This window comes from Mirounga angustirostris, unplaced genomic scaffold (genome assembly GCF_029215605.1).
Source record: "Mirounga angustirostris isolate CCGP_5_RB_7025 unplaced genomic scaffold, mMirAng1.0.hap1 SCAF_9, whole genome shotgun sequence".
Lineage (NCBI taxonomy): Eukaryota > Metazoa > Chordata > Mammalia > Carnivora > Phocidae > Mirounga > Mirounga angustirostris.
Window position 1 is genome coordinate 101,873,561 of NW_026991717.1, and position 288,358 is coordinate 102,161,918.

Genomic DNA, 288,358 nt, shown 5'->3' on the forward strand with positions numbered 1-288,358 from the left:
TAAATGCACTCTACCTACAAAAAGACAAAAGTTGTAGCTTTCCTATTTTGTTGGGTCCAAACAAGGAACAGAATGGTCTATTGCTAATATTATAGGATTTGACTCAATAGCTGATGGATTGTATTTCTTTTACCCTGGGAAAAGACTTAATCTGTAGGCCCTGGATGGGAAGTATCTTATCTGGACATCTTATACACATATAACTCTTCAGTTGCCCCTCAAATTCATCAGTCATATTGAATTTCAAAAGGTATCCCGACTGTCCTACTTTAATGTCTTCTTTTTGTAATGTAATTTTATTTCTTAAATGTATTATACAATATTTAAGACATTCAAAAAAAGGACACAGAAAAATATAAAAGATAACCCTGTATCCACCACTCAGCTCAAGAAATAAAACACAGGGAACAAAGTTAAATTCACTTTAGGCTCCGTGCCTTCTTCACAGAGCCTGTTATTCCTAAGAGGTTATTTCCCGAAGGCCTGGGGACCCGGATGCTTGGCTCTGTACCTCTTTGCAAGGCCTTGGAAATGACCCTTACATCTCCTGCCTCTGTGCTGTCAGAGTCAGGGATGATCATGTGATTTTCGAGGCCATAGGTTAGCCATGCAATGCCCGCACCTTGGCTGTGACCTTTGGACACTTTTACCCTGGCTTATTGTCAGTTGGAAGTGCATGTAACTTCCCATGACTGCCTCTTCCAGAATGTTCAGTGGGAGAGCCCCAGATTCTTGACCATAGTTCTGCATTATGGCTGGCCAGAGAGGCCAAGGGGAGCTGGACAAGCTCTCTGGACTTGAGGTGGACTTGACTTATGAGGAGGAAGGAGTCCCACAGACTCCTGTAACCTCCCCTCTGCAGTGACAGCTTTGTGCTGCAGGCTGCCCCCAGTTTGAGCTGGTCCTAGGGTTGGGGGCATGTCCAGCTCTCTCTCCCCTTGGCCTCCTCTGAGCAGAGCTCTTTTGGCCATAGAAGTGTCCTGGCTGGAGAGCCGTGGGCCAGCACCAACTCGGGCCCTCATCAGAGTTCTCCCTTCGTGGGTCGTGTTTGGTAAAGACAGAACTCAGAATATTAACGGTCTTTAACATCATTCTGGGGACATTCATCTTAGGATAAAAATAATGCCTTAAACACGCAAACAATGAATCATGGAACACTACATCAAAAACTGATGATGTAATGTATGGTGACTAACACAACATAATAAAATAAAATTAAAAAAATAATGCTTTAAGGCCCAGTGATTTTAAAGATAAGGGGAAAAGTGCAGAAAACTTGAGTCATTTGCCCTGTTGCTCCTACATATTGCAGCCAAATAAACACATTCCTGTACTTATTTATGCTGTAGACCAGTCATTTTTCCTTACACAGGAATCTTATTAAAACAATAAATCAATGTTAACCTGGGTTTTAAATTGGCCCAATATGTTTGGAGAACTTGCTGGTTTAATTTTCCTATTTTTCATTTTCAGTTAACTAATTTAGTTTTCCCAGTCGGGATACCACAACCTTAGCATGCGGATTTATCTTAAAACCAGAAAGCCCTGACATACATTGCCACCAAAACAAAAAAGGAATCCCAGTGTTTTGTCCTATAATGAGACAACAAAGAAGCATAGATCCAGAAGACCTCTATCCTGATTGTTGTAAAGAGCCTAAGCCTAGGCTCTGAGAAAGAGCACCAACTGCCTTCAAGTTCTTCTGGATATTCTGTTCTACATTTTCTTCACATCTCCTTGACTGAAAGTTTCCAGTGCATCTGTGTTAGGGACTGGGTGTGTATATCCCACCCCACCAGAATTCATGTATTGAAGGCCTAACCCCAACATAACCATATTTCAAAATAGAGTAGGGCCCTGATCCCCTAGGATTAGTATCCTTATAAGAAGAGACACCATCAGAGTGCTCTCTTGGCTCTCTCTCTCCCTCTTTCTCTCTCTCCTTCTCTCTAGCACTTGCAAGAAAAGATCATGCGAGCATACAGCAAGATGGCAGCCATCAATAAGCCAAGAAAAGAGGCCTCAGAATGACACCTACTTTGCCAGCACCCTGATCTGGGACTTCCAGCTTCCAGAACTGCGAGAAAATAAATATCTGTTGTTTCAGCCATACAGTTTATGGCATTTTCTTATGGCATCCCAGACTAAGACAATCCCCCAGCAGTGTTTTCCCAGGAACACTGTGACAATTGCTGGTGTCCCTCCACCCTCTAAGGAATGCTTGCTGTCCCCACATGTGTGTACGATTAGAGAGATCTTGGCTGGCACCTCTAAGGGGCCCCTATCATCACAGCTCTAGTAGGTTGCAACACAGCCCAAGACCCCAGAGTATGACTGGGGATCAGATACTAAGAGAAATTCTTTTCAGCCATCAATCCCCAGAAGAACATGTGTATGTGTGTGTGTGTTGAGACGGGTGACTTTTTCAGTGGGCCAATACTAGAAATGTCCTCAAGCCCAGGACTGCATCGGACTCGTTCTCCACCAGGAAGCATGCAACTAGAGGGTAAATGTTGGCCTTAGGAAATGCCGGCTCAGTGAGGGCTGTATCTGGGGGAGCTGTTCTGTTTCATGGAGAGAGCATTAGCTTTAGAGTCAGGCAACACTGGGTTCAAATTCAAGCTTTTTACTGCATTCATCAAAATAGTATAATAAAGGCTATATTGGCTCATGTAACTGAAAAATCCAGGGAGTTGTTTTGCATTCAGGCACAGCAATATCCAGGCACTCAAAAGATGTTATTGGAAATCTGTGTTCTCTCTTTCCACTCTATTTCTCTGTGGCCCTCACTCTGAAAAGTCTTCCTCAGTAGCTCTAGACTCATGTGATCCTTAGTAGTAAGGATGGGTGGAGGAAGGAGAGAGTCTCTTTCCAGGGGGTACAATGAAGGTCTTGGTGAGATTGCTAATTGACCAATTCTAAGTCACACATTCACCCCTGGGTGGGATGGGGCTGGTGGTGGGGGTGGGGGGGTCCCATTCAAACCTGGAAGAGATGGTGCTGTTACTTGAGAAGGAGGAAACGATGCAAAGCAGGCCAAATCAACAAATGTCTACATAAACATTAAAGCGCTCTGTGACTCTGGGCAAGTTATTTAACCTCTCTGATCCTCAAGTTCCCCTTTTATAGAATGACTATAGTAGTACCTGCCACCAAGGAAGTTACACATAGCTCGAGACACAGAACGGAGGTGTAATAATGGTTAACTTTCTCCTTCCTTCCTTTTCCTACCCCTGGTGTTCTCTTGGAGGCCTGGGGATGTTCCAGCTCCGCCCTGATTGGTATTGAAGATGTCGTGCCATTTCGGGCTGGGGAGCCTTGAGCAGTACAAAAACTTCAGAATCTACTCAGTGGGGCTCCTAGGCCAGGGGTTGGTTGCACCTGGGAATGGTGGCCTCAGGGGCACAGCGGACTCTGAGTTGGGCTCAGCACTGGTGAGGATCAGCCCTGGGACATCCAGGTCCTAGGGCAAAGGGCAAGTGATATCTACACTGTCTGGACTGGAGAGCTTAGAACAGCAGCAGGTACCTTCCTGTCACTCTCTGGAACCCAAAATCAAGTCTCTCAGTCTATGTCACTCCCCTGAATAAACTAGGCCCTATACAAGATGAGAGTATGAGAGTATGGGAACCTGTACCCTCAGTATCTAGATTTAGGGTGCCCAGATGAGAGCAGGGGATCACCTGCTAACAACACTCATGCTGGAAGGAGGTCTGGCATCTCAGTGCCCCGGCACCGCGTTTTTAAAGGTCACCCTCAGATTCTGAAGGAATCCAAAAGAGACTAAAACAAGTAATATCACTTACTGAATTTCTCTGAAGTCCTGGTACCTGGTTTCCTTGGATCCGCCTTGACTTACTCTGAGACCCTGACACGGGATCTTGTTTTCGTAGTTGATGTAGAAGATCTCAAAATAACTTCTGCCTGTGTCTCCACAGATTTCAACCACACCTTCCCAACCTAACCTATATGAAAATGTTAAGGGCACTTTGGTGGAGAAGTTCCATATGACCTGAAGGCAGCATTATTATTAATTATTAATAACAGTGAATGTGGTCACTTTCTCTTTGTGCAGCCAGGGGCTCAGAGCAGAGGTTATTTGGGGACAATGGAAAATTATCCTGGTAACAACTTGGGAAAGAGGGTAAACTCAAGCTTCAGAATGGGAGGATGGGCTGGCAAGCTTTTTCAGTATGAGCACTTAAGCGGTGAAACCATCACCTCCTTCAGAGAAGGTGATTTATGGGTAAAATTGCCGAGTTGGTGTGGCTCACGAAGATCTCAGAGTAAATGGACATACAAAGTCATCATAAAGAGAGATTCAGATCAATGGACCTGATTTGACTACTTTGAAGGTTTCTGATTTATGTAATTTGGGTCTTTCATTTACAAATCCATTTCTTTGGGACAGTTTTGTGTCGTACGTGTGGGATTGATAATCCTGACAGAGTTTCTTCTCAGAGAATGAGGAAAAGCCCTTCCATGGACTGTTGGTGGAAGTGTGAAATGGTACAGCCTTTTTGGAAAATGATTAGGGAATATCTAGCCAAATTAAAAATGCAAAAATACTATGACACCGCCATTCCATTTTAGGAGTAGATTCTGCACATGTACTAGCATAAAGGACCGTGTGGACGTATCACACCCGAACCATGACGTCGACCTCTTGGTCCTCTTCAGTAGAGCACAGGTGAAATAGATTGTAGCCACCATCAGACGCTGTACAGTTGTTAAGAAGAATGAGGTACATCCACATATGAAGATTTGGAATAATCCATACAGTGTGTTAGCTGAAAAAAAAGCAAGGTAAACAGAAGTGTGCACAGTATGCTTCCATTTATGAAAATATTATGTTGTGTGCATAGAAAATTACCAGAAGGATACACCAGAAATTATTAACAGGTGTATCAAGACTGGAGGTCTGGGTGGCGAGAGCAGCTCACTTTTCATTAGGTCTTCTCGTACTGCCTGAATTTTATTTTATCCTGCTCATGCATTTCTTTTTCAACTAGAGAAAAACACTAGGAAACAAACCAAGGAGGCCCCTTTCAGAGGGAACCCCGTTTCCAAGACAATGACTGTTGCCATCCCATTAGTTGTATAGTGGAGAGACCATTTGCCCTCCTAGCCAATTGCATTTTAAAGACCACCTTTGTTCACTGAGGGAAAGAGGCAGATGTGGAATTTAGGGCTCTCTTTTAATTTGAAGGAAGGAATCACAGAGACACTTCCCCTTCATGCTCTCATTGTGATGTTCTTTTAGCCTCTGCCCGGCTTGGCTCTCTGTGAGTAGTTCTCATTTTAGTCCTGATGTGTGGGCTCACGGGGATTAGCACGGGTCAGGAAGGAGGCAGGACCCTGAGTACATCACCCACTCTGGAACTCCCTAAGCCTGGGAGAATGAAATGGACCCTGGCTACTCCCAATATGTAACTCCCCCCCTTAGTCACCTGCACTTTTATTTGATGATTTATTAATTTTGGTGCAGAAACATAGAGAAAACTTAAAGTACTGAACTGGGGTGCATGGGTGGCTCAGTCAGTTAAGCTTCAGACTCTTGGTTTTGGCTCAGGTCACGATCTCAGGGTCGTGAAATCCAGCCCCATGCATAGGGCTCTGTGCCCAGTGGGGAGTCTGCTTAAAGTTCTCTCCCTCTCCCTCTGCCCCTCCCCCCACTCGTGGCGCTCTCTCTCTCTCTCTCTCTCAAATAAATCTTTAAAAAAAAGAAAGTACTGAACTAAATTTTTTCACTACTGCTTTATTTACTTGTTTACTATTTAGTGGTTATTCATTAGTGATTCCATACATAATATCTTTATATCTTATATTACAATAAATCCAAATGTGAGAAATTTAAACAAGACATATCTTTTTTGTTGTTTATCAGATTGGTAAGGCTTTAAAAGTTTAGGGGTGCCTGGGTGGCCCAGTCGGTTAAACTGGACTTTTGATTTCAGCTCAGGTGGTGATCTCAAGGTCATAAGATGGAACCCCACAGCGGACTCCATGCTGGGTGTGGAGCCTGCTAAAAAAGCTTGGGTGTACAAGTGTTAGCAGAGGTGTGAGAGGAAAAGGCAAGCTAATTTATTCAGTCGTGGTGGTGGGTACAAACTGACTCAATCCTTTCAGAAGACAGTTTGGCAATATGTGTTCAAATTAAGATATGCATAGTCCCTGACCCTGCAATTACGTTTCTAGGAGTTTCTCTTGCAGAAACACTTGCAGGTGTGGCACACAGATTATTATACAAGAATTTTATTCATTACTGTTCCTATTCAGGAGCAGTGGAAACAACCCAAATGCGTATCAATAGCAGATTAAACAATCATAATTCCATACGAGGGGACACTGTGGTGGTATGGAAAAGAGAGAAGCAACTCTCCATGTATTGACATAGAGAGACGTCCACTACTGAGAGCCAAGTTTCAAAAGAAAAAAGGCAAAGCAAAAAAAGCATTATGTATGTTCTCATTTCAATTTATATGTACTATAAAGATCTATAATAGCATACACGGAAAAAATATCTGGATGAATATAAACCAAGCAGTGTTTATCTCTGAGGTTATAGGGACTTTTACTGTTTTATGGTGTGCACTTTGTAACTTTTATTACAGCCATGTGTTACTTTTATTACCAGAGATAACAACAACGATTCATAAAATAAGAAAAAAAAATATTGATCAGAAAAAAAGTGCTGACACTCATTCTTAAAAACAATCAACACCAGAGATCTTATGGTGTTTTTCTTGCAAAGCAGGATGTTCTAAACAGATTTGCACACCAGGGACTATATTTGGGGAAAGCGTTTTGTTTTTTACCGCTTATGAAATGCACATGATTAAAACATATATTTTTTTCCATGGATAGGAGAAGAAGCAGCCCACCAGCTTATTTCCTAAGATTTTAACTAGAAAAACCCGCAAGTTGTCTTAAGATGCTTACATGAACACAAATTAGAAAGTGACAAGCCTCTCTTTATTATACATGAATGAGAAGGACGAGGAGGGCAGGGAGGAGGAAAAGGAGGAGGAGGTGAAAAGCATTTGGATGCTCTATTCGGGAAATGATATTCCTTTTTACCTCCATCGTTGGAGATGCATCCTGCAAGCCTTCAGCTAGAAGGTGCTTGTGGACTCATTCATATACCCCCTTTTCTATTTAACTCTTTGGGCACCAAGTTTTCATGAATTCGTACAACTTCTAAAACTCCGGGATGACGGTGGAGACTATTCTATTCTTATAGAATGGTTTATGGTGCCCTCTTTTGGATTTGCATTTACATTCCCAGGCTGGCGCATGACCCCCACCGCTCTGAGATGAACATAGTAAATGTGGCCAGAACTGGGTTCCCACGCAGCTAATTGTCTGTTTGGTTTGGGAAATGAGGGGTAGGGATTCCAATTCCCACTCTTGTGTGGCTAGTCCAGAGTCCTGAAAGGGACCAAGCTGGTGATCCATTCCAGTTTCCCATTTAGAGTGAGGAACTGTAGGCGGGTGTGGGGGTAGGTGTGAAAATGTTCAGTGCGGCCGAGAACAGGCAGCAAAACCCCTGTCTCCTGTCTGCTAGTCCAATTAGCTACCTGACTTATGCTCTTCCCACAGCTTTATAATGAAGGTTGTTCAAATGAAGATTTATGACTTTATTTTGGTGGGATGTCTCAGGTGTTTGATTTGAAGGATGAAATGCATACTTACCTTTCCGTTCAGGCAGAGTCTAGCTAGTCTTCCCATTAGTGTATTTGGCTCAGTCTTTGCCCATCAAGCCCTGGCCTCCTTCCTGGGATAAGTCACGGCTTTACCTGCTGGGCTGCCTGAGCCTTCTGCCCCTCCGAGGCTGCTGCGCGGGCTGCCAGCGTTGGCCTGGATCACGGGGCCATTGCGTCAATGCCCTTTCGTCTTCAGCCTAGGAGATGAAATCTGAGCGGCTCTTGGGGGCAGTCTAGTCCTCCTACCTCCTAGAAAAGCAACAGACTTTGTCGCCTGGACCTGAGGGGCAACATCGAAGGTGGGAGGTGATGGCCAGAGCACCTGGGCGGTAGGGGGCAGGGGCTTATGGCTTTGGGGTCTACACCCTCAGAGGCAGGAAGCCGGAGGCCTCCGCACTCTGGGTCCCTTTCTAGTCATTGGTTCATGAATGTCAATTCAAAGAGTAGGTAAGACTGTCACAACGCAATGACCCTGGAAATGCCCTGAAATTATCAGCCTATGGTGAAAAATCTATATAATGGAGATTTCAAGTTGGACAACATCCTAAGATTCACATGGTATTTCCAACAAGTTGTAAAACCAAAATAAAGTGCTACACCATTAATATTAAAAGCACATTTTTAATCAGTCATGGTAGAGGAAAGAATGAATTCGCTCTGGGCTCTCTTTAGCAAATGATATTACAACACTGTTGATATATGAAAAGGCAATCGAAGAGCATGCAGCTAAAATAGGGGGAAAAAGGACTAGAGAGGCACATCAGGCTGTTAATGAATATATGATGTGGTTTTTCTGCATGTCGTAATGTTTGTGGTATTTATCACTATCTTAGATTTTTAATTTGTTTTGATTTCTTTTTTTATGCTAAATAAATATTGATTTTGGTACCGAAATTCACACTCTTTTACTTGAAGAGGAACCCCTCCGAACTGCATACACATCATTCCTCCACAAAGCCTGGGTTAGCTTTTGTGCGTCCTTCTTGCTCTGGTTCTGGGCTGTACGTGTGTGTCCGATAGCGGCCAGGCATCATCAGCTTTACCATGATCTCCTCTGCTTCCAATTTTTCAAAGAGCTGTCACATCTGTGATCCTGGATCTAGTTTAGAGACTATGGATGACGTGTAGCTTCTCCTGGTTACTTACACTGTCTGTGCCTTAGTCTTCTCATCTTTAAAATGGGGGTAGTCCTGGTACCTACTTTATAGGATTGCTGTGAGGGTTCAGAGAATTAATATACGTAAGGTGCCTGGAATCTTGTCAGTGCAAAGCAAGCACTGGGCAAGAGATTGCTGTTACTTTATTTTCTTCTTTGCCCGTCCAGATGCATTTCACAATATGCCATAGAACAAGATCTCAGACTTTCTTTACCCTCTTCTTCCCTCTCTCCCCTCAATATAATTATATTGGAAGTTTGGGGGATGGAAGGGAGGTTAGAAGTGGTAGGACTCATAACAAAAGGCAGCAAAATCTTCATCATATAGAAAGTTAACAGGTAAAAACAAATCAGAAATCCAGAAATCACAATGGAAGCATATTATCTAGAAATACAGAGACAAATACCAGAAGAAACAGCAGAAAGATAGGAAAGCTGTAGTCTCTGAGGACACAAGATGGGATGGAGCTGGAAATTACTGTTTTTATCATAAACTTTGGCTTTCTTAACTATGTGCATGTGCAATTTTGAGTTTTTTAAGTCTTAAATATTTTTTAAATGTTACAAACACACATATTTAGCTAAAAATACCAACTCTTGTTTAGAAGAAATGCTTTTTTTCTTTTTTCCTGATGTGATAACGATGCTCTTGGTTGCTCTTTGTAGTCATTTTAATAAGAAAAATTAATAAGCAGCAAATTGCAACAAAAAGGGAGAGGGTTTGTTTAGGTAAATTATAAGTAAGCTTTCCCTTGTGGAAGCCTTTGCTTAATTGGGCTGCAGCTGGTGCTAATTTATTCTCTTCGCTGTATCTCATTTTGGTCTTGCATGTGTATTCGCGTGTGTTTGTGTTTTAAGCTTCACATAATTTGAGGCTTTCCTTTGATGGCACAAGTTTGGATTGAAGTGGAACTGCTCAGGAGCAGCTTATCATAAAGAATTTACTTTTCGGGACAGTTGTTCTGCTGCACACCTGGGAGCTACTGATTATAACTGGAGCACAGCTGGGAGGAACTAGGTTGGTGGTTACTCCATGATCACAGTTGATCTTATTTTCCCATTACATTCTTCTCTTGGTTCATTCCTTCCCCCCATCCTGATCCAGTATTGAAGGCCCTGTGTGATGAGCAGGGAGGGAACTGGGATGAAAGAAGTTCTGATTGGCTGGTTAATACACACCCCGGTTCACTGGGCATGGAAATCCATGCTTGAGCCTCTATCCAGAAGAGGCAGCATTCTGGGCACAGAGTGGAGAGGCAATTGGCTTTTTTTAGTTTGAAAAATGAAGTAGACTATCTGGGCATATTTTTCTTGTGCTTACAAGTATTTCTGCCGGGTCTGCTGGATACCGACTGCATGCCATTATCATCTAACAAGTGGCATCCGTCATGGTCCCATCTCTCTGCGGCTCCCAAGAAAGAGCAACGAACAGAACATACTGTGGTTGATTTTTTTCAGTCTAGGTACAAGGAGCAGATTTCATTTCATTACCGAATTTTAAGTCAAACTTGCAGCCAAGATTAATCACTTAGGGAAGCTTTTTTCCTGTTCTCTTTTCCCTGTTGATATTTTTACAGAGCCAATACCTAGCTTAAAAAAGAAAATAAAAAGTAATCAGAGCCCAACTGATCCATTTTTGGATAAGCTGTTTTGTAAGGCAAAACTGGGGATTTTGAGTTTGAGGCATATTAAATCATATTACAAGATACTACTAAGTTATTCTCTCTATGAGAGACAAATGCAGGATCGAAAGTAACTTTGTTTAAAAACAAAGCAGTGTTGAACCTTGAAAACATGCCAGATACAAAAGGACAACTATTGTGTTATTCCATTTATATGAGGGACCTAGAATAGTACATTCATGGAGACAGAAAGGAGGATGGTGGTTGCCGGGGGCTGGAGGAGGGAGGAATGAGGAGTTACTGTTTAATGGGTACAGTTTCTGTTCAGGTTGATGAAAAAGTTCTAGAAATGGACAATGGTGATCATTGCACATCATGGTGAATGTACTTAACGCCACTGAATTCTACGCCTAAAAATGGTTAAGATGGTAACTTTTACGTAATATATATTTTGCCCCAATTTTTAAAAATGTAAAAAAAAAGCAGCGTTTCCTGTATATCAGTGTAGTCCACATTACATAAATAGACATATGTGATTTTGTAAAACTCAGAGATAACTTATTTCTCCATCACCCTTTGGCCGATTTTTCCATCTTGTTTTTCAACAAGAATAAGCAAGGGAAATAAAGGGAGGATAAATTTAACTTGATAAATACTGCTGATTATTGGCCTAATGCATGGTCCTCTGGCAACATGGGGTTTATTACAGCCTAATCAACATTTAAGTTTAGGGATTATCAGTAGATTCCGAAGTGTTCTCATTCTACTGACCCTCAGTGACTGTAGATACTAAGTTTTGGATGTGCAGTAGCTCAACGTGGTCACTGCTACTCTGACCTGATTGCAGCCGGCCTCCCCAACAGCTGCAGAAAGAATTTTCGCAATAGCTCAGCCAAAGGAGAGCCGTGGGAATTCTGTGGGATTAGAGCTGGAATTTGGAACTCCTGCATGGAGGCTGGGAGGCGGCAGATGGACATTTAAGCTATTTGTTACATAAATGTTTCCAAAGCCCAGCTAACTCTTGCCAGTGTTACTTTAGCTCAGAATAGGCTCCTTCCTGCAGTGCTAACATATAGACACTTCTAGAAGCACCCCTTCCAAAGTGGTGGGCTGGGAAGAATCAGGCGGTCACTACGCCAAGCACAACTCACACGCGCAGCTGCAGAAGTCATCCCTGTTCCAGGACTGTGCATTTGCCCTCTGGTGAGCCACTGACTGCAAAGATAAGCATTCAGAAGATACATAACATTTTATACTTTTCTCCCTGTGATGTATTTAAAATCATGCCCATAACCTAGAAGAATCTGTTGTTTCAATTCTTCTTAAGATTTTCTAACTTGAGTTTAATACGTCAAGGTTAATGGAGAGCAAGTAAACTACCGTGTTTTTGTATCTTGAATGAAAACTTCATTATGATCCCTTCAGCGCAGTGTAGGCATGCTAGGTGTCCTGTGGCAGAACCCGTGGCCAGTGCTCTTCAGTCTTCTGCATGTATATGAATATCTTGTTCTAGGGGATAAGGTAAATGCACCTGAGCCATTCATAGGGTATTTTAAATAGGAGAGCATTTGGGGCGGGGGGCGATTTAGGGAGGGCTTACAACTCAGAACCATGTGAGGTATATTGTTCTCTAAAATAATTGGCTTTATCATCGAAACTGTTGTTGAACAAAGAATTTTTAAATGATTGATATACCTAGAGAAGGCGAGAGGGAAATACAGTTGTTTTCTAATGTTAAGGACAAAACAGATGTAAAACTTGGAAAAAGGAACAAGGATGACTGCCTACGCTTTCTATGTCACATTGGAACACATCCAGTGGGCCCACCCAAGGATCACCTAATTCTCTAGAGGTGGGCTGTGCACCTTTTTGGACCTGTTATTTACTATTATTTTGTGTATGTTAACTTGTGGTAAATGAAAAGCAATGCAAATGATTCTTGTGTGATAGCATACAAATGGATTTTGCCCACAAAGAAATTATCTCTGCTTGGTAAATAGAGATAGCAACCCAAAGTCTCAGTTTTATTGCCCTGTATAACACAAACCGATTTTGTGTGTAATTCAGTCATGTATTCTGGTGTAGCTTCTTTCAGTGACTACAAATACAAATCTAATTCTCCTATGTTCCTTTGAACCAATTTTGGCCCTTCATTAATGAGGTAAGAAAATCTTTAGTGTGTGCTCATTTTATTTCGTATAATGGTCATGTTTTTGACCTTGTGAAAATTATACGTTGACAATGATCTGCTTCTCAAGGAGAAAGAAGGCAAGTAACCAAAGGTTAACTGATAATGCAGGTTAGAGACCACAGTTTTCAGTAAACATCAGAGATCAAAACGTGAGTTTCCATGAAACACCAATGTGGCTTGTTTTTCAAGATCCCCAAAGTCCAGGTGGGTTTAAAATTGCCAACAACTTGCCCAAGCATGGAACTGAGACAGTCTAAATTTACTATCAGAGGAAACGATGGTTGTGTGGGCAGGAGAAGGGGGATGCACGGGAACGGAAAACAAAGTGAAAAGACCCTTCTGTCCAGAATTACTTTACCAGTTACTTTACTACTTTATCCAGAATGTGAAGGGCCGGTTTGCTAAGAGTTATAAATGCAAACCCCAAAAGGTATGAGCTATGCTATATGCTCTCAAAAACTGGAGCCCTGTTAATAAAAATTCAGCTTCAAATATAATGGAAATGAACTTTTTATGTTTAAAGCAGGGCAGGGAACGATCAATACTCCTTCCGTCTTGGAGGGTCATGATGAGATGCATCACTGCATGGCTCTCTGGTTGTGAAAGGCAAAGCTCCCTGGGCCTGAACCTGAGGGAAACAAACTGGTCTGTGTCATCAAGTACAAGAGTTTTCTCGTAGCTGCTCTAGAGGGAGGAAGTGTGTGGCCTCTGAGGGACTTAGGGAAGTTAGGGGAAGAGGGGTCAGATTCCACAAGAGAACCGATCCTAATACTGCAAAGGCAGAACCTTCCATGAAGAGAATAGTCTTGAAGAAAAATCGTGCCCAGTATTTGATTTACAATTTTTTCCTGCTATTCTAAGATTTGCCCTCAGTCCCCTCGGCCTTTCAGTAGAAACGTGTTACCTTCAGCAATGGTCTTGTGTAAGGCCTGCTTTGGGCACTGAAGGAAGTGGGGCTGAGCTCACACGTGAGAAGTAGTGAGAAGCTACTAGAGGACGAAGAACTCAGCCTGAGAGGTAACAGGGAAAAGTCACCCCTCTCCTCTCTACCCAGCTTCCAAGAAACTTTAGAAATGGGGGACGCACACTGGATTCCCTACATTTATTTGAATTTGAAAGGGGGAGCTCAATTCATTTTTCTTACTTAAGAGAGAATGAAGCCAGAATCCTAGAGAATTTGAGAATCCAGGTTATATAAATACACCTTAAAAGTCTGGAGTGAAATGGGCCATGAAAGCGGATTAAAGTCCTCAACCTCCCCATTACTATCTTGGTAATTTGCACGTCTAGCCTGCTCTTGCCAGTTCAGAGCAAGGGTAGAGTGGGTTTTGGCGGCGCTGGCTCTTTAAGAAAAAATAATACCAAATTACTAAGGGAAGACAAAGTACAGGGCCCAAGAAGGGGCTCTTCCATTGAAAAACCCTGAAGCTGAAGCTTCGTCTGTGGTACATCAGCCTGTGGACTCGAGGACTTTTAAAGCAGGATTGAAGGAAGTGAATGAGATGTCCACCCTCTCACGTCAACATTTTATTTAGGAAAGGAAAGCTTGAATCCTATCAGAGCAGTTCAACCATAAGGGTTTATGATAGAAGATGCTGGAGCCCGGTGCTCATGCCAGGCCACTGACTATTTTGGCTGATGCAGTGTTGCTCTAGAGAGAATTTGCTTGAAAGAAGAAAAGGCTTTGCCCCACCAACACTGGCACCACAACCACCCCTCAGAAGGACGCTGATTAAAAAGCCAGGCACCAGATGGCCCTCCTGAAGAGAGGTCACCAAAGAGCCACCTCACAGAGTCGGGGTTTTCCAGGTAATGGCTGGATGAGCCCTCTCCCTTCTCCTCAGCTTTTAAAGCAGATTTGGGGATTTAGTGGTAAGCCTTTTGTTTGCACCGTTGGCCTGAAATCCATTAGTTTGGGCAGTCCCAAATCTGTCTTGTTAAAATTCTATATTTATCTTTTTCCTTGCATCAATAATACATTTTAGGGATGTTTTCTTTGTTTTGTTTTAATTTGTTTTTAGTTAGAAGAGAATACGGTGCTGGCAGCAGGCTAGAAAGGAATGAAATGCATCCATCCACACAGCTTTTTAGGAATAAATGCCTGGAAACATTCCAGATTTGGAAATTATATTGTTCTATTTTATAAGACTAATGAAAAATCCTAATGCCATATAGAAACATATCTGATGATCGATATTTTCCAGAGCACATTTAGACACTGGATTTCATAAGATCTGCATACAAATCCCACAAGGTAGGTAGAGTGAGTATTATTTTCCCTTTCCCTCCTCTTTCCCCACCTACCGACTCACGCTCTGTTCTCTCCCCTGCAATGTAATGATACTAACCCTGAAATCAAGCCCGGTGAGACAGACCCCAGAGCTGGTACAGCAGCCAGTGGGGCGACTCAGATGGGATCTCAGGTTTCCTGACCCTTACTTATTCCAGTTGTCTTTCCCATTGTATCTCTAAATAAATTTCTTTCACTAATCAACTGTAGTTTCTCTCATGCCATTATTCCTTACTCCTGTTTGACCGGACGTGTGGTTCTGGCGGCTCTGCAGTGACTATATCCTAGGGTCTGGATCTACCAGGAGCCAAGGACGTCTGTGTTGGGCCTCGTAGGGGTAATGGATGAATGAATGAATGAATGAATGAATGAGCATACTGAAGGGAAGGACTGTGGTGGAGGATGGACATGCTGACCTGTCTTTCTCAGGACACAGGGAGGATCTCCCTGCTTCTGTCCATTGTGCTCACAACACTCTTTTCTGGTTTTCTTCCTATTTCCTCTGGCCATTCCTTTTGTCTTGTGTGCAGTCCCATTCTTCTCCACCTGGCCCCTAACTGTGGGAACTCCTCCAGGCCAGTCTTAGGCCCCATTTCTTTTCCTACTCTCTCTCCCTAAATGGGTTCAAACATGCCCTCTCCTTCAAATGTCATCTACAGGCCAATAACTCCCAAATCCATTTCTACCCCAGACCTCTCTGAGGTCTGACCCTTAAATCCAACATGCATTTAATATTTCTACTAGGATGTCTCAAATTCCCAACCCACCCCAGATAGAACTCATGATTTTCTCTCCTCCCCCCAGATGGATTCCCTGCAAGACTTACTATCTACCACACCTCCCACTGCACAGATCAGGAACCTGGAAGTCATCCTTGGAACCCCTCTCTCCATCACCCTCTAGAACCTATGCACTACCAAGTCCCACCGGTTTTGCCTGCTAAGTACCTGGTGGCCTTGACAGCTTCCTTCCACTCCATCAGCTCCTCCCCAGTCTAAGCTTCTGTCATCTCTCATCTGGACCTGCAATACGTAACCTCCACTTGTCCCCCTGAAGTCTACTTCTGTTCCTCTTATACTCATTCTTTATACCAGAGGCTCTTCACATCACTCATTTGATCTACCGTGCATCACTGCACCACCCCTCACTCCATGCTGCAGCCAATTTGGCTGTCTTTTAGTTCCCTTCATTAAGCCATGCTCCCTATTCCACTCCCCCCTTCCCCTCTGCCCCCCCAAGCCACCGCTACCACAAGGCCTTTTCTCCTAGTGTTCTCTATGCCTGGGAACGCCTCGCCCCCTAATACACATGCGAATGTGTAACCTCCTAGTTACCGCCCACTTGTCTTTCTGGCCTTGTCTCCAGTATCATTTCCTCAAACCCAGGCAATATTCCTTTGCTAGACACTCACATAGAATTATGTCCCGGATAACGCATCTCAGATTTGTAATTACACTCCGTTCAGTCAACAGCCCCTTACTGACCACCTACTTTGTGCCAGGCACCTGAGATCCACCAGGGAATGAGACAGTCAAAAATCCCCGCTCTCATCCTGTGGTAATCATATTCCTATGAATAACTGTAAATTCATTTCTGCCCACACTGTGTGTGTTCAGGGAGAGCTAGGACTGTGTCTGTTTTTGCTGACAGGCATCATCAGCCCCCAGCACAGTGCCAGCTTCCACAAACATTTGGGAAATTAATGGATATTTACATTTGTAAATTAACAAATGAATGAATAAATGTAATTTTAATATTGCCACTTGGCTTGTATTGAACTTGTGATTTTTTAATATTTAATAAATACTGTGATACACGAGCAGAAAACGAAGTCCGTGTGTAATTGCCAAGACAATCTTTCCCCCAGTTACCCATGAACCTTAAGAAGACTTGAGCGGCCATTCCCCTTCTCCCCTAGTGGTTAAGTGACTTCTGCAGAACTAGCTGAGCTTTGCTGCCATCTTTTGATGAAAGTTAATACCACAGAGATGAAAACCACATCCCACTGTATTTCAGGTTCTGAGGCACTGATGGAAAGTGCCCCTAGGGTTCTGTTTCTGTCTAAAAATCCACAAACATGTTGCCAGTTAAGAGGAAATCACAGCCATACCCAGTGCCTATTATAGCTTTGTTTATTTATGTATTTGTTTGCGTAACTATCTCTTACCCTCCCTCTTCCTTCCACCTCCCCACATTCCTCACCATGGTAAATGCTTCAAAAGTGGGGTGTGTGTGTAACGTGAGCAGTATACAAACAACTGTTTTATATTGGTGGGGCACACTCAATAAATATTGGCTATTATTTTTAACATTATCGTTATTATAAAGCTCCTTCCCAAAGCAGATGAGCTAAAGGCTTCTGCTCTGCTCTGAATTCTTCCATGCATCAGGACACTCACCCCAAACTCAGTGTAAGATTTTTCCCTCTTTCCCTCTCTCCCATTCTCTCTCTCTCCTGGAAAGCCTATTAAAACTTTTGCTGCTATCTCAACACTGTAAACTGACTATATATATTAACATTATATGTCATACACTTAATAGTATATATTTTATATTTTATATATTACCTAATATCTTTTATAAATATTTAAACTTTATATAATATGTAGATATATATCATTTAAGTGCTTCATATTTGGTCTCTCCAATAAAAATAGAAACTCCTGGTTGTGAAAGAATTGTATTTTACACTTGGGATCTCCCACAATACTGAATAAACCGTTATGGACTATATTAAGGGCTCTTTTCTGAAATGAAGGATGTCAAGGAATATTTTGTTTTGCTCTGATGTATTTTGTGTGAAGACTGTAGTAAGAACGTTATGACAGGTTCTCAGAAAGCTAAGCCACCACATTTTTAAATACATATCTGGAGATTATATTCCTTTGGAAATCTTACAAATTTGAAAATATTTCCTCTTTGAAATAGCTGTAATGCCAGGGAGTCTGTATATTTGAAGCTGGAGAATAGAAACTAAGAACAAAGGATCAATCCAGAGTTTACCTCTTTCAGCGAAGAAAGGCAGAGAAATGAAAAATTTTGGATTGTCCCCTAAGGAAAAGTCAAGAAGGACGTCATGCATAGATATTTGAGCAATAGGTAGACTACTTAAAGGAACAGATATTCCTTGGAGTCTCTGAAGGACATCTGTGGCAGAACTGGTTTCAGGGAAGCAAAGTTTTTGGATAATCCAAGAAAATAAAAGCCATGAAGTGAAGAGCTTTGTTCGTCAGCTTGACGTTAGCCCGTGAGCATGACAGGGAATGGACGTGGCTGAAGGAGAAATCACTTCATTTCCCAGACATGCCTTGTCCACATTCCAGTGTCAACAGATGTCCACTGAATTAAAGAGGACCTCGATTAGCCAAATCCTCACCTTTCTTTATTCTTCACTACAGTTCAGCTCATGGTGATTTAATGATTCTAAACACCCAACTTTAAATGTCTAGTTTTAAACAGTTAGTTCCAAACAGGGATATCAAGAAAAAGGATCTGCTGTGCAACTGAGAAAAGTAAAGTCGGTAACAGAAATTGGAATGATTCTATGTTTTAGAAGCTACATCACATGTTTTTTTACTAATCTTACTAAAATCATGGCTCGTACTCATTTTTGCACAGAAACATTCTGAACATTGGATGCTGTCTGTGGTCCTTAACATGGGTGGCCTGGTTCACCAGAGGTGGAACAGCTTTGCTTTGGGGAGAATTTTCCCATCCCAGCTGAACACATTCTCCAAACCCCCGGAGCATTCCAACCTCTTTGTTTTCCCTGTCTCTCGCCTGAAAGAAGATACCTGCCAGCAATTTCCTGTGCTGACAGATTAGGAAGGAAGCCTCTGAGCTCAAGGGCAAATGGGAGAACTGGCTGGATTGGGCTGGTCATTTGGGAAGACTAATGGCTACAGAGCACGGAGCACCTGCTGAAGATATCACCTGGTTTTTAAAAAACCTTTGTGTGGTTCAATGAGCCAAATGGCAGTTCTCTGCAGAGGACAAGGAACTATTCATTTCTCTCAGGTTTAACTTTCAGAAGAGCCCTTTTCAGAAGAGGGCCCCTCTATTTTGTGAGCACTAAATCCTCCTGGTGACTTTGGTGAAAGAGACATGAACTAACTGATGAAGCAAATGTGTTTCAGATGGAAAGTAATGGCTCTTGGAATGGAATGCCTAATAAACATCTGGTGTCCTTTTATCTTGAATGAACATCTGTCTCCCTTAGTTAATAGATTGCACCTGTTGACCAACCAAACCTCTTGCTACATCCAAATGAAGGTGAAAATACTGATGTCAAGGTCCTACCTCTCGAGAGAGATCCTGATATAAGCTCTTGGGTTTGGCCTGGGCTTAGGAAATAATTTTGTAAAGCTCCCAGGTGATTTTAATATGCAGCCAAGACTGAGAACCCCAGTGTAAGCAGAAGGAGACTTTGATGGATTTGGGGATATAGTTTATTTGTGGAACAAAAATTAAAACAAGCTAAACAGAGATACGAATTGTTTATAGAATTTTTGTCATGTGTCTGAAACATTTTTAAATGATTTTGTTTACATTAAATTTTAAATTATTTTTATCAGTTTAGACAACTTTATATTGGATTTATTGAGCTTTTATCAATATTACAAACACATCATGAGGTAGATGATCTCTTATCCACTGTGTCAGTGATAAGCAATTATTAATAAACAAAAATAAGATGAGTCTACATATTGCTCACATACCTATGTATGCCATCCTTTCAGACTTTTCCCCAGGGGAGAACCCTATCATGGATTGCCTACTATTGAGGGCAATCTGGGGCGACGTTTTACACTTTATTTTTCCTATTTTATAACTAGCTTAAATATACTATTTTTTAAGCATTGGATAAATACAACCGGGGTAACTGGGTGAGAACTTTCGTCTTTGTATACCAGGAGGCAATTTAACTATATTAGTAGAAATATGGTTCTAGAAAAACCTATTAAATAGTCTGTGCTAGTCAAAGACAACCTGAATTAAAGAATGTCTGAACTGTGGTGCCAATAAACCATCCTCATGTAAACAACACCATGCGCTGGTATTTTCAACTGCCTTTACACCTTTGGTTCAATGACTATTAAGTCATGACCACAAAACAAACAGGAAAAAGTAATGCAGAGCCATAGTCCCAACCTAATGCAAACACATAGATCCATAGCCACCTACCACATACCAACTACACCTGAAAACTCTTAAAACTGTACAAGGTGAGCTTATCAAACACCTTTACTGGCTGCCATTGCATCCAGCAATTAAATACCATGAATCTATGATTTTGACCTGTGTCTTCTCTATCGTTTTAAACCTGAATCATGTGTGTGTTTGCATGCTTGCATACGCATGTGTTGTTTGAGCAATGAAGAGGAGGGCAAATAGGTGCACTATAACCCTTAATCGTCAATTAGCCCAGTGATTCTTCAAACTTTAATGTTCTCATGAGTCACTCGGAGACCTTGTTAAAACGCAGGTTTTGATTCAGTAGTTCTGGAGTGAGACATGATTCTGCATTTCTCTCAAGCCCACCCAATGATCCTGGGGCTGATGCCACTGGTCCACAGTTGACACTTTTGAATGACAGGGAGATAACCCATCCTGAGAAGAAGGCAAATGCCAGGTGAGGCTCTTTGGGGGCAGCAGATTACATCAGTGAACTGTCTAGCCCTTCACTCCTTGCCTCTGATGGAAGTGGGAGTGGGCAAAGGTCATCTGGGCCAGCACAAAGCCAACACCGCTCTTGATAAAACAGCAACCCACGTGTCAACTTCGCACGTGGACAGAGGGTTAGGGAAAGACTGTACTAGATGGGTTCAGAATACCTTCTGACATGAATTCACATAAATTCTCAGTATATGACCTACATTGTAAATTAAAAGTTGATAATAGAATATTTCCATGACATTTGTTTGGACTTTTTCTCCACGCCTATATATTTATTGATTTTTGCTGTTTCATTTAAAATTGAAATCTACCATTACTTCCACATAGAGAGTTCATCTCTAGTGGACATCTAAAGTACATATGACACTTTGAAGATCATTTAGAATCATAAAAATGTTTCCTTCCCTCAAAGATTTGTATACATATTTAAATTCAACTGGACATTATTAATATCAGTGGACACTTATTAAACTGTATTTACCTACCACTTACTCATTATATAGGAGAAGATAAAGTCTGCTATTTTTCTTGATATATGATTGTTACCCATTCTGGTCTAAGAAATGTTCCTTTTTGGCACTTTGTTTTCACACATTGATGAGACATATAACTTCCAAAGAGAAAATCAGTGGCCTTCCTGGTGCCCTATCACATGACGCATTCTGTCCATTTCCTGGACTTCACACTTGAAAAGGAGTACAGTGAATTTTGAAGCAATTACCTACCACATTAGAGGACCCCCAATTGGCTTTTGGCAAATGACTGTGGAGCTCAGTTTCCTCATCTGAAAATGAGAGAGGTACATTCTAATAGGTCTTCAGGTTCCCAAGATCTTTGGGATGGTTCTTTCTGACTCCCTCCTAGTGGATAGATGCCTCTGTCCAATCAAAAGTTTAGTGGCCACAGTTCCTTGGAGAAGAGGTGAGGTTTGGGGGAAGAGTGAAAGGAGGGAGTTAAAATTGTATAATGAATACAAAAAACAGCTCACAGTGTTTATCTCTGGATAAAAGATTGTGAGGCATTTGCATTTTCTGTTTCCAGCTTTTTTTAATCTTCACGTATGTCACTTTTATAATCAGATAAAATGTAATTTAAAATGAAATATATTAGGGGCACCTGGGTGGCGTAGTCAGTTAAATGTCCGACTCTTGGTTTCTGCTCAGGTCGTGATCTTAGGGTTGTGAGATCGAGTCCTGTGCCAGGCTTTGTGCTCTGCAGGGAGTCTGCTTAAGACTCTCTCTCTCTCTGCCCCTCCTCCCCTGCTCTCTCTCAGATAAATGAATTTTTAATAATTAAAATAAATTTAGAAAAAGGGGGGAGGCGCCTGGGTGGCTCAGTCGTTAAGCGTTTGCCTTCGGCTCGGGTCAGGGTCCCGGGGTCCTGGGATCGAGCCCCACATCAGGCCCCCTGCTCGGCAGGAAGCCTGCTTCCCTCTCCCGCTCCCCCTGCTTATGTTCCCTCTCTCGCTGTCTCTAGCTCTCTGTCAAATAAATAAATAAATAAAATCTAAAAAAAAAAAATTAAATTAATTAAATATATTAGTAAACTCACAAGAAAGAAAGAAGAAAGATTAGAATAGATGAACTCTACTATTTCTCCTTGGCTGTAAAAATAAATCCTACACTAACTGTGAATCCTATGATTAAGCTAGAACAGACAAAATGGTCACAGAATTTTAGGCCTAGCTTCCAAAGTTTTACGCCAAAAAAAAATAAAATAAAATTCTGAATTTGGAGAGAGGATGTTGTTTTCTCTGGGCCAAGAACATTAATCACCAAAATGTTTGGTGGGCACAGGGCTGGTGTCTGCCCACTGGCACTGTTTGGCTTTGGTGCATCATCTGATGATAGTGCTAAAGCAAAATCAAAGAAGATGCTCATTAAGATAATAATAATTTTTATAATTATTTTAAAATATAAGAATTATTTTAATAATATATTATTAATATATTATACAAATATATATGTAACTATATTATAAATATATATTATAAATATAAATAATATAATAAAAATATATAAAAATATATTATATAAATATATAATATATAATAGTTTTATATATTATAAATATATTTAGTAATATATTTGTTATTATTTTAAAATATAATAAGAATTTATTATTATTATTATTTTAAAGTATAATAAGAATACTGGCTGCCTTGGGAAGTTTATGATCTGCTCTATTGCTTTTCCATTTGTTTCGGGTGTGAAAGGCCACGTGAGGTTATGCTTCCTCTGTTCTTAGATGAAGTTGGGAATAGTGTCAACCTCACATACTGGACTCTTCAGTGCTCTTTTTTTCTTCTGTCAGCAGCATCAATTTCAAGCTAGGTCATTAGGATTTCCATTCCCAAGGACTAAGAAGAGAGGCGTAAACTTCAGTTCCCCTGGCCATACCAGCCAGTGGAGGACAGCAGATAAGGACGTGGCTACCACTCGTAATAGACGTCGACCCCATCTGTCTTCACAGCAAGACCACTAGGTCTCCAAATGCTCACTCCCCACCCCCGAGGGTCCCTCCATGCCTTTTTAGAATCCACCACCTCGTGGGCTCGCTTAGGGACCAGTTACAGTTTTCTGGTTATTGCTGTGTTCATTGTCTCCGCCCTCTGACTTTTGCCACAACTGCTCCTTCGCACACCTGAGGGACGCCATTGACACAGAACACCATGAAATGTGCCCTTGGAGTTGTGCAGAACAGCCCCCTGCTGTTCTCACACTTGTAGGCCCTTTCTCCTCCTCTGGCCTCACTGGGCATCCTGCAGTTTCTCCTGCTCTCGCTGAAATAAGGGAGGTATCTGGCCCCCATATATAGAGAGTAGGTGGTTCTGATGGCAACTGCCAATCCCTGTACTCCATTCTCGGGCACATGGGGTTTGGATCAAGATGTGGGCACATGAGCCAAGCTGGGCCAGTCAGAGACCTTCTCTGGGATTCTTGAAATGACCTAAAGTCAGGAAACCCTTTCCTTCTTCTTCTTCTTTTTTTTTTTTTAAAGATTTTATTTATTTATTTGACAGAGAGAGAGAGAGAGCACAATCAGGGGGAAAGGCAGGCAGGGGAGAAGCAGACTCCCCACTGAGCAAGGAGCCCGATGTGAGGCTCGATCCCAGGACCCTGGGATCATGACCTGAGCTGAAGGCAGCTGCTAACCGACTGAGCCACCCAGGCACCCTGGAAACCCTTTTTTTCTTGAATGGCAGTGTTGGGAAGATGTGAGCCAAGGAAGCAACAGAGGCCATGGCTCTAGCCCTGAGGAGAAAACTGATTTCTGGTAGGGGGAAATGAAGCTGTCACTCAGTGAGAAGCAAGGATAGAATGTGAAGAAAGAGTCTCGATATTTATTTTCTTGTTTGAGTTGTTTCAAGCAATACCATTTCCCTTTCTAGTTATGTGAGCCAATACATTTTCTATCCGGCCTAAGTTCTGTGAGTGGAAGTTTTTGTACCATGTAACCCAAACACTTTGACTAACACTTTACTAATAATGTTCTTATTCCTCTCTTGCTTCCTCTCTCTCTCCCCTTTCAAAAGTTGTGTAAAAGGTATTTGCTCCAACACCTCTGAGAAAAGGAGCCAATTTTCTCTGGAAATCAGTGACTTGCCAGAGTCAATTAATCCCACATTTAACATAAAGAGACATATAAAGTGCTTAGAATAGTGCCAGGTGGATAATAAGCACTAATGTTATTAATATTGTCAGTAGTAGTCTTAGCAGTATGAGTAGCCAGAATGGACACAGCAGTACTTGGTGGTATAATGTGAGGGTGACAAACAGCCCTTCCAAATTAATAGGACTTGGTTATGGATTGCCCCCCAAAAAGCATATAAAATGGTATGAACGGTTTGAATCCATTCATTTTTTCCCACATGCTCATTTTTTTATTCCACGCTCAGCCAATGACCTGCTTTTGTAGTGTGGCATGTTTAGTTTCCCCTTGTCCAGAAAGCCAGTGACCCATCCTGTCCCTGGAATCACTTTGTATAATAATTGCTTTAATTGCCCATTTTCATTTTCAGTCACACTGCCACTTTGGGAGGAATATGAAAACAAAAAGACTCCTTCGTCTTTTATTTTTCAGCCACTCATGCCCTCTTCATTCTATAGAATGTGTTCTCTTTTCTGCTACTATATCAGTTGAGGGTCGGGATTAATGGACGTCTGTATTTCCAGCCCATTAATTGTAGACTATGCTGAGGGTGGATGAAGTTTAAACCAGAAAAAAAGTGTCAATATGAGGCAGTATAATTTAAAACTACCTGGTGCTGTAGGTAAAGGTTCAATATAGTCAATCCAATGGTACATAGTGGCCCACATCCCTTTGGGCTCTGTCCTCTGAACAAAGGTGGATTTGCCTCCTGTTGTTGGCTATCTGAGCAATCCCGGAAGACAGAAATGGTTTGAGATGATGTCAAAGGGCTACATCATGGTAGAACCCAGTGTTTCATAGTTCATGGTCTCAGGGTCTACTCATCTTTTGGATCCCAGTTACCACCTTTAAAACTAACCTCACTAATAGATCTTTCTTAATGTTCCAGTCATCACCACCTTTCTCATCCATATGTAACACATAGACATCAACATGAGCAAGCCATATCTGAGATCTGAAAACCCATAGCTTTTTCTTGTCCTTGAGTTATGGTATTTTGATGCTTGCCAGACAAAACAAATTCTAGCCCAAGAGCTTATAGAAGGTCTTTCCTATTAGCTAAGAATTTACATAAAAATACACAGTAATATGAGAGTTGTGTTGAGAGGTGTGGAAAAGTCAACCAAAATCCTTCCTACTTAGCTCATCGAACAAGACTCATACCTGTCTCCCATCAGAGTCTTCATGGTGGCTGAGTAGATGGTCACAGCCTTCCATAACCCTTCGGAGTTAGACAGTGCTCGGTAAACTAAACTTGACCATAGTCATGTTCTTTTGAATTCATGTACTCATGTACTCAAAAAATTTTAATACTTAATAGTACCTAACAATATGGTGAGGACAGTTGGGGCTCCAGGCTGCAGCTACCAGTTATGGATCTGAGGGACCACTATCAATTCACTTCCTTGGGTATATTCCTTACTATACTATTTCTATCCAATAGGCAATATTTTTTGAGCTTCCCCTCTAACATCTATATAGCTTTCAAATGTTATCCAAGACAGTTTTGAATTTCTAATCTTAGAATTATTTTTGATGCCCTTCTACAGGAGATGCCATCTTAACCAGTGATCAGTAGCAGACACTTAATGGTCTTTCAAAAGGGGAGTAATACTGAAAAACAAACAGGGTTCTAGAGGGGAGGGGGGTGGGAGGATGGGTTAGCCTGGTGGTGGGTTGAGGAGGGCACATTCTGCATGGAACACTGGGTGTTATGCACAAACAATGAATCATGGAACACTACATCTAAAACTAATGATGTAATGTATGGGGATTAACATAAGAATAAAAAAAAAAGGGGAGTAATAGACAGCTGCATCAGGTAACCATCAAGTTCTAAAGTCCCATGACTAATGCTCCTCTTGATTTCTGTCAGGGTCTCAAATCTCAATAGGTCTCTGTTATGGAGACTATCAATATTATAAAATCTATAAGCTCTTAAGGACCCAATGGTGGCATCTGCTACTTTTCTCCTCGCTTAAAAGCAGTATTCCAATGTGAAATTTGGCAAACAGATCCCCAAAATACTCCTAGGTATGAGATGACTTCTTCAATATCCAAATAAGTCTGTCAGCCCATTTGCTCCCGTCTTAGGGTGAAATTAGAAATGTTCTCAGCTTATTTTTCTAGTTAAGGATATGTTTAATATGCTTAGGACTTTTATGAGTCCTCACTATTTAGGTATATTCATCAGCCAAAAAGATGATGTCATATTTTCTATCTCCTTCTACAGATAAGATTGTTCTTCTTAATTATCATCAGTTTTAAAAATATGGTTAATCTTAAATGATTTCAAAATAAAAAATTATTACTAAAAAAAGACTGTGGTTACCTTGGGCAGATTTCTTCTTACTTAATTATTAGCAAAAATAGAATTAATATAGTCCTAAGACAGCACAGTAAAAGTATACTGTATTCTGTTCCATGTAAAAGCAAATGGTTCCTTCTTGTCCTCTATCTTAGGGTAGAAAAGAAGGCATCATGAAGGCAATATAAATCAATATAAATCACTGCATCCTGTTCTTCTCCAGCTTGCTGAACTTTCTTTACGGCAATAATGGAGCTCATCCTTCAGTAAGTTAATAGGTCCCACTTACTGTTTTCATGGCCAAATTGAGCAAATGTGTAAAGTTAGTGTCTATTAAGGCCCATGTATTCACTGTTTTTTAAATTAAAAGTACTATTGCCTATTGTTTATTGAAAGCCTGCACTATTTAAAATTTATCACACCTCTCAGCTTTGGCAAATCCAGAGATTCCCATTTAGCACCACCAATTAAAACAGGAAAAAGGGCACATTTTTTTGGACCTCGTCACCTAGATGATAGCAAAGAAGCATCTCATTCATGATACTCATTTTAATTAAATATGTAGATATTGAAGTAATCAACAGAATCTTGTTAGCAATATTATTTTTATTGATCTTTGGCCTCTTTTCTGCGGCATCCCCCAATTCCATAGACTAGAATAACTTTAAGCCCTTCTCCAAATATTTGGGAATCTCTTTGCAATGAGTCTGTGTCCACAAGTCCCATTTGTGCTGCTTTAGCTCCCTCTATTGGCTTAGTGATTTTCACCAGAGCAGCAAACAAAAGCCAAGGTCTGTCTAGTTTTATACTCCTTTGGGGGAAAAAAAAAAGAAGTTTTGCTCCATTTTAAGTTTGTGAGCCAGATCCAGAGGGATAAAGGCCATGTGGCACAAATGTTTCTTCCTGTTACACATCTTGTGTCCTTAGCTATCTCAAACTGCAGATGCTCTGTCCATCAATCCAACACCAATACCATCTTGGTCCCTTCATCTCTACTGGGTCTGGAGTAATGTCATTACTCCTGCTTCTGCCTCCAATCTACAAAGTGACTACATGACCAAACGTCAATACCAGACTTGGACTGATGAAAAAACCAGACTCAGATACCATTTGGATAAATCAAATAGTGTTGCAGTCAGGATAAACAATGGAGGTATCTAAGGCAGGCAGAGGTACAAGTTTTCAGATCCCCAAATCCTCACACAGGGGAGTACATAGTTGGGCTCAAAATATCCTTGTGACTGAGCATCCCAGGAGGATGAAATGTCCTCCTCCAGTTTTATGATTTTGGAGAATTCTGCACACTAACAATTGTGCAGTAGGCCAGCAACCACTTCTCTGGATCTGATGTGGTACAACCACCTCAGCAACATGCAGTATATGCCTAACTGTAGAGCACGGCGAGGTACAACACACTCAGGCATGAACTTGGTTTCCAGTCTCTCACAGCTAATGTCATCTAGTTTCACTCAAACTACAGACCTACAACAAGCGATGGTCACTCAGGTATCTCTGAATCATATTAACAGCCCCTTCGATTAGCCATGGAATCTACTTTACAGTCTTCAGAGACTTCTACTTGGAAAAGGCCTATACCTTCACCTGCTTTCCTCAGCTTCATAGCCTTTACCTCATTGAACTGGGCATAATTGGCTCGCCAGGACAACCCCGGGGATTTTCTCTGAGCCTGTAGAGATGCCCACTATCAATCACACGGGGCTTTCCTCCAACTTATAAAGGGCCTTTAGAGCTCCCAGTTATATAGGCAGACCCTCTGTGGCTCACATTTGCTTTTCTTTCCTCTTTGTCCTATGGGTCATAATACAATGCTAGATAAGATCTAAACTGTGTGTGACATAAAGATTGTCCCTGCAGTGGTCCCATTTCCTGTATCCCCAGCCCTGCAAAGGAGGACAGACCTGTGTGAGCCATTGCACTAGGGCCTGAGGGAAGAGAAGTTATTAAAACTTTTTAGAAGGAAGACATATATTCCCTCTGCCCACATCCAAGCTTCTGCATCGAATACAGTAGTGATGTGACTTTGGGCAAATTATTTAACCTATGTCTTAGTTTCATCTCTAAAATAAAGATAACGGGGACATCTGTGTGGCTCAGTCAGTTGAGCATCTGACCCTTGATTTTGACTCAGGTCATGATCTCATGGTCGTGATATGGAGCCTCACGTGGGGCTCCGTGCAGAGACAAGTCTGCTTGAGATTCTCTCTCTCCTTCTGCCCCTCCCACTCATGCTCTCTCTCTCAAATAAATAAAATAAATCTTTAAAATAAAGATAACAGATTGCAAATCTGTTGTGAGGATTAAGCAAGAGAATGTTTGAGACACTGAAACTTAGAAAGCACAAAGAAAATGGCAGCTACATCATCATCATCACCATAATCATCACCAAGTCTGGTTCTGGCCTAGCCAGGAGAACTCACCTGGATGCTTTACAGAAACCTTGCAATCTGGCTTGCCCCCATATGTTTGAGGGGAAGAATGGAATGTTAAACTTTAAGAAGAGTTATCCAAATTAATTTCATTTTTCTCTTCACATTTTCAAAAATCTTCTTTAGAAGAGCATTGCATGGACTCCAGAGCACTGGAACTTGAAATTTCTAGTTCCATCTCTGCTAGTAGCTATTTATAGGACTTTTGGCTTCTCAAAGCCTCAGTTTTCTTAGCTGGAGAATGGGAATTTATACATACTTTGCAAGATTGTTTAAAGAACTGACGGGGTAAGGTACACAAAGTTCTTCATATGGTATCTGGTATATTGAGGAGAGCCACGAATACTCATGTGCCTTCCACCCACTTGGCTCTGGGCTTCAACACCTTTGTTTGTTTTTTAAAAAAGATTTTATTTATTTATTTGAGAGAGAGGGAGAGTGAGTGGGAGAAGCAGACTCCCTCCTGAGCAGGGAGCCCAACACGGGGCTCAGATCCCAGGTCCCTGAGATCATGACCTGAGTCCAAGGCAGATGCTTAATCAACTGAACCACCCAGGTGCCCCATTAACACCTTTATTTGTAAAAGAAGGGAGTTGGAGAAGTAGTTTTCCTCCAAGTTTTTTCACCTCTAATATCCTGTGATTCTCATGACACTCTCTTGTGGTACATAATGGAAGTCCCCAAATCACAGAAAAGGAACTGGGAGAGAAGTTTCCCATAGAAGCTTTCAAAGCCCTTGCCTCTTATCCGCATGGTGCTAAATTCTCTTTCCCTACCCATTTGGGTTGCCTCACACTGTAATCAGGGAGCTGTTCTTCCTAATTTCCGTTGATAAACTCTATAGCTCTCCTGTACCTCTTGAAACTTGAAAGTATTTATGTATTGTCCTGGCATCATTGTATAACACACTCTTTAAAAATTTGTACAGCAGAGGCACCTGGGGGGCTCAGTCGTTAAGCATCTGCCTTCGGCTCAGGTCATGATCCCGGGGTCCTGGGATCGAGCCCCGCATCGGGCTCCCTGCTCAGTGGAGAGTCTGCTTCTCCCTCTCCCTCTTCCTGCCTCTCTGCCTACTTGTGCTCTCTATCAAATAAATAAATAAAATCTTAAAAAGAAAATTTGTACAGCATTTTGTATCCAAGCCATGAAGGCCACGACCTGATTTGCTTCCCAGAACTAATCCACAGGCAATCTTCCTCATCTTGGTCTATACCATTTCCTTCCACTCAGTTACTCAATTAAAAACTGAGGTGTCATTCTCACGCCCTCACTTACCCTCACACCTACATCCAAGCCATTCAACAAATCCTGCTGATTCTACCTTCCAGACCCACCAACGCTCTCCATTCCCACCGCTGTAACACTGGAGCCAGCCACCGCCATTTCTGATGGAGGACTACTATAGCGGCCTCCTCACGGTCTCCAAACTTCCTCCTTTGCTCATCTACAGTTTATTATTGTAGCAAGCTTTTAAAGAATGTGAATCAAATTGTTATTTCCCTGCTTGATGTCCTTCAACTTGCTTTTCTTTGGTTCAAGGCCCTGCATGATCTGGCCATTACCTATCTTTCCACCTTCATCTAATACCATCCTCTCCATCTCCCATGCTCTAGCCAATCTGAATCTTTCTGTTCCTTGAACACCCCAAGCTTATTTCTGTTTTAAGACTCTTATTCTAGCTGTTCCCTTTGCCTGAAATGCTCTGTCTCCTGATCTTCCTTTGGCTGGTTTTCTTGGCATTCAGATCTAGGGGCAAATATCACCTTCTTAGGGAGGCCATTCTAGACACTCCAATCTAAAGTATCCACTCATATTTAAACCTTAATTTTCTATCTCTCCCATTAAAATATATGCTCCCTGATTTCAGGATTCTGGCTTATTTTCTTTGCTGCTATAGCCACAGAGCTTGAAACTATGCGTGGCATAGAGTAGCTACTCAATAAATAATTGAGTGAATGAATTCCAATTCATTCTGCCTTAACTTTGCATCAATATTTAGTATCTCACACCACTAGAGGGCAATAAATCACCTAAGTGGAATGAGGAAATCTGTCTTTTACATCACCTTCCCAGATGAACTTAATTGATTTTAATCATTAATGTGACAGACATTAAGAAAAACACTCCCACTCCAAAAAAAAAGAGGTAGAGGGGAGAGCCTCTAGATTTTCCAACCAGCCACCAGGTACAAGCCCAGGAGAAAAAGTTTATTCCAGAGTTACAAATAGTGAAATAATTTTAAAAAGACTTCCTGTTTAAAGATGTTATTCAGGTTTTAAAAATGTCATTATATAAAATGAGAAAATGTTAACTTCAGTGATATTAAATTATTTGGACAGTCAGGGGGTGGCATCTGGGTGGCTCAGTCAATTAAGGGTCCGACTCTTGATTTCCACTCAGGTCATGATGTCTGGGTTGTGAGATCGAGTTCTGAGTTGGGTTACAAGCTGGGCCTGGAGCCTGTTTAATATTCTCTTCCTCTCTCTCTGCCCCTCCCCCCCTATCTCTCCATCTCTTAAAAAACAATATTTAGACGGTCAGGGGAAATTAAGCAGTATCATATTTTCTCCATCTTTTACACACACACACACACACACACACAGATATATATATGTTCCTTGGTCAGTATTCTTATTTTTGCTTTTAAAAGTTTGAATCCTGGTCAGTCTCCTGGGAGTAGAGAATCTGAAAGGGACTTTCTTTTTTCTATTTTTGTATTTAATTCCATTTCAGTCTGAGCTTTTACTTCTACCTCTCTTAAAGCAACATGACATGTCTAGGCTGTACCATCGAGCACTAAGACATCAGATGTTTCCATTGACAGGCCTGCCTAGTTTGAGGGACTAAAGTCCAGTCATAATAAGGACAAGGTCTGTTACTTGAGCCTGCTGCAGTGCCTGTCATTTAAGGCCCAGAGAACGTGGAAATCACACACCCAGCTGTCTGTCCAGCGACAAGAAGGACACACTATTCCCGGTGAACTCGAGGTGGCAGTGTAGAGATTCTAGAAATGAATTTCCCCCACTAAGGTCAAACTATTCTGTGAAGGACTTCTGTGATCGTTGCTTGGCTGTAAGGACAGTTTCCAAAACCACACTGGCTCAGTCGCTACGACAACTGGAAGACTGTACTGGAATTTACAGAGTTTCTAGTTGCCTTGTTTCTGGAGGTGAGAAATGACTTATAGAGGGAAAGCCTGAGCCTGTACAGGAAAAACTTAATTTTTTTTTTCTTACTATTGCTGAGGTGGCTTACTGTGGCAGAAAAGGCTTCCTAAATGTGAGTGCTAATTGCTGTGAGAGCTGGGGGTGGTCAGACAAGGCTGGGACCTATGCATTTCCAGGGATCCCCTGCAGGAGGGGAGTGGCCTAGATTTTTCTAGTCGCTTAACAACAATGAGAATGGTTTAGGGCACCCGTCATATATGTTGGAGGGAGGGAATAATCAAGATCAGCTTGCTGGCTTCTTGACATTCTTTTGAGGAGGGCAGAAGCTCCTGAATCCTCAGGTCTGTGCTGCCCTATTGCCACTAACTCAGTAAGAAGGATTCAGAAAGCATGAGAATGAGTCTCATGTGGCCTTCTTAGCTGAGGGGAGAGAATGTTATCTCCTACTCCGATGTTCTAATTCTCCACCACAAAAGACGCATTCGCACATCCATTTGGCAAACACTCACTGGTTGAGCGCGTAAAAAAGAGTTACTAGATTCAAGAAGTCAAATGGAAATAAAGAATTTAGTTATGAGAGGAAGAAACTCAAAGGAAGTTATGAGAGGAAGAAACTCAAAGGAAGAACACGACACTTCTAGTAAGAGGGAATGACGTGATAGTTCATGGAGTAATGATTTTGGTCTTAAAGGATGAGTAGGATTTTAGTTTGATGGAGCTGGGTGATGAAAGGGAGGGCCCTCCAAAACCAAAAAGACAAAGAAAGCCAAGGCGTGAAGGTGAGATAATTCAGAGTATGTTGTTTACAGACAGAGTACAGCCAAAGTACAGGAAGTAGTAGGTGAGAAGGCTTTCAAGCAATATTTCTCAGCCCAGGGAGATTTTTTCCATTCAGGGGACATTTAGTAACATCTGGAGACAGCTTTGGTTGTCCCAACCGTGTGGGGGTATGCTACTGGCATCTAATGGGTAGAAGGCAGGGATGCTGCAATGCACAGGACAGCCCCCACAGCGAAACTTGTCCCGCCCAAAATGTCAATGATACCAATATTAGGAAAACCTCATTTTTAAGGAAGGTGGGTCTTGGTCACAGAGGACATTAAATGTCAGATGAAGAGGGTGGAAATTATTTAGTAGGCAAAGAGAGATGCGGAGGGTTGTTATGTGGGAGAATAAGTTTATCAGTAGTATGATTTATGGGAGTTACAGGGATAAAAACATTCACAGCCTTTCCCTTCCCTTATCCTTTAAAGTTTGCACTGCTTGGCTAACCACCTTTGTTGTACTTGAGGGTAACATGTAGAGATGCAGGGTTGGAGAAACCTGGATAAGCTAAATTAATCTTCCTATGTAAGAACATGGAAACTCCAAGAGGAGAAAAGGTCAGAAGGTGGGGATGAGGGAGGCAATAGAGAAGGAGGGAGTGAGGAAAAGAATCAGCACAGGTAGAAGTAATGAGGAGGGCACACTGAATTATGGGAGGTGCTGAGATAAAAGGCTTGCTTCTGTCTTTGGTGAGCTTACAATTTCCTAACACAGATGGTACATAACCAAGTCTCTGGTACTCACAGGAAAAGAGCATGTATATTTTCACAAGACTGTCATTTTTCAGAGCTTTCGCTGATGTATAAAATCTTCAACTCCGGAGGAAAAATCATCTGGGGCTGTTTTTCTTGTGGGTTTTTCTTACATTGAACATGAAGTAACAAACTGACAAAATCCATCCAAGTCTAGTATTAAATTATCTCTGACTTTTGGGCTGGAGTTGGATTTGACACAGATGACTAAATATAGCCTTGTTAGAGGTGAGTCATCATAAATTTGGCCAATGGGAAGCAGCAGTGGAGACACTGTTAAGTCTGCAAGAATATCAGTTCTTCATGTCACAGTCAGTTGCTCTGGTCTGTGTTCCTCTGCCAACTTCCAGTGGCTAATAAGGTTTTGGCCCAGCAGTGGAAGCAATGGTGCCAATGACAAAGATAAACAAGGTTCTCTGCCAGGAGCAAAACCTGAACTCTCTCTGGTAATTGCAACCTGACATGTGCATGGCGCCAGGATCATGGGTCATCCCCACCATTGCCATTTGCTATCTGCCATGGCCCCAGGGACTTCTTACTATAGGATGGCTGCCATGGGTGCTCTATTATCATGAATATGCCAAGGCAGAATGGTCATGTTCTTCTTGTAACTTCTCAGGGCTAATAGAGTTGGAAATGAATGGATATTAGGAAGGACACTCACAGAGCTCAGCCTTTCTCCATAGTGGTCAATCAGGGATGAAGTCCATGCACCAAATAAAGAAAAGCTTTTGAGGTGGGGAGAAAATGTTGCTCGTCTTTAGTTGGAAATGTTCTGTATCATATAAAAATGCTTTTGATTGCTACTTACAAGTCAAATAATGATGGCTTATTATTTTGTTGCAGGACAAGAAGTCCCTCGTGGATGGATTTTGTAGTTACAACTTCTCTGTGATGCATCAGGGATACAGGTTATTTCCCGCATTTCTGTTCCTCACTCTTAGCATGTTGGCTTTTCCGTTTTTGCTTGTTGCTTCGTGTGGTGCCAGTTACTTCTGCCCCTTCTACCAGGAAAGAAGAAACTTTTCCCACTACTTACTATGGGCCAGGACTGGGAAAATGAATGTGTGTCTAAGAGGAAGAGGATTGTTGTGAATGGTTTCTATCAGCCATGATTCATCTCCAAGGGTGAGGCCATTTTGTTATCACAAACAACAATGGGGTTCCATTAGCAAGAAAGGAGGAGAACTATTGGGTAGACAACTAAGTGTCTGTCATAATCCCTTGTTATGTCAGGCTCCAAGTGTGGTGTGAGATGGAAATACAGTGGGCTCCACCACTCTGTGCATGTTCTCACGGCCTTCTTCACCTTCCCTCTCTCCTCTGAACTGACCTCTCCTTGCATGCACAGATAGATTTCTAGTAAATTCCTGCTCATCCTTAAGATCCTACTGAATCATCTTCATGAGACCTTCCTGGACCTATGTCCCAGTGTTAGGCATGTCCATCCTGGCTACCACAACAAACTCAACCCTGCCATATATCATGATGAATTGTGGCTGTCTCTTATCTTTGCCACCAGATTGGGCTCCATGAGGAGTCCTATTTATATATGTCATATTCATATTCCCAAGATACAGCATAGAATGAATCAATGAGAACTCAAAAAAGAGTTTTGGTCCATGCTGTAATCCCTTAAGAAATGGTGTTTCTGGATAAGGCACACACAGAAAACCTCATTATTTGGGATTGTTAAGAGACTATACCTTTCAAGGAAGAAGGGCTCTGTCTCAAATTGAAGATGATCCTGTCTGTCTTTTCTACATTTGACTGCTGGCTTCTAGTATCAGCAGGCACTTCACTATCCCCTTACCTACTCCCCAGCTCCCCAAATGTATATGGTGGAGTGAGACTGCTCTTCCATGGTCCATCTCTGGGAAGGCAGTGTTTTACTGGGAAAAGAGCCTGAGATTTAGACATTTGAATCTTGGCTCGGCCATCATTATGTTCTACTAAAGAGCAACACATGTTTAGCCTGTTAACTAAACTCATTGATCTTCAGTTTGCTGACTGGTAGCATGTGATAATAATAGTTTCATAGGGCTGTTTTAAATATTAAATGACGTAACACATGTAAAGTGCTCACTATGTGGTAGATGTTTAAAAAAGTATTATTGTTAAGGAATGCATCTTAGATTTTCAATGATACGCTTTTATTAGATCAAAGTTCTCTTATTTGCAGATGATTTCACTGCCTTAGAGCCAAAGAGTTTTGTATCACACAATGAAGTTGGGAAATTTCTTAGCTCCATATCATGTACATAACTAAACCCAGCTCTGTATTTAAAAAACCTGGCATAATTATATCCCTACTTTCAAGCAAAGGTCACAGAATATCCCCATAGAAACCATTGTGTGTTTTACATACCAATCTTGATGTAAGTGCAAAGACTTACTTATAGTAAGGTCATATGTATTCTAATGTATGTAAAAGAATTTATAATTATAAATTATGTATAAATATATAATTCATTGAGATATAATTTACATACCATAAAATTTGCCCTTTATACAATTCAGGGGATTTTCATATATTCTGAGTTTTATAATCATCATGATCTAACTCCAGAATATTTTCATCACCCTAAAAAGAAACTCTCAACCCCATTAGCTCTCACTCCTCATATTCTCTTTCCCCACCCCCGTGCCCCAGTCCTTGGAAACCACTAATCCTCCTGTTTATACGGATCTGCCTATCCTGGACATTTCATATAAATGGATTCGTACAAATGTGGCCTTTTGTGTCTCGCTTCTTTCACTTAGCATAATCATTTAAAGCTTCATCCATATTGTAGCATGTTTCAGTACTTCTTTCCTTTTTATGGCTGAATAATACTCCATTATATAGATAAGCCATATTTTGTTTACCAATTCGTCATCAGATAAATATTTGAGTTTCCACTTTTTGGTGATTATGAAAATGCTACTTCATGAATATTTGTGTACAGGTTTTTGTATGGACATATGCTTTCATTTCTTTTGGGTATATACCTATGTGTGGAATTACTTGATCATATGCTAACTCTATGTTTAAACTTTTGAGGAACTTCTAGGCTGTTTTCAAAGTGGCTGCTACAACTTACATTTTTACCAGCAATGTCTAAGGGCTCCAATTTCTCCACATCTGCACCAATACTTTGTTATTGCCTTTTTTTTAGAGAGAGAGAAAAAGTAGCATGTTCCACATTTGTTACTTGACGGGGTTATTGGGAACAAAACAAATGTTTTCACCTTCTTCTGGAGGGGCACACTCAATGCACTCTCAACATCAATTTATCCAGTTACCCATAAGCCTCTCTTGAGACTTTACAAAGCCCACAGCCCAGTGAAGTGACTTGTGGCTGAAGGGATAAAAAGCACAGTTTCTGCCCTTGGAAGTTTGGGTGACTATCAGAACAAACAACCAGCCAAAATGAAGAAACCAGGAGCCAATCTGTCTTCTCCTTTTGCCAATGGCACATTTTTTACCCAAGTATCAAATGTGCATTCCCCGTCCTCTCATGAGGTTTTGACTTGCATTTCCCTAATGACTAATAATATTGAGCATCTTTTCATATGCTTCTTTTCCATTTGAATATCTTTTTTTTGAGAAATGTGTAGTCAAATCTTTTGCCCATTTTTAAATTGGGTCATTTATCTTTTTATTGTTGAGTTGAAATTATTCTTTATATATTCTAGGTATTAAACTTTTATTTGATATATGATTTGCAAATATTTTCTCCCATTCTGTGGCCTGTCTCTTCACTTTCTTCATTGTGTCCTTTTAATTTTGATGAAGGCCAATTTGTCTATTTTTTTCTTTTGTTGCTCATGTTTTTGGAGCCCTACCTAAGAAACCACTGCCTAATCCAAGATCACAAAATTTACACCTAGGTTTTTTTCTAAGACTTTTATGCTGTAGCTGTTACATTTAGGTCTTTGATTCATTTTTAGGTAATTTTTCCAAACGTCATGAAGTAAGGGTGCGATTTCATTCTTTTGTATATAAATATATAGTTGTCCCAGGACCATTCATTGGAAAGACTATTCTTTCTCCAATGAGTTGTCTTAGCACCTTTGTCAAAAATCAATTGACCATAAGTGTAAGAACATAGGGGCTGATTCCTAGACTCTCAATTCTATTCTGTTGATCAGTCAGGAAAACAGAACCAGTAGGAGATGTATAGAAAGAGAGATATATATACATATAGATATGTCTATCTATGTATGTATGTACAAATATATACATACAGAGATGTATATATGTAAACTCCCATACATACAAAGAGAGAGATTGATCTATTACAAAGAATCGGCTTATGTAATTGTGGCGAGTCTGAAATGCATATGGCAAGCTGTCAGGAAGGGCAGGCACAAGCTGAAGCTGTGGTCCACAGGCAGAATCTCTTCTTCAGGGAAGCCTCAGTTCTGCTCTTAAGGCCTTCCAAATGATTGAATCAGGCCCACTCAGATTATCTAAGATAATCTTCTTTTCCTAAAGTAAACTGATTATAGACTTTAGTCACATTTACAAAATACCTTCACAGCAACACCTAGATTAGAGTTTGATTGAATAACAGGGATTGGGGCCTGACCCACGAAACTGACCATCACAATCTTATGTCTCTCTGACAGCAGCACCACCTTGATCAGTGTAGCTTTGTGATATATTTTAAAATAGGGAGGTGTGAGTCTTCTAACTTCGTTCTTTTCTTTTTTTTTTTTCAAGATTACTTTGGCTATCCTGGGTCCTTTGCATTTCCATGTGAACTAAGGTTCGGCTTGTCAATTCCTGCATCCACATTCATTTTTATATATTAAGATAAATTGATAAATCAGCAACTTTGAAATCTACCCCATGCAACCCATGGTGCTCTGCTTTGTCTATCAGCATCATTTCATGGATTTACTATCTTCTGCCAGCAACAGTACATTCTCCCTGCCAGTGTGAAAGACTGAGATGCAGAGGCATCATGGGAATAATGAATAAATAGGACACCCAGTGAGCAATTTCAATTCTCAAATACCATAATGTAAAAAGTACTCTCTCCTTACTGCAACAGAGAAAAAGTAGCATGTTCCACGTTTGTTACTTGACGGGGTTATTGGGGACAAAACAAATGTTTTCACCTTCTTCTGGAGGGGCACACTCAATGCACTCTCAACATCAATTTATCCAGTTACCCATAAGCCTCTCTTGAGACTTTACAAAGCCCACAGCCCAGTGAAGTGACTTGTGGCTGAAGGGATAAAAAGCACAGTTTCTGCCCTTGGAAGTTTGGGTGACTATCAGAACAAACATAACCAGCCAAAATGAAGAAACCAGGAGCCAGTCTGTCTTCTCCTTTTGCCAATGGCACATTTTTTACCCAAGTATCAAATGTGCATTCCCCGTCCCTGCTGACTGGGCCATTTTCTGGTTAACCTACATGGTTGACTTTTTCCAAGGCACACCAGGCTGGGGGGCAGTGATTGTGAGTCTCCTGCTCCTTCAAGACACTAGGGTAAGTGAAAGTTCCGGTGGTCTTGGCCACCTGCCCCCTCTCCCCTCCTCTGAGCCAAGCTGTTTGATTTTCTGGGAAGGTTCCTCTGCATCAGCCAACCTGAAGTGATTTGAGACAATGTGTTTTGTTAAGAACCAGTTAATAGCCACTTGCCTAGAAAAATACCTAATTAGCAATTGCCCTTTGTGAGGCTTACTCTGAGGGTACCTCACCTTTGCTCATCACTGGCTTTCAGAATTCTTAAGGGATGGAGCTAAAAGCTCTTTGGAGATTGAAGGAATAGGGCTGCATTTTATAAAGAGGCTTTCTCTCTTCTTTTCTTTTTCTTATTCAATAATCAGATCCCTGAGAAAGAGGACACCAAGGCGAGGATTGAGAAGCAAAGTGTCCCCTACTGCTCAAATCTGCACCCACAGTTGATGTGGGGGCCTGGGAAAGAAGGCCGTCCTTGAATTTTCATTGAAGGCATTATGTATTATGTGGTGAACATCACAGTCCTTTACGCCACGCTGAATAGGTGAGTAGAATCAGCTTTTCAAAGGCCCCTTGAAGATGTATCATTTGTAGAACACACCAAAATCTGTTTAGCAATATTCATCAAGATTATGCATTTAAGTGGAAAAGGACAGTTTGTTTTTCAAAATAAAGGTGGTCTGGGTGTTCCTGTTGATTATTCTTGAGATTCCCACACCAATGAGGCAGAACCCGGTGCCCCCGACCACCCCACCCCAGGCCAGTTTAAAATCAGCATGAATGCTGTGTAATCTAACCAACAGGATTGATCCAGGTCAGGTATTAAGGGCTAAAATGGATTAAACAAAAGACATTCCGAATCCTTGTAACAAGAAGGAAAAACTTCAAAGGTGGGATTTGTTCCTGTTATGACAAAGAAAGTGGATTTACAAACTGCCTTGAGGCATACCCCTCTGTGACTTTCAATTTGCTCTCCACAGTGTGGGGAGGCTTTCCCCCTTCTCTTCCCCTCCCCCACCTCCCCCGCCCCCAGCTCCTGGAGTCCTCCCCAGGGTAAGAACTTCTGGTTAAGAGGATCAGATTGAGAATGCTTTTTCCTGTTTGTTTTTAAAGATCAGGCACCCAGCATCTCCCCGATCAAATGACACTCCTGTCCAGGCACCTCCCAGGTCCCCATCACTCAAAAGTGTAACAGTGACAATGAGCAGGTAAATTAGGCAGTGCCATTTAGATCCCTTCAACAGCGCAGACTGAACTCTCCGTTGTGGTGCTTGCATTTGGCGCGAAAATCCCGAAGAGAGAAATGCAAACAAGAAACAGGGTCTCCTAAAGGGTTAAAGATAACTCTACTCTGTGAGAGGAATTAACCTACCTCACCACATAGACTTACAGTCCTGGATCAGGATTAGCCACATTAGGTTTTATTTTCAGTACCCTGATGCAATGTTATAATAAATTTTATTGTAATAGTACATATGTAAACATAATTTATCTTCTAGGAGTTCAAAGCATTGTGTAGTTTTTGGTAAGATATGTACATATTTACATTCACTTACATATGTATCTATATTCTATGCATTTATCAATTACTGTACTTAAATCACCTTAAAATACGTAAGTTCTCTGGGATGAAAATGGAAAATGGAAATAGTATGTAAATGTGCCATCAAAGTTTCTCAACTTAAGTGCTGCACAAATCCCTTTAAAAGGAAATAAGAAACTCCTACCGAGCAGTGAGCCCGGCCGTCCTGCGGATGTGTCTCTCCCTTCAGCAGTATTCGGTCGGCACGGACCCAGGCACGGGGCGCCCCTCCTACCAGCCAACGACCACCCTCCAACCTCTTCTCTAGTCGCAACCTTGGGAGCCATCTTCTTGGCCCCCGCGGCCTCTGCGACCAGCCAATAGCCAATTTCGAGCTTAGCTCCTTATCACCGATCAACAGTGAGCTCCCAGATTCGTCAGAATGATTCCACCGAGGGGGAGGCCGCCGTCAACCGCCCGGGCAACATGCCTCTGCGGGCCCCCTACACCTACCTCTCTCTGGGCTTCTATTTCGACCGTGACGATGTGGCTCTGGAAGGTGTGGGCACTTCTTCCTCGAGCCGGCTGAGGAGAAGCACGAGGGCGCCGAGTGCCTCTTGAAGATGCAAAACCAGCGCGGCTGCCGCGCCCTCTTCCAGGATGGGCAGAAGCCGTCCCAAGATGAGGGGGGCAAAGCCCCAGATGCCATGGAAGCCGCCGAGGTCCTGGAGGTGAACCTGAACCAGGCCCTTCTGGAGCTGCGTGCCCCGGCTTCTGCCCGCGCAGACCCCCATCTCTGTGACTCCCTGGAAAACCACTTCCTGGGTGAGAAGGTGAAACTCATCAAGAAGATGGGGACCACCTGCCTCACCTCCGCAGGCTGGCCGGCCCCCAGGCTGGGCTGGGCGAGGATCTCTTGGAAAGGCTCACTCTCAAGCACGACTAGGAGCCTCTGGAGACCAGCAGGCTTTGAGGGGGCCCCTCTGACATCCCCCTGGTGCCGGAACTTGTGCCTCAGCCTTTCCCTGCAGCCACGAGGCAGCTTTGTAACCACTCTGGAGCCCTCTCCCAAGCCGTGGGCCAAATGGAAACAATAAAGCTTTTTGCAGCAAAAAAAAAAAAAAAAAAGAAAGAAAAGAAAAGAAAAGAAAGAGAGAAAGAAAGAAAGAGAAAGAAAGAAACTCCTACCGATGCCCAGATGTTGATTTCAATTATGTTTATACTAATGTTACTTAAACATATATGAACATAAAACTAGTTACGAACTCCTTGTGTTGCAGTTTTTACTCAATAATAAAACTAAAGTATGTGCACTAATTACAAATGGCAAAAACAGTAAAATTCTAATTAACAACATTAAATTAATGTAACATACAATGTTTTCTTGAAATTGAATTACCGTTTACAGCATGATTTTGGTGCTGCCGGCCCCTCCGTGTTCTGTTGAGTTTGGCATACCAGTGCAGCTCTTGGAACTCCTGAAAAGCTTTTTTCAAACCAAATACAATGACATCATTTGATCCTTATTTTTGCATTACTTCTTTGAATAATTGTTATCATCATGATCTTTTCTTTTTTTTTTTTTTAAAGATTTTATTTATTTATTTGAGACAGAGAGAATGAGAGACAGGAGAGCATGAGAGGGAGGAGGGTCAGAGGGAGAAGCAGACTCCCTGCCGAGCAGGGAGCCCGACGCGGCACTCGATCCCGGGACTCCAGGATCATGACCTGAGCTGAAGGCAGTCGCTTAACCAACTGAGCCACCCAGGCGCCCCTCTTTTCAACTGTAATATATATTGTTTCATTTTTCTGATGCAACTATAAAAACCTAATATGTGATTTTTGTATTGAATTTGCCTGTATTCTTTACTCATTAGCCTGAAACAGCGAATGTACTTCTGGGTTCCAATGATGCACAGACTTTGGTGCTGAAATTCCATGACAGGATTCTATTACAAAGGGGCGCCTGGGTGGCTCAGCCGGTTAAGCGGCTGCCTTCGGCTCAGGTCATGATCCCAGGGTCCTGGGATCGAGCCCCGCATGGGGATCCTTGCTCAGTGGGGAGCCTGCTTCTCCCTGTCTCTCTGCCTACTTGTTCTCTCTCTCTGTCAGATAAATAAATAAAATCTTAAAAAAAAAAAAAAAAGGATTCTATTACATGTCATCTGGATGATCCGGAATATGATTATATGACATTTTTCAAAGATAGTTTTCTGTATAAAGTCAACAACTTTCTATAGAGAATGCAATGTCCTCTGAGAATATGTCCTTGGCCCTCGATTTAAGGATTCTAAATAAATCCCGCAGGCTAAACAGTGTCTTTGTCCCCAGAACTCATTCTCTTGCTACAGGACTGGGCATCTAAATTAAAGAACAAAAATATTCTTCTTTTATTATGAAGCTAGAGTGCAGGTCCCAATTAAATAACTTGTCTTCATTACCTAGTGAGTAAGTATTTCCCCACATTATAAATATAAAACCAGGTGCTTCTCCTTAAGGACCTTACAATCTACTTGAGACAAGACACAAACGTAAGAAAAATTTAATATTTGAATATATTCAAAATTTGCTTATGAGTCATTGACATTTCTTAGTCAACACACAATGTTTAAATTAGGCTTTGGAAACATTTGTCATTTACATTTGAATACTTAATAAAACTTCAAATCATGTGATACTATGTGCAGTGAAAAATGCAGCATCTGGAAGATGCCATCAGTGGTTTGAAATGAGAAACCTGATAGTATTTGGATTTCAACTTTCTGAAAAACATGTCATTGGAATGACCTTGAAAGTTGTGACCAAAATATTCAAACAAAGCCATGAGAAATCTCCACAATTGAACTGGGTATTATTTTATATCTGAACAAATTTGTGTGGTCATAAGAGATAAAATGTATATGGAAAGAATGGACACTTCTGGTAAGTTTAAAGATCTTTAGAATTAGGGAGAAAAGGGGCACCTAGGTGGCTCAGTCAGTTAAGCGTTCAACTCTTGATTACAGCTCAGGTCATGATCTCGGTCTGCTTAAGAATTCTCTCTCCCTCTCCCTTTCCCCTCGCCCCTCCTCTCTCTTTCCCTCTTAAAAAAAAAAAAAAAAAGAATTAGGGAGAAAAGAAATTTACATACAGTTAAGAGCCCCAAATATGTCAAATATAATCTAGTGATTTCCCCAGCAGGCGGTATGTTCAGACCCTGCAATTACAGAAGAATTAGATAATACATAACTGGAACCCAGAGCAATGGCCTATCTGGGACCTCCCCTTTGGAGGAGTTTAAATGTAGTGACTATAAAGCAGAAGAGGCACATTCTATCGGGATTAGAAGAGGCACATTCTATCGGGATTGCTGATGACACTCCAGGCTTGGTCCGACCTGGAACCACTGGTTGTTATGCAATCTTAATCCTTAACATGGCTTGAGCTAACTCAAGTCTTTCAACTCTGGGAAGACAGCATGAAATGTAGAAGTGTTAAGAGGCTCAAACTTGTAGTTTCAATATATTTGAGTGGAAAGGTATCTGCATATTCGGTATATATTACTACTTGTAATACTTCAGAGAATCTGTACTACTTGAGTAACTGATGAGCCTCGTAATTCCAGTACTAAAATGTGTAAGTCGGTAACTGATTTAGACTTGTGATTTTAAGGTGAAATCTAAGTTTTCAGTATCACTGGACTGTCTAAGAGAGCTTAACAATCATCACATATGAATTTCACTTACTGGATTTATAATTTGAGTACTTGGGAAGTTTGCTTAATCAAACAATTAAAGGACCTTAAAAGGAAATCAAGGGGGCAACTGGGTGGCTCAGTCGGTTGAGCGTCTGCCTTTGGCTCAGGTCATAATTTCAGGGTCCTGGGATTGAGCCCCACGTCAGGCTCCCTGCTCAATGGGGAATCTGCTTCTCCCTCTGGCCCTCCCCTTCTCGTGCTCTCTGTCTCTCTCACTCTCTCTCTCTTAAATAAATAAGTAAAATCTTAAAAAATAAATAAATAAAAGGAAATCAAGTACATAAATTAATAAATATAATTGAAAGTATTCTAAGATATTTAATTTATTAAACAAATTTATTCAAAGGCCAAGTTAAAAAGTGGTTATTTAAATTTGCCAGGCTAATAAATAGAATAATAAAAATTGTAAGCCAAACCTAAAAGCTTATGGCAGAGTTGGGTTTTTGAATTGGTAATTTTAGCACATCAAATATTATTGTTTTATTTTTTATTTTTTTTTTAAGAGTTTATTTTTTGACAGAGAGAGAGACCGTGAGAGAGGGAACGCAAGCAGGGGAGTGGGAGCCGGAGAAGCAGGCCTCCTGCAGAGCAGGGAGCCCGATGCGGGGCTGGATCCCAGGACCCTGGGATCATGACCTGAGCCGAAAGCAGACGCTTAACGACTGAGCCACCCAGGCGCCCCAAATATTATTGTTTTAAAACCAAAGTTATCTTCTGAATAGTATCTTCTGCACTTAAGAAAAGAAATCCACACTTAATTTATTAAGTAAAAATACTTCTTTTATGGTATCATTCAAATGAAAATACATGGACAGTTGTTATCTTAATCATCTTTTTAATTACAGTATTAACTATGTTATGTTTCATTTTTCTGATGCAATTGTAAACTAACGATGTTCGGGGTCTTTTTGGAAATGCGAAGACCCTGCCTGTTACCTCCCCTACCATCACCACTATCACCCCTACTGTGGTCTCACTGGGGTCATGGGGAAGGGCAGCGTTTGTCTTGCCAAACCTTAGATGATGTAACTCACCTCAGAATAAGTGCTATATCATGGAGTGGGCAATGTGAAGTCTGCTCCTTTCTAAGTTGTTCACTACTCCCTCCCAATTCACCCCTCCTCCCATTTCCATTACAATCCATGTCTCACTTTAAGCAATAGAGACTGTGCTCTTGTGGAGCTCCCTCACATGCTGAAGAATCTATTTGGGTGATAGCTATTGCTGTGGACTGAACTATGCCCCACCCCCTTCGAAATTCTTATTTTGAAGCCCTAACCCTTAATGTGAGGGTGTTGGGAGATGGAGCCTCAGGGAGGTGATAAGGGTTAGATGAGGTCATGAGGGTGGGGGCTCTCATGATGAGATTTGCGTCCTTATAAGAAGAGACACTGCAAAGAAACTCTCTCTTTCTCCTCTCCCCGTCTCTCTTCCATGTGAGGCATGGGAGTAGGCAGCTGTCTATGAGCTAGGAAGAGAGCCCTCAGTGGGGAACTCCATCATCTGGCACCTTGACCTTGGACTTCTCAGCCTCCAGAACAGCGAGAGGTAAATTCCTGTTGTTTAAGCCACTCAATCCATGGCATTTTGTTATAGCAGCCTGAGAAGACTAAGACAGTTATACCCAAGGAATAATGCTTCTGATTAATCAAGATAGAGGAGTAAGGTATCAATTGCATCCAAGATTAGTCTTTCTAATTAGCAATTTCAATAACAACTAAAGGACTCAGAGATAAGGAAGACACTACATACTTTTTTCTACAAATGGTCTACAACCATTTAATGGTTCATTTTTAAGCCTATTCCAGGATTGAAGGTCATCTAAACAGACAGTTTAATAATAATAAAGAGGGGATCTTTTGCAGATTAAACCGAAGTTTATCTCATAGTTGCTGAGGGGACTGTGTGGTAAATAGTAATGATGGCCCCAACTTTTTTATTCCTCTCTGTATCCATGCCCTTTGTCATGTGTCTTTGCCTTCCATCATAAGCAGGATAGACTTACATTAATGCAGCACTGGGCTTAGCCATTTGGCTTGCTTTGGTTAATGCCATTTTAGAAGATAGGATGCAAGCAGAGACTCGACATGGGCTTGTGTATTGGGTTGGCTTTCCTTTGCACTTCTGCCAACACCATAGGAAAGTGCTGAAGCTGGACAAGGGCTGAGTCACCCCAGTCATACCAGCCCAAGTCAACCTACAGCCAGCATAACGGCACACATGGGAGCAAGCCCAACCAAGTTCAGCAGAGCTACCCAGCTGACTTCCAGATGGCCATAATGCATGACCTAGAAATGCAAAGTGACATAGACTGCAAACAAGGAAAACATGCTCTACCCCGTCACTCCCACTAATAAAGGCAATGGATGATTTTTCTTTGCACACCCTGATTGAAAACCTTTCAGAAAGTTGAAGCCGGTAGAAGTTTAAACAATTATGAAGATATTTGGGCTCTGACTTGCAGAAGTGGCTTTATGATGTGTTTATCAAATCAAACAATGATGGCCTTCAAATTTTCAAATTTCCAGGTTATCGAAGGCACCCCTCCCCATGAGGATACTCCTGTGTTCATTCTGCCTAAAATCATTTTCTACATGAAGTAATTACCAGTCTGTCAGAAACACAGCCATATTATCACCCTGTACCTTGGCAAACAAGTGTGTCCTCAGATCATTATAGGATCTGTGAGATGTCAGTAATGATGTGTCTTTCAGGGGCTGGAGGAGGGATGTATCCCAACAATGTTGTTACATCCAGAGGTGGTTCTTTCTTATCTAAATTGGACCTAACCGAACCCAGAAGCACAATGCCTGATGAACATACTCCCACTCCCTGGATAAGAGAGAAGAAAGTCTAACAGATCTCTCACATATCTAATTCCTGTGACTTGGATCCCAGTAATGAAATGAGAAAGAAGTTCCCTGAATCATTTTTAATCTGTGCCTTTTCTCCAAGGAAAGCTCCCCGAGGAGTTCATGTCATGTCACTAACTAATTAGATCTCCATTGCTTAGCAAGAATTCTACACCGAAGACAGGGTAATTCTATTAGAAAATGAAACCATAATATCGTACAGTTCTAAGGCTACTAACTTTGTATTTAATTATCCAGGTAATGTAATTATGCAATCAGTTCTAATCTGAGATCAAGAGGAAAAGTTCTTGGGTTTTTTTTTTGGTGAGGTTTTGTGAAAGGGCCATGTAATTAATACGACACACTTAATTACTGAAATGTAAAGATATCTTTGCAAGAATATATCCCCATCCAAGCATGTTCACTATATTAGCTGCTTAGATCTTTGCCATTACTAATGTATTTGTGGCTTCTTATCTTATAATGACCTATGGTAATAATTATCCCCATGACAGAACAAAGACCTTAGCACTGTATTGCAAAGCTCAGTTCTTCATATTATTCCCTAGAACAACAGAAAAACAATAAGGATTCAGAAAAGAATTTAGATTTCCTTAAGTGTTCGAACAAAATGTTTCAAATATCTATCCAAATGATGAAAATTTACCTGAGGCACACATTTTCAAATATGTGCCTTACTATAAGAAGAAAAGGAAAAAAAACCCATACATAATGGATAAATTAAATGGGTTTATATGAGCCACCAAAATAAGATTCTTCCCTTATAGTTTATAATCCCTTATAAATATAGACTTCAAAAAGTTCCTTAAACAGTAGACTTGATTCTTAGGGCTAATGTCTGCTCTTCTTTACCATGATAGTTATTTAAATTTCGGTTTTTTTCAGGTATGCCTGTATTACCTAAACAAGGTTCTCTATGTGCTTTATTTCATTTGATTGTTTTCTTTAAGATTGTTGGTGTTTGTTCTCTGGCCCCCTGAGAAAGAGAGAGCATAGTAGCTTAAATAGGTGGCACAGACAAGAACGTATGTGCCAGTATGTTCGCCTTTTGGTAAGTCTTCCTTTTCCTGTCTTGAACTGTGAAACTTCCCCAAATCCTCCATCATCAGTTTGAAAATCAAGTGAGCCTACTAAAAATTTCCCTTGAAGTCAGAAACTCCTCTTCTGTGTTGTTCCTCCTTACTTGTTTATCCCTTTGGCCAATAGCTGTGCAGATGATTTTATTTCCCAGCATGGGTAGAAGCTTGATGTGTGGTTGTTATTATTTAACGTTGTTTGAAATCTTGCTCCTGGAGGGTGAACATTCAAGATAAGTGAGCTGGAAATGTAGAGGGAATGTGTGTCATTTGCTGATGAGAGAGCACACGGATTCAGTGACTGAGATGGGACCAGAATGCATTTTCTTTATAGTCAGGAGAGGAATTTGCTGGCAGAGTGGTTGAGAATGAATTCGTTTTCTATTGCTGTGAAACAATTTACCACACACTAAGTGGTTTAAAACAACACAAATTTATTAGCTCCTAATTTCTGTAGGTCAGGATCTACTGGGCTAAAATCAGTGTCAGCTGAGGCTATCTTTCTCACCTGGCCCGAGGTCCTCTTATTCACAGAATCCATTTCCTTGTGGTTGTAGGACTGAGGTCTCCATTTTCCTGCTAGCTGTTGGCTGGGGACCACTCTCAGCTCCTACTGGCTGCCTGCAGTTTGTGCCTGGGACCCCCACTGACAGTTCCCAACTGAGATGGTTTTCTTTCCTTCAGGGCCAGCAAGAGCTCATCTCTCTACTTTCCCCTTCTGGGACCAGCCAGAGAAAACTCTCTGACTCATATAATTGGATAAGACCCATTTGGATAATCTCCTTATCTTAGGGTCAATTGATGTGGAACCTTATTTACATCTGCAAAATCCCTTCAGAGTAATACCTATATTAGTGTTAGATTGAATACCTGGGAGAAGGAGTGTACACACCAATGGCTGAAAGATGGGGATCATCTTAGAATTCTGCCCACTGAAGGGGACCTGTCAGAACCTCAATCTATTCTTTGAAATTGCTGTGGCACCTAAAACTTTCTCATGACAGAATCATTCCTTTGTATCTCTAAGAGTATCTTGTACAGTAAAACCAATGACTACGTCTATTATATGCTGTAATACCACTGTTGAGCACCTGCCATTTGCCAGACACTGTATATTATCTTACTTAATTTCAGCAACTCTATGAGACAAGTGTCATTATCCCCACTTTATAAATGGGGAAGCTGAGTGGGTGGGGAGATGGGGTCACAGATATTAAGGAGGGCACGTGATACGATGAGCATTGGATGTTATATGCAACTGATGAATTACTGAACTCTACATCTGAAACTAATGATGTACTATATGTTGGCTAATTGAATTTAAATTAAAAAAATAAAGATATATTTCCACATGAAAAGCAAACAAACAAAAAGAAATGGGGAAGCTGAGGGTCAATGAGATAAACTTGCACAGAGTCACGCAACTATTTATGGTTGGGACTGGTGTACAAATTCAAGGCTGCCTGACACAAAGTGATAGTTTTTCTCATCATACTACTCTATCTCTCTGTATCACTCAGAGTTCTGACAGAAAACAAATATCACACTCAAACAGGTATCATGGAAAGGGCCTTAATTAAAGGATTCTTTATGGAGGTGTGGGCAAGATTAAGGGAAGTGACAAGAGGAAGAAGCACCTGGGGACTAGAAGAAGCAGGAAGCCATGATCACGTGTGGGCCTGAAGGGACAAGGAGAGGGAACAGAGATAACAGAACCTAGAGAAAGCTCTAGCCAGGGACGAACCCAGGCGTTGGCAAAACCCAGCCCTCGATAAAGAATTTCCCTTTCTCTTCTACCTCCAACCTCCTGCTATTAGTTTCCATTGGCCAAACCCACCTGGAAGATAGAGGGCAAGAGAGCCCAGGTGATGTAATCCACTGGATCAGCATCCCAGAGCAGTGAGCAGGGCTTTGTGAGATGAATCTAGAGAGGGAAATGGAGAATAACCAGAATAATCCCCCAAATGCAAGTACCCCTACATGGGCAACACATGGCAAGATTCTTGAGGCCAAAGTTTCTGTCTTATATTTTTTATCTTCATATAATTTATAGAGATAAATACTTGGTTAATACTTAATTTATCGGCAGTTAGCATCTTGACAAGTGTATCAGTTTGCTGAGGCTGCCATAAGAAGATACAACAGACTGGATGGTCTACACAGCAGAAATTAATTTCTTACAGTTCTGGAGGCCAGAAGTCCAAGGCCAAGGTTTTGGCAGGTATGGTTTCCTTTGAGGCCTCTCTCCTAGGCTTGCAGGTGGCCACTGTCTCGATGCGGCCTCACAAGTCTCTTTCGGTGTGTGCACCCCGCCCCCTCCGTGTCTCTTTGTGTGTCCAAATCTCTTCTCGTAAGGACACCAGTCAGATTGGAATGGGGCCCACCATAAGGACTTCAATTTAACTTAATCACCTCTTCAAAGGCTCTATCTCCGAATCTAACTGCATTCTGAGGTGCTAGGGGATAGGGCTTCAACATATGAAATATTGAGGGACACAATTCAGCCCATAACAGCAATGTTGGTTTACGAGAATAATTTCTAACTAGCTAAAAGGAAATGTTAAAGGCAAGTAGGAATTGGAGGGGAGAGAGAGGAAGGAAATGTTCAGTTTTTTGCCCAACAGGATACTTCTGGAATATGCATTGTTCTAGTAGACTCTCCCTGCCTATGGGCAATCTGCAGGTACCAGGGGGATAGGGATGAGGGAGACCCCTGGAGAAGGACACTAACAGGGAAAGGATGCTCATTTTATAATTTTGCAAGAATGCCTTCAGACATAGGTGAATTCAGAAATCATTAAATTTAAATGGTTTCAAACCCACTTGTGATAATGCAACATAGAATGAAGTATCCTAGCAGTGGCTCTCAACCCTGGCTATGCATCAGGCTCTACTAGGGAACTTCAGACTTGGGCTCTATCCCTGGAGATTCTGATAGAGTAAGTCTAGAGTGGGGTCTTGAATGTTTTTAACGTTCTAGAGATGATTCTAGTGTCTAGCCAGAGTTGAGAAACCCTGGCAAGTCTTTACATAGTGGAGTTGTCTGTATGTGCAACTTAACACAGGTGAATTCAATTCTAAGAACTCAGCAAGAAATAACAATTTTTTTAAAGTCTTGGTAGTTTGGAGGCAACTGGGTGGCTCAGTTGGTTAAGCATCTGACTTTTGGTCTCACTCAGGTCTCGATCTCAGGGTCGTTAGTTCAGGCCCCACATTGGCCTCCGTGTTGGGTGTGGAGCCTACTTTAAAAAAAAAAAAAGAAATGAGTAAAGAGTATGGGTAGTTTCTTTTGTTCTGCCGCACAATGTGCAGAAGCCCTGGAGCATGTGTGACCAGGAGACTGAAGCCAGGAATCCATTTCCTTTTGATTGCCAACTGCTTCTCAGAGTGTGTGCACGCTGCCAGTCCAAGTGCGAGAAGCTAGTGTTTAAAATATGTATTTTTGTACCTCATAGCTCTAACATCACACCAACAGCTTCATCTGGTGCTCAACCAAGGAAATTATAATTCATGTTCCAGTTCTAGGGGAGAGACCGGGTGGGCTGAGCTTATTCAGATATCAGTGTGTGAGGATCCAACATGGCCCCTCTCAAGTGATTTTTTTAAGGATAGATTTTTGAGTGTGTGCGATTTTCTCCTTAAATGCCGAGTTTAGTGCCTAATCCCTCTGTAAGATATAATTCTACCATGTTAATTTCACATACCCTGCAAAAAAGGGCATCACTAAATTGATTTAAAAGGAGTATTCTAAACCATTTTATTCCTTCAACATTACATTAGTATTTAGTAAGTGCCTACCACATTGAGGAACTACATGAACAAAACACAAATTCTCTGCCCCAATAGAGGTTACAGCCTAGTTGTGAAGAAAGAGATGATAAGCAAATAATGAGTAGAATATACTGAATATGAGGTGGTGATAAGTGCCATGGTTTAGGAAGGGAAACAAACCATGAAAAGCAGACTGAGGAGTAGTCAGGAGAGAGAAGGAAAATGAGAAGAGTGTGACCTTCTGGTAGCCAAGTATAAAAATGTTTTAGGGAGGGGGCGTGTGGGTGGTGCACTGGGTTAAGCGACCGACTCTTGGTCATGATCTCAGGTTGGTGGGATGGAGCCCTGCATCAAGCTCCGTGCTCAACACAGAGTCTGCTTGAGTTTCTCTCGCTTCTTCTCCCTCTTCCCACCCCCCCCACTTGTCCATGTGCTTGCATGCACACTCTCTCTCTAAAATAAATAAATAAAAATAAATCTTAAAAAAATGTTTTAGGGAGGAAAGAAAGACCAACTAGATCAGATGATCTTGCTAGTTGAATATCATGAGTACCAGGGATTGTCACTGGATTTGGCAATGTGAAGGTCATGGTGACATTGACAAAGGCAATTCTGAACGGGCAGCAGGGATGACTTAAGTGGGTTCAAGGAAAATGAGGAGAGCTGGAGACACTGAGTACAGACAACTCTGTAGGGGAAATTTGTTTTTAAATATTCTGTTTAAGTTCAAAGCTGGGGCAAACACCATAGATGAAATAATACGTGAGGCAAGAAGGTAGGTCAGTCCACCACTTCTAAAGGGATTGACTAATTCAGGCCCCGGGCAGTCTGACTTTGTGTCCCTTCTTCCTTTCTGGTGCCTTCCTTAATAATACCCCTTCAGGATGGAGTGATCTGTGCCTTCAAACTCTGCTTGGTAGCTGTCACTAGTGGAAGTACAAATCGATTTATTGCCCCCTATTTGCCAGCAGGGAGGGTAGGCTTTCCCAAGGAACCTTCCCTTTGGCTCCTCAAATGCAGTGCCATCTGCAGCTGCCCACTGGGCCTCTAGGTAATACTTGGTCCACTAAAGCAAGTCTTAAGTGTTTCTAAAAAAAGGAAAACCAAAATGAACCCAAATATGGAGAGAGGAACAACCTCTAAAGTGTCTTGCCTGAGCAACGGGGAGGAGGAAGCAGGCCTCATCTGTCCTCCTCACAGAGACCATAATGCTTTCGGGCCTCAAAGAATGCCGCAATCTATGCAATTCACTGCTACAGCATTAAGCCTGAATGGCATTTGATGGCAGATAAAGTCTCTCTGTGTCACACAGCAGAGAGCTGTATGGCCAGATCTTGTTTAGAATTACATTTAAAACCTGGAAATCAAATGATAATGTCCAGATAACTTCTGTGGTAAACCCTAAACCAGTTATGCTTCAGGTTAAGCCTCTGCATTTCTAAACAACATGCCTTTATTCTCTCCAGGCCAATACTCGGACCTTCCTGCCAGCAATATCAAATGGCAAGAGGCTGAATGTACCCTCTGTGTGAGCTTAAAGGAAAAACAGCCAAAGGAGGCAATGCCTCTCTGCTGAGAAAAATCTCCATCTTTGATACGTCTCCTCCAAACACATATCAAATTGGCTCATTCCCTCTTGGCTTCTTGAGTTATTTCCTAATCTCTAAAATTTTAAAAACTAACTAAACAAACCTAAAAACGTCCCATCATTCCATAAAAGTAGAATCCTTTGTTTTCTAAATTCCTTTTCTTTATCCCTCTCACTTGAACAGATCTCCCCTGGTCCTCAAATGGCGTCCTCGCACACTCTCTTATTTCTCAAGATCTCAGAGTTTGAATGCATGAGGAAAATTGACAGACCCTCTAGGTGTCTGAGGCAAGAAAGTAATCCAATCCTGGCAACAAAAGATAAAAAAGGGACAAAATTTGTTTATGTGATTTAATCCTCAGTTTATCACCAGGGCCTACCAGGAATGCAGTTTTTTTTAATTTATCATTTTTATTTATTTATTTATTTATTTATTTATTTATTTATTTATTTGAGAGAGAGAGAGAGAGAATGAGAGAGAGAGAGCATGAGAGGGGGGAGGGTCAGAGTGAGAAGCAGGCTCCCCGCTGAGCAGGGAGCCCGATGTGGGACTCGATCCCGGGACTCCAGGATCACGACCTGAGCCGAAGGCAGTCGCTTAACCGACTGAGCCACCCAGGAACTGAATTTTTTTTTTTTTTTAAGATTTTATTTATTTGAGAGAGAGAATGAGATAGAGACAGAGAGCATGAGAGGGAGGAGGGTCAGAGGGAGAAGCAGACTCCTCACTGAGCAGGGAGCCCGATGTGGGACTCGATCCCAGGACCCTGGGATCATGACCTGAGCCGAAGGCAGTCGCTCAACCAACTGAGCCACCCAGGCGCCCTCAGGAATGCAGTTTTAAGCAAGCTTGGAGGATATGCCTGTGCTGTTGGTGGGGCCTGTACTAATGTATGTCCCTTATGAACAAACCCTATCACCTGAGAAAAGAGTTCTGGCCTTCCCTTTTACCTCCCAATAAAGAAATCTATTTTGTTGGGTGCATGTGCTCATGGTCACATCAGGCATGAGAAGAAGACTTGAAGCATCTACACTGGTTTCCTCTGGGGTGTGGGAGCAGCTTTTATCTAAGCTCAGAGCTTATAAATGAGTTGCTTGGATTTTCTGTTGCACATGCTCCCCCAACACAATATCTGATGCAGAAAGAAGTATATGCTCGGATACTGAGCGCGTTTCAGTCCATTGGGGCAGGGACATACAATCTCTGGAAGGACACTAGTCATCATTTTATTACTTTAGAAGAGAAGGATTTTTCTTCCCTTTGGGCAAAAAAATGTTGCAGTAGATTCTCTTGCTAAAAGAGTCATTTAAATATTACTGGTCACGTCACATTGTAGTTGTTTGGAAATAATTATATCCATATCACAGACAGTAAATAGTAGATGTGCGTTCACTAACATTTTATTCATGTTCTGTTTTAATATGGCAAACTTAGAAGTAATTTAATCTCCCAGTAAATTGAAGTGGTGGGGGGTTCTTCACACAGAAGACTGCAAGTTATTAATTCCGGGCAGTCTTCATCTTGTACAATTAGTCACTGTTTGCAGCTGGAAATGTTTTATTAATTTTCCATAGCAGTTGATTTTCCACAGTTTTCTCAGTTTAAATTAAGCAGTAAGAGCTGCTGTTTCTTCTTAAATAAATTTTCTTTCCACAAAAATACATGCCTCTGGCTATGTCAATTTTCCCATTTGATTAAAGTGCCAGCAGGCAATTAATAACTTAATGCATTTTAAAGTACTTTTGGAAAAAGTAATTTGAATAGCCAAACTTGTGTATTTGAATTGATTGTTGCAGAAGATTTAATAGACATTTGAAAATCCTAGAACCTTGGAAAGGACAAATGTGGCCCAGCAACCACGTCTGGGGGACTGTGAGGTGGTCTTCATAAAAAGCCCATAGCTGGCACTCACACGGGGGGTAGGAGGGTGAGAGGGGTAGAGGTGACTACCACTTTCCAGGAGATTGATGAAAGAAAGGCAACCTCAAAATGGTCTTCATGGGAATATACAGAAGACTCTAGATTGTGATGTGTGGTCTGAGTGGGAAGCCATTTAGGAAGCAATGAGACAACATGGATGAACATGGAAGACGTGATGGTAAGAGAAAGAAACCAGGCACAAAAGGACAAATATTGTGTGATTCCACTTACATAAGGTATGTATTGTAGTCAAATGCATAGAGACAGAGAGTAGAATAGTGGTTGCCAGTGACTGGGGACGAAGGAATGGGGAGTCAGTGTTTGATGGATATAAGAGTTTCTGTTAGGGGAGATGAAAAAGTTCTGAAGATAGATAGTGGTGATGGTTGCACAACATGAGACTCTACTTAATGCCATTGAATTATATACCCATAAAGGGTTAGAGGGGTCAATTTTTATGTATTTATTGTTTACCACAATGAAAAAAAATAGCAATGTGGCCTTTCCCTATGTTCAAGGTATAGAAGCAAGGATGTGGTAGGTCCTCAGATGCAAAATTCCGTTTCCAAAAAAAATAAAATAAAATAAAATTCCCCATTTCCTTGGGTATTTGAGTAGGAGCCATGACCAACTGTGCTGATAACACAGGAGCCAAAATTCTATATATCACCTCTGGGAAGTGGGGTCAAGGGATGGCCAAATAGACTTCCGGCTGCTGATATGGGTGACATGGTGATGGCCACAGTCAAAAAAGGCAAACCAGAGCTTGGAAAGAAGGTTCAGCCAACAGTGGTAATTCAGTTGTCAATTGAATTCAAAAGTAATTCAATTCAAAATTCATCCTGGAGAAAGATGGTGTGTTCCTTTATTTAGACCATTACTCAGGTACCACAGTCAACAATAGGAAACAAAAAAGGTGAGATGAAAGTTTCTGCCATCAAAGAGCCAGTTACAAAGTTGTGTGTAGACTTGTGGCCCACGATTGTGTCCAATGCTGGCAACTTTGCATGATTCTCCAGTGTATTTGTTAAATAACAAAAACAAACCCACCCCATTAAAAATTATTATACCTCCCAAAAAGTAATGAGGACATTCAGAGCTAATTGGTTTCTTTTTAAAGAAAACATGCATTAAAAAAAGGAAAACATGCCATAGTTATCTATAATGAGAGTTAGGGGCATGTGTTTGACAATGAGGTCTTTAACTGACCTCTGCTTAACTGATGGGGGTTAGCAGACACTATTCTGCTGCATCTGTAGATATACTGACCGAGGCTCAGGAAAAGCTGAAAGCTCAGCTCCTATAGCTACGTGTGTGCCTTCTGCTCCCACTGGTTTGTTGTACTCCTCCTGAGAATCAGGATTGTTCCCACACCTGTTCACACCAGGTTATTTTTAATTATGCAACTTAATTAAACATTATGTAAGCTGATGAAATATGAGCTCACAAAGAGGACAGTTGTTGTTTCTATGAAAACCAAGTTGAACGCCTTAGCAAAACCCGATAAAGGTGAATCTTAAAAAAATATTGCAGTGTACTAGGTGTGAACGAAGTAAGGTTTATAAAAATAGAAAAGAATTCGGAACATAGGTTGCTTTACAGATGCCTTCAATATTTCCATTTCACTTGAAAGAAACCCAAACTAGAACCCATGGAGGAGGCCCCCTGGGTGTGTTCTAGGCCTACATTACTAGAAACCAGCAGACTCAGAGGCAACAGTAAGGCCTTGGCTCCCAACCAACTGCATCGGATAAAATAACGTTCACTGAACTTTCAAGCATCCAGAGTAGGAACCAATAGTCATTGTTAGGACAAAGCCAACAGATTGGTAGTAGCTGCTTAGGTGCTGTGTCAAAAAATATTCTGAAGTCACCTCTGGACTCAGGAAGCAAGAGTATAAAGAATCAACAATGTTTTCCAGGGGCATGAAAGGGAAACAGAAAGAAAAAAATGCCTCATGTTTACCATGACTGATCTAGAAAAAGAGAGATGAGCATAAATTAAAAACCAGACCTTTCAACTGCTAGTGATTTTTGTAACTCTTTGCCAAAACCAAGCCCAAGTGTACTTTTATTCTCATAAAATGGCATGTGTCCTCCAAAGCACCCTTCTTGTTTCAACCCTAGAACCACCTACTCATGATCCGAATGAAATACCTTTGCCTTCCAGAGGAGTAAATGAGGTGCCATGATCTTGCTGACCTACCCCAGGACTCTCCACTGCAGAATAATATCCTATTCGCTAATCTCCTCCCTAAAGAAATACCAACAACATTGACAATTGTGTTGGATTTCTTTTGAAAAGCCCATTCTTAGGGGCTAGCTAACTTATACTTCAATCATCCACCTGCTTAAAGAAAACGTAAACTTCTTTTTAAGAATGTTTTGAAGAATGACACCTTGTGTCTGAGAGATGGTGTTGGATTGTTTTCCTAACACTGAGCTGGCATGTTCCTGACAGTCCAAATGTAGATACGGAGTCACGTGTGTGGTTTTAGGAGAGAAAGGAATGGTGATTCATGTTGTGAATATCAGTTTTTCACACATCGAAAAGTGTGATGTGCACTAGCTGAGGACTTCAGTTCACTTAGTGCAAGAAGAAATGGCAGCTGAGTTGCATTGATTAAAAACAAAAAAAAATATTGAAATAATAGAATTAATCCTAGCACCAGCTATTGCTAAGAACCAGAAGGTCAGTTTGATGTTGCCATTTTTATTATTAAGCATCAGGACATTAGAATGGGTTCCTCTTTTGAAGAACTACTGATAGGAAGAGGGAGAATTTAAAACTGGCAAATCATTTACCCCTTCAGAAAACATCTTTTATTTAGCCTTTTTTTTTTTAATTTCTTTAGTCACCAAATTCAGTTGTATTTTTTGTTGTTGTTGTTGTTGTTGTCATTGTTTCATAGATTTTGTGCAAAAGGGGGCTATTAGATATACCTTGGTATATCAACAAGTTTCTGAGTTCTAGGTCTCTGAGAAAATCTGTCCCAGCTTTCCCCAGCTGAAAAAAAAAAAAAAAGAAAAATTGTATCACTTGATAACAGAAACCTAATGAGCATGGCCAAAAACAAAACCTTCCCAAATAAGCAAAAAAACCAAACAAGATAAATAAGATAGAGGTGTTTTTCTTTCTCACATGAAAAAAGTCAAAGGAAGGCAATCCAGGGCTAGCATAGTAGCTCCATGGTTATTAAGGACTAGGCACTCTCTAGCTTGATGCTCTGCCATCATTCATGTGCCATCTCATGTTTCAGCATGGCTGCTCAGGTTCCAGTCATCATGTCCACATTCAAGCAGAAGGAAGAATCAAAGAAGAGCATACCTCCTCCCTTTGAGGACACATCTCCCAAATTACACATAACATTTCTTTTTACATGTCATTGGCCATATTTCAATCATTTGCCACATCCAGCTACAAGAAAGATTGAGGAGCATATTCTTTTGACTAGATGGCAATGTGTGTAACTAAAAACTAGAATTTTCTGTTACCTGTGTGGCTCAGTTGGTTAAGTGTCCAACTCTTCATTTCAGCTCAGGTCAGAGTACCTAGTGAGATTGAGCCCTGTGTTGAGCTATGTGTTGGGTGTAGAACCTACTTAAGATTCTCTCCCTCTCCCTTTGTCCCTTCCCCCTCCCTCTCTAAAAAAAAAAGAATTTTGTTACTAAATAAGATAGAACAACTACTAAAAAAAGTGAAAAAAGAAATATAACTGATATTTTGAGAAATGAGAAAATGGAATATAAAATGTTCAATTAAAATAAAAGAAAAAGAGTGAAACACAGAAATAATAACAACTAATAGAAACAAAGGGCAATAGAAAACAGTAATGACTATAACAGATATTAATCCAACTGTATCAGTAACCACTTTGAATGTCAGAGGTCTAAATATACCAATTGACACAGTTTGTCAGAGTGGATAAAAAAACATGATCCAACTATATATATGTTGTCCACAAGAAACCCACTTTAAATATAGAGATGTATCTTATATTTAAAAACAATATCTTTGGGGCACTGGGTGGCTCAGTTGGTTGAGCGTCTGCCTTTGGCTCGGGTCATGATCCCAAGGTCCTGGGATTGAGCCCCATGTTGGACTCCCTGTTCAGCGGGGAGTCTGCTTCTCCCTCTTCCTCTGCTCCTCCCCACCCCCCAGATTGTGCACTCTCTCTCTCGCTCTCTCTCTCACTCCCTCTCTCAAGTGAATAAATAAAATATTTTTTAAAAATTAAAAAAATAAAAAACAATAAAATTTGAAAAATTAAAACAATATCATTCACATTAGCATCCCTCAAAATGAAATACTTAGGTATGAATTTAACAAAATATGTACAAGGTTTATATGAAGGAAACTACAAAATTTTGATGAGCGAAACCAAAGAACTAAATAAATGGAGAGCTATTCCATATTCAAATAAGAGTCAATATTGTCAAGACATCGGTTATTACCAACTTGATCTATAGATTCGATGCAATCCCAACCCAAATCCCAGAAACTTATTTTATGGATATTTTATGGATATTTATGGACAAACTAATGTTAAAGTTTATACAAAGAGGCAAAAGACCCAGAATAGCTAACATAATATTGAAGGAGAAGAACAAAGTTGGAGGGCTAATGCTACCCAATTTGAATATTTACCAATAAAGCTACTTTTCTTCTTACACTGTAATCAAGACAATGAAATAAATCAATGAGACAGAATTGAGAGTCTAGAAATAGAGCCACATAAATGTAGTCATCTGATCTTTGACAAAGTAGCAAAGGCAATACAATGGAGTAAGGATAGTCTCTTCAATAAATGGTGCAAGAACAACTAGACATCCACATGCAAAAAAATGAATCGAGACACAGACCTTACACCCTTCAAAAAACTAACTCAAAATGGATCACCAAAAAAAAAAAAAAAAAAAAAGGATCACCAACCTAAATGTAAAGTGTAAAAGTATAAAACTTCTAGAAGATAACATAGGAGAAAACCTAGATGACCTTGGGTATGATCATGCCTTTTTAGATAAAATGGCAAAGACATATTCCATGAAAGAAATACTTAATAAGCTGAACTTTTACTGAAATTAAAAGTTTTGCTCCATGAAAGACAGTATCAAGAGAATGAGAAGACAAACCACAGACTGGGAGAAAACATTTGCAAAAGACCCATCCGATGAAAGGACCATTATTCAAAATATACAAAGAACTTCTAAAACTCAACAATAAGAAAACAAACCACCCAATTAAAAAATGGCCCACAGATCTTAACAGACACCTCACCAAAGAAGATATGCGATGGCAAATAAGCGCATAAAAAATGCTCCACATTCTATATCATCAGGGAAATGCAAATTAAAACAATAAGATACCTCTACACATGTCTTAGAAAAGCCAAAATCAAGGACACTGACACCAAATGTTGGTGACGCTATGGATCAACAGAAACTCTCATACTGTTAGTGGGAATGCAAAAGGGCACAGCCACTTTGGAAGAGTTTGGTGTTTTCTTACAAAACTAAATGTACTCTTACCATATGGTCCAGCAATCATGTTCCTTAGTATTTACCTGAAGGAGCTGAAAACTTATGTCCACACAAAAACTGCATGCAGATGTTTATAGCAGCGTTATTCATAATTGCTAAAACTTGGAAGCAACGAAGATGTCTTTCAGTAAGTGCATGGATAAATAAACCATGCTCCATCCAAACAATGGACTATCACTGGGCACTAAGGAGAAATGAGCTACCAAGCCATGAAAAAGACAGGCAGAAACCTTAAGTGCATATTGTTCAGTGAAAAAAGCTAATCTGAAAAGGCTACATACTATATAATTTCAACTGTATGATATTCTGGAAAAGGCAAAACTAGGAAGACAAGAAAAAGATCAGTGGTTGCCAGGGGTAGGCAAAGATGAATAGGCAGAGCACAGAGGATTTTTAGGACAGTGAAAATACTCTGTATGATATTATAATGATGAATATATGTCATTTTATACTTGTCCAAACCCATAGAATTTATGATATCAAGACTGAACCCTAAGGTAAGCTATGGACTTTGGGTGATTATGGTGTGTCAATGTAAGTTCATTCTTGGAAAAAAATGTACCATTCTGGTCAGTGATAATGGGGGATGTGATGTGTGTGGGGGGGGGGCAGGAAATATAGGGGCAATCTCTCTACCTTCCTCTCAATTTTGTTGTAAACCTAAAACTTCTCAAGTTGTTTTAAAATTTTTTTTTAAAAAATAAGAAGGATGAAAAGAAAATGAAAATTGGAATTAAGTCACATTCTTACCCTCAAAGGAGCATCATAATCTGTGAAGACAATTTTAGAGAAAGCAACTTTTGTGTTTCAAAATTTCCTTGCTGATACTATGAGAATACTGATAAAGGGTGGGTGGATTCTTGGAGGGGTGCAGTCTAAGTTTCTTTGCTCATAGAGTACTAAATGCCGCCCTTAACCACTATCGCACCCCCACCAGACGTGAAATGTTTTGTCTATCTCAAGGAGGTGAGCTGAGAACACTTTGGCAAGTTTTATCTTATTGTGATCCCAAACTTTCCCTTCTCTTGCTCTATCCCCAGAAAATTTCTAGGCCAAGAATCAGTTATCTCTTACCTTTCAACACTAAAAAAGAAGACAAAATAATACAAATTATATCTATTTGTTGAAAAGTTTTGAAAGAAAGTCACTATAGATAAAATGTGGAATTTAGGAGGGTTGCCATTTCTTTTTGCCATCTCCGATGTTTGTATAGGTGTCTCTTTTGGGGGGTAGTCTCCTCTCCTTCCTTCATTTCTTCCTTCCCCTTCATTTTTTTTCTTCCTTAAATCCTCACAAAAGAGATTCATCAAAGTTGGTGTACAATTCCCAACAAATCCAAAATCTTGATCTCTAAATCTCTGGTTCTTGGGTTGCTGATACAGCAGAATGCCCCGTGCTTTGGGCAGCAAGAGACATCTGTCTGCTGCAGGCTCTGGCACCAGGCTTCCCATCCCGGCATCCTCCAATGCCTCTGTCCCTATCCCACTGCCAGCCAAGAGTACTTTGGGGAGAGCACCTCCCTTCTGCCTTTCCTAAGGGTTTTTTTTCCCGCTGCCTTGTGCCCCTGCCAGATCCCCCTGAGCTCACTTCATTGATTCATGAAAACCATCAATATCTAAGCTTTTTTCTTTATTCCACTGCTTGCAAATATTAAGCATGGGATAACTTTTCTGAAAAGTTAAATGGAAAAGGTGAGTTAACAGGCTATTGGATGTATAGTGCACTTTACTCTTGGCTGAGGGAAAGAGCATTCTTTTTTTTTTTTTTAAGATTTTATTTATTTATTTGAGAGAGAGAGTGAGAGAGAGAGCACAAGAGGGGGGAGCAGGAGAGGGAGAAGCAGACTCCCTGCCGAGCAGGTAGCCCGATGCGGGACTCGATCCCAGGACTCCAGGATCATGACCTGAGCCGAAGGCAGTCGCTTAACCAACTGAGCCACCCAGGCGCCCGGAAAAGAGCATTCTAAGCAGTAATTTTAAATCCTTTTCAATTTACCTTGAAGCAATGAAAGGAGTAAAAAAAGCAAGCATGGTGGAGAGCATTAGGCAATTATCATTGAAAATTATTTAAGCTTAAATAACTAAAATAATTTATTCTATAAAATCATACGAAGTAGTGGAAAGGATTCTGCATGGTCAATTTGCTTTCTCATGTAGCAGCTGAAGAGGTAAGCAAAAATGGTTGAATTCTAAAAGTCTCAACTTAGTGAATTAATATAGATTTGCGGATGGCATTAAATACCTGAAGATGATGATGAGTCATTGCTGCAAATGGATTGGCAAATGGGATTAAATGATTTTCAGTGATACAAAAACCTAATAAAATTAAAACATTGAGTCCTGCACAAATGATGACCTTCTCTGCTTCTACCATAAAAAGGAACACTTCTACCATAAAAGGAACACTTTTCCAATATTTATGGAGAATTGCTAGAGAACAGTGGTTAAGAACATGGACTTAGGAGACAGACCACCTGAGTTTGAATTGTAGTCCTGCCACTTCAAGTTGTAGGTCCTTGGGTATGTCAACAAAGTCCCATGTGCCTTGGTTTCCTCATCTGTAAAATAAGGCAGCGCGTGAGTTACTTACGTAAGTGCTTTGAGTAGGGCCTGGCACACAGGAAGTACTATGTGTTAGCTATTTCTACCTGTTAACACATGCATTCTTTGGTTGTTGGGTAGCTCTGTCTTTGCCCCAGCTGTCTTTGGGACTGTGAGCTGTGGAGGAACTGCATCCTTCAGCTTGCATGCTGTGGTGGTCCTCACAGTGGTATTTTCATATCCCATTATTCCTCACCATTCTTGGAATGTGGGGGAAATATGCTGGGGGAGGAGGAACATCTTCTCATCCCATCCCTACTGCTCAGGATGCTCCTGTCTGTGTGAAGGGGGCCAGTGGTCACCTGTTCCTGCCCTTGAGACTCTACCAACAAAAATTTATTGAGCACCTTTCATGTGCCAGTCCCTGGTGAGGTGCTGGTGATACTGAAATTGACAGGCACTGCAGAGGAAGGCACAAGAGGCCATGAGAGCCCATGGGATGCACCAACTGGGCTTTGGAGGGATCAGGAAAGATTCCATCCAGAAGGTGACATATTTAATTGAACATTAAAGAATTGATAGGATTCTCCAGATAGACAAGAAGGGATGAGGTAGAAGAAATCAAGCAGCAAAATGCCCAGATTGTGACTAGTTTGGGGAATAGGTCATGCCCTCTGAATCTTACCCTGGTATTGGGTTTACCTTCTGGCAAGGGTGTGGCTAGTCCATATGGCCTCTTTCTAGGTAAAAGGACAGAGCTTGTTCAAGCTTGGTGAGTGGACCACAGACTGGATCAGTACCTACTGCTCCCAGGCTGCGCTCCCTATGCTTTAGTTCTATAGTCTAGCTCCCGCAGCTTTGTTACAACAGGCTGTTGACTTTCTCCTCGTGGTTAAGAACTACATGGAACTCCACTCTCTATATCCTCTGAAACTGCATCTCGAGTTGGGGTTCTCAGACCACCTGCATCAGAATCATATAAAAAGTGTATTTAAAAATGCAGATTTCAACCAGTGGTCCAAGATGGCAGCAAAGGAAGATCCTGAACTCACCTTCTTCCATGGCATAAAAACAGACACATTGATCAATGAAACAGAATAGAGACCCCAGAAATAAACCCATGCATATATGATCAATTAATTTACAACAAAGGAGGCAAGAATATACAATGGGGAAAGGATGGTCTCCTCAATAAATGAACTGAACATGGGGCGCCTGGGTGGCTCAGTCATTAAGCGTCTGCCTTCGGCTCAGATCATGATCCCAGGGTCCTGGGATTGAGCCCCACATCGGGCTCCCTGCTTGGCGGGAAGCCTGCTTCTCCCTCTCCCACTCCCCCTGCTTGTGTTCCCTCTCTCGCTGTGTCTCTCTCTGTCAAATAAATAAATAAAATCTTTAAAAATAAATAAATAAATAAATAAAAATAAATGAACTGAACAGCTACATGTAAAAAAATGAAACTGAACTACTATCCTACATCATGCATAAAAATGAACTCAATCTGGATTAAAAACTTGAAGGTAAGACTGGACACCATAAAACTCCTAGAGGAAATCATAGGTGTTAAGCTCCTTGACATCAGTCTTGGTGATGATTTTTAAAATCTGACTCCAGAACCAATGAAAACAAAAGCAAAAATAAATGAGTGGGATTACATCAAACTCAAAAGCTTCTGAACAGCAAAGGAGGAAACTATCAACAAAATGAAAAGGCAACTTAATGAATGGGAGAAAATATTTCAAATAATATATCTGATAAGGGGTTAATATAAAAAATACACAAAGAATTTATACAACTCAATAGCAAAAACCAAACAATTTGATTTAAAAATGGGCAGAGGATCTGAATAGACATATTCTTCAAAGAAGACATACAGATGGCCAATAGGCACATGAAAAGATATTCAACATCACTCATCATCAGGAAAATACAAATAAATCAAAACCACAATGAGATATCATCTCCCACCTGTCAGAATGGCTATTATCAAAAAGACAAGAAATAACAAGTGTTGGTGAGGATGTGATGAAAAGGGAACCCTCATGCACAGTTGCTGGGAATGTAAACTGGTGCAGCCATCATGGGAAACAGTATGGGGTTTTCTTAAAAAATTAAAAATAGAACTACCAAATGGTCCAATTCCACTTCTGGGTATTTATCTGAAGAAAAAAACATTAATCCAAAAAGATATATGCACGGTTATGTTCACTGCAACATTATTTACAATAGCCAGGATATGGAAACAACCTAAGGGTCCACTGATGGATGAGTGGATAAAGAAAATGTGGCATACATACACACACAGAAATACTACTCAGTCTTAAAAAAGAACGAAATCTGGGACATCTGGGTGACTCAGTTAAGTGTCTGCTTTCAGCTCGGGTCATGATCCTGGGGTCCTGGGATTGAGTCCTGCATCAGGCTCCCTGCTTGGTGGGAAGCCTGCTTCTCCCTCTCCCTCTGCCGCTCCCCCTGGCTTGTGCTCTCGCTATCAAACAAACAAACAAACAAACAAACAAATAAATAAATAAATAAAATTTAAAAATTAAAAAAAATAAATCTTATTTGTGACAATATAGATGGACCTTGAGGGTATTACGCTAAGTGAAATACATCAGACAGGGAAAGACGAATGCCATATGATTTCACTGATATGCAGAATCTAAAAAATGAAACAAATGAACAAAAAAAGCTAAACTAAATTCATTGATACAGAGAACAGATTGGTGGTGGTCAGAGGGAAGGGGGGTGAAGATGAGTGAAATGGGAGAAGGGGATCTACAGGTACAAACTTCCAGTTATGAAATAAGTAAGTCTTGAGGAGATAATGTACATCATAGTGACTATAGTTAATAATATCGTATTGCATATTTGAAAGTTGCTAAGAGAGTAAATCTTAAAAATTCTTATCACAAGAAAAAAATTTTTTTGTAACTTTGTATGGTGACAGACGGTAACTAGACTTATTGTGGTGATTGTTCTATAGTGTGTATAAATATTGAATCATGTACACTGAAACTAATATAATGTTATATGTCAATTATACCTCCATTAAAATATTTTTTTAAATGCAGATTTCCACCCCCCACCCAGCTCTACGGAATCAAATGCACTGGGATGAGAGCTGGAAATCTTCATCTGTAATAAGAAAAAGGGCTGAGGTAGAAAAACACTGTTAAAACATATTCCCTGGTTAATTCTGATGCGTGTTAGAGTAGGAGAACCACTGCCATAGGGCCTTGTAGAGAGCCTAGCGTATTGTTTATACTCAATAAACCTTCTGGACATGAAAGACAAGGTGGGTCTCTAGGAGGGGAATGTGGTATAAACAGGGCAGGGCAGAGGAATGGAAAGGCCCTCTGTAGGACAATGGGCAGCTGCTTCCATTAAAAAGAGGACTGAGGTCCTCTGGTGGGGGAGGGACAGGGGTACGAGGGCCATTGTGAGTCTTCTCTCCAATGCAGACTAAGTGGAATCCTTGACTCAGAGACCTCTTCTGCTGCTTGTCCCCATCTCCTTCCCCTGCTCTTGTTCTCCACCACAGAGCTTTTCCCCAAAGGCTTCTCCAGGGCAGGGTTAGCCACCCCTTCACCTCTGTGACTCCTGAGAGCATAGAGCCCCCCTGGCTACAGGCTCAAGGTTTGCTGTGGTTAGCTACACCCTGCTTCCTCATGCTCCCCCCTGCTCTTTTAAAAAAGGGAAAAATTTATTTCTTCAGACCTCCCCAGACCAACAGATAAATCAGCCAAAATTTTTAACAGGCAATAGATGAATATATCACAAGTTCCAGGTGAATATATCCAAATGAATATATTGCAAATTCCAGATGACAGACTAATAAACATGGCCCTTCCAAAGCCATGGTTTTTGACCTCAGCTGCATCTTGGAATCACCTGGGGAGCTTTAAAAAGAACTGCCTGGTCTCACACCCAGAGATTCTGAGGTAGTGCTCTGGAGTACATCATGAGTTTTGGGGATTTCTAGAAGCTTCTCAAGGGATTCCGATGTGCATTAGAGTTGAGAACAACTGCTCCAGCAACATCATCATTTGAGAAATTCTAATGGTAGAGTCTTCAAGCATCCAGCCAAGTCAGTCCGTACAAAGGTAGTTGGGGGTAGGGGGGCATCAAACCATATTGCCCTGGCCTTGAGCCGAATTATAGGTGGCTCAACAAAACACATGCTCAAGACCCTGCTAATTTGTCTCCAGAAATGGAAGGAGATGGAGAAAACTATACTTACTAGGACACTTTTCAGGGAGAGAATTGCAACAGGTTGGAAGGAATTCTCTGATAGTATAAAGATTAAAACCCCAAAAGGCATGCTCTGAGAGGCAATCCATGGTTACCAAACTGTCTTCTAAGAAGAATGAGCTCAGTTAACGATAGGAGTTTTGTTTTGCTGGTTGGGCATTAGAACTTTGGGGCCAGAAGAAAAAAAGAAAAGAAAGAGAAATTTGGGACCAGAGCTGAACTGTTGACATCAGCAGCTGGTGTTACCAAACCTTCCCACCTTAAGCCTTAGGCGTTTCTACATATTGAACAACATTGTAAAGAATATCAGTTTGAATGAGATCCAAGTTATGAAGTCCTCTTGTCTCACTCTTGTACCTGCCTCCCTGTAAAAAACCTCTCGTCCAGGTCCTCTGTCTGCAAAGACAGGGGCGTCCAGCCCAGACTGCCATTTGGTAGTGAAGGGGGAAGCTCAAAAGCCTTGCTTTCTTCTGAGACAGCATTTTTATTACAGCTATTGTAAAACCTCTAGCCAATTTAGATTAGATTTTTTAAATTGTGCAGTTATAAAATATTTTTGCCAACATGTCTCAGTTGTTTTTTTTTAAATCCTTACTGATGCTGATACTTAAGCATTTTTAAAATTTTAGTCCTTTTTTTTTAGTTAATTCTTAAACTTTCTTAACAGATACATAAGTGAAGCATTACCTAAGAAGGAATCTTGAGTGAAAAGAAGCATCTTTTTGGCAAGTAGTCCAATGACAAGACAGAGCTAAATTCCCAGGTGGAGGGGCATCAGAGAGCTTGTAACTAACCGCCATCTGAAGTCAGCCCAGTACCTGGATGCAATCACACAGCTAGTGCATTTTCAATGTCATGACCCATGTACTTGGGCGGCTGCCAAAGGGGTGTCTTATCCTCACATATCATAAACTATTAAGTAACTGAATTTAACAGGCACTTTAAACCAAGCCCTGGAGTAGGTGTTTGGCAGGTGTGGTCTCACCCCTCCAGGAACTTATAATCCTCATGGGAAGAGAAGACATTTTCCCATACTAAGCAGTTAGATACCAAACTGTATCTCAACATAGATGATAGAACATGTACCTATATTTTAACTCAGTTCACCCACAAAATGGAATAATAATACTTACCCACAGGGTTGTTGCTAAGTGAAATAACTCTATGCCATTTGAATAAAATATTTAAGCCCTGAGCATACAGTAACAGTTCAGGAAATGTTATTTCTTTTCCATCTATTCATCAAGGGGATAGAGAACTTAAAGATCACCAGGACTCGTAGCTTCATCCTATTTTAATTTTTTTAAAGATTTATTTGTTTGTTTTGGGGGGGAGGGGCAGAGGGAGAGAGAGTTTTAAGCAGACTCTGCGATGAGTGCAGAGCCCAACGCCGGGCTCAATCTCATAACCCTGAGACCAAGACCTGAACCAAAATGAAGAGTTGGGCACTCAATCGACTGAACCACCCAGGGGCCCCAGTATCTTCATTTTAAAAGTAAAACTCAGAAAGGTAAAATGAATTGCCCAAAGTCACACAGCTAGAAAGAGGCAGAGCTAATAACCAAAGAAACGAACTGTATTTCTCTTTGGATTTCTCAGAAAGCGATTGCCAGGGTTCTTCAAAATTCCACATTGCCCCCTAAATGAGTGCCCCAGAGCAATAACCTGAGGTCGCTGAAATGACAAAATACAAGTCCCCCACCTAGGTTTAAAGCCACATTCATCCGGTTTCAGTCGAGAAAGCTGCTAATGGCTCTTACCATGCCTTTCCCAGCTGAAGCACAGAACCAGAACATTTGCAGCCTGAGGATTCCCTCCCACTGCTTGTAGATCAAACACAAACAGAAGCAGTGGGAGGCCGGGCCATCTCTAACTGAGAGAATCAATATCAATGAAACAGACAAAATCCCAAAATCTCAAAATAATGAAAACAAAGATATCCAAGTAATAAAATCTGCTAGAATCACAAAGACAACACAACTCCGATCTCAGCTGGCTCAAAGAAAGTGTCCATTAACAAGGGATTAACACAAGGAAAGGACACAACCAGTCAATAGGAAATGAAAACATTTCACACAGTCTAGTCGAATTTGAGCCCACCCTCGGATTATGGACGAGGGTGTGTTGAGACGGTGTGGTCCTGACTATAGAAAGATAGTCTCCAGAAACCATCAGCCAGATGTCAACTGAAAGAAACACCCGAACCTGCTGCTATTTGTTGGACTGAAAATTTGGGCTGAAAGGCCAGAAGATAAGGCAAAACACAGATTAACTGCCCTTAAGTAGTCTTGTCCATTGTGATTTTCAAATTAAAATTTGAAAGAAAGCCTCCATCAAAAGAAAGGGGGGAAGGGAAAAAAAAAAAAAGAAAGAAAACCAACCCCCAAACTGTGGAATAAAATTTTATTAGTTTATTATAAAATAAGTAAAATGGCATTCCCATGCCCAGTATGAAGACAATGTGGGTACTTTTCTGTATAAAATATTACAGTTTGGAGGAAATCAAAAGCAAATATCAAAATTGAATATAGTTGACCAGTGCGCATGAATTAGTATAATAATTATATTCTACTAATGGCTGTGATATTCCTAGTTAACAGCCAAGCAGCCCATAGAATTGAATCAAAAGTATGCTATTTGTATGATAAAATTCAAACATTTCTGCAGGGGTTAACATTTAAAGTTAAATGATTTTTTTTTTTTTTTGCTCATTTTATTTGAGGAAAACGCTGTAATGACATCCACTTGATTAGCATATCATTAACCATATGCACTGATTTCAGATAAAATGGATCTCCTGTGTTTGTTTGGGAATCATTAGCAACTCCAAGAAGGTTGCCAATTTAAAAAACTGGCCCCATGAGCACGCCAAGCTCTGTAGTCTGAACCTAAAAATGTGAGTTGGACCCCTGGAAACTTATTACAAAGAAAAGCAACAGAAAGGAACAGAGAAGAGGGAATGGCTAAAGTCTGAATCCTTCCCAGACACTGAACTACAGCAGTTCAGGCCATTTAATAGAAAACGAGCCCAATAATCATCAGTAGCTCACGGCTAAGGGGCCATAGTTCACACATGACAGATCAGGACACACCATCACATGTGTGATCTGCAACGGAAGAGATTATTTGAAAGTGGGACTGCCTCAAAAAGTCTGACTCGTCCCTAAGGGTTTCCCTATGATGGACGGGTCACTATTCCAGAAGAAAGTCATATTTACGATGGCTTCGCCCATTCCGTGGGGAGCTCTGCCATCCAGGGTCTATTTCAGCAGCTGCCATCTGAAAAATCTTTCCTCCATGGGTTTTACGTCTACATGTGTGTATGTACAGGCTCGCGTAAATCACTCATTTGTTTCCCAATTACTAAAATATTCCTCATTTCGTCTACTTAGCATCCCATGTCTCCTAAGGAGAAAACATTTTAGCAAAAACGTGAAGCTTAGTCCCCAAAGCTTATTACTTAAATGCAAAGGATTTGAGGCAGGTCTTTGGGGCTATTAGGAAAGGCTTAGATAAAAGAGACAAGAGTAGTTTGGGGTTGTTTTCTATATCTGGCTGTTGGGAACATCTTTTCATGTAAATGCTCTCTGAAGCTTTAAACACACACACACACACACACACACACACACACACACACCACTTAACGAAGTGGCAAGGGTTTTGAAACTGGGTCACCCTAGAATCCAATCTCGAAGTGATAGACAATATAGTTACTTGCCTAATTATTCTCCCTTATTCTTGCTAAAAGAATCCCACCTCAGGATCTTTGTTCCGATAAAAAATGCAGCTTCCTGGACTTCCATGCAGACAGAGTAGCCATGAAACACGTTCTGGCCATGAGATGACGGGATATGGGTATGAATTCTGGGGAAACTTTTAATTAGGAAAGGCAGCCTCAGCTGGCAGGGTCCTTTGCCTCCCCGGCCTTCTCCCTTCTTCCTGCTAGAGTTCCAGCAGCCACATGGCAATGATGAATCCAAGGACAAAAGTCAACACACTGAATGGCAGAGTGGAAAGACAAAGAGCCTGGGTCCCTGGGAATATTGAGCCAATGCAGTGCTTAGACTGCCTCCCCATGACATCTTGTTTCATGAGCCAAATGAATCCAACTTGCTTAAGCCACCAGCTGTCAGATACTCTACTATTTCCAGCCAACGCACCTCTGAATGATAAACTGTCTCTGGGCTTCATTTCCTTATCTGCAAAAAGGGGGTGGAACCTTCACCAACTGTCAAGATTTGCTGTAAAGCCTAGTTGATAGCTATATAATTCCTAGTGTAATGCCTGGCTCACAGTAATAACTGGATGCCATCATTATTATTATTTATTAATAAGATTAAAGTTATTTCTTTTTCTTTGGCAAAACTCGAAGGAGCAGAGTCAAGCTTTCCCTGAGATGAGGACTATCTTCTGGGCAAGGTGCTGAGGTCATTTTGGGGTGGAACCAGCTGACTGAAATCAGCTTTATAAGGACCCTTACCTTACTTAGTAGAATGGCCAATAAATAGCCAATATCCAAAGGCTGTGTCCCTCTGTCCTTAGTTTAGAAGATTTTTCCGGCTTATTGCTAATGCATACTAGCTATTTTTAACACTTGGAGAGCAAACTGTTGATTTCTTTATAGTGAAACCAAATCCCTTGGCTGCATTTCACTCCTGAGCAGCAATCACACCAGCAAACTGCAAAATTAGCATCTAATAGCTCATTTCAATGAAAAACCAGAAGAACATTCTTTGGGCACCACAGGTTTTTGCCTCCAAAGATAGCACTTCTTTTTTTATTTCCTGAGTATGTGAAATTGCCCTAATTCTGACTTACTTAGTGGGATATGCATTTGGCTTCCTGGTTTCAATTTTGTGGCCAAAATGATCAGTTGTTGCTCTTTTCTGAAGGCTGTATAAATTAGTTTTACTTGAAGTCTGTTGATCTATTAGTCCAGCACGATCAATACGCGAGGCTTAAAACTAAATCCCGGGGGATGATTTAGAGCATCCTCTATGACATACATCCCAGCATCAAGACCCTGGTCTTCAGTGCTCTCCCAGGCCCTTCCATTGCTTTGCCACAATTTGGCTCAACATCCCAGTTAAGCAAATTCAGCATGCTAGTCAATGGTGGCTGAGATTTTGTTAGGGCCAAACCAAATCAAACAAAAAACACCTGTTTGCTAGGAGGTCCATTTGAAGAGTGATAACCAGAAAAAATGGCCAAAATGAATCTCATGGTCTGTTAAGTAGGCGTTTTCTGTACCACAGAGATTTCAGTCAACTACTCCTAGGTGTTTCAAGTTTCTCAATTGTCTAGAGGAAGCTCTATGCCAGCGCTCTCCAACAGAAGCATAATGTGAACCACTAACATGAAACATATATGTAATTTTAAGTTTTTTAGTAGTCACATTGAAATAAAAGTAAGAAGACCCAGGTAAAATGAATTTCAGTAGTATATTTTACTTAACCCCCAAATATATCCAAAATACCATCATTCCAACATACGCTCAATAACAAAAATTAATGAGATATTTTTACGTTCTTTCTTTGTATGAGATCCTTACAATCTGTGGTGTATTTTACACTTACAGCACATCTCAGTTCAGACGGGCCACATTCCAGGTGTTCAATAGGCACATGTGGACGGTGGCTAACATATCTGACAGCTATACCATAAGGCCTATCATTTCATGTGCTGCCTTAACATCCTGAGGCCTCATGGGGGCCCCCACGTTCTAACTGTGAGTTCCCCTGCTCTTGCCACCCAGTGGGAAAGGCTCCCTACCCAGCTAGTTTCCCTAGCAGCCAGACCAGCTGTGTTCCACCTGGTCCTCAACCGAATGAGCTTCACCTCTCTGCAAGCCTGTGGAATTATTCAAACAAGCCAATCACATCCTCCTCTGGAAACCGGAAGTCACCTAACCCTCTTGTTACTACAAAGCTAGCATCCCACGGCCCCTGCTGCTTCCCTTTGCTCCCTGATGCCATCTCTATGTGGCTCTGCATGGCGTGTGGTGTCTCTCTACCCCCAGCTGTGAGTATATGGGAATAATAAACGGCTGTCAATCTCCTGTTCTGTCCAGTGGCGTGTATTCAGCTCTCCTTAGAACCTTAGGGCAGGGCTCTCTCCTGCACCCATGAGGTGAAGAGGAGGTGAGCAAAACAACAGCATGAGTCTATACTTTTTAAGAGAGCTTTAGAGTCAATTTTTCAAAAATATCTAGAGGAATCTGGACTCGTCTCTTAGCTTTCCTACATTTACATTGTTGGAAAAACCTTAGTTGTAACTTTGGAATACATTTTCTTATTTTGTTAATATTTTTGGTATTTCATGGTGCTAATCTTTTAGCTCAGCTTTGTAGCTGGTCATGCTTGGTTCTGTATTATTTTGTTGCATGTTCTGATCTTTAGCATTCGTGCTGAAGGGGACTGATAAAATCATCGTTAGACAATAACATGAATTTACTTCAAAGATAAAGGTCTACTCCATGGCGAAACACTCATTTAGTCTGAAAAGGATGACAGATTCCTGGCAAGAATACTGCCCCAGCTCTTCCCGCGCCTGTGGCAAGATCACTAAGCCAGCTGTCCACCTCAGAATCCTCTTGACGTCGGAGATGAAATCTCTGATCTAGAAACCCTGAGCTATCCTTGAGCCTTCTTCATGATCCCTAATCTATATACAGCAATCAATGGGCTGCCGCCCCTTCCCTCAACATACTACTTCCAAAGCATCTTTTGAATATATATCCTTCTTCATGCACATCACACACGCTTTCATCCAGGTCTCCAGTGTGTCTAAGGGGAGCCATCAGGCTGTGTTCCAATGGGTTTCCCTGTCTCCAGGCCCTCTACCTTCCCTCCATCCTCCAATCTGCAGCCCAGGTGGTCCAAAACTCAGAGTTCATTTATAACTTTTTGTCTTAAATACCTCCAACTTCTCTTCACTGCTTCCAGGTAACAACCCAAATCCCTTAACCTGATAATCAAGACTTTTAAAAATCAGGCCCCAGTCTATCTTTTCATTTGTTTTTTTTTTAAGATTTTATTTATTTATTTATTTAGAGAGAGAGTGAGCATGAGCAGGGGGATGGGCAGAGGAAGAGAGGCAAGTAGGCTCCCTGCTAAGCGGGGAGCCTGATGCAGGGCTGGATCCCAGGACCCCAAGATTGTGACCTGAGCCAAAGTCAGACACTTAATCGACTGAGCCACCCACGTGCCCCTACCTTTTCATTTTAACCTTCAGCCACCATTTCTCATTTATCCCTACTCCAAATTATTTCCAGAAAAACCCAGCACCTTCATGCTATGGAATCTTTATGGAAGCTGCTCTCCACTTGGCTTGGCTTGTCCCTAATTCCTACCTTAAAAAAAAAAAAAAGAGAGAGAGAGATTGGAGTGAACGTTTTAAAGGAAAACCACACATGGCAGTTCAGGACACTGCCTTGTAGAACACAAGTTCTCCTTCTTAAGTCAAGCACAGACTACTCTGTCAACCATGCTAGACACGACAGACAGCCTTGAGTCATCGGCTGCCCCCAACAGATTTATTTGTGTGATTTGCTTTATCAGAAGTAGCTGTAAAGAAAGTGTATCTATAAACACATAATAAAATAAAAATTGTATTTCACTTCATTATAGTTTATCAAGGCTCAGCTTTGTGAGGACGGCTCCTAGAGCAGAACAGGGTGAAGAACACCATCACTGCCTTCATTGAGAAGGAGCCGCAAATCCTGGCTCTATCAATTAGCTCAGGTGTTTAGCTTCCCCGGCCTGTTTTCTACCTATAAAATGCAGATAATAAGTTACCTACCTCCTAGAGGAGAAAATCTACATTATGTACTTACACAGCACATAAAAATAGTACTAGTAGTAGGACTATCACAGGCTTATTTTCAATTCTTACATTTATCATAGTAATTAATCTTAGAGAGAAAACTCTCTCTGATGGGAAAAACACTTCAGTTAAAGCCTGCTGTAGAATAAGGGACCCCAAAGGTTTTTTTTGTTTGTGTGTTTGGAGGGGTTGCTTGTTTTTTTTGTTTTTGTTTTTTTGTTTTGTTTTTGTTTTTTATATCCCACGAATACACTATTTACACCAACCCTGCTGGTAATGAGAACCAGAGGGGAGCGATATCTTGGTATCTCCAGTGCCTGGCACTGAATGAAAGCAGCAGGCTCCCCTAGCCATGGGCAGGTGACAAAACTTCTCTTAGAGTTTCATCACCCTTATCAGTTATTTACCCACATCTTTCAGCCTGGAGAAATTTCAGATTTTTTCCCAAAACACTGGTGCTTTGAACAAAAGATGCAGGCGTGTAGGAAGACGAAGCTTGCCAGGGAGGAAGGGGGACACGGAGGAGAGAATGTGCCCAAACTAGATTTCTCCCACTTCGCTACCACCCGAGGCCAGTGCCAAGAAATTATCATCTTAACTGGCAAGGAGGAAGGAATTGAATATTTATGGAGTGTCTACCTCACACGGGTGCTTTGCTGGGTGAATTATATAATAATAAAAACATTAGCTATCTTTTGCCATGCCTTATACTAATTGCCTTACATTTTTTTCAGTTTATTCTCATGACAATGTTGTCAGCTTTTAGGTAGGTAGCTCCGTTTTACAGAGGAGGAGTTAGAAGCTCAGAGAGGCTAAGTAATTTGTCCAAGGTCACACAGTGAGTTACTTTAATTCCACCTAGAACTAGACGCTGGATCTGCCTGACTGCAGTATATCTGTATTCTCAGTTCCATGTACCACAGTAACTCTCAACAGGCAAAGACCTCCAGGGGAAAGACTACCATTTCCTATTAATGCCCAGCTCTAGGAGAACCCCTCACTCATAGTAGGCGCTCAGGAAATGTTTATAGAATAAATAAAAGTAGAGAAAAGACTGGAGCAAAGTAGGCATGGAGTGTTACTATATTGCCAAGAAGCAAGTGCAGGAAATAAGAGAAGAGACAAGAGGGTGTCCTTCATAATTCACAGTGACACCCTGTAACATGGTTATGCTATTCTTGGTCAGCTACATTTAATGATGCCCATAGTCAGAAAGAAAGTCCGCCACCGTGACCATCATTTTGCAAGCCTGGTTGGACTCTTCGTACCTGCTGATTTCCATTACATGCCGTTTAGAAAAATAATTGTGTGACCCTGCCCCGTTGTCATTAAATATAAATCGTTCGTTTGGCTGCTAAAATATTAACACTCAAGGAGTGCAGAGAGACCAACAATTTTTTTTTTTTTCCAGATGCTTTCAACCGAAGGCAGAAGATACTAGACGGCTTCCCATTGCAATGGACCACATGTGCGTGGCTTGCTCTGCTGGAGGCGCTGTGTGGCCCAAGTCACAGAGCCATCAGTCACGGATTATGGCTGCAAGGGGTGTCTGCACTTAATCTCATTTTTGAATGAATTAATATTATTAGTTTTGACAAATTAATGGTATTAGATGTGCAAGGTGAGTATGAATTATGTCCACATCCACCTATTACTAAATGTGCCTCATTCTTGCGTGAGAAAGCTTATTGAATCAATTCAGTGGAATCCCCTCCCGTTTCCATGTTTGAAAATGCCTTCTTAGAAGCCTTAAAGAGATGGGCTTGTATACCTATGGACACGTGTTTAATGATATAAATCTGTACTTCAGTCCAGGCTGAAAGGGGCTACATAATTGAGTCAGTCAACAGAGGAAGATATGACTTTGTGGTGACTTATATATACATCCTTACAAATGTAATTCTAAGTATACTCCACCTGAGAGAATCCTATCTTTTAGAAAAACTTTGAGCCTCCCTGCCTGCCCTTCCCCATTCTGATAAAATAATCTGTGCTAAGGTATACCCATTTCTTTAGTATTAAAAAAGAAAAAGAAAAAAACAGTCATATGCTTCTGTGTATCTTTTTCAGTTTGAAACCATTATTTCCCCCTAACTTAAGTCTAGAAGAAATGTATGCTCGGGATGCCTGAGCAGCTCAGTCTGTTAAACGGCTGCCTTCGGCTCAGGTCATGATCCCAGGGTCCTGGGATCGAGCCCTGCATCGGGCTCCCTGCTCAGCGGGGAGCCTACTTCTCCCTCTCCCTTGGTCTCCCAGCATGTGCTCTCACTCTGTCAAATAGATAAATAAAATCTTAAAAAAAAAAAAAAAAGAAAGAAATGTATGCTATTAGAGTCCTAGGTCAGCAAAACTAAACATGATGTGTGTGGTTGAAGATCTCGGATAGATGATGATCAAGTGTGAATGAGCCTGAATGATTTTCTTAATTGATGGTTTTTCATGATTAATTTAAGGAGTCTATAATGTCAGATGCTGTGAACCTGTTCATTTTTTTAACCTGGATATTGTCACAGCAATTGTCACATTTAGTCCCTGTTTTAAAAACTCAGATTTTGTTCAGATAATAGGCAGAGATGCCTTGATTTCAGGAAAGGTCGACTCCCCCCCCCCCCACCATCTATGGTAATCCCGTTATCCTTCGTGATGATTAGTGATCTGGTTCTGGCCACTGAGATGTAAGCAGAATAAAGCTTTTGAACCCAGGTTCAATACCTGGTACTCAATAACTACTTATTGCGCCAATGAGATATATTCAATCTATATGTTCTCAATGTGTAACAAAAATATTCTGTACACCCACACCTTTAGTAAGTCTTACAGACTTTCTCGGAAAATGTACATATATGTACTCAAGTAACCATATCATTCCCTTCCTGGATTCCTCCTGCATCGTCTCACTTAAAATCTCCACCATTTTCCACTTTATTAAAGCCTTTTGCCAACATTCTATAGAAATGCTGTCTCATAGAAATATAATGTAAACCACATACATAGTTTTAAATTCACTGGTAGCTACATTTGAAAAGTCAAAAGAAACATGAAATTAATGTTAATGACATGTTGAACCCCAAATATCCAGTATTATTTTGACACAAAATAAATATAAAAAATTATTGAGATATTTTACCTACTTTTTTTCATTTTAAGTCTTTGTCTCAGTATGTATTTTATACTGTAGCTCATCTCAATTCAGAATGACTTTCTCTTTCCCAATCTAACTTCTCATCCAACTATTGACCTAGTTAATTCCATATCATGCTCAATGTTTTGAAATGCTTTCTTCTCCAATTTATCAAATTTTCATTCATTTTATATCTTTCATTTTGATGAGTATTTGTTACTTAGTGCCTACTATAAAAAACAAAATATTTCCTGCCTTTGAGCTGCTTACATGTCTGGTGAAGGGAGCTCTGCTCAGAGCTAAGGACTCCTTCTTTGCTATTCCCACTGTGTTTTTGGGGGGTTTTTTTGTTTTAAGATTTTATTTATTTGACAGACACAGCGAGAGAGAGGGAACACAAGCAGGGGGAGCGGGAGAGGGAGAAGCAGGCTTCCCGCTGAGCAAGGAGTCCGACGCGGGGCTTGATCCCAGGACCCTGGGATCATGACCTGAGCCAAAGGCAGATCCTAATGACTAAACCACCCAGGTGCCCCCGCACTGTGTTTTATATGCACCTCCCTTATAGCAGTTGTTAGGCTTCCTGCACCTAGGGAAGGGCTAAAGAGACAGAAAACGGTGTCCGCTTACAGAAGTGGTTTTGTCTGTGTATTAGTGATAAATAGGATTGTATATCATAGGAATTTGAATTGGAAGAGACCTCAGAAAGTTCAATGCTTAACTTTATGTGACAACTTGACTGGGCCACAGGGTACCCAGATACTTGGTCAAACATTACTGTGGGTGCTCCTGTGAGGGAATTTTTGGATGAGATTAACATTTAAATTGGGAGGTTGAGTAAACCAGATTGCTCCCCATATTGTGGGTGGGCCTCATCTAATCAGTTGAAGGCCTGCATGAAACAAAAGGCTGACCCTCCCCTGAGCAAGAGAGAATTCATCCTGCCTGAACACTTTTGATGGGGACATCAGCTTTTTTTCTGCCTCAGACTTGAACTAAAACATTAGCTCTTCCTGGGTCTCAAGCCTGATGGTCTTCAGAATGGAACCACACCATCTGCTCTCCAACTCACTGACTCACCCTGCAGATCTTGGGACTGGCCAGCCTCCATAATCATGTAAGCCAGTCCTCTATAATAAATTTATTTGTGTGTACACACACACACACCCCTCCTATTGGTTCTTTTCCTCTGGGGAACCCTGACTAATACAGAAAGCTTTTCATCCAACCTCTTCATTTTAGAGTTGAATCAACAAAGGACCAGAGAGTTTAGTGACTGCTTAAGGTCACACAGGAAGTTGGGAATGGATCAGGACCAGAAATAAGTCCTTGAATTCCTATGTTAGTGCTCTTGCACACTGTACCACACGCACAGTACCAGTAGTAAGAAGTTTGAAGAGATGACAGCCATAGCTTTTCAGTAAGGATGGAAAAAGCTGTCTGGGGTTTTGGCTCTGCCTGCAGATCTGGGTCGATGATTTCATGAATAAGCAAATTGAGATTTGAGGTTTCTGTTTGGCACATTTCTTGCTACAGTGCATTCCAACCCAGAAGTATCAGAACCTTGAGAAGCTAGGGGTCACGCTCAGCTAGAGTGAGCTGGAGGTCCCAGAACACAGCCACCGAGACAGCCTCTTGTTGCCAAGATGGAATGAGAACAGCAGTAGTCAGTATTTACTGAGTGCAATGGGCCGGGCACTCTTCTAAATCTTCTCTTGAGTTAGCTCACATAATCCAACAGGAACTCTATGAAGAGTTGCTGTCATTATCATACCCTTTCTGCACACGGTGATACTGAGGTAGAGGGAGGTTAGAAAGTGGAGGGTCCGGGATCCAGCTCAGGTGTCCAGCTCCAGATCGGTGCCCTTAACACCATACCACCCCTCACGTGTAGAAGCCTGAACATTTCCTCTGGAAACTCATACAGTCGTAGGTTCTATTCAAGTATATGTGCCGAGAAATCTTCTGACCTCCTAATACTGCTTCCTGAATGAGGGCGAGGAAATCTGTGTTAGTCCTAGCTCTGTCACTAATTAGCCTCCCGCCTTTGGCAAGTCACACCCTCGCTTCTAGGCATCCATTTCCTCATATACGAATTATGTTGCTGGGTGAATTCTGACAATCACATCTACCTATGAAGTTCTAGGATCCTAATCGCTCTGAGGTTATACTTGGAGACTATCATTATATAGATTCTTATTGTAATCTTTTTAGTTATACTCAGGAAATACCTTTAATAATATATAGATGACTTGCTAATTTGCAAGTAAAAATCTTCAGAGGGTACATGTCTTATCTTTTGAATGATATTTTAACACCATGCACCTTCTAGTATTTTCAAATGGGATCAGGAAAGAAAAAGGATTTCTGAAGGAATTTTTTTTTAGGACACAAGGCTGAGATGTGCATTAAGGTAAATGTTCTAAATATACATGGACATGTCATGAATGGGGAAATGCACAACAGTTTCATTAATAGAGAGTCCCTTGTGCATAGTTTGCATTAGCCATTGTCCAGCAAAAGAACATGGTCTAGGAAGAGTTGAGACCGGGAATCCAGCTCTAGGTCTGGCACCACCTACACCTGTGATCTTGGTTGTCTCCTTGCTTCCAGATCTCAGTATTTAAAGGGAGCTGTTTAGTTCAACTAATTTCCTTGTGGGTACAGTGGTGAAGACATGGGCGAGGCCTCCCCGGAGGGCTCAGTTCTGGGGCCATGCTCCTAGTGTGGACCACCTAAGGCAACTGCACCCGAAAGGAAGTCTCACTCTTGGCATCTCTCACAGGCTCCATTGGATATATGGTTAAAGGTGGGAGTTTCAAAGTTGTGTCAAAATAATTTGAGAAAAGAACAGAAGGATGAGTGCCCCTTTCCTTCTCCCCGGCTCAGAGCATGGGATCCAGAAGCTGCCCCACGTGTCACACCCAGTAGGTAGACTCTAAAGGACCACCCTCCAAAGCTCATGTCTTCCTCAGAGTGTAATAGAAGGCTATTGTCTCTGTGACTAGTTACCTTAGAAGCAGGGCTCTCAGAAATAATTCTCAATTTTCACTAAATCCTTGCACAGCCCCTATTACACGTGTATTTTGATTCACTTGGCCCTTTGGTGAGGAGGCCACTTTAGATTCCATCTGGTCCTTTCCCAGAAATTTACTTTAATTCGGTTCTGTTCGTTCAATATAATCCACCTCTGGGTGTGCCTTCTGAGGGAGGAGAGGTCTGGCCCCAGCTCTCCCACTCTGTTCTAGACCTGTGATCTTAGACAAGCCCCATTCCCTGTAATCTGTCCTAGCACTTCCCAGTAATGCTCTATCCCAATTCCTAAGCTAATCTTACCGTGTTTCTGTGATTGGAGAACTAGTTGGTTAACTGCTCTATAACACAATTCTACAGGTAAAGAGACAACCATTCCTGTCTGTGGCCTCTGTGTGTGTGTGTGTTTCCCAAAACTTCTTCCAGACTTGAGTTTTGTAATCCTTAACCACCTTTTTGGTTCTTCTCTGGAGACTCCTGAGAGTTCTTTTTGTACCAGTATGTTTGGTATCATACCTACCAACCCTCAAGCAAGCACTAACCCCCCACAGTGATTAGCCCTAACCAATATTTAAGTGCTTAATTTTTTTCTAGTTCTGTTTGTTTTGCCCATGACTCTAATTCATGGGTAGGTTATAACAATGGCTACCATTTAAATTGCTAGAGACCTTATTTGGGGGAGAGAAAAAAAAACCCTAACGTGTTGTTTGTCATTATTTTTGTTTTAAAATTCTGCCAGGATTTTCTCCCTGCACCTTCCTTCATTCTAGGTATTTTAGGAATAACTAACAGTGAACTTGTCTGTGTAAAACTGCCCTGAGCTATTCTTTAAGTTAATTATCACTTCTTCTGGTTCTGTGAATGGCTGTTCAATGACACTGTCAGCAAGTGGAATGAACCAAATTACTTTAATTATGGAGTAATTGCACAGAGTGATGGTAATTAAATCTTGATCAGTTTAAGTGAGTGAATTAATTGCTTTAACTTGGAATGCACACCACTGCAAGAGGAGTTGTTTTGTAGTTTAATTAACACCATTCACTAAAGTCTTATCGTATCTAAAATGTAGACAATTAATGAGTTTGATATTATTCTCACCTTCACAAGAACTGGGACAGAATACATGCTGAGAAAGGTAGCGTACTAGAGGAATGAAAGAAAACTTAATATTCTTGTCACTTGTATAGATATATTGGTTGCAATCTCTACTTTGCCTTCTGAAGAAATGTGCAAATAGAAATATTTCCATATAATTAGCTTCTGGCCCCATTTCATTTCAATATTCCCTGATCTGTGCAACAGTATACATTTCCAAATTTGTTAATGTTTTAAATTTCTACAGCCTGAATAATCCATCACTTGCTTCCTTTTCGGTTGGAGGAGTCTTGGCCTCGTGAAGGTTTGCTTGGGGTCTTCATAGAATTTGATCATTTGTCAATCATCACTTAGTAGTTTTAGATTTCCATGCTTTCTATTCCATGGTGCTGGGAAAGGCTTTATGTTTTTAGAGGAACTTTTCTGCCCAGATCTAGATCAGCGATGCTCAGCCTGGACTGTCAATTAGACCTACAGAACTTTAAAAAATTGGGCGCCTGGGTGGCTCAGTTGGTTAAGTGACTGCCTTCAGCTCAGGTCATGATCCCAGGGTCCTGGGATAGAGCCCTACATTGGGCTCCCTGCTCCTTGGGGATTCTACTTCTCCCTCTCCCTCTGCCACTCCCCCTGCTTGTGCTCTCTCTCTCTGTCAAATAAATAAATAAAATCTTAAAAAAAAAAAGAACTTAAAAAAATTACCAACACCCAGGCCCCCTCCAGAATTTTAAGGGGGTGGGATCTAGGCATGAGTATGTTTTAAAAAGCTCTTTAGGTGATTCTAATGTGCATCACAGGTTGAGAACTGCTGCTTTAGAAAGTCTATGCCTCCCACTCCATTAACCCTAAGAGAAAGAGGGTATTATCATAAATTTCCATATAGAGACCCTCTGGCTTGTTCGAGTGGTCAGGACCTGGATCCAGTCCTCAGACCCTCTGCTGCCAGGTCTTAAGGGACAATGCCTCATAAATCTATTACAACCATACTCTAGAATAAATCAAATTGAGACGTCCTAGTTTGCAAACTAGGGAAGCAAAGAAGCGAAGAAATGAACGTGATTTATTTGGCAGTCTTGGACATTGTCTTATTAAGCTCCAAATAAGGAAAAGATGTATTGTTCTAAGTCCCAGGATGTTAGTATGTGCACAGTTGGTTTCAGGGTCATTTCGTAAGTGTCAGTGAGTCCTAATGATTAAATAGAATTAGTTGGGGGAATTGCATCTGCCAGCTTAGCCCTGATTTGAGTCCGAAGTAAATTTCTCAAGGTCATACATTGCCAAAGCCAGAACTTGAATCTGGTCTTCTCTCATTTCAGTGTCCCCAGAGGTGAGCCTCTCCTTCATAGGATCTGGCTCAGAATTAATCCAAGACAATGGGAACTTGGCCCAAGAAAATGTTAGGGTTTTAGAAGTGTTCACACATGAGTTGTCAGGTGAGTTGGATTCTGAAACTAAGATAGTTTTCTATGTGGAGAAAGAGAAAAGGTCCTAAAAGCCAATGTGCTAAAAGACACGTGTGTGGGAAATTGCATGTGGTCTTGCTCTGACTACAGGACACAGTGTAGAGGGCAGAGGTATGTTAAAATCAGTGGCCCAAAACCATCCATAACCTCTCCTAGGCCAGAAAGGCAATTTTATTTAGCTTGTTGTAGCAAGAGAGAACCATCAGCAGAAGGTCTGTGGAACAGCTCCGTAACAGAGAGTTGGGAGAGGCTCATTACAGGATTCGGGAGGAGTGTCTGAGAAAGTGGAGACAGCGTTCTGAGAATGTGTTCTGTATTTAGGGCCATTAAGAGCAGGGTTAATTCAGTAATTGGGTGTTTAATCATTTTATCCAGGAGATAGAAGGAGCGCAGCGCGGCTAGCATCATCCACTGTGAGGTCTTCCATGTTAATTGGGAAAGGGGGATAGTTAATCATTTTGTGGTTGCAGCGTATCTTTGTCTGTGTTTCAGACATGGTTGCAGAGCAAAGTTGTCTCATCCTTGTTCTGTGAGCACAGTTCGTGTTCAGTTGGGAACCTCACAGGCTAGCTGCCAGGGATGATTCTTCCTTTTCAAGGGTCCAGGCCCTTGAGTGCCTTTTAAGGAGCTAGGACTTCAATGTTGAAGAGTTTTACAAAGTGGAATGACATAACACAATTTCTGTTTGGGGGAGACCCCTTGGGTGGCTATGTGGAGGATGGTTTTGAAGGTGGCGAGACTGGGTACAGATGGGTCAGTAGCAGCAGAGGCAAGAAAATGCCCCAGGAATGAGAATGGTGAGGAATGGACAGCTAAGAGATGCCATAGGGGCAGACAGGGGAAACTTGGGCTACGTAACAATTCAAAAACAAGTGACGATACCAAGCTACTTAGACAAATCAAGCATGCCTTATCTCCAGTGTTTCACTGGGGAAAACCATGAAATTTTGAAGTTTCCTTTTCTTTGAAAACTAAAATCCAGTGTTTACTATGTTCCTGCTAGGCAAATACAATTTCTTAGGCACGTGAAACTTGTCACAGCTCTGGTAATGTCCCTGTAGTAGCCTTTTCTTACTCAGGATGCTACGTTTGCAGTATATTCATCCTGGTACAGTCAGAGCAAATATAACAAAGAGACTGCTGGTCCCAGGTGTTTTTTGGGGGGAGATGGACTCCATCTATTTGGTTCAAGGCCATGAGTCCTGAATCAGCTGCCAGGAGCCTGAGCAGCAAATAGGAAGGACAGGTGGGGAAAATAGGGTCAGGTCACCTGGTTCAGACAGTTTCCACCCTCTCCTCATCCCATTCTGTCCCAATGGGCAAAAAAGAGTAAATGGGCTATTCTGGGAAAGCAAGAAATCAGCAGAATACAGCAGAACCCTGGAAATTAGGAGAACAAAAAGAAAAAAAGAAAATTTTCTTTAGGGTAAGGCAGGAGATTGGCAGTCAGTGAACATAAAGGAGAGGAGACCATCTTATTTTTAAAAAACAGAGTGCTAATCATATTGTCCTGCTTTTTTTTAATCCATAAAATTGTCATTTACTGATATAAAAATAGATGCACAGAGAAGATTCAAGTGATAGGGGGGAAAATTAACCAAAGGATGAAATCCAGTTGCAGTAAGTCATAGAGCATTACAGCTATTCATGGCCGTAAGTTACAGGGGGAGAAAGGATAAGAAGAGACCAAAAAGTCTTTCCTTTTAGTCCTTTTGTTTGTTTTTTGGGAGATTGCCACAGGTCACTTAATTTTAATCTGTGACAGCACACTTATATAAATAGCTTTGCACAGAGCGCTTCTTAACATTTACTTCTAGTCCATTTAACATAAACGTTTTGAAGAGCAGATACTGGTTGAGAGCAACATTTCACAAAATTCCGATGTCTTATTTCCCCAGCACTTCTACAAGCCTATCCTGTGGATTAATCTTTTCTAAAACTGGTTTTTGTTTTGTTTTGTTTTGTTTTAAGCCAAATGAAACGCTCAGAAAGTGAGGATTCTATTAGTTCGTGACCTTATGTTTTAGTGGAGAAAAAGTGGCTTTGCATCCCATAAAATGTATTAATGTGGGATAGAAATCTTTATCCTTCTACTTATACTAGGTCCCGTCAACAGGATGGATTAGGCCCTAACTAATCTGACATTAGTATTAAAACAAATATTTAAAAACAATGTATCCATTACTGGAACATTAGGTATGGGGCTTTATTTCTTGGTATTAAGATATATCTTGACCCCAAAAATATTTTGTAGAAATCATGACTATATGTGAAGTTGGGTTGGGAATACAGATTATGACTTACATCACTTTTTTGAGTCAAGAATGATGGCCGTTGAAGAACTGATTAGTGAGGCAGCAGATGAAAAAGATGGCACCTTGGGGCACCTGGGTGGCTCAGTCAGTTGAGCACCCTGCTCTTGGTTTCGGCTCAGGTCATGATCTCACGAGTCATGAGATGGAGCCCCGTGATGGGCTCCATGCTCAGTTGGGAGTCTTCTTGAAGATTCTCCCCCTCTGTCCCTCCCCCCTCTCTAAAATAAATCTTTAAAAAAAATAAAAAGAAGATACTCTGTGACATATTTTGCTTCTCTGCCTTTGTCCAACCTCAGTGTTGAAGGACGTCTGCCATGAGCAAACAACACATCAGTGTTCAGATCTCATAACTAAACTGCTGTTGTTAGAACAAAAGGCATGTCAAAGTCTTCAAAAACCATAAACAGTACAATTATCAACAAATTGGAAATGGCATTACATACAGCTACAGATGTAGTTAATTTAAATTATTTTCTGAAAATACAATTTTACATATTGCAAAATGTATCTCATTTCTATCCAATTGCCTAGGTTTTTCCAACACCTAATTATCACTCATTTCTTTAACGCATTTTATTTTGATCTCATGCCATTTGTTTTCATTCTGACAAAACCCATGGGGCATTTAGATGCATAGTATATTGTTCCTGCTCTCGTGGAACTTAAAATCTACATGAAGAATCATTAAAGGTTAAATGGTGGCATATTTAAGTAACACAAGATCAGTGCTCGAAGCCACAATATATTGCTTAAGTAGAAGCAATCATATAAGGGCCTTCTGCTGTGGCGGGCAGGAAATCATTGTTGGGCTGGAGTAGTCAGTTGAAGCTTTATGAGGAAATGGGTATCGGGCGCCTGGGTGGCTCAGTTGGTTAAGCGACTGCCTTTGGCTCAGGTCATGATCCTGGAGTCCCGGGATCAAGTCCTGCGTTGGGCTCCCCTGCTCAGCAGGGAGCCTGCTTCTCCCTCTCCCGCTCCCCGCCTTGTGCTCTCTCTATCTCATTCTCTCTTTCAAATAAATAAATGAAATCTTTAAAAAAAAAAAAAGAAATGGGTATTAACCTGGCTCCTGAAAGATGGATAGGGGCCATAGAGTGCTAAAACCCCCCAGTTCTTGGGCTGGGGGAGCTTGATTTGTAGTTTTTGCAATTTCCCAAAGTACTTCCACCGTGGCCGATTTAAAGCTACTGAGTTAACATCATGGATCATGAAATGGGAGAGAGACGCTCACAATTGGCTCTTGTGAGCCAGTGTAATCTGACTCCAACACCACTGAACGGGAGATTTTTAAGTGATGAAGATTCATTCAGTTCAACAAGTGCTTTGAAGAAAAAGAGAGGATGGCATGGTTTTAGGTCTTCCTAGAAGCAAGATAGCATTTTTGCCTTATCTCCCCCAACCCCGCCCGCCCCCACCCCCTCGTCAATCCCAAATTCAAGCTCAGTCCTAATTATGAATCGGTTACTTTTGAAAACTACGTTCAGGACCTTTCCTATTAAAGGTGACAATAGGGCGCCTGGGTGGCTCAGTTGGTTAAGCGACTGCCTTCGGCTCAGGTCATGATCCTGGAGTCCCTGGATCGAGTCCCGCATCGGGCTCCCTGCTCGGCAGGGAGTCTGCTTCTCCCTCTGACCCTCCTCCCTCTCATGCTCTCTCTATCTCATTCTCTCTGTCTCAAATAAATAAATAAATAAAATCTTTAAAAAAAAAAAGGTGACAATAGTGATCTAACACCAGCAGTGCCTTGGAGGTGCTGTCCCAGGGGTGGTGATGGTCTCACCCTGATCTATGTACCCTTTCTTTCTCAGCATCTCTTATGAACAGGACACGCATTTCCAAGATGATGGGCCCAGATTAGAAGCAGGGGCTGTGTTCCCAGAACAGATCAAAGTTACATACAAGCACAGAATTACAGGACTTAAAACTTGGTAGAACTTGGCTGATTTGCTCACTCAGCTATACGTTTGAAGTGTTCAGTGGGGACCCCAAGTCCTGATCTCATCGCTTAAGAAATGTTAAAATGCCTCTGGTGATTCTGACTTTAATTCACCCTGACTGCTAGAACAGGAGCTTTGGAAACGAAAGGAGTAGCAAATCTCCTGTGTGAGATCAGAGCTCTAAGGGGGACATTTTGTGGCAGCTTCCTTGGATATGTGTGTGTATCCAAAAAAATTAACATGACTTAAGTATTTCTGGCCATTTTCCAAGTGCAGATGTATGACTGGGGGGAGGGGGAGAAAATGTAATTTGCACATTCATTTATCCATTCATTCATTCATTCAACTATAAAAAGATGAAACTAGACCTCATTCTCCTTGCTTCAACCCTTGCCTCCTTTCTCTTTTTCCCTATTATTTTCTCTCCACACCCCCTTTTTTCCTACCTCCCCTCCCATGAACCTTGATTAACGGACAACCTCCAAGTTTACAAAAACAGCTTTTGGAAGAACTGTTCTGACAGTTCCTGGGATGAGATTGATCCAGTGATCTCCACTAAGAGTCACGAAAACCCAGAGCCATCTCCAACTATCTGCAAATATTGCAGCAGTTAGAGATAAAGAAATTGTAACCTAGCAGACCACAAGATCCCACATCCCTCCCTTCTCAGTCGATAAGATCCCAGACTGCATCATCTTGGATAGTCAATGTGTCTTCAGATCCAGATTTCCAACGGCTGAATAAAGCCTTTAACCTCTGTTAGAAATACTTGAACTATTTCTTTTTCTCTGACACAACAAATATTTAGGGAGTATTTCCTCTGGCCCAGCACTAATCTCATTGTTTCGGGTACATCAGTGAAAAGACCCCTGCCCTCATGGGGTCCACATTCCAACTATCCACCAAACCACAGCCTGATTTTTTTGTTTGTTTGTTTGACAGAGAGAGACACAGCGAGAAAGGGAACACAAGCAGGGGGAGTGGGAGAGGGAGAAGCGGGAGCCCGATGCGGGGCTCAATCCCAGGACCCTGGGATCATGACCTGAGCTGAACGCAGACGCTTAACGACTGAGCCACCCAGGTGCCCCACAGCCTGACTGATTTTGGATATGGAACAGCAGGTTTATATAGGGGAGTCATAAACATAAAGGCTGAAGGCAGAAGTCTAAGATTCTAGACCCATTGTCCATTCCCCAAATATTGTTTATGTGCATAATCCCCTCTCTGATGTCCCATTTTCATTCTAAAGTGGATAATGACCTTTTATTGAACACTGCACTTTCCAGAAAGGACCCCCAAAGTATCAGACTCTTAGGAATGGTATAAAGTGGGAGATTTAAAATATAAATCTTAATTTGACAGAAGAAATGGAAGTTCAAACGCTTAAGGCAAAAAGACTATTGATATCTCTGAGAGTATATAGAAAGCACCCAGCTCAGTGTTTTGTAAGAATTACTAAGGCAATAAAGGACTACTACCAGAATAGTCTTTTATTGTCTAGAATTCCTCATGCACTGTGATAATAAAAAGTGGACTCGATTTTAGTTGATGTTATTGTTTTTAGACTCTCTTCAGACAGTGCACTGCCATTTTGCCTGTCCCCTGGGCTGACCACCCTGATCATCCCCTACTCTTGGGGACACCACTGTTCTTCCTTCAAACATTTTCTTAGATTCATCTCATCTATAGAGTCTTTTTAACCAACCAATATCAAGCTGGCTCCTAATACCTGTTTCTTCCATGATCTTCTCCAGCCATTACAATCCGTTTCTCTTAATTAGCCGTTATTTAAATGCAATCCGGAGTGTGTGAATTACTCCTTCCTGCACATCCTGTATCTTAGACTTAACATAATGAGGACAGGACTGGGTCTGGTATCCATTACCCACCAAATGATAGGTGCGCAGTAATTGTTTTATCAGCAGGTAGCAAAGAGGATGTGGATGGCTTTGTGCAAACCACCATCCCCCTAAACCAGGGACCCCCTGATTCCTCTCATAGTAGGGAAGCACATCAGTGTCCCAGCTGGGCCCAAACTGTGCTTCCTGCAGAGACTCAGCTTCGTCTCATGATCCAGTGCAGCTAGCCCACTGGGGGAAGAGCCACCAAGCCGGGCAGCTCACCTAGTAGCGACATTCCAGGAATAAAGGGCAGAAGGCTGCTGAAGTGAAAGATGGGGACTTATGCCAGAGTCAGAAAGAGAAAAGAAAGGTCAGGCAAATCTTAGTGAGACCTTGAGGCCCAAGCAATACTGTCTGGAACCTGGGTAACAGAATGTGTCTTCCGAAGGGTAGGACTCTGCCCAACTTTGCCATAAATCCCTGTGTGGTCTCCAGACAATGGTAGGAGCTCCATGAGAGAGCAATGTGATGGGGAAAGAATAGCATCAGAAAGGAGAGTGGTGCCTGGCAAGGGTGCCACCTCCTCATTATAAAAACCCTAACTTTTAGGGGCGCCTGGGTGGCTCAGTCAGTTAAGCGTCTGCCTTCAGCTCAGGTCATAATCCCAGGGTCCTGGGATTGAGTCTCGCATCGGGCTCCTTGCTCAGTGGGGATTCTACTTCTCTCTCTCCCTCTCCCTCTGTGCTCTCTTTCTCAAATAAATAAATTAAAAAAAAAAAAACCCTAACATTTATTGAAAACACAACTTGTTGCAAACACTAGGCTAAGGTACTTTATGTATATTATTTATTTACTCTTCACAGTCCTTTGAGGTAGTTTGATCTCATGGATATGATGTGACAGAACCAGGATGGTAGGTGACTGGTTTTGTTCAAGAACACATGTGAGGCACCGCCCAGGAAACATCAGACATGCTTGTGGGGTGAGCTCTCCAGGGGCTGAATACTAGGGTGAGTTTTTCTGGTGGCTATTTTATTCATGTGACCACATTTGATGTCACTGTTAGTGAAACCCCAGAAAATGTGGGTGACAATAATACAATAATCATACCGGCTGAAGGAGAAGGTAGATAACCAGGAATTACAGATAAACAAAGTAGTCTGGGCTCAAATATCTGGAGGGCTGGTCTGGGATGCAGGAGCTTGAAGAGGAGCAAGCCTTGGGGGTGTGCATGGGAGGGAAGCGGGAAGTCTCGTCCCCTCCCCCCTTCCCTCCCCACCACCCCTGGAGGAGGCTAATTAGCCAGTGCCAGTTCCTAGGCCAAAAAGAAGTGACTGCTCCTTACACTTAGACTAGTGGTTCTCAACCTACGCTGAATGCTGGACCCACCTGGGGGCTTTAGAAACGGCCCCACTTACTGGCTCAGAGATTATCATTCACTGGGCTGAGGTGTGGCCTGGAGGGGCGGATCAGGGTTTTTCAAAGCTCCCCCAGGTGATTTTTAAAAAAAATTTTATTGTTATGTTAATCACCACACATTACATCCTTAGTTTTTGATGTAGTGTTCCATGATTCATTGTTTGTGTATAATACCCAGTGCTCCATGCCCTAATTTGGGGAAGGAAACCGGCATCAAAATCCAGGAGGCACAGAGATCCCCCAGGTGATTTTAATGTGCAGTTGTCTCGGTTGAAAACCCCTGGGTTAGGGCAAGCCCAGATGAAGGAGAGTTGATGGCACCTAATATTTATTGAGCAGCTACTATTCCCAGGCACTGTGCTGGGTGCTTTATGTGGATCCTTTCTGATCCTTAAAATCAACTTGCCGGGAGGTATGCTCCTCTCATTTTGAGAAGTGAGTAAACTAAGCCTCGCTCGCAGCTAAATCGAGGTCACAGAGGCTCTATCCCATCTGCCTGCCCCCAAGCCCAATCCTTTCCTGCTCTATGTCCCGGCAGGACAGGACCGCCACTGCGAACTCTGACAAGAGAGGTGGAAAGACACCAGAGATTATCTTCGTGAACACTCTTCACGAGAGATCATAAACACACCAAGAGAGACCTCTGAGACCTCTTCCGCCAGTGCCGTGTGATTGCCCTTGAGCCTGGGTCCTTCCTCCCAGCGGAGCTGCCATGACCTCTGAAAAATGTTTGCCTCTGTGCCTGTTAGGACTTCACCGTTCTCGTTCTGGTAACAGTGTCATGCCAGGTGCTAGGGGGTGTGTCAGAGAGACAGGATACCCAGTGCCTGTCTTCTGGAAATCTTTTGTTGAGCTGAGCAACAACTATTCAATGACACCACTTTGGACTAGTAATCTGGGGTAAGGGGGATTATTTGAAAGGCAGAGAATTGCTCTAGCAATTGGTGGTCCTCTGGGGCGCCTGGGTGGCTCAGGCGGTTAGGCGTCTGACTCCTGGTTTTGGCTCAGGTCGTGATCTCAGGGTCATGAGGTCAAGGACTCCACGCTGGGTGTGGAGCCTGCTTAAGGTCCTCTCTCTCCCTCTCCTTCTGCCCCTCCCCCCCAAATAAATAAATAAATCTTTAAAAAAAATAAAAAAATAAATGTGGTCCGCGAACCAATGGCACCCACAGCCTATGGGAGCGTGTCAGAAATGCAGACTCTCAGGCCCCCAACCCAGACCTAGTGATTCGGAATCTGCATCTTAAACCATCCCCAAGTGATACATTTATATAGTAATGTTTGGAAACAGTGGTCATGAACAATATTGGCATTACTTCTGTCCCCTGTTGTTGCTTTAGGAATATCTGTTTTATTTCCTTTCTCCTACAAATCTCCCCCGTGCTCACACACGCTTTTTTTTTTTTTTTTTTTTTTTTGAGCATTGTTGCAATTCTCCCTGCCCTTCTTAAAGTACATGAAACCAAGATGAACAGGGAACGTGGATCCTGTTTATAACGAAGTCTTTTGTCAGGTTTCTCTCGATGGCCCCAGGTGCCCTGGCACAGCTGCTGATATTTAGTGACGTTCTGCACCAGCAATTCTAGCATTTGGGAAGTGAAATTCATTTTTCTGTCTCTGGCTTATGAAAGCCTGGGGCAAAGGAGGTGAAGGAAGGGGAGCTTGGAGGAAATCAGTATTGGAAGTATCAGGTGCAGCAGCGAGGTCAGACCATTTCCATCTTAGGTCCTGGCGTTTTCTTGAGGCCTGGGCAATCTATCCCTTTAAATGCAGATGGGAGAATTTCTTTAATAAGTCCATAGACAAAGGTTTGTAGTTCTAAGAGGCTCCACATTTGACTCAAAGTCCTTATATTGAGTTACACCCTCTACAGGGATTGTGTTCTGCTCTATGTTTAATTACTCTCAGAAATGGTCAGTGAGGTCCTCTCAAGCACAGTCTTCAGGCACTTGTAATATTAATTGTTCCATTTAATAAGCAAACCACAGCCCCATTTAACCTTTCATGGATGTATGATTTTCATCTAGTCAAGTAATAAAGCAAATCACTTTCTTAGGTCCTAGATCGCCTCTTTTACAAACCTGTGCTCCTCGTTTTAGCATCACAAATAAAGACCTACCTTCGCTACTGAACAGATTAAAAAACAAAATCTACTCAAAGAGAGGAATGAATTTACAGATATTGGGAAACTTTGGAGGTTCAGGATTGTGGGTGACCTTGAAACAAATTGTATTATTCCTGCAAAGTTGCAGAATGATGCAATATAATGTTTGCATTTGGGAAAATTAATCATAATCCTGTCATTGGTCAGAAATATAATTAAACTGATTAGTGTCATAGGATAAAAATAAAAAGCAAGGCCTGTGACAGCTTCCTGCAACCCCCCCCCCCCAGCTCCCCAGAAAGGCTCTTAAAGGAACATTTAAAACACAAGTCTTTGTTCCCTCAATCTATGGTGCTCAGGTCAGGTGGACCCTGTGGCGTGGCTGAAATATTTCAAACAGTCACTCACAAATGTGTCATTTGACCTGCTGTTCTTCCAAAGAGGTATGAAAAATGTGTTTCTTGCTGAGATAACTTGAAATCAAATAAACATAATCTCTTTAATTCTTTCTAAATAGTTCCATATTTTAAGTCTAAACACAATAGAACACAAAGCTTCTAGCTTTTAAAAAAAGTTTATTTTTTTTTATGTGTGTTGTTGGATTTTTTTTTCCCTTCCAGTTTGTGTTAGTTAGATTTTAAGAGTATAATTTACACTTCAAACCAAACGAATATATTTCCTTCGGTTTGTAGACACATACACAAAAGATGGCAACATTTTTACTTGATTAAATAGATACGTGTGCTTTCACAAGAGTGCTATCTTTAAGCAAAGACAGACATTCTTATTTATATTAACCATCACTTGTTAAACCAGAGGAAAGTCTAGACCAAGGCTCGCAACAAAATTGAACGATATTTTCTTATGCAAAATTGGTTCTGGTCCATTGTTTCTATTTATATGCAATAATGGCACTCCCTCAAGTTTGTAATAACACTGTCATGGCTGAAGGGAGTTTGTTTTAGGTATTATATCTATTATCTGCTTCCTCTCCCTTCTTTAAATAGAATCTCCAAGGAGAAAGTCTGCATGTGGCATGGATTTAAGAACAAACGATAAATCAAAAGCTTTCCTAAAACCTCACTGAGTAGGATGTTATTTTAGATTGTTTTAAGATTTTTAATAATTCTTGTTTGTTTGCCCTTGGCATTGAACATTCAATGACACAGAACTTGCCTTATTCTTAGTGGAGAATTATACGGCTTGGAGTCCTCGTATAATGTTCTATTCATTTCCTTTGCTGCCTTCACGCAAGCCTACCTAACCTTTTGCCCAAACAAGGAATATTTATCTAGGGCTCCCTGTGCAAGGATGAATTGAGCGGTTTGGAAGTGGCTGCTTAGCTCACCACCACTAGAGTGTGCTCTGGTGCCGTAAGATTCAGAAGGTTTTCTTCCGCGGGTCGGCAAGGTACATGGTTGAAAGGCTTCGAAAAATTCTTTCCATCTAACCACAGAAGTGTCCCTTTAAGTGTCTTGGTAAGACTGGATTATGTTCATGGATTTGATTAAGGTAGAACTGAAGACTTTACCTTCAGTACTGACACATGACAGTATTCGGCGAGAGTTCATTTTCGGATTTGAATTAGCTCCACTTAGTTCCAGTGGGGTGGTGGTAAGAAATAGTATTTCCCCTCCATCCACGAGCTCTGTCTTCAGGCAGTAACTCTTTCACCTTATTTATAAAATAGTGTCGCTGTGGCCCCAGGGCCTGGATGTACGCTAGAGTGACCTGGGAAGAAGGGATTCCTGAGTGACAGTGGCCCTTGTCGCAAGTCCCCGGCAGAAGCCCCTGGCAGAACCTTGGCCGCAGGGTGGTGGTGATGAAAGCACAGTCTCCTTGGGTGTCCGCGCTGGAGGCTGGTCGTGCTCCTCAGTGTGCTTCCAGCACCTGTTAGCAGCACCTCCCTGTCCTTCAGCACCACCTTTTGCTTTACTTCACCCCCCCCCCACCCCCCGGGGAAAGCGGATGACTGGGACTCTCTTCAGGCACTGTGGCCCCTCAGTTCCCAGTGACCCACAGTCCTTTTGCTCTTGGTCCCTTCAGTAACTTCAGACCCAATGTCACTTCCTTCTCCTGGGGTCGGCCACGGTTGCTCCAGCAGAGTCTGCGAGGTCCTTGTAGCTGGGACCACTCGTCTCCCTGAGATGTCTAAGACTCACTGCTCAGGCTTCAGTGACCACCAGCTCTGACCAGAAGGTAGCCCAAGACCACTTTCACAGAAGTATGTCCCCAGGTCTGCCTGGATGGATGGAGGTTCAGCTCAGGTCCAGCTCTGGAGGCCACCCTGAAGCAGATCGGCCCTAGAGGGACCACAGCCCAGGGAGCCATTTGAGGGGGCCCAGTGTGCCCGGCTTCCTTTGCCCCTGGATGGGCGTGGAGGGACCCCAGCACCTGTGTGGGACTTTGTGCTCCCCTTTCCGTACGAACCCAATTTAGCTTGGGAACAGACAGCATCCCAGAACCCTTTTCAACGTGGCAGTGGTGGTGCTTCTCTTCAGTTGAAGGTTTTTCTTATACAACAGGGACACAAGGAGGTAGCTTGGGAGATTTCAGGGACACCTCCTACCCCTGTGCACACTAATGTCCACCTAGCCCCTTTCAAAGCCACTCCAAATAAAAGCAGAATCTAAATAAAAATAGTGCACTTGCTATGTAAGTACAACTTTAAGCCAAGTCATGTCATGAGAGGCCTCTCCAGCTTCCATCCAGAGCCCCATCCATATGGATTGGACGTCCAGGAGCCATCTTTCCTCTGATGTGGCTCCTGGGCAGTGAGTCCCGCAGACTCCCTTCCCAGAAACCCAGGGTAGCCAGTCCCTCCTGGGCTCTAAGCCTCCTGTGGCAAATGAGGGCCGTCTGTCCTGCTACTGATCCCAAGATTCTACCAGGACCAGGAGCCCCCTAGATGCCACTTTTGGACACCCCATAGGCTTCTAAGGACATTCATGGAGATATACCATGTGATAACAAAGTCTCCAAGCCGACCCTCACTCTTCTCTTGCTCTCTTGAAGTTCCCTCGGCCTCCGTGTTTGTATGACTTGCAGACAATCTTTGGTCAGTTAAAAACGATAGAAACCCAGCAATGTACTTCTCGCTTGGACAACAGCATGATCCTGTGTATGGAAAGAGCCTGTGCTCTTTCCCCAAATCCTTCAGCTTGTCAGTTGTGTGATTGAAGGAGTTTGCTCCAACTTCCTAAGCCTCAGTTTCCGTTTTTATACCGGAGAGGTGCAATGGGAACAAGCCTTAGTGTGGTATACTGCTACCCCAAAAGTGCAAATCGGTGCTACTGCCTCAAGCAGAGAATGGGGTCAGCTGCGCACGTAACTGACCAGCTCATCTGCACAGGGTGGTTCACTGGATCACATTCGTCCGAAATGCCTTTAAAAAGGAAGTCATCTGTTACTCCTTCTTGGGTTTCTATTACTTACAGGACAAGCATTAATTTCAAAGGAACAAAGGTTTGCCAGACTTGAAAAGAGAAAGAGAATTCTGAGAGTTGCACAAAAATAAATATTTTCCTACCACAATATTGAGTTTTCACCACCGACCATGCCCTAATATGTTGGCTTTTAAAAATCACTGCGATTACTTAACTGAAATTTATTAAATGTGCCATAGGAGAAGTTGGAGATATAAAAGTGAAAAAACAAAACCAAAACCTCGGTGGCTCCAGTGAGCTTCTCTCATGCCACCTGGGGATAGAACCACACACCTAGGAACTGTAAAAAGAGACTGTTAAATAGAATTTATTGTGCATAATTATAGTTACAGTTTATGATGATGAACACTATTTGATAATCTCATACCAATACAAATGCACTATTTGGGAGTATTTCCCCCTAAAGCGCTTTACCCTTTCAGCATCATGGCAGGAATAGAATATTGTGGAAGAACATTGAATTATAAAGCCAAGTTCCAGTTCTGCCGTCAACCAGTTGTGTGGCTCAGGTGAGACCCTTAACCTTCCAGGTGTCTGCTTCTCTATCAGTCAAATGAGGAGTTGTAACTTTAGATCAGTGAGCCCCAGAGCACGCTAATCAACAGGATCATCTGGGGAGCTTTGAAAACGTGCAGCTATCCATTCTCCCTCTACCTGGAACTGTTAATTAGAATCTCCAGGTGTGGGCTCAGGAATCCACATTTTTAAAAAGTTCTGTCACATGTTTCTGATGATCCATGGGTTTAAGGAATGCCTCGTTAGAAAGCTGGCCACATTTGGCCTTTCTTTAAACCACCTCTTTTCTCACCCTGCTTAAAAACATGTCTCTCAATTTTACCTGGTTTCCGCCATTACCTTCCTGCTCCCTGCTCCGGGATTTCATGACACACTCCTTTGCATCTGTGGCCTTAAACACACACCTCTGCTCCTCCTGTGTCCTCGGCTCCCTCCTCCACTGGGAGCCCCACACTGTCTCTACTGCTTGGGTTCCTATCCCTGCAGCTGACTAATCCCAGTGGGTGAAGTCTCCTACCAGGATGAACCCAGCCCCTCTCACCCCACCCCTACCCCTCACACATCCAATCAAGCTCCAGGGCCAACACTAGCCCAAGACAAGGGCACTTCAAAAATTAACTCAAGGATTCAGTGTCAAATCAAGGGGTACAGACAAGATTCCCATTGTGGTTAAAGTGGGGGCCCTGAGATGAAATGTGGGGGTCTGAACTCTTGCTCCACCACTTGCTGGTTGTGTGACGTGGGCAAGTTACCTAACCTCTCCATAACGCCCTTTCCTCATCTGTAAAATGGGAATATAAATGGTTTCTAGCTCACAGGTTACTGGGAATGTAAAATGAGATCATGTTTCACAGCTAACGTTTTTTGAGTGTTTATTATGCATCAGGCAGTACTGTAAGCATTGTATATGCAACAATACATTTCAGTGGTGGAGGGCAGTCCAAACCCAGGCAGGGAAGCTCAAAATCCACAGTCTCAGCCACTACTCTATAATTCATGTAATGTACTTGCTGAAGTGCCTAGCATACGGTAAGAATTGAATAAATATTTAAAGAAAACCCAGAATCTGGGCTCTTGCTTTGTACACTGTGACTATTCTTTTATAGTCCAATTTCAGCCAGACTCTTCATTATTCTCTATCTGAGACTCCATCTTCCCACCTTGTCTACTTACCCAGGTCCCCCAGGACTCAGTCACCTCCTAAGAGCTTCCTCTTATAAGGCTTTCCTTCCTGACCTCTTTGTCTTTAACCCCACATGATCTCTCTGCTCTTCTGCCATTACCATGAGAAGGACATGACTGTGTGCTAGCCTGATGGAAGATGGGAGACACACAGAGGAGACTTATGTCACATGGGTCCTCCCAGCCAAGGCCATCCTAGACCAGTTAGCAGCCAGCAGATCCTCAGACCCATGAGTGAATTCAGCCAAGATCAGCAGTCACCATGCTGACTTCCCCATGGGCAAACATAAACCCTTATTGTTGTATGCCACTGAGGTTTTGTGGTGTTTTCTTACACAGCATTATTGAAGCAATAGATGACTGGTGCATAATTGTTAAGTGATATCACATGGATGCAATAATAAAAGCCAGAATGTGGGGAATCCTACAGGATAAATAATCCAGTTTCTTCTCTTGTCCTGTAGAATTCCCCACATTCTGAAGGGAGAAATGTTATAGATGAAAGGAAACTTGAGAAACATATGAGCCAAGGGCAATATCTGGATCTTATGTGAACCTCATTCAAATAAATTTGCTATTAAAAAACATTTATGAGGGCACCTGGGTGGCTCAGATGGTTAAGCGTCTGCCTTCGGCTCTGGTCATGATCCCAGGGTCTTGGATCGAGCCCCACATCAGGCTCCTGGCTCAGCGGGGAGCCTGCTTTTCCCTCTCCCTCTGCCTCTCCCCCTGCTCATGCTTTCTCTCTCTCTGTGTATCTCAAATGAATAAATAAAAAATCTTAAAAAAAAATTTATGAGACCACCAGGGAAATTGAACACTAATGCTAATATTAAGAAATTACTGTTAAATTTTAGGTGTTATAATGGTAATATAGTTATTTTTTTTAAAAGGTTTTATTTATTTGATAGAGAGAGACAGCAAGAGAGGGAATACAAGCAGGGGGAGTGGGAGAGGGAGAAGCAGGCTCCCCACTGAGCAGGAAGCATGATGTGGGGCTCGATCCCAGGAACCTGGGATCATGACCTGAGCCGAAGGCAGACACTTAACGACTGAGCCACCCAGGCGCCCCTATAGTTATTATTTTTTTTTTAAAGAAACCGTATCTCTGAGAGACACATACTGAAACATTTATGGATGAAATGATATAATGTCTGGAATTTTCCTTAAAATAATCTAGTGAGGCAGAAAGTAGGGGAGAGTTATTGGTGAAACAAGATTAGCCATATATTGGTAAGTGCTGAAGCTGGGTGATGGGTACTAGAGATCATTATACTATTCTCCATAGTTCTGTGTATGTTTCAAAAATTTTTTAATTTAATTTTATTATATTATGTTAGTCACCATACATTACATCATTAGTTTTTGATGTAGTGATCCTCATTTCATTGTTTTCGTATAACACCCAGTGCTCCACGCAGTACGTGCCCTCCTTAATACCCATCACCAGGCTAACCCAGCCCCCCACCCCCCTCCCCTCTAACACCCTCAGTTTGTTTCTCAGAGTCCATAGTCTCTCATGGTTCATCTTATAGGGGCACCTGGGTGGTGCAGTGGGTTAGGTGTTAGACTCTTGGTTTTCGCTTGGGTCTTGATCTAGGGTTGTGGGATTGAGCCCCATGTCAGTTTCCAGGCTCAGCATGGAGTTTGCTTGAGATTCTCTCCCTCCCTCTCCCTCTGCCCCTCCCACTTGTGCTCTCTCTCTCTCTCTCAAATAAGTAAGTAAATCTTAAAAAAAAAAAGATAATCTCCATTATAAAAAAGTAAGGAAAAAAGGAAAGAAAGAAGGGAGGGAGGGAGAGAGAAAGGAAGAGAAGAACATGAACAAACTGCAAGGACAAATGATGAGTCATGAAATAAGGTCAGAACTAAAGACTTGCCACCAGTGTCACTTATGGTAGAACCCCAAGTTAAGCTATTAAGACCTAATTTGAAGCTGTGGATCCTTCCATGTTAAAAGGGAAGCAACTATGATATAGTCTTAGAATATATCTGAGAAAAAACTCACAATAGAATATGCATGCAAACAATAATCTCAGGATCAATGAGGTTCTAATAGAGTCAACAGATCTAAGAAATGGCAGGATCCACATCCAAGGAAATAAATACAATAGAGCAAGTCTCAGGACATTAAGAAGAAAATAGCAAGCATAAAACAAAAACTGGACGTTACAAGAAAAAACTTATAATTATGAAATAGGAATAGGATGATAAAGAATAAGAATCATGGGGTGCCTGGGTGGCTCAGTCGTTAGGCATCTGCCTTCGGCTCAGGTCATGATCCCAGGGTCCTGGGATCGAGCCCTATATCAGGCTCCCTGCTCAGCGGGAAGCCTGCTTCTCCCTCTCCCACTCCCCCTGCTTGTGTTCCCTCTCTCACTGTGTCTCTCTCTGTCAAATAAATAAATAAAGTCTTAAAAAAAAAAAGAATTAGAAATCATGAAGTGAAAAATACAGTTGATTATATATACTATTAAAAAAATTCATTAGATGAGTTTGCTAGTAGCCTATTTATAACTGAAGAGATATTTAGTAAATTGGAAGAAAGAAGTAAATCTCTCAAAATGGGGTGCCTGGGTGACTCAGTTGGTTAAGCGACTGCCTTCGGCTCAGGTCATGATCCTGGAGTCCCTGGATCGAGTCCCGCATCGGGCTCCTTGCTCGGCAGGGAGTCTGCTTCTCCCTCTGACCCTCCCCCATCTCATGTGCTCTCTCTCAAAAAAAAAAAAAAAATCTCTCAAAATGTAGCTCAGAGAGATAAGAAATGGAGACTATAAAAGAGATGTAGAAACAAGGAGAAATCCAATTGGAGTTCCAGAAGAAAAGGAAAGATTATATAATAAAGAAGCAATCTTTGAAAATATAATAGCTAATAATTTTCCAAAACCAAAAGAACAAGTGAGTACCAAGAAGAATAAGAAAGTTCTATGTAGAAAGTTCTATGTCCAGATAGATCACAGAAAATTTAAAAACAATAAAGGTGCAGAAAACAAAATCCCAAAAGCTGCCAAGGGGAGAAAAAAAGGCAAAATAGGTAAAAGAATGACAATTACATTGATGGACTTCTTGGCAGTAGATGACAGGAAAAAAAACCAAATGATAAAAGTGCTGAGGGGAAAATGATGAATCTAAAATTCTATACCCAGCTAAATTATCATTCAGAATCAGGGTGAAACAAAAGACAAGCATAGATCTACAGAGATTCAGAAATTACTAAAAGATATATTAAAAAAAAAAAAAAAAGATGAACCCAGAAGGAATAGCATAATGAAAGAAGAAATAATGGGAAAAAAATGAGAAACATGCTGGTAAATGTAAGTATGGCCTGAGAAAGCACTTTATTTTTTTTAAAGATTTTATTTGCTTGTCAGAGAGAGAGAGGGAGAAAGAGAGAGCCAGTGCACAAGGGTGGGTAGGGGAGGGGAGGCAGGCAGAGGGAGAAGCAGGCTCCCCGCTGAGCAAGGAGCCGATGTGGGAATGGATCCAAGGACCCTGGGATCATGACCTGAGCCACCCAGGCAACCTGAAAGCGCTTTATTTAAATATAAATACTATAAGGTGTTTGATTACATTTTTCCCTGTCTCCACTACCATTACTCCTTAGGACCGAAGTCAGCTCTCACCTAGATTACTAGTTTGGTTACTGCTAACCCCTTTCCCTGCCTCTAGTCTTACTTGTCTTTCTTCTCCATTCTGCAGCCAGAGGGAACTCTCTACAGCATAAATCATACAACCCTTTGACAGTTTCCTAAGGTTTTTAGGAAAGAGGTCTTAGAATTACATGTGTGAGCAGATAAAATATGATGCCGGCTTGAGTTTTGTTTTTGCTGCTCTAGATACTTTTTCCTTCTCCATCCCAGGAAGGAAGTTAGATCTCTGTGTTCACTTGGCTCTGTGTTGGAGAACTAAAAGGAGAGGTTCTCAGGAGGACGACAACTCCAGGCTCAGCTTTCATTTGTGACATTTGGGATCATGAATATTGGCTTGTCCCAGAGACGGAGAGGAAGGGCAGAAGAGCTGAGGATTTAAGACACAGAAATAGCCAAACTAGAGGGGTGAGAGAGATTTCCAGAGATAAGAGATCAGATTCTTGAAGGTTTTCAAGCAAGTAGATACCCAGGTTCCCTTGTTAGCAACACTTGAGACTAAGCACTGGTGGAGAATGCTGAAGTCAGGTCAAGGGAACAAGGGTGGGACTACATACATACAGAGACATCTCTTTTGTATCCAAGGGGAATATTTCTGCAGACCCAAACTTGGCATTGGCATTGATGACATCTGCCTTCAAGGGAGAATGTGGACTTGGACAATGGGCACACCAGTAGAGGCCACCATACAGATTAAGCCCAGAATGTTGTGGCTGTATAAGCCTCAAGACTCTCATATGATCTGGATAAAGTGGGAAGGAGCCCCAGTAACAACTGGGAAAATTCCCTGACAACCAAGTGGGATAGAGACTCAAAATAGATTGTTTGATTTATTGAAATAAAGTCAATGTACCCTTATGGTGTAAATTAAAATTCCTCTCTGCTCCACTTGGGTTACCATCTCTGCACGATAGAGCCCCCATCCCCCACCCCCAGACCTACCTAGCCTCACCCTTTACAGCCTACCCTGTGTTCTGCACTCTAGGCCCACAGATCTGTTCGCTTGGATACACTATGTCCTCTTCAACTCCAGGTGTTCCCACACCCCATTCACTCCTTCCCTCAGGCAGCCCTTATCTGGCAAACTCCAAACTCCAAACTTCAGGTGTCAGCTTCTTCAAACCCTCCTGTGATCCTGTAACATCCTGGATGTCCCCAGTCATAGCCCTCATCACACCAGATTATATTGTCTTTCACAATAAGGTCTGTGAACTCTGGGAGGAAGAAATAATGCCTGCCATACTTTTAATTGTTTACCAGTGCACAAAGCCTGGCACACAGTAGAGAGAATCCCAGTTGATATTTTTGAGGTGACTAATAATATTGTTAGTAATATATAATTACTATTAATATAATAAAAATGTTGTTACAAACATTTGTTGGAGTCTTTACTCTGTGCCAGGCTGGCTGCTAAGCACTTACCCCAGATTTTTTAAAATTCTCATAATACTCTCATTTTACAAATAGGAAAAATAAGGTAAGAGAAATTAAGCAACTTGCTCAGCTAGTAAGTGATTGTGGTGGGTTTGAACTCAGGCAGTCTAACACCAAAGCCCATGGAGTTAACCATTGCCTTCTAGTCCTAAAAGGAGCATGGATCCTGGTAGGCCAGGTACCACATGCTTCTGGACTCCAGCAAGACTACCACTCTGCTGAGAGGCCCATCTCACCGTTCATGACCGCTTCCGGCAATCTGTGCATGCTGTCTGCTCACTCTATACCCTCCACCTCTTCTGCTCTTGCAACCTTCCTTCATTTCTTCAAGCATGTGTGCTTATGTCCTACCTTCATGTCTAGGATGTTGCCTTCTGAGGCGAAAACCTTCTAAGCCCATCTTCTTTCATGTGCATGGGGGAGGAAGTTCCCATTTGTCCCTCAGATAGCATATTTGAATCCAAATGATAACATGTAATGAACGGTACCTCGCCCGACCCCACTCATTTACAGTCAGCTTATTGCAAATCCTGAGCCCAATCTTGTGATTCAATCAAATGATACACTCAACATGGTGTATTTATTCCCACAAGAAAACAAAGCCCTTTTACTGGGTTTGTGGAAAAATAAAACATCAGGAAAGGCATTAACTGCCCAGTCTGCCATATCCCTTCTCCTGATGCCTGATAGAAGTCTCATGTGTTCAGGTATTTTTCATCTCAGCTTATCTTGGGCTTCCCTTGGACTTGCTGTTACTATCCTTCCAAGGTGAGGATTCAACTCAACATCCTCACCTTTCCCATCTTAGAGAGACAAGCAGTAGGGATAGATCTTGGGCATCATCTAACAGGATGTAAAGCCAGCCCCAGAATACGTGGGGCTCAGATTCCAGAACTGCCCCCTCTCCCTATTGTGCTTAAGCTCTCATCTTTATTGGAGCTCCCATCCTTCAGAGAAAAGCAGTTTCCTACTGTGTTCTGTTAACTGGGAAGTAAGGGGCTTCTCCCTCACTCGTCTTATTTTATTCCTAAGGTCCAAAAAGAAGAAAGATCCTCCATCTTATCTTACTTATGTAGATAAATTTAATGAGACACTCTTCCAATGGGTTGTGAAACACTAAGCTGTCTTTTGACTCTCAAAACATTTTGAGCCAATGTTTGCCTTCTTCTAAATCCCAGCTACTACTGTATTGATATTTTCTAACAGGAAAGAAAAGTTATCAGTCTCAGAAAATCATTAAAATACACTCTGACACCTATTTTACATTTTTTTCTCCCTAACTTCCAAGATTAGATCATCACAAGCAAACTGACACTTTTAAAGGCAACATCCCCAACTTTGATGTTTAGTGTGGCTGAATGACTAATCATAGAATTTCAGGTCAGGGAGAAGTAAAGAGCAGGGTCACAGCCTAACTGGCCAATAGGGTCTTGGGGTATTGCTCCTCCAAGAGCACCACCCAGGGACTCCATTGCCTACACTCAGAGAGACCACTGCACAGTCCATGATAAATAGACTTTATTTATTTTTAAAAAATTTTTAAGTTTTTATTCAAATTCCAGTTAACATACAGTGTAATATTAGTTTCAGGTGTACAATTTAGTGATTCAACACTTACATACAACACTGGGCACTCATCACAACAAGCACAGCCCCCATTCCCCATTCCCTATTTAACCCCCCCCCACCTCCTCTCTGGTTACCATCAGTTTGTTCTCTATAGTTAAGAGTCTATTTTATGGTTTGTCTCTCTCTTTTTTTCCCCTATGATCATTTGTTTTGTTTCTTAAATTCCATGTATGCATGAAATCATTTGGTATTTGTCTTTCTCTGACTGACTTGTTTTGCTTAGCATAATACTCTCTAGTTCCATCCACGTCATCGCAAATGGCTGAGTAATATTTCATTGTTTATATGTACCACATCTTTATCCATTTATCAGTTGATGGACATTTGGGCTCTTTCCATCATTTGGCTATTGTAGACAATGCTGCTATAAATATTGGGGTGCATGTATCCCTTCAAATTAGTATTTTTGTATCCTTTGGGTAAATACCTAGTAGTGCAATTGCTGGATCGTAGAGTAGTTCTATTTTTAACTTAAAAAAATTATTTATTTATTTGAGAGAGAGAGGTGGGGGAGGAAAGAGAGAGACAGTAGGGGGAGGAGCAGAAGGAGAAGGATAAGCAGACTCTGACCCAGAGTGGAGCTGGATGTGGGGCTCAATCCCATGACGCTGAGATCATGACCTGAACCAAAATCAAGAGTCAGATGCCTAACCGATTAAGCCACTGAGGCGCCCCTATTTTTAAATTTTTGAGGAATTTCCATACTGTTTTCCAGAGTGGCTACATCAGTTTGCATTCCTATCCACAGTGTAAGAGTGTGCCCCTTTCTCCACACCCTCACCAACACCTGTGCTGTTAATTTTAGCCATTCTGACAGCTGTGAGGTGATATTTCATTGTAGTTTTAATTGTATGTAGAATCACTACTTATATGTGTATAAATGAAAATATTTAATTCATTTTATCAACTATGTTAAATTCATCAAGATGTTACATATCTATACTTCAGTAATTTTTCTTTAGATGTTGAAAGCATCAATGCAGGAATCCGGAGAGAAAGAAAATATATCAGGCTGAGAGTCAGGTACTAGATCATTATTCCAGTGATTAGGAGCTTGTAAACCCTGTCACATGGAAAGTCCTTTATTCTACTAACTAAATGCCTTTGATGACTTTGGGTATGTTAGTTTGGGCAACCTAATATGCTGTACAGAAAAAGGGGGAAGAACTTGGGAGTTTGCAGAGGCAACTTTGGGAGAGAGGGGGATGAGGAGGAGAGCGAGTAGGAAGCTGAGGTGATGGTTGTTGGTGGAATATTTCTTTCCATTCTAGTAGAACCAACTCCTTTGGCACGAGTGGATTTCCACGGAAACTGGAAAAAGGGCTGAGTCTGGGCTGATGCAGCATGACCAAAGTGCTAGAGGCAGAGGAGAATATGGTGGCAGAATTTCCACCCTGAAATATTAGGAACAGGTTTGGACTTCCACAGACCATGGAATTGGGTGTTTATCCAAGGTAGACCAAGTCTCCAGGGAGCAAGGAGCTTCCCAGATCACATCTAGGCAGCAAATGAATGCTTTCTTTTGCATTCTTTTGCAACTCTTTCAAATTAACTTTGAAATGCAAGTAGAAAAGTGTAAGTTTTGGGCGCCTGGGTGGCTCAGATGGTTAAGCGTCTGCCTTCGGCTCAGGTCATGATCCCGGGGTCCTGGGATCGAGTCCCGCATCGGGCTCCCTGCTCCTTGGGAGCCTGCTTCTCTCTCTCTCTCTCTCTCTCTCTGTCTCTTATGAATAAATAAATAAAATCTTTAAAAAAAAAGTTTAAGTTTTACTTGCCCTATTTTAAAATCATATCCTCGAGTGTTTCTTCCAAATGTTAGATAATAGCAATGATAGCAAATATTTATTGCGGCTCACAATGAATGAAGTTTTGTTCTTTTTATTATTTACTTATTATTCAGACCAAACTTATGAGGATGGCACTATTGTCATTCTCATTTTTTATTTTATTTTTTTATCATTCTCATTTTTTAAATGAATAATCTAAGGCCATAAAAGTTAAGAAACTTGTTAAAATTCACAAGGATAATTAGTAGAGCCAGGATTTAACACAAGCTGCTCCCTGAACTATTAGTAAGAAAATGCTTAATGTCACATATGTGCTATAATTACTTTCTAAATTACCTGCATAGTTATATGTCTCTTAAATTTCTTTTGTCATTTGATTTATATCTTTTTAAGTCTGGTTTAGGAAAGATCTTCCTTAGAGTGGGTGGTTTAGATATAATCTCTTCTGAAAACAATTGGTAAAGTTAGATATCCTCTCTACAACCTTTCTACTGCCAATCATCAAATACTTTTTGAGTACTTATTATGTAGGTACTATGATAGGCACTGGGATAAATCCATAGTTTTAGTATTCAATATCCATATTCAATCTGATAGATACATTTTAATACTATCTTTACATCTTTTACATCTGAGTGTAAAAAACCTCATTATTTGATTCTGAATTAGAACAAAGATTTAAAAAACTCTAGTTGAATTATTCAGGTATAAGTCTACCAGATTTTGAAATAGTAGTACCATATTTGTTATGAGACTCTTCTGTGTGTGGGCCAGACATTTCTTTTCTTAAATCCATATTGTGTTAATGGTCTGACTTTTCCAGCCATCCTGCCTCAAATGCATTTTCTTTGGTCAGGCAGAAAAACAAAATAATATTTGCCCCATACATTTTCTTAGTTTTTGTCTCAAGGGTCTTATTGGAGGGACTATTAAAGACGGCTGTGATTTCTTTCCTATTCCCTTTTATACGTAGAGCCTAACTCCCCTTCCCTTGAATCTGGGATGGTCTTAGTAACTTGTCTGACCAACGGAATACAGCAAAAGTGACATTCTGGGTCTTCTGAGGCCAAGACATTAAACAAAACTGAACAAAACAAAAACCCCTGCAGCTCCCATCCTGGCCTCTCATAATTCTCTAGGAAACTTGAGCAGGTCAAGTACCCTGAGAGTGCAATGCTGGAGAAGCCACATGTGACCACTCAGAGCAAAAGTTTCAGCTGAGCCCAGCATTCTGGCCATCTCCACCTAGCCATCAGACACGTAATGAAGGCAGCCTGAACCTTGCAGACCATCTACCTGCTGAACATCACCAACTGACCTCAGTTATGCCATACAGAACAGGAGAAATTTATAGCTGAGCCCTGTCCACATTTCTGACTCACGAAATTATGAAATATAATAAATGGTTTTGTTACATGCCACTAAGTTTTAGAGTAGTTTTGTTTTTGCTTTTGTTTTTTTTTTAAGATTTATTTATTTGAGAGAGAGAGAGAGAGGACATACATGCGAGTGGGGGGAGGGGCAGAAGGAGAGGGAGAGGATCTCAAGCAAACTCCCCACTGAGTGCCGAGCCAGAGGGGATGGGGGTTCGATCTCACGACCCTGAGATCATGGCCTGAGTGGAAACCAAGAGTGGGATGCTCAACTGACTGAGCCACCCACGTGCTCCTAGGGTAGTTTTTAACACAAAAGCAGATAACTGGAACAAAGATTTTCAAAATACTTTATGAAAAATTAATTTCTCTAATATGGATACAATTATACTTGCAAATCAAAGTAGAAAGGCTAAATGAGAGAATTTTTAAAATGTAATTCAAACAGGAAACAACTGATTTAGGGCAAACATTTATATGGCTCCTGTATTTCAGGCTCTTCATATAATCTGCAATTCAAAACAGCTGTGGTTTTGGCTTTTTTTCATTCTCATTTGTTCCTTTACAAATATTTTCTTATTCTTTATCAAAGTAATAGAATGCACATGGCAAAATGTATGATAGTACAGAACAACTTATAATGAAAGCAGTACCTTCCCTCCTGGTTCTCCCCTCCCACTAGTCTTTTTCAGGGGCAACCACTTTCAGCCTTGTCTGATTTGGGTCCTTCTCATGACTACCTCTCTCAATAATAGGCCTCCAAAGCTACCTGTTGATTTATCAATTTAAAACACTATCTCTTGATGAATGAGGAGGATAGACAGACAGACAGAATGAGGATGTGGTTCATCACCACAATCCTTACCTCCGCTTCTAATTTCGAGAGTTGTCAGGGTACCTTGTCTAATTTTTGCTTTTGTGCCTTTAAATAATATTCCTTTTATATGCTATTTTAGAGTTTTGTTTAAAGAAATTGGTTCATTGACATTTTGAAGACTCCTGATAGACATCACACTATAAAACCAAGTATTTGTTTTTGCCAAAGGTCTGGAGCATAATTCACAAAATTTATGTTCGAAAGTAAATTGGTTTCAGGAGCGAGTTTAGTATGCAATTACAGTAGATCACCAGAAGGGATTTTGAAAGGAAATTTACTTTCATGCTGAAATCTATTTTCCTTGAGTATAAAACACCTCCCTATAATCCCTTAGATTACACCGAAGTAAAAAGATGCAGGGACAATAATGAGTTATCACATGCCAACTCAGGGTAATATTCTGCTTAGCATTCATTACAAAACTATCTTCTAGATAAGTGCTCCACAATCTCCCTTCCTTCCCGTTTTTTCATTGAGATGTATCACATATAGATAGGAGAGTGCTTAAAAACGTTTATAAATAGTTTAAAGAATAATTATAAAGAAAATGTCCAAGTAGCCACTGCCCAGGTCAAGAAAAGAAGCACTGACAGCACAGTAAAGCCCACAGGTACCCCTCCCCATCACAGTCCCCACCAACCCCCGAGGTAACTACCATTATCCCAACATCAGTGACGATTTTTTATTTTCTTTATAGCTTAAAACTTTACGGATAGATCTCCAAACAATTTAGCTTAGTTTCACCATCTTTTAACTTTAAATAACTAGAATCATTCTATCTGTACTATTTTATAACTGTTTCTTTTGCTTGGTATTTTTTATGAGAGGCATCCATACTTTTCCATGGTGGTTAACTGTAGTTTGTTCATTCTCTTTGTTGTGTAGCAGGTTATTGTATAAATATACCAGGATTTGTTTCTCTGTTCTACTGTTGAGGGGTGCTTGGGTTTGTTCCTATTTTGGGGCTCTTATGAACTATAATGCTATGAACATTTTTTGTAACTGTCTCTGGCTTCTCTAGGTACAAATGTGGCAATGGAATTGCTAGGATCTAGGCTCTGCATATCTTTGTCTTTCCTTGAAAAACGTGTGCTTTCCAAAGTGGTTGTACCAATTTACACTCCTGCTAGAATTTCCATTGTTCTACACACTTGCTGACATTAAATATAGTTGGACTTCTACGTTTGCTAAACTGGTAGGTGTGTAGTATCCCACAGGGGTTTTATTTTGCATTTCTCTGATGACTAATCAAGTTGAAGACATTTTCATACTTTCACTGACAATTCTAGGTCACATTATATAAATATCTTATAGATTTTTGATACATGTAGCTAAATTGCCCTCTAAAATGTTATATCAAATTACTTCATCACTAACACTCTATAGATATTAAATACCTTCAACAATTGGAAAGATCGAAAATGACTTTTTTTGGTATTTATTTCAAATTCTTTTGGTTACTAGTACATTTGAGTGTTTGAAATTATTTTTCTAAGGTACTGTACAGGGACATTTGTGTCTTCTTGCACTGTCCTGTTGTAGGTGGTTTATGGGATGGTATTCCAGGTAGCTAATTTCTAATCTAAAGTACCGAATCTAAAATTTTACAGGTGTTGGTAAGATTAAGACACATTTGACTTTATTTTAAGTGGGATTTAGTGGTAATAATGGCTTCTAAATGACAATTTTTAAGGCAGATTTCAGTGCATTAATGTCTGTGAAGCTGCTGTAAATGTTCGGAAAGAATAAAACAAAGGGGAGTGACTCCTGCTTCCAGAAAGAATGAATAGACACTTTTCCCTATTCCTCCTGCTAAGTGCAACTAAACATTATATGTAAGACAATGATAAGAAAACTAAAGGTGGAGAGAAGAAGGCAGACCAAATAGGAGCCTCAGAAGTTGAAGAACAACATGATAGTGAGTTCCCTGGGTTTTCTTTTTGCCTCATAGATCCTAGATTGGATGCTAGAGCAGCTGACAACCCAGAGATGCCGATGGGCACAGACCAAAAAAGCCCCAACGAAAGCATGTTCTTTCTGGTCAAAAGACAGGGAAAGCATCAGCACAGATACATTAAGAAAGTAACATCTCTACTATAGCCAAAAACCAAAGGAAAAAACAGTGGCCCCAGGCCCTACCCATTCTAGTGAAGGCTGAGTAGGGACCTAAACTTCCACCCTCTCCAGATGTCCCCAAATACCCACCAGGGTGATGTTGAAGGCTGAGGAAGGAGCCAGAACTTTCATCCTGGCTGGGTAGAAATGGGGCCTCTCTTCTCCACAGTGTCAGCGAAGTCCACATGGGGAGCCTAGACTTCCACCCTCACCCAGCAGTAATGAGCTGCCCACCCCTCTCTGATAAGGTGGTGTCAGATGGAAACTAAAGGAGAGTCATGATTTTCACCAGCAGCCCAAAAAAGGAGGCCACGTCCCTGCCCTGCCTCCTCCTCCTCACTGTGGTATCATCAGAAGCCACAGGGAAACAGTAATAAGATGCTACTTGCCACCCCACACCCCCAAACCCCGCCACCCAGCTAGGAGGTATCAATGGAGGCCTAGTGAAGAGCTGGAATGCCCATATCTGCCCAGCTGTATTGAGGAGCCATTCCCTAAGGTGTCCACAGAAGCTAGGTGCTGGCCATAGATGCCAGGAAGACTTCGCTTTCCCTGGGGATCTAAGAGGCCACACAAATGATCTTATTTCCCTTTTGTTTTGCTTTCAAGACTCCCAGAGCCAAATTTGGTACACCATAGGCCCATACATTCATATATTTACTTTCCTTTAATCTGATATTCTATTTCTAATTCACATGTTCTCTGACCTTGAATTTGCATTATGTATACTGTGATGGTCTTTGGATGAGTCACCTTGGCTTGACAACATTCTTCAGTTTTTCAATCAAACACTAATCTAGGTGTTTTTGTGAAGGTATTTTATAGCTGTGATTAAAGTCTGTGATCAGTTGACTTTAAGACAGGGAGATTATCCTAAATAATCTGGGTAGACATGATTCAATCAGTTGAAAGGCCTTCAGAGCAGAGCTGAGGATTCCCTGATGAAGAAGAAATTCCACCTGTGGACAGCAGCTTCACCCCATGCCCAAGACTTCCAGCCTGCCCTTCCTGATGGCCTGCCCTAGGGATTTTGTACTTGCCTAGCCAGCTTCCACAAACACGAGAGACAATTTCTTGCAATAAATTTCATAGCACCCATATATCTCCTACTACTTTTGTTTCTCTGGCTGAATCCTCAGTAGTACACATATTTTTCTAATTTATAGCATGTATTATAGTAGCTCTCTCTAACCCACTGTGGAATGAACCAGAGCATAGGTACATGTTCCTTATATATTTCACTAGTCTCCCCAAGGATCAAGTTCGACGGTCATGCATTCCCTTAATTTCCCTCCTAAACTCTAATATTTTCTATCTTCATCCTTCCTGTTCTTTCTTCCTTGGTTCCATTCCCTCCAGCCTCCTGTACATCTTTACTTCATTACTGTCTCTCTCCAGATACTCTCTTGGATTACAAAAAAACCCTCATCTGACACTTCAGTCCCTATGAATTCCCAAACTACTTCTCTCTTTTCCTTCACTGACACACTTCTTACCAATGTGTTCTATTTTCTCTTCTTCCATTTCCTCATTTCCTACCCACTACTGCCTGGTTTCCATATCTACTACTCTACTGAAACTCACCCCTTGAACTTTCAAGGTTCAAATACTTCCAACTCACCAAACCTAACAACAGCAGCACCTGCTAGTTGCATTCCGATATCCACTCTCCCCTTCTTCCTTGGTGATAAAATCCTGAAAAGCCATCTAGCCGCAAAGGTACATTTCTCAACTGCCTCTGCCCCTAGGTGTGGCCTGTTAATCAACTGTGACCAATGAAATATAGCATAATTGTGGAATGGCATTTCCATAACCTTCTTTAAAAGGCTGGGATATTCCCATCACTTCCTATCCTTTCTCTTTCTTCCTCAAATACAGATGGAGCATTAGCATCCATCATGGGTCAAGAGATGACCTTGAGGACGTAAGTTGAGTAGGATGGGGCAGGGAGATATAAGGAGCTCAGTTTTTTCCTTGAGGACATGAGAGAGTTGCCAAATCAATGTTGGACTGACTGCTTTGAGACCTCTACATAAGAAAATAAATGCTTGCATGTTGAAGACACTGTAGCAGAGTCTCTGTTACCAGGAGCTAAATGCAATCCCTAACAGGTACACCAGTGGTCTCTCATTGTGCATGTATCCATCCATTACGCCAATATTTGTTAAGTACTATTTTGTGCCAGTCACCATTTTAGGCATGGTATATGGTGCAAATAAGACAGGCAAAGACTGCCAGGTTTGAGATGTTGTTTAGATATATAAATAGGGAAATCACAGTGCAGTTATTTTCTTTTAAAAGCAGTCGCTTAAAGGAAAGAATGGCAGTGTGTAGTTTTGGAATTTATTAGACTCTAGTTGCTACTTAAAATTTCAATAAAATTATTTTGGGAAAGGAGGCAGAAAGAAAAAATAAGTCTACAAGTGAGCCCTGGCACACTCTAGTATTTGGAGATCTGACAGAAGCGAAGCCAGGGCAGAGAGGCCAGTGATAGAAGGAGAGCCAAAGCAGCGTCCTCTCAGGGAAGCCTGGAGGAGACCGGGCTCCAGGTGGGAGCAAAGCATCAGCCCACGTCCTGAGAGGCAGAGTCGGGCACAGAGCACTGGCCCTACTTCATCGTCAAAGGAGATTAACTGTGAAGCTAACGAAGCTTAAGTTTCACGGCCTGTCACTAGCAGGCAGGCTCCTTCCAATGCCTGTACCTAATTTTGTATCTGCAGTTCTGTATTCTTTTGCTCAGATGATTCTCCAAATTGTATAAACTCAAGCCCCATAAAACCTCCATCTGGCCCTCCTCACCGTCCTTCCCCCCTCTGTGACAACCTGACCACATATCCTTCACTGACATCATTTCTTCCATAGCTTCTTGGGACACATGACCCTCTGCCACTGTTCTCTCCTCCTCTCCTGCCATTCCCGAAACGAAAATAGGGGCTAATACTTGACCTTCACCTTGTTCTCGATATACTATGCCTCGGTGAACTTACGCATCCTTCTCATCCCTACATGAGAACTCCCAAATTCCTACTTCCAACGCTGATCTCTACTACCCATACACGGGCAAAGAATTATGCCCTTTTGAAAATAATTTGCCATGATAAAAATGTATCTTTTTACAGAGCTCAGAAGCAAAAGATGAAAGGGACATGCTTGGCTCAGTCAGCATGAATCATTGGCGTGCTCTTTCAGAAAAGAAACAGAAAACAGCCTGTGTCAGCACAATGGAAAGTCAGTTTTTTATAAACCTAATCCATCACTCATGCCTTACCATACTGAGAGCTCTGGCCCCCACACCAGAGAAAGGATTACATAAAGGAAAGAATACCCGCGGTCAGGGGATCATTGGGAGCTATTTTATTTTATTTATTTTTAGAGATTTTATTTATTTATTTGAGAGAGAGAATGAGATAGAGCATGAGAGGGGGGAGGGTCAGAGGGAGAAGCAGACTCCCCGCTGCGCAGGGAGCCCGATGCGGGATTCGATCCCGGGACTCCAGGATCATGACCTGAGCCGAAGGCAGTCGCTTAACCAACTGAGCCACCCAGGCGCCCAGGGAGCTGTTTTAGAAGCTGCCTACCACACGGCCATGCTCTCCAGGAACCCCCAGTATGGCCGAGAAAGTATTATTTAAGTACCTGAGGAAGACTAAGGTATTGGTGGCGCAACTGCCAGCCTATGTAGGTGGATGTTACTCCACAGTTGAGACCAAGTGTTCCACTCAGAGTACTTGTGACACGTTTTAGATTGTCACTAATCTTTGGTGTATTTTGAGATGCATTCCACAGAGGATGCCCTCCTCCCCTCCCACTTCAGAATAATTACTATAATAATGTAAAATGTAAGCTTAAAAATCTTACTAAGAGCCGTGCTACGTGGTTGTCCTGTAGTCCACGTTCTTCCTTGCATCGCAGCTAACCGTGTACAGCGCACCGCATCTCCGTTTCATTTGTCACGTTGTGTCAAAGCTCCACCGCGATACCCCTGTTCATCAAAGCAGGAGACAACTTCAGCAGGATACGAATTATTGGTATTAACACAGAAACTCAAGTTTCTCAACTCACCGGTTGAGTTTTCCTCGTGGTATACGGAAAAAAATAGACCAACTAGCGTATTTTAATCTCTCTGAAAGTAACTCAGCGATTTAACAATTCGCACACGGGCTTGTAAGTAATCGTAGTAAACGTGCGGTTGACGCGATGTATTGGCGGGCTTCGCGCTCGCTGCGCGCACGCTTGCCCGGGCTCTGGCACCGGGCGGCTCCGGCGGGCGTCCGCGGCCCTCCGGTGTAGTTCCACCCCACACCAGCGGGGGCAGAGGCGGCCCTGGCGCACCCCGGTTTGCGACCCCGCTCCGTCTCTGTCAGACCCGACCAAGTCAGTGGGGGGGGGGGGCGTGGAGATGGCAGTCCCGCGCCCAGGCTTGCTTTCTTAAGAGAAGGCTCTTGCTCGTGGTGGGCGACTGTAAAGCACATTGTACCCCCGTGGGTCCCAGCGCGTGGCGCGCTACCACCGAACCCCCGGCAGGATGATGCCAGGCGGGCCGCGTCCTCTCCCCGCGCCCGGCGGAGGAAGGTGCGGTCCGGGGAGCGGGCCGAGGCCCGACCCGGAAGCCTCCGCGCGGGCTGTGCTCGCCTCTCGCCGGGAAAGCTCCGGGCCGCCCGAGTCCTTGGGCCTGCCGCGGCCTCCCTCCCCCGGCCCCACGGGGGCCCATGGGTCTCCACGGCGACGGCGGGGGCCCGGCCGGGGGGCGGGCAGCCCGGGTGGGGCCGCGGCGCTCCGGGGGCCTCCGCGGCGGCGTGGCCGTGTTCGCCGGCGTGGCCGCCGTGTTCACCCTCACGCTGCCCCCCTCGGTGCCGGGGGGAGACTCGGGTAAAGTATCTCAGGGCCGCCTTCCCGCCCCTCTCCCTGGTGGGTCAGCTCGCGCCCCCCGGTCCGCCTGCCCGTGCTCCGTGCGGGGTTCTGCGTGCCAGGCCAACTTCTCTTTCCGTTCCTGTAACTGGTGTCTGTCGTTCTCCGGCTCTGGCTCCGGAGAAGGGGCTTGCTGGTTTCGCCTGGTGGCACTTAGCCGACCCCTGCCCCCGGCCAGGTCATTTTTCGGGACCCGAGTTTTCGCTTTCCATTCCTTCTCAGCCCACAAACATTCCTGAGTCCTTATTGTGTTCCAGACAAAAGGAGTCACGGCGGTGGTGACCAAGTACCCTGGGGAGTGTTCTCGGGCGGGCAGAGACAGCACGCACACTACCGACTGCACAGCGACAGCCCGTGGGAGGGAAATGTGGGATAGGTGGGGGCGTGGGGCCTCCTCCCGAATGGCTGGCCAGGAAAGGCCCCCGAACAGGGTGTTTAGTTGAAACCTGAATGTTGAAAAGGAACCGGCCCCGCACACGGTTTGAGGGAGAACGCTTGCAAGAGCGGAAGCCAGCTGTGGCTTCCAGCAAGCTGCTTCTGTTAAAAAGAAAAGTACGGACCACGGAAATCACAGGAGCCGTTGTTACGTATTTGTTACAGGCTTGTTACCTATTTGGGAAGAGGAGCAAGAGCTTGGTTTTGTTTGCTTTTGTCTTGATGCCAGATTAAGTGACCATCCGATAATGCCGGTAGTGCTGTAACTTCTCGAGGTGAATCTATAGATTGAAAAAAAAAAAAAAAAAAAAAAAAAAGGCGTGCACTAGTTACAGTTACGTCTTGCTTCTTAACAAGATGACCCCAAAGTTAGTGGCTTGAAACAACAGGTGTTTGTTATCTCGCCTTCCCTGTGCATCAGGAATCTCCGTGCAGGTTGGCTGGGTGCCTTTCCTCAGGACAGGGTCGTTGTCACGGGGTGGGCGGGAGCTGCAGTCTTCTCAGGGCTCATCTTGGGAGAGGATTCGCTTCTCACCTCAGTCCGGTTCTTCGCCACGTGGGTCTCTCGGGAAGCCGACTCTTGTGAAGAGAAAGAGACGGCACCCTCGACTGACACGGCTGTCCTTTCCTAAACCTAGTCGTGGAAGTGATTGATAGACCACTGCCCTGTTTTATTCTTGACAGTCTGTAAATGCAGCCCACGCTCACGGGGGAGAGGATTATATAGTGAGAACAGCAGGAGTTGGGGATCAGTGGGGGCCATCTTCCGGGCTGCCTTCCACGTTGAGGATCCTTGATGTTCTTTTTACATCCAAATCATTGCCTTCGTTCTTTCAAGTCCTATTGAACAAATAGGAGCAGTGTTTCATTAGTATAGTTGGGAATGGAGTTACCATGTTTCCAAGGCTTACGTTGAATAATAGAAATAACTATAGTTGTGAGAGTTTTGACAATGCGGAGAGCATTACTTAAAGATTGAGTAGTTCTGTACCTTAAAAAAAAAAAAGAAAGAAAGAAAACATTGACAGTTACTTACCCTAGTTCTTTGAACCTGAAGTTTTCAGATAGGATGAATAAAAATAACTCTTACTGAGCACTTACTATATGCCAGGCACTGTTCCAAGTGCTTTACGTGGATTGTCCTTTGTTAACTACCCCTGTGAGGTACGAACTATCAGTATCTTCCTTTTATAGCTGACAAAACTAAGGCTCAGCTGTGTCCAGAATTCACACAGCTAGAAAGCAGGGGGCAGTCAAGGAAAGAACTCAAGTAGATTGACTTTATTTTTTTTTTTTAAACTTTATTTATTTGACAGAGAGAGACACAGCAAGAGAGGGAACACAAGCAGGGGGAGTGGGAGAGGGAGAGGGAGAAGCAGGCTTTCCGCGGAGCAGGGAGCCCGATGCGGGGCTCCATCCCAGGACCCTGGGATCATGACCTGAGCTGAAGGCAGACGCTTAACGACTGAGCCACCCAGGCGCCCCTCAAGTAGATTGACTTTAGAACAGACTCTCTTAACCTCTGCTCTAAGTTCTTTGTTAAATCCGTCATCACATATATAGTGTTATTTAAAGTCTATTTAAAATCTATGATTGGTGTCTTTATTAATACTGTTATTTTTTCCCAGTAGAATAAAGTTACCCATTTACATTGAGTTACCAAACTTTTTAGGTGTTCTGATTTGCTTAGTTTGATGCCAAATAGTGGTTGCTTCTAATATTTTGGTGTTCATTTTTGGGAATGATAAATAAACTTTTCCAAGTCTTGCCAGTAAAATTTGTATAATCATATCTTTGATAATATTGTTTATATGTTGAAAGTACTGTCCTCCTTGAATGTTGTTTATGAAATATATTTTTATCAATAAACAGAACACATCTCAAAACCAGTATAAAGTATGTATTTTTTTTCTTGATAAGTCTTAAATTATACTCCATAAATCTTTCAAATTGTGTAGCCTTGCCAAAATTATTTCTTGCACTGTTTGATACTCAGTTGATTTATGGGTGGGAATACTCGTGATCCTCTGGAGGAGAGTGTGGGAATCTTGCCTTCACATCTATTTGTTATTCTTGGGAAAAACAAAGCTTATTTATGTGTTCATATATTTTAAGGATACTGTCTGTAACAGACTTGATAGATGAGCATATAATTGCATAATTAATATAAAAAGTATAACGCAGAGGGAGCTGGTTTTTGTAAAAGATAAGCATCCACTAACAATTCTGAGCTTGCCACCCATTTGCATCTCAGACAGAAAAGCTGTAATTCTCAAACTTGAATGTACCTCAGAATTGTCTGCAAAACTTGAGCCCCAGTGCCAGAGGGTCTTAATATAGGTAGGTTTGGTCAAGGAATCTTCATTTTTAAAAAGCATCCAGGTAATTCTGGTGCAGTTGTAGTAGGACTTAAATTTGAAGAAGCCCTAGGGTAAAGCGTTGGGAGTAACCGAGCATCCAGGAGGCTCTTTTGTTCCCCCCTAGTCACATTTCTCTTTTCTCTTTATCATAGTCCATTTTAAGAGTAATGTTTCCCTTTAGCTTTTTTCAAGGATGCATTTATAGACTTTGAATAATAGCTATCTTTCCTATTTAGATTTTAGTTTAACGTTTGATAAGAGTAGGTGATGGAAATTTGTCACATTCCCCCAATTTTTATACCTACGGAACTTAAGAATAACATGATTTTTTAATGGTAAAAAGAAGTTAGCGAAAGTAGGCTATTTTTCTTAATGTTAAATGCAATTCTAAATACATTTTACGTGGAGGAGAATAAATAGTGACTTTGAAAATTTGAACTTAATTGTGTTTCATCATACCTATAGAAATACCAAAAAAGCTGATTAAAACGGTTTGGGACTGAAGACAAGCCTAATCCATTCTGGAGTAAAACTATCAAGTGTCAACAGTAGTTACAAAGGGAAGTTAGTTTAAATATTTTTAGACCATAAACTATTTCTTTAAAAAAGTCTCTAAGATGGAAAAAGTGCCTTTGGTTTCCAAATTGCTCTTGAATATCTCCAGAAAACTCAAAAGGTATCCCTAAGTAACTGACTTAGGAAAGCAGTATCTGTCGTTGGGTGCCCTTATGGGGCTTCCATGAGGCAAGCAGTCATTCACCCTAAGATAGGGGTGTCTGAGTAGCAAGGATGACAGTATGATTTGTCTTATTGTCAACTTCTGTGTGCAGGACTTGAATTAGTTTCTTTGTGGGACCAGAGGAGGGAAGGGTGGTGGTGTCTTGAAGACCCCTGAAATGGATAGGATAATATTTTCAACTTAGTAGAAAAGACAGAAATGAAAACAACTAACGAGAATATAAGGCAATCTAAATAAGTGCTAAATAGGTTAGAGCAGGTTCTATGGAGGAGGAAGAAGTGATTAATTCTGGTGGGGGAGGCTAGGGAGGGTATGTATAAAGAAAGGTGTCACTGAGAAGGTGGCAATTGAACTAGGCCTTGAAGGATTTAGAGAGAACACTGGGTGAGAAAATGAGTGATAAGAGGTGCAAAAGAACCATTCCAGAGGAACAGTGGGTAATCAGATTTGACTGAGGCGAGCATAGGTTTCATTGATAAATGCCTTGTAAAGGGACCTTGAAGCCTTTAGAGGGTTAGCCTGTTGTGCTGAGGAATCTGAACTTCATTTAGTAAGCAGAGAGCAGCCATTGAAAAATTTTGGATTAGCGATACAATCCAACCTGTTTTGGGGAGGGGGGGCTGGCAAGAGGTGATTTCAGTATGAAGATGAAGTAGAAAACTGGTCAAAGCTCTTGCTGTCGCCCTAGCCAGAGGGTAAAGATCTACGTCGCGGCTGGGACAATAGAAATTAAAGAAGCATTGATATCCATCGAAGGATAGAAAATGGACATTAATACATTTCCTAATAGATACTAGTAACTTTCATAAACCATCAACATTGACTTCTTACATTGTCCTGTATTACAGTGCCCAGGAATGAATCAGAAATAGTACCTGTGCTCTGAATACTTAAAATATTAACAAATAGACATTGAATTACTGCATCATAATTTTAGAAATAATCGCTGATGGGGAGGAATTACAAAGGACTATGTAAATAACATAATGATTTAGTGGTTTGCAGAAATGTATTACGGTAGTCAGAGCTTACCAAAATAGCCTGGAGCTAATAAGTGCTCGGCAATTATTTGAAGATACCCGACATAATTAATGTAGAGAAGGTTTTCAAATGCCAGTTTAGAGCAGAATGGTACATGTTATGGAGTGTCCAAGCCTCAGAGGTCTGCACATTTTACATTATCATAAAGTTGCATCTTTGTAGATATTTTTATACTAAATTCTTGAGGGACATTACAGCATATTATACTTATATTCTATAAGAATTTTTGTATATTTGCAAGTGTGCACAACTTTTAGGAAGGAAAATAAGCACTTTCTAAAAACCAGAATTCACCTATGTTTCCACTGACCAGTTATTAAAAACTATCAAAGATCATTTGTTCAGTAAGACCTAAGGGAGAAAATATCCTTAGACTATTTCATGCTGTTAAATCTCTACAGATTTACAGTTTTATCCAGTCAAATTAATGCAAAACCCCAGTGCAAGCATTTGGATTTTGAAAACTTTGGAGGAGTGTCATTTTCTAATAGTAATTATTGGTTTTACATTATTTTTTCACAGGGGAACTGATCACAGCTGCACATGAGCTTGGAGTAAGTATTAGTTTTATTGTTTAATCAATGCTCTCATTAACAGTTTTAGGAATTAAGAAAGTTTAATTAAGCATGGAGTAAAGTAGATTAATTTATTTTCAAACCCCAGTTTTTAGTAACTTATAAGTACAGTACGTGACAATTTACTTTAAGTTTTAAATCCAATTAAGCTAAATTATAAAGCAAAGCCTTTACTATATATACAGTAGCTGGCTTATTATCACCCCAAATTTTGTATAAGCTATGGAGAATAAAATAAATCGGGTTAACAGTTTTAATAAGTTTATTATTTAATAAACTTTATTATGGTGCATGATCCCTTTAGGCAAGACCTTAGGACTGTCAGCATGGTGGTAATCCGATAGCAGTGTGGTCTTTCAACTTCCTAACCAATACGAAATTTCAGAACCTGCTTTTTTTCAGTAGCCTTTTAAATGACCCTAATGTACTGTGAACCCAGAGAACAAACTGCTTAAGAACTGACAATGAAATATGTCACCCTTTCTCTAGGTGACACACCATGTGCTAGACGCTGCCAAATCCGCTAAAGAAAATATTTATTTGTATTGGCACAAAAGGATTACAATAGAAAACCACTGTTCAAACATGTAGACATTGCCTCTTAATCTTTATACTTGCCCGAGCAAAGGGCTACTTTGCAATTAAAGCCAGTGTGACTCTTTAGTAGGAGGTGAAAACCTTCTAACTCGCTGATTTTTCCATAGGTTGCCCATCCTCCTGGCTATCCTTTGTTCACGCTGGTGGCTAAACTGGCAATTACGCTCTTTCCTTTTGGTTCAGTTGCCTACCGCGTCAATCTTCTGTGTGGCTTGTTTGGAGCAGTAGCTGCGTCGTTACTTTTTTTCACCGTTTTCAGGTAAAGTAGTTGATGAGTTAAAATTAATTCTGGCTAATTGGAGATGGAGCGTTCTGATGGCCTAAGTGCAGGCATTAAATAAAACCCCCAAACCAAAACTCTTACGTTGCTTGAATGGTTTTCCTAATCACTCCTGTGATTACACTTTCTTAATTTCCAGTACTTTCATACGCACTTGACCCCTCAGGTGATTACACAGTTGGTTGTGCTTCCTACAATGGAGTCAAGGTGTCACCAGTTCATTATCACAGTTCTCGGGTTAGGCAGAACTAATAAGGTTTGTCATTTTATGAAGATGCAGATGGGCCAGTTTAATTCAACAATATGAAGGTCATCTTTTGGTAAATGATAAATATCATTTAATTACAGTGTTGCTGATGGGCAGCTGCCTATCAGGTCCAGAGCTAATACCTAATTATACTGTATCCTAAATATGCACATGTTGTATACTCTTTGAAATGAGGCTGTTAACTAAGGAAATCAGTTTGGGATATGGTTTTGGTAAGGTTTCACGTTGTTCCTAATAAGGTAGGCAAATTAGACCCCACATACTTCACTGATGGAAGGTTTTCTTCGTTTGGAAGGCTACCTTGCTTTTAAAAAATGGGTCATTAGTTTAGGATGTTGGTAAACTTAATTTGTCTTTGCTGCTTCTGACTCCTTCATTCTTAACCAGTCTAACCTATGCCTAAGGAGATTATAGTTAAAAAATACAAGTTACACTTCCTGCAAAGGGAGAACCAAATTAAAACACTTCTTTCAAAAACTACTGCAGTTTTTATTATAAAAACAAATTTTTGTATGTAAATATAGTATAATTTGAATAGACAATTTCAAACGCCATTTTTGGAGACTAATGTTTTTATTTGCGTTAGTCATAAAATTGCCCTTTGACTAAATTCTTTCTAAATTTCCTCTTTAATTATTTATGGAAAGGTAAAAGTTAACATAATTATAACCCTAAAGCTTACTTTTAAATTTATTTGTGGAAAGCTTTCAGATTCAGATGTTGTAACTGTTGATCATTTACTACATTTGTATCTACATTATTTAATTCATTTTTATTTCAGTTACAGGTTTTCAGTGATAGCCAATCTTTCAGAATGAGATGTTGAAAATAACATCTCTGCTTGGATTGATTAGTATTATGAATACTTTCTTTTTCTAAATGATTAGAGTAATCTTCTTTAGAATTGTTTCTCCTGAGTCTTTTATAATTAAGAATTTATCGTTATTTTTATTGAGAGAAAAACTGATCTTTAACATTTTTAAATATCTAGATTGAAAGGTAGAACTACTTGTATTGAATGTACGAATTAATAATCTTCACAAGACATTTAAGACAAAGGCATTTAAAGAAAATTAATACCTGTATTTATTTTAGTAGTTCATCTGTAATTTATTTTATTTTATTTTTTATTTTTTATTTATATTTTAGAAGATCATTTCTATAACATATATTTAAATGCTATGTGGCTATAAAAAGCTCTTATGCAAATAAAGTGATTTGTTCTCTAAAACTTTTCCATGCTTTTCAATATATTAATTGGTGATACCATTCCACATGAAAACCACTGTAAAAATCATACATAAAAATATTTACAGAATCCAAATAGCTTTGAACAATAATTTTCCTTTGAGTTGTCTACATTTTAAAATAGCTTTTATTATCATGCTTGATTATAATGGGTTTTAGATTAGCACACTTCACCTGTGATCCTTTTTTTTTTTAAATACAGTCTTAATGGTAAATTTGTATATTTGCTGAATAGGCTTTAAATCAAAAACCCTTAATATGACTAAACTGGATATTTGAGTGGTTTTCAGAATGTTTTGGTAATATTGTACTTGGGAAAGTTGCTTTCTTTCAGAAAAGGGATCCCACAATATTATCTCCTACATACATTTTAATATGAAAATACTTCATTATTTTGAATACAAATAATTGACAAGGTACACGTCCTCTGGGAACAACCTAGTTCAAGTGGCAAATCTGTTTTGTCAAACAATAGACACCCTTCAGGAGAGAGCAAGCCATCTCTATGGTAATAGGACTAACAGTAGCCTATTGATTGAGTGGAAGAAGACATTATACAATGTCAGCTGGCTTGTTACAATTTCATTTGTTGTATGACCTGAACTTAACCTTTAAAACCTTTCTTCTGTGAATATAAACCCAACAGCAGGACACAGTTCCTGTGCAGCCAATACAGTGACAGCTTTTTTTCCAGCCCAGTGTCCGGTAAATGTGTTCCTTTACAGGTTGCCTCCTTTATCAGAATTTGTTGAGGAGACATTTGACTACTTTATTCATCGACAGGCCAAATCATCATTCTGTTTTGTTGTGGAATATTGGAGGGTTTTGATCCAGGAAACAGTTTTATTCTTTCTCTCCCCCCATCACTTCAGAGAACATTACTGTACACGTAGGATTAGCGCTGACTGGTGTGCAGTAAATTAATTCTTTTAACAGGTTTAGGTTTTTTTCAGGTAATTGTTCACATGGCATTCACTATATTTAGCTCTTGGGGTGGACATAAAGACCTTCTGTACCTTTTAAACAAAGATTGTATTTTAAAAGCAAATTTCTGTTTAAATGTGTTGATGTAAAAAGCTCCATTTTTTTCAGTAAACATGACTTAGATTGGAAGAACAATTTATTCGTTGTTTCCAATTACTATGTAATTTTTGCTTTCCTTGCATCTCTCTCTTGCTTTTAAGAGCCGTAAGGTGTCATTAACACTGCATTTTTTTGTCAGTCTTTCCTAATGGTTGACAAGAACTCATGTATATTCGCTTCACCCTAATGTAGAAAGCATGGGAGTAAAAGAGCACTTTGAAAGCTGTATGCGTCACTATACTTTATTGAATTAAAAATAGTAAGATTGTGGCAGTTGTTTCTGTATATATTTATGTATTGTCCCCTTCAGGGGTATTTTTCAGCATTCACTATGTGAAGGGAGTTTAATACATTTCATTTCTATGAAACAGTATTCATTTTATTAATGTGTACATCTGTGTTTTTAAGACTACATAACACAGGGATTTGTAGGAACTGGGATTTTCTCTTTCAAGGCCATTGAAGTAAATGATGTTTAAGTTTTGATGGTATGATATCTAAAGTGTCACCTTTGAAATTCGCAAATCCTATTAATACAGAATTTAAAAAGTTACAGCTCAGGTAAGTCACTAATATGAATGGGATTTAGCATTGCTTAGTACTTGAATTTCAAACTTATTTTCTAAGCAACCTCAAACTAGGTCCTATATACTTAATAAGGAAGGAGCCCTGAAATCACTGTCTCGCAACATCAACATGCTTACATTTCTTATGCTCTGGTATCACTAAAAGAGAATGGAGTATGTTGATAGCATTGTATAAAAATTCTTTCCCTCAGGGAAGATTTCAATTGCTTATGATCTCAGATCAGGGCATATCTTGTATCATGTATTTTAGTAGGGTCCAGGGCAGGAAATCTACTCTCAATAGGCTTGAGAGTCAGCATATCCTTTCCAAACTATTGTGGGCCAAATGGAAGTATGGAAGAATTCATTCAACAGTGTTTGTTGAGGACTCTTGTGAATCGAAAGTAAAACTATTTTAGTTTTTATAATCAAAATTCAGTGTTTACTTAAAGAAATTAAGACAAGGTCACTAACCATTGAATAAACAGTTTTGCAAATATTTTTTTCTAGAAGGTACTGTCTTAGGAAACTTGCATTAAAAAACTTTCTAACACCATTAACATTGTACAGTAAGAAATCAGATCTCTTCATGTCAACCAGGTTACCTAGAATATATGAATATTAATGATAATTGAAGGTATAGTGAAACCGTGCCTGCTTACTACAAAGAACCGACAACCAATTTCAGTGATATTTAAATATCTTCTGGCAGATCCTTTTGTGCCAGTATTTTATTTTTTGTAAGTGATACAATTCTAAACGTTATGCTGCTGCTAAAAATTAATTTGATTAAACTTTTGGAGGAGGAATACTTGATTCGGAGCACTGTGTCTGCGGTTCTTATAGCTCCAGCTAAGATTCCATTCAATAAAGAATAGGAAATTAAAATGCCATACCTTAGAGAATGTAGAATCTCCTGCTTAAGGGACATTTGGATTTTCCAGCTCACAGAGTATTTTAGATTATTGCCATAGAGAAGAATGTCAAGCTCTTCCTAATTTCAGAGGTAACTATGCAGAAGTAACAAATAGTCACCAAGTTTTTGTAGTTGAAGAAGAATGGAAAGTACTGGAGCATTAATTTCCATTCAGGAGAATATCTGTCTTGATCCCTGGTTAATTGATCATATATTTCTCTCATACTTGTATAAAAATTGCATAGACTCAGACTGGTTAAGCATATTAAGAGCTTGGTTCATTTGCATTTTCTTCTAAGTAGAGGGACATATTAGGCTCAAATAGCAGCACTTCATTTTGAAGGGGGAAAAAGCAGGGCAAAAACTCTTTTTTAAGACTGTAGAGTCTTTTCTGACAGCTAGTCAGAGTTAGAATTAGTTCAAGGAAATGTTAATAATGCACTGCCTGGCCTAATCCCTTTGATATCACCAGGTATCCTCCTGTTCATGGGTTAATTGCTTTAAAAGCGAAGGCAATATTCTGAGCGGTGGGCCGCTTCACCTTTTCACAGCTGTTACCACTGAGTGACAACTAAATCCCATGTGTAAGATGAGGAAGAGCTCAATCTCCAATTGGGAGAAAATTTATGTAAACCACAATCCCTTCAGAATGTGCGGAAGTCATAGACTTTCTTGATTTACTCTGCTTTTCCCAGAAAGCTCTATTGTTCACTTTCCTAAGTCCCATCAACCCTTTGTAGCAGAATATCACAGAGGCAGCAGATAGCTTGAAATATATAAATGCTATCGTAGCTCTGATTAATAGCAGTGCTTATGAGTCAAGTCTGATAACAGTGCAGCTCTCCACTCAATTTCAGATACTGCTAATGGAATCTGTCTTCTCCAATTGTAATATGAGAAGGCCTAATTTGCCATGGAGCTTGGAACTGTCACCAGTAGGGGATTGTGGGGTCAGATGGGAGCTGCCAGGTTTTTGCCCTGCAGCTTGTATCTCTCACTTTGAATAGAGCAGCCCCCTGCCTGCCAGTTAGCTGATAGGCCGCTGTGGGGTTTATGCCACTATATACAATAGGAAAGGGCTACATAGGCTGACTTTATAATTGTGAAGCTAGCTCCTATTTCCACAGCTACTGTGCTGCATAATTTCTAATAAGTGGTTTTAACAAATGTCAGATTATGAAAAGTTTCCTCAATTACAAAAACTTATAAAACATTCAAATTGCTAAATCTGTTTCCTGCCGAGATTTTGCCACTGGAACTAGTCATCGGTCATTACGGCTGTAATAATAAATGCATGTATTTCTTAAAATTACAAATAAAATTCTAGATCGTAACTCCCATAGATGTGCTCCTTTTCAAAGCCATAAAAACAGAAAGCGGTCTTCAGGAATTGAAGTATTAAGATACGCTTTCATAACTTTGCATGATAAGACTACTTAATATTAAGTCTCTATTGTTTATTGAGTTGGTTAGTGTTGCTGATGAAAACAGTTTCATACCCTCATTCGGCTGATTTTAGTTATTTGGATCTTTTAAGTTTACCTCCCATACGTTTAGTATCTTAATGTTTCAAAATGTATGCAGCATCTTCTAAGTTTTGAGTGAAAGGGGACTTAGTGTGATGACAAGCCAAGGCCAGGGCCTTTGAGAACAATATGCTGGAATGTACTTTTTAACCATTCAGGTTTGCTGTTGAATACAAAATAACACTGTCAAGCTTGAGTCACAAGGTAATTTGAGGTCTTCTGTGTCTTTAAACATTTCGAACAAAATATGAAAATTTGTAATTTGGGAGTTATTTTAAACCAGGCTGTGCTTTCAGAAGAAATTGGCTCCCATTGTGCAAGTTATTTGGCATACCATGAGAACTTAGTAAAAAAAGTAAGGTGTATGATGTTGATTCTTAGAAAGCCCAGGGTTTTTTCTTTTGGATAATTAGGTAGAAGCTGATGAGAGGTAATAAAAGGAGTTGTTCTAAACCTTGAGTAACTTTATTATTTATTGGTTAATGCATAAATCTGAATTTTAATGGGAATTGTGTGATTTTATCTTATTTTCGGAAGCTGTTCATAATCTTACTCCCTCTGTGTCGGTTGTGTTTTTTTTTTTTTTGAAGACTACAGTTTGTTTGTTTTTTTTCCCAGTGTTATTTAGTGGTTTAAAATCAGGAATAATACTTTGTACTTTTCCTTTTAGTGTACTGGTAGTTGGTATTTATGTAGCTGAAACTTCAGGCCGGAACCAGTTTTACTTTTGATTGAATCTCGTGAAATAGAACACATCTTGGGAGAATTTTATCTGGAGTGGAAGTAAATTTTTATAAAATGTGGGAAAAGGGATTATTTGCAAGTTTATTAAAGGTGGAAGTGTGGCAGCTTCCTAGATGTAACTTTAATATACCATGCCCTAAATGATTGACTTATGTTGATTAGGTCCAAGCTTTAAAATGAATAGGAAAGTTTAGGTTCTACTGTTTTCTAAATGGCTACTGGCTATAATTTGCCCACAGAGTATCTGGAACATATTAGATGCTTAATGCGTATTTGCTGCCACTGGGTTGAGTGAACTGCCATGGAAAGAGAGGCTTGGCAGTAGCTAGCTTCCCAGTTTGACCTTTTTCCAGGTACACAGAAGAGATAAATATATGGGTGTTGATTATGTGATTGAGCCAGAAGGTAACATTTATATATTTTCATGAACAAGACCCAGAAAGATAAGAACTCCGGGAGGATGGGGATGGTAGATTTGCTGTTGTGTCCTGCTTTACCTTACTTCCTTTCCGTAATCCATTACATTTTTTTTTAGTCATCAATATGAGTTGACACTAATAGTAATTTATTTAATAATCAGTCTCAGAGGCTGCATTGTGGCCTGCTTACTCGATCCTACTGCCTTCAAGCAGGAGTTTGCAGCGTAGAAGGAGGGCGGTGTACCCTCCATGTTGGGCCCTTTGCATGCAAGTAACACTGAAGACAAATACATTCGTGAATTTTATGAGACACGTCAAATGTGTGTTCTGAAAGAATTTCAGGTTTCTGTTACTTGCCTTTTGATTGAGGGTTAGACAAACATGTGACTACACATGAAAATCGAATACCACGTAGTGGAAAGAAAAATACACCTTATCATCAATAGCAAACCTGTGTCAATGGTACAAAGTGTAACCTCCCGATTTATCCATTGTGTCAACAGATGAAGAGTATTGCATCAATGAGAAAACTCCTGCACAATCAGTCCCTTTCCTAGGAATCTCATCTAGGTTTCATGGATTTTGTGGACCAAAAAGAAGGCAGTTATGTATCAACCATAGAATTCTGAGCTTCACATTCTTTAGGATGATCTTAATCCTTACCCCATATTCCTTACCTCCGTGGAGAATTTTTGTTATTTGCGTTATCTGGGTGAAATTTTAAATACTTTACCACCCTTCCCGTGCTGTCTGTCATACTCTTGGTGTATCTTTCTCTGTTGACTAACCACTGTGCTTTACTAGAATGTGAACTACATGATGTTAATGTTAACCCAAGCAAAAAGCAATTAGGAAGATTTACTTACTGCAGATACACTGGGAAATATATTTTACGTGTCACATAAAAATATTTTTATTTACATAAAACATACTTCAATGATTTTTAGATTATTTGATGTTATGAATCATCTGTGTCGTTGCTTTACGCCATTAGTATGAGCCCTTAAATTCAGCATACCTCTCTCACAGTGTGAAAACTTGATTTTGATTGTTAGTACTCAGATATAACTATCTTTTACAATATAGTGGTTGTGTTATTAAAATGATCACAGTAATGGTGTTGTAAGTATGCGATCATTTCTTCATATAGCCTCATAAGATATTATCTTCTATAAGTCAGGTTAGATTCTGGTTTTTTTTTAAGATTTTATTTATTTATTAGAGAGAGAGACACAGAGACAGAGATAGCGACAGAGGGCACGAGTGGGGAGGAGAGGGAGAAGCAGGTTCCCCACTGAGCAGAGAGCGTGATGCGGAGCTCGATCCCAGGACCCCGGGATCACGACCTGAGGCAAAGGCAGACAGATGCTTAACCAGCCGAGCCATCCAGGTGTTCCTAGGTTAGATTCTAAACATATGTATTTCAGTCAAGGAAATGTCTTTTTTGATCTCCTTCTATGAGGCTTTATGAGAATCAAATTAAGAATGGAAAACATTTTTTCTCATATTGTATCTAATTCATCATAAGTTGTCCTTAAGTTAAAATGGAAAATAGTTGAGACTATTTTGCCATTTATTCTTGAGTTCTGGTGAAAAGACTTCTTATTTTTGTTCATAACCTCATTTGAATTTCTCTTCTCTTTTTTGTTGAAGTAGTTTCATCAGTGTCAGTAGAAAAATGTGTATCTTTTAATTTAGTGAGCTCATTTTAAGATGCCACTTTAGCACGTTAAGTGTAGATAAAAATTAAATTCACTAACTCCTTAGTTGCTTTGTAAAAAATAATAAGCATGTTTATTCAAAAGAATACAATGAAAATGAAAAGTAGGACTCTTGGATTGCCAAGTGAAAACACAGTGGTGTTTTTGATTATGTCATTTTCATTTGGAAAAAAAAATCAGACTGAGTCTATGGGTAGATGACAATTGTTTTGCCTTATTTTGGAGCTACTTATATTTATAGTCCATCTGTATATCTGACTTTCTGGATGATGCGGAACAGCTCATTTTGTGGGCTCAGAACAACCATTTCATTTAAATCTCATGCTTAAGGAATAATGTCAGATTGGACATTCCTTCCATATGTTTTTTTTTTTTTTTAAGATTTTTTATTTATTTATTTGACAGAGAGAGACACAGCGAGAGAAGGAACACAAGCAGGGGGAGTGGGAGAGGGAGAAGCAGGCTCCCCGCAGAGCAGGGAGCCTGATGCGGGACTCGATCCCAGGACCCTGGGATCATGACCTGAGCTGAAGGCAGTCGCTTAACCAACTGAGCCACCCAGGCGCCCTCCATATGTTTTTAAAAGAAAGATTACTTAGCCAGAAATTTGGATTACCAATTCACTTAACAGTATTGCATTCAGTAAAGTATATAAATAGTGTTTCCTTCTACTTACATAATTTAACTCTGCATCCCCTCACCCCCCGAAATTATAAATATCTGTTATAGCCTTTTCAGGAAAAAAAAAAAAAATTGTGGAGCATGTGTTGTTCTGGTTAGAATTACTCCCCAAAAGAGGTTACAACTAACTTGTCTAATCATTCACTCTGGAACACCCTTCATTGAGAGGGATATTTGGCCAGTCTCATAAAATAACAAAGACCCCAGCAATCAGAATAGATGATGGACTCATTGGAGGCTCTAGGTATTCTGTGGATTCATACAAAAACACTTTTTTAAAGATACACATAAACAGATAATAAAAGGATTTGTTCAGTCATCTTGTTTGCTTAACATGTTTAAAAATTAGATTTGCCTTCAGACATATTCATCAATGTGATTTTTATAATATCACTTAGGTAAATCTTCTGAACATTTAATGTCTTCTATCTCAGACTTGCAGTGACTTATTGATATGGGTGGCTCATTGATATTTGGCTCAGTAAGACATAAGAGGAAAAATTTGAGGTGTTTTGTTTGAAATTTCAGAAAAACATGAGAAAATGTAAGGGACTTTATTTACACGTCAGTATGCAAAAGGCAATATGAGTATAAACCTGTATTTTCTCATTTCCTTTGAAATATGTATTTTATAGACAAGGAATAAAGTAATACAAAATTATTTTAAATAAATTATGATTTCTATACTCTTGCCAAAAGAATATTTAACCACTTGAATTAAAGTACAGGGTGGAGAAGTGCCTGGGTGGCAAAGTTGGTTAAGCCTCCAACTCTTGGTGGCTCAGATCCTGATCACTGTGGTGTGCTTGAGACTCTCCCTCTCCTTCTGCCCCCTCTCCTGCACTCTCTCTCTTTCTCTTTCTCTCAAATCTTAAAAAAAAAAGTACGGGGTAGAAAAATGAATATTCCTTAGTTTCTGTAAGATATATCCATATGGACATCACTTTATTTTTAAAAAATCAATGTAACAAAAATTAATGTAATAAAAATTAATATAACAAAATCTAAACAAATCCTTTAATTTTTCCCTCAATTTCATTGGTTACTAAGACACCATTTTTATAATAGTAAAGCACAGCAACAATAAAGGACATGGTTCTTAAAATTTACCCCAATACCAAACCATCTTTTCTTTCAATTTTTTTGCAATTAAAAAAATAAAGAATAAATTCTAAATAGTGGCATAAGTAACTTTATAATAAAGCATTATTTGGAAATGCTTGGACTTGGGTCAGATAATTAGAAACCTTTGTTATTTGAAAAGCATTAAAAACTAAAGATAAAGTATGCCTGAAATATATAGGTGGAAAAACAGTTAATTTTCAAAAAAATCAAAAGGCTTTTGTAGGGACACACACACATATGTATGTGAAGTGAAATAGACTTATTTTTAAGATGCATGAATATGCTGAAATGGCTGTATCAGTAGTCCAAAAATAATTCTGTTGGCTTTGTAATTCATTAGAGGATTTTAAGTTCCCTAAATCTGATTTCCTTACTGTGTTTAGATTAGGTTATAGTTAAAAAATTCTATTCCTCAGGTTTGCAAAGTTTTAGAAATATAGAAAAACCTGTCTATTCAGTACCAATTTAATACATTTAATAGAGTCTAGAGAAGGGGCAAACACCCTGGTCTTAGTGAAAATACTTTAGGAAAAACTTCTTGTGGGGTCCCGGAGTGGCTCAGTCTGTTAAGTGGCTGCCTTCAGCTCAGGTCATGATCCCGGAGAACCCCGAGTCCCGCGTCGGCTCCTTGCTCAGCAAGGAGTCTGCTGCTCCCTCAGCTCATGCAGACGGGCGCTCTCCCTCTCTCACTCTCATAACTAAATAAAATCTTAAAAAAAAAAAAAAACTTGTTGGAAAGGTATGCCTATGCTGAGTTGGAAACACCCAACTCAGTGGGAGTCACCCCCATAAAGGCAAAACAGTATACCTCATCTGCAAAAAAAATGCTGCGATGGAGGAGAGACAGCTTGTAAGTGTAGGAACTTACAGCTCATTTAGTGTTGCTAGAACACAAACTATGAGATGGGTTATATCAAAAAATGAAGCTGCAGGTAGGCTGAGACCAGATCATAAAAGGTCTTGTCTGTTGTAATGAGGAGCTTGTAATAGGCTTTTTTTTTTTTTTAAGATTTTATTTATTTGAGAGAAGAAGTGTGTGTATGAAGGGGAAGGAGAGGGTGAGAGAATCTGAAGCAGACTCCACCCTGAGCACAGAGCCCAACATGGGGCTTGATCTCACCACTGCGAGATCATGACCTGAGCCGAAACCAAGAGTCAGAAGCTTAACCGATTGATCACCCAGGCGTCCCTGTATTATGTTTTATAATCAAAGAGGAGTCATGGGGTTGAAGGCAGAAAAGTACAAGATCTTCACTCTGGTGGCAGTGGTGGGCCTAGGGCTGGAGGCAGACCACTGTTGAATTCTGAGGTAGGGCAGTGGCAGTATGGATGGAGAGGAGGATGAGTTTTTAAAATGTTTATGAAGTAAAATTGGCAGGATGTGGTATGTTTGACAGGGAGAGGGGCCAGGAGCTCTGATGATGATTCTTAGGTTTCTTGGGTAATTAAACTCGGTAGATAATGACAGTCACTAAGACAGAATACAGGAACAGGAATCATTTAAGGAAGAGGATGAGAAATTAATTTTGCACGTGTTGATACTAAGGTTCAGTGGGATGCCAAGAGTTGGAGTGGCTTTGTGGTGAGGCGTAGAACAGTCAGTTGGAGATCTGTCCATTTGAGACTAAGGGGGAGGTCGCACTAGAGACAGATTCGGTTACTTCAGTTTGTGGTTGGCAGCTGACATCAGGATAGTGGATAAGGCCACCCAGGTGGAGTATGTAAGAGTGAGAAGAATTGGCGTGAGAATGAAATCTTGGCAACACCAGCTTTAAAGGAGATGATGGAAGAAGAGGAGCCATTCAGAGAAAACAGAAGGAAGATCCAGAACCACAGAAGGAACACCGGAGGGATGTGGAGCCAGGCTCAACTGAGTAGAGTGTGCTTGGGGCTGGGATCAATCCAGCAGAGAGGTCCTGAGAGCCTGTTGTATTTAGCAGTTAGATGGCAATTGGGTGCTATTTGAATAGAATGCTCGGGTGACAATGGAGCATAGAGGCTACAGATGTGGACAGCAGGAAGCTAATACTGAGCCTTGCCATGATCCTGAACTGTCTTTGTGAAGTCCTCTTTGAATTCAGCTGCTCTTTAGTCATTTACCTCTGTCTCATTAGGGTGAAATGAAGCAAGCTCAGATAATGTAATATGCCTTGCACAATATAATGAGACTACCTATCTACAGAGTCAGTGAATGAATTGAAGACCTCCAGAGTCTTCAGAAAGTCCTCATGGCTTGGGGTACCTGGGTGGCTCAGTCAGTTAAGCAGCTGACTTTGGCTCAGGTTGGGATCCCAGGGTCTTGGGATTGAGCCCCACATCGGGCTCCTCGTTCAGCAGGGAGTTTCCTTCTTCCTCTCCTTTTGCTCCTCCCCTCTGCTCATGCTCTGTCTCTCTCTCTCTCTCAAATAAATAAAATCTTAAAAAAAAAGGAAAAAAGAAAGAAAGTCCTCATGCTTACCACTGCTGACATCATCCTTTGCTTGTCAGCAGATCACAGACTTAGCTCACAGTGTGCTGATGTGGGCCCTCACCTCTCCTTGTTAGCTTGCATATGGTGCCATGGCCCTGGGCTGCACACCTGTCTTCCTACAGAGCATTCAGCCTGCAGATTTATTAGTGTGTGTTGTACTGCTTGTCTTTTAGGACAAATACTTAGTTTTAATGAAAATCTTACGATTTTGAAAACAGCTTTATTAAACCCTTTTCCATCACAGGCTGCCCTCAACAACAGAGTCCAGTCTTGTTTAACTGGCCTGTTCCTTCCTTTAATGGTTCCAGTCCCCTTCCCCAACCCACTTTGCACTACCTGGCATGACTTAACTTTCAGTTCACTCATTTCCTTGATGCTTCTACCCTTGTCTTCCATTTGACTGAGACCTAGAACGCTTTGCTCATACTCTTTATTGCCTTCATCAGCCCCCTGCTGCTTTGCTTTCTTCCCTATCCAATCTAGGCCCCATGGCTTATTACAAACTCCCTTCCCTCTTGTCCTTCTGTCCTACCTGCGTCGTAAAGCCGCTAACCCTGGCTCTCTCCAGTCTTTCCAGGCCAGCTTAGGCTGCTTCAGACCTTTCCACAGCCATGCTGACAGATCCTGCCACTCCATATCCACGGTCTCTGCAGCCTCAGCTGAACAGTACTGCTACCTACAAATCCTTGTATGTCTCCTTCAACTTGCGGAGTTTTTCTACAACAGATGTTTTGCATTTTCTCTGTTTTTCGTAGTCTACCAGTTGATACATGTTACATGGTCAGTAAATGTTAATTGATTCTGAATCTTAGCATAAAGCAAACTTAAAGGCAGTATGTTAAAATACGTGTGTTTCAATGGACATTCATAGTCGAGTAAAGGCTGCTGAAATCAATGAAATTCATACAGGCTTAGCTTATGTACAGCACTACGTAAACCCCAAACTGAATAGTAAAATGATGAGGCCTCCAAAAAGTTTTCTATTCTACATATCCTATATATGGATGCACACATAACTTTTGTTCTTAGACATACTGCCCTCTCTTCTGTTTTTCACAAAGCTATGACCTCTTCAGCATTTATTTTCAGAATTTGCTCACACAATTTGCCTTGAAACCTTAATAAGAATAACAAAAAGGGAAGGCAGTGGGTTTCAGTCAGGGCTCTTGGGTGCAAGCAATGGACTCTGGCAGTGTTTAGCAGGAAAGAAATGTATTAAAAGGAAGTTGAGAAGAACTCTACAATAATACAGAGCACAATCTAATTTTTAAATGGGCAATGGATCTGGATAAACTTCTCCAAGGAAGACCTACAAATAGCCAATAAACACTTGAAAAGATGCTCGATATCATTAGCCACAAACAACATGTGTGTATTTTTTTGTTTTTAACCATTTAAGAGTAAGCTGCATAGATGCTATCCTTTTACCCTTAAATGCTTCAAGGTATGTTTCTTAAAAACAAGCACATTCTCTTACATATCCACAGTGCAGTTCTCAAAGTCAGGAAATTATCACTGATACAACATTGTTATCTATGGAGGTGATTCAGATTTTGCCAGTTGTTCCAATAATATCCTATTTGGCAGAAGGAAATTCGAGATCATGAATTTTATTCCATTATATCCCTTTAGCCTCTTTCATATGGACTCGTGGTCTTGTGCTTTTTGTTTTTGTCTTTCAAGACCTTGACATTTTCTTTGATCTGTATCAGCCAGTTACTTTGTAGAATGTTCTTCAATTTGAGTTTGTGGGTTCAGGTAATACATTTTGGCAAGAATACTGTAGAAATGATGCTCTGTTCTTTTCATTGGAATAGATCAGAAAGCATATGAGGTTTGTCCCATTACTGGGCTTTATCTTTGATCATGTGGTTAAGATTGTGTCTGCTGGGTTTGCCCCTGTAAAGTTACCATTTTCCCCTCTGTAATTACTCTGTTTATAGGGAGATATCTTTAGACTACGTACATATTTCTGTAAAACTTTTACTAATTTTGGTATCCATTATTATGATGATATTGGCTGCCAAACTCCATCATTTCTTCTACAGTTATTGTTGACTTTCTGTGGATTTTCTCTTACCCTATTTATTTATATCACTATAGATTCATAGATTATTTATTCATTGGGTAATAATCTATTACTGTAATTATTGATGTTCACATTATCCCTGATTTGACCCCTTTAAGCTGGCTCCTTGTCCTTTTGTCATATCCTCTTTTGAATCCTTCCTTATTTTCTGGTACAAGATATTTCAGATTCATTTTGTACTTGACCTGCCCCAGACCTGGAATCGGCCATTTTTCCAAGGAAGCTTGTTTGTTTGTTTGTTTGTTTGTTTGTTTAATTGACAGAGGGAGAGAGAGAGACAGCGAGAGAGGGAACACAAGGAGGGGGAGAGGGGGAGGGAGAAGCAGGCTTCCCGCCGAGCAGGGAGCCCGATGCAGGGCTCTATCCCAGGACCCTGAGATCATGACCTGAGCCGAAGGCAGTTGCTTAACCAACTGAGCCACCCAGGCACCCCTCTAATTTATGTTTTAAGTAGAGGAGGGAATCTTGTATCTTATGCTGACTTTCCAAAGTAATATTGACAGACAAAACATAGAAATTCCTTTAAAAATGTTACCCATTATTTAAGATTAATTCATTCTCACTCACAAAGTTTCCTTTCTGTGCTTCGGGCGGATGACTTCCAATATAAATGAAGCTTAACTCCAGTTCACATTTCAAAAACAAAGTCAAAGTAATTATTAGAGGCAGCTCCATGCTATACATGTTCCAAGATGAGCTAGAACCTGGGAATTGAAGAGAAATTTGAGAAAAGAGTAGAGTTTGAATAAGTAGAAGGAATCCAAGAACACATTGGGTTCATGGGTATAGCATGAGCAAAGGTATGGTGCTGGGAATGGGCATGTCTTATCAGGGAATTTTGGGGAGCCTAACTGGTTGGTGGAGATGATAATGTTGGTGATTAGTGGCTAGGTACCGTTTATTAGGAGCTTCAGTTCCAGCCTGGCTCACTTAGAGTATTTCCTACAGGCAGTGAAGAGTCCTTAAAGTGGGGGGCTAGGTATTCATAAAGAATATGTTTTCAGAAGTTTAATGTGATGTTATATTGCAGAGTGGTTTGGAAAACACAAGACCACTTAGGAAGCTTAATTGAGTCTAAGGTAGTAGGAATACAAGTAGAAAGGAATTTGGAAAGTAATTTAGAGGGAAGAAAAGCCCTCAATGTGATGAATCAGAGTCACTGGGAGAACGGGGAACTCTGAAAGAAATAGGAAACTGATGATTTTTATAATGGAAAGAAAACAAATATATTGCAAAGAGGAACTCCAAAAGAAGTTCGGTGATATCAGAATTTTATTTTAACTTTTTTTTTCTGTGATGCTTGATTAAAAGCCATAGAATGACTCCACAGCTTTTTATCCAAAACAATATAGTTTAGTTTAACAGTGATGATTTAGGGCCATATACTATCATTAACTATTAGACACGGTAATGCTTGCTGAATCATAACACTTGTTAGAGATATTTGGTAATAGCTTTTTCATAATTTTAGATTTATGGGGAAATAGGAAGTTGTTTTGCTTTGATATGCTCTGTCCACCACATTACTAGTCTCAGATCAAATCTTGGAACTGAGATCCAGATTCCTGATTGATTTGAAATGTCTGGCTCTCCTTGGCGTTGGGGTTGAGAAATTTGTTTCCAAGTGTGGCGTTTGATTCTTTTTGTGCTATTGAAGTTCACATTCCTGTCCCTCTCTTTAAAGAAATACATTGTTTTCAACTTCAACTTTGTATAAAGAAGTAATCACTAGAAACTAAGAACTCAGTTTTCAAGATCTTAAAATCACCAGGTATCGTGACAAAGACATGTTTGCCATATGTTGGGAGATAAACTTTGGTGTGATCGTGTGGAAAGTGCCTAGGCCCAAACATTCCACGAGAAGTGAGAATGAGTGTTCCTGAACGGATATTTTGCCATTTCATTAATTCTTACAATTCAACATATTTCCATAGAGCAAGAGAAGTGATACAGGTTTGTAATCTCTCTAGCTACTGTCTCTTCAGGCTTTCTGAATTGGCTTGAATCCTAGAGGTTCCATCTGAGAACTAAACCTCATTCAGTCCATAGGAGACTGAGGAGGTTTGTTCCTTTGTTTGTTAATAAGTTAACATATGGACTTCCTAATTAAAATCTGTTGGAAGAAATTATTATACGAAGTAATGTATTAGCCATATAATGTGTTGGGATAGTGCTGGGTGACTCATAATTTCTGCTGCTACAGTTTATAAAAAGGAAAAGAAAGTCAGTTCTTTTTGTTGGGAAAGAAGATTTCATGTTATCTGTATTTGCAGGCTTTCTGGCTCACATGCTGGAGGAATCCTTGCTGCGGGGGTGTTTTCATTTTCTCGTCTAACATGGCAGTGGTCCATTGCAGCAGAGGTTTTTAGCTTAAACAATCTGTTTGTGGGGCTGCTTATGGCTCTTACTGTACATTTTGAGGAGGCAGCAACTGCAAAAGAAAGATCAAAGGTAACCTATTTTGATCAAAGTGAAATCACTTTTTGTTTTAATTTTTAGACAGATGCTGTATTTCTTTTTAACTTCGGATGCTGTTTATCTGTCTTGATTACTGCTGAGGTAATTTAGGCATGTTGAGAGAGAAAATATTCTGAGTTCTTTTACTGTGAACCATGATAGCCTTTATAAACCATGGAGCTTTTTTTTTCTCCCAGAGTTCAAAAGTTTTTTGGAGAATGAGAGGATTGAAATCCCCTCTGAGTCCTATGGGAAAGATGGGCTTGTTGGTTAATTTCACCATCGTGCGTGTGTGTGTGTTAGTGTGATCGTTAGATGCCAAGCTCTGGATTGACCACCTTAAATTATATACCATTATGGTACATCGACTTACTCTCTAATTGAAAAAAAGACCAAATTTGTACTTTTTTTTTAAACTAAGAGTATCAAATATATAAATGAAGTAGTTCGGAAGAGTTTCCAGTGAATTATAAGGCAAACACTAATACCAAGATCATTTGAAACGTGAAGGAACCCTGTCTTCTAAGAGCTTACAATCTACACATTGGGAGGTACCAAACCATTTTAGTAAAGGCAGCCTTTTGTTGTTGAAGAATATACAGACAGAAGAATACATGGTTTATCAGTGGTGCCTATAAACAGATCTGTGCTGCTATTAGAGTTCATTTTTTGTCTAAAGTAAACTTTTTTCTGATTATGAAAATTGCACATGTTCAAAAGAGCAAAAACAGCACCCATAACCTGGTTTTTAAATAAAAAGTGTTCTATTTTATGTATTTAATTTAATAGGAGAAAAAGTAAAATGGAAAGAGTGCCTGAGTTTTAGTTACAGACTTTAGTAAGAATTACACAATATCTTATTACTGGTAGGACTTACCCAGTTATCATGCAGGACTTTCTAAAACTTACTTTGAAGGCAGTCATTTCAGGTCAAACTGCAGTGATGCGATGAGAATGGACAATATTATAAAAAAAAAAGTAATGGTGCTAAATATTAGTGTCTGTGGAAGCAAGCCTGTGTCTAAGAGGTTGACTTTAGCCTGACCTATGGTACAAATGCTTGGTTCTCATATAAAGAATAACTTTTTACTATTGTGCTTACTTAAGAGTTTTAGGTAAATTTTTAACTTAGGTTTTTTTTTTTTTTCTTTTTTCAGATAGCTAAAATTGGTGCTTTCTGCTGTGGCCTTAGTTTATGTAATCAGCATACAATAGTACTCTATGTTTTGTGCATAATACCATGGATTCTCTTTCGACTTTTAAAAGAGAAGGTAGGTTTTTGGGTGTTTTTAATGAAAATTCATAATGTTTTAGTAAGGCCCGATATAACATTTATGGCATAAAACATGGGGCTTTCATTTTTTTTTTTAGTTTTATATAAAGTATAAATGACCCGAGGCTCTAACAACATTGAAAAAAAATAGAATTTACAAAAATTATACAGTTTCTTTTTTTTTTAAGGTTTTATTTATTTATTTGACAGAGAGAGACAGCGAGAGAGGGAACACAAGCAGGGGGAGTGGGAGAGGGAGAAGCAGGCTTCCCGCCGAGCAGGGAGCTCGATGGGGGGGCTCGATCCCAGGACCCTGGGATCATGACCTGAGCCGAAGGCAGACGCTTAACTACTGAGCCACCCAGGCGCCCCCAAAATTATACAGTATTGATTGCAGTGGCATCTGGTCTGATTCATAATTTCCTTACTGATTCTGAGCAGCACCTTGATAATAATAGGCTAAAAAGGAGTTAAAATGAAATCACAGATTTCCTTGATTATTATATGTCCTAAAACAAAGGGTAGTGTATTAATAATAGTTTATTCATTCATCCAGCTGTTTGTTGAGGGCCTGCGCTGCGCAGATGCCGCTCTAGGTGCTAGAGATTCAGCTCTCCCGACAGAACAGAAAGCATCACCGTGAGCCAAGGAACCACATCTCTGGAAAATAACAACCTGTTTTCTCAGAACAGATGTCTCTAGAATTAAAAATGATTTATTTTAGTTTTCCCTTTCCCTCAAAGGAAAAATGATTATTGATTTAATTGGCGGTCAATGTAAGAAAATTACTATGCTGTGTAAGGCATTGTGAGATGGACTGAAGAAGGCAGGGAGCTGAGTTAGACATGAGGTTTTGGAAAGATGGAAGCCCTTTATGCTGTCAGTCCTCCTCCTAGAGGTTGAAACAATGTAAATACAAAGCCAGTACTAGAGTCATTTTGCTGAATTTATTGTTTGTTAATCATACCTCAGCTACATTTATTTATTTATCATTTCATTATTTGTTGCTCTAGTCAGGATTATATTAGAAAACACATGTTCAGTAAAATTATTATACAGAAATAGGGAAATTATAACAAAACTTTAGGTAACTATTGTATTTACTGTACTTGAATATATTTTTTGTTTTTAGCTTCTGGCAACAAAGGAAAAGTATAACATGGAGGTTATAAAATTCTTATTATGTGTTAAAGGGAAATAACAATCAAAGAGAAGATCAACTTTTTCTTGGAACTGAATTCTGTTAAGTCAGTCATGTCCACCCTTATATGAGGAATATTAAACAGTGTAACAGGTCGTGTCTAACAGTGGTTTTATAGAATATACAGAAGGTTCTTTATCTGGTCTTTTATTATATAAAATAATAAAATGTTTTATTTTTGATTTTAAATAAAGGAGATAGAACATAAAAAACATAAATTCAGTGAAGACTTTTCTATAGATTACAAACCTGAAGAGGCCCAGATATTTTTCTTGTGAATTGATGGATGCATAGATGGGGATGCATTAACATCCAGCTGTCGGTTACCTTGGCCAGGCATTTTTTTTTTTTTTAACCAGTCTTCAATTCTTTCTCTTTTTTTTTCCAGCTTATTGAGATACAGTTGACATATAACATTGTGTAAGTTTAAGGTGTACAACATGATGATTTGATATATGGATATATTGTAAAATGATTGCCACAGTGAGGTTAGTTAACATATCTATCACCTCACACAGTTACAGTTCTGTGTCTTGAAAACTTTTAAGATCTACTTTCTTAGCATCTTTCAAATATAAGCTACAGTACATAGTCCCCATACTGTACATTACATTCCCCAGAACTTATTCATATTATAACTGGAAGTTTGCACACTTAGACCACCATCACCCATTTCCCTCTAGTGCTGCCTTTCCCTGTCTCTAGTGATCACCAGTCAACTCTCTGTTTCTGTGAGTTCAGTTTTTTTTAGATCCCACTATAGGTAAGGTCATACAGTATATGTCTTTATCTGACTCATTTCATTTAGCATAATACTCTCAAGTTTTATCCATGTTGTTGCAAATGGCAGGATCTTCTTTTCGTGGCCGAATAATACTCCATAGTATGTATGTATGTCTATCTGTTTTCTATGTTATCTCTTAGGAGTTTTATGGTTTCAGGTCTTTAATCCATTTTGAGTTAATTTTTATATGTGGTGTAAGATAGTGGTCCATTTTCATTCTTTTGCATGTGACTGTCCAGTTTTCCTAACACCATTTATTGGCCTTTTCCCCTTGAATAGTTTTGCCTCTTTGCCATAAATTAATTAACCGTATATGCATGGGTTTATTCCTGGGCTCTCTACTTTGTTCCATTGATTTATATATCTGTTTTTATGCCAATGTTTTGAATACTATAGCTTTGTAGGATAGTTTGAAATCAGGGAGCATGATGCCTGCAGCTTTGTTGTTCTTTTTCAAAATGGCTTGGGCTATTTGGGATCTTTTGTGGTTTCATTCAAATGGATTGTTTGTTCTATCTCTAAAATGACAGTGGAACTTTGTTAGAGATTGCATTGGATCTATAGATTGCTTTGGCTGTTTTAACAATATTAATTCTTCAATCCATGAACATGGAATATCTTTCCATTTATTTACATCTTCAATTTCTTTAATAAGCGTCTTAGAGTTTTCAGTGTATAAGTCTTTCACCTCCTTGGCTAAATTTATTTGTAGGTATTTTATTCTTTTTGATGGACTTGTCAACAGAATTGGTTTAATTTTTCTCTGATAGTTCATTGTTAGTGTATAAAAAAGGCAGCAGATTTTTTTATATTGATTGTGTACCCTGCAACTTTACTGGATTCAGTTAATAGTTCCAACAGTTTTTTGGTGGAGTCTTTAGGGTTTTCATTATATAAAATCATGTCACTTACAAATAGTGACAGTTTCACTTCTTCCTTTCCAATTGTATGCTTTTTATATTTTTTCCTGCCTGATCGCTCTGGCTAAGAGCGGTGAGAGTGGGCATCCTGGTCATATTACTGAGAGGGAAAGCTTTTAGCTTCTCGCTGTCGAGTATGATGTTAGCTGTGGGCTTGTCATATATGTCCTTTCAGTGGCCATATACCTGCTTTGTTGAGAGTTTTTATCATAAAAGAATTTTGTAAATGCTTTTTCTGTATCTATTGAGATGATCATATGATTTTTATCTTTCATTATGTTAATGTGGTATATCATGTTGAATGATTTGCAGATGTTGAACCGTCCTTGCATCCCTGGAATAAACACCACTTGATCATGGTGTATAATCCTTATAATGTATTGTCAAATTCAGTTTATTAATATTTTTTGAGGATTTTTACATGTATGTTCATCAGGGATATCTGATATGGCCTATAATTTTTAAAATTAATTAATTTTTTTGGTGTCCTTCTCTGGTTTTGATATCAGGGTAATGTTGGCTTCATAAAACATGTCTGGAAGCATTCCCTATTCTTCAGTTTTTTGGAAGAGTATAAGGAGGATGGATATTAAATCTTTAAATGTTTGGTAGGATTCACCAGTGAAGCTGTCTGGTCTAGGACTTTTGTTGGGAGTTTTTAAGTTACTGATTCCATCTCCTTACTAGTAATCAATCTATTCAGATTTTCTATTTCTTCATGATTCACTCTTGGAAGATTGTATGTTTTTAGGAATTTATCCATTTCTTCTAAATTGTTCAATTTTTTGGTGTATAATTGTTTATAGTAGTCTGTTATGATCCTTTGGATTTCTTTGGTATCAATTGTAACTTCTCTTTAATTTCTGATTTTATTTATTTGAGCCCTCTCTTTTTCTTAGTTTAGCTAAAGGTTTGTCAATTTTGTTAATCTTTTCAAAGAATCAGCTCATAGTTTCATTGGTCTTTTCTATTTCTTTTCAGTCTCAACTTCATTTCTTTTCACTCTCATCTTTATTATTTCCTTTTTTATACTAATTTGGGGCTTCATCTGTTCATATTTTCCTAGTTCCTTTAGGTGTAATGTTAGATTGTTAATCTGAGATTTTTCTTCTTAACTATCTCTATGAACTTTTCTCTTAGAACTGCTTTTGCTGCATCCAATAGATTTTGGTGTGTTGTATTTATTTTCTTTTTTTTGGTGTGTTGTATTTCCATTTTCATTTGTCTCAAGGTATTTTTTAATTTCTTTTTCGATGTCTTCATTGACCCATTGGTTGTTCAGTAGTATGTTGTTTCATCTTCACATATTTCTGATTCTTGCAGTTTTCCTCTTGTAATTGATTCCTAGTTTCATATTGTGTTCAGAAAAGATGCTTGATATGATTTCAGTCTTTAATTTACTGAGACATGTTTTGTGGTCTAACATATGATCTATCCTGGAAAATGTTCCATGTGTACTTGAGAAGAAAGTGTATTCTGCTGTTTTTGGATGGAATGTTCTATATATATCCATTATTCCATCTAATATGTTGTTTAAGTTTGATGTTTCCTTATTATTTCCTGTCTGGCTGATCTATCCATTGATATAAGTGAGGTATTAAAGTCCCCTAGTATTATTTTATTCCTGTCATTATCTCCCTTTAGGTCTGTTGGTGTTAGCTTTATGTATTTAGGTGTTTCTCCATTGGGTACATAAATACTGACAAATGTTATATCTTCTGCTGGATTTACCTCTTTATCATTATTTAATGCCCCTCTTTGTCTGTTACTATAGTCTTTGCTTTGAATCTGTTTTGTCTGATGTCAGTATAGTTACCCCTGCTTTCTTTTGGTTTCCATTTGCTTGAAACCTCTTTTTCCATCCTTCATTTTCAGTCCATGTGTGTACTTATATCTGAAGTGAGTCTCTTACAGGCAGCAGATAGATGGGTCTTGTTTCTTTATCCATTCATCCACTTTCTGCCTTTTGATTGGAGAATTTGACCCATTTACATTTAAAGAAATTGATGGGTATGTACTTATTACCATTTTATTAATTGTTTTTCATCTGTTTTGTAATTCCTCTCTGTTCCTTTCTTCTCTTGGTTTCTTACCTTGTGGTTTGATGACTCTGTGGTGTTACACTTAGATTCCTTTCTCATTTTCTTTTGTCTATCTACTATGGGTTTTGCTTTATGGTTACCATGAGGCTCGTATATAACAGCCTGTATATATATAACAAGCTGTTTTAAGTTGGTAACAAGTTATGTTTGAATGCATTCTAAAACTGTATTTTTATTCCTCTTGCCCTGTGGTTTATTGATGTCATATTTTACATCTTTTTATTTTGTGTATCCCTTAACTAATTACTGTATTTGTAGTTATTTTTACTACTCTTATCTTTTAACCTTATACTAGCTTTATAAGTGATTAAACCACTACTACATATTTACCTTTACCAGTGATATTTTTAAAATATTGTTTTCTTATTACTAATTAATGCCCTTTCCTTTTAGCTTAAAGAAATTCTTTTAACATTTCTTATAAGGCTAGTTTAGTGTCCGTGAATTCCTTTAACTTTTGTTTATCTGGAAAGCTCTTACCTCTCTGAGTGATAACTTTGCCAGGTAGTATTCTTGTTTGGGAGTTTTTCCTTTCAGCACTTTGAATATATCATGCCATTCTCTTCTGACCTGCAAAGTTTCTGCTGAGAAATCTGCTGATAGCCTTATGGGGATTTCCTTGTGTGTAACAAGTTGTTTTTTCTCTTGCTTTTAATTTCTCTCTTTATCCTTAACTTTTGACATTTTAATTATGTGTCTTGGTGTGGGTCTCTTTGGGCTCATCTTCTTTGGAATTCTGGGCTTCTTGGATCCGGTTGTCTGTTTCTTTTCCCAGGTAAGGGAAGCTTTTGGCAATTATTTCTTGAAATAAGCGTTCTGCCCCATCCTCTCTTCCCTTTCTGGGACTCCTATAATATACATGTTATTCTGCTTGATATTGTCCCATAAATAGCTTAAGCTATCTTCAGTTTTTAAATTTTTTTCTTTTTGCTGCTTGGTTTGGGTGAGTGCCATTGCCCTGTGTTTTGTTTTGCTCATTGATTCTATCTGCTTCATCTAGTCTGCTGTTGAACTCCTATAGTGTATTTTTCAGTTCAGTTATTGTATTCTTTAGTTCTGTGTCTTCTGTTTGGTACTGTCTTTCATTTTCTGTGTCTTTGTTGAACTTCTCACTGTGTTCATCTATTCTTCTCCCAAGTGTAGTCAGCATCTTTATGACCATTACTTTTAACTCTTTGTCAGGCAAATTACTTATCTCTGTTTCATTAAGATTTTTTTCCAGGGTTTTATCTTGTTCTTTCATTTGAAATATGCTCCTCTGTCTCCTCATTTTGCTTGACTCTCTGTGGTGGTTTCTGTGTATTAGGCAAAATAGCTGTCTCTCCCAGTCTTGCAGGAGTGGCCCTGTGTAGGAGATGAACCTCACATCAAAGTAGCTACAGCTAGTTTGCTGTAGCTCTTGGCTGTCTCAAACCTTTATGATTGTCTAAGCAGCCTGAGTTTCTCTTGGTAGGTTCTAGTTATTGTGTCAAGACTTGTGAGTGTCCCAGAGGAAGGGATCTCATCAGCACCTAGTTTTAGACTGATTGGAAACTAGCCCCTCAGTCAGCATCTTTAAGGTATGCAAATAGATACAGTCCTGGGAGACTGCAATCATAGACCATACTAGCCTCCAGACCAAGGGATCTGGGGCGGGGGGGTCTCCCCTTAGGGACTGTTGCAAATTCAGGGTTCCAGATGAGTGTACAAGTTTCTTTCTGGGAGGTGCCAGCAAGCTGTGGTGAGGCCAGATGAGAGCTCAAAGATGGTATCCTTCAGCCTGTGTTCCCTGAGAGCACTTCTCTATCCTTTAGATGTGTGGTAAACCTGAAACCTACCGTTCAAGCTGAAGTTTTTTCATGGGAAGACCATGGGTTGTTGTTTCAGTCTATTGTCAGTCCCTTGGGGATGGTAACCTGCCAAGAACTGTCTTTCCAGTTGTTTTAGACCCATAGGACCCAAAAATGCAATTCCCCTTGACCACCAGATCCAGGCACTTACGGGGCATCCCCTGTGTGGGCTGTGCACCCTGGCTGACTCTGGTGGAGCTGTGGTGGAGTGTTATGTGAGGTTGGGCATTTGCCTGGCTGGCTTTGACAGAGCTGCGATGGAGTGGTACACAGGAGTGGGCACACTCACTGGCACTAGCAAGATAGAGGAAGAACGCCAGAAATGGCACCCTCCAGCATCTCTGTCCCCAGGGAGAGTTCTACCAGGCTTCTGCCCTTACAGCAGATATTTTAAGATTAGCAAATGAATCTTCTTCACTTATGGTCTAGCACTTTCCAGACTGCTGCTTCTGTACCAGGTTCTGGGGCAAGCGAGTCTGTCTGTAAGTCCTTAAGAGCAGAGTCTCTGTCCCCGACAGCCCTATAATTTTCCTGAACATTTGACCTATTGGCTTTCAAAACCAGACATTTGGTGGGGGATCATCTCTCTGGTGCAGGACCCAAAGGTTGGGGTGCCTTATGTGGGGGCACAAACCCCTTGCTCCTCAGGAAGAAGTCCTATATTTATGAGATCCCTCCTAACTGTGGGTTGCAGCACTGGGATGGGGTTTTCGGTGAGACCGTGTCTCTGTTTCTTCCACACATTTTCATGTGGCCCTTTTATTCTTTGTTATGGAGGCACTTGTTCAGATAGTTTTTAGGTCTTTGTAGATTTGTCGTGTCTGTGGAGGAGGTGAGTTCAGAATCTTCCTATCCCACCACCTTGAACTCCTAATTATGATGGCTTCATAATGTAGTTTGAATTAGGAAGTGTGATGCCTCCAGCTTCATTCCTCTTCTGCAAGATTAATTTGGCTCTTTGGGGTCTTTTGTGGTTCCATACCAATTTTAGGATTTGTTTTTCTATTTCTGTTAAAAATGCCATTGGAGGGGCACCTGGGTGGCTCAGATGGTTAAGCGTCTGCCTTCAGCTCAGGTCATGATCCCAGGGTCCTGGGATCGAGTCCCACATCGGGCTCCCTGCTCCGCGGGGAAGCCTGCTTCTCCCTCTGCCTCTCTCTCTCTCTCTCTCTCTCTCTCTCTGACTCTCATGAATAAATAAATAAAACATTAAAAAAATGCCATTGGAATCTTGATAGGGGTTTCATTGAATCTATAGATGGCTTTGTGTGATACAAACACTTAAAAAATATTAATTCTTCCAATTTGTGAATAAGGGGTATCTTTCCATTTATTTGTTTCTTCTTCAATTTCTTTTATTAATGCTTTGTAGTTTCTAGTGTACAGATTTTTCACCTCCTTGGTTAAATTTATTGCTAGGTATTTTATTGTTTTTGATGCTATTATAAATGAGATCATTTTCTGTTTTTTTTTTTCAGACAGTTTATAGTTTATTGTTAGTGTGTAGAAACACAACTAATTTTGTGCAACTTTACTGAATTCATTTATTAGTCTAACAGTTTTTTGGTAGAGTCTAGGCTTTTCTCTATATAAGATCATGTCATCTGCAAATAGAGACAGTTTTACTACTTCTTTTCATATTTGGATGCCTTTTATTTCTTTTTCTTGCCTGAATACTTTGACTAGGATTTCCAGGACTGTGTTGAACAGGAGTTGGTAATACCGAGTAGGCACCCTTGTCTGATTCCTGATCTTGGAGGAGAAGCTTTCAGTCTTTCACTATTGAGTATGATGTTAGCTATGGACTCGTCATATGTGGACTTTATTATGTTAAAGTATGCCCCAGATCAAGTAAATCAGAATTAGTTTAGGGTGGGATCAGCTACCGGCTCAGTTCAGCAGATGGGCAGAGTAGCTGGCTGGGATCTCTGCTTGGGCACAGCTGCAAGCAAGGACACAGTCCTCCAGATCTGAGCACTGGTTGCCGAAAGCCCTGCTCCCCTTCTCCTGCGTGATTCCCAGTGGTTGAGCCGACCCCTTCCTCCCACCATGGTCGTCAAGAGGTGAGAACCAAATGAGCCTCCTGGGAAGTATCCTGCCATGCTGGGGGAGCTGGTTGTCCACCTTGGAGTCTCTTTTCCCACTGGAAAAACTGTCACCCCAGGGGAGCTCTGTTAGTGCAGAGCTGGGCTGGTGTGGGGGAGGAGTGATGCAGTCAGAGTGCTCCTTCTTATTTCTAATGTGGTTCTTCTCAGTCTGTATGGTCCAAGGTGTGCTTTATCCTCACCCCTGGATTCTGGGATTCTTCACAGTGATGTCTTGTCTATAGATAGTTGCTAGCTGGTCTTGTGAGGAGGACTGAAGTCAGGAATGATCTATGTTGCCATCTTGATGACCTCACTCCTAGACAGGCTTCTGACATCAGAGAAGGTTCATTCAGATAATAGACCGACAACTTAAAAAGTAAATATTTTGTGTTAGTTAATTGAAAGAAGAGCCATATGCTTTTTATAAAACATGCGGGACTCAGAGTGGACAAGGTAGGAGCCTGGTCTGAGAGCCTGTTTATTCTGTACTTAGGTCAGCTACTGATGAATGATGCAATTTGGGGAAGTATGACTCTTCAAAGGACATTTTATTTTCTCTAGTTAAATAGCAGAGGCTAGAAAGTGAGCCCTACCATTGAAGTGACAGAGTAATTGGATCTCACTGGTCAGATGAGTTGAGGCAGAGTAAGAAGTCCTGAGTCAGTTGGTTGCAACCCTGGCTACTCAGATGATCTGGGAAGCTTTTAAAAAGTATGTGTATGTGTGTGCATTTGTGAGTGCATGTATACATACATATATTTGTATATAGGTATGTATATTTATGCTGACCCCACTCCAAAATAATTCTGATTTAATTGGTCTGGGGTGAGGCCCAGACATTGATATTTTCAAAAAGCTCTGCAGGTGATTCTAATGTATGTACAGCTAGGACTCAGAGCCACTTTCTTGCACTCTCTGAAAAAACTCTCATGTAATTGTCTCCCTGTTGATTTCTCACACAAAAGGAAAATTCTCCAGCAATTGCATCGTGCCACTCTAACTTGCTCTTTATAACATGCAGAAACTGTCAAAATATAAACATTTGCTTTATTTAAAACTATTTTTAAGAATAGCAAAGGCATGTTGCTCGATTAGTTATTTCTTACACTCTTTTCATGCCATTATTTTTCTGCATCTCATTACCACTTTAGAAATATCAAATGAAATCTGTACTATAGTAAAAACACTCGATTTTCAATTAAGAGTGTTTATTTGAAAAGGCTAATATAAGTCAACTGCTTGTTCTCCTTCTGGTGAATGTGAACCTTGGTTCTTGTATTTATTGTCACATATGAATTTTCCTTTTTTGTAAAGGAAAAGTTGGCAATTGCCAATTATGATATTTGGAAAAGACCCCCTTTCCCACTTACTAAAGCAACCACTATTTGAATCTTTTAGTGTACCAGAATTCTTTTGGGTGTAATCTTTATAAGACTTTGTCAACATTGTCCTTTATTTTAGAAATGTGCAGATGAAGGATGTCTGGGTGGCTCAGTTAGTTAAGCGTCCAGCTCTTGATTTCAGCTCAGGTCATGATCTCAGGGTCGTGCGATTGATCCCTGTGTCGGGTTCCGCACTCAGCAGGGAGTCTGCTTGTCCCTCTCCCTCTTTGCCTCCTCCTTGCTCTCTCTCTCTCTCTCAAATAAATAAATAAATCTTAAAAAAAAAAGATACACGCAGATAAGAAATATACTCTTAAGAGGCAACATTGTTATACAGAGCAAATTTCTATCAGTACTCCTTCCTATATGTACATTGAGGAAAGAGAGCATTTGGAACAACTGGGAGGTTATTTAAAAGCTAGCTTCATTTGTGACACATATTTCCATGAAATATCCAAAACCCTTGGGGAAAGAATCATATTGTCAGTGTGTAATCATAATAGAGAATATAGTTGAAGTCTACTCCTGGTGATGGTGATGAAGGGAATTGTACTGGAATAATATTTGGGGTATATTCAAAATCAGCCAAATAATCACTCCCACATGTGTTATCCCAGCCGTGTAATGCTGCATGTCATGACATGGTTTTAAATATAAACATGATACTCCACAGAGTGTCCCCTAATATTATTTGCTTCGCTCAGATTTCACCTGCCATGCAAAGGAGTTCAGGCTGATGCAATTTTCTAGTAATCCACAGTACTCAGAAGGTTTAACATAGTATTCTGTGGTGACTTAGTAGAAATTGAGAGATCAGCTCTGAGTAAACATTTTGATGTTTTCCTTGATGTGTTCTTGAAGTTCCAGGATGAATGGACTAAAAATAAACATTGTTACAAAACAATATGCTTTGTGCAGGAACTCTCCCTGGGCTCTCTGTTGGAGTTGAGTCTGTACTTCTCTGCTGGTTTATTGCCTTACGTCTACCTTCCTGTCTCATCCTACCTCAATCAAGCCCGTTGGACCTGGGGAGACCAGACAACATTGCTAGGATTTTTGACGCATTTGCTCAGGGCAGAATATGGAACATTCAGTCTGGTAAATTTATATTTAAAGCCCTTTTAAGGAAGGAAGCGGTGAAACTTCAGTGTTCTGCCTGGGCCTTGACTGAAAAAAAACAATGTCTATCAATGACAGTACATAGAATTTTCATTTTCGTTATCTGTATAACAGACTTCCTCCTTATAAACGTGGAATCACTTAACCTGACATCATAATGTTGGATATCCTAAGTATGTTTTTCAGGATAACAAACATTAAAAAGACTCTGTTGCCAGCATTTAAAACATTTCATTCCTCTTAGTATTGGGTATCACTTTGGTCCCTTGGTCTGTGCTTTTAAATATTTGGAAAAGATTGAAGAATCAGAAGAAAAAAAAAAACCCTCAAAATTTTTAATTTACCTTGACCAAAACACTTTCTTTTTTCATATTTGACAAATAGTGTTCATGATAGTATTTAGTGTAATACATATGTGTAAATACTTTATAAGATATAATTTCACTAGAAGTGTTTTTTTTTAAGTTCAAAAGGCCTTGTTTTCCCTGAAACATAAATTAGGGAAAAAACACTGAATGTGGTTAGAGTAAAGGTTATCTGAAAAATAAAAGGACAAACTTTTTTTTTTTTTACCTTAATAAAGACAGTTGTATCAGATTTTTCTCTCATGGTTTGTGCTTTTTGTGTCTTATGCAAGAAGGCAAATCTCTGAAGACTATGTATTATATGACACCATTGATACAAAATTCTAAACCACGCAAAAAGTAAACAATCTATTGCTCAAGGTACATACAAAAGAAGTAGAACTATATATTTTTAGAAAGTAGGGGAGTAATTAACACAGAATTCAAGGTAATAGTTATCACTAGGGGGTGAGAAAAGGGAGGTCTGTGAACGCTTTGTGAGATACTTTATGGTATTCATGCAGTTCTGTTCTTAAGTGAATGGCGGCTCTGTAGATTTTTAAAAACTCTATCCCTTAAATATACATTATATGTGTTGTTTGTAGGAGATATTTCATAATAAACTAGCTTGATGAAAGGATAATTATTAATTACTTTTTGAATTAAATAGTTTGATACTTTCAGTTTATACTCTGGCTTATATTGGTTATTCCGTTACAATATTGCTTGAGGGCCACTCCAGATTTGAAATTTGTATAATTCACACATAATTGTGAAATTATAGACTAACATGTGATAATGAGCTCTAATCAAAGTGCCTTAAAGACAGTCTACGACAAAAGTGTAAAGTCTGTTAATTCATCAGTGTGTTAATTGTTCCTGCCAGAACTAGTTTAACTGATTTTTAGCCCATCATTATTTCTGCAGTTCTTCCTCCGGGATGTCTGTGTTTAATTTCCACTGACTTCACTTCAAAAACTCAGTAAGGCTCTGAAGCAAAGACTGAATGAGGAGAGATGTTGCATTGTCTACTTAAAACATGTATATTCTCAGGATAGTTAAAATGCAATAGCCTAACACAGCTGCAGTTGAAGGCTTACGCAAATAAACTTCTCTCTTTTATGTTTAGGCCAAATCTGAAACAGGATCCAGTATGTCTAAAATTTTGCTGTGAGTATGAAATATTTGAAACTGGTTTTAAGTGAATTCGCTATTAGTTCCTAGACTAAGTGATTTGGGGGCTTCTGGGATTGTTTCTTTGTGAAGCAGTATGTCTGAGAAGTGGCTCTCACGGGTATGGTCACTAGTTGTTTGTGTGGACTGTCAAACATTCTAGCATTCCTCCAGGAAGAGAAAGCTGAGAGTGAGGGATAAATACAACAGTGAGTTAGTTAGTAGACTGTCAAACTAGAAAGTTTCCACTTCCATTTGGATACAAAATGACACAATGCAGTGTTGCTTTATACATCATTTATCCTTTGTTCTGGTTTCGACTCTTTTTTCTAGAGACATTTTAGAACATTGCATTTAGCAATTCGATTCTTTTCTTTTTAGGATTGAGCTCTGTTCTTAAATTCTTTAGAGCTTCATTTATTTAATGTCTCTTAAGACTTTTTCTTTAGGCTGTTCTTAAGCTCTATTTTGACTTAAATATTTCTAATATCCAACCTTTTTAGAGCCGGTTAAGCAAATATATTTCATCTGTATTACCTACTAGGGTTCTTTGAAAAATGGGTTAATATTTGCTTTAAAACCCACACAGATTAAGACAACTTGAAAAATATCCATACCAATCCTGTACTATTTTTATATTTTCAATATAAAATTATGGAAGAATAGTCTTCTATAACACTAAAGTGATCTCCTAACTGATTATTAATTTAGGATTCCCAGGACTATTTGAAAACCATTTTTAAAATGTGGGGAGAATATTTCAACTCTGTACATGAGGCAGTTCATAGGTTCTCACAGTTTCTGTCTTGTTAATTTGCTAGCTTGTTTGCTTCCTTCCATCCTTCCTCCTTTTCTTTTTAAATGTCCCTTTCCCCTGCTCCCTATATGTGATACATAATCATTATAGAAAGTTTAGAAAATCCAGGTAAGCAAAAATAAGAAAATTAAAATTACTATAATTCCAATGTGTAGAGATAACCACTCTTGTTAATCCATTAACATTTCTGTCTGTATCTTTCAATGTTTTTTATATTTTTGTTTTGAAAAATGGGATCATAATATGCAGACTTTTTTATTAGCCCGCTGGTTTTCATTTTTTACTGTATCTTGAAAATATTTTCCTGCCACCAATTATTATGTAACCTTTTGTTGGTTCTCACAACTGATTTTAAATGTTTTTTTTTTTTTAATGTCTGACTGAAACTTTTGTGGCTCCTTTTTCTTTTTGGTTGGGGAAAATTATCAAGAAGCTCAGTTACAAAGACAGCTTTACCAATGTCTGTGGGCTTTTATTTTATTCTGCTCTGCTCCAGGCCAGAAGACTCACTGCCTGTTCTTTTCAACCTACCTTATAGGGTTGTGATCACATTTGACATTGGCCGTATATTTTGCCTTAGCTAATCCCACATGAACTCCAAAGAACTCTCAAGAGTTCTCAATTATAAGTTGCACATAAAACTCATCTATTGGGGAACATAAAAGCCTCCTTTATATTGAAGTAATAGCAGTTAGGTGATATGCCTAGAAAAAAGACTTGACAAAAGTGATGACCACTCACACTCACACTATTTGTTCGAACCAAATCATAACGTAGAATGGAGGCATAATCCTAGCACTCTCTGACTGAGTGAGAGAATTTCTAGTCTTTAATTGTTTCAGGAGGACAGGAGTGTTGAGAAAAGCAACTTATAATTAACTTACTAGAAAATCCTTCAAAATGATGGGACCTAATCATCTCTCCTTTTCCAGTCAAGCAAATTAAATTCTTTTCCCATACATATCTCTAAATTGCAATCCTGTACAAGGAAATTATTGAATCTAACCCTAGGCAGTGACCATGTTTTAGAGCTTACATTTAAGCAACGGATCTCCAAGAATTAATTTTGAAACTGACTTCATTCCTTTTGAAGAATGGTTTGAAATGGACCTCATGCTGGAATCAATTTTTCAAGTGTATTTGAAAATGAGTAAGAATATCTTCTCATAGTAGATGAGTCTCCATTAGTAAAATACACATTGTGTGGTTTCCATAATTATGGTATCACATTTTCTCCAGTAAAATTGCCAGCAGGGAGAAGAAAGTTCTTCGAGAGGGTGTATAGAGTCATTTCTTTTTTAAAAAATTGGAGACTGCTAGAGCTATTTCAGAACTCAGATAACACTTGGGAAATGCTTATTAGTTAATGGAAGAATTTAGTTTAATTATAGGAAAAAAATACATTTCTCAGAGATGGCTTAAACATTTAGAAATTAATATAGAAAACAAGGAAGCCCTTTTTTTGAGAGAGAGAGAGAGAGAGAGAGCACATGCCCACTCGCACACTGGGGAAGACGGGCAGAGGGAGAGGGAGAGAGAGAATCCCAAGAAGGCTCGATCCCACAACCCCGAGATCATGACCTAAGCCGAAATCAAGAGATGAATGCTCAACCAGCTAAGCCACCCAAGCGCCCTGCATTAATTTTGTTTTCAATTGCTAAATCACAGGAGGCCGTGTCTACAGTACTGACAGAAGTTCAAAAACTCATTTCACATGACTTCTTACCAAACCAATTGGGGGATCCAAAATGTTATCAATACAGCCTACCAGCATTACAAATACAGAAGAATTACTTGCTCTGATCCTATCCCAAATAATATAAATTGGTAACCAAATATTATAATTGGAAAACATCTTAGAACTGTTTAACTCTTTCTTATGGTACTTTTTCTCCCAAATTTAAAAGAAGACAAAATAATTTTAACATCTGCCTCCAGCCCTTAAAACTACTCAGTGCAGGGGCGCCTGGGTGGCTCAGTCGGTTAAGCGTCTGCCTTCGGCTCAGGTCATGATCCCAGGGTTCTGGGATCGAGCCCCGCGTCAGGCTCCCTGCTCAGTGGAGAGTCTGCTTCTCCCTCTCCCTCTGCCTGCCTCTCTGCCTACTTGTGCTCTCTATCTCTGTCAAATAAATAAATAAAAATCTTTAAAATAAAAAAAATAAAAAAAAACTACTCAGTGCATAATCAACTGTATTTTACAAAGAATGTTGTATTTGGATCTAACCAAGTTTGTTTTCTACCCATGATAAGTTAGATTGTCTTTTACAGTTCTCAAGTAACAAGTATGAGGACCCAACTCTCACTCAACATTCAAGCCCTTGCAGTTTGGGCAAATATATGTTTAGCAAGAAAGTGAGTAATATAATTTCTTTTCCTATTCTTTTTCCCATATTCGTTAATTTGATTCATATTTTTATTATGCCATTGACGAACATTGCCAGTATTATTTTATATTCCAAATTAATGACTCTAATCACTTCTGTTACAGCAAATGTGTATTGCTTTCTTCCTAGGTTTTTTTTTCCTGATAATAAATTAATGATTTTGGAAGATTGAGCAGTATATTACAATCTAAGTAAGCAAGTCATTTGATGTCTTAAACTTCTGGTTTGATCCCTAACTGTGCCCACAGCTACTCATTATTATTGCATTGCAAAAGAAGTAAACAACTATTTGAATTCCTCGGAAGAAGAAAGTTACCTCTGATGATAAAAGAAAACCTAGAAAATATAGCACTCTTAACCTTCATTAACTATTTTTTATCCATTTACCCTCTAACCTGAGTGTTTTATGTAAATTTATATATGTACACACATTTATGTTCTGTTTCCTTGACACTTTATATTATGAGCATTCACCCTTATCATAAAAAGACTGAAGGTCATTTAAATGTCTGTATAAAATTCCATTCTCTGACCTAGGAAAATTAACTGAAGTGTTTTTCTGTTTGGGAATCTTCAGATTGCTTCCACTTCTATTATAAATAATATTAAAGCATTTTTATGGATTAATCTTTATCCACATTTCTGGTTTTGCTTAAAGATTTATGCCTACATGTCAAATTACTGGGTCAATGAGTGTGATTTTTTTTTTTTAAGATTTTTATTTATTTATTTGAGAGAGAAAGAGCACAAGCAGGGGGAGGGGGGAGGAGTAGAGGGAGAGCGAGAAGCAGACTCCCACTGAACAGGGAGCCCGATGCGGGGCTCTATCCCAGGACCCCGGGATCATGACCTGAACCGAAGACAGTTGCTTAACCGACTGAGCCACTCAGGCACCCCGAGTGTGATTATTTTTAAGACTCTTGATATATATTATCAAATTAATTTTTCTTGAGTATTATACCCACATATGTGCTCATTATGTTGCATCCTCACCAATATTGAAATTGCTGTTTTAAAATCTTTATTATTTTGAGGCATGAAAGTATTCTTTTGTTTTGCATATGTTTAATTACATCTTAAATTTAACAAGATTGATCATTTGTATTTCTTCTCTGAATTTTAACTTTCTATCTCTTGCTGCATAGTTCCAAGTGAAGTTGTCTGTAATATGGTACAGTGTGTAGTTGATTCCTATATTTCAGTTATTTATTCCAGCTCAGATTTTTTTAAATGGAAATCTTTCTTTGTCCCTAGTTAAAAATGGAAAGTTCTGGGGCACCTGGGTGGCTCAGTCGTTAAGCGTCTGCCTTCGGCTCAGGTCGTGATCTCAGGGTCCCGGGATCCAGCCCCGCATTGGGCTCCCTGCTCCACGGGGATCCTGCTTCTCCCTCTCCCACTCCCCCTGCTTGTGTTCCCTCTCTCACTGGGTCTTTCTCTGCCGAATAAATAAATAAAATCGTTAAAAAAAAAAAGTTTTATAGATCTAATTATTTTCCTATGTAATATTATTGATATTCATGCACATAAATAATTTTGGACATATTTAATTTTTTTATAGGGACAGACAGAATCCATCATTGGTATGGCTTTTTACTGGAATGTTTTGCCTTTATTCATTGTTCTTTGCTTGGAGGGCGAATTTAGATATTTCAAAACCACTTTTCATGGGTGTGGTAAGTTTTACTTAGATTTATCCTTTGACCAGAAAGTTGGTGAAGAGTGTACAAATTTGTCCTCATGAATCTTGTAGAAGAGCAACTGATCACAGAAATAACTAACATTGTGTATACATTTTTACAGATCGGAAGTTAAATTCTTGAACCAGTAAGACCGAGGCCTTTTTTTAGGGGGAAAAAATGCAACATTTAGTTAACACAATAGTTAGGGAGAAAAATACACGTCAGGTAGTTTTAAGTTAGTTATTTCATATGTGTGCTTACAGATATAAGTACTCCTGCAGATCTCCTGGAATTTTTTAAAACAACCATAAAGAAATAAAGGTGGTAGCTGGGCCTCTTACCCACACACTCCCCTGGTTTTGACCTCAGCAGTCTCAGGCCTGTGCAAGAATGACCACGTTTCTGTGTTCCCCTGGCTGCCACTTCTGAAATTAGAGTATTTCTTCTCTTTGTAGTAGAAGCTATAAATGTAGACAGCTCCTTTTCAATGGCTAAAGCCAGCTCTTTTCTGTGTGTATGTTCAAGAGGCCTAGTAAATAATAACACCCTCCTTGATCATCTGAGTTCTGAGTCAGTTGAGAAACGAGATAAACCAGGACAACTACAACAGGTGAATCCCCTTTATACTGAGAACGCTGAGAATGGAGAAGGTAGTTTCTATCTGTGGGCAAGGGGGCTTGCTCGTGCTGCATCCTGGAATGGACGGACTTACCCCCCACCCGCACCCCTGGTCACAGGCAGGGCTGCACAGGGGGCCCCTCCCCACCCCACCCCTGGCCACAGGGATGGGGTGGGCCGCTGGACGTGTGCGTCCGGTGGGCGGATCACTTCCCAGAGGAAGAGAGGGGGAAAGGGCCCGGCCATGCAGGCCCACTCCCAGCTCGCAGACTCCCCTTCCGCTCAGTGCCTGCAGTCTTACCAGAAGAAGTGAGGGCTGTTATACCAGGGGAGCCTCCCCACATGGGAGGAGACCTCAGGAGTAAAGTAAAACCATCTCTCCATCTCCTCCTCCTCTCAAGTGGCAGGAGTTCAAGATGCACGCCATAGCATTGAAAAGAATGTGTGGATCCAAAAAAGGGAGGTCCGTGTGTCAAACTGGAAAGGAGAAGTATTTGAAAATTGAAAAATAAAGTGACATGGAGTTGGATTAGGGAAGTCTGGAAACGAGACCTGAGTGATCGCAGGCCTGAGCGGCTAGGGGTACACAATGTATTTGTTAAATAGACAAGTACCCGATTGACTGCCTCATCCTGTCAGCTGGATGTCCTGTCTGCACGTCTCTGTCACAGGTGGAGAGATTCTGGATGCAGAGCAACGCGGTGGTGGCCGTCCTCGCTGGCCTCGGTTTGGCAACGCTGGCTTCTGAGAGTAACCGAGTGCTGAACACCAGTGGGCTTCAGTGTCTGGAATGGCTTTCAGCAACTCTTTTTATAATTTACCAAATATATTCTAATTTCAGGTAACACATGCTTATTTTTATGAAAAGTAGCACTCAAGCAAGAAACACTTAGATATTTAGAGTCTTGGGCTTTATTTCACCTTTAACCTCCCCTGGTTTTCAGAGTGAGACAGCTGAGTCTGAATGCAGCGCTGCTTAAACTTTTGAACAGAATCTCAGCATGAGCGATGTGTGGTTTCAGAGCATTGCAAACAAGGGCTTGGGTGGGACACATAAACTATTTGTATATTTTCCTCTGAGGAACCCTAGAGATACTTGGTAGGATCTGGAGGATGTAATAAAAGTCCATGATCTAAAATACCACTTAGATGGAGAGTGAAGACATTTGGGCCTTTTTGTATGTCCTAAAATAATTCTCCTTTATGCTTTGAAGATTTCATCTTTTGAGTGACACCTGGCCCTTATCTAGTTCCCTCCATAGCAGTGAATATTAATTATTTTGAAATAATTAAAGTTCTAAAGGTTTCTTAATGCTTATGCATTATGAGTATTATATATATTTTTCAAAATCTGTTGAATAACCTTGCCAATGAAAATCTCAGTCTGGCATAAAACATGTCCAAGTTTTAGATGATAGTTCATTTCCTGCAGTATTGAGTAAACATTACAGCAGCGGAAGAGTCCACTGGAGTTTCACTGTAGTGAGATTTTATTGGTATTTTAAAAGGTTCAATACCCCCCTTTTTTTTTAAGATTTTTTTATTTATTTGAGGGAGAGAGAGAGCACAAGCGGGAGGAGGGGCAGAGGGAGAGAGAGAATTCCAAGCAGACTGTGCACTCAGCAGGGAACCCGATGCAGGGACTCAGTCGCAGGACCCTGAGATCATGACCTGAGCAGACACCAAGATTCAGATACGTAACCTACTGAGCCACCCAGGCGCTTGAATTTCCCCTTTCAAGTTAACTTTAAAAACTGATGTGCTTTATTTTTTTTTATTTTTTTTTAAAGATTTTATTTATTTATTTGACAGAGACAGAGACAGCGAGAGCAGGGACACAAGCAGGGGGAGTGGGAGAGGGAGAAGCAGGCTTCCTGCGGAGCAGGGAGCCCGATGCAGGGCTCGATCCCAGGACTCTGGGATCGTGACCTGAGCCGAAGGCAGTCGCTTAACCAACTGAGCCACCCAGGTGCCCAAAACTGATGTACTTTATAATAGCAGGGTAGAGCCCATGTTAGGATGCCCGTATCACCAGGAGGTCTGTTGGAAAGGGGATACATGTCCAAGATGCAACTCCGTAGCTGGCTCAACAAGGGCCTGCAAAGCCCACCGTGTTTCCCAAGCTCGTTTTATCCCAGTCTTCTGACTTGGGTCTTTAGGGCAACCCAGGTTCAACACCAGGGATGCTTGTACAGGCTGGGCTGTTTTATTTTGTTTTGATGCCTGTATTTGTCCCAGGGGAATAGAGAGCAACTTTGCTAGGTGGCAGAATGTGGGGCACCACCCTGCAAAGCAGGGAATCACAGTAGGAAGCAGTAGCATCAATCTCAAGGACCGGGGTAAATATTCTCTTCCTAGCAGTGTTCATTTGCTTTGTGATGCTTTGTGATGCTAGCCCAGTGATTCAACTTTAGACTGTTTCTCAGAACCATTACATGTAACAGACCTGATAATAACAGGAAGGACAATGCCTGTTCCGTTTTTTGATGCTTTTACTCTCTTGTACTCTTTTTCTTTTTTCGTGGGAAGCTCTCAGAGTTCATGCCAGTTTTCTTTGAAGTCAGAACGTCCACTCTGACATTGAAAGGAGTTATACACTGCTGTTGGCAATAGCAAAAAATGCCTGGAGAGAAGTAAACGACTCAGCTGACTCTTCCTTCCCTTCCTTCTTATTGGTCTCATTCCCTAGTGATTTCTCCGTCTAGAAGGGAGAGAGGACCACAGGGAGCCTGTGGTTTGGGGAAGTGGTGGAAAGGCTCAGGCTTGCATGCAAGAGAGTCAGACCCATGCTATACAAAGTTATGCTAGAAACTGGCAGATTTCCTTTTGCATCTGAAAATCCCTTTGGTCTAAGTGGAATTGACATGCAATTACCTTGAATTTCAAGTGAAATCAGAATCCTTACTTCTTTTTAGTGAAATTAGATGTCCTTTTAGGTGGGGGAAAAAAGGACTTATTTTTGAGCACTAACCAATTCCCTTTTTATAGAAATGATGTTAAATTCCAGAAGTAAAGCAGTACACTGATTTTTTATTTAGTTGCACAATTAGTCCCTTCTCTTTTTCTTTCAGATGATAGCATTCTTTTTCAAATATATGCATCTTCTTAGAAGATACAAATTAGAATACTTTGAAGCACTACATGTAGAGTGTGTGATGGGAAAAGACTGCAGCAGAAAATAAACCCATTCTTGTTAAAACTGTAGCAGTATGTTGCTATTTTAATGTTTCCATATCCTTTTATTTAGCATTTGTGACCAAAGGACCAACTATGTGATTGATAAATTTGCGAAGAACCTTCTAGCCTCTATGCCTCGTGATGCAATTATCTTACTCAGAGGAGATTTGCCAGGCAATTCTCTCCGTTACATGCATTATTGTGAGGGACTGAGACCAGATATTTCACTAGTGGATCAGGAAGTAAGTATATAAGAAATATACTTAGACTATAGTAACAGTAATCACTTTAAAACAATTATTTTTTAAACGAATTTTTTTTTAAATTTTATTTACTTATTTGACAGAGTGAGACACAGCGAGAGAGGGAACACAAGCAGGGGGAGTGGGAAAGAGAGAAGCAGGCTTCCCGCCGAGCAGGGAGCCCGATGTGGGGCTCGATCCCAGGACCCTGGGATCATGACCAGAGCGGAAGGCAGACGCTTAACGACTGAGCCACCCAGGCGCCCCTAAACGAATTTTTTTTTAAAGATTTTATTTATTTTAGAGAGAGAGAATGAGAGACAGAGAGCATGAGAGGGAGGAGGGTCAGAGGGAGAAGCAGACTCCCCGCTGAGCAGGGAGCCTGATGCGGGGCTCGATCCCAGGACCCCGGGATTCATGACCTGAGCTGAAGACAGACGCTTAATGACTGAGCCACCCAGGCGCCCCTGATTTTTTTTTTTTTTAATGCATGTGTCTTTATTTTTGCTGCTGCTGTTCCCATCTAAGTGGCACACACTTTTAGACCAGATGGATAGTTCTCAGACTTTACTGAGCATCACAATCTGGAGGGCTTGTTAAAAATACAGACTGTTGAGCCCTAACCCCAGAGTGTCTGAGGCTGGGAACTTTGCATTTCTTTTTTTTTTTTTTTCTCAAAGATTTTATTTATTTATTTGAGAGAGAGAGAATGAGAGACAGAGAGCATGAGAGGGAGGAGGGTCAGAGGGAGAAGCAGACTCCCTGCCGAGCAGGGAGCCTGACGCGGGACTCGATCCCGGGACTCCAGGATCATGACCTGAGCCGAAGGCAGTCGCTTAACCAACTGAGCCACCCAGGCGCCCTAAACGAATTTTTAATGGCAGATTGGTACAGGTTTCCCAGTTACTCGTAGATAGAATATATATCATGTTCTTTTGTTTACTTTAACTAATAGTATAAGCCATATGAATTGCTTCCTTCTCATCTAAACTGAATGTTTTAAGAATTGGTGTTTTTTGTGTTAGAATCAAATAATAATCTAGGTCTCTAGTTCACATGACAAACCATGAAAGTACTGTATTGTAAATTTATTTTTAAATAGTTCGTTGACATTCTTTCAACCCAGCCATCCAAATTAATACTGCCCACTGGTCCCAGGATTAAAATACATTAGGTTGAATATAAAATAAGTCATACTGCAGGTGAGGAAACATTTCACTCAAAACAAATTATTAACCACAATTCTGCTATAGAATTTGTGTTTTGTAAACTTTTTGGTCTTACGACAAAAATATGTTTGGAGAGGACTTGTGAAAATTTCCGGGTCTATTAAAACGGTCTTCTGGAAAAGAAGAAATGTACTTAAGCTATAAGATTTATAATTTAAACCAAAATACCTAAAAGGGAACAAATCTATCTCTGCTGTTTTTAGAGTAGTCATCAGGGAAAGAGAAATTCCTCATCTTGATACTAATCTTAATACTATAGTTTGAGCAAATTATTAAGCACAATATTTAATAAATTTTGTTGAATGAATGAGTAATTCGAATTTTTGGAAGAAAACCATATAAACAGATTTGTAAATACAGGGAAATTTGCAAATTACACATTTTTATAAGCAGTTTGCGTTTGTATCATCTATACAAATTGATTAATTTGATCTTCAGTCTAGTTTCTGACAAAAGCTAGGCTGTTATTGGTAATATGGTATCCCACCATGATTTTAAATACTGTTTAGGATGGCAGCAACTATCATTGAGAAGCATGGATTTCAAAGTTAATTAGACCTAAATTCAAGTCCTCATTCTGTCACTTGCAGGATGTGTGACGCGGGGCTAATGATTTTTCCTCTCAGAGCTTCTGTTTCCTGATCTATAAAATGGAAATGATCATCATATAAGTTAGGTTGCTTTTGAATGCAAGAAACAAAATACCTGAGAGTAGCTTAAACTATGGGGTTTTTAATCTCACATAAGAAGTAGTCTGAAGATTGGAGGTTTTAGGATGGATAATATAAGCAGTTCAATGATGTCAGTGCTCTGGGGCCACTTTTCTACATCCATCTTGAACTGATGAATGCCCAGTTCCAAACATCACAGCCTAAAGTGAAGCAAAGTGCCTCTCTCCTCTCCCTTCCGCTCCCTTCCCCTCCCTTCCCCCTCCCCTTCCATTCTCTTCTCTCTCTCTCTCTCCCCACACCGTCCTCTCTCTCTCTCTCTGTTGAGAGTAACATGTGTCCCAGAATCCCCTAGCAGACCTCCCCTCGGGTCCCCCTAACCAGTATTGGGTCATATGCCCATTCCTAAACTACACTCTAGCAAAGGAGAAAGACCAGACCCAAGCATATAGCTGCCCTGGGAGACCTGATCAAAGTCAGGATTGTGTGAGTGAGGAAGAGGAGGGTATTAGCTGTTCAGTGGACAATCAGCAGTGTCTAATGTAATTAATCTCACACAATACGGTTACTATGAGAATTATATGAGAAATATTGAGGTCATAGCATATAGAAGGTATAGAATTAATGTTAATATCCCCAAGAATTGAAACTGTTGGTTAATAAAATCTAATGCAGTAAGTATCTTTGAGTATTTATAATGTACACCTAGATTAAAAGTAATTTGTCATTCCTAGTTAAATTACTTATATAAAGCAAGTAAAACATAAGCATAATTGTTCAAAAGATGATATCTAAACTAACAAAGCTTTGAAAGTGTAAATAGGAGTCTTTTCTTAAAAAAAAAGTAAATCTGTACATATAAAAGTATAGATAAGTATAGAATTAAGAAAAAGTGATTTTTCCTGATATTAATGATTTATTTTAACTAAAAGAACATGTGAGGATGTGTAGTTAATTTGGACATACTAGTAAATTCAGATAATTTAGCCAAAAGGGGTTTTCTCTTTGAGGTCTAGATGATCATACATTGAGCTTCTCAAGGGCAGAGACTATCTTCTTCACTGCAGGTGAGCAATACTTGTTTCTTGAGTAAATGGTGAACGAAAGAATAATGACACATCTCTGTATCTCACGCAGGTCTTCTAGTCTGGCCACCTTAGACATTTCACTTCAGCAAACAGAATTTGCGAACCATTCAATGCCAGGCACTGTGCCAGGTGCAGAGGCACAGAGCTGAAAACATACAGTCCCTTCCCTCTAGAAGCTCACAGGCTAGCGAGGAGTAGGGTCAGAGCTGTGGCAGAGGTGAGGTGTAAAGTGCTGTAGGAGCATATCATTCTGCTGTGGAGCCGGGGTGGGGGCGGGGGACGGGGGGGGCGCATCACAGAGGAAGTGATACTTCAGCTTGGTCTGAAAGTTGGGTACACATTCTCTAGCTAGGAGAATGGGGAAAGGTCATCCTGGGTAGTCTGCCAGATGCACGGAGGTGAGATCAAACCAGGTGCTTATGTTACCAATAATAGTCACAGCTTAAGAAATGAAATCCAAGGTTTAAGTCATTAGAGGAGAAGTCAGGGCCACGGATGTGAGTTGTGATGTTAATGTTTAATGAGTATATCCACGTCGTAGAACTTTTTCATTGCACTCGATAAACCTGATTCTTTTTTAAGAAGTATATAAAAAATATGACATCATTTGTTATTTTTCTGATAGATGATGACTTATGAGTGGTATTTACCCAAGATGGCAAAGCATTTACCAGGTGTCAACTTTCCTGGAGACCGGTGGAATCCTGTGGAAGGAATATTACCTGGTGGAGTGGTCACATTTAATCTTTATCATTTTCTTGAAATAAATAAACAGTAAGCATTCTTTTCATATAATAGCTTTTCTAAAATCTTAAGCTTTTCTAAAATTATTTATGTAGCAGCTGTGCCTCATCCAAAGACCAATTTTCTACACCTATTTCCCTGTCTCCGGTGAGATTATCTTTGTAATTAAATTGAATATCTGTGCATAAATGAGGCCAGGCAGAAATAAATGTTATTGTTCTGGGTAAAGGAAAAATAAAGACAGATTAACAAGAATGGCAAATAAGATCTTAGTACAACTCAGAGAAATTGGAGATGTGCCTGTCTACTTGAAATCATTGCAGGTGGATCGCAAACAATTATAGCTTCCCCCGATCAACACCAGGGCCCCCTTTTAAGTGTAAAGCAAATGTTTTCCAGGAATAATCACTATATAAAAATAGCTTAAGGATTTTTTTTTTTATAAAGGATAAGGCATTTTTGTAAATAAGAAAAACACCTACAGTTAACGCTGGCCGAGATAACGTATGAGAATTGTGAATTCTATACTTAAGAATATAAAATTATTCATAGTTAAGGTCAAGAATGAATAACTCCTTCAGTGGTATAGTGTTGAACATTTTTCCTAGCCATGAAGTGCTTTGGATTGTCCAGAGTGTGAAGAAGACTTGTTTGTAATTTCTATTCTCTTATAAAGGGAACTTGAAAAATTCTTTCTAAATTCCAAAGTTAAATTATCCCTTACTAAGAATATGACAATGTGGTACTTGTGGTGTTCAGAGGCTGAAGTTTACTGTGGCTCATGAAGTAATAAGTAATCAGTATCAATGTGTTATGAGAGTAACATTTAATTGTTCTATTTTGGAATAAAATATCAAGAGCCATTAACATCCGTAAAGAGGCATTTTTTTTGGGTGAATTTTATTTAATTCAACCCCACAGACATTTATTGAATTTACTACGTTCCACCTCATGTTAGGCCTTGGCAGTAAAGTGAGACTCAGTTCCAAATTCAAAGAGACCACAATCTAGTTGCATCTATACAGAGATATGCGTTTAACTGGCTATAATATAATGGGGTAAGCTCTATATTAGCCAAGCTTTGTCAAGTGTGATACCCAGCTCAATATGTGTTTACTGAATGGATGACTTAACTGGGAGCATGGATGAAGAAGCAATTAATTCTGCCTGGGGGCATTCACTCCACATTTACTTAATAAATATTGAGTGGCCATGATGCCCCAACAACTATACAAGCTACGGCCACTTGGGCATGGCCTCTTGCCGTTGCAGTCTTTCAGGGAGGGTTTTGGGCGGTGCCTGACGTATGAAGCGGATAATTACATTGTCATCCGGGAAGCATGGCAGTGTTGGTACGGACAAAATGTTAGAGACTTAAGGACGAGGTAGGAATTTGCCAAGTGGGCGGGAGAAGGCTGATTCAAGGGAAGTGCTTGTGTGAAGTCCTGGAAAGGGCTGGCTGAGCTCTAGGGAAACTGGGGGTGGCCCAGTAAGTGTGGAGCACAGGGCTTAGAGGGCTAGGTGAAGGGACGATGCGCAGGGAGGGCGGGGCCCAGATTGTCAAGGGCGTTATCCCATAGACGGGGTTGAGGCCTGGCCTCGTTATGGAAATGCTGTATGCTCCTTGGAAACTCTGGTGTAAAGAAGAGCAGCATCTGTCTTTAAGACAGCTGTCATAGTCTTAACATTTTGGTAAACTTTTTGGAATTCCATTCAGTACCATCAATTATTTACTTACACGAACACATACATTCTCACACACTCATACTGCACTAGCTGGGATCATACTTAGTTTCCTGTTCAGTTTCTTTTCACCTAATATCATGTCATAAACATTTCCCCATGTACTCCGAAAAGTGCCTTTATTACCGTCACTTCTTGATTATTTAATATTCTTATATAGATGCACGATGACTTAAATAATCTATTTTTGGACATTTTTGTTGTTTCTAGACTTTGGCTATTATAATATAGCATGGTGATGAACTTTCTGGGCCATCAGTTTTTATTAATCTGATTAACCAAGGCCTCAAGATTAATGTTGCTTATTGGTATCAGTTTTTTAAATAAAATTTTTAGTTTAAAAAGTAACATTGTTCATTATAGAATAAGAAATTATTTTTTTAAACTAGAAAAAATATGGTTCTATCACTCAGAAATACAAATAAATCAAAAGTGCATATTTTTACAAAATTGAAAGCATAAAGCAGAAGAATCCTGTTTTTTCAGTAAATATCATAAAACCATTTTTAAATGTTTTTACACACTTTTTGAAAATATTTTTCGTAGGTACATGTACTATATTTTAATCATAGAGGAATGGAACTATTAGTAGATATTTAACATATCTTAATTTTTAACTGTCATAAAATTATAGACTACATTAAATGACTTTTGTGTGTATAGTTTTTCTTTGGAGGAAGTCGAAGTTTGAATTCTTAGGATAGATTCTCAGACATGAAATTACTAAGTCAGAGGACATGAACAATTGAAAGGCACTTGATAGAGATTTTTTTTCCCCAAGCATTGAACCATCAGCATCATATGAAAGCTCTCTAAATGGGTACTTTTTAAAAGGAAGGAAGCTAATATTAACACTTACTATTTTATTTTATTTTGTTTTAACATGAAGTAAAATTTATCTTTTTTTGATGTATAGTTCTATGAATTTTAACACATGTATACACTTGTGTAACCCCCACAACAGTCAGGATACAGAACAGAGCCATGACCCCAGAAACTCCCTTCTGTGTGGTCTATTCTCCATTGCTATAGTTTTACCTTTTCCAGAATGTCATGTAATGGACTTATAAAGTATGTAACCTTTTGACGCCAGCATATTGCACTTAGCATAATGCCTTTGACATCCATCCAAGTCGTGTGTACCGATAGTCTATTCCTTGTCATTGCTGAGTAGTGTTCCATTGTAGAGGTGTAGTACCACAGCTTCTTTATCCATTCACCTGTTGAGAGACATTTGACATTTGGGTTATTTTCAGTTTGGGGATAGAGCTGCTATAAACATTCATGTACAAGTTTGTGTGTGAATATGGATGGGATTATTGGATTGTTTGTTTTCTTAACTATTGGGTTTTAAGAGTTCTTTATGTATTCTAGGTAGAAATCCTTTGTCAAATATGTGATTCATGAAGTTTGTAGCTTTACTTTTTATTCTCTTTGAGGTGTCTTTTGCAGATAAAAGTTTTCTGATTTTGATGAAATCCGGTTATCAGTTTTTTCTTTTACGGATCATACTTTTTTTCTTTTTTGGATCATACTTTTTGGTGTCACATCCAAGAACTCTGCCTAATGCCGGGTCACAAAGATTTTCTCATGTTTTCTTCTAGGAGTTTAATAGTTTTATGTTTTACATTTCAGATCAATGATCTACTTTGAGTTACTTTTCATAAGGGGCAGGGGATTAAGACAAGGTTCTTGGGGATTTTTTATTGTTGTTTCTTTTTGGCATATAAATGTCAAGTTGTCCTCATAGTTGCTGAAAATGCCATTGAGTGGCATTTGCATCTTTCTCTGTATTTTACAAAAAAAGAATTCTTCTGGGTTTTTTATTGGTTTTAATTTGATTAGTGTTTTCATAGTGTATCTTTTTTTATCCTTTTGTTTTTAACCACCTATATCATATTTAAAGTGGGTTTCTTGTAGATAGCATATTTATTATCCATTCTGACACTATCATTTCATTGGTATATTTAGACCATTTGCATTTAATGTAAATATTGACATATTTAGATATATGTCTACTATTTTACGATTTGCTCCCAATTTGTTCCCTCTGGTTTTTAGCCCACTGCTCCCCCTTTCCTGCCTTATTTTGGAAAATTTGGTTTTTTTAGTACTGCATTTTAAATTATTTATTGAGATTTTTTACTATGTCTTTTGGTAAATTTTTTTTTTTTACAGTTGATCTTGGGAATCATGGTATACATACTGAACTCTTCACAGTCTACTCAGGATTGATATTTTGCTACTTCAAGTGGAATATAGAAAATTTGCTGCCATATAAGTCCCTTAAACCTCCCCACTTTTGGTTGTGTTGTCATATATCTTATATCAGACATGCGATAATTTTTGTTTTCAACTGTCATACATACATTTTTAAATTTAAGAGAAAAAAATAGTCCAAGATATTTATGCAGATATTTACCAGATCCGTCGCCTTTCTTTTGATCCTGATAGTCCATTTGTCCTTTCGTATCATTTCTCTTCTGTCTGAAGATATTCCTGTAACGTTTCTTTTAGGGCAAGACTGTTAGCAGTGAATTCTCTTAGTTTTCCTTTATCTGAAAATGTCTTTGTTTCTTCCTCATTTTTGAAGAGTATTTCCAGATATGAAGTTCTGGGTTGTTCATTTTGTTTTGTTTTGTTTTGTTTTTCCCCACCAGCACTTCAAAAATGTTATTTTGCATCCTTTTAACCTACATGGTTTCTATTGGAGAAACCCACAGTCATTCAAATCATTGCTCTCTGTGTGCAATGTGTTGTTTTTCTCTGGCTGCTTTCAAGAGTATTTGTCTTCAGTTTTTAGCAGTTTGATTACGGTGTATCTGGGCATGGATTTGAATCTAATCTGTTTGGGGTTCACTGAGCTTCTTAAATCTGTAAGATGGTGTCTTTCACAAAATTTGGGAGCTTTTTAGACATTATTTCTTCACTTTTTCTGCTTCACATTTTTTCTCTTCTCCATCTGGGATTCTGATGACATGAACATTAGACCACAGGTGCCTGAGACTGTACATTTTTTTTTCAGTCTTTTTGCTCTTGGTTTAAATTATATCATTTCTCTTGATCTGTCTTCAAGTTCACTGCCTGCCAGCTGTCTGTCTCTTTCTCTCTCTCTCCAGACTTAATATTAAGCCCATCTGGCAAATTTTTAATTTCCATCATTGTATTTTTCAGGTCTATGATTTCCATTCGGGTCCTTTTTATATCTTTTATTTCTTTGTTGAGATTTTCTATTTTTCCATTCATTTCAAGAGTACTTGCCTTTACTTGTTGGTGCATGCTTATAATAGGTATTTTAAAGTCTTTGTCTGACAATTCTCACATCTGTGTCATCTTGGAATTGACATCTGTCGATTGCATTTTCCATTGTGAGTTGAGATTTTCCTGGTTCCTCATACGCCAAATAATTGTGGATTGTATCCTGGACATTTTGAACATTTGGGCCTTATTTAAATCCTAGGGAGAATGGTATTTTGTTTGTTGTGTTTGTTTAACGGACCTTCAGTCAGGTAAATCTCAGGCTGCAAGTTCTGACCTGCTGTCTGAGGCCTACAGTTCCAGTGTTGGTTCTGTTTTCAAAGCATTTGCAGTGCTATCTGAATCAATCCCTGTGTGTGCTGCCCATTACCCAGTCTGGGACCTGGGTGGCCATCTGTCCAGTGGCTCATTTCTCAAAGTCTATTAAGGGTCAGATCCATGCATGCTGAGCTCAGAGATAAGCCAGGAGTTCATACACAACTTTATGGGATGGCTCTCTTGACCTCCCTCCTTTCTGTCTTCACCCTGGCCCTTCCCCCTCCTTGGAGCTTTCTTTCCGGTTCTCTGGGCAGAAAACTGGCTCTTTAATTTCCCTCTTCTGCCATGTACTTCCTGTGACTGTCTATATGTGGGACCAGGCTGCCAGAGGACACAGAGAGGTAAAGAGCCATGAGGATTTGCTCCCAGCTCTTGCAACCATAGCTCCTCTGATTAGAGAGCAATGTTCCTTTCCCTCCGAACTGTGGGAAACAGCCCACCATCGTACTGCTGCCTCGTTGCCAGCACAGTACTGCCTGGGGCCTGGGGAAGAAGAGAATGGGGGCAAGCCAGGTCATTTCCTCTGCTCTCCACAGTTCCCTTTCCTCCTCCCCAGGCTTTTCTTGGAGCTCTTTTTGTCCTCACTTGGTATGTACTTCTGGGTTTTATGCTTCCCTTGAGTCCAGGCAAGGCAATACTGGAAGGGGAAAAATGGAAAACTCACCACAGGTTTGGTAGAACTTAGAATTCTGGTGTCTCTCCCCATCCTTCTTTACACCATTTACTTTTCAGAGTCCTCAGATTCCATGCATTCTGTCCAGCAAATCTGGTATGCAGTGGGAGAGACAGGGGAGAGTGTGCTTACTCCATCTTCCCCAGAACCAGAACTCTTCTAATGTTCGAGTACTGTACTTTGTATCAGATGCCTCATTTAATCTTAAATGGGTTATACCCATTTCACAGACGAGGAGACTAGACACAGGTAGTGAAGTAATTTCCTCCAAATCATAGAGGTCATAAATGAGGGGGGAAAATCTAAAATCTAAGCCAAAAGTATCTTGTTTCAAAGTTCATGAAGTTTTTTACTTTCAAGTAATTTCTTCTAATATGCTTCCCTGCCCTCCCCACTTAGCTATTGCTACTCAGGCATACACCACAAATTGGAATAGAACTATTCAATTATAGTGAGTTTGAACCAAGCTTATTTAAACCATTTCTATTCCTAATTTTTGCAGGATTCAAAGCTCCTAATAGTTTATTCAACCTAACTAATTTGATTCAGCAAATATTGTGAATTAGCTAAGCATTGTGCTATTTGCAATTCAGAGTGAATTCAGAGATAGAGAGCCTATCCTCAGGATGCTTCTGGGCTACTCGGGGAGATTTGTGAATGGAAACAATAAGCACAATACAATAATGATAAAAGAGACAAAAAATAAAGTGCAATGGGAATTGAGGAAGGAGACATTACTTCTAAGTAGGGAAACAAATGCAGCCTTATATTTCCACCTGTAAAATGAAAAAAAAAAAAGGTGTCAAATAAAGTGTCTGTTTACATGTGAGACAGGACCACAGAAACCGTCACTCTGACAATGCTTGTCCCCAAGTGATTTCTTACAATGTTATGAACAAATCGGTTTTTATCGTTTATGTCTGTTAACTCCCCCCCCCAAATCTCCCCAGATAGCTTTTTTACACTAATATAAATTCTAAACAGCACATTTAGGAAAGATTTAAATAAACCAGAAGGTTTTTGCAAATGGTTTATTGGTAACAGTTTAAGGAGTCAAAAATGACCCTTCGTGAATTGTATTTATTAACATTTAGAACTTGGAATTAAAAATATATGTATTTTTCTGTTTTCAATAGAAAAAAAACATTTGTTTGCATAGGAATTCATGAAGGTGACCCAACCTGGAAAAAGAACTATTCACTGTGGCCTTGGGGCTCTTGTGACAAATTAGTTCCTTCAGAGATTGTATTCAACCCTGAGGAGTGGATTAAACTTACAAGAAATATCTATAACTGGACTGCAGAATATGGAAGGTATGAACAGCAGCTGTATTTTTCATCAGAGCAAAGCGGTTTTGTGTGCTTACTAAATTTTGAGATGCCCTGCATATTTTTGATTTTTTTTATTAGTTATTAATACTATAATACTAGTTATTTGCTGCCCATGCAAATCATTAAATAGAGAACATGTATTTCTTGTCCTCGTGTTTGAAGAACAGTAGGGAGATGTGAGGGCAAGGGGGTCTGTGGTTGAGTGGGCTTCCCAACAATTTGGGGCATGGCACCTTCCACTTCCATCTCTCGTGATGCTGTATTGTCTGTCATCCTCTGTCTTGCACCCTGAAAGTGGAAGACATCTATTAACTGCAGTAGAGCTTTACGAGGTACTCTGTGTCCCATGATAATTTGCACAATGCATGAACTTACCCTATTTGTTGTTCTTCAGGAATGGCAGATAACTTCTCTCTGGGGGACACTGGCCTGTGATGAGTAACTCGTTCTTCATAGTTGTTCATCATTAGCCTGCTCATGTTGTTTGGGGCATGATCAGTCTTCCAATGAGCATCTCTACAGAGCTGATTCTCTCCCATATGGAAACTGAGTCACCATCTATAGAAATGTGCCTCCCTTGCCTATTTTTAAGTTATGGATTATTTAAAGATTCGATAATTATTGCTTATAATTCAAGAACAGGCAAGATGATATGAAAAATGCTACAAAGGGGTTTTGGATCCATTCGTGAGCAAACAGACCACATTGCACCAACCAGAGATGGATAAGTAGGTCTATATCAAAGCACTCGGTGACCATGGTGAGGAAAAGTTAGAAAATAATCTATTCTGGGCACCCAGCTGGCTCAGTCATTGGAGCATGCAACTCTTGATCCCGGGGTTGTGAGTTTGAGCCCCATGTTGGGCATAGAACTCACTTAAAAAAATAAAGAAAAGAAAGAATATAACCTTTTCTGCAAACAGCTGACCAAAGTACAAGTACCCAGCACCACTCACTATGTCCATTCTATCAAAAGAGACACATAATAAGAAAGTCTAATTAAGAGAGAAAAATTCAGCAGATGGTTCAGCCAGTGCCCTGTGATGGCATCCTTGCTGCAGCAATGATGTCAGCAAAGCCAGGAGCCCCTTCTCTCAGGCTTACCGCCTTGCTTCCCAGCTCTTTGGCTCTTGGCCGTGTCCGTAGAGCGACCCAGGCCTTGCCTCTGTCCCATTGCCCATCTAGCACTTCTTAAGGGACAGCAGGTTCTTCAGATGCCTCCAGCCTCTTCCCACTAATCCTTCGTCCACTCCCATGGAGCGCTGGGGCTCATTATGCAGATTAAGAACACATTTACCAAGTGCTCAAATTCCTAGCGATCAGATTTCTCTAGGAGAATAAGTTTATTATTTCGGTCCCTATCAGTCCTTCAAGATCCAACCTATTTTATTTGCCTTGTAAGATTATAAACAGGGATTACATGTCCGTAGCAATAAACGTAGCCAGCAGAAAAATGTCACTGTTTTCTTGTAACTGCAGGTTTGATCCATCTTCTTGGGAATCTGTGGCCGACGAAGAGATGTGGCAAGCAAGGTGACTAGCCCACACTTTTGTGTTTGCAGTCTGTTTTGGGGTCAGTGGTGATAATAAAATAGCATTTACGAGCAGTCTTTTTGTTTGAGGCATTGTGCTGATTGCTGTACATTCATAATCTCATTTTGCCCTCAAAACAACCTGTAAACCTATCAGGAAGTCGCTATTATCCCCGTTTTACAAAAGGACAAACTGGAGGTAGAGAGGTTACTTGTCCAAAGCCAAATAGCGACACGTGAGAGAGTCTGGAACTTGCATCTGCCCCACCCAGGAACACTGCTCTGCTCCGATGCTCTCCTGCCTCAACTAAACCAAAGTGATTGAGGAGAAGTTGATAAGGCCCCGAATCCATGGGTAATGTGCTAGTTAATTATGTAAGCACTTACTCAGTGTTTCCTAGAGACCAGACACCATGCCGCGTTTGGAAGCTACACCTATGAATACAACACAATTCCTACCCTCAAGGAGCTCACAGTCTAATGGAGCAGACGGACTTGTTAAAAGAGATTTGAATACAGGTGTGCTAGATGCTATACTTTCCTGTTGTTCCTGTATGGAACACTTCACGGGGACGCTGTGGATGCTCTTGGTTCCTGTCATTATTTTAAAATATTCAAAATACTGGGGCACCCGGGTGGTGCAGTCGGTTAGGCATCCGACTCTTGGTTTCAGCTGGGGTGGTGATCTCAGGGTCATGGGATCGAGCCCCACGTGGGGCTCCGCCCTCAGCAGGGAGTCTGACTCCCTCCCTCTCCCTCTGCCTCTCCCCACTACTCTCTCTCAATCTCTCTCCCAAATAAATAAGGAAATCTTCAAAAAAAATAAATAAAATATTTAAAATATCTAACACTCACAGACTTTGGCCTAAATATAATATAAAAGTCCTCAGTGGCATATAGACGGGGAGACCAAGTACAAGGGAAGCATCTCCTTCAGGGAAGGAAGGGGGCCCACTCTGAGCCAGAGACTGTGCTTTGCAGTGAGGATTGAGTTATGATATAAGGGATTTACGTAAGTTTAAGGAGGTTTTTAAAAAGTTGCCAAGAAATAGAGCTTCAAAATAGCAATTACAAAAATAGCCGTACTGCGGTTTATGCAGCAGTGTTCTTGAAAAAGTCAGAAAACAGCATATTGCAAGTGATCAGCCTAGTTATAGGGACAAACACTTGCTTTGAAGAACTGATCAAAGATGCGCCGTATGTTTGTACAATTCTTCACTGCGATTGAATGTAGGAAAGCTGGGGAAGAAATCACATAAAAGAAGAAAGCAGGTCATTATTCAGGCAGGTATTGATTTAATGGGTTTGCTGAAGACAATTTGGATGTGTTCATGTGGTCAAAGAGTCTAGCTACCTTTGAGGAACCAGTCACACATGGCATGAGCCATTGTAATGGGTACCTCCAGGGCTGTGCTGACAAACTCAGCAAGTACCCCCCTTCTCAGCTGCTCTCTCATGACAGTGACGTACATCTGGTGGAGATCTGATGTATAATCGTGACGATGAACTTAAGCTTTTTCCTAAAAGCTTTGGCAAGCAGTGTGAATGCAGCATGTTGGCAGCGGGGACACTTCTATGAATATGAGAGAGGAAAAAGTATATAATAAAGGGTTTTGTATGTTCTTTATCGGTGGGAAATCTGGCAGATATAGCTTTAAATGTGAAATTTGACAACATGATTTTAATGAAGGTTCCCCCCTCCTCCCGCCCCAATTCCCAGGATGAAAACACCGTTCTTCATCTTTAACCTGGCAGAAACCGCGAACATACCTTCAAATGTGAAGGCTCAACTCTACACTCACGCGTATAACGTACGTTACACTTTTGTATCTATAAATATGTTTGGTGGGAAGGTGGTGGTGATTGGAATGGGGAGTGTGTATCGCAGTAGAGTTTTTACTTTGTCGTTTCTAGTCTTATTTGGCTTTATAAAGCAGTATAAATGGAAAACTACCTGTGTACCACAAATAATGTCTAAAGTAAATGGTGTGGTTGGCTGATGATACCCCCTCCCTAAAGATGCCCACATCTTCATCTCCACAGCCTGTGAATGGACGGATAGCCTTACATGCTGAAGGAGACTTTGCACGTGTGATTAAGTTAAGGATCTTGTGGTAGGAAGATTATCCTGGATCGTCCAGGTGGACCCAGTGTAATCACATGGCCCTTCTAAGAAGGAGGGAAGGAGAGTCCAAGGCAGAGAAGGAGAGGTGATAATGCAAGCAGAGGGCAGAGAGAAAGATTCAAAGGTGCTGGGTGGCTGGCCTGGAAGGTGGAGGAAGGGGCCACAAGTGGGGGAGTCCAGGCAGCCTCTGGAAGCTGCAAAGGGCAAAGAAACAGATTCTGGAGCCTCAAGAAAGAACACAGCCCTGCTGGTTTTACAAAAACCTTGATTTTATGTATTTTGACCTCCAGAGGTGTAAGATAATATGTGTATGTTGTTTTAAGCCACTGTGTTGGTGGTGATTTGTTACAACAGCAACAGGAAACCCATAGGGAACCATTGGAACAGGACACAGCCCCCACCAAACAAGTTCTAACAGGTTGCCCTCCATGCAAACGTCCCGCTCCTCGCCTCACTTGAAGCGATGGGTTCGTGGCTGGTTGGGATTTCCTGAGAAAGATAAAGGGTCTTGGAGAGTGGCTCTGGCGCAGGTGGTCCTCGCTGGTGGGGAACAGGAGGATGGAGCAGAGGCTTGCTGTTGCCTTGTTGTAACGAGCCCCTGCTTTTCTGCGATTCATAGTCCTGGGCTCTTCAAACACCTTTGGAGACTGTCTGGGAGCCTGCTGTCTAAGAAACAGATGTCCTGGCAAGGACCAGTGAGCCCCGAGCCCCGGAGCCATCTCTGTGAGCAACTGAGGTATCCCTGCCACCTCTAGACTGCTATGGGGCTACTCACCCAGCTCTGGTTTAGTGCTAAGTCCACATCGCACTGTGTCCCATCAGTATGACTCATCTTACTCCTGAATGTTGTGGTCATGGGCTCATTGTTTATTCATGTATTCACTTACTCACAGAGCATTTCTTGAGCACCCAGTCTGTACCCAATACTGTGGTGGAGACAACCAAGCATTGTCCCTGCTACCCAAGAGGTAGCAGCTACAGAGGGAGACAGAAGATAGAGTCATCAGTTACATTAGTCTTGTAAGGGACATGAAGGGTTTGCAGAGGAACCGTGAGGAACAGCAGGCTGTACATGCATCCACCTCCTGGAGAGGGGCCGGTGAGGACGGGAGGGGAGCCTTCGGAGGAGACATCCCTGGAGTGTCATCTTGAAAGATCGGAAGGAGCTGGTGGGGCAGAGTAGTGAGAGAGTGGGCCAGGGAGGACAGTCCACAGGGACAAGGGCAGAACCCTCCGAGGTGCCCACTCGGGGACAGCAAGGGATGGATTATGAGAGACTGCAAGCTGGAGTTCTGTCTGGCAGTTGGCAGATCCAGGTGCAAGGCCTGCTGCACCATTAATTGCCGACTGTAAGTCAGTTCACCTTTCCAGGCCTCGATTTCTTCTAAAAATAAAAGTAGACTTTAAGCTTTATCGATTATCTCTCATGTCCTTGTCATGTCATAGCCCGTTCATCTCTAATACCCTGTGATTGTGTGAACAACAAGCAGTATTTAGTGGGGAGAAATCTGAGGCTTACTGTTATTTCATATTCTCGTCAGTGACCCATTCCGTGGTCATTTGCCAGGCCAGTACTGAAGCTGATTCACGGATTTATTGTGTCCTGTAAACTTTACTCTTTTCAGTGGACACAAGTCCATAGGTCTCTTCTTTGCATATGTCTCCAGAGGTGTGACCTTGCTTGCAAGACATGTAAGGTCAAATACTTGATGGGTCCACACAAATCCACCCCCTGGTACTGGTTTTTCAAGAACATTCTTGTTAGGTGTAAGACATTTTTGTTGTTATTTATAGTATTCCACTCAATAGCTCATACAGAACTTTAAGTTCGGGGGACCTTAAGTTCAGGTGTAGTAGGGGAGCAGGGAATACCCCTATTTTCTTTAGGAATACATTTGATAAATGGGTGTCCCCAGTAAATAGGATAGAGTCTGCTAAGACAAATGTCACAGTAACCCATAGAGGAGGAAATACAGTGCCACGTGATGAGAAATGACCAGCTTCTTAAGATACAGCACACGTGGCTTAATGGGCTACCCCGAATAAGTTGATGATGTGTCAGTAACAAAGTGTTCTAGAAACGGGTAGTATGCTTGTTCCGATAGCTAGAGACTATAAAATGGGGAGGACACGACTGAGCCTCTCATTCTCTTGAGCCATTGGGGAAGGGCTGGCCTCTGTTTTGAACTCCAGAACTTGGTAGGACTTTGAACACTTGGGAAAGTAAAGAACCTGAACAGTCCTGAGCGCCTGCTCTGTGCCTGGCAGCGCTCCGTGCACTTCACACACATCCCTCATCGGAGGGGCGCTCGGGAAGGGAGCAACAGTAGAGTAAACAGACCACGAGGAAAGGTAGAGAAACACTGGATATTTGACTGAGAGAACGAAAGAGTAGGAGGCTAGCTTCAGAGCTTTGATGTACATGCAAGCGCAAGGTGACTGTTCCCTTGGTTCTGGAGGGAAAGAAGCGAAGGGGGAAACTGCTTTAAAAGCCAGCTTGAAGACTGAGACTTATTAAATACTGAAATGAGACATGGAACATGAATTCTGGGATTTTTCCTGTGGATGCTATTTAAAGGTAGGTTAGGTAGGGACGCATTTATCTGCCCTGGAGTAGAAGTTGGGGCAATAGCTAGTATCTTGGGTCCCTTTCAACTGAATGATGTGATGGATACAGTTCTAACCGCAGAAGCCCTTTGTCCCTCGAGAAAGCATCGTTCCTTGTTCTGTGCGCTCGCCGAGTCTGTGGACAACCTCACGTTCCTGCAGATCCGACTCCAATTTGCCAGCCCCCAAGAAGGCTGTGGAATTTCCACATAAGCAAGTCTAGTATTCCACTGTGCAGATTTGGCTCTGCTTTATTTGTTAAATTTTAATGTTTCTCCCTGGAAAACTCAGTATCAAAGACTCAAACTCTGTCCAAATTCATACGATCTCTGATGTTGCAAAACAAAATTCCTGATTTCTGTGGGCAAAATGTTAACTATCGAAATTGTAATTATAGGGCGCCCTGAAGATTTTTAATATCTCGCTCTAAGGATGTCTCTTAAATTCTTTTACGCCCAGCCTATTTGATGATGGACTTGTTTGAGCTGGCTTATGGTTGCCATTGTTACTGCTGTTGTTTTTAATGAAGAGAGAAATTTATGTGAAAAGGAGGGTCAAAATTTAAATTCCTTCCAGTTCTTTTTCCATGCAGTTTTCTAAAGAAAGCTATTTTTTTTTCTCCAACAGCTAAATTTAGAGTTTCAGCCTTTCTGCCTGTTGAGTAAATAGCTTTCCATGAATTAGAACTAAATCCCTTTCCCAGAACATCTTTCTGGAGGAAGAGCATTTTGTCCTGACACAGTGTGTCTTAGGTTCCCTCTGCAACATCTGAAAAACCCCAGAAGCAGTTTTAGATGAAGCACATTTGCCTCCTGCCACTGTAATAGTTACAGTCACATTCTTGCATTTTCTGCATGGTCTAGCAATGATTCGATTTTTACTATAGGCTGTGTGGATTTTCCTTCTTGTGTGATTAATTCCTCTGTGTTTTCTGTGTTTTAAGAAAAAGTCAGGGGATAACAATGGAATACCAACATCTTTGCTGTTTTTCAGCTTTATAAGGAGATTGTCTCTTTACAAAAGGAACACCCAGTGAATTGGCACAAGAACTATGCTATCGCTTGTGAGCGGATGTTACGCCTTCGGGAAAGAGGTGCAGACCCTGAAGTCTTGTTATCTGAAACCATCAGACACTTCCGTCTCTACACTCAGAAAGCACAGAATGATCCACAGCTGCCTGATATTTTCGTTGTTCTAAAGCACCTGAGAAAGGAATTGCAAAGTCTGAGAAATAGGAAAAATGTCTGAGGCAGCAGGATGTGAAAAAACCTGCTCATCGTTCAGCTTCCAGAATTCCAAAGTCCAAAAGTTTTTCCTCCAAGAAAAAAAATTGTAAAAAAAAAAAATTGAAGACTCAGTCATTTCCCAGATAGGGTACAGCAGTACTATTCAGTGGGGTGTTTGAGTGATTGCGATGTGCTACGTATGCAAATTCTATGTATCCCTTGTCACTTAGCATTTCAGTGAGAACCTTCCAGAAAACCCTCCTACATCTTCTGTCTTTCACCTAATGACTTTGCTTGAATAGATGTTAGAAGAGAATGGGCTATTTTCATGTACTTTAAATATCGATTGTGAATCGTTTATTGGGATCAGTTTTGAAGATTGCTTATTGGGATTAGTTTTGAAGATTAAATTCATAAAATATTAATACCAGACCAAAGACACATTTTCTGTTTCTCAAAAGCGATTTTTTTTAAAAAGAGTGAACCTTGCTCTGCTTCAAATTAAAATACTTTTTTTTTTTTAAGTAGCTTTGGTTGTTACATAATCTCACACTTCAAGCTAAACACCAACCCAGTGAATATTTTGAAAAAAGTTGGGAGTTTTATTGTCTTTGATAATTCTCTGAAATTGTTAAAAAATAAAGCTGCTAATTTGCTTTCTTTCAGTTGCATAAAGTGGCAAATAAAAAGGATTTTGTATTTCCTTAGTTAATTTTATATTTATGTTTTACTTCTGTTTGGGCTCATAAATCCAGGCCCAATAATTAGTAGGCTCCTGCTGCCAAAATGCAAAAAAAAAGAGGGAAAAAAAAAAGGCGGGGACTGGGGGGTGGGGGGGATGGGGAAGTGGTTCAATAAATTCATTTCTGTTACAAGCATCTTTTATACATATTACTAAAGAGAACATAGTAAGAAATGCAAATAATAGTTCTTTATTTTATTATGACAGTTAATTAATAGCAACCTGTTTTAATGAATAAAGTCACTCCGAGTCCTTCAGCACTTCCTAAGTAGAGGCCAGAATCTGTAGGGATTCTTTTCCCCCCAATTGTATAGTTCCTAGACTCCAAGCGCTATATAGGCCCCTGTATAGAAATGCTCACTAATGAAGAGGGAGGGCTAGAAGCTTGTCTGCATTCAAAGATCACTGGTGAGTCATTCAGCAAGAAAAGGCCCCTTACCAGGAATAGTCACAGTTCCGTGGCATTGTACTAGCAAAAGGGTCTGATCAAAGGTCTCCTGCGGAGCTTGCATGGTTCCCTTTCATACCACGACCATAATTAAAACCACTAATTCTCTTTTAAAATGCTGCAGGATGCCATGTAGGCATCTGTCTGGAGTGTCCTTTGTGATGTCATAAGCTGTTAAGGACCAGTGCCGAGGGCTTTTGAGTGAAATGCCAGTCATGAAGGTACTTCAAGACAAGGGTGCCTCTCAAAGCTTGACAGGGCCTTGACTGCACAATTCGAGCTGAATTTGCCCCTTGTCAGCTGCCAGTAAATAAATCTCAAAGGGGGCAAAGCTGAAGTTCCATTACCTGATCCATGGGGCTTTGTTGGTTTTGGCATCACACAGGGGAAGCCCTTGCCCTTCCATTCTCTGGATTTGAAGATGTCCATTGGAGCCTGCAGCGCCTGGACAGGGTTCAGAGCGGAACCTTTTGAAGAGTGTCAATAGTTGTAACAGTTCAGCTGTTAGGAAGACAAATAAATGGAGGAGCTCATTAATCCGCTTTTGGCTCTCGGTGCCTTTTGCCCTTTTATCACAGCCTTATTAGGCTCCTACTCATCTTGAACCAGAAAAAAATGAATTGGAGTTGTTGAGTACTAATTGGCAAAGACTTTTCATCATGGGCCAAGAACTTTCACTGACTTGAAAGTAACTTCTCCACAGGGAAGAACCAAAAACCTGGTTTACCTTAAAACAAAAACCTGTTGAGTTCGGGGTGGTGTAAAAATTTAAGGAAGCGTTGATAAATTGTCTAAGTTTATCCATTTGAAAGAAATCGTGTGAGATTTCTTTGGATTTGGATTTCCACTTTTCTTAAAGAGGAAAGTACAATAAAATTCAAGTGAACATTCCCAGGACATGTGTTGTTTTTCTTGGTTCAGGAGAGATGGCGTGCATGGGTGAGGTGACGGAGCATCAGTAGGTACGTGGGCGTGAATATGCATTTGGGCATCTATATACACGTGGCGTCGGAAGGACCTTATGGAAAGGAAGATTTCCTATTGATGGCCTTGAGGATGGCAAGTGAAGGCCTCTTTTTGAGGGTACCTGCCTATTACATTTGTTTATATGGAGGCGCTCTGTATATATGTCTGAATATACTTCGTGTATTGACTGTGGTCAAAGGTTGCATAGGTTCTTCTGTATAGTACTTTGTGAACAGTGGCTTTGGACTGCTCTCTGTTTGAGAAAGCACTGATACCTATATGATGGCTCGAAGTCAGTAGGATCGTAATTATTTAAATTGCTAAAAACCCTCAGTACATGCAAAAAACAGCAAGCTGAGCTGACTTGGGCACGTTGGGCTTCATTCCCAGATCAGCTATTCTGAAGCATTCTTTCCTTTCTCTTGTGTGTGGTTAAACAGGTTGCTTTCTCTTTCTTTCTCTTCCTTTTCCTTGGCTGGTGCACGGACACCACAAACGCTGACAGAAGGGGTCTCCTCTAGTCTAACCCCCTGACATGGGAGAACATGTGAAGGAGGTGACTTCTCATGCAGGATTTGGCCAGGATTCTCCTAGCAATGTCCCCGGAGTGCCGCGGGTTGGCAGGACGACAGGAACCCCACAAGGCCAACTTCTGCCTGGACTTTGGCCTGAGGAGCAAGTGGGAGCCAGCAAAGCCAGCCGCTCTCCCTGAGCTGCGGTGCCCTCCTGCCGGGCTCCAAGGCTGGCGCACACGAGTGCAGGGACCGAGGCTCTGTGCCCTCTGACAACCCTCCCCCCACCCTCAGCCCCACGCCCATGATGGCAGCTATGCTCCGTCCTTACTGTTGACTCTACTCTTCTCTTTGTGGCTTTCAAAGGTCCCATTTTAACAAATGCTTTTGTCCTATGACTCAAAATAAAGCTCAAATGGAAGGGCATCATTACTAGTACACTTTCTTGAGATCTTCTGATAGACACTGTGAAATGTTATCTCTGTCCATCTTCCTAGTATTTTCTGATGATAGAACCGTTATGTTTACTTAGCCTTTATGATATCTAAACAATTGAGTGTTAGGGTGATTTTTTGATACCCAGCTGATTTCTTTAAGTCATCAGGCTAGGATATATGAAGACTAGTTTTTTTAATTTATATTTTAAAAGTTAAACAATGTGAGTCCTTAACCACAGTACCCACCAATATCCCTTGGAATTTAGAAATGTTAATACTTTTGGGGCGCCTGGGTGGCTCAGTCATTAAGCGTCTGCCTTCGGCTCAGGTCATGATCCCAGGGTCCTGGGATCGAGCCCCGCATTGGGCTCCCTGCTCCACGGGAAGCCTGCTTCTCCCTCTCCCACTCCTCCTGCTTGTGATCCTGCTCTCACTGTGTCTCTCTCTGTCAAATAAATAAATAAAATCTTAAAAAAAAAAAAAAAAGAAATGTTAATACTTTTAATATTCAGAAAAAAAGTTTTAATACCAAAGGTTAAAAAAAAAAGGATCCTGTTACAACAAATCCTTTTACTCTGTTTTGATGCTGGTATATTTTGCAAATGCACCAATGTAGAGTATTACTGGTCTTCTAAGTGACTCCAAGTCCTATGGTTAGGTGAAGAAAAGAAATTCCGGCCCAGGAAAAGATTCACACGCTTTATTCATCCTCATATTTTGTTGTGGATGCAAAAGCATTCTAGAGCTTATACTCACAAACAAATAAGTAATGTTTCCAGGGATTCTGGGAACATCTAAAGGCCAAGATCTTGGCACAACATTAGAGAGCAAACAGGGAGCTACAGCTTTAGCAGCGATCATATTCAATAAAGATGTCATTGTCAGTACCCTCGAAAGGTCTGTTTGATTTGGATCAGCATAGGACGGTGTAAAAAAAGCCTCAGGAATAACACAATGTGCTTACCTGGATATAGGAAAGCAAACTAATAGGAATATATCTTGAGAAAGGGATTTTTCTGGAAAAAAAAAATTCTGATTGGTCTTCAACACTGTAATGTACATCTGGTACAAAGGATATGTACAAGAAGGGTTAGCGTTTGTCATATTGTGAAAAGAAAAAAATGGGAGGAGAGATGGGTAGAAGTTCCCAAACTATAAATAGGAAGCCCTCAATTATTGACCTATAAATGGAGTCACCTGGATCTTTTCCTAGGATCCCAAGTGTTATTGGTTGGGGTTAATTTTCAGTGACGTAAGTATTGTGATGATTTTAGAGAAGTCAAGTTGATAAGGTGGAGAAACTTGCAAGATACGGATCGAACACATAACTGGCCCAGGTTTCCATCCCAGGGATGGAGCTCCTCCAGCAACCCAGTAGTCTTGCCTTGTCCATAGTCACCATTAGGTGAGGAGGATGTTAAATAACATTCTAATGAAAGATAAATAGAAATCCAAATCTAAGATTTAACCCTTTCATAATTTCAATTGTTTATAATTTGCTGTAAATCTGTATAAGTAATATTGGGGAAAGAAGTACAATAGATGGAGTATAATCTCTATATATTCTAGATTATAAACTGATAAATAGACATTATGTCCTGTTTTTGAAAATATGCACACCACAATCATCTTCTATGTAGAAGTGTTACCTAAAAGGAGGTGATTTTGTAATGGAAGGTTTTAAAGAAGATATTTTGAGATTTCTCTCATCTCAATGAAATATTTCCTGGATGGTTGAAACATTGGAAATACCCTTCTACCTGTGGTTGTTGCTTCTATGGGAAAGTGTGAGCCATTGAACCCCAAAGGGAACACTGCTTGGGAAGTGAGACCCAGTTTGCTCATTGTGGGCTTATGGTGGGATGGGACCTACATGGGTCACCTGGTACCCTAGATCCTTGAGTGTCGTTTAAGACACAAGAAATCCCAGTGATACCCTGGCATGCCAAGATGTGAACTCAAGAACTGCAACAGAGGGCCATCTAGGATCTGAGGACAGAGTAAAAGATGCAAGGACTAGAATCTTCTTGCAGTATCTCCCCTCAAAATAGGTTCCAGAAGTGGAAGGAAAACATTATATAATTATATTATTTATTAACAGTGCTTTTAAAAGTTAATATACAAAAGATAAGGGCTCTTTTAAAATACTCAAGCAAGGGCACCTGGGTAGCTCAGTTGGTTAAGCGTCTGACTTCAGCTCAGGTCATGATCATGGGGTGGAGGGATAGAGCCCCACATCCGGGGCTCCCTACCCAGCAGGGAGTGTGCTTGTCCCTCTGACCCTTCCCCCACTCGTGCTGTCTCTCCCTCTCTCAAATAAATAAATAAATAAATAAATAAATAAATAAATAAATAAATAAATAAAATCTTTAAAAAAATACTCTGGCAAAAGCTACAGAAACTTTAAAAGGGGTTGTTTATAAATGGAAGATGATTAATTTATCAAAACACTAGGGCTCCTGTGACTGAAGAGTTAAAAGCCAGTCTAACAGGTGAGAGGAAGTTTCAAAAGTTTTGTTCATAAAAGAATGAAAACCCAAAGTTCAACTATGCAGCACTTAAAATGGGAAAGTTCACTGATGGAGAGCACTTGTACTTGGTTGTTTTTATTTAGTGTGTCATAATTTGTTTGCTACAATTAGAATACATTCCTTCAATATTCCTTCAACTATATAGCTACACAGTTTTTATATTTTTCTTTCAGTGATCAGAATTCTTTTTTTTTTTAAGATTTTTTAATTTATTTACTTCAGAGAGAGAAAGAGAGAGAGCACAGAGGGAGAGGGAGAATCAGACTCCCCGCTGAGCAAGGAGCCTGACACGGGGCTTGATCCCAGGACTCCAGGATCACCACCTGAGCCAAAGGCAGACATGCTTAACCAACTGATCCCTCAGTGATCAGAATTCTAACCACTAACCTACACAGTCGCCTGCATTCCCCTTGAGGCCGTTCCTCAGAGTACAGGATTGTGCCTGGTTATGGTGTTTGTCAGCCTGGGTCAGGGAGTCAATTTAGTGGAAATTGGGACCATCATTTTTCTTAGTGAAATAGAATAAAAGTATCAAGATGCATCTGAGGTAACAGGGGTAAGACCTCTTTCATGAGACTTTCAGTATCATTCCTTCCGTGTGTGTGTGGTTGCATGTGTAACACATAGATCGTGCGATGTATTTGTGTGTGTGTGTGTATAAACACTTGCATATAAATATATACATGTATGTGAACTAGGTCATAACATAAAATGTATTTCTTTTTTTTTTTTAAAGATTTTATTTATTTATTTATTTGAGACAGAGAGAGTGAGAGACAGAGAGCATGAGAGGGAGGAGGGTCAGAGGGAGAAGCAGACTCCCTGCCGAGCAGCGAGCCCGATGCGGGACTCGATCCCGGGACTCCAGGATCATGACCTGAGCCGAAGGCAGTCGCTTAACCGACTGAGCCACTCAGGCGCCCATATAAAATGTATTTCTTATTGTGGGTCACAGAAAAGAATACATTGGAAAGCCAGTGGCTGAGGAGAATTTCTCCAACTTTATTGAACGTGAATGCCAAAAAGTTAGTAAGGGATCATCTAGTATAGCTAGCACAACGATTCCAGTTTAGTGAATGAGGAAACGGGCCTACACTCAGTAAGCGACTTGATTTATGTCACATAGCTAGGTAATAGCAGAACTGGGACCAGAGCATGAGCTGTTTGGCTCAATAACTGTGACTTACATCATAGCTAAATAAAACCAGCTACATTCCACTGCCCACTGTGTGTCACATTAAAGTCCCCAAATAACACGGCCATATTAAAATTATGATAGACTTTTCTAGAGGTAAATGGTATCTAAAATCGAGAACTATGTTGTAGGATATTGTTTAAAAGCCATACACTGAGCTGCTTTCTTCCCCTTCTCCAAACCTCAGGGATATAATTTCTTTTTTTCCTTCCCTTTTAGATAGAGCCTGTATCCCTGGCCTTTGGCAGAGAATTTCCCTACCCATTCTGGTTTTAGGAACATATACCCAAATTAAAACGCTTTAAGTGTGGTAAGAAAAAGTCACTTTGAAATCTTGGAAGTTGTTGGCATAGATTATATTGCAGCTCAATCAGCTACTGAAAACTCCATTTGAAAAATGTTACACTAATTTATATATTCCTTACCCCTTCTAAGCGGGGTTCAAAACATAATAGTATTTCTGTGTTTTACAGAAGGAAATATGTCCCAGCTCCACTGGAATTAGACTTTTCTTCCCAGAAACCAAGGCCATCTAGAGCTAGTGTTCGTGATTGTTCCGTTCGGTTCGGCCACTCTGTTAAATTTTTTAAGTGTCCAGAAAGGCAGATTCCTCTCTGGAGACCTAAATGTCTGGTTTCCTAATTGTGAACATTACCAATTCAGTGTTTAGGTAATTAGTGATTGCTTCCAAATTTGGCTCTTGAGTCATATGTATGATTTGTAAAGATATATAACAATGGTAATATCAATAACTATTACGGTTGTTGATGAAACAACTAATTCCATTTAGTAGCCATTGAATGGCTTCAATGATCTGAAATCCCCTAAATGTCCTGCATTTACTGTCAGAGTTGGAAGTAGTTTGGCCCTTCATCTTTGGGAGGCAAATACGTCTGGCAAAAACCCTTGAGACAAAGACCACACGAACCATGCTGCACACCCTCTGGGCTAAAGGTAAAGGGGACCCGTTTCGCAGGGTTAGCATTTATGTGACAGTACTTTTCTCCTTCTCCATGTCCCTTGTGAACACTCAGTTGATCCACAGAACCTGAAGTTGTTGAATATTATGAGCCAATAACAAGGTAATGTGTGAACAAAGCAAAATGTGTGAACCTACGCAAGAATCAAACAAAACTAGAACTTTGTTTTAAAGCAATTTCATGAAATTTTGGTAAGATGGAGAGTCTATGTTCCTTTTTTATTATAGTGCAGGATTGTTACAGAATTAAAGAAATACCCTAACAAAAACCTTTGTCTCGTCCCTGAAAGTGCCCGTCACAGTGCATGGTCTCCTGCAGGAACTCACCACGGCCTCCCGCAAAGGGCAGTTCCAGTGCCGATTGCCTGGATGGAGAAGAACATGCAAGGATGTGTGCCTGCCGGGCTCATTTTGTCCCTAAAAGAGCAAAGAGCAGGAACTTAGTCCTTCCCAGCTCTTCCATTCACTCTCCCCGATTCCAGGCTGTTCCAGAAAGCACAGGCCTTTTGTGGATTGCACTAGAAGCACTCTATAGTATCGTGATCAGAGCTAGACACCCAGCTCTGCCATTTACTAGCTGCATGACTTGGAGCAAGTGTCTCTGTGCCTTAATTTCCTTTTCTGTAGAATGGGGAGAGAAGAGATTTGCCTGATGATACGTCTGGAAGGATGAAGTAGGTTGCTGTGTATAAAGTGCTTTGAACATACCAACTGCTCACAGGGCAAGCTGTTTTCATTAATATGCCAGTAAAACCAGCTCCCATCCATTTGATACACCTGAGTAAAATAAGTCTAAAGAGCCTCCTGCTGCCAGCTGCTTTGCCTCTCTCTTGTATATTTAAAAAAGGCCTCGGTAAATACGCATCTGGAAAACTTCAATAAATAGTTCAATTTAAATTACAATGATAATTATAAATAATGTGTTACTTAACTTATGCGGAAAACTGGCCATTAGAAGAGAGTAACCAAGAAGCACTGAGCAGATGAAGAACTGAAAGCAGTCCCTTTAATTAGGAAAGCATCTCAGTCTGCGAGCACGTGCACGTGCACGCCTGTGCGCACACACGCGAGTACGATCCCTCCCATGTGACCCCAGTACCACGACGGTCCTTCCCTCTTCCTGTTGGCTTCCCCAAAGCATGGGCCACCTGGAAGGAAGCTTCAACATTACTACCATTTGCCTTCTCTCCCCAAACTTAGATTTTGCCAGATTTTGATCTGGATCTCGTTCTACCTTCCCCCACACAACGTGGATTCTGTTGGTCCCAGAGACCTCTCGAAGAATGGTCTCCTCGACACAGCTTCTCAGAGCACTTAGAGAGCTGACATGGAAAGAATTTTAGAAAGCTTGGAGTCCTGAACTCAGGACCGCTGCTGGGCTTTTAAAACCACGCTTGGGACAGAGTCACGGATTTCCCAGTGGGGATGAGTGGAGTGCCCATCAGTATGTTCTGCAGATGAGTACTGCATCCACTCACCCGTTTTTTTTTTTTTTTTTAATTCATTTCATCAAAACACATTTTTGGAGTTGCTACAATGTGCCAGGCCTGGGTCCTAGGTTTTCAGAGGAAGAAGGGAACCAGACAGACAAGGGCCTGTCCCCTGTGGAGTTTCCATTTTCGGAGGGGGTGAAAGCCAAAATGCAAATCTTACAAATCTGCCCAGGGGTCCTTTTCGCCACTGAGGGTATCCCACCTGTTTCTTCACTGTTACAAATGCTGATTGGAAACTGTTTGCCACCACTCCCTCCATCCAAATGAACAAGTTCCCACCCATGGAGAGGTCTGCATCTCATTTTCAGGTTATCTAGAGCCCTGCTGAGTGCACAAAGGGCTGCACTGGACCCACGTCTTCCCACCCCCCCACTTTTCCCCACCACCATCCATGATACTTTGCCTTCCCTGCCTACCCCTTGTCCTACAGATCTCAATGCACCGGGTTAAAAAAACACTAGTGCCGGGGCGCCAGGCTGGCTCAGTCGGTACAGCGTGCGACTCTTGATCTCAGGGTTGTGAGTTTGAGCCCCACGTAGGGTGTGAAGATTACTTCAAAACAAAACAAAACACAGTGCTGTCTACCAATAGCAAAGAAATGTTCTCACTTCTCCCATCACCACCCATAGTAACAGAGAAAGGAGGAGACAGGTGTGAGAAGCCTGTCACGTGCTCTTAGGCACGGTGCCTACCTCTCCTGAGACCCACCACTCAGGTTCTAGACATGCATTCAGGCCTTCCACACGGACCCTCGCTGAACTTCACTGCAGGGAAGGACCAGGTCCCACTTCTCCAGGGCAGTGAGAAGAAATTGGCACTTCTGTAGTATTCTTGCCCAAAATGTATACCCTCACTTTCCTTGTGAGAAAATATCACACAAACCCAAATGGAGGGACATTTCACCAGTACTCTTCAAAAGTGTCAAAGTCGTGAAAGGCAAGGAAAAACGGAGAATGTCCCGGATTAGGGAGACCAAGGAGATATGAGAACTACATGCAATATGGGATCCTGGCTCAGGTCCTAGAACAGAAGAACAATATCAGTGGGAACATTGGTGAAATTTGAATTGAAGTCTGTAGTGTAGTTAACAGCATTGTCCTTAACAGTTTCTTGGTTTGGATCATCGTACTGTGGTCATGTAAGATCTTAAATTAGGGGAAGTTGGGCGAAGGATATTCAAGAGCTCCCCGAACAATTTTTGCAACTTTTCTGTAATTCTAAAATTATTTCAAAATAAAAAGGTTGTGGGTTTTGTGGGGTTTTTTAACTTCTTTAAAGGCAAAACACTCCTTTTCCCTCTTGCTCCTCATCATTCTGTGTTGCCTGTTTTAAGCCTCAAGATGAACAGTAGTTAGAACCATAGTCTTTACTACTTGGGCACACCACTGATCAAGAGGCAAGTTCCTTAGGGCCAGAGGTTACAGGCCTGCCACCAGCCCTGCCATTGGTGTAGGTGGCCCTCGTTGGCCCCGGACCTGAGTTCCCTCCTAGCGGCCACCCACTGGGACCTGGGTGAGGACGAGGCATCTCCAGGGAGCCTTTGGCTCTGTTTCCAGCATCTTAGGGAGGCTCGGCAGAGGTCTGTGGGATTAAATTCCCCGCAAGCCCCTGGACTTGCACCCAGTTTAAAGACAGCAGGATCTAGTGTCAGGATTATTCCTGTGGTCCCCGTTTCTCTCTTCAGTCAGTCTTTACAGGAGGAGAGGGAGTGAAGGAGAAGCCCCCTTAATACCCTAATTCTTTCCGAAGATGATTCAGGTTTTTGTAGCTTCATTAGCATTTGCAGATAGAAATACATTTTAAGTGGCATTATGCTAAGTAATTATTCTTACAGGATGTGAAATGAAACACATTTTACTCAGCATGAAATTATTCCTGCCACGTACTGAGTTTGGTGACAGCTTGAGAGTTTGGACAGTGGGTTGCAAGAAGGGGAGAAGCAATCTATGTATTAAAAAAGAAATTCCACCCAAAATACTCCACCAAAGGTAAGTCCTTGTAGCGAAATAATTTTGGCTGGATGGAATATTAAACCTGCTACTATAAATTTCACGCCTTGCATTCCTAAAGCAGATGCAGTGTGATGATGCCAAAAATTAACTGGAAATAATGCGACTTGCCTTGTGTACTCTATCCAGTAGAGGGCATAGCAGATAAGCGTTGTGTGCGTTGGTGACTTAGCGACTGATAAGGCTTGTTTGTAATTGCTTCTGTAAAGATATGTAGCAACATGCTTGGATGCTTATTTACATTTAGGAATGTGGTTTGGAATAGGAGGTTTAGATTTATAACTTTGTTTTTGTCTGTCAATACATGGGAGACTTTGGGTTGTTGCGAGCATTATATTTACCAATGCGCAATGTTAAATTGCTGGATTTAATTGTTACAGTACAGTGAATTATTCTATTATTTCTTACTTTTTTATCCTAAGGAAAATTCAAACTTTCCAGGCTTTAGGGCAGGATAAAATGGCTCTGAGCATGTCAGCGTCTCAAGAGCACATTATTTTCTTATTGGATTGTATTAACTTTACAGATGGAAATTTGAAGGAGAATTAGAAGGCTTAGGGATGGGAAATTTGGAGAAGAAAAGAATAATGTCTTAAGATTTCTGGAGGGGTTAACTGGTAAGTCATTTTGAAAGCTGCTGATGCTAATTCTCATAGCAAGAGACATAGCAGACCCTAAAATTATCAGGAACGAGGCACAGAATCGCTAAGAAGGAAGAGAATCTTGTGTCACACTCAGAATTGCCAAAGGATTATTGAGGCTTCCTCTTCTCTTCTTCTCCCTCGTTCTCAATACCTGTTATAACTGGCACAGATTTTTCTTGTGTAAACTCCTAATAGGGCAGCGTTCCACGATGGAGGCGGAGGGTGTTTGGCAGTCCCTCTTAGTTTAAAAGCCAGACAGCCTTCTGCCTCAGATGCACGTATTGCGACCCAAAAGGACAACGACATGACATATATAAACAAACACTCGCCACAAGCCCAGGGCCCTGCAGCTGAAGGGAAGGCAGGGGGAATGAAGATCTGCATCACGGAAGCTAACCGAACATGGTGCTAAGGGGAAGGGTGTGGGCCCACCTCCTGCCAGCAAATCCACTATCTCCTGAGGGGTGGCCAGGAGCGGACAAGCGCCGGGGTCCTGCCCACATGCGTGATCTGACCCGATCCGTGGCCAGGCACCGGCCGGTGGTTCTGGAATCCTGGTTGTCAGCGCCCCAATCCCTGCCAAAGACTCTTCTCCCTCCGGAGCTCTTCCCCACCATTTTGGAGGTTTCCACACCCAACCCAGAGCAGAGACGCTCTGCGGGGAAAATGGGCTGGGGAAGAAACTCACCAGAGAGCGGGCCTCTGGAGGGGGAACCAGGAACACAGGCTCAAGGGTGGCAGAAGACTTGCTGTGTGTCCTTTTTAACTGTAAATTTTGTACCTTGAGCAAGGATTGCCTGATCTTAGAATTGTAGCGAAATGCAACCCACACCTACAGATAAGGAGAGACTTGCCCATTCCTAGACCTGTGCTTGTTGTCAGCCTCGCCCCCCTGCCATGGGAAGTACTTTCTCCTGCTTGTGCTTTTCATATAGGAATACTGGCCCTTTCTCCCAGGCATGTGCTCTACCACAGATCTTGTTATCATCGGTGTGTCGTTTATATCACAAGGTTTCTTTACAAATGGACTCCCCCCGTGTGTGTGTGTGTGTGTTTCTTGTGCCAATAGATGGTGGCACTGAAGGATTTCTGCAGGAGGGGAGGGGGGGACAGAGAGACAGCAGAGAGAAAAGTGGGAGAAGCCATTCGTCATTAGAAAGGTAGTGGCAGAAGATTTTGACCTGCAGGCTTATCAATTTAGGGTTGAGTTTGAGGACAAGTTCAAGTTAATGTGAAGGTTAGCATCTCCAGAGCTCTGCCTCCCATCCATGCCTCAAAATCCTATTGGTGGTGCTGTCATAGCAAGTCGTATGCACACCCCAAATGGCAAGAGCCCTGATTTGGCTCCTTTAGAGCTGCAGCTGCCCAATAAAATGCCTAAATCTTCTCAGCTGCTTCTCCTGCCTTGAGATCTTTGTAATCAGAAACATATTTAATATTGCAAATAAGTACTCCCGCAGTATATGAGTCAGGCTCCTAGCAAAGGACAGAATCTATGCCAGCTAGGGAAGCAAGAAAGGGACAATTCCAAGGCACTAAATGGCGCTCAGGATTGCAGGGAGGTCTGAAGAGACAGGCTCATTAACCTTCCAGAATGACCTCAGCACTGCTCTGCAGAACCTAACCACCATCAGAGCTATAGCCTTCTACAACCAGGAAGCTCTCTGTCAAAATTGGAAGCTACTACCCCTGCCTTCAACTCCAGAACCTCAACATCACTGTCATCCTCAGGAAGCCACCATGTTCAAGATGTCCCTGCACCTGCTCCAACCAGAGCCACCCAAGTGCTCACTGGAATCCATGCCAGCAAATGGCCAGCCCACCACTGCTTTCAGCACTCGCAAAGCTAGTGATCAGACACAAGGAAACTTAATGTACCTGAATGAGCTTGCCAGGAAAATGAACAGAAATGAGGGCTAGGTCTCGCTCCTGCCTTACAAATCCCATGGAGCGCATCTGAGTGGCTGAGCCATGCTCACATCTGAAACTCCAGCTGCAAGGGCATCTGGGAAATGCAGTTTTCATGTCCCAAACTCTACAGTACAGAAAGCATTCTAGAAGGTAGTTGGAGTAAATGTGGAACATTAACACACTGTATTTGCTACACTCCAAACAATTTTTTTGCTTTTTTTTTTGAAGAAGTTTATTTATAAACTATACACAAGAATAAATAGTTTTTTTTAACCAAAAAAAAAAAATGTGCATTCAGAAATGGGCAAATTAGTAATGCAGAATTGTTCCAACAGGAATTTATAGGTACTGAGGTCAACACAGAAAGGGCAGAGGAGGGTGGGAATTATTTTATTTCCTCTCTCCTAGCAATAGAATAGAGGAATTAGCCAAGATCAATGTGTTGTGTCTCTTTCTGTGATGGTAATTAGGACATGATTAGAACACGGAGCAGAAGGGCAAGAGGTAGCTGATTTTACCCACTAATGACATGGAGGCTAGTGGGAACTTCCCTGCTGTGAAGACTAGAAGTGAGAAAGGGAATGACTGCATCATCAATGGAATAGGCAAAAGATATAAAGTGGTCGTGGCCATCTGTAGGAATTGGGTGTGCATGCATGAGCAATGGAATCAACATGGTTCCAGAAAGATCAGAGGGCCTGCGCATAGGAAAGAAACACAAAACAGAACCCGGAGCCCCTTCCACTTTCCATTGTCCTTTGAGAAGCAATATTAGGACAACATGGTGTGAGCAGAAGTCCATCCTTGAGACGTTGCTGGAAGGCAGAGTAGGAAGTGCCCCTCACGTGTCAGAACGTGGACAGTGCTGCAGCAAAAGAACAGCTTAGAAAAAGAATTTCTGGGAACTCAAACGTCCAAGAGACTACAATACACCATCCCAAGGCTTTCAGAAGCTGGAAGGCCACTTATAAAGAGAAGCATAACATACAACCGAATAAAAGAGACCAAGGATTGCAGAAGAGACAGGAGGTGGATGGGAGCAGTGAGACACAGCGGAGATTATCCTGGGGGAAAACCTCACAAAGCTTCATGCAATTTAAGATGGACAGTCACAAGTCTGACTGAGAACCAGAGCACGAACAGGCAGCAGTGTCCCGACGGCCACACAGAGTGGGGTTCTCTGATGTCACCAGTATAAAGTGCAATCGCATTGTGCCTGGAGGGGAAGCAAGATCAACTGCTCTAAAGCTCTGAGTTAGGGGCGCCTTGGGTGGCTCCGTCCATTAAGAGCCCCCGCATTGGGCTCCCTGCTCAGTGGGGAGTGTGCTTCTCCCTCTGCCCCTCCTGTGCTCGTGCTCTCCCCCGACTCAAATAAATAAATAAAATCTTTAAAAAAAAAAAAAGGCTCTGAGTTACTTATGACCTTCATCATAGACATGAACTGTTTTACTTATTTAACAGGTTTTTTTTTTTTTTTTGAGCATCCACTATATGTCAAGTAATATGAAATACAAAGGTAGGGTCCGTTAGGGGGTTTATAGTTTTAGAGGGCCGCAGGTCAGTAAAGAAGCAATTACATTACAATGTGGTAACTGCGGTAGTAAGGGAAGCATAGAGGATTATGCAGAACACTTACCCAGACTCAAAGTGGGAGACTGTCCTGGGGAGCAGGCCAGGCTGAGAGGGGACAGGGGACAGGGAGGAGAGTGAGCAGGCAGAGGAGGGGAGGGGCTCGTGCAGGAGCGAGAGTATTGCCATTGCCAGAAGAGGAAAGAGCAAGTGCAGAGCCTTGGAGGGGAGGGAGAGAAAGGCGCCTTTAAGGATCGTAAAAGAATTCTGGCTGGTTGAGAGGCAGAATTGGATGGGAAGGAGGCAAGAAATGAAGCTGGGAAGCAGTGTGATGGACCGGCTCATGCAGGATCTTAGGAGCCACATTAAAGAGTTTGGATTGTATCTTGACGGCAAAGGGCACTCTGGGAAGTTGCAGACTGGGGTGGGACGCCTTGTGAGTTTAGTGATGGGGTGAGAGCAGTGGAGGGACTAGCCTGGGAGCAGAGGCAGGACGGGCAGAAAAGGAGCCCATGGGAGGAGGTTGCCATCATGCAGAGGTGTCTGCATGATGGTGCTGGATGGCAGGGCGCATCTCCTGGAGAACCACAAGCCCCCCCGCAACCCCCGTAAGTGTGGTCTCTCACCCTCAACACAACCAGCTTTCTTCTCTCCTCTCAACTCCCGCCCCCTTCCCTCACCTCTTAGCTGTCTCCTGTGTAGTTGAGAAAATAGAAGCCATTAGAAAGGGTTTTCTCTCTCCCTCACCATCAGACCCACCTGCTTCTGTGCCCCTTCTCTTGCCCTTTTGCGCTCCCAAGACCTCCCATCACACACCAAGCCCATGATGACCTGAAATCCTGTGCTGGCCTCCTTCTCAAGGACTCTGCTCCTGTGGGCCTCTTCTGCATCACTAGTGTCTCATTCCCTCTCTGTCTCTGTGTCTCTGTCCCTTTCTCCTCCTTCCAGGATCCAGTTCTGCCTTTCTCTCCAAGCTCCCTCTGGGTCCTTCCACATTTCAGCCTTACTGGCCCCAACTGTTTCAAGCCCTTTCCTCCCTGAGGGCCTGTGTGAAAACCACTCCACCTGCCAGAAAAAGATCTTGCCATTTGTACCAGTTGAATAGTGGCTCCCAAATAATCAGATTTACCCAGAACCTCCGAAATGGGAACTTCTTTGGAAGCAGGGTCTTTGTAAATGTAATTAAGATGAGGTCATACTGGATTCAGGTGGGCTCTAAATCCAATGACAGGTGTCCTTATAAGAAGAGGAGAGAACACACAAAGATATAAACACAGAACAAAGAAGGCCATGTGAAGATGGAGGCAGACATTGGAGTGGTGCCTCTCCAAGCCAAGGAGCCAAGGAGTGCCAACAACCACAGCAGCTAGGAGGAGGCAAGGGAAAATGCTTCCCTAGAGCCTTCAGAGGTAGTGTGGCCCTGCTGACATCTTGATTTCTGACTTCTGGCCTCCAGAACTATAAGAATAAAATTCTGGTGTCTTCAGCCACCCCGTTTGTGGTCATTTGCTATGGCAGCCCTAGGAAATGAAGACCCCATCCTTACACCACCCAGGCCTTCTCAGCCCTGTCCCTTCCTTAGGAGGGCCTCCCTGGCCATATTATTGAAGATTTCTCTCATATTTTCTTCTTTGTTGAAACTAGTTCATTTTCTTTATAGCCCTTTTGTGAGAGGAAATCATATATTTATTGGCTCTAAGCACGTTGTTATTGTATTATATAATTTAACATTCACACAATCCTGGGGGGTAGATATCAATATTGCCATTTTAGAGATGCAAAAACTGAGTCTCATTGGAGGTCATCACTTGAGGTGAGACTCAGTTATTATATAATACAGTAACAGGTGCTTAGGAAATGTTAGCCTCCTTCCCTTGACCTGTTCTACTCACAGAGCCTTTGCTTCTTCAAGGGTGGCTCTGAGACACAGGGAATGTGCCCTGCCCTGGGCAGGAGGAGCCTTGGATTCTGGCCTCAACAGAGCTGTGAATTCTGTTTGACACCATCCTTACGGCTAATGTGCACCTCAGATACAGTGAAGGTGGAAGTGTCTTTAAAAAGATAAGCACTTACTAAATATTAGAAAATAAAATCATTTATTTTTCTTTGGTCAGCCGATATTTCAAGTGCATCTGTTGTGGGCCAGACACTATACTAGGGAGAGAGGCTGCCATAGTGTGAAACCTAAGAACGTCATCCTCTGCCACATCAAGGTTTTGAGGAGAGTGGGTCCAGTGCCTCCATTTATTCACAGGGTTGGAGAGTCTCTTCAATCCTTCTCTTTATGGCTGTCCATACGAGGTTTAGCTCACCTTTTTGGGCAGACCAGCCTCCAGTCTGAAATGAACTCCCTACCAGGCTACTTTCTGGGCTGTCTGTGATGAAACCACCAACAAATGTTAGGAATTCTATTTTTCCAAAGACCTGAATTTGAATAGCAATTCTGCCATCCTCTAGCAACCATCCTTACATTCCTGAATTTCCCGGAGCCTCACTTGCTACCCTGTAGAATGGGCACACTACTCACATGGAACTGCACATGTGAGTAAAATACCAAGGTGCACAATTGCTGAATCATGTGTCAAGACTTTGTTTAGCTTTGTAAGAAACTGCCAAACTGTCTTCCAAAGTGGCTGTACCATTTTGCATTCCTACCAGTAATGAACAAGAATTCCTGTTGCTCCACATCCTTTTTTTTTTTTTAAGATTTTATTTATTTATTTGACAGAGACACAGAGAGAGAGGGAACACAAGCAGGGGGAGTGGGAGAGGGAGAAGCAGGCTTCCCGCCGATTGGGGAGCCCGATGTGGGGCTCAATCCTAGGACCCTGGGATCATGACCTGAGCCGAAGGCAGACGCTTAACGACTGAGCCACCCAGGCACCTCCTTTGCTCCACATCCTTGTCAGCATTTCATGTTGTCAGTGGTTAGCCGCTCTAATAGGTGTGAATTAGTAGCTCGTTTTAATTTGCAGTTCTCTAATGGTATATGATGTTGATCATCTTTTCATATGCTTATTTGTCATTTGTACACCTTCTTTGGTGAGATGTCTGTTCAGAACTTTTGCCCATTTTTTAGTCAAGTTGTATGTGTTTTTATTGTTGAATTTTAAGAGCTCTTTGTTTGGGTACAAGTCCTTTAACAGATATGTGTTTTGCAAATTTCTCCCAGTCTGTAGGTTGCCTTCTCATTCTCTTAACAATGTCTTTGGCAGAGCAGAAGTTTTTAATTTCAATAAAGTTTAACTTACCAATTTTTTCTTTCATGGTATTGTATCTAAAAAGTCATCGCCCAACCCAAGGTCGTTTGGATTTTCTCCTGTGTTATCATCTACAAGTTTCACAGTTTTGCATTTAACACTTAGGACAATGATCTATTTTGAGTTAATTTTTGAGAATGGTGTAAAGTGTCTAGATTCATTTTTTTTTTTGCATATGGATATCCATTTGTTCCAACATCATTTATTGAAAAGACTGTCCTTTCTCCAGTGAATTGCTTCTGCTCCTTTGTCAAAGATCAATTGACAATATTTGTATGAGTCTATTTCTGTGGGTCCATTCTGTCCCATTGATCTATTTGCCTTGTCTTTTGCCAATACCATACTGTCTCAATTTACTATAGCTTTATGGTAAACTTAGAAGTCAAGTAGTATCAGTCCTCCAACTTCATTCTTCTTCAATATTGTGTTGGCTCTTCTGGATCTTCTGCCTTTCATATAAACTTTATAATCAATTTGTTAATATTCACAAAATAACTTGCTGGGATTTTGATTAGGATTGCATTAAGTCTATAGATCAGGTTAGGAAGAATTGACATCTTAACAATATTGAGTCTTCCTTATCCATGAGCATGGAATATCTCTCCATTGATTTAGATCTTATTTGGTTTCTTTTATTAGAGTTGTTTTAGTTCCCTTCTTATAGATCTTGTACATATTTGTTAAATGAATACCTCATATTTGTTAAATGAATACCTAAATATTTCATTTTTGTGTGCTAATGCAAAGATCGTTTACATTATATTGTACAAGATAGGAAGTGAAAGAAGTTGCTAAGGAGGGGAGTGGTATTGTACATTTATGTTTAAGAAGATTGTTCTACTAACAGTATGGAAGACAGATTTGATTTGAGTAAAACTGGAGATAGGAAGACCACTTAGGAGGATTTTTTTTTTAACGTGTACAAGTAGAATAAAAACCTAAACCGAGGAAGTGACAAAAGGTATGGGAAATGGTTGGTCTAGCTCAAGAAATAAGGCAAATAGTAAGGATCTTCTTTTCTGGAGGAAACCAAGCAGACAGACCTTCCAACAGCCTTGATCACTATTCACCCAAACTAATCTTGATATGCCAGGGAGGTGACACTGAAAGACCAAAATGGCAGTGTTCACTGCTTGCCTCAACATCCATTTATCCCCTGCCTCTTTTCCTGCCTAACACAATACCAGTTTTGCTCAAGTACCCTCTTTTCCCACATTACCAAGTACTACAGGGGAAGCCTACTGTAGCCCAAACTCCAGGGGTGGCTTAATTGGTCTAAGGGTGACCTCACCCACGTCACCAGGACTTGACCAGGAATGTGCAAAGGGGCCAATTCTGGCCAATGAGACAAAAGAGAGAGTCTGCTGAATGGGGTGGGTACAGAGGCTGAAAAAAATTTCCTCCATTCTAAGTGAAAGCCACGAGAAGAAATAGTCTCGTAATTTGCTCTGAAGGTTGTCCTATCTTTGTGGCTCCCAGAACTCAATAGCCATATTGCTATCAGCTGGAAGATGGAGCCAACAGTGAAGGTGGGATAGCACAGAGAGAGCATCACTGAGCTGCCGAGTCAAGGAAACCACATCTCTTCATTGTTTAAGGCAATTTGAGGTGGGATTTCTGAACATCTGAAAGTACCCATCTGTTGAAACTGCCCATATTCAGCAACTAAGCTACAGGAAGCTTGCCTGCTATCCACCCATCCCTCTGAGGATACTAAGTTTTTTCTTAGTATCTGAGAGTAAGAGTTTGCCTGCTTGTTTTCTGCTCTAACCCCCACATCTGAACCTGATTTAAGAAATATCTAATGAGGGCGCCTGGGTGGCTCAGTCGTTAAGCGTCTGCCTTCGGCTCAGGTCATGATCCCAGGGTCCTGGGATTGAGTCCCACATCGGGCTCCCTCCTCGAGGGGAAGCCTGCTTCTCCCTCTCCCACTCCCGCTGCTTGTGTTCCTGCTCTCACTAACTCTGTCTCTGTCAAATAAATAAATAAAATCTTTAAAAAAAAAAAGGAAATATCTAATGAATCAATGAGTGAATGACATACTCAGGAGCCAAAATTTGAGACATTTGTCTAGCTACTCCCCATTTCCCACTTTGTTTCCTCCCATCAAGATTTACCATTATTGAGTTGTGACTAATGTGTGCCCTTGACAATTGCCAAAAGATTATAGCAAGAAATAGCCATATCAGAATTGCTTGATTGTCAAACACACTGTATGATGCTTTTGGAGTTCCTATACAAAGTCCCCTCAAATAAACTTAATGCCAGAAAAAAAAGCATAACTCTCCTGGAGAATTGTTCTGCTTCTTTCCAGTAGGTTGTGTGGACTATCTCATTGGGTATCCTTTTTTGCCCTGGCTACCAGGAAGCTCGGTACCTAATCTGCAGCTAAATCACAGTGACTCTATTACACCTGACAGTCAATGCTTTCTTCTTTCTCCTTTCTTTGGCTTTGCTTTTCTAATTTTAGTTGAATGACCTTATTGTGTTTGCCTTCATTGTAAGTTGCTTCAAATCCTTTTCAGAGAGGTGTGTATAAAAAAAAAAAAATTAACAGCTCAATTCTGAAAAGCCATGCAGAGCCTGAGTTGGCACCACTTCCTCTTTGTAATAGCCTGGGAGGGCCCCCAAAGTAGCCTGGTGCTTTATCTTTACAAACACATGTCAGCCAGAGCCGCGGTGCTCACCAGAGATCTCGGGAGACAAGGGCAAAAATCACCCGTCATTTTCTACTGAATGGGTGTCTGGAGGACCATTCAGGCTCCTAGTGGCTGGATTTGGTGGGGTGGATTAACGTGGAGAGCCCTTGGAAAATCAGCGTCCCCCCTGCCTGCACTGGCTATTGTTCCAGAGGTGAGTCGCTCTGTCTAGTTTGGAAGATGGACTCTCTCTCTCGGGCCTGGCTTTGTACGCTCAGGGTCCTGTGCCCTTTCCCCCACCTCTGGGCCACCGGCCTCTCCAGCCAGCCCTCCGTGCCAACTGGCAGAGGGTGCTCTTGTATAGCAGATCTGACTCCCTCCCCATGAAGGAGTTCCCGGGGCTTTCCCGCTCCAGCGGGGCTGCCTCCACCAGCTGGGGGCCCTGGAACCCTCACTTGGGCACATTGCTGGTTTTTTCCAAAAGCTGGCCTAGGCCGTGCCCCCAAACCACTGCTGAACCGGCCTCACTCCCCTATGAGCTTGTGTGCCTCTCTCTGCACCCCGGTTTCCCCGCAGGTAGAACAGAATGAGGTTGTTTATGGGGGACATAGTTTGGTTTGCTGATACCATATGTGAGTGTTGGAGGGGAGAGAGCTACGCGAAGACACAGTGCCCTCTCAGAGCTCTGCAATAATAGATTTCATGATTTAATTGGAAATTTAGTAAATCTGCTAAAACATTTAGTGGTTTAAATTTTTCCTGTTCTGCAGCGAAACAAAAGCTTCTGGTTTACCCTGTGTCTTTCAACAACTTTAATTTCATTTGTAAATTACGGATGGAAGTAGCATTTCCACTCGATTGCATACTGGGCATTAAGAAGACAAAAACCTTCATTGTTTGCAGCCCTTGGGATTTTTTTTTTTTTTTTTTTCAGACATTAAGCTGTAGGTGGCATTCTTTATACTTGACAGCAGAGCACTTTTGTCAGGCGTTTAGTTGACAGGATTTACTGCCAGCCCATCCTAGGTGTGTGAAGCAGAGAAAACAAGAAAATATTTCGTTCAGGTGGGCAGAGAGAGGAGGGCAGAGGCCCATCAGCCCGATCGGGTAACTGCTGCTTTTCAAACTGTGTAATTAAAGATCTTTAGAGTTCTTCGAAGGGAATTAATTAGTAGAGAAAGGCTGTTTTGTTTACAGTCTTTATCATCAACATAATCAAAAGCCAGCCTAGATACTGGTGGCAAATTGGACTGAATTCTCCAAAGCCAAGGGCACCTCATGCAGAGCTTGCTTTCAGAGGTTTGTTCCATCTGTGCGTTAACTTGCCATTGGGCGGAGGGGGAAAGGTTGGGGGGGGGGGTAGTGATGCGCTGTGGAGGGGGTAGAGGAGAGGTATTCAGGAGAGTCAAAACATCCGTGGGCGGTGTGGTGTTCCCATCACCAATACCAACCTGTATGTGGTGTGTTGGCAGGTTGGGATTAGTCTTTAGGTTCACCTGTCCAGATGGTTTGTCCATGGGTGACTGTGTTTTCAGGCCCAGACCACCGCACCTGGGAAGCCCTAAAGAAACCATCTGGTAATGGGTCACAGTGGATATTACCGTCCTGGCCTGGTGGCATCAGACATACCTGGAACACTGCATAATAAATGCAGATGTCTGGGTCCCACTCTGACCCACTGAACCAGAACCTCCTGGGATGGGACTCGGCGGGAATCTATGTTATTAACTCACTACCCAGGTGCTTCTGTTATTCGGCCAGGTTTGATATGCAGAATGACTGGTCTAAACCACCAGGTGACCTTTTTAGTGAAAAGGCCTGGGCATGAAGTGGGGAGAAGGGCAGGGGTACCCAGGAAGATTACCTGGGGCCAGGAAAGGCTTGTCACGGGGTATTAGACCCACAGCCTCTGAGTATAGACTGAAGCTGCCGGGAAGCAGGGCCAGTCTTTGCAAAGCACAAGCAAACCCTCACCTTGAATGATCATCCTAGAAACCCAGCCTCTGCAATAGGGGCAATTCTCCAAGCCAAGAGAGACTGCAGGGCAGCTGCTGTCCTATTGTTCCCCGTCCTTCCAAAATCCCATTTCATGGTGCCAGGGCATGTTTGGAAGGACTGGCAGACTGAGGGGAGGGGCTGCACTGGTCAAACGATTGTCCAGCTTGCGAGAAGCGGGTCTCAGTAGGACCTGGGTTTTATAGGCCCAATTTCATCTGATTACCTTGGTGCTAATATTCCAGACCCTGTCTTGCCTGAGCTTGACAAGAGCTCAGAGATGGCTTCCTCAGCGGTCCCACACTGTGCCTGGACTTGGCCACCTCCGCAAATCATGCATACCACATAACCTGGATCTCATAGAACCTCTAGCCCTAGCCTTTTACTTTAGTTTCATTTTCAGTGGAAAGTTTATATTGTAGGGGCGCCTGGCTGGCTCGGTTGGAAGACCATGGGACTCTTGATCTCAGGGTCATGAGTTGGAGTCTCACACTGGGTGTAGAGGTGACTAAAAAATTACATAAATAAACTTCAAAAATGTTTATATTGTAAAAGTAATACAAATATGCTGTTAAACAAGTAGAGGTGTTCAAAGTGGGGAGTGAAAGCTCTTCGTGTGATCTTACCCTTCAGAGATAATCCCTCATTTTCGAGATGTGGACACTAGGGTTCGGAGAGGTGAAGTCTGTGATTCTGTGGCAGAGCGAGGACAGGGGTCCCTGACCCCTCGGCCCAGTGCTCTTTCCACCTACTCCTCTTTGAAGGAGGCCTCTATCAGCACCCCAGGTCTTCAGAAACTTCTTGATGCCATCAACAAGGAGGGGTCTAACTCCTTTCTCATGCATCAGTAAAGGTGATCAGCACACTTTTCTGGAAGCCTGAAGTCATAGCTCCAAACTGGAATCTTCCAGATTATAGGAAACATACCCTGTGGCTGATTCCTCCTCTCCCCCTCAGGCCTTTACACCCATCAGTCTCTTGTCGCAAGGCTTTGCTCTTCTGCAGCAGGTTCCCAGAGCTTACAGATTCTCGACAAAGAAAGCAGAGCTGAGCATTGTCTGTAACCGTTGGTCGGGTGGGGTCCTGTGAGCCGCGCACCCGCGGCCATCTGGGAAAACGCCCTGGGGAGAGCAGAGGGGAGAAGGCAGGCAGAGCCGCCGTCCCCCCAGCAGAGCCCACTGTGCTGTGTTCTGGGCGTTCCCCTAAAGGCCTGTTCACTTTGTCCCGGGACTCCTGGGCACTCAAGCCCGCCCCGCGGTTGTTCTCTCCTTCTCCCACGTGCCATCCGGCCATGAGGCAGGGCATGGGCGAGGTGGGGAACTAAATGTCCTGGGCTCCAAGCAAGGGGGGCACACGGGCGCGGTGTGGCTACAGGGAGAGGCTTTCACAACACTTGGCGAAGTGGAGCTTTACGCCTCGGGGTGTGTGTGTTTTCTTCAGTAGGCCCCGTGGACAGTCACACTCAGGCCAGCTCTCAGTACTTGCAGAGTCCTCCTGGGACAATAAGAACTTTCATGACATAAACTGTTAGTTATGAGGCACCAAGCATGTGCCAGCCACCAGGCATGTGCCAGCCACCAGGCTAGGTGCTTCCCGCAAAGTATCTCATTTAATCCCCCCTCGCAGAGGGCGCTCTTATCATCTCTCTGAGAAGCTAGCTGCCCCAAGAGTCAGGTTTCCGATCCTGGTTGATTTGATGGCAAAGCCTGACAATTTCTCAGTGTAAATGCAGGCCTGGTGTCAGATCTTAGCTCCTACCTTTCCCAGCCTGAGACAAAGCTGACGGAAGAAGGCCAGGTCAACTCAAGTGAGGACTGGTTTCTCACCCTTAATCCCAGCAAGGGGATGCCGAGCAAGGCCGTCCTCCTGTCGTGCTGGGTGGAACTTTGGGGGACACTGTGTTACCTGAACACAGGACAAGGACACACTCACCTGGAGCCAGGACTCTGTTATCCTGCCTTGCTGATTTATTTATTTGATGTTTAATCCCTTTTCCCCCCCTAGAAAAATGATCTCCACCTCTTTTGAAACCCTTTGCCAATCGTTCTGTCAGCTGCAGTGACGTAGATGGACCACGGCCATTGATAAAGAAATAAAGGCCTCTGTCAGATGTCAGGGTGCAGAGGGAAGCCGAGGAGGCACTAATCAGGAGGGACACCCAATCAGCCCAGAGGTAATGTTCAGGGGAGCCCAGAGCAGGTTTTTTTTTTCCTTTCACCATTTTAAAATTCATGTCAGCGAAGCCAGGTTCATGGTGCACCCCTCTCTTGCTTCTTAAGCTTAGTCTGAATCTCCTCCACATTTGCTGTGCCATTGTTGGAAGAGACCTTCATTTTAATTCTTTTCTCTTCTGTGGCCCCCTCCTTCTCTCCCTCCTCCCCAAATGTTTTAGCATCTGTTAATCCCAGCTGGAAACCTTAGCAGATAAAAGTGATGTTCCGTGTAGATTGCTTCCAGAACAAATACGGGGTGGGAGATAATTTAGCATTCAGTTTCAGGAGAGCTTAGGGTGGGGGCTGCAGAGGCCAGCACCTCTCCCTCATAAGACATCCAGGAAAAGCAAAAGCAAAGTAATTCCCAGGCTCAGATGGAATGCATGTAGATCAGGTTCATTTCCAGAACGGCCGCTGCCTGCATTTAGGTGATATTAGAAGCCACCATGACAGGAAAGTAGTTTTATGCATAGCGGCTTAGCCAACACTCTGAGAACTAGTTTAGTGAAGCTATCAGGTTGAAAAATACCAAGTCACAAAGTTTTAATGAAACTAAGTGTGGATCAACGTATCATAAAGAGCATCCAGGATGACTTAAAAGATCCACGGGTGGAAATTAGAATGGATCTTCGGGATTTATTTGGCAAAGCCCCATCTATTTTGACCTTTTTTTTCCGTTTCATATTAAGGCTACTGAAAGTGTGTTTTGTTTGGCTGGGGCTGGAGGAAGACAGCCGCTATTGGGACCGTTCCGCTGAGGCTGCCACTGAAGTTGAGCGGCATTAATTGACTGATAAGGGCTGGGCATCAAATAGCAGAGAGAAAGGCCATCACAGATTTTCTTGCTTTATTTCTCTCTGCACTTCATTTACATCTTAAGCCATATTGGTGATCCAGATTTGAATAAAGCCACAGCTTAAGCCGTGATTAGATCTCAATAGCTTGGATTTTCTATGAAATTGCTGCATTTTTACTAGATGTATTTAGAAATACTGGTGAAAACTGACACCTTGGGTAACTTTATCATTTAAAATGGTGCTTCGGGTGGATAAAAAAAAAAAAAAACCCACGCTAAAATGGGGGTATTAGTCGCCAGGCCTTTGACTCAAGCAGTGTCAGGAGTTAGAATTATACAAAAGCCAAGCTGAGCACGATGTGGGCAAGCAAGAATGCAGATAACTCAACCCACCACCTTCCCCTAAGCCCACTCTCCCCAAAAATGTTAATCGAAGCAGTGATCCCATAACCTGAAGAAAAATAAGGAAGGCAAAAGGAATATATAATGCAACAAGGAGCTTTTTTAATGCTGAGATTTTTTTTTTTTTTAATCACGAAGCAATATTTTTAACTCTAAGGTTAACCTGCTAATCCTTAAGCTGGTGATATGACAGTGTCGAATGTGATGGGATTTTGTGATTCTCATTATTGTTATGTATTGTTCTTTCCCTGGTATTCCATATTAATATTTATAAATGCCCTTTTTATAGAACCAAGAGGACCAAAACCCATTATTAAATTTTTAAAATGGACAACCCTCGCATCCAATATAGTTGATTACAATTTAGAACAAAAAGGATTTCGGTAGTAATCCACTTCTTGCTTCTCGTTGTTGTTGATTTGTGTGGAGAGCAGAGCTCCTGACGTTATTTAAAACAACAACAACAACCAAAAAACCCCTACTGCTTGGCCAAAGTAACATCCAAATGACAGAGAATAACAGACTATTGATCCTGCTTCACCAGAAGCAGGTGAAAGGCACCAAGAGCAGGTAAGGGGTTAGGATGGAGAAAAGGTGTGCATTTAAAATGCTAAGTCCCCCACCAAGAGCAAGCGCAAAATGAAAGAATCGATTAAAATTTGAAAAAGGAGGTTGTTCATTCAGTTGTTTTCAAGAGCCTCATTTTACTTGACAAGTGGCCTCCAAAGGGTTCAGTAGGCATCCATGTGTGTGAAAGAGGAAGTCTCTGTAATAAAGAGAGGCGAATCAATCGTCCCACAGCCTAACTGTCAGGGAGAGTCAAAATTGACAACGGATCTACCCAGTGCGTTCTCCTTTCAGCACCATGGGATGCAATCAAACATCCCTTAGAGTCAAAAAAGGAAGGAAAAGTCTCTCAGCTCAGCGACATTACTATGTCCTCAGCTCTGGGTAGCTAAGAGTCTTCAGCCCCAGAGAGGAATATTCCTCATGGAAGAAAGATATTTTATGGCCAGCTGGCCCCACCACTCCCTCTGCCTCCAAAAGGACCTGAATAACTCAGGGTAATTAGCAGGAGTGTGTAGAACTAATTGGCTGTAGTTTGGGGAGCCCTGGGGGAGGTGGTGGCTGGGTGGCCTCATTTTGTAGAGAAATCATCAAGGAGAAAGGGTAACTAACATTTCTGCTCATGAAGCCAAGAACCTGGAGCAGTTTTGACAGATTATTAGAAATGTCTCAACTGGGGCGCCTGGGTGGCTCAGTCGGTTAAGCGTCTGCCTTCAGCTTGGGTTGTGATCTCAGGGTCCTAGGATGGAGCCCCGCATTGGGCTTCCTGCTCAGCAGGGAGTCTGCTTCTCCCTCTCCCTCTGCCCCTCCCTTGCTTGTGCTCTCTCTTTCTTTCTCTCTCTCAGATAAATAAATAAAATCTTAAAAAAAAAAAAAGTCTCAACTCTATCCCTTTGGAGAGAGGGTGTTTTCATGGGTTGTATTTTTATTCTTGCTTATAAAAATCACTTTTTTCCCAACTCAATGTCCAAAGCCTGGGCTTCAGAATCAGACCCAAGTGTGAGTCCTGGTTCTTTCTCTTCAAACTGTGTGATTTGTGGCAAGTTACTTTATCGAATCTCCTTAACTGTAAAATAGGGAAAATGAGGTGCCTGGGCGACTCAGTTGGTTAAGCGTCTGACTCTTGGTTCCGGCTCAGGTCATGATCTCATGGGTTGTGGGATCCAGCCCCGTGGCCCCGTGGCAGGTTTCTCGCTCAGTGGGCAGTCTGCTTGAGATTCTCTTCCTCTGCCCTTCTCCCTACCCCCCACCCATGCTATCTCTTTCTCTCTCTGTCTCAAAATAAATAAATAAATCTTAAAAAAAAGGGGGGGAGGGAACTAACCCTACTTCGTGCTGTTTTGGGAGAGCCAAATGGGATGAGTACAAGTTGTGTGGGCCTGGCCCAGAGTAAGTGTTCGAGAAACAGTAGCTCTAATATGGCCATGGCTTGGGAGATTTGAAACTCTGATTCCTTATTTGTGGATCATTTTCTCTTTTATCCTCTCCTGGTTTGGGAATTACAGCCATAGATTGTTGTAACTATAGGTTTGCACATGAAGGGGAGTATGGGGGGGCCCAGGTTGCTTGAGGAATTCCAGACTAAGTTTAGCCTTCCAAGATAAAACACTAGGGATTTATTTTGAAATACATCTAAGGTATTTTCTAACACCATTAAGGAAAGACGAGTCAGAACTGACGCCTAGTGGTTCTGACAGTCATTCTATTATAATGCAGAGTTATGGCCACAGAGATGGTGTGTCAGCTTCCAGCTATGTATGTTGAAAGCAGCAGGGGAGTAACTCAACTCCGATGAAACCCAAGTTTGGGGAAGCAATGAGAAGGCTATTCATCGTGACCAATCTTTATAGAAACTGGCCTCGCCTTCTGGGGAAACATGTCTTACGTTTCAAGCATGTGGTGTTCGTTCAGAAAGTAGGCTAAGGATGCAGGCTTCTCAGACCTCTCAAAAACACGTCAGCCTACGTCTCCTTGAAGTCCCTAACGCCGTCCTGTCTTTAAGCATCTTCATCTGAACTCTTCCTAGAGGGAGTCCTCTGGAGTGAGGTTGGAGTGATTTGCTTTGGGTGCTTTCTCCTGCTTTTCACGGGAGACCCTAGGCTTCTTGCCATGCTCTTCTTAGGCAGTTGGTGACCTGAATCGGCCTCATGGGTCTCCTCTCTCCACCATCACTCACTCAGTGGGTGCAATCCAAGGGTGCATCTGGGAGCTGGCTACCATGGTGGGTGTTCTCCTCCCACTGACATATCAAGTTTTACCTGTCCCCTGCTCCATTTCCTTAGGAGGACCCCGAATGAGCCTCCGTCACCCTAGGAGAAAGCTTAATAAAAGCTTGATTAGGATTGAATACCTGCATTCAGCCGTTGGTGCTAGCCTAATGTAATAGTGACTTCTTCCCCCAGAGATGACATTTCTTTTATGCCAGACAGGTTTGGTGCCCTGGCTCACATGGACTCAGGCCACCTGTTCCTCCCGCTGTGACTACGGCAACACTTTGCTCTGCTGCAGCCCGGAGCCCCTTTTCTCACCTGTGATTCTTCCCTCGTCCTGCCCCCGGGCCCCTCTCAGCCCCCTGCCTGCGGGAGCCAGCCCGCCTTGCTCACACACACGCAGGTCTGCACAGGCACGCGCACACACGCGCACAAGCCTACAGGTGTGCCAGACTCGGTGCTCCCCCGAGCACACTTGGGCCAGCAGAGACAGGAGCCCATGGGCAAAACTCCCTCTCCCGTGTCTTCCCGTTCCTTGGAAGCTCCTCCTGGGGGACTGATCCACCTGCCCACCATGGTAGCCAGCTCCCAGATGCACCCTTGGATTGCCTTTCCCTTCTTCCCTGTTTTATTCTCTCTGGTTCCCCCACTCTAGATCACCAAGTTTACTTCTCAAAATAAACTGCCTGCACATAGGCCCTTATCTCAGACCCTCCTTTTTGGGAGAACCCAAGGCAAAACATCCTTTCTAACAGAGGACTTCTTGAGAAGACCCTCTTCATCGAAGACAGTCCACCTCTGCAGGTAGAATTTCTGTGCTGTGGGATACATGTTGGGGGCAGTGCTCTTCCTAACCCATAGTCACCAAAGGCATAATCTCTTATGGCTTTTGTCATGTTAGATTGTCATGACCGGCTTACTGGTTTGTCTCTCCAATATATTGAATTCAGGGACAGTATCTCCTCTGTCTCCAGGTGCCCAACACCATGTCTGACATGGAGTTGATACTTAATAAACATATTCTTAACGGATGAAAGAATGAATGAAGGAGTGAGTGCAAGGGACCCGTGGTGGCCCCATGTCACTTATTGTAGTTAGCAATTCACCCTACCTAACCACATCTACATCCCCCAAAATACAAACATAACATAAAAATAACCTCACAGAATTAAGGTACATTTTAGAGGAAGAAACACTCACACACACAAAGAACATCTTTGTCATCACTTGTACCCCTCCCTTGTCATCATTCCTGAGCCTCTTGCTTTGTAGCCACTGAGTAGCCGGTCCCAACTTGATCCCTTTTTTCTGCCTTTCCAGGTGATCCTTTAGGTATCATTTGGATCTGCATAGACTTTCCTTCAGACATTCCTCTAGGGGATAAGGGAGTCATATCAAGAATTTCAGGTCTTCTATGAGTTTTTAGGATCCCTCAGAACTGGAGTGACAAGGCACATAGTCCCCATATTTTACCTGGGCCCCTATAATAAAAGACCACCCCATCTTGGGAAGCTGGCACCAAGAAGAGAAACTCATCTTGAAAGGCGTCTCAGGGTGCCAGCAAGCTCCGTTCAGATTCCCTTACCCTCTGTCTGAAACTTCCTGTGTCACTGTGATGATTTTTCTCTGCGACCTGTATTCCCCCTGGGGAGATGCGGAGCCCAGCAGGTGGGGAGGCGGGACCTCTATGGGAGAATGAAGCTGGAGTGACCACGCTCCCCTCTGTAGCCAGGAAGGCTCAGCACCCTTGTCCTCACAGCAGGAAGGCAGATTCTCTCACTAGCCTAAGTGCAGTCTTAGACCCTTACTTACTATGAAGCATTTGAAACAACTGCAGGTTTGTACATGATCTTACTTTAAATTTAGTTTCCCATTTAAATGAGAAATTGAGCTCATAGCAACGTCTGCTATGAGAGTGGTAGTTGTAGCAGACTGAAGTGAGGTTCATCTTGCCTTGCTAACAGCCAGGGTTTATCAGTTAGGAGGCTTTTGATTGCAAGTAACAGAAACTCCAAATCAAGCCTATTTGAACAATAAGAAATTTATTATCTCACATAACAGAAAGAAAAGAGGTACATTAAGTTCCCCAGGCTGGTGGAGTCAGCAGCTCAAAGATGTCATCAAGGATCCACGTTCTCTTTACTCCACCAGGGTAAGTATTGGCCTCACCTTTGGGAGTGAGAGGTTGTAGCAGTCAGTCCCAGCTTCACACCCAAACCCCAGAATCCAGAGAAAAAGAAAGACTACCCATCCAGTGGTTTCTTTTAGGAGAAAGGAAACATTTCCCAAAGATACCCCATCTGACTTCATTTCATATCTCATATCTAGAAAAGGGTCTTAGCTTGAGCTAAATTATACTCGAGTAAGAAATAATCCCCAGGATGTGAGGGTGACCTGGTTGTAACATCTGTCACCCCATTGATGGCCAAGGTTGATTTGGCTGATCTGGCTGCCTAGGTGAGTGTCCCCTTTCTCCCTCATGGCTCCATGTGTGTCCCTCCCAAAGCTGCCCACTCAGTGGAAGAGGGCAATCTTACCTGATAGAGGAGGGTTGTTCTGCAAAGGTATTCAGGTAACTCCCCTGCTAGAATGTCCAAACAAGCTCTAAAGGTCCAGTTGTAGAAGGTGAGGTCAGTCAAGCTTCTAAGATTCCAGATACATCCAAATGAGGTACTGCATGTGGCAGCCTGCCTTTCTCAGAAAGAATGAAAGAAAGAAAGAGAGAGAAAGAGAAAGAGAGAAAGGGAAAGGGAGAGAGAAAGGAAGAAGGAGGGAGGGAGGGAGGAAGGAAGGAAGGGAAAAAAGGGAGGGAGGACGGATCCCCAAATTTCACTGGTTTCACAGAGCAAACATTTATTTTTCACTTCATGCAAAGTCTACTGTGAGTTGAAAGACTTTCCAGGATGGTGATCTCCATGGTTCGCTCAGAAATCTTGTGGCGCCTACATCTCCAAACATTCTTCCACAGTCACTGTGGCAGAGGAGGAGAGTGGTGGAAGGTCTTGTGTAACAATCTAATGCTGAACCCTGGGGCCATACTTGTCACTTTCCTTCATGGCCCATTAGTTATATGGCCCCATCCAATTGCAAGGGGATGGAGAAGTGTGATCTTCCCATGCCCTAGGGATGGACTATAGAACCAAATATGGAGGATGCTGGAAAGTCTGTTCCCAGCTTGCGAGGGGGTGGGAGAGAGGCGAGCAGTGTTTATAGGCTGATCTAGAGTGAGATGGGTGTTAGGGACTGAACCATAATTCCAGGTGGTTTGAACACTAAAGAGACAACAAGTATAAACCTTTGAGATTCTTGAAAATGACACAGAAATCAAAGAGCAAGTCATTCTGGATTGACCATGTGTTGATTACCCAATCTTCGATTTGATCATTAGAGAAAAGAATGACAATTCCAGTTACCTGTGTTAGGATCTTACCTAAACACACCACCACGCTCTACCTGAAAATTCCCTTCTGCCTAAACAATTTGAATCAGGAGATACAGATTTTTTGACATCAGGGTTCATTTGCACTTCACAACTGCCTATTTGAGAGTCCATAAAATATGCTTTTCGACCCTACAGAGCAATCTCTGTTAAATAAAACTCTATTAAATCTCTAGCAATCATACCCAGTCCTGGACCTGAGAAAGAAGTGAGTGGGCAACTTTTGGAAGCTCTTTTTTCCTACAAAACTAAACCTAGGACACCATAAAAGGGTATGTCATGGCCCCTCAATTTCCCAAATTGGGACTGAACTCTTCTCTAAAAGGTAGCACCTGCCACATTTTTTAAAACTTCTTTTAGCCCTCTTGCCCATCCAGTGACCAGCTGCATTTGAATTCCTCAGGAGAATTTTAAAGCCTTGCACAAACAGGGGGAAAGAGGTAAATAAGTAAGTATAAATAGAAGCAGCTCCAGCTTGGAGACTCCACTTGAATAGCTGTAGAATGTGGCTCCGGAATCTGGATTTTTATAAAGTCTCTCAAGCAATCACAACACAGTGCCAGGCTTCCCATCACAACAGCCTGTCAACAGGTAGAGGGACCCCTATGGACACTGTTTTTTCTTCACTTGATGGTTACCTTATTGAACAAATAACGGGTCTCATTAGCTTGTGAGGGAAAACAAAATGATGTTTATTGAACCTAATAGAATGATAAATCCAGTTTGCAGTCACTTTATTGTGTCTAAGATTAGTTATTTTGTGTCTTGGTGCTTTTCTGATAAGCTGGATGAGGAGGTCTCCAAAGGAAGCATGGACACTTCTGAATGACACTTTGACTTATTGTAGAATGACTTTTAATGCAAATGAGCCCATTTTTAATATAGTTTTCTCCCTTTATACCAGAAATGTTTGCTAATGTTCATTGCTTGCCCCTTACAGTAGCAAATATTGGATGACAGAAACCTTGCTTCCACTCTGCACCTCAGTTTATTCATCTGTGAAATGGAAATAACAATAGTATCTATTGCAAGAGGTTGTTAAAAAGGAAACAAGAAAGAACAGAGAGCCCAGCAACAGAGCCACACAAATATGCCCCAGTGAATTTTGACAAGGATGCAAGAGGAATTGAATAGAGGAAAATAGTCTTTTCAAGTCTGCTGGTGCTGAAGCAACTGGACATCCTTTGGGTGTGGGGTGCAGGGGAGGCCCTCCCTTAGTTTCACATTGCATACAAAAATTAACTCAAAATGGACCTTGGCCTTAAATGGAAAATGGAAAGCTATAAAACTTTTAGAAGCAAACATAGGGGCACCTGCGTGGCTCAGTGGGTTAAGCATCTGCCTTTGGCTCAGGTCATGATCCCAGGGTGCTGGAATCGAGCCTCGCATTAGGCTCCCTGCTCAGCGGGAAGCCTGCTTCTCCCTCTCCCTCTGCCCACCCCCCAAAATCGTGTTCTCTGTCTCTCTCTCTCTCAAATAAATAAATAAAATCTTTAGAAGCAAACATAAGGAAAAAATCTTTAGGATCTGAGGCTAGGCAAGGAGTTCTGATACCTGACACCAAAAGCACGATCCATAAAAGGAAAATGATAAATTGGACTTCATCAAACTTTTAAAGTTTGCTTTGCACAAAACCCTGTTAAGACAATGAAAGAACAAGTTATAGAGTGGGAGAAAATATTCCAATAAAGACTAGTATCGGGGCACCTGGCTGGCTCAGTAGGTAGAGCATATGACTCTTGATCTTGAGGTTGTTGGTTCAAGCCCCACATAGGGTATAGAGATTACTTAAAAAATAAGTAAATAAACTTCTTTAAACAACAAAAAAAGACTAGTATCTACAATATATAAAACTCAAAAACTCAAAACTCAACAGTAAAAAAAAAAAAATCCAATAGAAAATGAACAAAAAACATGAAGAGACTTGGGGCGCCTGGGTGGCTCAGTTGGTTAAGCGACTTGCCTTAGGCTCAGGTCATGATCCTGGAGTCCTGGGATCGAGTCCCGCATTTGGCTCCCTGCTCGGCGGGGAGTCTGCTTCTCTCTCTGACCCTCCCCCTCTCATGCTCTCTCTCTCTATCTCATTCTCTCTCTCAAATAAATAAATAAAATCTTTTAAAATAAAAAAAAAACATGAAGAGACTTTTCATCCAAAAGTATGTAGAAATGATAATAAGCACATGAAATTACGTTCACCATCAATAGGGAAATGTAAAATAAAACTACAATGAAATATCAGTACACATCTACCAGAAAGACTAACATAAAAAAATAGTGACACCACCAAATGCTGGTGAGGATGTTGAAAAATTGGATCACTCCTACACCTCCTCATGGGAATGTGAAACAGTCTGGCAATTGCTTCAGAAACTAAACATGCAACTATCATACAACCTGATAATTACTCCTGGGCATTCACCCCAGAGAAATGAAGATCTATGTTCACATACAAACCGTTACGGGAATGTTGTTGTTGTTTTTAAAGATTCTACCTATCTATTTGACAGAAAGAGTGAGAGAGCACAAGCAGGGGGAGTGGCAGGCAGAGGCAGAGGGAGAAGCAGACTCCCTGCAGAGCAGGGGGAACCCGATGTGGGACTCGATCCCAGGACCCCGGGATCATGACCTGAGCCAAAGGCAGTCGCTTAACCAACTGAGCCACCCAGGCACCCACAGGAATGTTTATAGAAGCTTTATTTGTGAGAGCCCAAAGCTGGAAACCACCCAGACGTCCTTCCCCAGGTGAATGGTTAGACACACGGTGACACGTCCATACTGCGGAATAGTACTCGGCACTAAAGAGGAGGGAACTATTGACACATTAAACAATCTGGTGAATCTCCAGAAAATTATGCTGAGTGGGGAAAAAACCCACAAAAGATTATGTGCTGCATAATTCCATTTATATGAACGACAAATTTATAGAAATGGAGAACAGACTAGTGGTTTCTAGAGGGAGGGCGATGTAGGTGTGTTTGTAAAAGGCCAACACGTGGGTCCCAGTGGTGATGGAAATACTGTGTATCTGACTGTATCAATGTCGATATCCTGGGTCTGACACTGTTCTATACCTCTGCAAGATATTACCATCAGGAGAAACTGGGTAAAGGATACACAGGCTCTCTCTCTCTTTTCCTACAATTCCATGGGAAGCTACAATTATCTCCAACTAAAAACTTTACTTAAAATAATTAAATGAGTTGATATCCATGACAGACACATAGTATGTCTTTAATAGATTTTAGCTATTCTTGATTGCACTTGCCACAGTCACTTGATACAACTTCTGTTTTGTCCCTCTGTCCCTCCTGAAATACCATGGGGCGATGGCACAGTGGTGACGCAGTACCAGCCGAAGTCACCCTCAACTTCCAGTCATAACTCTGACCATTATGAATCAGCTAGGTGATGTTAGGCAAGATAAAATCTTCCTCGAGCTTTATTTTCTTCATTGGGGGAAATGAGGCTCTTAATCCCCCCTTCTATCCTCATCGCAGGGCTTTTAGGTTTGTTTGTTTGCTTGTTTAAGAATCAAACGGATGATGCACAGGGAGGGGAGATGCTTTGAAAACTGTTAAGTGCTACAAAAATGCTTCGCATTGAACATACATTTATTAAATACCTCTTACTCACCTGCTACTGCTATTACTAATAAATATGACCATTTACTCTCTTGAAACCCTTGTTGGAATTTGGCATGCAAATTTCCTGAGTGTTGCTCATTTGCATTGGAAAAAAGGAAAGAGGTGGGAGGCCTTTTGAAGCCTTTTGAAAATTGAGCTCAGAGGGGGATGAATTCTTATCACTGGGCCCAAAGTATGATTGATTTTCTACACAAGGACTCACAGGTGCTACATTTAACACCCTGAGTAGGAGGATGGAAGTGTATGCCAAGGTGCAGCTTTAACTTAAACTATCTACGTAGTCAGCCCCTTCACTCTGGGGAAGGCTGGGAAGCCTGGGGGGCCGGGGTACCCCACCTTTCCACCACTTCTCTGAGGTGCTGACAGAAGCACCTGCTCCTTACTTACTTCTCATCCCACTCAGAGAATTGGGCCTCAGGTTTCTGATTTTCAGTGGCCAGATGCCAAAAGCCCCTCTTTTCAGGCCTGGATCACAAGGTTAGGGAAGAACACAGGGCAAGCCCACCATGAAATCTATATTAATATTATAACAACCCTTTCAGAGTTCACTGTTGCTATGTCAACAAAGCAGCTGGGGAAATTGGGTCTTTGGGAACTTGGGAAATGTTTCCTTCTCTCAGAACAACTGGTCTGTGACACTGGCCACCTTTTCCTACCTACCCTTTCTCCTGCTTATTTATGGGGAAATGAAACAAAACGATAGTCATTAAGGTTTGGGGTGAGGGGGGCGCCTGGGTGGCTCAGTCGGTTCAGCATCTGCCTTTGGCTCAGGTCAGGATCTCAGGGTCCTGGGATCGAGCCCCGAGTTGGGCTCCCTGCTCAGTGGGGAGTCTGCTTTTCCCTCTCCCTCTACCCCTCCTCACCCCCCACTTGTGCTCTCTTTCTCTCTCAAATAAACAAATAAATAAAATCTTTTAAAAAGGGGGGGGTTGGGGTTAGGGAGCTTCTGAGTCATGGAAAAAGCAACAGAAATAAAATTATTTCCCTCTCCCCCTTCTCATTTGTTTATGTCAGTTTCTCGGTCCCAAGCTGGACTCCACTGGACTGAACATGGATTCTGTACCCAGCTCTGCAACTTTGGGTGAATTACTGGCATCATCTCAGTCTTAATTACCTCGTCTTATGAAATAAAGGTATATTCATAGGACCAGCTACATAATTTTGGGGGGTCAATACAAGATAAAAATGCAGGGCCCCTTATTCAAAAATTAAGAATTTCAAGATGGCGACAGCAGAACATTAAACCAAGCACAGTGCCTTTCTAAGGACAGAGCCCTGTGCGAAGGTCCAGGTCTCAGACCCATGAAGCTAGTCCTATACATCAGTTATGACTCTAGGCTTCCAAATGAGAGAAACCGAGTCACACTCACACCTCAGAAAGATAACTTAGTGGACGGTTACTGTGTTATTATGGAAGCCAAGGGAGAGCTGAACAAATGAGGGGCCATCACCAACCCTGGTGAAAAAGCAGAGCCCAGACCGTTCCTCAGTTTTCTGTCTTATAGCTTCAACCACCAGAGACACTCACTGACTTGTTCCCCCAGTCTCCTAAATGTGAACTCTTGGGAAGGGCCTCCCCAGCCTAGTTTAGGTCAGGTGCCCAATCCAAACTAGGCAACCCTGAATGGGAGCCCAGCTGAATTTCAGAATACTGGTAGAGGCCCAGCAGGTAATCCCACAGCTGTCCTATCTGCTGTAAGAACAGAGATAGCAATTTCACCTCAGTGCTGCTGCAGTTCTCTTGGTAGCAGGGGCCTAGAGAGAGCTGGGGACAAGATGCCTGGGGCCACACTGGACAGTCATGAGGGCAGGCCGCCATGCTGTCTCCCACGAGAAGGGTTGGCCCAGGCACTTGCATCAGCCATCTGTGGACTAGAGTCTGTGAGTTCAAAGTTTTCTTACAGCCCTAACATTCTAGAGTATTTCCTCTCTGCTCATGCTCATCCCCAAAATCAACTTTCAGGAAGACTTCATGTGTAGGGATAATTTATTTCATTCAATAGATGTCAGTAAAATGTGATTAAATCTTTTAAAATTAAATGGATGTATTTGGAATACACAAGAGAAATGCTCTAGCTTAAGCAATTCTGAAGTGAATCCTTTGGTAAAGCAGACTCCTACTCAAAATTGAATAGCCACTTAGCTCCTTGGCAAATCTGAATTTTTATGTAGCGTGCTTTGCTCAAGATAGGGAGACTGAGGATCCGACTTGGAAAGACAACTGCTGAGAAGGGGATGGGTCTGCAGAGGGCAGAAAAATGTACCAACCGGGCTCTTTCTATCCCACTCCCAGCTAAGTGACAGTGGAGAATTTTCCTTCACCTGGACATCCTTGGGTGGCTTGGCCCCTTCCGGGATGCCTGAGTGTTTATTCTAGTTTATTCTAGAGTAGTAGTAGTTGTTGTTGTTGTTGTTGTTGTTGTTGTTACGTTTTTGGTGGTAGTGAGGAGAGGACAAATAAGAGTGACAGAGCTTTAGGCCACTGCTATCCAATGTGGTAGCTACTAGCCACATGTGGTTGTGGAGCCCTTGAGAGATGGCCAGACTACATTGGACTGAACTGCATTGGACTGAATGTGTATTTTACACAAAAATACACACTGGATTTTGAAGACTCTATATGAAAAAAGAATGTAAAATATCTCAATATTATTCTGTAATGATTACTTCTTGAAACGATCATTTCTTCATACATTGGGGCAAATAAAATGTATTATTAATTTCACCTGTTCCTTTTTACTTTTTATTTATTTGTTTGTTTGTTTATTTATTTTGGCATTTTATTTTTAAGTAATCTCTAGACCCAACTTGGGGCTTGAACTTACAGCCCTGAGATCAAGAGTCACACACTCTACCCATTGAGCCAGCCAAGCGCCCCTCTTTTTCCCCCTTTTTTTTTGTATCAAGTAGGCTCCATGCCCAGCATGGCACCCAACTCATGACCCAACTCATGACCCTGAGATCAAGACCTGAGCTTCAATCAAGAGTCAGATGCTTAACCAACTGAGCCACCCAGGTGCCCCTCCTTTTATTTTTTAATGTGGCTACTAAGAAATGTGAAGTTCAAGTGGCTTGCATTCTATTTCTGTTGGACAGAGCTGCTCTAGACCCTGCTGTCCAGTGGTGGTCCTGGGTGCGGCCATGATGCCTCGTTGGTTAAAGGTTTTCCAAAGCAGAAGATGGGAGCCGGTCAGACTAAGGGAGACTAGATAGAGGACAGAGGTAAAGCAGGTGAAGTGAAGATTGGTTCCATTTCAGGCTAGGCTAACAGCAATGTCTAAAAGAAATTCGTAGAACTGTAGAAGTGGAAGCCACAGATTCACATCTGTGCTATTATACCCATATACAGTTTAATCTACCCTGTTGTGGAGGATTCGAGCCAGCGGCAAATCCTCAAGACTCCTCCCATCAGAAGGTGCATCTGTGCCCCCCGGCCCGCCCAGCACCCCACCCCTCGAGTCTGGGCAGGCTCGTTGACTGCCCTCCCAGTTCTGAGCCCAGCCTTTTAAGTTTCCAGCCTAGAGCCTTGAGCCAGCATGGAAGAAATCCCACCCCCTCTAGAGGGAACCAGCTGAGCCCAGCCTGCCCAATGTCTACACTGAGGTACTGGGACGTCCAAGTGATGCTGTCTTGGATTCTTCGGACCAGACCAGCCACCGGCCCAGCTGATACCACCAAATATCCCAGCTGATACCACTGGAATAAACAAATCACCCAGCAGAACCCTGCCCAAATTCTTGATCCAATAATTTATAATAAAAATAAAATCGGTCGATGTTGTAAGCCACTAAGTTTTTAGTGGTTTATGATGCAGCATTAGTTAACAGGACAACCTACAAATCATCCACTGTTGGCTCGCCTTTGCAAAAGGACATCGGCACTCTGGTCAAATATTCATTCAGTCACTCACCATTCCTTTGAGAACATAAGGGTCTTGAAAAGGGAGCAGTAGAGAGGAAGGGGTATTAAGACCAGTTTGTACAGAGTCTTGAATTCCAGGCTAAGGAGTTAGATTTTATTCACGGGCAGTAGAGAGATACTAAGTGATCTGAACAGGGAGTAATGTGATCAGAGCTGTGCTTTAGAAACATTACTTAACAGCTTTGTGCAAAATGGCTTGGAGAAGGGAGAGATTAGGAGTGAGAAGGCCAATTAGATCATCCAAAAATCCAACATCTCAGATGAAAAGCAAATTGTCAGGATCCAAGGTAGGGACAGAAGAAAAGTTCCTGTGTCTCTCAACTGGGAGACACTGAGCCTGGGGGACACATGGGGACACCTAGGGCTGTTTGTGTCCCAGTGACAGGCAGGCACTCCTCGCATTTGGTGGGCAGGGCCAGAAATGTTAAAGGACCTGCAATACAGAGGACAGCCCTACAGAATGAAGAACCGTCGTATCCACTATGCCCTGTTGAATGATACTAGTAGATAGAAGGCTCTACGCGAGGCTGAGTCAACAGAACTCAGTACGTGATGGAATGGAGGAGGAGCAGGGGGGAGATGCGAGTCGATGGCTTTGCTGAGGTTTCTAGATTTGATGACGAATCATAGACAGAGATGGAAACTCAGGACAAGGAGCAGCCATGGGGGGATGCTGCGGAGTGTGAGGTGCTCTTGAGGCCTCCGGCTGGAGGTGACTCACAAGCAGCCGAGTGGGTGTCAGGACACACTCAGAAGATAGGTCACGGGTGGAGGTTTAGTAAAGCCAGAAGCTTGCTGTCCCACCTATGGTCTCCACCAGTCTGTAGGGTCCACAGACCCGTGCTTTCGGTCTCCCTGCTCCAGCGGACCCTGCTCTGGCCTGGGTCTGGCCATCAGCACCTAGCAATCATCCAGGCCCAGAAGGTTGACTGTGAGGTGAGGTGGAGGCTGGTCCAGAGAGCAGCAAATCTCGGTCTGCAGCTGGCTCTGCTCTCCACCCACCAGGTGGACACGGCCACTCAGCCGACCCGTGAACCGCGTGTTTGAACCACCAGATGAGCCTGGAGGATGGTGCTAACTCTGTCTGACTGGGGACCACAGCCCCACGGAAGGACCCTCATTACAAGGGTCTTCCTTCTTGAGGGGAGAGTTCTCATGGGACCACAGGAGAGCCTCTAAAATGACAAGCCAGTGCCCTGCCAAAGGAAGAAAAGAGCATTCCAGGTTCAGATGATGGGAAACATAAGCTTCCTTCTCGAGCTCTTCCTTGAGTCTATTCGAACTTAAAGCCTGTCTTCCCAAGGGCTCATCTTATGCCTACTCTTTTCTTAAGGACGGATGAGGAGCAGCCCACCCCATTTCACTGGGGGCCCACATCAGATCTGAGCCTGCCCCCTGCTCTAGTCTGTTCCCTCCCTGTCCCTCCGGACCCGTGCCAAAAGGCTTGTTTCCTGTGTGAAAAAGAAAGCAGGACTTGGCGGTGGATGATCCATTGTCATTACTGAGGTGCATTACGTGGCAAGGAGATTTGGGGACCCAGAGCAGCTAAGCGACACCTTTGCTCCCCGGGGCAGTATTTCAAAGTGACGTCACCCCAATACCCAATTCAAATTCACGCCTTTTAACCTCCACAATCATCTGAGATCCATATCAAGTTTGATTCCGGTAAGATGCCTCGATATTCTAAATTATTTGTCAGCCTGGCACGGCAAATAAACATTTGTGAAATTCATTTCAAAAGATGTTAACACTGGTGAAACCCACGTGCCCCCAGAGGGATTATACAAATTTCCATGTCAAATATTTGAGGCAAAGCACTTGTAGAGAAAGTGTTTTTTTTGTGTGTTTTGATGCCTTTCATTTCCATAAACTAGATTACTTTCTGAAATTACTTTCACACAGAGAACAGTTTCTATTGAATTCCAGTCAGTGAACTCCTCCGAGTGTGAGGTGAATAAAATATCTCGGGGCTGTGGGGCTTCCTTGATGCATATGTACCCGCGTTGGGTAAGGAAGGCAAACCAAGTTGAGATGTTATCTTTAGAGAGCTCATGTACCCAGATCTGCTGTCTTACGGTAATTGCTAAACAACCAATTCATTTAGAGCCTAACAAGGAAGCTCTAGGGCTTTCTCGTCGCGCCCCCCCCAGCCCCTCCCATCTCTCCTACCTGGCTAACAATGACTCCAGCTCTGTTGTTAACTGGAGATTTGCTGGCAGGCAGTGCTTGCTACTGCGAGGTTCTCCAACAGTCAAGTTTTATCTGCTTCTTGCAAACACTGATTCTGCCAAAAAAATTCTCACAAAAAAATTTGATCCGAGGAAACATTGTCCTATTGTCCTAGTTCTGTCAAGCCCATAAAATTAAAAATGGACTTAGTTTTCTTAAAGGGGAAAAAGAGAGAGAGAGAAAGTAGTTGAAGGCCCAAGGAGAAGAAAGCGGCTGAGTTAAATGTTACTTGAAACAAACCGGCATTTCCTGTAGGCGTGGGCTCTGAGCCACCGTGTGGCCACAGAACGGGGATTCCTGGGGCAGGGGAGTCGGGGCTGGGGACAAAGGGGACAATCTCTCCTTAGATAAAGCCACTAGAAGGTCTTATCTTCCAGGGCTAGGAAGGAGAGTTCCCGGATCTGGGGGAAGACCTTTCTTAGCAAATCTAACCTTGACCGAGTTTAAACTGACCAAGTGATCAGCACGTGAGCGCTCCTCCGCAGCCAGGGTGCGGCCCCGTAAACAGTAGCCGCCCGGGCGCTCCCACAGGTCGGGGAGGGAGAACGCGGGCGAAGGGCCTAGAGCCGGCAGGGCTGGGTGTTTGTTTTTGTTTTATCCAGAGAAGAAGAGGTGACGACAAGAGTTTCCAGCTTGACTCCTCCGAGTAAAGGGGGAGCCACTGGAGGGTATAAACCGAGGGGCCAGATGATGCGATTTGCTTTTTTAGCTAGATCAGCCCGGCTGCCGAGTGTAGGGTAGACCAAAAGGAGAAAGGACTAGAAGCCGGTTGGAACAGCCCAAGTGAGATATGATGGTGGTTTAGAGCAGAGTGGTAGCGGAGGAAATGCTGAGGAAAGGTTGAATTCTGGATTTATCTGAAGGCCAACCAACCCTTTCGGGATATGGGGATAAAGGAAGACTAAGGGATGACCCGATTTGTTGTCCTGAGCAGCTGGGACAATGAGTTGCCGCTTACTTGCGTGAAGGAGGCTGTAAATGGAAACCAGGACTTGGGTAATACAGTCTTCATTTTGAGATGTCTACTGGACTTCCCGGTGGAAAACTCACGTAGGCAGAGGGCATGGACTTGTCAATTCAGGAGTCATCTATTTGCAGATGTTTTTTAAAGCCTTGAAATTGGATGAGATCACCAAGGAGGCGAAGGTGAAGATAAAAAGAGGTCCTGGGGCGCGTCAACATTGGGCACATTTGCAGCTTATCAAACTGTAATTACAAATGCAAAATAAGCTAACTTTGTATAGAAAAAAATTAGCTATCTGATCCCTTCATGGGCCCTGGAGGATTGAAACACAGGATGTGTACATTATCAAGGAGACAAGGCAAGGTCACTAGGAAATGGTGACCTCCAAGGGGCTGGGAGGGACAGGGGGTGATGGCTATCACCTTCAGACCAGACTGGCCCAGGAAGCGGAGGGTGTAACAAAGCTCACGGGTGCAGATGAGAAAGAGCGGCTGTGCCAGGAGGTCATTACAAAGTTGACAGAGGACATACAGAGAGGAACGGACCACAGCCCAAGGAACAACCCCTCTTTGCAAATCCTCCTTGGGCCCCTGCTCCTCCTCACTGCCCTCACCGGTAGCCTTCCGGGCGGTGCAGGTGCCCACGCATGCGCGCCTTCGCGTTTTCTCTTCCAGGGAAGAGTTTGGAGACGCTCCGCAATGCAGGGCCAGCCCGGACTCCCGTTCCCCGTCCCTTCACCTTTGCCTTTTTTCTTCAGTTCCCTGCAACCGCCCAGCATCTCACCAAGTCCGTTTACTGCCTTAACCACTGGCTTGGAAACCCCATGAGGACGGCGACTTATCCTTAGTGCCTGGAACTGTGCCTGGGATACAGCAGGCGCTCAGTAAATACGCATTCATGAAATGGGTGATGTGCTGAAAGGCAGTGAAGGTTAGTGATGCCACCACCTACTAGTTTTTTTCATCAGCTGTCCCAGCCTGTTTTTTGAACTACAAAATGGAAATCTTATCTACCTATAGGTTGTGAGAATTAAAATTAAATGAGATTGGTTTTGTAAAGCACCTGGTCTGTAATGGCTACACAAGAAAAGTTTTCTCCCTACCTGTCCTCCACTTTGGCCCCAAGAGAGTCAAGGTAGAGAGTTCCAACTCTGATGTCAGCGATGCAAACTAGCTTCCAGCATGGTGGGTTCTCTCTGGCGGCTCAGCTTCGTATGGAGGAAAGTTCTAAGTGTCAGAGAATGAATTTTCATGGTAAGAATTGCATTTTATAAGATGCTCTCATAATGTAAAATAACAAGATTACCAAGGAGTACATCAGAAAAGAACCATATAACATTTTCACAATGAGAACTTGGCACATAGTAGATACTTGATAATCATCTGATGAATGGACACAGTAAGATCAATTAAAATTTAACCTAACAGTAAAGGCTCTCCTACAACTTGCCCTTGATTATCAATAAATCTCATTCTAATGAAAGTAGCCTATGCTGCATTTTCAAGTGCTCTCATTTGTCAGTGGACTTTCCTTTGATCAAACACTAAAATGCAAAGTTTACATTTCTGCATTGAAAAAATATTTTTCTATTCGATTCCAAAGTTCTTTAATTTTCCCAGCAAAAATGTTAATTTCTTAGTAATTTGGCATGAGGTTTAAGCACTTCAAACATCCCTCATTCTCCCCAGTCCTTTTTTATGCTTTCTACACTGTACAGAAGTCGTTTCTCTCTACTTGTAAGAGTCTCATGAGAGCCCAGGGAAGTTCTGGGCACAGAATAAATAAACAGAAATGATGCCAAGAGGAAGGTTATGATGTTTGCCATCAGTAAGAGAGTAACAGCATGCTCAGGATAGGCTGTGGGTGAAGCTCCTGAAGGCTCAGTCCCAGAAGGGTTGTTTGAGGTGGTCTTGGAGAAGTTGGGATGGGGCAGAGCTCTACTTTGAGGTAACTTTTTTCTGGGTCAAATGGACTAAATGACTGTGATTTAAAATCTATCAAAAGGAAAAAATAAAAGCTTCTTCTTGGCTTGAGACATCCATACCAGATTTCTGCCTGCAGCAAATTTTGATGGAGAAGCCAGGCGACAGTGAACATATGGGTGTGCTATTGAAGATGGCCGCCTGTGGGAGGCCACTACCAAGGCAGCTTCTGCTGAGTGTCGGTGGGGGGCCCATCCGGAAACTAGTGCCCAGTCTGCCCATCGTCCCACCAACCCCACTGCCTCCACCTCCAACCCCCATCCACTTGTACCCCTGCCCTCACTTCTTAGGCTTTGAGTCTGCTCTGCACCAGGACAGGCTCTCCAGGAAAAACAGTAAAGTGTTCGCCATTTGCCGAGAGGGTCTGCAGCTGCAGGCCTCGCCTCTGACGCTCAGGAGAACTTGGAACAACCTGGGAGCTGAAGTTTTCGTGTGGAACAGGGCTGGAGAGGGTGGAGGTAGAGCAATGATACTGTTTTTTGAGGAGCAGCCAATTTTACAGGTGTTGGGTTTGTTTCTCTCTTCTGCCTCAGTTAGGACCAGGAGCCAGGGCATCCCAGAGGCTTCTCAATGGGCAGGACACATCTGAATGTCTCCCCAGGGCCTCCCTTCTGGGAAGTAAGGTTGGAGCACTTGGCCTGGCTCAGTCACTGACAGAGTTCTGGGGTGGCTGTGGTTTGAGGGCCGCAGGGCACTCATGGCTTTCTTATGCTCATTCTCGTATAATCTGCACAACCAGTCTCTGAGGCAAGAATTGACTCTCACGTGGACGAGGAAACCAAACTCATGGAGACTTGGGGGTACTGTCCGCACTCAAGTAGCTAATAAGGGGCGGGAAATCCTGGAATCAAAACGCAATGCCAAATTCAGGCTCTCAATGCATTTTTCTGCCCTATAAAAGTAGATTTTTCTCTTCCCATCTAGCAGATGAGGAGACAACGGATCTAGCAGGGTTTACCAACAGAGAAAGCCTTGCTAGGTCATCCAGTCACCCCTGCACCGTCTCCCCACCCCCCACCTCGAGATGGGTTAAACCCAGAGGAAAACACAACAACTTTGCTTTTTAAAGAAAGCAAACTTGATCTTTGCTGATTCGATGCCAATTCTGGTTTAAGTGGTGGTCCTTACCAAAATTAGCTCACATGGAGCCTTTGTGGCTTGTCCTTGCTCGATATTATATATAGTTATGATTTATACTTAACTTTGGTGGAATCAGATAAGGACCTGAGAGGGACACAATTACTAATGTCACCTGGCCTTTGCCATTCTTAAGGGAAAACAAGACTATCTGAGCTTTTCTCCACGACCTCGTGAGCAGCTGTTTGGCCAATCTTTATGGCCAGGGACGTTGACTTTATCAGGTTATTAGTTAACAGGATTGGTTTTCTCATTTCTAGTGTCACATGGATGACTCTAGTTGCTTTGTATGGATCTATGAACACCTATTGAGAGACAGACTACCTATAGACAGCAAGTAAACTGTCCTTTTTCTGGTTATGCTAACATGGGCAGCTGGGGAAACCTTAGACCCCCTCTGATTTCTGATTTTTGTGGTCCAATAGAAGGCTTTTTCGACAGAACAGCAAATGTTACCTCCATCTCCTCGGTGAACAGAGCACCCCATAAGTCCAAATAAAATCAATTCATAGCAACAGAACAGTTAGTACTTTACTGACTCAAAATATCTTGTAAAACACCTAGGAACTTAGCTGACGGAAGATAGCACAAAAGGCTCTTCTCAAAGGGACCTCTCCAGGGGAGCCTGGCTGGCTCAGTTGGTTGAGCATGCAACTCTTGATCTTGGGGTTGTGAGTTCAAGCCCCACATGGGGCGTAGCGCTCACTAAAAAAATTTAAAAAATAAAAAAGCAAAGGGAGTTCTCCAGTCCATGGCCGTTTACTTGCAGTTCCTTAAAGACGGATAAAGATAGCGACCTGAGGCCCAGCTCAGAGACCCGGCAAAGACAGAGACGGGTCCGGCCCCTGCATGTGGAGCAGTCCTCAACTGACCATTCTCTCCCTAGGTGGGATTAGGTCTTGCAGTACCTGGGAGACAACAGTGGGGCGGCATCTCCCTCACCCCCTGGGGAACCAGGTCACCCCCCCCACCTGCGTGAGTGGGGTTAATGCACGTCCCCCAGGAACTTCACAGCTTGGCCTTCTCAGGGAGCACGTGGCTGTCCTTGCCCCAAGGTGTCACATTTGGAAGTTTTGTCTCTGTTTTTCAGGCGGTTAACGCACTGTGAAAACCAGTACCTGGAGAAAGCGAACTTTCCTCGGGGATGCAAATAACCATGGATGTTCTGTGTTTTGTAAAGACGGCCGAACACTGCTGGTTGCCTGAATGGCTTTATTACATGTGTGAGCCCATCAGAAAGGCCGCCGCACTCCCAATCAACGGGAGCGATTTGTAACCACAAACTTTGTGACAGAAAGACAAATGAGGAAATCTCAGGACCAAATTGGGCCTAATTAGTATCCATATAGGAAACTCTCCAGTAACCTGGCAGTTAGCAGCCAGGGGGAGGACACGTGCGGCATTGTCTTAACAACAAGTTCATCAAACGTGTAATTAGCCACCGGCCACCAGCCACCTTTGCAAACTGGATCTCAGCTGCTGCCAATCACAGATTGGCCGGCGGGCGTCTCTTAACAGAAGGCTAGGTAGATATACAAATACTGTGCTCCCCAGTAGGGGCAAACAGCCAGGCCTGTCTGGCTTTCTTACGTGGTGGACTCACAGTATTTCCCCCCCATGTTAATGAACTTGGATTTCAGGGGTCGGTTCCCCTCAAGTTACTTTCTGAAGAAGAAAGCCCAGGGCATCACTTTCTGTCAGAGTTGAGTGACTGCTACGGAGAGAGTTGGCCTACAGAGGATGACCTTGGTTCAGACAATTAGAGTTTCCATCGTAGGGAGGAATTCAAACACTTCCAAGAAAGAGAGAGAGATTCAGAAGCCCCGTACTCAGAACCTCCCACATCCAGGGTGGTGAGAAAGGCCTCGGGATCCCCCACCTTCCCATTCCAGCATTGCAGAAAGAATTAACTGGAAAATATTGTCTCTGCAAATAAAAAATAATAGTACATCCAATTAAGCATGACCAATAAAGATTAAAGTGTGTGGCTTTTCTTTCTGGACATATCTGTCAATTCACTCTAGGACCAATATAGACTATTTCTCTCAGGAGGTGAGATTACAAAGGAAGAAAAATGTTCTCAGAGCTCAGTTGGTAATTAATCTTTGCATATGACTTCCTCATAGTTCCCATTAATTATCAATATTCAATCATGCATTAAAAATGGATTTTTCTTTGACAGAATTTAGCTGTTTATAAGACTTACTATATCAAACTAACTTCTAATATAATCGCAGAGGTTGGCCTTGCAAACCTTCATTACATTTTTACAAATCCTTTAGCGGAGGGTTCCATACAAACGCATTAATAATAGCCAATTCAGCAAAATCAACATGCAAAAAACAATATCAAAAGCAAACATAAGCATATCAACCAACTGCAATGTGTGGTCTTTATTTGGATTCTGATTCACACAAACTGGATTTCTTTTTCTTTTAAATTATGACGTTTTGAGATGACTGGAAATTGAACATTGACTGGATATTGTTAAGAAACATTAATTTTTAGGCATGATAACTGTATTGTGGTTATGTTTAAATGTTTATGGATAATATGATGTCTGAGATTTGCTTCAAATTAATATGGGAAGGGGTGAGCATAGGTAAGACAATATTGACCATTAACTGAAAAATGCACATGGAAGTTTTTTATGTTTTCTCAGCCAGATATTACAGGAAAAAAAAGCAAAATATGTGAAGTCAACACAAGGATTGTCTCTCTAAAGATTATCAAGTAGCCATCGCTTAATAAAATCAAAAGCCTCTTCTAACGATGACAACTCTAAACCAGAGGAATCAAACCAAAGACCTGCTGACTAAATCAGGCTTGCCATTGTGTTTTGTCAAGAATCTGAATTGTTTACTAACATAATAATTTCTTTTTTTTTTTAAGATTTTTATTTATTTGTCAGAGAGAGACACAGTGAGAGAGGGAACACAAGCAGGGGGAGTGGGAGAGGGAGAAGCAGCTTCCCGCTGAGCAGGGAGCCCGATGTGGGACTCGATCCCAGGACCTGAGCCGAAGGCAGACGCTTAACGACTGAGCCACACAGGCGCCCCCCAACATAATAATTTCTTAACTAACATAAAATCAGGATCTTCTGCCAGATTCCTGGCTTCTTTTGAAAAGTCACAAGAGTGGGGCGCCTGGGTGGCTCAGTCAGTTAAGCGACAACCTTCGGCTCAGGTCATGATATCAGGGTCCTGGGATCAAGCCCTATGTCAGGCTCCCTGCTCAGCGGGGAGTCTGCTTCTCTCTCTCCCTCTGCCCCTCCCCTCCACTTGAACTCTTTCTCTCTCTCAGATAAATAAATATAATCTTAAAAAAAAAAAAGAAAAGAAAAGTCACAAGATTTGGCAATCCCAAGCCCGTGTCCCTACTTAGCTGCAGATGTTGGTAGCTGAGTGGAGGCTGCCCCTTATGGATGGGGCAGGATGACCAGGTGTCAGCCCCTACCAGACCCACTGAACTCATTGCCGTTACAGATAGATTTGGGCTTTGGCCCTCACTCTTAGAACAGTCCTCCAGGCGATGCCTGGGTGACTCAGGCTCAGTCGGTTAAGCGTCTGCCTTCGGCTCAGGTCATGATCCCAGGGTCCTGGGATCGAGCCCCATCGGGCTCCCTGCTCAGCGGGGAGCCTGCTTCTCCCCCTGCCTGCCGCACCCCCTGCTTGTGCTCACGCTCACACACACACACACACGCACGCACGCGCGCTCTCACAAATAAATAAAATCTTTTTTTTTTTTTAAAGATTTTATTTATTTATTTGAGAGAGAGAGAATGAGAGAGAGCACATGAGAGCGGGGAGGGTCAGAGGGAGAAGCAGACTCCCTGCCGAGCAGGGAGCCCGATGCGGGACTCGATCCCGGGACTCCAGGATCATGACCTGAGCCGAAGGCAGTCGCTTAACCAACTGAGCCACCCAGGCGCCCACAAATAAATAAAATCTTAAAAAAAACAAACAATAAACAGCCTCCAGGTTTATTCAAGGACCCATTGCCTGAGGACAAATGGCTTTAAATCAGCTTTTCAACAACTACAACCAGCCACCCACAACTTTAAATCAAGCCACTTTTACCAGAAAGGGCACAACTCTCTCAGGGGCTGGAAGGGGCCTGAAGACCATCTAGCCTGACTTGGCTACAAATTAGAATCCCTGGGGGATTTAAAACTTTTCAAAGTACAAAACTTCATTTGAGGCCTTTAAATCGGACTCTTGGGGGTGACATGTGACTCCGTCTGGCCCTTTCACCAGCCTAGCCATCGGCCTGCAGGGGCCCCACTGGCTGGGCAGCCTTCACCGCTTGTGATCGCCTAGATATGCCCCGGACTTCTCCTGCCTTCACAGAGCCTTTGCTGTCCATGCTTCAAAGATGTCCTCTGCCTGCTGAAATCCTTCCAAATCTTCAAATGCCACCTCCTACCTAGGCCTTCCCTGATCTCATTCCCCAAGCAAGATGTTTTCCCCACTCCTGACATCCCACAGCAAGTCATTTATAGCTTTCTTATAATGTGTGCTCTATTCTACCTAGTGCAACAGCTATTTCATACTCCTGCCTTTCTCTATATACCAGATCTTAATCTCCCTGAGGCCCAGGGTTGGGTCTCTGTTATTTTATCCCCACAGCATAATGTTCGGAAACAAGTATTCCAAGATGTCAATGAAATAAACTGATGCGAGTTGCATTAAATAATTGGGATCCCATTCGTTTGATCATCTTAAGAAATACATCTTAAGAAATATTTTTGAGGTTTGTTTTGTGTTCTGTTGATTTTTAAGATGGGGAGTTGGAGGTAGGTATTAATTTCATTTTCGAGACGGGGATATTGATAGTAACAAGAGTATCCTGCTCCAAGCCACTTGGAGTTGATGACGGAAAAGGAGCTGGAAGCCCAGCTTGTTGGCTCTCCTACCTGCCCTTCTTTTCGTGCTGCCCTGCTGTGTGTGTGACAGAGCCATGCCGCTTGAGGGGGTTATTCCTGTCAGGGGGCCAGGAACACTGGGGCCAAAGAGGAAAGCATCAGATTAGAAATCCAAGCTGCCTGGAGACTTTCTACAATCAGCAGTTGTAGGACACTCTGTTCTTATTACCACCCAGGTAGGATCGAAGGTCTCTAAAAGCAACGCAGCTGTCCCCCCACCTGCCTTGCCCAGCCCTTCCCGGGGGTGAGAGCGCTCAGCAATGCTGACACATAGTAGGTCCTCGACACATGGCGGTTATTGATGTATTATTGTTACTCAAGTAATCTGGCCAAGCCCAAGTGCAGAATGAGGAGCATGTATGTTGAGTGCCCCAAAGCCTCGGTCAATGGTTTTTTGGTTTTTGTTTTTTTTTTAATGCCTGGCACATTATAGATGCTCAATAAAGGTTATTTCCATCTCCCCAAGCAGAAAGGACTAGAATTCTAGCTAACTGATAACGAGGCCAAGAGACCATGAACAGTCAACATATTTGACCTGTCAGAAGTCTAATCAAATCAGAGGCCTTGTACCACATCCCGAAGGTCAAGCCCTCGGACTTTGTCAGCCTGGGGTGGGATGATCTGCTTTCAGAGGCTGATTTTTCTTTTTACTGCAGGACAGAGAGATGATTTGGCACATTTGAATTGCAATTGAATGTAAACAGAGCTCTCTTGAATCACTGGAGAATATAGCTGGGTGCCTGGTGGATGTGCGAATCCTATTTTTATATTGCACTGTGGTCCTGTTCTCCAATACCACACTCCAAACAAGGAAATTAAATTAAGCATTGCTTAAAATGCCTCAGACAATAATATAAATTTGTATTAAATGAATTTAGTGTCATTTTCTTGTTTGGAGTGGAAGGTGGGAAAACACTGGAGTGGTGGAAAGAGTAAATAGCTAACTCGATTAATCCTATTGAAGGGGAGGATGGAGCCACACGAGCGACTTTTGTGTGTGTTTGGTTAATATTTTACTGAAAATTGCTATTAGCTCTAACTGATCCGAATCAAAATCCACTGTGTAATATAGCCAACAACTTAATAGCTGAAGTATGGGATGGTAGCTTGACGTGATACCATGCTATTCAGGGAAATAGAAAGAAAAACAGAAAAATTAAGGGGGGTAGGGGAGGACTGGAGCTTGAGATTTAAAATCCAGTGAATGGAAAACTCAAACCAAGTAGGGAGATAGGATGGTTGGGGAAAGCAAGGTTGGGGCAGGAGGATGGAGGCCGGTACCAGGGCCTGCTCTACTGGAAATCTGTTTTTTTTAATTCACAAAGGACAAGGAGAGTGTTTGAGTTGGGGATGGAAAATCCCCAAAAGAAATCCAAACCCTACCCTCTAAGAGCCATCATTTTCCTTGGAATCCACCAAAGCTGGAAAGAGGATGGGGGACAATCCCCATGCCGCCCAGCCTGTGGGATAAATGTCGTTGGGAGGTCTTTTTACCCTTAACTTGAGGAGGGAAGGTTATTCTTTAGTTCCTTTCATAGGGGCATGGAGGGAGAGTGCCAAGAGCAGGGGTCCAGTGGAGGGTGTCTTGTGGAGCCCTTGCCTCAGAGTTCTTGTCCTCTCCCCATTGTTGGGTCTCATGAGGTAGAGGCACTGGGAACAGGAGAAAATGCTCTGAAGGACCCAGCTGGGCCCAGAGCTTGGGGTTTTCCCCTTCCTGAGTCAGTACAACTGGGAAAATATGGGGCTCTCTCCACACCATTGTTCTGTCCTATGGTACACAGGCTTCAGAATCTGGCAGTTAGAATCCTGACCTTGGGGCACCTGGGTGGCTCAGTCAGTTCAGTGTCCGACTCTTGGTTTTGGCTCAGGTCATGATCTCAGGGTCAAGATCAAGCCCTCTGTTGTAATTGTAAATGACTAGCTCAGTGGGATGTCTGTTTCGGATTCTCTCTCCCTCTCCCTCCCTTCAGTCTCTCTCTCTCTCTCAAATAATTAATCTTAAAAAAAAAAGAATCCCAACTTTGCGCTTACTTGTTGTGAACAGAAAATTACGTGCAGAAAATTAGGGCTGTTGTGGAGGATTGGAAGTGTCTAGCACTTTACTTTCCAGGGTAGAAAGTAAAAATCCACTTTTACTGTTATTCTTGCTTCCAGAGGTTCTCCGATTCCCTTCTAAGAAATGTGAGCCTAGACCGGAAGAACTGACCACAATTCAGATTATTATCTCACATCTTCCACAAAGGATTTCAGGTGACTGTATTACAGTGTGAAAAATCATACTGAATGGAACAATTAAAGATAGAAACAGAACGGAGACCATCTGGGGAAACAGGGAAATGGGTCTTCCCGGAACTCTCTAAGAGGAGTTAATTAGTGTTGCTGAAAATTGATTTTGGCTTCAAGTCTCTAGGTAACTAAAGCAAGGAGGAAAGTATATGAGTTACATGGTGTCCTTCCTCACCACACCCATGCGCGTGCACACACACACACACACAACACACACACACGCTTGACTGATGAGAAATTCTTTTCTAGGAACTAATTTCCAGGAGAAATTTATGATGTGATTTCATGAATACAGTATATTGGGTAACAAGATAATGCTTTCTACTCTGGTTTTACATATTCAAAGAGAACTCTTTCCACCCACCTGTTCACTGTGATGTCATAATGCTCATTGTTTAATTGTGGCTTTGGGGGAGGGGAGCAGGGGCTGAGAGAATGCAGTGCTAAATATTTTGTTTTCTCCTGGCTTTACTTAATACAGTGAGAGAACTTGGAGGATCTAGGACAATAAATAATGAACATGTCCTTTTGCTATTCCATAAAATTCTCTGGCTGGTTTTGAATCACTATCAGTTCATGACAAAAATCTCCAGTTCGTACTTGCTGTGACAATATATGAGGGCAGTAGTTAAACTGAGAACCATTTGCTTTGGCCATAGGATATGAGGGCAGAAAGGAAATATACCCCTGACCCAGCTGTGCCCTACTTAGCGAAATATATTAAAGATGTTCACATCAATACAATGTAAATAAAGAAACAAAAATAGGGAGCAAAAGAGAAAACACAAGCACAATTTTTCACCTTCACAAGCTCAACAAATACTACCTAGCATGAAACAGTAGCCATTCCTCAAAAAACTAAAAAACAAAGGATCAAAATGGATCTAATCAATGATTGAATATTAGCCACTAGAAGAACACCAGTAAAGTTTGCTCATGGAGTTATTCCAGCTAATCATCACCATGATTTTGACATATAAACCTGAACTCTTCTAGACAAATTTGGGAGTCTATCAACAATCCTGCTAAAGAAAATCATTTTTATTTATCCCCTCAACAATATTCGTTAGCGTCCACTGTGTGCCAGACACTGTCCTAGGCCCTTGGGATACATCAGTGAGCAAAACAAAAATCTCTGCACTGGAACAGTTGACATTCTCCAAGGACACACTGAAAGTGACAATGCGTTCGGCAAGAAACATCTGTAATACATTAGCAGGTGATAAATGTTTAGGGAGAAAAAGCAAGGATAAGAGGAGGTGGGGGCATGGTATAGGAGACAGGGCATGATAGAATTTTAAACAGAGTGGTCAGGGTAAACCTCCTTTGAGAAAGTAACATCAGAGGAAAGGATTTGGTGACTGATGAGGAGACAAGAAAGGTGTAAATGCCTGTCAGATGAATTCAGTTTTTACAGTGTATTTGAACTCAAATTCAACATGTCCCGATACAACCCCAGTTTCCCTGCCCACCCCCTGCAGCAGGCTCTCTACTTCTGTCTCCTCTCACTGAATGATGTCTTCATTCACACGCGGAGCCACTGGAGACATGGAGAGCACTCAAGTATAGCGGTCAAGAGGAAGGGCTTAGACCACAACTGGCTGGCAGTTTTCTCATGTACCAATTGGGGATGATACATTTACTACATATGGCTAGAGTGTGCATGAAATGAATGTAAAGCACTTAGAATGGTACCAGGACATAAAGTGTTCAATAAAAAAATGATTCTTCCCTGGGGCGCCTGGGTGGCTCAGTCAGTTGGGCGTCTGACTCTTGGTTTTGGCAGGTCATGATCTCAGGGTCTTGGGATCAAGCCCTGAGTCAGGCTCTGCACTCTGCTTTTGGATTCTCTCCCTCTCCCTGTGCCTCTCCCCCACTCACGCTCGCTTTCTGTCTCTCTCTCTAAAAATAAATGGATAAATTTTTTAAAAAGATTTTATTTATCTATTAGAGAGAGAGAGAGAGATCACAAGGAGGGGGAGTGGCAGAGGGAGAAGCAGGCTCCCAGCTGAGCAGGGAGCTTGATGCGGGGCTCGATCCCACAACCCTGAGATCATGACCTGAGCCGAAGGCAGACGCTTAACCTACTGAGCCACCCAGGCACCCCTCACCAAATCCTTTTGCATCTTACTTCCAAATGTCTACCAAATATACTCATTTTCCTCCTTCAACACCAGCCTACTCCACACTGCCATCATCTCTGCCATCTTAAAATCCTTCAGTAGTTTCTCTTGCTTTTTGCATAACACGAACTCAGACATAGTCAATAAGGCCCTGCACGGTCCTGCTGACCACTGCAACCTCAACTCACACCAGGCTCCTGACTGCCCTCTGACCTTCCCATTCCTCACACCCAGCTTCTCCCTCCTACCACCGAGGCTTGGCTGGCAACACTCCCCATTGCTCCTTCACCTGAGTAAGTACTACTCATCCTTCAGATCTTAGCTAAAATGTCTCTTCCTCCAGGAAGTCTTCCCTGACCTCCTAGACCAAGTCAAATTGCATCCCTTGTAGACCATCCTACAACCGGGTGCCCTTCTTTGGAGGACTTGCCCAGAGTTCATTTACATGTTTCTCTTCCCCAGCAGGTCACAGGCATCCCGAGTACCATGCGTTCCCACTGCTGTCTCGGCAGTGCTGGGGACAGCCTGGCCCTGGTATAGATGATCCATAAACACTGAGTGCATGAATAATAGAATCCCCAAATAACCATACATCACTGCAGATGTTTGGATTGTTCCCCAAGAGCACAGCCCTCAACTAGACACCAGGAAAGTCTCCAGGTAAGCAAAAGACACAATCTTTGCCCTTGAGGAATGTGAGTCTGGCTGGAGAGAAGCAGTTGAACACTTGCAAACAACATATTGAGGGGATAAATCAGGGGCATACAAAGAATAATTAAGGGGCAGGACTTGCAAATCACGTCAGGCAGGGCTTTATGGGGGAAAGGAGTTTTGAGGCAGGTTTTAAAGGAGGTACGTCTGAAAGGAGAGAGGGGGCCCATGCTTATTCAGTCTTCTTCCCCAGTTACTATTAAGTATGCTGCCGTCTGAGTCACCGTCTTGGAGTCACGTGCCAGCTGTGTGAACTTAGACACGTTATTTTCCCTCTCTGTCTCAATTTCCTCATCCTGGCAAAATGAAGACATTAACAGTTTCTATCTCAAAGGGATATTGTGAAGATTGCACCAGTCCATATGTGGAAAGTGCTTACAACAGTCCCCCCCCCCCCCGTAGTAACACTACATCTGTGTCTGCTGCCATTTTTGTAGCTGGTGTTACAGTATTATTATTGGTAGAAGTAATGGCCATGCTACATATGGGCTTTCTAGCATCCTGCCCCAGATAACAGGTTTTTACTGGAAGGACCAGGAGCCCAGTAAAACAAGGTGTTCAATCTGTTATTCAGTCACGTTGATTTCAATTCGCATAGTCCCTGGCATCGGTGGTCCTTAAATATTTGTGGAATGCCTGATTTTTTTTCCTTTTTTTTATGATTTATTGATAATGTACAATGTTCTCAGCATTGAACCAAGTACTTGACAGGCAGGATCATCCTTCATCCTCACAATACACCTGTGAGGTAAGTACTATGGTCCTCTTGGCTTTTCAGATGAGGTTTAGGGAAGCTAATTGACCTGAGGACACACAGTAAGTGGTAGCTCTAAATATGAATACAAATGGCTGGTTCCAGGATGATTAATCAGTTAATAAAGAGTTTGTGTATTATCAACAGCAAAAAACAGAAATAACCAAGGGCAGAAAATACAAAGGTAGTACCTTGGTAAGAGAAAGTTCTTAAGGGGCAAGGTATGAAGACAAAGAACTTATTTAGAAGCAAATATGGAAATACAGGTACCCAGTGATTAGGGCCTAGAAGTCAGATAAAATAAGGTCTCTGGCTCTGCCGAGAAGACCACACCTGTGTTTCTCAAGTGTTCCTTACCTGAGGGCATGGTGCAGAGCACCACCTCTTGCACTAAAATCTGTTGTTTTAATGTGGGGGGATTGCTGTGAGAATCTGATGGAAACTATGATCCTTCTCTTGAGAAACACAGCCATATGTGTGCATGCATGCACAAGGGTTAATATTTCTAGAGGATCTTGAGCCTTCTGAACCCACCATGGGCCCAGGTTAAGAGCCCTACCGGTCTAAATTCAATCTTTGGCAACCTTGGGGTGCCCACCAAGCTTACTAGTTAAGGTCTGAGGAAAATAAAGCCAAGAGGAGCCATCCTGCCAATGCAAAGTCACTGAGAGCCAGACCCCACTGCACTGCGACAGGCCCCACCCAGCCCAGAGGGGCGGGGGGGTGAGGGGTGAGGGGTGGGAGTTGCAGGGGGCTGGTAGGGAGGAGGCAGCCACCCCTCCAGTAGTCCTAGATTCTCTTTTCTCCAACTGCATTAGAATGTGTTGTCCTCGGGCCCTAGCCTTTCAGGAGGCTAAGAGAACTCAGTGGAAAGCCCTACAGATCTGGGAACAAAAAAGGAAGTCACCTTTTGGAAAGTGTTCTCTAGTGGTAAGATGGTAATTTTTGTGATTTTGCAAGTCTCATGATCGATTTGGCATTTAAACAAAGAATATTGTATAATGATCTGTAATGCCAGCACTAAGAGAAGCAGGTGAGCTGATACTTCTCAGCTTATTGGTGATTACAACCCCTAATTACAATCATAGGAAAATTTTAAAACAACTCCAGAAAATGGGAATTCATAGAATTGCCCAGAATTCAATAAAAATCTATGCAGAGGAAGATTAATGAGAAATTCTAGGTGAAAAAAAATTCCTTTTTTTTTTTGAGTGGGGGAGGGGCAGAGGGAGAAGGAGAGAGAGAGAATCCCAAGCAGGCTCCATGCCCAGTGTGGTGCCCAGTGTGGAGCCCAGCGTGGGGCTCGTTCTTACATCCCTAAGATCATGGCCCAAGCCGAAATCAAGAGTTGGACGCTTAACTGATGGAGCACCCAGGCGCCCCTAAGGTTGAAAAAGTTCTAATCCATCTTCTACAGTTTCTACTACTGAGAGGAATTGCCCACACCAAATATTTCACACTCTCAAGTATTGCCTTGTTCAACTCACATGAAAGAAGAGAGATACTTAATCTAAAAAATTAAGTATAAGCCATATTACCAAACATGTATTTACCTGATGTTGAAGATCACATTTCTTATAACCACCTGTTCAAAGACATTTTAGGTTCTTACTTAAAAGATAAAATGAGTCGGGGCACCTGGGTGGCTCAGTCGTTAAGCGTCTGCCTTCGGCTCAGGTCATGATCCCAGGGTCCTGGGATTGAGCCCCGCATCGGGCTCCCTGCTCCGCGGGAAGCCTGCTTCTCTCTCTTTCCCACTCCCCCTGCTTGTGTTCCCTCTCTTGCTGTGTCTCTCTCTGTCAAATAAATAAATAAAATCTTAAAAAAAAAAAAGATAAAATGAGTCATCAATAATTAGGGATAAAACATTCCTTTTTTTATATACCAGTATGATATTCCTTCCTATAGACCTGAAAACAAATGAAGTATATTTCAATAGGCGAAGCAGAAAGCCTGTACCTGAAGAAAGAGTTTGTCTCTCTCTTTTTAAAAGATTTATTTGAAAGAGAGAGAGAGCACAAGCAAGGGGAGCAGCAGAGGGAGAGGGAGAAGCAGGCTCCCCCCTGAGCAGAGAGCCCGATGCAGGGCTCGATCCCAGGACTCTGGGATGGTGACCTGAGCTGAAGGCAGCCGCTTAACTGACTGAGCCACCCAGGCGCCCCTAGAGGGTCTCTTTTATAGTAGAATTAAATTTTATTTTCAACAACCAGAAGAGCCTTTGGGTTTTACTGCCTTTTTTTTTTTTTTTTTTAACATTCCAGTATAACTGGTTGGATGGCGGGAAATGGGAAACATAAACAATTAAGTGGCTCTGTGTTCTACCTGACCCCCAAAACTTGATCGACTGCTTTTCCACGGAAGCTGCTGGTTAGTCCACCGCATCCAAATGCGGCCCTGCTGTTGGTGCCTTGTGCCCCTGACAGCTCTGTGGACGGGCGGAGGGTTCTCCGAGGCTCCCTCTGCAGGGTGCAGGCGCTCCGCCCTCTCTTTCCTCCCAGGCATGCTCGCTCGGGACATCTGTACGTCATTGAGTTTGGACAGTGGAGGGGAATTGGCCTCCTAACCTTCCCAGGATTCCTGGCATCCCCTGTCAGCCAGTTTCCGAAGTGGAAGGAGAAAGGATTCCCAGGAAATTCTAAGGTAGAAGGTGAATTGGGAAGAGGGATGCGCTCGGGCCACGTGGCCAGGCAAACCATGCCTCCTCTAGCGTGAGGGAGAAGCGGAGGGGGGGCAGGGAGCAGGCCAGAACTTCATGCTCCTCTGGTTGACAGTTCCTAAAATAAATGTTTTGTTTTTTTCCAGCTAACAATTGCTTTTGTTGGACACCCACCCCCAGGTGAGCTTTTGGTTTCTGGTCCCTGGATGATAACCCTAAAAAAACCTCAGCCTCAAAAAATATGATCCCTGGGAGACCAGTGTCCAGGAATCTGGCTAGCAACAGGGACACCATTTCAAAAAGCCCTAAGCGGAGAGGGGACCGTTTATCTCGACCCACTTCAATGAAAATTGTCATGTTTTTATATCGCCATGAAGTAACAATCAGAAGCTGAGGGAAGGCACACAATTTTCCCTGCCCAGTTGTCCCAAATGGCAGCCCTGCAGAAACCAATTATGCGAATAATATTTTCATACTAAAAAGGAAATGCGCGATTGCTGGTTATTTTGTTTTGTACGGATGTCATTTTTTCCATTGGGGAAAATTTAAATGCAATTTTGTTGTTTCCCTTTCCTCAAAAATGGATCTCAAATGGCAATAAACCCCAGTTACAAGAGTCTTCTAGTGAATTTTGAAGACTAAAGTGGAGGCAACACTTTCTGCCCCGGGCTGCTTTCAGCCTCTAGCAGGTTAGCCTAAGTGCCTGGAATTCAGCGGCCCACCTAGTCCTGCCCTGGCCGCATCCAGCTCCTTCGTCCTTTCGCATCTGGATCCAAACTTGCAAACCAAACGCTGGTCTTCCGTGGCTTGGCATCGCCTCCCACACATGAACTTCCTGTGGAATTGTCCAAGCTGAACTGGTCCCAGCTGGTACGTAGCAGGGAGGAAGCCTGGGCCGCACCACTTTAAAAACGAAACGAACCTCCCCAAGCCCAACACAAAACAATCTCTGCGCTCTCCCCACTTTCAGCCCATTCCCACCCCTGCAGGAGTGACGTGAGCAAAAGCCCTTCCTTCTTCAGAGTGATTTCCAGTAACCTCCAGAGCCGTTTTTCTAATTAAATAAACCTCATCTTGTCTAGCTTCCTGGTCAGCATTTTGAACCCCCTACAGATGGGTCTGAAGGATTAACAGCAAATCCTCCTCGACCTAGCTCTGGCAGATGGGCGGCATGTGTCTGATAAATACTCGGACCAGGCTTGCTTCCTCCTGTTCCTAACAGATAGACAAATTAATTTTAAAAGGGTGCCCCTCGCAACCCTTAGAATGACAAAGGAGGACAAACACAAATGATATGAATTTCATATGTGGAACACATTATCACCTCCCAAGAACTGAGAAAAATATCAACCTGTTGGGTAAACAGGCCCTCAGGGGAAGGCTGGGTCAGCAAGCTCACCCTCAACCTGGAGGGCATTCCACGGACACGCTCGAGGACTCACTCCCTGTCACGCGGGCATGTGCATGGAGCCCTTTCCTGCCGTGAAAATGCCCTTCTGCTTTTGCATTTACTTTGTGGTCATCCAGGTGCCTTTGGAATTTAGTGTAGGTATGCCAGAAGATGGAACTTGTGTGGTTTTCTTGTTTTTAAAACAAGCAGCAACCGGAAACAGGTGATGGGGATTAAGGAGCGCACTTATGCGGAGCACCGGGGTAATATATGGAAGTGTCGAATCGCTAATTATACACCTGAAACGAATATAGTACTGTATGTTAACTATCCTGGAATTAAAATAAAATAAAATAAAAATTTTAAAAGGAAGCTAAAAAGAAAGAAACAATGGGGGGATATAACAAGGGGAGACAAAAATATCTTTCCCAGTTGTTAGAGATCTTTACACTTGAGGATCGATGACTGTGTCAGTTTTTTCTGACTTGGAAAAGCAAAGCAACCCTGAGCTCTGGGAGAAGGGAGTGAAGCACATGACTTCAGTGAAAGCATTCTTCCAGCGAACCTTCATTTGGAAGCTGTGTGGGGTAGATGCCAAAACTCAGCGCTGCCAACCAGAGGCGGGTGCCTTCCCTTGCTCAGGTACTGTGGAACCCTGAGCCTCTGACCTCATTTGCAACATGGAAAAAAATGCTATTTTAACTCTTCCCCACTCCTTGAAAAGCCCAAGCTGTATCCGATATCTCGCAGGATTCTTTAGCATTAAGAGCTGTGACTTAGAACCCTTGAAAATGGACAAGGCAGGTTGGGGAGGTGTTGTTACCCCTATTCTAGAAATATGGGGACACACACTCCAGTTGAGAGAACACAGAGTTGTTCAGTAAATGATGAGTAAAAGGGCAAAGGATGGAAAGAAGGGAACTCAGCCACAGGGATAAATGTGCTGAGGACATACCGCTACTTTCTGGAAAAGACAGGAGTGGGAGCTTGGTTTCTAGACCGTGTGTCACTCCTCTGTCGAGACCATGTACTTTGCAGATAGAACTCCTTGAACTCGCTCAAATGATACAGGTGGCAGATTGCTGGTGACTTATTTCACGGTGGGCGCAAACTAGTCCACAGGAACTGAGGTGACTAACGGACAGGATCACGGGAGCGCCACAGATGATTCAAATCAAGAATCCGGGTCTCTGGGTTCCTGCTTATGTGTCACCACACTCTGCGACCTTAGTAGCTCTACTTTTCTTCATAGCCAAGGTGAACAGACGTCCACTTTTGCTCGGGACAGTCCTACTTTACACTGATTGTCCGAAAGTAATTATAAAAACTCCCCTTTTCCACATTCAAAAGGAAAAGGATTCGGAAAATAAAAATTACCTGATAAATCACCACCTGACCTGTTTTTTTGTTTTTTGGTTTTTTCTTAAATATTTTATTTATTTATTTGACAGAAAGAGAGACACAGCGAGAGAGGGAACACAAGCAGGGGGACTGGGAGAGGGAGAAGCAGGCTTCCCCGCTGAGCAGGGAGCCCAATGCCGGAATCGATCCCGGGACCCTGAGACCGTGACCTGAGCCGAAGGCAGACGCTTAACGACTGAGCCACCCAGGCGCCCCTGACCTGTTTTTTTGTTTGTTTATCGTTTATCTCACCCGCTAGGATGGCAGCTCCGTGGTAGCAGGAACCTTGTGTGTTTTGTGCGGTGCTCTGTGGTTAGTACCTACTGGTGCTGGCACATGGCAGATATTAATAAATACTTACTGAATTAACTAATATATTTTAAATGAGCCAGATTTATGGCCTCAGAATAGTATTAATGAGTAACATGATACAATGGATTTCAGTTTTAGTTCAGACTCTTTGTGTCTGTGTGTCCCTCCAGCACATCCCCTAATCTCCAGGAGCTTCAGGGTCTGCCAACCAGGGCTAAGGGCAGACGTGCTAATGCGTATGAACACACACGAAAACGTTTTAGAACCTCTAAGGTGCCTTCCAAATTGCTATTTGATTTTACTGCAACAATGACAGAACAGTGGCTTTGTGAAAAATTCGATGGCCGTATGGATGAGAAGGCAGGTGGTAAGGCTCATATTCGGACTTCCTTTTTAAAGGGCTGGGCACTTTGGGCCCTTGCAGCGTTTGTAGGGAAGTCCGACCAGCAAGGGCGGGCTTTGCAAAACAATGTTTTACGGTGCTGTGCTTAAAAGGCAGCCTTTCCCGGATTCCCAGATTCCCGTTTCAGGGGAAATGTACTTAAATGTACTGTTCCCAGGCCCAGCTGGCTCCCTCCCTCTGTCTCTCTAGGCGGCCCCGGGGCAGCTTGCAAGGAGCCAGGCTGCTTGGAGCAAAGACGTGGGTCCTGCTCTCAACAGGCCATCGCACACACTTAGAGACAAACCACCGCAGGCCCGGGGCTTTCTACCCTCTCCCGGGGAGTTCCCAGAGCAATTAACGAAACAGAGGCCTAATTAGGAGCATTTGGGATTTACTGCCGACTTTAAAGTGATCCTGAGACCCTTTTATAGGAAAGTGAGGTCTTTTCCCAGGATCCTCCAAGCAGGAATTTGTCAAAGATTTGTCTCAGGGTGGCAGGCTGGCAACTAATTCGCAAGCCTCTCCCGATGGAATCTCTACCCTTTGAAGAGCTTTCCCCCGGGCGCCTGGGTGGCTCAGTCGTTAAGCGTCTGCCTTCGGCTCAGGTCATGCTCCCAGGATCCTGGGATCGAGTCCCACATCGGGCTCCCTCCTCGGGGGGAGGCCTGCTTCTCCCTCTCCCCCTCCCGCTGCTTGTGTTCCTGCTCTCGCTATCTCTGTCTCTGTCAAATAAATAAATAAAATCTTTAAAAAAAAAAAAAAAATGAAGAGCTTCCCCCAATCTAGAAAAATCTAAGTAGCAAGGCAAAGAAACATAATTTTGACAACCTGAGGCCTTACCTTTTGCAAATTACTTTCTCCCCCTTTGCTTTGTGTATTTGCTTCAGCGAACGATGAGTTTTGCTTTCGACTTTTTCTCTTTTTTAAGGACTGACCATTCAGACCATGTGAGTGTGTGCCCATGTCATTCCCTGGGTAATCCTTCAAACGGTGTGCAATTAGCCGTTCCTGCCTCTGTGCTTCCCATCACTGGAGGCACCAAGAAGAATAAAATCAACGTAAACTGTCACCTCTGGCTCAACAACACTCATAGGAAGAGAAATGCAAGTAAAAACTCTTCTGAGATACCTTTACACCTACCAGATTTGCACCGATCCACCGCAATGCAAGGTGCTGTGTTGGCGAGAGGGTTGGGAGATAGGCATGGCCACAGATAGAAAAGCTGGGGGCATTTAAATCAGTGCTGTTTGGGACTATCTATCAAGTTCACAAATGCACTCTGACCTAGCAGTTCCACTTTTAGGAATTTTTCCTACAGACATCCTAGTTTGTGTACAGAATGTGTTTATCAATAGGAAAGCGGTTACGTGAACTATTAGGAAAGCCGTAGAAAACAAGGAAGGATTTTATGTACCACTATATGCCAGATCTATGGCTAGGTTAGAAAAACAGAGGGAGAACAGTGTGTACAGTAGACTGTCACATTTTTTAAATGGGAATGATTGCAAGAACATATACAAGTAAGTTTGAATATGCATAAAATGTCCCTAGAGTGATAAGCAAACAACAGTTAACGTTTGCCTTTAGTGAGAGGAACAGGGGAACAAGTGTAGAAGGGGTACTTTTCTATATACTTTTCTTTTTTAATTATTCATTTCATCCAAATTTTCTTTATTTTATTTTATTTTTTAGAGAGAGAGTGCGCGCGCATGAAGAAGGGAGAGGGAAAGGGAGAGACAGAGAATCTAAGCAGGCTCCATGCCCAGTGCGGAGCCCGATGCAGGGCTCGATCTCACAACCCGGAGATCACGACCTGAGCCGAAATCAAGAGTCAGAAGCTTAACCAACTGAGCCACCCAGGTACCCCACTATTTTTATAACTTAATACAAAGAGATACTGTATTGCATTTCTTTTTTTTTTTTTAAGATTTTATTTATTATTTTAAAGAGAGAGAGAGAGCACAAGCAGGAGTGTCAGGCAGAGGCAGAGGGAGAAGCAGGCTCCCCGCCGAGCAGGGAGCCTGATGTGGGGCTCAATCCCAGGACCCTGGGATCATGACCTGAGCCGAAGGCAGACACTTAACCGACTGAGCCACCCAGGCGCCCCTGTATTGCCTTTCTGAAGTGGTTTCAGGTACAGGATTGACATAGGAGTTTAACATTAGCTAAATGATATCTCTCAATATAGCAACATTTTGTCTAATTTCATAATTCTTTAGGAAAAATTTTTAAAAAGAAAAAAGAAAATAAGATAGATGTGGAGATGAATTGAAAAATTAAAATAAGGGCGCCTCGGTGGCTCAGTTGGTTGGGCATCTGCCTTCTGCTCTGGTCATGATCCCAGGGTCCTGGGATCGAGTCCTGCATCGGGCTCCCTGCTCAGCAGGGAGTCTGCTTCTCCCTCTGCCCCTCCCCCTCCTCGTGCTCCCGCTTTCTCTGTCCCTGTCTCTCTCTCAAATAAATAAATAAAATCTTCTAAAAATTAAAAAAAAATAGAATAAGATAGATATAGAGATAAATTTAGGGTGCTTAGAATCAGAAATACATCTCTAAAACCAGATCTTAATATTCGATCTAATAGATGATAATCAAATACCAAAGATAGTATTATTTTCATCTTTTCATGAAATGAGGTCAGATGATCAGACAGAGGCTCTCAGAGTTGTGAGGAGCAGGGGGTGCTGTGTGGGACCGCAGGCCCCACCCCCACCTCCAGCCCCACAAAGCAAGAGAACAGGGTTTCCTATCTAGGGTCTTGGCAGCAAACACCTTTTGAGAGGCCCCCTGGACGGATACCCAACCTACTAGGGTCATAGATGGAAGTTAGAATGTTCTGGTCCTTGAGAAGCCCAGGATGAAGAACGTCTGTTGGGCCAGCACGGTAGGCGTCAATGGGTTCCTACTGCTACTGTTCACACATTGTCGCCATTACATTACTCTGTTGTACATTAGTGAAGCCCAGTGAGTTCTGTTTTGCTTAATTTATATCAGGTTACTCGTTTCCTATATTTGGAGAAATTGAAAAAAGGGATTAAAAAAAAACCAAAAACAAAAACAAATTCAGCTCTTTCAAAAGGCATCCAAAGCCACACAGGACTCTCCTTCCCCCCATCTTTCCACACTCAGGTTTATTTTCAGGTACTCACAGGGAGAAAGGGCGCTGCTTGTAAAAGAACCTTCGCGAATGGGCCTCTGCTAATGTCTGCGGTGTCACCTAACCTCACCTTGCCACACCCCAACCATGCTGAACCGCTTCAGGTCCCCTAAAGCACCATGAGAATTCAGTATAGCTTTTGTCTTAAACATGGTGGCTCTGGAACAGACAACCTGGACTTGGATCCACCATCTTCTTATTACCTGCTCAATGACCTTGGGCAAGTTCTATATATAAACTTTCTCTGGCTCTGTTCTCCCATTTATAAAATGAGAATACTATGCTTCATAGAGTTATTATGGGGATGACATATATGTATATAGTGTTTGGAAGAATGCCATGCAAACAGTAAGCATTCAATACATGTTAGCTGTCCCTGTAAACTCCAGGATTTTCCCATTGCTGTCCGCTCTACTTAGAACACTCACACCTTCCACGTGTGCCCTTTTGCTTTTCCCTCACTCTTTAAAATCAGCTTAAAGTCAGCTTCCTCCAGGAAGCCTTCTCTGAAAAGCCCCCCCAGCTCCAGCCAAGACCAGGGGCCCTTCCTTTGGGACTTTCCTCATCCCTTGTCAACACCTATGTAGAGAATGCCAACTCATTTATAAGCGTTGCTTTACTTGTCTGACATCCCCCCGTATTAGAAGTTTCACAAGGATAGGTATTTAATCGATTTATCATCAGATCTGCAGCATCTAGCCAAGTGCTTGGCATGCAGTAGGTGATCGATACTTGCATAAGAACCTTGTCCATTGAGACAGTGCTCACAAATGTCTTTGAAGAGAGTTTCCTAATGGAATGCCTCTTGACATTCAAAAATGGTGAGCCAATCAGTGATGGACAGCTAGGATAGATCTTGACATGCATTTTGAACCTTGAAAAAAATATGAATGTAGATTATATAGATAAACCACTATCAAAATACCCTAGGTAGTAAGTACTTAGTCCTCTGTGTATTTTGGATCCTGCTGGTTGTTGTTTTGACAGATATTAGCTAATTCCCATCCACAGAGGTGAATAAATACATTCATGGAGGTGAAAGGGGGTGGTGACATTAGAACTTGATCCTCTGGGTTTCTGCGTGGAAAACTCGAAATCATAACCTTCCCTTACTCCTTGACTGTCGTCCAGTTCTTGCTCCTATCAGGAGGAGCGTGACCTCAGGAAGAGTGGCTTGGCATGAGCACCTAGTGGATCTAGCCAGGAGTTTCCTCCTTGTTATAAGGACTCAAGCTCCCTGACCTAATTTTATTTTTTTAAGAGAGAGTGTGGTGGGATGGGGGGAGCAGAGGGGGAGGGAGAGGGAGAGGGAGAGAGAATCTCAAGCAGACTCCACACTGAGCACGGAGGTGACACAGGGCTCAATCTCACAACCCTGAGATCATGACCTGAGCTAAAACCAAGAGTTGGATGCTTAACCACCCAGATGCCCCACCATCCTAATATTTTCAAAACCTGACAAATAGGCCCCTTAATTGCTAATAACAAAACAATATGATTCAGCATCTCCTAACTTAAAAATATGACTCTGATAGCCTGAGGGGTGTGTGTGCATGTAAGTGTCTGTGTGTGTTTTAAGAAGGTGGATTTCTAGGCAAGCCCTGTGTTATTTCCATACAGAACCTGCTGTCTGGTCTTACTAGCAGGAGTGTGTCCCCTTTTCAACATGGCCAATAGAAAATAAACAGTCCAGGGGCGCCTGGGTGGCTCAGTCATTAAGCATCTGTCTTCAGCTCAGGTCATGATCCCGGGGTCCTGAGATAGAGCCCTGCATCGGGCTCCCTACTCTGCGGGGAGCCTGCTTCTCCCTCCAGCTCCCCCTGCTTGTGTTCCCTCTCTCACTGTCTCTCTCTCTCTCTGTCAAATAAATAAATAAAATCTTAAAAAAAAAAAAAGAAAGAAAGAAAGAAAAGAAACAGTCCAAATTGCTTTTCAGAACTATGGAATATAACTGAATCACAGATGCGGAACTTGAGTTCCTTGGAGATGATCTAGTCCTACCCCTTATTTTTCAGATGCGAAGCTGACCCAAGCTGAGAAAGTGCGAGGCCCATGCAAGGCCTGCAGTTTGTGCACCAACCTCCCTTCTGACTCCATCGTACTTTCTTGTCCTTCTTCACTTCACTTTTCTCACTTACTTTTATTTTATGTATTTATTTTTCTAAAGATTTTATTTTTAAGTAATCTCCACACCCAATATGGGGCTCGAACCTACAACATAGGGATCAAGAGTAGCACAGTCCACTGACTGAACCAGATGGGCACCCCTCTCACTTACTTTTTTTTTTTAAGATTTTATGTATGTATGTATGTATGTATTTAGCCAGAGCATGCATGTGGGGAGGGAGGTGCATGGGAGGGGCAGAGGGAGAGAGAGAGAATCCCAAGAAGACTCCCTGCTGGGTGCAGAGCCTGCTGTGGGGCTCGATCTCACGACCCTGAGATTATGACCTGAGCTGAAATCAAGAGTTGGTTGCTTAACTGACTGAGCCACCCAGGTGCCCCCTCACTTACTTTTACTTACTTACTTACTTATTTATTATTTATTTATTTAAAGATTTAATTGTTTGACAGAGAGAAAGAGAGAGAGAGAGCACAAGCAGGGGGAGTGGGAGAGGGAGAAGCAGGCTCCCCGATGAGCAGGGAGCCCGATGCGGGGCTCGATCCCAGGACACTGGGTTCATGACCTGAGCTGAAGGCAGCCAGCCGCTTAACTGAATGAACCACCCGGGCACCCCAGCTTTTAATTTGTCTTTCTCAACTCTGTGTATTTTTGGAAACTGCCCTCGATTGTTTCTGGAAAAGGATATATTCAATAACAACCATGTCGTCCTTAAAGTAGGACCCTTATGCTGCTGGGAGCCCTGGTCAGTAGGAAGGGAGTAGTTGGTGGTCACTGCGGATTTGGCTGAGCGGCTGTCAGGACATCTGTACCCATGGTGAGAAGGTCATAGATAGGAAGCGCTCGATCTGCATAGTAAGTACTCTCCAGCCTTCTTTCATGGCACACTCAAAGACCCTGACTCCAAGGTGAGTACACAAAGCGTATTGTTTTCTTTGGGGACCTTTTGCCACACTTGCCTCTCACTGTGCTTTGAAAATTAACCACCAGAGTCTGGTCATTATGGCTTCATTAACTATTCCTTGTAATTGCACCAGTCATAATTAATTCATTTGTTATTCACATGGGTGACATACGGACACTTTAATAGATTTTCCTCAGGGAATTCCACATATTAAATGATATTGATGGTGCTTTTGGAAAAGATTGAAAGGGAACTCCAATATAAACCATTTTGTATAAGTAGCAATGAGTTATTTTATTGTAAAAATGAAGTTAATTATTTTAATCTCTCAACGTTTTCAGATGAAAACCAGAAGATGTATAAACTAGTCTTTCCTCCCCCCACCAGATGTTTCTAATCCATAATTCAGAGTGCCAAAATAAAATCATTCTTATAAAAATAGATGGTGCATTTACACAAATGCATGCCAGAGTATTTAAGTAAATAATACTTGAATTAATTTCAGGTTAAAACCTTTCCTTTAAGCCTCTCTTATTTTTTTTTTTCCAGAAACCATCTGTATTTTAACATCTTACTGCACAGCTGCATTCCTCATGTTTAATTTATGTTGGAGATCTTTTATGACAAGACCAACTTATTTTTCAAATGAAATCAATTCATTTTAGGTAAAACATTGGTGACCCAAATATTACACACTTTCAAATTATGCATAATCCCTCCCCTACCCCTGGGCCACACACACACACACACACACACACACACGCACACTCCCCCCCCCCTTTTTTTCAGTAGCACTGAATGAAAATTCCACACTGCCGAATATTTAACCAAATACTATAATCATTGGTTGTCTGGTAGAAACATCAAGCCTATGCTGACAGACACACAATTACATGGCAGAACTAGGGCAATTATCTATATAATTCAGGTTAAAAACTAAACTCAACAACCAGTTTTGCCTGAAATACCGCAATCATGGAGACGGGGGAAGAAAGTGTCCCTTTGGTTTGTATTATCCCTGTAATTGCCTTAATTCCCATTTGACTCAGTGTGAGTGGAATCACAGACACAGAATTTTAGTCTCTTAGAGATTATCTAGTTCAACCCCCTTATTTTTCAGATGAGAAAACTGAGACCCACAGAGGTCAAGTGCCCTGCCCAGGTCATTAGTAGGTGGTGGCAGAATCCAATCATGAACCCGTATTTCCCAGTTCCCGGCTCAGCATCCTCACAACCGATACTGTCTTGTCACCTGACTCCATTGCCTCTAGAAGTCAAGGAAATGGTGCCAGAAGGCCGAACTTTAAACGAAGACAGTAAAATGCCCCCAGGACGTCGAACCCCAATCCAAAGCAACAGTTCACCTCAGTGGAGTATCAGCTAATTTTCTCCGCTCATGTTCTACTAACGGTCAAACGACCAGCTTTTAAAAGTACACGTGAGCGTGACATCCAGCAGGTTATATAATTCGGAAGTGGGAAAGGGTTAGAGAAACACTGTTAACAAACAAAACCAGGGACGCCTGGGTGGCCCAATGGGTTAAGCGTCTGCCTTCGGCTCAGGTCATGATCCCGGGGTCCTGGGATCGAGCCCCGCGTTGGGCTCCCTGCTCCTCCTGCAGCCTGCTTCTCCCTCTGCCTCTGCCTGACACTCCCCCTGTTGTGCTCTCTCTCTCTCTCTAATACATAATACATAAATTTAAAAACAATCTTAAAAAAAAAAGGATGCGAGTCTTCACAAAATAAACTAAAACATTTTCACATTCTTAAGAGGTACCCGATGAAAAACCTACAAAAAACCCGTAAGACCTACAGGAAGATTCAGGCCCGGGATGTTTTACGAGCTTCGCATCTGCCTCGGTGTCAAAGCACACGGGCCGGGTTATCAGCTTGATGACCTTCGAGTAAAGCAAACATGTTACATCAGACCATTATGAAAGAGCCCACGCTCAGGCTCCAGGTTCTCTCCAGAAAAGCTCCCAGCCTGTTAGTGGGGTGCTGTTTTTCAATCTCCTAGGGCATTGCCCTTGACAAACACATGTCCTTTGTTTTTGAAACGAGAAAGTTTTTGTAATTTTTCCAAAAGGGGGCTTTCTATTTTAAAGACAGCCCAGAATCCCAACTGCTTCATTCCCCTGCCTCTTCTGCCTTGAAGCTCAGCTCAGGATTTTTTCATTTGTCGGTTTCTGCATTTTTCTATCAGGACTCTTCCGATTTGCAGGGTCATGGAGGCCACCCATAGGGTTCCCTGTTAGTGTAAGCCAGCCAGGGAAGGCTGGGTCTGGTCTGCATTCTACTGGCTAGAATGGAGGACCCAGACTAAGGTCAAAATTATTATGTGGAGATTAAACTGTAGAATTTAATTATGTGTTCTGTTGCTCCCGGTATATTTATTAATTTAGCAGTATAAACTGACTGGAGCTAAACAAGCAGGACTGATTAATTTGCAAAGACATCTAGGTAACAGATTGTGATCAAAGTGGAGACCTGATCCTGTTAGATTGAAATGTGTTGTTTTGTGCTCACAGGAAGGACATGGTGCGGTGTGGTTTATCTTTATCAATGCTTTCCTCGGAAGGAGGGGACAAGCTTGCAGATACTAATCAGGGCTGAGGCCCTGCCACTCAATAATTACCCACTGTCTCATCATAATCCCGGAACTAAGCCCCTGCCCAATCCATCTGGGACCCTTTTCCATCTATTGCACAGCTCAAGAATACGTGGGTAAGCTATTACCTCTGGTCGTGCTATCTGTCCCCTGAGTATAGACGCATGGCAGTGACCAATTAGGTTGCCGTGTTCTCTCTCCCCCTTGGCTCCCAAACCATGCTGTACTTCTCAGTGCTGGTAATGAAGCACAGACCCACTGGGGTGCAAAAATCCACTCACCTATAAAAGCTGTCTCGTCATGGCCACTGATAAACAGCGCACGATGCTTCCTTTTGTGGGGTGCTTTGAAAAGAGAGGTGGCAAGATCAGAACTCTGTATCCTGAGGTTTCCTTAAGCCACTCTCAACCTACCAGTGCCTTCTGCTGGAAGCACATCACACGGTGAGGAACATATTTCTGACCCTAATCCAGAAATCAAACGGCCGGGAAGTGAGGAGGGCAAATGTGGGGATAATTGAATTCTGGATCCTTGAATGAAAACCCTGTGTTGTACAATGGTTGAAAGCATAGAGTCCCGAAGTCCGAGAGACTTGGGTTGAAACTCTGGCTCAGCTGCTCACCAGCTAGTCCCTTAACTTCTTTGAGACTCTTTTTTCCCTCTCGATAAAACAGCGCCTCACACGCAGGGTGGCTTTAGAAGTTAACCCAGACACTCCCTGTAAAGCACACAACCTTAAAATGAGAAAACCTCAACATGTGTTAGCTGATCCATTACATTTATAGCCAGAACCAAAAAGCCTAGCTCCGGGGCGCCTGGGTGGCTCAGTTGCTGGGCGTCTGCCTTCGGCTCAGGTCATGATCCCAGGGTCCTGGGATCGAGTCCCGCATCGGGCTCCCCGCTCAGCCGGAAGCCTGCTTCTCCCTCTCCTGCTCCCCCTGCTTGTGTTCCTGCTCTCACTGTGTCTCTGTCAAATAAATAAATAAAATCTTAAAAACAAAAAACAAAACAAAAAAAACCCTAGCTCCCAATCAAATCGTGCCAACCGTTAGGTGCTAATTATTTTGTGTGTTCTATACGTTTCATCTTCCCACATGGCAACTGGGGAAGATGGCACATTCCTGAAGGTTAAAAGCCACTTTTTCTTTTGTATATCCCACTGGTGATAGTTCACAAATGCTTCCTGATTCTTGCACTTGAACTTAAGAACCCTTCATAAAATCCTTCATCAACAGTCTTGAAGACGAGAGGGACAAGGAGTCATTTGTCATTTTCTCCTAATACAGAAATAGAGACAACAGTGATGGTAAGCAAGTTGCTATTATGAGAGGTGGAAATCAGTGAGGGACAATCAAGTCATTCCTCACAGAAGGCTCAGCGGAGCCACTGCGTGATGCCTACTGCGTGCTCTCAGTCAGGGCAAAGCCCATCTGAAAGCACAGGGACTGTTTTCAGTGTATATGCCGTCAGGACACAGGCCCAGCTCCTGATTAGCCAGGACCCCATTTCAAATCTTTTGCTGATACTGACAGTGTTTTAATTAGCTAAATCTACAGCTTGGTTCTTCTTGGCTTTCCCTGGCAGTCAGAGGGGAAAATGCGCTAACATGTGAATGTTTCACATTTGCACTTCCAAAACGCCCCTTCCCTAAGGTGTTCGGGGATATACCCTGAGGATGGACCACCCTTTGGAATTTATACCAGCAGCTCTGACAGCTGTTTTGTATTTATTGCCATGGTTGGCCATTTCAGTTTGGGACTCTTATTCATTATATAAGCAAATATTTGTTAAGGGATCAGGCACAGGATGAGGTATGTTTGTCAGGATTGTAATTAAGGTGGCGTGTGTACCAGAGTCAGAGGAAGAAAGGATGGGTTGGATCCTCAACTCACTGTGGCTGTGTTACTTCGAAAGGCTTATCAACCTCTCTGGGCCACATCTGTCCCGTGTATGTATTATCCTTGTTTGACTGTCCCAGAGCATAGATGAGTAAGAGACAATTGGGATAAAACATTTTATGATGCTGATACATTAGCTTTTGGCAAATATCTTTGCCTGTAGCATATGCTAAATGCCCTTTTATTTTTCAGAGTGAATTATAATTTTAAGAAATTTTTAAAAAATGTTTTTGTTCATGTGCTCTTATTTCGAATGCATTCATCCATATTTCAGCTCTTACAAAATGATAATAGATATTACCAATGAGTACTTTGCAGATGACATGATTATTTTTCTGAACGCTTACACGGTTTCATGGATTCACCCTGTACTTGCCCACACAGAAGACCAGTCTCGGAAGCGTGGCATTCACTTTTTAGCTTGCTAATTGAAATGTGTTGTTTTGTGCTGCAGGAAGGACATGCCCGTGTGCCCCCAACAGTACGTGCAAGCATTTCATTGCATATTCAAACGTGCAGTAGACACTTGCTGCTTATAAGTCAACTCCCTCATTTCATTTAATGCCTTACATCTTGGGATCTGTACAAATTCATTAGTTTAGACTCCTCTGGCTTCCAGGTAGGGTGTGTCTAAGTTGTTAGGTGGGTCAACTGAGGCTGTGAACTTACAAGTTTTGCCAGGGGTGGGGGCCAGCCCTCTTACCTAAGAGGAGCTCAGAGAATCACTGAACTATAGCCGGGCCCCCACATCAAACAACCCCAGCCTTTGCTCTCTGCAGCTGGCGACACTGCAGTCCGCTCTCCATCAAACATTCCATTGGCTTCTGTAACATGACCTTCCCTGGGCTTTCTCCCCCTGGTCCTCTGACTGTGGGCGTTCCTTAATCCTCTACTTGTTTCTTTCTAAATGGAAACTGTCTAGAACTTACCCTTGCGTCCCTCATATCATCCTATATAGAACTCGGAAACCTCCTCTGCAGTGCTGACCATTGACGCTGGCTCTAATTCTGGATTACCAGCATTTTCCAGGTGTCTGTACCTGGAAAAAGCCTCATCTCCTAAAATTCAACATGTTCTCAAATAAGCCCATTTATATCCCACCTCCCCCATCCCACCCCAACACACACTACAGTCTTTTACTTCCAGCGGTGGCTCTATGCAATCTGACACTTCCCTGTTCTCTAATTGCTTACTTTGTGTGTCTGTTTTGCCTCCTGACTAGGTTGCAAGATCTTGGAGGGAGGAGGTTCCGAAGAGCAGGAGGCCCCTGGAGAGCCCCTATTAAGTGCCAAATGCAAAACGGTTGAAGTCACCAATTGAGAAAATCCGCATAAAATACACCTGAGCTTTTGGCCTGTATAAAATCAGCATGATGTTTTCTCTTGGGAGAGGTTCACAGCATATAATTTTGAGTTCCTGTTTTCCTCAGTGCTCAGGTTTCTCCAGGAAGCAATTTGGGGTGAGAGAAAGGTACAGGTCCAGTTGAACACATGGAAATGAAAATGCTCTAAGGTATCTTCCATGAGAAAACTGTTTTCTCTTGACTGAATATTCTGGTGACATAGGTCAGCCTCAGAAACTTCCCGCAAGCAGGCAAGGTAAAAATACCTTGCTACAGGAATACGGCACGGGACAGTGGAATCAGAGGGACCTGGGTTCAAATCCAACAGTAGTTGCTTATGTCTATGTGTCCTTGAGAAAGTTACTTCACATCTCTGAGCCTCATTTTCCTCACTGTAAAAATGGAAATAAGATTATTTCATAGGATTAGTGTGAGGATTAGTAATGATATATGTGAAGTACGTAATATAGTGTTTGGCATAGAACAGTTGCTTAGTGAACAATGACTGCCATTTATGATGAGAATGAGGACAGGTTTTGATGATGGTGGTGAGGATAATGTCCAGGACAAACCCACCGACGAGAGGTCCATTGATACGATATTTGGCGTACTACGGGCCTGCTCCATTCACCATGATCAGGGACCTAAGGATCTTCACTGTAAAAAGTAGCCTGTGTGTCCAGCCAATGAATTCTTTCCCTTTGGGATTCTGTGATCAGCTCTTGGGGCGTACTGCTTGCTCCCCACCCTGATACCATCCTACCCATTTTCCCAAGCATTGCCCTGCTCTGAAGAAACTCGTGCTTATCTGCCATACTCACCTTTAAGAAATTGCCTATTCACATCCTGTCTTCTCCCCATCTCTCAGCAACAAAAGAGTGAGCATCAATCATGACACTCCCTTTTGGAAAGTTTCCAACCTAATGTAAAGACACTGTCATCTTCTATCCGTCTATCAATGCATTCATATAGTTAGTCCTCTGTTGATTGATCTAATCTATCTATACTACGTGAATCCAACCCTTAAGCCGTGAGAAATCAACCACTCTGAAATAGTTGTCTTATTGAAGTGTTGCCTGGCTAAATGTTCTTTAGGGACAGACTTTGAAAGGCTTTTCTGACAGTGTCATAAGCTTCAGTCTATGTAAGTTGAAGTTATAACCTCTGAGCTTTAGGGGTAAAACATCCTATAGCCCTAACACACCATGAAATGACCATGGGATGAGAGCTGAGAGGTGTTTGATTTAATCATCGAGCTTTGTGGTTGAGGGATATTCTAAAATGGTTTATGAGGATTTTATCAGCCCACTTGAGTTAATGTTGAAATTTCTATTTGACAAGACCTGCCAATTTCCCATCTGTTGGATTTCAGTAATATACAGAATGCCCAAGATGAATATAATCCCTTTACTATCATAATCAATGTACAGTGCATATGGCGCGTTGGCCCACAGACAATGGCTGGGGGTTTGGGCAGATGATTATCTTCATATACTTCCCGGTTGCCTGATGCTTCCCTTTCTGGTTTCAGATTATGTTCCTCAACTTTGCTGTGATAGAGAATGTGCTTATTGGTGGAGATTTACTCAAGTCTGAGGCATTTGTTAGATTTTGATCCAAAAGCCTTTAGCTTTTTTTCTCCCACACTGATAATGATTGAAAGCCTCTAGCCTCTCTTGGAAAGTGTGATGAGAAATATGAGTCCCACCAAAGTTGAGTTTCTTGATAACATCCCAGAGTTTGAGAAGGGAGCCTGCATAGGATTGAGACAGGAAATGTGTGGATTTGTCCCACCAGGAAACAGTGCAAACCTTGAAATTTATTAATGTAAGAATGCGTTCATTAATCTTAAAACACCTCTTTGCAGACAGGATGTCTACATGACATTTTCTCAGGTCAAAAATTCATTGGTTCATTGTCCTCTGAGGCAATTCACGGACTTAAATAAATTTCTTCATCATGAAATAGTAGGATAAGCACCCTAATGATTCAGACAAAATTAAAACCAAGCCCTTCCTCCCCAAATGGTCAATTGATGACAATGGGTTAGGAAAGAGCAGACTAGTATGCTTTGCTAAGAAATATTTCTCCCCTGACAGATCATGTGGGCAGCCTCCATCTGTGGCTTGAGCACAGAGAAAAAGGTGACAACATTACAGTCTAGATGATAAAAGCCCCAAGGTAGGAAATTATCTGGATGCCTAATGACTTTCCTATAACTGCTTCACCTTGCTCCTTGCACCAGGGACCCTGCCCTTTAGACCAATGTCTTGACTTTGCATTTGAGAAGCTCCATGGGGTGGGGATCTAATACAAATGAGGCTCACCTCACAAATTAACAAGCTCTGGGGGAAAAGCATTATTTTAATTGCTCCCAAATGTCATCAAAATCCAGAAATCTCTGTAAGAAGGGAAGTCACCTCTATGGTAGGAAAAGCAGAACTGAAGACAATTCTAGCCCTCAAAGGTCCCACCATCTGTTTAGCGGTACCTGGTATTCCTTTTGTGCTGGATCATGCCATTTATTTCACAGTAGAAACCCTGATTGTATGAGTTAGGGTAATGCTAACTGCTATAACAAGTAGACATCAAGTTTCTTTTTTTTCCCTTAAAATACTCCAGGCCCGTGCTGGTCAGAGATAGCACTGTTCAGGGACCCAGAGGTTCTGCCACCTTCAACACATGACTTCAAAGTCCCCTTGATCATTCTCCATCCCAGTCAGCCAGAATGGGGAAAAAGCATGGATGTCACCCTGAACCATTCACAGCATCTAGAACTCTGTCACATGGTCACACATAACTGCAAGGGAATCTGGGAACTGTAGACTATCTGGGTAGTGAGAAAGAAGAGGAGGCATTCTTGGTGAACAGCTGGAAGTCTCTGCCCCACAGTTTGTGAGGCAGAGATCCTTGGGAAAATAAAACATTGCCTATTAATGTTAGTGACTGGCATGAGGTTTTGTTAGGAAGGGAACTACAAAGAGAATGGAAATATGAGGAGGAAGGTGAAAGAACAATATCTCCGAGGGGACAATGCCATACCTAATGGTCCACCGTGTTCTTTAAGACAAATTCCCAGCAGACTGATGTCGCCCTGAGTCGTTCGCATAGTCTAACAAGTTCCTGCTTATGGCCAATGATATGATGACTGACAGAGGAAGGGCCAAAACCTGTGACCAAGGAACAGATCTATGTGGCTAACACAAAAGGATGGAAACTGTCCTTAGCCATCGAGATCAAAAAGACTGCAAAATTGACTTCCTTATAGAGTTAGCTCTGAAAAGAAGGATGAATGTGATTGAGTTCAGTTTATGGAGCTCTACAAAACCAGTGTCAGAAACAGCATATAGAAAAATCCAGGTGTCTTCACTTCCTAGCATTCATCCCACAGGCGAAAGGAGCCATTGTCCTTAATCAAAGATGACGTCAGAAGGTTTTGGGTATGGCCAACCAGATTAACAAGTTAACACTTTCTTCGCAACAGACACTTACAGACTAACCTGAGGTTGGGCCTAAAATGCTATATAACTTTTGGCCAAAAATCCACTCCATTGCTTAAGATGAACGACAAGCTGGCCTCTTAGAAGGTGCATGCACCCAGTCATGCAACACAAGGCTATGAGGTTTGATGTGTAAGTCACTATGTCCTTACATTTCTTCTTCCGTTGATCTGATTTTTGGCTACTTGATTTTAGGTACCTGTGCAGCATTTTCCTGATGGTTTTGCCATCCATCCTCTCCGTATGTCCACCCCAGGATCGGGGTGAGACAGCAAGCGGCATTTCAATGCTGGCAAACCATGACCCATGACACACTTGGAAATTCATTATTGCCATGTTATATGCTGGGCTCCAACATTTAGTGAAGCTTTCCAAACCACCCAGCTTACTTTTAGGGGCTGGTTTTAGGGGCTGATTAGAGTCATCTAATCAGAGTCATCAAGCCACAGATACTCAGATATGAGCTATCCTTTGAGTAATCTGACGTAGTGGAAGAAGCATGGGATTTGGAGTCAGGCTGTTCTGCTTGCCCCCCTGCCAGTTCTGTGAATTTGGGCAAATTCTTGAAACTCTCTGAGTCTTAAATATCCATTCTGTATAATGGCAATTATAGTATCTACTTTATATACCATTATACAATAAAAAGTAATGACTGCTTTATTGACTGCCTACCATATGCTAGACTTCTTATATATCTTGTTTAACTCTTGCAACTATTCCTTGAGTTAAGCATCATTCCCACACCCTCCATTTACAGATGAGCAAACTGAGGCTTTTAGACAAACTGGCCAAGGACCTAGAGCTAGTAAGAAGTAGGATTTGAACCCACAGCTTTCTTATCCAAAGACAGCCTTAATTACTAAGTTACCCTGCTGAGATGATAAAGGGAGAGAATTTAGGTAAATTATGGTACATGGCAGAAAGTACTCAGAAAATGCTAGTTTTATTCCTTTATCCCTTTATTTTTGTTTTTAAGGTTCTAAGTTACAGCTTTCCTTCCTGTGCTCAGATAACTCACACTGTATTGTGGTTGGCTTACTTTCATTCACATTCACTTACTCAGTAAATACTTACTGAGCGTCTAGTACGTGTCTTGCCCCAAGCCAGACACTGGGTATTCAGTGGCGAATACAAAAGACTGCGATCCCCCATCCTCAGTGTACTTGTAGCAATGCCAACTGTGTCCTCCAGGAGTCTCTGAACATAGAGACTGAGCCACGCTGCTCTTCTTTAAGATGGATTAATACCATAGCATTTGCAACTATAATATTATGTTACCTTGGACACCAGGCAATTAGCAAGTAATTAAATCTCCCTTGGTCTGAGTACACCTGCAACCAAACTGTCTGCGAAAGTTCTGTTACACTCATTAATTAGCATGAGTTGAATGACAGGATAATCAGAAAGGAAATACCTCCTCTTGGAGACTAGGAGTAAATGATTAAAAAGTGGAATGTGCTTTTAACACTTTTTACTTGAGTTCATATTAATGTAGAGTGTATGGATGGGCCCACTGCGTATCAATATTAATGTCTCTGGCAAAGAATGTGCCCCGGGAGAACTGAAAGATGCTAATATGTATATTCAACCATTAGACATCACAAAAACTTCGAAAATAACTCTTGCTTAGACACCAGCCCAGTGCTTCCAATAGTAACAGGTAACCATCTCTCAGGGCTAAAATAGAAGACCCCAACACCTGATTAAGTATAGGAGTGCTCCTTCAAGAAGCCACAGTTTTATTTTTATGACCACCTACTACAAAGGTGTTATACGAAATAGAGAACTCGGATCCAATTTCTCTCCCATCCATTATATTACCTGTCTCAATAGAGTCTGATGTCAATCTAGATTAGTTGATACATCAGGATAAATTAGCTTTTTGGCCATAGAGTATTCTTTTTTAATAAATGGAGAAAAATATTCAATAGATCTTCAGAAATTATGTTTCCCCCCTTGAAATCCCTTGGCTCTCCGATTAATAGATCGCTTTAAAAATGTCAGTGAGGAGTGTATCATATCATCCTTGCGTTGCCCCCCACTAAGGAGCCCATAAACATCTCTCAACTGGAGACGAAAAGTAAGTGTGTGGGCTGTGCGGCTGGTGTATTGTACAGACTCTGCTGAACCTGCCACTGTTTTGGGGTTTTTTTTAAGATTTTTTATTTATTGAGAGGGAGGAGGGAGGAACAGAGAGAGAGGGAGAAGCAGAGTCCCCGCTGAGCAGGGCGCTGAGATCATGACCCAGGCCAAAGGCAGATGCTTAACCCGCTGAGCCACCCTGGCGCCCTGGAACCTCCCACTGTTGAGTCCGTGGTTCTCATCCCCCCAGCCATGGCCCTGGCGGACTCCAGCCTTGAGGCCGTCAAGAAAGACCATGAATCAGAGCTGCTGCAGCCCCGGTGAGTTAGAAACAGCCTCAGGTAATGTACGAAGTCCCGGAACCCGCTCTAGGTTTTCAAACGTCTATTGCTCACAACACTTGCCGGCCCTCAAACAAAAGCTCGATGGGACATACCTCAATGTCCTAAGCTCTAAGGGAATTGAGCTTAACGCTGATGCAGAAAAAATGTCCCAGCCACTCGTGTAACTTTATTAGACAAAGTGGAGCATGCCCGCTCTTAAACAAGAAGAAAAAAGACATTACTTTTCTTTTTCCGAGATTGTGCTACCCTAGAAAGGGAACGCATTTGAAGTAGCAAACGTAGATATTTCGGGCAAATGTGTACTTTGTCTTCAAATGAACAGCTTTCAGAATGATCTTGTTTAAGCCCCCTTTTATTTTTATCTTTTATTCTCCTACAATTCCAGCTGAGGTTGCCCATCTCCCAACAGCTACCAAATGGACTAGTAATTGTACGGCTCGGTGATTTAATTAGACTCATTCTAAACACTCACATTTTTATCAATTAGTTAATGGGCTAAAGAGAGTCTCTTTGTTGGAGCCAGGTCATTTGGAAGCTAGAGGCTTCTTGAGGGCAAGAAGCTGAAGAACCGGAGCGTTAATATCTGTAATTAACCTCACGAGTCCTAGGTTGTTCAATTAGGAGCAACCTCCCTTCCCTTCCATATGCCTTTCGTCAAATGGGATTTTCATGTGAAATAATCACTGAAGAAAAACGAATCAAAAAAAAAAAAAAAGAATGCTGCCCCGGAAAATCATACCTGGATGAAAATAAAACGAAGTTCCCAGCTTCAAATGCTTCTCAGTTACTTATTCATCTAAGGTTGTTTGTTCCTTGTGGCTTCGCCTAAAAATAATAATTCTGGGTGTTTCAGATCAGCGATGCTCCTGGAAATAGATATCGAGGAATCTTGAAAAAGAGGGTTCTGCCTTATCACACAGGCCAATTCTAAAACAGGGATGATGTGCTGTGCTTCTGAAGAAGTTCGACCTTTGATTAGTTTTTGTAAATTATTCCCTTCAACTTTTTTGGCTTGGAGAACTCCATTCACTATTTCTTTGTGAAAGAGGACTTCCATCTCGTACCTGTGGTTATAATAAATAAATCCTAGATGCATAAAACCAAGGATTATTTTGCTTCTTAACGAGCTAGTCAACTTCTACTCCTGTGAGGTCTATGGGAAATTCATAAGCTGCACATACTTATTCCCATCCACTGGTACAATGTGAAGCAACCTTACATATAAATAAAAACTAGTATTGACAGAAAAAAGTTAATCTGTAGGAAAGGGATAAAACAACTTACAAGTTAAAGTACACAAAAGACCATACCGAGTGACCTACCGGGAAAAATCCACACCCTCAAAGAATATGCACCATTATTTTTCATATCTCATTCAATCTATAAGTTGCTATGGTTCAGCAACGTCAGTATTTTGCATTTGAAGGAAAAAGATATACTCACTTTGAAGCCAAACTCATCAAAATAGTAGCAGTTTACAAAGATAACTTCTTTGTTTTCTGCTTGGTTAGAAACCACTCAGAGATGAGCAAAGGACTGAATTTTCAAGAGCCATGCAAACCAGAGAGGAAAAGACACTTGTTTCGAGGATTTTAACAAGAAAGGAGCACAGACTATCATTTGAGAAAATCTGACCCTGATCAGGCATTCCTCACAAACTTAGAGTCCTATCTATTACCGCTGGTCCTCAAAATTAAAGGCACCAAAACAACTGGTGAAAAGTAACAACTCCCCAGTCCTACGGTGCTTGTGTATATGCATCAGCCGCTCTGACCAGTAGCAGTTTACGTTTATTGTTATGGTCAACAATTATATTGTGCCTGCCCAGTAAATGCACTGCTCTGCCGCGCTTCATAAATGTGCCCTTTGTTTCCTTCATCATTAGGCAGACAGTTCGTTCTGTACAATGTCCAACTTCCAGACAGGTGGAATAAGGAGGTGGCATCTGTCTAAATATTGAATGCCACGCTTCCCCCATCTGCTGCAGCAACAGTGCCGGGTCTGCTTGGCTTCAGTTACCCTCTTCTGCATACAACCAGTCAGCCATATGCCCTACATAGTGCACGAGCCACCAGAGCGACGGGGCCTGTTTTGCAGCCTCCGAGCTGGTCACCAGGCAAGCGGGGGAAAGATGAGGGCTGGAGGCTGGAGGTCAGGCCCGCGCAGGAATCAGCAGGTGACGGTCAATATGGCCACCGAGAGCTGCTCAAAGAACCAATAGAAAAGGCCTTCAAAAGTCAATGGCCAGCCTAGAGCACATTGCCAATCAGATTTTACAGGGCATACCTTCCAGGCTAGGCAAATAAGAAGATTTAGAGCACATGGCAGTTCATCGTTTATAATCCTGTCTTAGCCCAGCATGGCTTAGTGATAGTTCAGTGACAGATGATGAGCACATGACAGCTGCAGGCTCTCCTACAAACGCATACAGTAAAATTAAAATTAAATTAGTGACACACGTGTACACACTGGTTGTGCAACAGTTACACAATCTGTTCGGGAGCCCTTGCAGACTCTGCCACTCTGCCCTCGATTCAGGGCGCCCCTAAGCACTTTCAAAAGGCATCCAAGAGCTGGTCCTAGCTGGGGGGCGGAGGGTGGGGGCCTGCTCTTGGGCAAAGGTGGAATTCAAAAGGCCTCAAAAACAAATAAAGGTGCTCAGGTTCCCACCCACAAAAGTGGCAAAGTTTAATGATGTTTCCAGTTGGCCTAATTGAAATCGACTGAAGGTTCTAAGTATTTAAAAGAAGAAGAAAAAAAAAAAAAGGCCAACACAACAGAAGGAAGTAAGTGTATAGGGCCTGGAATAAATCATTAATGGCCTTGCTCCTTCAATCTGTAATCTGCTGATTTTATCACTGACAAATTTTATATGTTTTTGTAAAAATATGAATGCCCATACTTGCGAATTCTCATTTGAGTATGACTTCTGTTGTTTTAAATGTCTCTGTCTTTTGCTGTAAATTACAAATGTTCTTTCATTCATTTGTCTGAATATTTGTTCAGGTAACCTACCATAATAAAGGAGCTTCACAAATTGTGTTTCCCTATGAAGCTTTTTAAAGATGTTACATATTTTTGGAAACTTAAGTTTATATTTAAAATTTTTTTTACTCTCTTCCCTTAACCTAACCCACTTCCAAAGGATTTATGACTATGTTTCACATCTACATTTGCTTCTACTCAGATTTTAACAAAAACCGTGTTGGCAAGCAAAAGTGTTAGATTAAAAAGGAAAACAGTTTCAGCTCTGAGCTGCTTATCATATCTCTGTACAATATCGTCTTTTTATTAGTGTATTAGTCATACAGTCATGTCTTGTTGAATTCACAATTTGCAGGTTCCTGGAAAAGAATTTTTTAGGGAAAGAAAATGTTAGTACAGACAAAAACTGTACTTACTAATTTGAAAGATGTTTATAGTCGTCCAGAAAAAAGTTAACTTTCTTCTTGGGAAATCAACTCAAATATAATAACAATGGTTCTTCCAAATGTCTGGATCTGTTTACATCTCATGAAATCTAATTAAGAGGTGTAACTCCACAGTTCTGCATGTTTATGATAACATATTCCCTATATAATTACTTTATAAACGATTCCATATTTTAACACATAGAATAACTCATGAAAGTTTTTTTTTTTTTAAAGATTTTATTTATTTATTTGCGAGAGAGGAATGAGAGACAGAGAGCACAAGAGGGAGGAGGGTCAGAGGGAGAAGCAGGCTCCTCGCTGAGCAGGGAGCCCGATGCGGGACTCGATCCCGGGACTCCAGGATCATGACCTGAGCCCAAGGCAGTCGCTTAACCGACTGAGCCACCCAGGCGCCCCACTCATGAAAGTTTTTTAAAGAGGTTTCTTAAAGACTATTTTAAATTATTAGACCATTATATCAAAATTAATTTTTTATAAGTAATTATTATTAATCTTCCCAGCACCTCTTTGAACACTATGACTCACTAATGAAACAAAGTACTAAAAGGGACAAGCCATTTGATTGAAGTCACATGCGAAAAACCATCAGTGGAATTAAGACTCAAACAAGAACTTCTTATTTTGCCTTTTAGAATTTTATTATAGACTCAAAATTTCTTCACCTAATTTTATTCCTGTTCCCCACTTTTGGGTCTGCACCTCTGCTGTAGATCACTTGTGTCTCCCACACTACTAGATATGAAGGGCACCTCAGAATCAGTGTGAATGGGTTTATGAATAAAGAAAAGACCAAAAGGTGTTGGGTGGGTACTGAATCCTGACTTCTAGATGCTTTGGGGTCATTTCTAAAAACTTGAAAGAATCAGGGGTGCCTGGCTGGCTCAGTTGGGAGAGCGGGCGACTCTTGATCTCAGGGTCATGAGTTTGAGCCCCATGTTGGGTGTAGAGGTTACTAAAATAAATAAACTTAAAAAAAAATCTTGAAAGAATTGTACTTTTCTAAGAATGAAATCTTATACCATCAATGCTGATGGTGTTTTGGACTTAAGATTTATTGGAGAATTTCAAATTCTCATGCGGTAGTAATAAAGTCACCTCCTATTTTCCAAGTGAAGAATCTTTGGACATTTCTTCTTTGACTTCTCCATGACATATAGTTTCCCTTGAGGTCTGTTTCTATTGAATATACACACAAAATATCCCATGCCTCAATTAAAGAGATTTCCTGGAGCCATTCTTAAAAAGAAAAACAAAGAAAACCTTTTTATAAGCCACTGTTTAATTATTACTGCTCTTTAACCAGAGTGCCTACTGAATCTCAATTCTCTGTCCCATTCCCGGAAGGGCCATCAAACAAGTTTCTATATTGGTCATACGGGCTGTGCGGTGATATAATGCAGAAAAAGCATAGAAAACTTGCATCCTATGGCATTCTACATTTAATGTAAAGCATCAGAGACATTTGCTTGAAAGTGAAAAGCAAATGACAATTTTGAACCTATATTGTTAAGCCTTATTTGGTATATCCAAGCAACGGGCTGAAAATCTGCCAGCTCCAGGACCATGTATTCAAATTAGATCCCTGGTCCATCCAAATCATGCGTGTGGTCTGCGTACCTGTGAGCACAAAAGCCAGAGGGATCCTGGTCCCAACCTGTGTGAGACTTTGAGATCTCCAGACAGATCGTGCTAAGGACGTGCGCACAAGAAAAGATGCTTTTGGGCCAAAGGTCGGAGGAAGTGGAAAATAAGCACTGATAGAAACGAATATGTATGCCCTATTAAAAAATACACAAATACACATGTTTGATAAATACAGTCACACAGAGAGAGCATCCAGAAGTCAAGGGAAATCAGATTGTTGTAAAAGTTGTCCAGAGGAGGGGCGCCTGGGTGGCTCAGTCGGCTGAGCATCTGCCTTCAGCTCAGGTCATGATCCCGGGGTCCTGGGATCGAGCCCCGCATCGAGCCCCGCATCGAGCCCCGCATCGGGCTCCCCGCTTAGCAGGAAGCCTGCTTCTCCTCTCCCACTCCCCCTGCTTGTGTTCCCTCTCTCGCTGTCCCTCTCTCTCTCTCTGTCAAATAAGTAAATAAAATCTTTTTAAAAATAAATAAATAAATAAAGGTTGTCCAGAGGAATGAACTGCCCCACCTACAATGGGAAACAGTCGCAGTCGCTGCAAGCAGTCTCAAGTATATTGAAAAGTGACATGAATCATACAAATTCATCATGAGGTTGATGGAGTGTCCATGTTTGGCACAAGGGTGTCCTCTGGAGGAAGCTCCTCTGCAGCCCACCCATGAGAATGAAGCTTAAATCTTTGGGGGTGAGGAGCCGTGGAGGATGGAGGGGAGAAGGCAGGGTAGAGAGTGATCTCCATAAGTCACTAAACAAACCTTAAAAAAAAAAAAAAAAAAAAAACCTCCTCATTATTATTATGATTTCCAGCCCGGCTTCTTCATTAGAAAGAAAAGAGTTGTAGTCAGGAGCCAAATCTGAAATGATGAAAACCCTTGGAGAGAAAGAAGGGAGAAAGATTGAGCCTTTCGCCCTTTTATTACTGTTATGATTACTCTTTATTACTTAGCACTTACACGGTACTTTATTTTTTCCGAGTGCTTTACAATCCTTAATTACTTAATCTTGCAATATATTTAGAAAGGCACTTGAATTTATTTGATGCTGCTATTCAAAAGCTACTTTGCCCCATTTTCAGCCCCCACTCGTGGAGGTACAGTGTCTCCCTGCTGGGGAGCGAGGTGCGGAAAAGAGTGGCCCACAGAAAACTCCCAAAGAAAAATGGAGGGGGAGGAAGGAGAGGAGAAACCAGACTGCGGTACAATAGCAATAATCAGCCATGACTACTACTCTCTCCTCTTCCGTGTTCTATGCCAATCCGGCGCCTTTCAAATTTGTAAGTAATCAGTGATTTATAAAATGCAATAAATATATATTATGCATAGCATACACACAACAGATTTTTCTGACTGAATTATGTTGCTTGTCATGCAAATAGGTAATCCTGAACCAATTAAAAAACAAAGGCACGTTGTAATGGAGTAATGGAAGTTTCTGGATGCCAGCTCCTAGGCACAGGGTCCTTAAAGACAGAGAAGAAAAAGAAAAAGAAACACGGAGAACAATATCATCATTCTATCAGCGGTTAACTTGAGTCTACTTATGCATGATCAAAGACTGCAAATATAGTTTAAACAGCATGAAATAATCGCTGGGTTTACAATATGAAATGATTTTTAAAAGCAAGACCGACAACAATCCCGGTGGCACTATGCTCGGCGACTAAAGACTAATTTTGTGATGCACAGCCAAGCTGAGGTAGTGGTAGGGAAATTAGGGTTAAGAGGCTAACCTCCCTCCCGGGTTCCCTTTGAAGATTTCTATATTCTGGGGGAGAGGGTAATGAAAATATTTTACCTCCCCTATTGCAATTAGGTCAGTGGGCCAAAGAAAAAAAGCTGCTCACACCACCACACGCTAATGCAATTGCAGTCCCCCATGAGGCGAAAGGGCCAGGATTCGGCAATAGTGAATGCTCTGGAAGGGCCAGTCCAACGGCGTGAGTACCGCTCCTCTTCCAGCTCCGGGGTTTTGACCAGGGAGCCAGAGACTAAAAGAAGCAAGTCTTCCTTCCTGAGTCTTAAGCTTCTCACAGCCACCGAGCATCAGCACCAACGAGGAGCACGACTTAACCCAAACAATCGATGGCTGGAGCTTGGACCTGAGGGCCGGGGTTCACCAGGGCTGAAGGGGTGACCCTTGCGTCTCCGTTGCTGGACACCCCTTAGGAAGGGAAGAAAGCCGGAACGGGAAACAGTCATCTGTTTGCTTTGCTGTGCTTGTGTTTCTGATTTCATTTCTGACACCGAGGAGGCAAAGGAGTGGCGTATAGAAAATTCAGAAACCAGAAACTTAATAAAACAGCTCCAAACATGACAGCGTTTATGAAAAAGATTAATTACTAGGAGTAAGGGGGCCTGATGCCAGGAATTTATAGGATTGATACAAATACGATGCCCTGCTGGGCTGCTAGGCCCATAAAATGCGACCCTAATCTTCGGGCCTATTGTTGTTATTGCAGAAACAACAGGCTTCAGCCAAGACAACAAAAGGGTCTATAATGGAGTTTCAGTAGGGGGAAAAAAAATCACCATAGCCATGGAAAATAAACACCTTTAGAGAATCTGTTTGTGAACACCTCCCCGGGCCTTCCCTCAAAGCGCCCATGTCTACAGAGCGAAGGCGCCATTGTCGCGTTTATCTCCGAGCCCAGCCGAGGGAAAGGGAAGGACCAATTAGGAAGAAGAAATGGGGCCACTAACGGCCCACAGCCTGTCGTCCCGACTGGCAGTGGACAGAGAGTTTTTTCCTTAATTGGGAAATCATCCAGCCGCCTTCTTAAAGAAGAGAATTGCTCTTGCAAACACCCAGGAAGACCTCTGCCTCCAGTCACTACTTTAGTTCTTTGCAAACATTTCTTAACCTCCTCTTCCTCTTACCGCTCTCCTTATGCATCTTGCCCACCTCTCATAATTGATGTGTCTGACATTCAGAAACACTTTGCGAAACCGCAAATTAGTCATGGCAGGAACAAGAAAAGAAGCTCAACTCAACAATTGGATTACACTAACCAATCGGACCGGCGTCTGCCTATGTTTGCACTCGCCACATTGATGGTAAAGAGAAAGACAACCTTCATAACTGGTAATTTGAGGTTTGCACTACATTCATGTTTAAAATCACACACATTTTCTGGCGGACCAACCAAAGGGAACACACTGCATTTTTCCACGTTTGCGGGTCTGTAATGTCTTTGAAAAGTGTGAAGGGCCATAGGTAATAACACCTGCCCTAAGTGCAACCTAGAAATTATCTTGACGTTCTAAATCATTCAGAGGGTTCGCTTATAACGTATGGTGTCTGTTTCACACGCTAACAGTGACTTTTTCATTTGAAGTCAGCCACAGTCCTAAATCCTCAGTGTCTGCGGGATTAATTATGGGCGTTAGACAGCAACAGCAATCCTCTCTCCGTGCTAAGCTGCATGGAGGAGTTGGTACGAGGCGAAAACGGGCCTTTCAAGGTTAGAGAATAAGCCGAGCGGACACACACGTGCACATCTTTCATGACACCCATTTGAAATAGTAATGGTAAAATGGCCCCCATTCTTAAGAGTGCCTTAGGAAAACACCCTTCGTGCCAGAAATGCCATCCCTAAATGCTGGGAACGGTTGAAAGAGCCACACACTTCTGCCTCTACACTGACTTCGCAATTGCTAAACAAACAAATAAATGAAACCACAACAAAAACCCGTAGTCAGAGGAATGGACAGCACCTATGGTCCCATCGGGCGGCAGCTCCCCAGCCTCACAAACGGCACCCTGCAGGAGCGCAGGCTCTGCGTGTCCGGGATGCACTGCCTCACCGTGGATAAGAAGAATCACAATCTCTGCCCGCACGCAAAGAGAGCGGCCTCAGCTTCACAGACCGCGTATCTACCGATGCTCCCTGCAGTGTGTGACCTGAAGTGGAGTTCCTAATCACAATTGTTCATGCAGACCTGCTCACATAGTAAGATGCTCAAACCACTGTATTGTTTCAGCAATGTGTTCTTCTACTTGCTCATCACCTGTTTCTAAAGACTGAGAAGGGGGGGGTCAAGTAATCAATTGAGATACCCTCCAGTCCTGTGTTTCAAAATCTCAGATGTTTTAGTGAAGCAGGCTGATTGTGTTTGGGGTACCCTGTGTATGCACCTGCGAACTCAAACACCTACGACGTGCTAGGCACCGCACTGGGGCTGAGGGGGCAATGGTGTGCAAAAACAGGGGGGTTCTGCCTTAGGAGGGAGGGGGTGCATAAGAGAAAAGAGGCCAAGTCCTCCAGGGACTGAGGGAAGCTTCCTTGAGGAAGTGACATTTGGGCTGAAATCTTAAGGAGAAGTAGAAGTTAGCTGGGGAAAGTGGAAGTCTGCTCACTGTAGGCAAAGAGCACAGCATGAGCAAAGGTCCTGAGATGGGGGAGGGCATATTCTTTTTAGGAACCAAAAGAAGCCTGGTGACTGGAAGTGAGGTGTGCCTGGTGCTGGAGGAGGGGACAGAGGCAGGCACCAGTTCAACTGCAGGGTGGTTTTGCATAATTACAGAAACCCAGAGTCTTTTTTCTTAGTAAGTCAATTGCTCTTGTAGAGTCTTTTCAATTGCTTGTGAGCAAATAAGACTATGGGATTTCAATTTGGAAACTCTTGAAGATTTAACAACACCAAAGTACTCACAAATAATATAGAATATAGAAACCTAGGGTGTACAGTCTGAGCTGTTCGGACATCCAATTCCTGTTTTGTAATTTACAACACAGTCTAAAGGCTTAACCATCCAAGAAAGGCAGAGCTATTGCCAAAATGTTCTCTTTGTGCGTATAGCAGGCTAGTCTCGGAGTTAGAAGCCCCACTAACATGCAGGTGAATAAACTTTTTTACAATTGGCCTATATTCAACAGAATTTTAGTCTTTTATGGATAAAACTTTGATTTCATCATAGCTCAGAATTTGTTTCTAAGTGTCTTCTTGTAAAACTATCCAAGATGGGGCACCTGCCTAGCTCAGTTGGTAGAGCACACAGTGGTGAGTTCAAGCCCCATGTTGGGCATAGAGCTCACTTAGAACAAACAAACAAACAAAACAAAACTGTCCAAGAGATTTTAAGTTTAATACCAGCATTGAAATACTGCCCTGAACCAGTCCTGAAAAACAAACAGACAAACCCAAAATATCAGCCAAACTTGTTAGGAGATGGAATCTTTTGGCAAATGTGGACAAAAGAATCGAACTAAGTATAGATGTGCAATTACAATAGAAATAGTGTTAGGTCATTGGAAAGTGGACTCCATGAAAGGCAATGCAAGGGACCCTCACAAATAGGGATGTGTTGACTATCACACTTGACTCAAACCTTTCTAAAGAAAACATCTTTGTTTTTCTTAGCCTAAATAAATATGGACATTATTGATAGACAAGACAGTATTCAGCATTAAATTTTGCCATTTCTCAATTCATAAGGAGCCTCCAATGCATTGACTTTTCAGTGAAGGATGAAGTGCTTCCAATTCGTTCTGCAGTCTGGGATCTTGTCTCCCATTGTTGACTCCCACAGCTTAGCAATGGAGATAGAGTCAGGATTTTAAATGAATTGCCTTCTTTATACTCTCTTTTCTTTCACTCAGCCCCTTCTCATTTAAAAAAAAAAAAAATGTTTTGTTTCTTGTTGGTTTTTTTTTTCCCCCTGAAGCAAATACTGCTTTTGCATAATGGCAGTGTCCATTTCTTCGTCTACCAAGTAGGGACCTCTCCCTTCCGTCCTCTCTTCAGCCCTGGCTCCCTTAGCAACACATCAGTCTCTGGGCTTTGTTTGTTTTCTAAAGTTCCTCGGTGATTCTTAGCACCTTTTCCCTCAAGAGCAGCGCTTGATTTTTTTTTTTTTAAGATTTTATTTATTTATTTGACAGAGAGAGACACAGCGAGAGAGGGAACACAAGGAGGGGGAGTGGGAGAGGGAGAAGCAGGCTTCCCGCTGAGCAGGGAGCTCGATGCGGGGCTCGATCCCAGGACTCTGGGATGGTGTCCTGAGCCGAAGGCAGATGCTTAATGACTGAGCCACACAAGCGCCCCCTGAGTAGCGCTTGATTTTTAGGAACGGAAACTCAAATGTCAGGAGCACCATCCCCCTTCAATTGTTAAAGAGCGACTCTCCCAACAAAACCCACTCCATTTATCCCGAAGCCGTATTTGAAGAGCTCCACAGCAACCCTGCAGGCTATTGGCATTTTGACCACTTCACTCTTCATTAGCACTTTCAGCAGAAAAAGAGCAAGAACAACCAAAGGTTGAAATTCTCATAAAGCAGCCTTGGGTCCTCCCCTGAGTATTCAGGAGCTCATAATTTTGGAAAGGGTTTTAGGGATCACCTAGCCCATCCCAGACATGAAGAAACAGGCTCAGGACTGCGTCCAAATCCCAGGGACACAGGCTAACAATGGCAGCGAGGAGACTAGGAGCTGCAGGGCAGAGTCCTGTGTTTTCCACTTCTGTCCAGATTCTTTTGGAACAGGAGGGAGCAGTTTGAGGTTCTAGTTCCGTCTTCATTTCTTCCCCACATCGTACTTTTAGGGAACTTACAGAGCTTTCCTGAAGCCCAAGATGATAATACCTGCCTTACCTATTTCACAGTTACTGTACAGGAAGTTGCTTTAAAAATCTATAAGGAGGGGCGCCTGGGTGGCTCAGTCGGTTCAGTGTCTGCCTTCAGCCCAGGTCTTGATCCTAGGGTCCGGGGATCGAGCCCCGCATCGGGCTTCCTGCTCTGCAGGGAGTCTGCTTCTCCCTCTGCCGCTCTCATGTTCTCCCTCGCTCTCTTTCCCTCTCAAATAAATAAATAAAATCTTAAAAAAAAAAATCTATAAGGAGTTGGCGTTGTGTTTGTTTTTAAGGGCAGCAAAAAATGTATTTGAAACACGGTAGTGAAAGATCTCTGGCTCCTGACAAAATGGTGAAAAACTCAGGATCTTAGCTTCCAGCATTAAACCTTAAACCCTGGAGGGGCCGCTGAAGCGTGAGGGGGACGGATGGATCCAGAGCTTACAGACCCGGTGGGGCGCTGGGAAAGGAAGGAAGGGAAAGCACACACAACAGGAAGACAGGAAGGGGAGGGAGCCCGTTCCTGCTGTGCGCTTTTTCTCCCCTAAAGTGACCCTGGAGGCCCTGTGCACAAGCCATCCCTCCTCGGGGCAGAAAACTATCAAGGTCCTGGGGCGCCTGGGTGGCTCAGTCGGTTCAGCGTCTGCCTTCGGCTCAGGTCAGGATCTCAGGGTCCTGGAATCGAGTCCCACATCGGGCTCCCTGCTCAGTGGGGAGTCTGCTTCTCCCTCTCCCTCTGCCACTCCCCCTGCTTGTACTCTCTCTCTCTCCTCTCAAATAAATAAGTAAAATCTTAAAAAAAGAAAGAAACAAACAATCAAAGCTATGGATGCCCGCCCAGCACTAGCTGGAGGCAGCAGGTAACATCAGCGCAGCCTGGAAGGCCGGCTGTTGCGCAGAGCTGATAACCGATTTCTTGAAATTCCGGTCAGAATTCTAAAAGGACTTTTTTTTTTTAAAAAAAAGGTTCTATTTATTTATTTGACAGGGGAAGACACAGCAAGAGAGGGAACACAAGCAGGGAGAGTGGGAGAAGGAGAAGCAGGCTTCCCGCGGAGCAGGGAGCCTGATGCGAGGCTCGATCCCGGGACCCTGGGACCACGACCTGAGCCCAAGGCAGTCGCCCAGCCGACTGAGCCACCCAGGCGCCCTGCCTGTCCCATTTTTTTTTTTTAAGATTTTATTTATTTATTTGACAGAGAGAGAGACAGCGAGAGAGGGAACACAAGCAGGGGGAGTGGGAGAGGGAGAAGCAGGCTCCCCGCGGAGCAGGGAGCCCGATGCGGGGCTCGATCCCGGGACTCCAGGATCAGGACCTGAGCCGAAGGCAGTCGCTTAACGACTGGGCAACCCAGGCGCCCCAGGACTTTTTTTCCCCCCCAAAACAGCCAAGTTACTGTAACTTGAATGTGGGGAATAAAGAACAATGAACAGCTAAGATACTTTTGAAAAAGAAGAGCAAAGAGGGAGGAGCATAGTTCACTCTATCAGATACTCAGGAAGACAGCAAAGCCTTGGTGACAATAATTGTTGTTTTTCCCAAAAAAGTTGTGTAGATATAGAAATAGTCCAATGATTCAGAATAGAATGAATATGTATGAAATATAATTATGTATAAATATATTATATTTCTCTTATATAACAAGAACTTTGTATGTAAGAAAAATGTCATCAAAACTCAGTGAAGAAAAGACAGTCATTTAGACTGATTCAGAGTTGGAAAGCTGATTAACTATATGAAAAAAAATAAAACTTGCCCTCTACCTAAAAACATGAACTTCAGAGAGAATTAGAGATACCAATGTGAAAGATAAAACTGAAAAACTAATATAGGAAAAATGTTGAAGAATATCTTTATAAACTTAGGTTTGTGTGCCCTCTCTTTCTCTCTCAAAAACATAAATTTTTTTTTAAAGGAAAAGATACTTATCCTAAGTAAAACCAACAAGATATTGATTTCTAGACTACACAAAGAACTCCTGCAGATCAGTAAGAAAAAACCATGAGGGGCGCCTGGGTAGCTCAGTCAGTTAAGCATTGGACTCTTGGTTTCAGCTCAGGTCATGATCTCAGGCTCGTGAGATCCGAGCTCTACGCTCAGCAGGGAGTCTGTTTGAGATTCTTTCTTCCTCGCTCTCCCTCTGGCCCTCCCCCTTTGTTCCTCACCCCCACCTCACAAGCATGCTCTCTCTAAAATAAATATATAAAACTTTAAAAAAATAAAAATAAATAAATAACCACGAACTCCAATAGGAAAATGGCCCAAAGATATAAAAATTTCATTCACGGTAAAGGAAATAGAAAGAGCTAACAGATACACAGAAAGATAGGCCACAATACCCAGAGTTATGTAAATTAAAGCAACACTAAAATAACTTTATGTCCATCGGATTGGTACAAAATGGAAAAGTCCCATAATGTCAGGAGTCAGAGACTATTTGGGGAATGAGGAATCCTCATACATTGCTGGTGGTTGTGCAGACCTAAGGACAGTTATCTTACGATAGAATCTGACACTATTTACAGTATATACCTGAGAGAAATTCTCATAAACTCCAAAGTGATCCTGCACAAGGCTGTTCATGGCACATTTTCATTCCAATAGAGATTTCAAACAAAGTAGAAGCATGTGACATAATATTATGGGGCATCAAAAGCAATGAACTACATGGACATACAGCAACAAGGACAGAACTTGAAGATAGTGTGGAAGGAAAAATTACAACTGGAATGAGATCCATAGTACAACATCACTTATTTATATTAAAATTACACATCTTTAAAAAAAATACTCACACTGCATATCTTCCAAGACCCTTGCATATCCAAGAAAAAACATGATCTGTGTTAGAGAAGGTATCTGTGGAGGGTGAGGACGCATGGGTATGTGGGTAGGGGAGTTGACTGTGTGACCACCTGAAGAGTATGATCAACTCAACTATGTGCACCTGAGGTTAAAAATAAAATCCCTCTCGGGTGCCTGGGTGGCTCAGTCAGTTGGGTTGGGTGTCTGACTTTCAACTTCAGCTCAGGTCGTGATCTCAGAGTGGTGAGATTGAGCCCCACCTCTGGCTCCGCACTCCGAGGGGAGTCTGCTTGAGATTCTCTCCCTCTCCTTCTGCCTCTCTCCTCACTCATGCATGCTCTCTCTAAAGTAAATAAATATATCTTAAAAAAAAAATCCCTCTAAAATAAAATAAAATCCTTCTAGTGGAAAAGTTTAATGAACTTTTTTTTTAAAGATTTTATTTATTTATTTGAGAGAGAGAGCACACAAGTAGAGGGGAGGGGTAGAGGGAGAAGCAGACTCCCCGCCAAGCACCCTGAACATTATCTTTTAATATGGTAAGACCAACAACAAGGAAAGGCACATTGTAAACATTAAATAAAATGGTCACTTTGAACTTCATCTAGAAACTATCTCAAGGATAAACCACCCCCTACTGCCTTATAAATTCATCATCATCAAGGGAGTGATCCTAAGTGTTAAGCAGTTCTTTATAGAGTCTGTCTTGTGGACTGGTAAAGGGGAACATTGCATCTCTAAAAAATGTACAACACATTCTGTTAACAGCTGAAATAAAAACTTGTGTCTGGGGCACCTGGGTGGTTTGGTCAGTTGAGCGTCGGACTCTTGGTTCGGGCTCAGGTCGTGATTTCATGGGTTGTGGGATCCAGTAGAGTTGGGCTCCCCGCTCAGCAGGAAGTCTGCTTGAAGATTCTCTCCCTCTGCCCCTCCCCACACTTGGGCACTCGCTCGCGTGCTTTCTCTCCCTCTCAAATAAACATTTTAACAACAAAATAAAAATTTTGTTGTTTTTCTTAAAAAACAACAAAATCCTCGGAGCGCTTGGGTGGCTCAGTTGGTTGAGTGTCTGCCTTTGGCTCAGGTCGTGATCCCAGAGTCCTGGGATCGAGTCCCGCATCTGGCGGGGGTGGGGTGTGGGGGGTGTGGGTGGGGAGGGTGTCCCTGCTCAGCGGGGAGCCTGCTTCTCTCTCTCCCTCTGCCCTTCCCCCACCTCTCTTGCTCGCTCTCTCTCTCTCTCTCTCAAATAAATAAACAAAATCTGTAAAACAATAAAAATAAAAATAAAATACTTGTGTCTGTTCTTCAGGGCTAGTTTCAGAGAAAGCCGGTAGGACAGTGACAGAGTCTTTTGGGGAAGTGACTAAGTGCCATTCCCCATACATGCAGACAGCACCCATTCCACGAGATCCCACAGATTTGCACCAGGGACCATTCTAAAGTCCTAAAGTGTTAGAATCAAAAATAAGGGCATCCGTCTCTATTTGCTTTATTTCTAATTTTGCTATTAGCATCCCTACAACGTTTGAATGAAGTGTCATTTGAAATGTACTTTCCATTTCAGTGACTCAAAGCTATTATCATAAAGCTGCTCAATATATAAATACAATACAACTTCACTTCAAAAGGACTTCATTTCCGAAGGAATTTCTTGATACATGTGATATGACCCCTGTATCTATAGAAGGGCCTGGAAATGAATTACAGGTCTGTAAGTTCTGCCCCTTTTAATTCTGAAGTCATTTGCATGGCGTTGGGTGGTCTCGAACCGTTGGCTGGAGATCTCTGAACAGCATTTGCCTCTGCTCTCCTACCAGCCCCGCATGGACGGTCACCAGTGCGTTACTAATGGAACATGATGGGCACTAGGTTGATTAAAGGGAAAATTGCATTCTACTTATCAAATGCTGATTAGCATAAATAGCACATGTGCTTGCTTTCTCTCCCCCTCTTCAATAAACATTTCATTAGAAAAATGAATTCTGTCACTTGGGAGATGGGGCTCTAACTCCTCAACTTTTTACTCGGCAGGTAAGATTCGGAGGAACTTGATATACAGGCCTGGGTGTGTGCGTTGCCATATTTATTTGAAAAATTCCCCGAGCAGGGGCCGATATTTCCCTTTTAAAATAGGGGAAGTAAAAAAAAAAAAAAAAAGTCAAATTATGTGAGGTCTTGGCCCCAGGATGGGAAGAGCAGCTGACCCAGGCCCCGTGGGTAACAGACCGGAGCCCTCCAGCGGAGGAACACCAGGAGCGCGGGTTGCGCCTCGCCGAAGACGGCTCCACCCGCAGGTGGTGAAAGGCCTGGATGAGGCTGGGCCCTGCAGCAGCTGTCCGAGCTCTGAGCTCCCGAGCCGGCCCCCATCGCAGCTGCAGGACCTCTCCCAAGTGGCCGTCGGAGTCTCCCATCCTACCCTACCTCTCCCCTGTCCCCCAAGAAGGTAGAGGAGTGGACGTGTAAGGGAAATGAGGGGAGTAAAGGATTGACTTTCCCCTCTGTTGTAGTTGATACCCTTTGGTGTGTCTGCCTAGCTCGCTATGGCTCCCTCAGTTCTGGAAACAGTGTGCCCACCTTGCCTATCAACATGGCTTGCACTCCATGACCCACCTGGATCTCCTTTGATTGGATCCGGATGGGGCTGGGGAGTCACCCATCTCAAGCCAGGCCAATGACTTCCTTCCTCAGATTCTGGAACTGGGTCAGAGAGGCAGCAAATTCCACTAGGACTTGGAATCATAGCAGGTACGCCGTTGTCCACCACACGGACCACAAAGATGGGGCTGGTCGAAGAGAAAGCAAGCAAGAAAGGAATTAAGTAAAAATACCCAGAAGAGAAGAGAAAAATAGAAAACCCAGAGACTTTGCACTTCAGGTCCAAAAACGCCTCCAGCATGCATGCTGAAAGAAATGAGTCTGAAAGAAAACCCCTGGGTCCTGAAATATTCTTCCCACTTTTGCTTACACCAGTTTGACTTACTTTCTTTTCCAAGCAACTATTGAATCTTGACTAATTAATGTAACATTTTTCTTTTAGGCAGCTCAAAGTGACTGAAAGAGAGACCCGGGATTCATCAATATCCATGAGAAGCGAGTGCCAAGATGGCCACAAAAGTTTCGAAGATGGAAAGCAGATGGCCCGGCAGTAACCGACTCAGCAAAGCAGAGAAAGTACGGTCCTCGGCACCTGCAGAAGGGAAAGGCCCAAAACAAAACAAAACAAAAGCAAGTGGCTATTTGCCACAGAACCCAAGAAGGGGTCAGGATTTAGAAGCAGCAGATATTATTAAAGAGTGAATTAGCGGTGGGGCTTTTACACTGGAAGAATCCAGTCCTGCATGGGGCTGCTTACACTGGAGCCCACTGACCAGCCCTCCCTCAGAGCAGGAGAAAATAGGATAGTGCTTCTCTGAAGAACTAGAACCAGGGGGGGCTCTGGCCATGGACATGAGCTCATGGAGCAAGGAGGAGGGCAAGGGGAAATGCTGCACTGAAAGACAGAGGAGATGACTGACAGCTTGCATGCCGAATTGGGACCCCCAGCCCCCCTTTCCTGCTCTCCCAGAATTATTCTTAATATGTTAAATATAGCCAGGATAGCACAGACTTCAACCAACTGCCATGAACACTGGCTTTAGCACTGAGGTAAAGTCTTTTTTTTTTAAAGATTTATTTATTTGACAGAGACACAGCAAGAGAGGGAACACAAGCAGGGGGCGTGGGAGAGGGAGAAGCAGGCTTCCCGCTGAGCAGGGAGCCCGATGCGGGCTCGATCCCAGGACCCCGGGACCACGACCTGAGCCTTTTGAGCCGAATGGCAGACGCGTAATGACTGAGCCACCCAGGCGCCCCTGAGGTAAAGTCTTGTAGGCTTTAACCCTATAGTTGCTAGTTGTGGGGAGTAGGGGGCTTAGAAGGGTCAGGGTGGCTAAAGTAAGGGGCGGTCTGGGTGCTCAGGGCAGTGACTATTTAGCACCAGTAGTAAGAGTTTCAATATTTTAACAACCAGGGTGGCCGCACTAGCGTGTGCCAGCTGAATCACAGAAATATTAGAAAATTCTTCTCCAGTGAAACTGAATTTTTCTCTGGTGAAGAATACTGAAAACTTAGGGTCCCCAAATATAAAAATGAGGTCGTGCCCAATCATCATCCTACAGTGAACCCCAATAGTCAACAAAACTCTGCCATGCATACAGAGCTTCCAACTGGCTTTTAGTACCTCAGGTTTAAATAGGGATGGACATGCCAGGATCATTCCCTTTTTGAGGAAAGCTTCTGTCCTTAAAGGTGGAGACCAAATGAAGGAAATACAGAATTGAGGGGAAACAGATGAGGCAGGGAATGCGGGTTAAGGAAAAGACTTCCAGTTACAGAATTAGTATCTTTAGAGGGCTAACAAATCGCAACCAGAGAACAAAACAACCAAAAAGCATAGACGTCATTCATTTTTTTCAACAATTGTTGAACAATTTATTTATTTATTTATTTTATATTTATTTAGCATCAACTATGTATCACCCTGTTTTAGTGATCACTTCCTATTTTCTGCCTTCCTGCCACCCCACAGCCCCAGCCCTAAATGCATGCTCATCACCTTTCAGCTGAACATTAGCAACTGACTTCTACTTCCTCTCCCCCCCACCCCAGCCTTGCTCTTCTGTAATCTGCCATTTGCATTTAGAATGTAAACTCCCAGGATCTGTGGAATTTCCATTGCCCAGAGGAAAGAGCCCAGAAACCTAAGCTCTGCACACACATAGCCTCCAACTCAGCGGTACTAAAGCACTGGACATTCCCCTCAGTGAACTGACATTTCACAGCTTCGAGTCTTTGAGTTCCTTCTGCCTGAAATCACCTTCCCAACCTTGTCCACATTGAGAGATAGCTCCTCTCACGTCACCCGAACACCAGGCAGCACTGAACCTGCCTCCCTCGCTGCCACTGTACCATGGACATTGTGCTCCGCCCTTGCGTGGAAATGCTGGTTACCCGTGTGTGGTCCCTCAAGGCTCAGCACTTTGCTTCATTTGGATCCTCACGACTTAGTCCCGTGCTCTATACCCGGCGGAGCAATGTTCTTTGACTATAGGTGGCTGGATGAATGAATTTAGGAACTGAGCTGCCTCTTATGGGATGAATAGAACCTGGACTGGCAGAAAGAAAAGAGGAAGGCATTCTAAACAGGGAGAAGGTCATGAGTGTACAGACGGAAGTAGGAATGGGCACAGGAAAAATGCTACCCAGCCTAGAACACAGGATGGAAGCTAGGCAGAAGAGAGCTTGTGAAGCCTTGGAACAAGGATTTTGGTTTAAATATGTCAGAGAATAAAAGTTGTTTTTAAAATGGTTTGTAGGGGGGCGCCTGGTAGCTCAGTCAGTTAAGCGTCATCTTCACTTCAGGTCATGATCCTGGGGTCCTGGGATAGAGCCCTGCGACTTCGGGCTCCCTGCTCAGAGGGGAGTCTGCTTCTCCCTCTGCCCCGCCCCCTGCTCATGTTCTCTCTCGCTCACTCTCTCTCTCTCAAATAAATAAATAAAATCTTTAAAAAAAAATGGCTTGTAGGTTTTTAAGTAATTGCAGCTTTGAGTTAGACCAATGAATCTGTCAGGAAGCCTGGTGTAGACCCAAAAAAGCAAAGCCTGGAAAGAGTAACACCTATGAACCCTGACTGTGTGCAAGATGTATCACACGTAATATCTTAGATGAGACTCATTTCCATCTGATGAGGCAGGAATAATTACCCCCATTTTGGAGATGAAGGAACTGAGACTTCAAGAAGTTATGTAACTTGCCAAAGATCACAGCAAATGACAGTAAATTTGAATCCAGATCTAGCTCACTGTGAAGACTATTCTTTTAACTCTCTATTCTAATTGTATCCAATAATTCTGGTTGGTTTAGAAATCTAGGGTATTTCCATACTTGACCAAAAATATGACAAATCCTCTGAAATAAACACCATTTAAATTAATTTCTAGCTTTAAGATCTGGTTTATTTCATTTACAAGTAAGCAAGAAAACACATGGCATGATATAAACAATTCATGTAACTTCTTTGGCCTTAGTTTACTCATCTATAAACAAATGGACTAATAATGATTACCTCCTAGAGTTGCTATGGTGGACTAATGAGTTAGTGAATTCAAAGTACTTAGCATTTGATACATACCAATATTTGATAAATATTAGCTATGGTCATTACATTTATCTTACTAACTTAATAATACCATTCATGTCATAGCTCTAATCACTTAAATGAATGGTGGTAACCAGGGGCAGGGGAGTGAGGGAAATAGGCAAAAGTTGGTCAAAGGGTACAAATGTCCAGTTGTAAGATGAATAAGTTGTGGGGATGTAATGTATAGCATGGTGATTATAGTTAATAATACTATATTATATATTCAAAAGTTGCTAAGAGAGTAGATCTTCAATGTTCTCACCACAAAAAAAGTAATGGCAACTATGTGACATGACACAGATGTTACCTAATGCTATGGTGATAATCATTTTACAATATACAAGTGTAATATCAACCCTATTATACACCTTAAACTTACACCGTGTTACATGTAAATTTTATCTCAAGAAAGCTGGAAAATAAAATAAAAGAAACATGAAATAAAATGTTTCTCTTCAGGATACAAAACGCCTCACATGTTGCATTAGATATAAGAATTACTTGGCAAGTTAAGGTTTTGAAATGATGGGCAATATATGTCAATCTTCTTTATACCGTCTTACTATGAATAGTTGTGCTACAGTCCAATATATTAAAATGACTCACTAGAGGGGCGCCTGGGTGGCTCAGTCGTTAAGCATCTGCCTTTGGCTCAGGTCATGATCCCAGGGTCCTGGGATCGAGCCCCAAATTGGGCTCCCTGCTCCGTGGGAAGCCTGCATCTCCCTCTCCCACTCCCCTTGCTTATGTTCCCTCTCTCGCTGTCTCTTCCTCTGTCAAATAAATAAATAAAATCTTTAAAAAAAATTTTAAAAACTGACTCACTAGAAATCAGAGCAACCATTTCCATCACAGTGATTTCCTAAGACATCCCACGAAATATAAAATCAGACACGTAATGAGGCACTGCTTTTGAACTTCTTAATAAGCCCAAAAGGTACCACAACTTGTTTACTTGACAGCTCAGCCATTAATTTCAGAAAGGCTAAAATGAATAACCGCCCAGGTTACAGTTGCCTTGCAGGAATCCCTCTGCTATAATCTCATAGTTTTTTCACCTAATTAATTTCCCCTTTCTTTGCACCAGAGTTTCATGAGTGTATCTTGTTTGGAGGAGATTAAGAGTCACACGCTTCATTAGCAAGGTGTAAATTATCAGCGAGGCCCTCTCCATCCACCTGCTTAATCGGGTTAATGAAGCACCTCTGCAGGGCCTTCCTAGTGCCTAGGTTTTACCTCCCTCGGCTGCTTGAAAAACAGGCAAGTGTTTAAAGGTGCTAGTAGCCTGCTCTGTTTCCAACGAGGGAAACCTTGACTCTAAAATTCAGCTTCGCTTTGGTCTTTTGAAAGACAAAAATGTTGCTCAGGGAAAATTACTAACAGGTAATTTTGCCTTCCCGTCTCCTGCTCTTTCAGAGAGTTTGCCCCAAGTGGGGATGGCGTCCACGCTTGAGGTTGGGGTTGTGACCATCTAATAGAGAGTCCTAATCTCCTTTGTGGCCTCTTGAATATCAGAGGGAATGTCAGGGAGGTACTCTTCATCACGGTTTCTTCGGGTTCTCTCTGCTTTTGAGATCATCAGGGTAGCTTTTCTTTTTCATCACTGCTAAGTTCTTGGGTGTTGATCTAAAACCTCTGCCAAGAAATTTTTAAAAAATGTGATACATTGTGGTTAGCTGTGATTACACTGGTCATTTCTACAATCTCCTTCCTCGTAAAGGAATGCGCGTGGTGGCTCTTCAAGCCTTCTGGGTAACCTGCAAGCTTACTTGAAGTGTGCTGATTGTAGACCTATGAAGACAAAACGAGAGAACCACACACGGCTAACATCAACATTTACTGGGACGCTCTTAAATCTGCTTCTGTTCTACTCTCTTCTGCGCTCTGTCCTCCGGGAGTAAAGCTAGGCGCTCCATGCTCTCCTCAGGTCTGCACATAGCAGAGCAGGAATGAACCCCTGGGTCCTCTCTTGGGCATCCCCTCAAGGCCACATTTTCAATGAATTTAAAATTAATTAGAGGTCAAATTTGGATGTCAGTGACTATCTCGGGAATTTTGTCAGAGAAAGAAGCCCATTGTGCTTAAATCCCTTGGCCATATGAATTAAATCTCTTCTTAGAATTCACCATTATCAGATCATCGAATGGCCCATCCCTGATGGCCGATAAGAAGTGCTCCAGCCCTTCCTTGCTTTCTGAAACTCCCTAGACGACATGCATGGAGGAAAAAAAAAAAAAATCCTTTACTAGATCAATTTCTCTCTTTCACTATCTGTATACACTTTGATTCGAAGTGAATGGGGCTGGGGGTGGGAGAGGAATAAGGATATAAGCAGAAGGGGATCTGGGAGTACATTCAACGTGTGCGCTTGTTTTGGGTATTGAGGTGGAAACTACCAAGTGCAGGTGTGCTAAAGGCTTTAGTTTCTACTATAATATTTATGCTCTTCACTTGATGCAACCTTCTGCACATTGAAATTTGAGCTTTTAAGACCATGTCTCATATGGTTAATGCCATCCCTTAGACATAAACACACACACGCACACACACACGCACACACGCTCACAAGCACGGATGCACATATATAGTCCTGTGTTTCACAAAGATCCTTCAATTTCTTATGATAGGGCAATTGTATGAATAAGCAGATTGGTCCATCCATAATGTCAACACTGATAATGCAAATATAGGAGAGGATTTTAGACACGTAAGATTTTTCTTTTATTATTAATGAAAATTAATCAAATGGCAGCTGAACGTGTTTCCATTCAGGCTGTTGAAACAGTGTTAATATTAATGTCAGGATGTGTTTATCTTCACTCTCAGTCGTGGTTACAATGATTATGTTGTTAAGATAAGAAACCTTCACGTTTGCAGTAGGTCCCTCATTTACTTCCTTTATAATCACTCCCATTACAGTCACAACTACCCACCTCTGATGTAATAATTCTCTTTGCAGCCGTGTAATCTCTAAGACAACATTCACTAACATGCACCGCTCTGCCCTGAGTGTGTGCTAGGCACCAAGAAGTGTCCAGGGCTGCTTGGGAGTCAGGGGGACAGCAGATAGCTCGGCCACCCAGAATGTGCTAGAAAGCAATGTACTGCCTCCTCTCCACATAAGGAATACTTTTGCCCCTCTTTTCTCTGTAAACAAATGCAGTTTCTCACTGGCTTCAGCATAAATCTAAGGAGAGAATGTAGCCTTAAATTTCATATCTGGGTGATGGCTGTGTGTAGGACATGTTTTGGGATCTGATTTGTATCTCTTCTACACCATGCTGTTGGTTTTGTTTCTTTTTTTAAGGTTTTATTTATTTCTTTATTTGAGAGAGAGACGGAAAGAAAGCACGAGTTGGGGGAGGGGCAGAGGGAGCCGGACTATGCGGGGTTTTTGAAGGCAAACTAGCAAGAAGAAACATCTCCCTTCACTCCAGGCACTAGCGATGTTTGGCTCATTCCCCACCTCAGGGACCATGTATTTCAGCCCCGTGTCGATTGCACCAGAAGTCTGCGTTAACGTAGACTGACAACTGTGGGCATTATAATCAGTGTGAGAATAATATCAAAGGAGAGGTGAGAAACAGGATCTTTTGGGAGAACCACCTGCAATGTCAAATGATTCCCAAGAATGTGAGTGCAATCACATGATGCTCAACTGCCCCAAAGCTGTGAAAGTTGACTCTATACTGTTTTTTTCCATAGGCACCTTGGAATGTTTCTAGCTACTGAACTCTTCATAGCCACTGGTGTTTTTATGACTTCAAAATTTTTCATTAATTAAATAAAAATCAAATGCAACTTTGAGGTCTCTTGATTTTCAGCTACACTGAAAGCATGTTCTGACTTCTCAGATAAGAT

General features: G+C 42.0%; 1 protein-coding gene, 2 long non-coding RNA genes and 1 pseudogene across 10 annotated transcripts; 3 read left to right on the forward strand and 1 right to left on the reverse strand.

Moving 5' to 3' along the window:
• Positions 1-32,103: 32,103 nt before the first annotated feature.
• LOC135361484 (uncharacterized) lies at positions 32,104-77,582 on the forward strand. Its single transcript, XR_010404765.1, has 4 exons — positions 32,104-32,216; positions 34,638-34,702; positions 39,616-39,791; positions 77,304-77,582. It is a non-coding gene; the product is annotated as an uncharacterized LOC135361484 (long non-coding RNA).
• Positions 40,028-41,911, forward strand: LOC123862187 (ferritin light chain-like; annotated as a pseudogene).
• Positions 77,583-94,815: 17,233 nt separating the features above from the next.
• LOC135361621 (uncharacterized) lies at positions 94,816-116,779 on the reverse strand. Its single transcript, XR_010405198.1, has 3 exons — positions 116,283-116,779; positions 116,079-116,202; positions 94,816-97,599 (listed from the first exon to the last, which is right to left on the reverse strand). It is a non-coding gene; the product is annotated as an uncharacterized LOC135361621 (long non-coding RNA).
• A 5-nt stretch (positions 116,780-116,784) lies between these two features.
• TMEM260 (transmembrane protein 260) lies at positions 116,785-182,853 on the forward strand. 8 transcript variants are annotated; one of them, XR_010405196.1, is made up of 18 exons: positions 116,796-117,089; positions 122,226-122,257; positions 122,983-123,134; positions 140,285-140,462; positions 141,626-141,739; positions 152,965-153,144; positions 154,639-154,679; positions 157,768-157,851; positions 159,442-159,556; positions 160,852-161,021; positions 163,428-163,599; positions 167,210-167,358; positions 174,457-174,633; positions 176,131-176,184; positions 177,904-177,994; positions 178,227-178,393; positions 178,928-179,044; positions 181,909-182,038. XR_010405196.1 is itself a non-coding variant. In XM_045900928.3 (16 exons), exons 1-16 carry the CDS (start codon positions 116,930-116,932, stop codon positions 182,161-182,163), a joined length of 2,031 nt encoding a protein of 676 aa, XP_045756884.1. In that variant the 5' UTR covers positions 116,798-116,929; the 3' UTR covers positions 182,164-182,853. The 8 variants fall into 8 exon arrangements, 5 of the variants coding, with proteins under 5 accessions (XP_064427164.1, XP_064427166.1, XP_045756884.1 ...); XR_010405195.1 differs by having other exon boundaries at positions 178,227-179,044; XR_010405197.1 differs by lacking the exon at positions 176,131-176,184 and having other exon boundaries at positions 116,785-117,089; positions 178,227-179,044.
• The last annotated feature ends 105,505 nt before the right edge of the window (positions 182,854-288,358 follow it).

Coding starts and splice junctions, on each gene's coding strand:
- TMEM260 (XM_045900927.3), top strand. CDS start 116,930: ATGGGTCTCCACGGCGACGGCGGGGGCCCGGCCGGGGGGCGGGCAGCC. Junction 123,135..140,284: donor CTTTTTTTCACCGTTTTCAG/GTAAAGTAGTTG, acceptor CTGTATTTGCAG/GCTTTCTGGCTCACATGCTG. Junction 177,995..181,908: donor TCTACACTCACGCGTATAAC/GTACGTTACACT, acceptor GCTGTTTTTCAG/CTTTATAAGGAGATTGTCTC.